Source organism: Ctenopharyngodon idella, chromosome 14 (assembly GCF_019924925.1).
Source record: "Ctenopharyngodon idella isolate HZGC_01 chromosome 14, HZGC01, whole genome shotgun sequence".
Classification (NCBI taxonomy): Eukaryota; Metazoa; Chordata; class Actinopteri; order Cypriniformes; family Xenocyprididae; genus Ctenopharyngodon; species Ctenopharyngodon idella.
The window spans coordinates 18712480-19000837 of NC_067233.1; the positions used below are offsets into that span (position 1 = coordinate 18712480).

General features: G+C 37.5%; 11 protein-coding genes and 2 long non-coding RNA genes across 18 annotated transcripts; 7 read left to right on the forward strand and 6 right to left on the reverse strand.

The window, feature by feature from the left end:
• The first annotated feature begins 2429 nt into the window (after window positions 1-2429).
• LOC127494882 (uncharacterized) lies at window positions 2430-7513 on the forward strand. Its single transcript, XR_007925001.1, has 3 exons — window positions 2430-3797; window positions 4678-4838; window positions 5050-7513. It is a non-coding gene; the product is annotated as an uncharacterized LOC127494882 (long non-coding RNA).
• A 7051-nt stretch (window positions 7514-14564) lies between these two features.
• exosc3 (exosome component 3) lies at window positions 14565-16442 on the reverse strand. The gene is made up of 4 exons (XM_051859638.1): window positions 16164-16442; window positions 15660-15809; window positions 15405-15556; window positions 14565-15022 (listed from the first exon to the last, which is right to left on the reverse strand). Exons 1-4 carry the CDS (start codon window positions 16392-16394, stop codon window positions 14815-14817), a joined length of 741 nt encoding a protein of 246 aa, XP_051715598.1. The 5' UTR covers window positions 16395-16442; the 3' UTR covers window positions 14565-14814.
• Window positions 16443-16848: 406 nt separating this feature from the next.
• tcerg1a (transcription elongation regulator 1a (CA150)) lies at window positions 16849-37103 on the forward strand. 3 transcript variants are annotated; one of them, XM_051859630.1, is made up of 21 exons: window positions 16849-16994; window positions 17413-17617; window positions 17735-17899; window positions 19435-19729; window positions 20022-20258; window positions 21683-21745; window positions 22387-22584; window positions 23466-23575; window positions 23650-23738; window positions 23949-24109; window positions 25502-25580; window positions 26911-27046; window positions 28522-28611; window positions 28730-28848; window positions 29995-30145; window positions 32035-32199; window positions 32497-32679; window positions 34834-35013; window positions 35125-35208; window positions 35355-35455; window positions 35993-37103. In XM_051859630.1, the coding sequence occupies exons 1-21, from the start codon at window positions 16948-16950 to the stop codon at window positions 36192-36194; spliced, it is 3060 nt and encodes a 1019-aa protein (XP_051715590.1). In that variant the 5' UTR covers window positions 16849-16947; the 3' UTR covers window positions 36195-37103. The 3 variants fall into 3 exon arrangements, with proteins under 3 accessions (XP_051715590.1, XP_051715591.1, XP_051715592.1); XM_051859631.1 differs by lacking the exon at window positions 21683-21745; XM_051859632.1 differs by lacking the exons at window positions 16849-16994; window positions 17413-17617 and adding an exon at window positions 19020-19090 and having other exon boundaries at window positions 17764-17899.
• Window positions 37104-37192: 89 nt separating this feature from the next.
• Window positions 37193-40290, reverse strand: gpr151 (G protein-coupled receptor 151). The gene has a single exon (XM_051859637.1). The coding sequence runs from the start codon at window positions 38963-38965 to the stop codon at window positions 37688-37690; it is 1278 nt and encodes a 425-aa protein (XP_051715597.1). The 5' UTR covers window positions 38966-40290; the 3' UTR covers window positions 37193-37687.
• Window positions 40291-40412: 122 nt separating this feature from the next.
• Window positions 40413-119867, reverse strand: ppp2r2ba (protein phosphatase 2, regulatory subunit B, beta a). 3 transcript variants are annotated; one of them, XM_051859634.1, is made up of 10 exons: window positions 119811-119867; window positions 119640-119711; window positions 56909-57006; window positions 54054-54219; window positions 52227-52339; window positions 48129-48306; window positions 46897-47061; window positions 44240-44409; window positions 43047-43138; window positions 40413-42896 (listed from the first exon to the last, which is right to left on the reverse strand). In XM_051859634.1, exons 1-10 carry the CDS (start codon window positions 119815-119817, stop codon window positions 42617-42619), a joined length of 1341 nt encoding a protein of 446 aa, XP_051715594.1. In that variant the 5' UTR covers window positions 119818-119867; the 3' UTR covers window positions 40413-42616. The 3 variants fall into 3 exon arrangements, with proteins under 3 accessions (XP_051715594.1, XP_051715593.1, XP_051715596.1); XM_051859633.1 differs by lacking the exons at window positions 119640-119711; window positions 119811-119867 and adding an exon at window positions 111842-112350; XM_051859636.1 differs by lacking the exons at window positions 119640-119711; window positions 119811-119867 and adding an exon at window positions 74655-75227.
• Window positions 119868-122578: 2711 nt separating this feature from the next.
• Window positions 122579-125646, reverse strand: LOC127494213 (interleukin-17B-like). The gene is made up of 3 exons (XM_051859933.1): window positions 124782-125646; window positions 124378-124697; window positions 122579-123669 (listed from the first exon to the last, which is right to left on the reverse strand). Exons 1-3 carry the CDS (start codon window positions 124803-124805, stop codon window positions 123417-123419), a joined length of 597 nt encoding a protein of 198 aa, XP_051715893.1. The 5' UTR covers window positions 124806-125646; the 3' UTR covers window positions 122579-123416.
• Window positions 125647-127199: 1553 nt separating this feature from the next.
• On the forward strand, window positions 127200-131612 carry rpl26 (ribosomal protein L26). The gene is made up of 4 exons (XM_051918494.1): window positions 127200-127346; window positions 128028-128200; window positions 128322-128462; window positions 131444-131612. Exons 2-4 carry the CDS (start codon window positions 128033-128035, stop codon window positions 131570-131572), a joined length of 438 nt encoding a protein of 145 aa, XP_051774454.1. The 5' UTR covers window positions 127200-127346; window positions 128028-128032; the 3' UTR covers window positions 131573-131612.
• An 879-nt stretch (window positions 131613-132491) lies between these two features.
• atp6v0e1 (ATPase H+ transporting V0 subunit e1) lies at window positions 132492-134440 on the forward strand. The gene is made up of 4 exons (XM_051918495.1): window positions 132492-132757; window positions 133211-133258; window positions 133704-133823; window positions 134128-134440. The coding sequence occupies exons 1-3, from the start codon at window positions 132654-132656 to the stop codon at window positions 133795-133797; spliced, it is 246 nt and encodes an 81-aa protein (XP_051774455.1). The 5' UTR covers window positions 132492-132653; the 3' UTR covers window positions 133798-133823; window positions 134128-134440.
• LOC127525714 (thiosulfate sulfurtransferase/rhodanese-like domain-containing protein 2) lies at window positions 134428-137811 on the reverse strand. Of its 2 annotated transcripts, XM_051918493.1 has the most exons (9): window positions 137423-137809; window positions 137051-137340; window positions 136859-136967; window positions 136645-136767; window positions 136083-136188; window positions 135345-135460; window positions 135120-135278; window positions 134902-135040; window positions 134428-134813 (listed from the first exon to the last, which is right to left on the reverse strand). In XM_051918493.1, exons 1-9 carry the CDS (start codon window positions 137534-137536, stop codon window positions 134581-134583), a joined length of 1389 nt encoding a protein of 462 aa, XP_051774453.1. In that variant the 5' UTR covers window positions 137537-137809; the 3' UTR covers window positions 134428-134580. The 2 variants fall into 2 exon arrangements, with proteins under 2 accessions (XP_051774453.1, XP_051774452.1); XM_051918492.1 differs by having other exon boundaries at window positions 135120-135460; window positions 137423-137811.
• Window positions 137812-138574: 763 nt separating this feature from the next.
• LOC127525712 (nuclear cap-binding protein subunit 1) lies at window positions 138575-155242 on the forward strand. Its single transcript, XM_051918490.1, has 23 exons — window positions 138575-138806; window positions 139512-139603; window positions 139715-139815; window positions 139924-140080; window positions 140164-140271; window positions 140346-140467; window positions 144142-144211; window positions 144671-144886; window positions 145634-145731; window positions 146533-146596; window positions 146719-146829; window positions 146993-147057; window positions 148382-148444; window positions 148567-148641; window positions 148764-148867; window positions 149096-149218; window positions 153032-153134; window positions 153323-153416; window positions 153502-153605; window positions 153690-153807; window positions 153935-154078; window positions 154372-154485; window positions 154578-155242. The coding sequence occupies exons 1-23, from the start codon at window positions 138773-138775 to the stop codon at window positions 154689-154691; spliced, it is 2394 nt and encodes a 797-aa protein (XP_051774450.1). The 5' UTR covers window positions 138575-138772; the 3' UTR covers window positions 154692-155242.
• slc49a3 (solute carrier family 49 member 3) lies at window positions 154867-165533 on the reverse strand. Its single transcript, XM_051918491.1, has 10 exons — window positions 165053-165533; window positions 162853-163011; window positions 160941-161157; window positions 160777-160853; window positions 160547-160684; window positions 160260-160376; window positions 157630-157782; window positions 157398-157555; window positions 157174-157286; window positions 154867-156812 (listed from the first exon to the last, which is right to left on the reverse strand). Exons 1-10 carry the CDS (start codon window positions 165212-165214, stop codon window positions 156646-156648), a joined length of 1461 nt encoding a protein of 486 aa, XP_051774451.1. The 5' UTR covers window positions 165215-165533; the 3' UTR covers window positions 154867-156645.
• Window positions 165534-166349: 816 nt separating this feature from the next.
• Window positions 166350-215261, forward strand: LOC127494081 (polycomb group RING finger protein 3). The gene is made up of 10 exons (XM_051859675.1): window positions 166350-166498; window positions 183685-183784; window positions 188790-188907; window positions 190216-190312; window positions 194691-194746; window positions 196422-196532; window positions 199099-199187; window positions 209294-209431; window positions 212138-212218; window positions 212621-215261. Exons 2-10 carry the CDS (start codon window positions 183770-183772, stop codon window positions 212666-212668), a joined length of 753 nt encoding a protein of 250 aa, XP_051715635.1. The 5' UTR covers window positions 166350-166498; window positions 183685-183769; the 3' UTR covers window positions 212669-215261.
• Window positions 215262-231653: 16392 nt separating this feature from the next.
• Window positions 231654-232957, forward strand: LOC127494083 (uncharacterized). The gene is made up of 2 exons (XR_007924803.1): window positions 231654-232272; window positions 232515-232957. It is a non-coding gene; the product is annotated as an uncharacterized LOC127494083 (long non-coding RNA).
• The last annotated feature ends 55401 nt before the right edge of the window (window positions 232958-288358 follow it).

Here is a 288358-nt window from a genome sequence, read left to right on the forward strand (position 1 = left end):
TGAGAGCGATTTTGTGCCCCTTTGGGATGGCACCACAAGGCGCCGTTCACTTGCAGAACGCAAGCTTCTGGAGGGCGCATAAGTCTGAAGTAGTGAGTTTAGGTATTGTGGTGCAGAGCCAGTGGATGTTCTGTAGGCAAACATTAGAGCCTTGAATTAGATGCGAGCAGCTATTGGCAGCCAATGCAAACTGATGAAGAGAGGTGTGACATGCGCTCTCTTCGGTTCGTTAAAGACCAGTCTTGCTGCGGTATTCTGGATCAGTTGTAGAGGCTTGACAGTGCATGCTGGAAGGCCTGCCAAGAGAGCATTACAATCCAGTCTGGATTGAACAAGAGCTTGGACAAGAATTTGTGTGGAATGCTCCGATAGGAAGGGTCTAATCTTCCTAATGATGTACAAGGCAAATCTGCAGGACCGGGCCGTTGTAGCAATATGATCTGTGAAGCTTAAACAATCATCCATCACCACTCCAAGGTTCCTGGCTGTCCTGGAAGGAGTTATGGTTGATGACCCAAGTGGAATGGAAAGGTTATGAGTACAAGTGTTGGGTTGGCACCGACCACAAGCACTTTCAGATGAACACAATCGGAGAAATATTAATAAATATCCTGACGCATCTGAGCTTTATTATAATGGCAGTGAGCGATACCAATGAGTATGAGCTGAAGAAAGTGCTTCCATTCACATCCAACTATTAAAAACATACTCCACACGGCTCTGGGGGTTTAATAAAGGCCTTCTGAAGCGATGAATTTTTAACAAGATATGAAGTAAAATACCTAGCTTCCGCCTTTCAGACATTAAATGGCCTAACTGCTCAGGGTGCCATTGAGGATTCTCCTGTGAACAAGAGCTCAACAGGTGAGATTGAAATAAGGCTGTGTAAGAATAATGATGAGGACGTTGAAGATCTCAATGAAGACGTTTATTGCAGCATAGCAGTGACAAAGTACATGAAGCACTTTGGGTTCACCGGCGTCAGAATGAACCCAGAACATCCAAATCTCAAGCCTTTTATCCTGTTTACAGTTTACCACTCTTCATGTAGTTTCTCATGTTTTACCAGCTGTGGTCTGTATGTTAATAAGTTGTGACACCTCATTGTCTGAGATGGTTCCCACTGTCCCACACCCTTTACCGTTCTGCAATTGATCACCATTTGTTCAGGATGTGATTATCTCAAATGATGCAGAAACAACATAACTGTTGACTTTCTTCTTCTCTATGATAATTAAGCCATTTTGGGGATGAACTTATTCTAAAATATACTTTGGAGTGGAATCTGGGTCGAGGCAGACTACAAATTCTTACAGTGCCCCCTTGGCCCAAAAGGAGCATCACAACCACTCCATTTTCACAGATTACACCTCCCGTTCTCTATTGGGCAGATGCCCAGTGGCGGTGAAGCTCTGCCTTAGGTTGTCCTCCACTGGCCAAAGGAGAATCTTACCCGTCATTGGGTCAACACCTCTTGCACACTGGTTACAGCTCCATCCAATTGGGCAGAATTATCAAAGAGAGAAAGAGAGAAATTTGGCAAAGTGAAATACAAACAACTTTGGTTTGGGTGAGAAGACAATCAAGGACCATCACAGCCAGTGGGAGTGTCCTAAAGTAATCATTGAGTTATCTGCAATTTGACGTTTAAAACGTAGAACATATAACACAATGCAATGGCAAATAATAAAAAAGATACATACAGCCGTTTTACAGGTTACATACCCAAATTGCACCAGATGGCCTTGAGCCTTCACAATGTCTTTCCATTGCCTCAGTGATATTAGCATATTGTTTAGTTTTGATAACTCAAACAATCAACAATCAATAGACAATATAATGTGTGTGTGTGTGTGTGTGTGTGTGTGTGTGTGTGTACGTGCTTTTTCATTTTGTCATGTGTATCATGTCCATTTTCTCAGTGTGGACATCCTATATCCACATGTATGCATCCAATAGACAATAATATATCTAATGCTAATGAGTATGCATATATTTGTCTCTTCATGTGCAGTGAGTCTGTGTGCATTTCTTAGTGTGGGTATGTCCTTTTGCCCACTTGTTTTTCATCTAGGTGGAACGTCTGTCCGTAGTCTCTGAAATGGTTTGATCCCCTCTTGTTTCTTTTCTCATTGTCCATTCTTTTTCACGTGGACCATAAGTCCACTGTTGTTGTTCGAGTCTGTGTCACTCCAGTTCCATCCATCCCATGGTGGGTCTCAGGGTTTCTAGATCTTTTAGGCTTAGGGTTCTGGATCTTGCAGGTCTGGAGATCTCTGGGTTTTCTAGCTCATGGATCACTGTTCTTTTTCTTTTTCTTGAGAATGTCCCATGGCTCCACTGGTTCAGCTGGCCTTCTTGTTCTTCAAACAACCAGATCATCTTTCTCCAGGAGGTTACCCATTCGAGACAAACATCTCGATGCTTATATCTGAAACAATAATCAGAAGAGGTTGCCCCCCTTTCCCCCACAAGAATCTTTTCACATTTACACATCAAAATCACAGACATTTCATCTCAAAACATCAAAAAATCAGTAATGTCTTAATTCATTTTAAAATTAATGCTATTAAAACATTTCTTATAAATACATTTACATATAAATGCCAATAAAACATTTTTCATAAATTATAAAGAATCACCCCCCTTTTGATAGAAAACACTTTTTTTTTCTAAAATGTGCTACTATCATACAACAATTTTTTAATTCACATCAGCATCTGCTTGTGACTGAGTTACAGTCGTTCATGCAGTGATGTGTCTGTCAAAGTGTAAACGTCTTCTTCTTTATTTCCTTTCAAACATTCCAGGTGAACCGTGCTTAGCAATGTATTTAATGATAATTTCTTCCATTTTTAAAATCTTATTGAACTGTAACAATTCAAAAACTGCTCACAATGTCTTGTTTCGATGACTATACGTTATCTAGTTGCTTTAAGATAACCATTAGTCTAATTCAGACACAAATGAACTCCATCGGGCCTTAAATTTTACTACTCTAAATAGTTAAAAATTTAACACTGCCTCAGTACGTTGGGCAAAACCACACTGCTTTCTATGTGCGTCAGACTCACTTCACTATAGTGCACTTCAGTTATTCTTTCAAATAATGTTTAGAAATAATCCTGTGACCACACTGCATTGGGTCATTTCAGTTACTTTAGAATTTCATCAGAATTGTAACAACTCTACACTCAGTTTCAGTTACGTTAGAAACTTACCACTTTGTTTCAATTACTTTAGAAACAACAATTCTAATACAACTCTGCCACCACACTGCGTTGGGTTGATTCAATTACTTTAGAATCTTAACAGAATTATAAGAGACCAACACCAAGTTTCAGTTACTTTAGAAACTTTAAACTTAAGCACTTTGTTTCAGTTACTTTAGAAACAACAATTCCAATACAACTCTACCAACACACTGCATTGGGCTGATTCAGTTCCGTTAGAATCTTAAACAAAATTGTACAGAATAGGCTTAAAAACTCCTCCTGCTAATACTGAATAAACCAAATTCTCTTCTGTCCTTAAAACTTCCTGTCTAGATTTTTTTTTTTTTTTAAACGTGGGGGTTTCCCTGACAAAAACCAGCATAAAAAAAAGAAAACGGCTTTTTCTTACCTTTCCCCACTTTTTTGGAAATCCCTCGATGGGTTGTTCGCCAATATAACAAAAATGATGAGGACGTTGAAGATCTCAATGAAGAAGTTTATTGCAGCATAGCAGTGATAAAGTACATGAAGCACTTTGGAGTGGAATCTGGGTCGAGGCAGACTACAAATTCTTACAGCTGGGTAGTGTAAAGTGTACAGATAGAGATTCTGCTATTTCATGCATAACTGCTTCAAGTTTTTAACATGTTAATATCCTGTCACATTTACTGTTGCTCAGCAAAATTTCGCTGATTTTTTTTTTTTGTTTGTTTGTTTGTTTTAAATATTTTAAGTAGACGTTCATCTAACATTTTCAGAACATTCAGAGAACATTCAAAAGTAATGTTCCCATAATGCAAAATTATAAAATAGAATCTTCCTTTAACCAAGAAAAAACATTTTTGAAACATAGAAAAAACTGGACGTTTTGAACGTTCAGGGAACATTTAGAAATAACGTTTTAGCAAAACGTTCTCAATAAGCCATGAACTCAATGGTACTCGCGCTGTCTGACACACACCCAAAACACCCGCTTCTCAGACAGCATACGATTCCAAATAGAATTCTATTTTGCGACCTTTGCTCTTGAATTGTCAAATACAAGCAAAATTGTCAAAATGGCTGCTGTGCCGTGTATTACAGAGACGTTTATGTCATAAATAATAATGCTATGCATTTAATAAAAATCAATGTTTATGCAAATATATTATATGGAAATGTATGTTCTCTTTTTAATAAAAGATCAGATGAAATAAGTAAAAATAACTATATTGTGATAATTGTGAAATAAAATCACTATTAATATTGTGTATTACGATTTTGGGACATTTATGCAGACAGGCAGAAGTCAGGCAGATAGCTTGGAAATATTTCCATTATTTGTAATATCACAGATAAGAATTTAACAGTAAAATGTAAGTTATGTCATTATATTGTTGCTTAATTTTGACGTCAGGGATGTTTCTAATAGCTGCGTTTCTAATGTTGGGATGTTTCTAATAGTTGTTTTTCTTCATTTCAGAAACACCTGCTGAATGTAGGAAGAGGAAAGGAATTCATTCTTTTGTTAAGAGATTATGGAAGGCTTTTTTGCAGCTTGTCATCAATCGGATGCGCAAGTTTGACAACTTTCTTTATGTTGATATTGTAAGCTGGCCAAAACCTGAATGTGTATTTAGTTAAGTAAGTAAGTATTAGTAAATAATAGTTAATACGCCCTTATGAAGCATTAGGTGTGCATGTGATTGGCAAATAAGCCTAGAGGCACCAAATAACTTTGAGCTGAAAAGGCTTTTTTAAACGTATCTAAAAAGATCAAAGAAAAGTACATGTAAAAATGATGTTTTCTTCAGATTTTTACCCAGCTGACTTTCTGTCTACTACTTTTCTCTAGCCTGGGCATCCTGAACCTCTCATTACAGAAGTGGCGCTGCTGCCAATGATGAGGCGAGAACCCATAAGCCACTACGTCATACAACTATACGAGTGGTTTGAACATCCTCGAAAATTCACTTTCGTTATGAAGTACCCGTAACCCTGCGAGAGCATTCTGGACTTCATCAATCGTAATCGTCAACTGGATGAAACAATAGCATGGGTCTTCATGTGACAGGCTGTGCTGGCAGTACAACACTGCATCGAGCATGGTGTTTTTCATAATGACATTCATGCGGAGAATTTCCTGTTGAAGCACACATTTGTCACAGTTCCCTCCTGTCCCGGACTCCATCTTCCATCATCCTCCCTGATTCACACCTGTATTCACTTCCTCATTACCCTCCTGCTGATCATGAACTCCCTGCACCTGGACTTCATTATCTGCACACCCTTTATAATGGACTCACTTCCCTGCACTCCTTGTCTGTTCTCATGTTGGCTTTATTGTTTAGTTGTTCTGTTCCTTCGTTAAATAAACCTGTTCAGTTAAAGGTGAAGTATGTAAGACTTTTTATATATAGCTCAATGTATAGCGAGAATTTTGGGCGTGGTTACTGTAGCAGGCGGAGCCATGGGAAATGAAATGCAGCTTTAGTTACAGAAGTGAAATCCAAAATTCGCTGCATTTATACCTTCAAAGATTGAACAGGTCATGAACACGTCAATGTGAACACAATATTGTGATACGACGCACTACAAAGCATGCTTCAATACCATACAGCATCATCATGCACCCATTCAGAAAGCAAATTATCATAAAGACAAATGCATCACAACTAAAAGTATTCCTATTATGTTGGACCTGAAACATGAAGAACCAGTTGGGTTAAAGATTTAGTTCACCCAAAAATTAAAATTCTGTCATTAGTTACTCACCATCATGTCGTTCTACACCCGTAAGACCTTCATTCATCTTCGGAGCACAATTTAAGATATTTTTGATGAAATCCGATGACTCAGTGAGGCCTCTATTGCCAGCAGGACAATTAACACTTTCAGTGCCCAGAAAGGTACTAAAAACATATTTAAAACAGTTCATGTGACTACAGTGGTTTAGCCTTAATGTTATGAAGAGACGAGAATACTTTTTGTGTGCGCCAAAAAAGCAAATAACGACTTTTCAACAATATCTAGTGATGGGCGATTTCAAAACACTGCTTCATGAAGCTTCGAAGCTTTACAAATCTTTTGTTTCGAATCAGTGGTTCGGACACCAAAGTCACATGATTTCAGTAAACGAGGCTTCGTTATGTCTGAAGATGAACGAAGGTCTTACAGATGTAGAACGACATGAGGGTGAAAAATTAATGACATAATTTTCATTTTTGGGTGAGCTAACCCTTTAAGTTGGGGAAGAAGGTGCCTTTGCAAGGTTTTTTGAAAATGTACTTTATTTTGTAATTCCGCTCGGTGCCACTAGTGTTGCAGAAACTACATACTTCACTTTTAAAGTAAAGATAAGGAACATTTATATATTACATATTATATATTTAGTATATCAATCATGTTTTAGATGCTGTTTTCATAGATGCCAAGTCACATGGTCATGACTAACCAGCTCTCTCCTTATTAAAATTGGTACAGAATGCAGTGATCTGATTAGCCAGTGCCTAGCCCGGTATCCAACTAAACAGCCAACGTTAGAGCAGATGTTACAACATAAATGGATTAGAAAAGATCTAGATTGGAGAAGTTCAGGAGAATCACTTGATCAGTGATTTCAGGTGTGAGGAAGTATAACAGACAGAGTAGATTATTATCATTTGTCTTCAATTCTGGTTTATTTGAAGTGAGATTTTCAAATTTGTGTTCATTGTAATGTTCTTGTTATAGTCAAGTCAAGTCACCTTCATTTATATAGTGCTTTATACAATACAGATTGTTTCAAAGCAGCTTCACGGTAATAAATAGGAACATAACAGAATCAGTGATGCAAACAGAATTCAATTCTGTTTTAAATCCGCTCTAAAAAAATCATTCATGAGTTGACTTGTTCAATAATCTTTGTATTGCATAGGAAATAACATACTTGCTGTCCTTGGTGGAGGGCTTGAGTTTGAAACTTGACCCAAAGCCTGAAGTCCAACCCCAACCTGACAGGGAACTCAGAGCCTGTCCACATCTGAGCAAGAAAATGAGAGACTGCAAGACTGGAAAGAAGTCATCAAGTCATCACAGCCACATTTGCTTTGTTTTAAAAGTCATTTTTGTTTTGTTTATTTATATAGCGCCTTATATATGACCAATCTGTATATATGACCCCTTTGAATAAATGCTTTCAATGAATACAAAAGAAGAAATGCTTTTAAACAGTCTCAGCCTATGAGCAACCTTTGAAGTGAAAAGGCAAATACCTATTTTGTGCTTCCCACAATAAATCTGTAAATAAAAATGTAAATAAAAATCTACATGGTTGCAAATTGAGTGCATTGTAGAGTCTGTCTAAAACATAACCCTACAATAAATGAGACTAGAGCCTGTGGACAGTAATAATAATTTGGTGCATGACACCCGCATTGATTATTAAGGTTAAAGAAGCTATTCTTGTATTAGAAAGATTTACGTCAATCTTGAAGCTTATAGGATAGTTGCCTAAAAACATAGTTCTGTCATGAAACTCTAGATGGTGCAGGCTGATAGGTCCTTAACTCAATCTGTTTGTAATCACATTCTCTTCACGGCACAGAATAAACACTGCAAAACACAGCTTAGCTATACAGCATAGGTCAAAACAATACAGGCAAACAGATGAAGAAACACATTCAGACATTCAGAAAAACACAGAGCTGAACAAAACACTCCCCTCCCTCCCCACGAGGCAAATAAACGAATGCTAAACATGTGCAATATAAAACATTATTTATACTTATATTTATTTAGCACACCATATCTCTTATTTACATTCCTTTACATTTGTATATAACATACATACACATATTGTCTACTTTGTATATTTTTATTTTTTATTTTATTTTTTTTATTTTTATCTGTTGAAGGATCTAAGGGTTTTCAATAAAAACCTGTTTTATGTTAAGAAAGCAACCATACATTGGTGTTTTATTTTCTTTATTATTTTATTATATTTCATTTAATAATCATTTATAATCATTAGTCATTTATGTAGTTGACATTTGATTTATCATTTATTCATTATTATTATTATTATTCATATGTCATTTTATGTTTTTATATTACTTATTATTTCTTTTCTATTGTTTTTTGATCAACCCAAAAAGCAAAATTGTCCGCACACTAAAAGACATCCAATTAGATCAGGGCAAGGGTCTTTAATTTAACATCTGCAAAGTGAAAAAAGCGCAAAAAAAGTGAAGTGTCTTAAAAACCAGAAAGAGCAGACGTTTCAGGTCATGCTTTCTTCAGTGCTCATTTTCTATTGTTGTTTAAATCTTATCATAGTCTAAAGGGATGTTTGCCTTCACGAGTAGGAGATAAGAGAATGTCTCCATTTCAAGTTTTTTAATGTCACAGGATGTTGTGAAGCAGTAATTTTCCATTGTTTTTCCCTTGGTATAATGACACTTGTTGGAATTGTACTGGTCAGACAAAGTCAGAGCATTGAGCAGTGTAACATCTAGATGAAGTTTGAACTTTGAAACATACATATCTAAGATTATTCAATAAACTCTGCTCTTTTATCATCATCACTTCGTCTCCTGCTTCTGCTATTTCCTGGCTTGCTCAGTCAAACTCTCAGGCTGATAGAAGACTGTTAATAGAGTCTTGAGACATTCTATTCAGGTTTGCTGGGTTGCACACACCAGACAAGCGGATATCTTTTGGCAAGAGCCAGCGTCCAGAGCTGGATTTGATATTTCTGACGTGGAGATTTCATTCGATCAAACACTGTCTTGTCGCTGTCATTCTTGTCTGTGCTGTGGAAGCTTCTGTCACCAAGACAAATTCCCCGTATGTGTAAACATATATTGCAAACATGTTAGTGATCTCATAATTAATAAAACTTTTTGAGTCCTAAGAGATCATTTTCTCCAAAATGTGTATTTATTTGTTAGGGAGGTAGAGAGAGAAATTATGTTTACATATACATTAGTATCATCCATTTATTCAACTAAATCATACTCTCAGGGTAAGATAACCATGTATAATTAGGTAAAAATGAGTATGAACATTTCAGGGTTTGTGCTCACCGGTATCAACCATCCAATCCACATCAGTTTACAATGTTCAGATTAGCAACTCCTGTGTTTGGTAAAACAGTAAATGCAGAGGCCAAACTGACTTTGATCCAGCCAACCTTGTAAGAGCTAATGGGAAGCAGAGATGCAGCCAATTTGTTGAGGGACATCTGTTTGTGCTTTAGGGTAACTTACAGATGAACGTGGAAGACTCTGGCAAGCAGGAAGGTGGAGGAGGTGAGGGGACGATGAACTAGAGCTTTGAGAAAGATGAGGAAGAAGATTCTGGGAAGCATATGAACACAACTGAGGCTGGACAGCTGCAGCACTGTGCAGGCAAATGTCCAGTGAGAGCATGACGACAGCTTTTCACAGCAGAGGGAGAATATTCAGCCGGTAACAGCCTTATTCAGGCTCTTGCAGCATATATTGTGCAATTTTTGCACCATCCTGTGAACGTACACAATTTTAAGAGAACAGGGAGGTTTCCTGTCATTAATCATGACTAACATCAAGCTAATGATAATGAAATGTGATTGTGATGTGCTAAAGGTCAATATTCATGCAGAATATGTGCATAGAAAGCCACTAAAGCCATTGTGTCTGCCCGGATAACAGGGTAGTCAGTGTCAAGCTTGTGATTGTTATTTAAGATTTCGCAGAGTTCTCTCTGCTTGCGAGAGAGTGTTTGGCTAATACTCTTTCCTCAGCAGGGATTATTTTTTTTGGCACTGAGCGCATGGCCCATGATTCAGTGCTGCATGGGCTCAGGCCCCTGGAGAAGCGTTAAATGCACATTCAAGGAATATGCAGATGCAAAAGACAGTGGCAGACGGAGAAAGAGAGAAACGTTTGCAATCTCTCACCTATAGCCTGAAGTGTCCTGCATTATATAACTCTTTCCCTGGATTTTTTTCTATGATATTCAATGATCCGTGATGATAGTACACTGTAAAACCGAACAGTGAAATTAATTCAATGAAATGAGTTTGTTTCACTCAAATAGTTATGAAAGTTCATTGTACTTAATAGAAAAAAGTTCTGTGAACTCAAAATTTGATTGTACTAAGCTGAAATTAATATGATTGAGTTGAGTTGCAGCAGATTTCTAATTCCCAGCATGCTTTGCATCAGACTGTATAAGGAAAATAAATCTTGAGATGAAGTGTTATTTTGTGTGTTTTTGCACAAGATTAACATAGGGAGACATAAGTTAGTGTTTACTGTTGTGTTATGTTGGGATTCACATGACAGTTTTAGGGTTACCATTGGTGAATAGTAGAGCCTGTGGTTAGGTTGAGGATGGGCTGCAAAACTTTTAAGACCATATTTATACTGTATGTTGTTTGTCATTATATACTTGCATGTATAATCAGTCTCTTTGATAGTTATAATAGCATGTGTTATTTGCTATCTAACATTTAACCAAGATCTGAATGTGATGTTTATGTAAATGAACTGTATGTAAATGTTTTGAGGTAATAAGTAAATCTAAAATCATGGACCACAAAAGTTATTTAGAAGAATGTCAAAATCTAAAGGCACATGACTCTCTATTCAAAGTATTCACAATACTGTATATTCATGATGCCTTTGGTGACTACAATTATATTACAATTACAATATTGCAATGATTTTTTTTTATTCAGTTCCCTAAAGACTGACATTATACTTATTGTTTCCTCCATGTGTTCCAAGGATGGGAGTGTTAATAAAAGCAATTTTTATATTTAAGTAACAAAAATACCAATTGCCAGGCTCTAGAGCTTGTAATTTTGATTCATTTCACGTCAATCAGTACAAATCGTCCATTTCAGTGAATTAATTCAAAACTCAATCGATTTCAAAAATTTGTTTTTATTGCCACCCAAAAAATGTTTACAGAAGTCTTCATGTGACACTTTACATATTATGAATAAAAATCTTTTGATTATTCTTTTGATTATTTCGAGAGAGAAAAAAAATGTGGAAAACATGGCTAGATTTGTTTTTACTTGATTTTCATTGTTTTTTTTTACTAAATTTACATAAAAAGAATCAAATTGCTACATTGGATATTTAATTGAAATGTTGATTCCTCTGATTGAAGAAAACACAGTTTTAAGGTATAAGATATAAAATATATGTAATTGTTGAGTAGTAGACAGGAAAGTAGTGGTCAATAAATTCACTTAGCCTTGCTTTATACAGAAAAGGAAAAATGTTTTTTCCACAAGTTTGGAATAAGGCAAACTAGACAGCATTTAAATTTTGGTGAAAAAATCCCTTGAAATTTGTCACAATAAAGACACTGGGCCCTATTTCAACGATCTAAGGCTGACCACACACTTGAAGATTTTAAGCCTGATTTTAAGCCTGATTTGCATCCCCGAACAATCGAGTGTGGGGGCGATTCGAGGCTTGTCTCAAATGATTTTTTGTCCAAAAAATCCTCTATTGTGTGGTGTCATTACGCTTATTTAACTGCTCCCGATTGAGATGGAGCATCCCTAATCTCAAATCGTAAATATCAAACACGCAAATATCATCTAATGTTTGCGTTCAGAGGATTACAATGCAAAAAACTGGTTGAAACTGTCATTATGTCTGTGGTCTCCCTCAGTTTTAAAATCGGTTAAGATTTGTAAATCGTCTAGTGTTTCCCAGGCTTAAGCGCATGGTCTGAAGCACATGGCGCAGGTGCACTTAGGGCATGTCCGAATCCACTTTTGCTAGTTTAACGACGGAAAAAATGGTTGGCGCGTCAGGCGTGTGGTCCAAAAGGGTTGTAGTTTCTTAATGAGTCATGGGTGTGTTTTGGGCGTAACGTGCAATAAACCAATCAGAGTGTCATCTCCCATTCCCTTTAAAAGCCAGGTGCGCTTGCACCATGGCAGATTGCTATTTACATGGCGGAATATAGACACCCTCAACCTGACAAGTCAGTTTAAATACATGTGTGTGAAATTTTATTTCATTCGCCATCACTGCAAATAGATAATCCTTTTGTTTTTAATATTTGGCATGTTTGTGTGCTGCTACATGTCCCTGTGTGTGTAACAAGCAGAGTGTACGCGAGTTGTGCAGCCACCTATAGGCACATATTACTAACGCGCCCTTTAAATAAAAAAAAATAAAAAATACTGCGCCATTGACTTTGTACCAGGTTTTTGTTGGTCAATGCTGCAGTCGTTTTCAGTCAACAATGCGCCTGAATACACCTCGTTATCAGACCAGCATGCCCATGGACAAACAGATGGCCGCGAATGCATTTGATATTTAAACAACATGGACGCTTGTGTCACACGTGGTGTCGCATTGCGCCGGGTGTATGATAGGGCCCGTTGAATTGAATTCCAAGATGAAAAACTGTTTTGTATGCTTTTAAATAGTATAAATCAGTGTTATGCAGTCTACAGGAATTGATCTCAGTTGGCACATTTATTTGCCTATTATGCAAATCTCTAGGTAATATTTCACCTTTCATTTGGTTGTGTTTGAAACCAAGACCTCTCCATCTCTTTACATTTGAAAGTGAAGAACGCCCACCTGCCACACTTATGCCATAGTGTATTGATACATGAAATGAGAGGAATTTCAAAAAGTGCTTGTCTAAACAGGTTCATTTTGAACCCACATAACAGATACTTTACAGTGTGGGAACGAAGTTGAAGATCCTGTTTGTAAAATGCCTGTAGCAGAACAACCCTTGGATTTGAACAGCCACATTAATTAGTCAATTGGATTGCTTTTCAAGTAACAATAGACAACCAATAGCACTGCAGAATTTAGTTCAAACTAAACCAACACACATACCTGTAGTTTTCAAATAAGCCTGATGGGCTTGATTAGCTGGTTCAGGTATGTTTAAGGTTTGAAGCTAAACTCTGCAGGGCTGAGTTTCCACAGTGTCCATTATTATTCAGTGTTTTACACATCATAGACAGTTTAGACATTAACAGATATGTTGACTTGTTTACTCAGAGTATTTGTGTAAGCCTTTAGCTAACGTTATGCAGGACGCTCACTTCTAGGGAGTAGAAACTGTGCGGAACATATTTCTTCTGCTGAGGACTGATGAACAGAAAGCTTCAGAAATACTTTCATAATCTTTTCTAGCTTTATGCTACAATTCTTAAATTTAGCTGATCTCAGATCTCTTTTGTTTGAGGCTGGGTTCACATTGGGCTTCTTGTGAATAACAAACTTAACATTTGTAAACTAGACACCTTCAATCCTATCTCATTGGACTCCATGGTTAGTCTTTGCAAAAATCATTGGCTTGTAGCTGCAGATCAGGTCGAACAACTTTTTTTTTTACAACCCAGAAATCTTAATAGCTTAGCTCCCTAATTATTATGTTGAAAAATAGTTAGTCTAAAGGCTTTGTGGTTTGCTCATCTAATGTGTTGCAGATTTGTGTTCTAGTAGAATAAAAGCTCAAATACATTGTTCTTGTAGTGACTCAAATCTTCCATGCCCCTGGCCATGCCTTGGAAGCTCGTCTGCATACATCAGTCAACCAATGAGGAAAACGTGCCCAGACACATCTTTCCATGTTGATCAGCATCTTAATGGACATTACAGATTCATTTACAAGACCTGAACCCATGGGATCTCAGTGTTAACTTGGCCACATTCAATAAGCATCTGGCTGTGCTGTTTCATCAGTTATGTTCTGCCCTCCTAATCAAACAATAAGCAATATGGAATGCTTATTGTTTGCAACAAAACTGTTTTCAACATTGATAAGAAATGTTTCTTGAGCAGCAAATCAGCATATTAGAATGATTTCTGAAGGATCATGTGACACTGAAGACTTGAGTAATGACGCTGAAAATTCAGCTTTGATCACAGGTATAAATTACATTTTAAAATATATTCAAACAGAAAACAGAACTTATAAGTTGTAATACTATATTTCATAATATTACTATACAGTATTTTGCAGAGGACTTAAGTCTTTTATATAATTGTTCTGTAAATCCTGAAGCAAACAACTTAAGGAAGTACAGACACCAAGCCTTCAAATTTATCACTGAATTATCGTTGACACAGTAGTCTTGCAGTACAGTAATGGTTAATGTTCAACATGCCTCTGAAAAAAGGGATTAAGTATAACTGGATATAAAATGACCCTGGTTACAGTCATGGTGTTTCCCTTGTCCAAACATCAAGTCATTTCCTGCAACTACCAGTAAAGCAGCAACTTTTAAAACCACAAGCCGGCTAAAGAAATTGGAGAAAAAGTGCCTCCTTCTGGACATAAAGAAAATAGAAAGAAATCATGAAGAGTTTTTAAAAAAAACAGAAAAAAAAAAAAACAGTTTGCAATGGCTGCATCATGAAGATTTTATTAATTTTTACCTATACAAAAATTTATTTTCAGAAATAAAGGCAAAAATATATTTAAGAGAAATGATGACTTCTCTTTTATGGCGTACAGACAGGCTGAACACACCAATATCCAAAGTCACTTGTTTGGTCTCCAAAACTGGAGAAACAGAGTGATTTCACACTGAAAAAACGGTACTTCAAGCATGTCATCACCACATGTATTCTGGGAAAAGTGAAATTTCAGTTGTCCTCTAGAGGGAGCCTTCTGCCACTCTCCTGAAAAGTGTCTGTCTCTGTTGAGAGGTCATGTTCTCACATGTCTCCAGAAGATTGGCCACTATCAGCGTCTGCTGAACGGTCTTTGCTTTCACCCACACTCTGCCATTCATTCCAACAACCATCTCAAAGGGGAAAATCTTCTCCAGGTCCTTCACTATTTCACTCTGAGGAGCCAGAAGTCTGATGAAAAGAAGAACACCACATTTTTTATTTTACCTTACATTAAATCAAAATTGAAAATTTGTGTTGTATATAAGGAGTACTGCAGTGCCCTCATAATCTTAAATAAATGTATCTTCCCCTCTCTCTTGCAGCGACTTCTCTGATGATGTATTTACTGTTGCGAGCGTGGGACAACCTGTCACTCACATGACATCACAGCAATTCCCCATGGACAAAATCAAGTCCTGTCCTACATTTTTTCCTTTTCGAGAAGCCGCTTCACTCAGATATACATCACAATAGGGAAGAAAATACTATCGCAACTTCCAAGTTTAAGTAAGCTAAACTTAGTTGGAAGTGTATAGATAACAAAGCTATATTACATGGACAAATCACAAACCTGCGCACTAGTCCCAGAGACACTTTAAAGAGCAGCCCATCAGCTCCGAAAACCCCCATCCCGTTGGCCCTGCCACAGCTGTCTATACACACCAGCTCGGGTTCCATATCCTTGTTTGCAATTGTGAACTGGCCGTATACCAGATCTCCAACCTGCAGAACAAAGTCACAATATGTGTGTACAATCATAATGCAATGTAAACAGAGCAAAATATTAATTAAAGTTGGATATAAGTGTGTTTTAATGAGCGGGTACCTGCACATTAGGCCTGTTCCTCTTGGTAGCTCCCTCAAATGCAAGGTATGAAAGAGATGCTTGCTCACTTCCTCCAACGTCCACTTTAAAGATATCTCCAGACTTGGAAGTCACAATGCCGATCACACTTTCACCCTTGGCTGGTACATACTGGAAGAAATAAGGATCAGCCTTGTTATGTACAAACCTGATGACAGATGACTAAAACTGAATATCTGGCTCTACAATAGTTAGTGTGACAGTTTAATTGTGGCCAAATAAATGTATTTTTATTTATATATACATTTAGAAAAGTACCAAAACTAAGTATGACCATTTTCTGAATGTTAAGCACATTTTGATCATTTGTTGGGGGGAAAAAACAGAATGACCATGACCATTGGGCATTTGAGGGAAAAAAAGAGAAAGATTACAAAATGTCTTAAAGCAGAACAAACCTTAGCCAACTTAAAATGATAAGTGCAAATAAACCCTAGGGTCAGTGGTGTGAGTCCAGTTCCTCACCCGTCTCTGCTGAGAGTCTATCCAGTACAGATTTGGCTGTTTATGGCGCAAAATGCCACTTTTACAAACTTGAACTTCCTCTCCATTTCTCCGGAGCCCTGGACCGCATATTATCTTTTCGGTTTTGATAATACAGTCTCCTCCAGATTCAGGCATTCTGAATGAGAACACATCTCCGGGTAAAAGTACTTCACCAATTTTCTCTTTGAAACGAGCATGTACGGTGTCCATTGCAAAAAAGCAACGTGACGGCCCCGTATTTGTGTACTTCCGGCATCGAGAAAATCTTTTTCCAAAATAAAAGTTTATAAACATTAAATACGATTAAATAATCCATCAAACCAGGGAAAAACAAAATAAATAAAACTAATTAACTAACTAACTAACTAACTAAATAAATAATACAAAAAAATATCTAATATATAACGATGTATATGCACAAAACCAGGATTTTACTAATGGATTCAAATTGAATGGATACGTTTTATAGTTTTGACCTAGTCCTATCGCCTGTCTTTACTACATTTTCCTACAAAACGTTATGAGAACAGTTCACTCGTCTCTCAGCAAACTAAAAGGAAATATTGTCCTGATGAAACAAGTTTGGGGGAAATATATATTTAGTTTTATTCCAGTTCAGATATATTGATAATTCAAAATGGTGTAAAAAGTAAAGGTAACAGCCGACCACGACTCAATAGACTTTGAAAACCATTTGGCGGGCGTGCACGAGACCAACGGAAATGCGTCAAGCCAAGGGGACTTTTGTTGTACTATTCCCGTTATGGCGGAGCACACAGAGGCAGAAGGCATTGGCCTGGCCGCTAACAGGTGCGGATTTTGCATTATATTTCATACACCGTTGTTGACACAAACTACCAGTTATACTTAGTCTTAATTTTCCCTTAATAGTACACTGAGTAGTGTTTCCCAGTTGGCTAATTTGAATCTTTTTAAGCCTCGTTTGGCCTGTTGGTTCGTGGACAATGAAACCAGCGTAACAACATACGACTGAATGTTCTTATATCGTTATGTTTTGAATTTTTATTGCACTTCAGGTTACAGGACGTGGTTTAAGATATAAATGCATTATATGAAGTCTATTATGTCCGTTTAGGAAGGTTTGATGTATGGTATGGTACGTAAGAATGAGTTTTATAACTGTTGTTTTGCTTTTTAACGTCTGTCTGCAGCAGCCGTTGTGTACTGTACAGATATTATTTATTAAAGTTTATTTTCGCTCCATCAGCATGGCTCAGCAGCCAGCACTGCGTTTCCCTGCCACTGCGCCTCCTCCTGCCGCCAACCCCTCCACCCGCAGGCAGCCTTTACTGAGCACCCCTGTGCCTCCCTTTGCTATGATGAGGGGTCCTCCACCCGCTGCCCGACCGCCCTTCGGACGGATTCCCTTTGACCCCAGTGTGCCCCCTCCCATGGGTGCCCCACCTTTACAAGTATGAATAATATATCAGATATCGATTATTATGTAATTCCTCAGCTTTGTGTAAACTGGAAAGAGTAGGCCTGGGTAATGGGAAGGTTTCGCTGACATCTATGTCTTTCACTTTAAGAGACCCCCGTTTATGCCTCCGCCCGGAGGATCCATGCCACCTCCACCTGGCATGATTTTCCCTCCAGGAATACCGCCGACAGCCTCTCCTGCTCCAACTTCTGCTCCTCCTTCCCTGCCATCTACAGAAGAGATCTGGGTGGAGAATAAGAGTTCAGAAGGAAAGGTATAGCTTCTCATTCTTAATGGACTGAAAGACACTGTTGATTCCCAAAAGCAAGGTGGCTTGTGTTAGATTCACTTCATATGGAGAGTTCTAATCTTGCTATTTCTTGTTGTAAATGTTTTGAGATGTGAGGATTTGTTTAAGAGAGCAAAATTTGTTCTGACAACATTAGATTTGGATTATAGTTATATCCTAAACACTACCATTCTGAGGTATGGGGTCAGAAAGATATTTTAAATGTTTTCAAGGCTTTAAAATAACTTTTTTCTATTTTAATGTATTTCAAAATATAATTTATTCCATTGATGTCAAAGCTGAATTCAGCAGCCGTTACTCCAGTCTTCAGTGTCGCATGATCTTTCTGAAATTATTGTAATATGCTAAATTTGTGCTCAAGAAACATTTAATTGATTAATATCAATGTTGAAAACAGTTCAAAATGAATAGAAAGTTCAAAAGAACAGCATTCAATTTAAGTAGATTTTTTTTGTAACATTAAATGCCTTTACTTGCTGAAAAAAAATCTTTAAAAAAATCTCACTGACCCAAAACTTTTGAATATTAGTGTGTATATATATATATATATATATATATATATATATATAATATGTGAAATATTTTTTTATATAAATATGCTTAAAGGGTTAGTTCACCCACAAATGAAAATTATCCCATAATTTACTCACCCTCAAGCCAGCCTTTCTTTTTTATTCAAACACAATCTGTGTTATATTAAAAAATATTCTGGCTCTTCCCAGCTTTATAATGGGAGTGAACAATAACCAAGATTTTGAAGCCCCAAAAAGCACATCCATCCATCATAAAACTAATCCATATGGCTCCAGGGGGTTAATAAAGGCCTTCTGAAGTGAAGTGATGCATTTTTGTAAGAAAAATATACATATTTATAACTTAATAAACTAGAATCACCAATAGTTGTACTTGCATAAGAAATGAATGTATAATCAATTGGATATTGCATAATAGATTTTTGGAGTTCATGATGCCTTGTATTTTCCCAGCCAAATTGCAAAACGCAATGCACTGTTGCATTGTTAGTCTCTTCGCTTGATGCAGTTAGATGATAGTATAAATAAATACTTTGTTACTTTCTTTACAGTGCACACAGTTTGATCTAAAGTCCTCTTCTGCAATCTGTCTATGTAGATTCATGACGTCTAAAACATCCAGGTAATAAAATGTTCAAACAAACTCTTTATTAAGTCACTGGACTACATAAAAACAAATTGACAAGACGTTTCGGTGTTCATCCAAACATAATCCTCAGTTGTAAAAACACAGGAAGTAACTCTGGCAAATATGCACCTGCTACAATCACATGATCATCGCACAAGTAGAAGTCACATGACTTAACTTAACCACATATAGTATGATTTCCAGAGTAGATGGTATTCCTCTCCGCTTGTGGTGGTGCCCCTTCTCCTCCTGAGGTGGAGCACACTGACCTGTCCATACAGCGCCGTGGCTTTGTTTCTAAGACATGTTTCTTCTGCATGCTTTTATTCTCTATTCAGGTGTATTATTACAATGCACGTACAAGGGAGTCATCCTGGACAAAGCCTGAAGGCGTGAAGGTGATCCAGCAGGCAGAGCTGGGACCAATGATGCTGAGCCAGGCAGCGGCGGTGGCGGCAGCAGCGGCAGCAGCCGGTGGAAGTTCCAATGGGCCCGGTCCATCTGTCAGCATCTCGGCTGCAGTTAACAGCACTACAGCCACACACACCTCCCAGAGCCTCTCCACATCCATGAGCTCCACCTCTTCTCCCAGCATCACAGCAGCCTCACCTCTCCTCCCAACACCTGTATCAGGTAAATGTCATTCCAGTAAACTTCTAAAGCCCAAAGTATACTGTTGTTTTTACAAGTAAGTCAGTGTATGCTTACAGTGCACGTAACAGGGATAAAACTTCCTAGAGCGCATGTGTCAAGCTATGTTCACGTTCGACATACACCGTGTCCTAACCAGACAAGACACCACGACATGCAGTCAGTTGTAACCATAACCCCCAGTACTAATATTTAGCTCAGCAATTGTTTATTTGTTTTGATATCAGAAGTAAATCAAGTGTTATCATTCTGTACCCAATTGTTTGCACTGTAGCCCCTGATGTAGTGGAGATGCCGTCAGTTGTAACCACAACCCACAGTGCCATGGCAACCCCAATAGCAGCTGTCAATCCGCCAACGGTTACGGTTGCCATGACTACAGGACCACCACCTCTGCCAGTGGCATTGCCCCATACTGTGCCACAGCCCGCGGCTCCAATGCCAGGATTCCCTCCTGTCATGGTGCCACCCTTCAGAGTGCCCCTGCCTGCCATGCCCATTCCATTGCCCGGTAGGTCTGACCTTTGGACTTGTTGAATCAGTCGTACCCTGTTAAAGGGATAGTTCACCCTAAAATGAAAATTAAGGGTATGTTTACACAACAATGATGTACTAAAAATGGAAAAGTTTTTCCTTTGCTTTTTTCGCGTACGGACAACAATATTGTCAAAACGATCCCCATTCACACGGATCTTCGAAAACTATTAAAAATGCTGTATTACTCATGCCAGGCCAGTAGTTGGCGATGTCACTTTGTCAAGAAACACTTCGCGCCTATAGACTGAACACATAATACGCATGATGTCAGCAATTTCACATATTCGTGTTTTTGTAGTTTACACGAAGTAACTGTATCGTTTTCAAAAACTTGCACATTGAAACCTTTTTTCAAAAGTTTACGTTTTCAGGCCCCCAAAACTCATGTTTTCATGTAAATGAACGGCCAAAACGCAGTTTAAAACAGTGTCGTGTAAATGGCCCCTTTGTCATTTACTCACCCTGGTGTTTTAAAAAAAGATGCAAAATTATCACAGAATTATCTCATGCGATACATGCCATATATTCCAAGTGTTCTGGGGATATACGATAGGGTTTGGCAGAAAACAAAACGAAATTTTATGTATTATTTAACAAATAAAATCATACCTTTGGTCTTCTGTGCACGGCTACACGACGTGCGGGTTGGTGAGACTCTTTTAGCTCCGTCTCGCCCAGAAAAAGCGCACAAGTTGTGAGAAATCAAGGCTAAGAAAAAAGTTTTTTTTAAAAATTCTCCTTTTGTGGTCTATAAAAGACAAAAGGGCATACAGTATTAGAACAACACCAGGGAGAGTAAATGATGACTTTCATTTTAGGGTGAACTATCCCTTTAAGAATTCTTCAGCTTTAGTATGTTCTGAATCCAACTGCCTTTCTCTCCTCTGTTCCTTGTCTTTCTGTCTTTTTCTTACTATCCAGAGCATGTCTGTAGTTTGACAGGAACCTGTAGAGTTGAAAAGATGACCTTGTTTTTCCTGTCTGCTTATTGGATGACAGTTAACTAACATCTTTAATGAAGCCGTATGACGTAGAAGATGATTCCTCAAAGCAAAGCAAGCTCTGTTATAATAAATATATAATAATAATAAGTGATAAATGCAGTCTTAACTACTGCATTAATGTCAGAAGTGTACTGCATTAGTGTTGCAGAAATGATGTTCAGTGTTCTATAGATGGCAGTAATCCGCTATTTTCATGTGCAGTTGTTGCCAAGCAACATAGGCTGACGTTATTGCCTAAATTCAGTTAAATATAGATCAATTAGCAATTTAAGATAATACTGTAGTATTTTCATCATAAATGATCTAGCATTTATTCTCCTGACACCTGGAAGCAGTAGATGACGTATGTTTGTGTTTTTTCCAACACTCTGTGCTTGCTTATACGCTCTTTCAGGTGTAGCAATGATGCAGATAGTCAGCTGTCCCTATGTAAAGACTATCTCTCCTACCAAAAACGGTAATTCCTTCCCCGTTATGGCATGTTAGTAACTGTTGTGCATCTCTATGCTTTCTTTCAATGTAATTATTTCAGATTAGAGGCCCCTGTTTGTTACAAATGAGACATTCTGTTAACAACATCATGCCACTTTTATGACTTGTTTTTGACTTAACATTTTACATAGTTGGAGTAGATCAGTTTTTTTCCCTTTGAAAACATTTAACAGTTAAAGTTGAGTTGTAGGCAGTAACATAGATAATAAATTGCCATAGAAATTCAGATAAAATAGTGTTTTGATTTGTTGTAAATGTGTTCCTACCTTGTGTCCCTTTTTTCTTTGATAGATTTAATGTGATATTGTGGTGGTATTGTCTTTGCATGCCTTATTCTCATATTTAATGTAATGTTTCATTTTTTTTTGTTATTTTGTGCAGTAATCATCCAACACATAAATCATCCAACACATATTGTATAATGGCTAAATAATCTTTTTTTCAATTCTGTCATGCCCTTTTTTTTCTTTTTCTTTTTTTTTTTTTTTTACTTTTTCTCCCCCCATATGTTGTTAATACCACTATGCAAAATCATTTTTCTGTCAATCTGATTTAGAGGAGCTACATGTCTTGAACTGATTCTGATTTTGTGTATGTTATATCAAGGTATGCTCCATGGCATGGCACCACCTTTAGTACCCATGATGCCCCCTCAAATGGCGATGGCCGGGCCCTCAGGACTGCCTGGACCTCTGAGCACATCCGAATGGACTGAGTTCAAAACCCCAGAGGGAAAGTCCTATTACTACAATAAACACACACAGGAGACTACCTGGGACAAACCAGAAGAACTCAAAGAAACAGGTTAGAGAATGGGACAAAGGCTGCATTTACACTTCAAGTTTTAACACAGATCTGATCTTTTGATCATATCTGACTTTTTTTGTTTTTGGTTTTGGTTCTGTCTGTTTATATTCATTTAAGACATGACTTGTGTCCAATATTGGTGTTTACATTAATCTCCGACCAAACTAGAATGATTCCATTGGTGATCGATTGTAGTGACACGGTTGACCCTCTGATAATGAATGTACTTATATAAAAAGGTGTTTTTTTTACTTTAAATCCCAATATGTAAATATCACACTTATACCTTGATCACTAAAAGGTGTCATTGATGTTTGCAGTGGACAATTTGACTGAATGGATAAAAATAACAGTAGTTTTTGGTAATTATTTTATTTATGGGTTGGTAGATCTAGAATTCTGAAGTGAGATACAGATTAAAGTTACTTGAAGTCCAGATATTGGATATGTATCTGATTTAAAACCAGATTTGGAAGTGGCTCTGAAAGGATGTGGAAAAATCGGATCTCACATGGATTTCTGTGTTTGCATGTGTGCAACAATATCCAATCTTTGTCAGATATGAGTAAAAAATAGGAGTTTTTGTGCAAGTGTAAATGCATCCAAAACCATGAGGCAATCACCCTTGGTGTGACTTGAAAAAAAAAAAATAAATAATGCTATTGACATTTTCTTTTTAAAATCTTTTTGTTTTAAAGAAACGTTTTGTGCTAGCACTGTTAAAGCACCTGTTAAATATGGGGTTGAAGATCAGTGCTGAAATGCCTTAGCTAGCAAATATCATTTAAACACAATAGTTATAGTCTGTTTTCTTGAATAAAGCCTTCTGAGTCTTTTATGAGATTTGACAATTGCTTATCTCCATGTTCCCATAACAGAAAAAGAGAGTGAGAAGACCAAGGATGCAGCTATTGACATGATTGATGCTGAAATTATGGACATGGAAGATGGAAGCCCAAAAATCGACCCACCAAAAGAGCAGAAGGAGGTTGGTAACATGCCTAGTTTTCTAAATTGTTTTGTATAAACGAGATTCTGACATCATCTGTGTATTACTCTTAGGAGCTGAAAGACGAGGAGATGACAGAGGAACAGAAGGCAGCGAAAAAAGCAAAGCCCGTTGCAACAACACCCATTCCTGGCACGCCATGGTAGGCAACCACTTATGCCTGTTTACTCAAAACAGATTTACTTGATTCACACAAATCAGATCAACAATATTAAATTTGCAAAGGTTTTATTATTTGTAAATCACCCTCAAAAGTAGTTCACGAACAGTCAAATGCCAAATGATATAGTTGGAGCTCTTGAATGTTGGCTTTTTGTATTTGATTGACCTGTACCCAATGCTTATGTGCCAGGTGTGTGGTGTGGACCGGCGACGAGCGGGTGTTCTATTATAACCCCACCACACGTCTGTCCATGTGGGAGCGACCGGAGGAGCTGGTGGGACGGGTTGATGTAGATAAAGCTATTCAGGAACCTCCGCACAAAAGAGGCCTGGACAACAGCCACAAAATGGGTAAAAGTCTTCTCCATAGAAATACATGTGTACATATCTCTCCTATCAAGTTTTTGCATTTTGCATTCATAGAACAGATTATTCATGAATTTATTAGCAAACATCTATAGAGAATTAAAAGAACACTGTATCTAAACCAAGTTTCCAGTATCCAGCATTTTTTTTTCTTTTGGTTCCGTCTGTTTACATTCAAGACACGACTTGTGCAGCAAGTAATTGACAAAATAAGTCAATAAGAACAAATTTGATATTTAATATTTTGCACAAGTGAGATATTACACTGCAAGTCTTAATGCACAGATCCGATCTTTTGACCATATCCGTTTTTTTTGGCCAGTGTGTTTACATTAAATTTAGACGCGACTGGTGTCCGATATCTGTGTTTCCATTAATTCCCGCCCAAAATGATTGTCATTGATAGCTTTGCATGCACATGGTAGACCCTCGGGTTTTGAATGGCCGTGCTATTAAAATTATTTAAATATTTCACGTCGGGTGGTCACGATTACCTGCCAGAATAAATAAGTTAACAGCTGTCAGTGTCATGGATGTTTTGCAGCATGAATTCTGACTGAGCGAATATAGACTGGAAAATAAAGATAATTTGCGTTTGTTATTTTATCTACAGTCGTTAAATCTAGAATTCTGAAGGGAAATAAAGTAGCAGGTAAGATTACATTTATTTGAATGAATGATAAAGAGAGAGCGAGCGAAGGAGAGAGCGCACACGAGAGAGTAGCCTACCCAGTGAAGTTTTGGTTTATTAAAATAAAAATTTTTAAAAAAACACACGGCGGTCTCTTTTAAATTAACCGGGCAGAGGTTGAAATTCAGCTGCTGAATGTGCGTGCGTGCGTGCAATTTCTTTCAAGGAAAAAATAGACATATAAAGTTTGTACCTCAATAATAAAGCTGCGAATTTTTAGTGCGAGTGCATACAGACACGTCTGATTCATAATACAACATTAAAGCTACCCTTTAGTAAGCAAACGTGTCGCCCTTGCCTTGTGGTGGCTTGGAATTCCAGTGGGAATCAGATATGTGTGTTTAGACGTGCATGTCCAGAGATCGGATATGTATCTGATTTAAAACCACATTTGGAAGTGGCTCAGATCGGATGCGAAAAAATCGGATCTCGTGCAGATTTTTGTGTTTACACGTGTGCAACTAATTCCGATCTGTGTCAGATGTAAGCAAAAAATCAGATTTTTTTGTGCCAGTGTAAACAGCCTCTGTGTCTATTGTACACCATTGCAGTCTAAAGTGGGGAACTGCTGTCTGCATGTCAGCTGTGAGCATGAAGCATTCTATATCCATGTCTGACTCATTCAACAGCTTGTTAATAGCTGTCTAAACCTTCTGTTGCATGTTCGCGTGTTTCCTTTGACACAGTGTTGGCTAAAGAAGAACAGGAGTTCGCTGTTGCAGAAGACACACCTGAGGATGAACCCAGTAAGGCCAAGAAACGAAAGTGAGAATCTTTTCTGTATTTTATTCTCTGCTTGATTAAAATCATGCACAATGAGACCAGGGCCCTACCATGATGCTAGATGAACTAATTCAGGGTTTGTTGAAGTTGACAACCAAACCCGTTCAGTCAGGCTTTGTTGGTACCATGACACTTGTTTATATTACATATTATCTGTATACATTTATGTTCATTAAAAGTAAATGCTTAAAAGATTAGTTGACTTTAAAATGAAAATTACCCCAAGCTTTACTCACCCTCAAGCCATCCTATGTGTTTGACTTTCTTCTTTCTGTTGAACAGAGTTATATTAATAAATATCCTGACGCATCCAAGCTATATATTGGCAATGAACGGGACCAACGAATATGAAGCTCAAGAAAGTGCATCCATCCATTATAAACGTACTCCACATGGCTTCGGGGGGGTTAATAAAGGCCTTCCGTATTCAACTTATGAAAAAAGCATAACTGATGTTGTGTCAGTTACTCTTTTTTTTTTCGTAAGTTGAATACGGAAGGCCTAGGACGTAGCATAAACGTTTTGAACTGTGAGAGGCGTTACATTTTCTTTGTAAGTTGAATACTCATCTCTAAAATCCAGACAGTTTTGTATTTAAAAATCTTTTACTATGTAGTGACCTTTATTTTGGAGCTAGAGAAACTGGTGGAGTGACTTTTATGGCAGAGATGTCACTTTGCTCACAGCTCATCCAATTTTGCTGGTTCAATTTTGGTTTGAAAATTTTTACTCAGAACATAACCAGCAGGTTAATGGTGGAGCGTGAATTACTATGGCAATGAACACCGCTTAAAAGCCAAGCCACTTTCATGGTGCCTAAAACCCAGGGTTGGCACAAACTAAACTGAAACATACCTGGCTATCCACCTAAACCTGCTTCATGGTATAGGCCCCAGGAACTTGTTTCAAGAAAGTAAACTGGGTTGGTTTTGACTTTGTGTTGACTTTAAGGTTAAACATCAGAGGAAATTGCATACTTAGTCTCCCAGCACTTAAAGGCAGTGCACATCAAGTCAGATACAAATTAAATGAATATAAAATATTCAAAACCATTTTTTTTTCACATCAGAACTGTCAGATGCCAAATTGTCGTCATTTTCTAAAAAAAAAATGTGGATACCAGAATATATCTCAACAATTTAAAAAAATTGTCTAGTCTCTAACAAAGACAGCAGATTATTATGATATTATTGACTCAGCGTGAAGGAGGTCTCGTGCATGTTTTTCATGTCGAAAATTCAGGCTTGATTTGAATAGGCCTGTTTATGCTCAGACGCATGTCTTCTGGCTGATTAGTTGTTTTGTGTTTTAGGATAGAGGAGAAGAAGGAGGTCGACTCAGAAAAGGAGGCAGCCATGGAGGCTGAGCTAAAGGCAGCACGTGAGAGAGCCGTGGTACCTCAGGAAGCTCGGATGAGTCAGTTTAAAGACATGCTGCTTGAGCGAGGGGTAAGACATATTTACAATTTAATTATACAAGCACATTAATGCTGCCTTCATGTGCTATCGGAAATGTGATAATTCCCACTTCTGAAGTCGTGATTACGTGATTCGAAATGGGAGGGTGTTCATGTGCAGTTTTTACCTAGGAAACTCGTATTTACAATAATTTTGAGACACGTGAAGGCAGTATAAGTAATATATACACTCCAGTTCAAAGGTTTGTGGTCAGTAAGACTTTTTTTTTTTTTTTTTTTAAAGAAATGGATATTTGATATGCATTACATTGATCAAAAGTGACAGTAAAGACATTTATAATGCTACACATAAAAGCTGTTCTTTGTACTGTAGCTGTTCTATATATATATATATATATATATATATATAATATAATATAATATAATATTCTGTTTTTACTATATTTTCTTTAATTTTTTCAAATAAATGCAGCCTTAGTGAGCATAAGAGACTCCTTTCAAAAACATTAAAAAAAAAAACTTACCAACCCCAAACTTTTGAGAAAGTGTTTTTTTTTTTTTTTTTTTTTTTTTTAATAAGTATAACATGAATCATGTGAAATCATTCTGCTCTTAACAACGCTTACAAGGCAGAACTTTATTTACTCCTCAAATATTATATTTAGGGCTTTTTCTAAACTCACTTTTAAATCCAGTTTTATTTAAACACAAACTGTTTAGCTAATGCCTGAGATATTTCATAACGAAATGGCGGAGAGATTTGGCTGGGCGCGATTCACGCAGTGTGGTTTATATATTTATTTTCTGGTCTGAAAGGTTAAACCCATCATTTGTTTTAAGCTTTGGTCCTCATTAAAATACTCACCTGACATTTTCTGGTGATCAGAGAAGCACTGATCAGTGGAGTCTCACATCTCCCCCCCCCTTGGCAACAGATTTGATGTTTCTACTATGAAATATGGATAAACGCATATGTCGTTTATGTAATAGAGATCCCTTCAAGTCTGTAGTAGAGAGCTATCTGCCCTTTGCCACACCGTCCTATGCCAAAGATGAAAGGCACATTTGCAGTCAAAGGGTCTCATCATCAAGGCAAGACCCCTTCCCCCTCTTCTCCTCCTCATCCTCGGACCCCCACGTGTCTGAGAGGTGCCGTACAGCAGCATATAGTCATCACTCCAATAGATGAGCTGCCTGTTCACCCCCCATCTAATTACACCTCTCTCATTGCGCCAATTAGCATGGTGGGAAAAGAAAGGGATGGAGGCTGAGAGAAGGAAGCTGAGGACCACCTGTTGGGTTTGTGTCATTCATTAGGGATGGTGGGATGGAGGATGAAAAGCAGTGGGCTCACACACCCTGACTCCAGCGCAACAGGAGGGGGACACACTCAGAGGGGCTCACCTACTGAACGCTCTCTTCTTGTTATAATGGCCCTAATTAAGAGGAAGGGGGGTTGAAATGGCTCTGTGACTTTTTTTTTCTCCATCTCTCAACACTTTTCAGGTCTCTGCATTCTCTACCTGGGATAAGGAGCTTCATAAGATTGTATTTGATCCACGTTATCTACTGCTCAATCCCAAAGAGAGGAAACAGGTACACACTCCACTGTATTTAGCCACTACCATATCCACAATTTGAAAACAGGTTCATATCAGTCTCCAAGTGTATTGCACATTTGCCCACTCATCTCATGCCACTGTCCTTTCTGCAGGTGTTCGATCAGTATGTGAAGACGCGTGCTGAGGAGGAGAGGAAAGAGAAAAAGAATAAAATCATGCAGGTCAAAGATGACTTTAGGAAAATGATGGAGGAAGCTAAACTTGGGGTCAGGTAAACAGTATACCATCAGGAAAACCTAATTTGCCAATGTTGTTAATATTGTTGTGCACTTTTGTGTTTTTTTTTTTTTTTTTTTTTTTTTTTCTTCTGATAAAGACCTTAAATTGGAACCAAGAAGGTTTTATAATTTAAAATGTTGGGGTTTGCGTGGCATCTTAAAAATGTGCAGTGCAATGGGCATCTGTCTGCATGCTCACATAGACAAACAATTACAAAATAGCATAGGCAGAATACAAGAACATGTCCTATGTGTTCAAGTTGTTTGTTTTATTTAACGTTTTTGTCTGCCATAATATAATGTTTTTGAATTAATCACAATTATTTACATCGACTAATAAATCTGTTGAAACATTTGGGTTGGTAAGTTTTGTTTTTTTAATGGGTTTTTTTTTATGTTGTTGAAAATGTCTTATGCTCAAGGCTGCATCTATTTGATCCAAAACAGTAAAAACAGTAATATTTTGAAAATATTGCAATTTAATTTTTCTATTGAAATCATTCTAATATGGTGATTTGGTGCTTAGGAAACCTTTCTCATCATTTTTGAAGACAGTTCAAAAATATTAAAGAAAACTTAAAGGATTAGTTCACTTTCAATTGAAAATTACCCCAAGGTTTACTCACCCTCAAGCCATCCTAGGTGTATATGACTTTCTTTTTTCTGATGAACACAATCGGAGATATATTAATAAATATCCTGACGAGCTTTATAATGGCAGTGAGCAGGATCAACGAGTATGAGCTGAAGAAAGTGCCTCCATCCACATCCATCCTTCATAAACATACTCCACACGGCTCCGGGGGGTTAATAAAGGCCTTCTGAAGCGAAGCGATGCATTTGTTAAAAAACAAAAAACAAAAAAATCCTTATTTAACAAGTTAGGAAGTAAAATATCTAGCTTCCGCCAGACCACCTTCCGTATTCTACTTACGAAGAAAGTGTAAAACTCTCGCAGTTCAAAAAGCTTACGCTATGTCCTACACCTTCCCTATTCAATTTACGGCAAACGCTTAACTGACGCAATGGCAGATCCGTTTTTTTCGTAGCTTGAATACGGAAGGTGGTCTGGCATTGCAATGTATGTACATATGCAAAATACATAACATAACAAGGACCACTTTTTTTTCTCTTCACAGAACAACGTTCAGTGAATTCGCTGCCAAACATGCCAGGGATTCACGCTTTAAGGCTGTTGAAAAGATGAAAGACAGAGAAACCATTTTTACAGAATTTATGACAGCCTTCAGAAAGAAGGAGAAAGAGAACTCTAAGAACCGTGGGGAGAAGGTGAGGAGCTAAAGTTAATACACAACTGTTACATTATTTTACTGAAAGATGTCAGTCTCATTAAACATTCAGAAGTGGGCCTTGTTATTTAACTGACATTTAATACAATAGAAACAAGTGCTCAATGGGTACACAAAGAAAAACCAGGACCACCTACCAAAACATTACACTTTGAATATCTCTTGGTAACTTTTTAAAACACACTGCATGTTCACAGATGAATACACTCGTAGGCTGGGACTAAGAGACTGCAAGTGTCTGTTAGTTGTTCATGAGCTGTAATCTGCCCTGGCGATTGGTCTGAACACTCGGTGTCTCTGTGGCTAGGGTTAAGTGCAGAAAGTCTGGGCTGATTGCCTTTGGCAGCTAAAGGTCAGCCATCAAACATTAATGCCAGTGAAATGTCACCTGTGTGGGGGGGCCATAGGTTAGGAGGGAGTGTTCACCAGGTGGGGTTCACCAGAGGATGCCCATCTAATTCTGTGATTATCAAACTATATTAACAATAGCCGCGTTTCCACCGAAATTACCCGGAACAATTTGTCCCAGGATCTTTTTCTCTCCCCCAGACCTGTTAAGATTAGGCAAATTAGTCCGGTGACATAGGACTGCACGCGACTTTCCAGTGTCTGCTGGATTTCGCCCTCCACATATCTTATTAAAGCCTGAACCTCATCGTAGGTCCATCTGTCTTATTTTTTAAACTCCATATTTGATTCAAATAGCAAACAACTCCTACTGCACACATTGCAACAGACTTTTTAAAATGGTGGTTGAAGCTGCGTGGAGTCAGCCAATCAAAATGCTGCATGAACTCAACCAATTGGCATGTTCAGCGCCCAAGTTCCACCCCCAAAAGTTCCCGAACTTTGAAAAAGCTTTGTGAACAGGGACTTCCTTGGGGGAAATTTTTACCTGGAACTTCATTTAGACCCTGTTCCCTGCAGTTGAAACACATCGAGTACCACCCCAAAATTCCTAGTTCCTGGGGAAAGTTTCTGCGGTGGAAACGCGACTAATGAGCAGATGTCATTTTAGTCACATTTTTGAGCTACTGCAGTTGCCCGTGGCAGCAGTGACTCATTAATCACTGGCCTTGGATATGTAAAGGTATGATTCAGAAGTACTGAAAATGTCTCAGTCTCCAACAAAATATTACACAAGTAATGCAAGTAATCCTTTAATGGTTCAGTTGTGGTGGGTGATAAGTTGTCATCCTATATGGGATTTAAGCCACAATCCTTTTGCCTACCAGCCTAGATCTACACAGGCCATAATCAAACCTGCATGTCTGCACACTTATGTCCATTACCCGCTATGTCATAATGGGCTAAAATCAGGCCACCATAGTATACTTTTGTTGGGGTTTGTTGGGCTTGGAGTAATTTTGAAAAAATAACCTATTAATCAAGCGGCTTTTAAAAATCATATATAGTTATTTGGTGGCAATAGTACAATGGTAATAGGTCATGGATTGTCTTATTTGGGATTTTAAAAACTGCAAAACTACCAAAACCTTATCTCTTGAAATTGAACCACTATAGCCCCCCAATATACTTTTAGTGAAATCAAAGAATAAATTGATGTGATTTTGGTGCTCTGGGGCTCCACCTTCTTTGACATGGAAATCTTCTTCGGTTCATTTCTTCTGTTCAGTCCGTTGAGGTCAGATGCAAGTAAAAACATGAACACTTGAGAACACACTGGCGTAGCACATATTTACATATTCATCTCAATGCTGCTCACAGCAGCATGGGCGACGTCGGGATGTTGGTAAACATACCTCTGCCCAGGTATTTCAAACTTCTTTTTACCAGCAAGCAAAGAACAAAAAAGAACTCCGCCTTAAGCCCCATTACCTTATACATGTTTCTATGGTTTTCTTTAAGGTCAAGCAAGACTTTTTTGAGCTCCTGACAGATTACCATGTGGATGGTCAGCAGCGCTGGAGCAAAGTGAAGGAAAAGATGGAGACTGACCCTCGCTACAAGGCTGTGGAAACCTCTGCAGTTCGAGAGGAACTCTTTAAGAACTACGTGGAGCGTCTTGCCAAGGTTAGAGAAGCTGCTTCACTTTATACCATGCTTGATGCCAGCCCAGCCCTGTTATTTTGTAGACAATAAGTGAGAACTACCATTCAGAAATGCATGAAAATATAGGGCTTTAGATCATAAGTACTTTTACAGAATGGATAAAAAGACATTTGTAATGACAATCATGTACTGGCAACTCAATACTCTTCATTTCACTTCACAACATTTAATTTATAAGCATTTACTTTGTGTCTGGCGATGAATGTAATTTCTTCTGTTGTGGATTTTTTCTGATCATTGATCTTGATTCTCCCCTAGAATCCAAACTCTGAGAAAGAGAAAGAGTTAGAGAAACAGGCCCGGATAGAGGCCAGTCTGAGGGAAAGAGAGCGGATGGTGCAGAGATTCCGCTCTGAGCAAACCAAAGAAATTGACCGTGAGAGAGAGCAACACAAGAGGGAGGAGGCCGTCCAGCATTTTAAAGCACTCATGTCTGATATGGTAATAAAGTGTTCAAGTATGGCTTAATGTCATGATGCCAGATTGAATATCTCATACAATAATATGGAAAATTGAAGCTGGAAAATTTTCACTAGTGGCTGTGTAAAGTTATATCAAGCGTATTTACACTGTATATGGTATATTTATTTTTTTATTACATTATCAGCAACTTAATTTATTGTGGGATTTAAGTTAGATTTAGAATCCCAGATTTCTATTGTGGTCTTACATTTTTAGATCCCACTGTATAGATTTTATTTGTCTAACATTTGATTATTTTTATTTATATATACATTGTCTTGTGAAAGTATTCAAACCTCTTCATTTTTTCACATTTTATGTTGCTGCCTTATGTGAAACTACTTTAAATTACTTTTTTTAACATCAATCTACACTCCATACACCATAATGACAAAGCAAAAAAACAGATCTGTGACAACTTTGCAGATTTATTAAAAATGAAAAACTAAAATAAGTACATTGCATGAGTATTCAAACCCTTAACTCAGTACTTATAGCACCTTTTACAGCCTCAAGTCTTTTTGGGTATGATGTGACACATCTGCATTTGGCGATACTCTGCCATTGTTCTCCCCAGATCCTCTCAAGCTTTTTCAGGTTGGATGGGGACTGTCAATGGACAGCCATTTTCAGGTTTCTTCAGAGATGTTCAATTGGGTTCAAGCCCAGGCTCTGGCTGGGCCACTCAAGGACATTCACATAGTTGTCCATAAGCCACTCTTGCATTTTCTTAGCTGTGTGCTTAGGGTCATTGTCCTGTTGGAAGGTGAATTTTCTGCCCAGTCTGAGGTTCTGAGTGCTCCAGACTAGGTTTTCATTAAGGCTAACTCTATATTTTGCTGCATTGAGCTTTCCTTCTACTCTGAAGGGTCCCCTAGTCCCTGCTGCTGAAAAACAGCCCCACAGCATGATGCTGTTACCACCACACTTTACAGTTGGGATGGTATTGTGCAGCCGATGAGCAGTGTCTGGTTTCCTTCATACATGATGCTTGAAACTGAGGTTCATCAGACCAGAGAACATTGTTTCTCACAGTCCGAGAGAGTCCTTTAGGTGCTTTTTTGCGAATTCCAAGTGAATTTTCATGTGTCTGAGGAGAGGCCTTAGTTTGGCCACTCTGCCATAAGGCACAGATCGGTGGAGTGTTGCAGTGATGTTTGTCCTTCTTTAAATTTCTCCCATCTCCATATATGTTGATGAAGCTAAACCAGAGTGACCATCAGCTTCTTGGTCAACACTCAAACCAAGGCCTTCTCCATCGATTGCCAAGTTTGGCCAGGAGGCCAGCTGTAGGAAGAATCCTGGTTGTTCCAAACTTCTTTAATTAAGGATTATGGAGGCTACATGCTTCTGTGAACCTTCAGTACAGCAGAATTTTTTTTTTTTTTTAGTCTTCCCCAGATCTGTGTCTTAACACAATCCTGTCTCTGAGCTCTACAGGCAGTTCCTTTGACCTCATGGCTTGGTTTTTGCTCTTCCGTAAACTGGCGTCGCGTCAGTTACACTTTTTCCGTAAGTTGAATAGGGAAGGCGTAGGATGTAGCGTAAGCTTTTTGAACTGCTAGAGTTTTACACTTTATTCGTAAGTAGAATATGGAAGGCGGTCTGGCAGAAGCTAGATATTTTATTTCATAACTTGTTAAATATGGATTTTTTTTTTTTTTTTTTTTACACAAATGCATCGCTTTGCTTCAGTAGGCCTTTATTAACCCCCCGGAGACCTGTGGAACATGTTTATGATGGATGGATGTGGACGGAGCCACTTTCTTCAGCTCATACTCATTTGGTAACGCTTACTGCCATTTATAAAGCTCGGATGCGTCAGGATATTTATTAATATTTCTCTGATTGTGTTCATCAGAAAAAAGAAAGTCATATACACCTAGGATGGCTTGAGGGTGAGTATAGCTTGGGGTAATTTTCATTTGAAAGTGAACTAATCCTTTAAAGTAGTTTAACAAGGCAGCAACATCAAATTTGGGGTTTGAAAAAATTAAGGGGTTTGAATACTTTTGCAAGCCACTGTATTTGTAAGTAATATGATAGAGTGGTTAAAACATCACCATTATTTATATATAATCTTAAATCTAATATCATAAATTGTCATTGAAAATTGTATGCTGCATTTGACAGGTAAAGACACCTGATGCTACCTGGTCAGAGACGCGTCGTACCCTGAGGAAGGATCACCGCTGGGAGTCATCCTCATTGTTGGAGAGGGATGAGAAAGAGAGGCTCTTCAACGAACACATCGAGGCCCTTGCAAAGAAGAAAAAGGAGCAATTTCGCCAACTTCTGGATGAGACAACCTCGGTACACAGTGCCCTGACACCATGTCTTGGGTCACATGTCTAACTCAGTTTGTACTCAGTTAATCTGTTGTATTCAGCCTACTCAACTGACTCATTTCTTCATCTACATCAGATCACTTTGATGACTTCATGGAAGGAAGTGAAGAAGCTCATTAAAGAAGATCCGAGATGCATCAAGTTTTCAAGCAGTGACAGAGTAAGGCCTGTCTTTGCCTCTTGAACTATTTGAAATTGTTGTACTCCTTTTGTCAAAAAGTCTTTATGATAAGTCTATATAGTTATGCCTTTACAGTAAGTCTACATAGTAAGTCTCTGTACCTGCTGCTCACCTTTTCACCATAGAAAAGACAGAGGGAGTTTGGTGATTACATCAAAGACAAGTACATTGCAGCCAAAGCAGACTTCAGAACTCTTCTGAAAGAGACCAAGTTCATCACCTACAAGTAAGAAGCTCTGATCTATCTGTATATGATTATGAAATTCTGGGTCATATCTAGGAATCATTAAATAATTCTATCCTATAAAAATCCAATGATTTTTTTTTTTTTTTTATGTAATAGAAAACAGTTAATGTTCATAATATTTCATCTTACAATAATGCCAATACTATTGTAATTTAATAAATAGAACGTTTTTTCATTTTCTGAAGAAAGTGTAGGTCAAAATTTAAAAGAAGTTGCCTGCCCAAAGGCGTGCTACTTAATGTTAAGGTGTTGTGGAAGTATTTTAGCAGGGAGCTATGCAGTTGCTAGGGTTTTATGAGTGGCTGCTTGGTGTTTATTTATTAGCCTAGGCCAAAAGAGCCCACCTGCAAATCTATGATATGCATCTATCGAATTTTTTTTCCCCACCAGTTTTACCACCCATTAGGTAAAACCGTAAGTCTAAAGTCTGGTTACAAAAGTAATAGCACAATCTCCTCAACAAGTTGAATGATTTGAGTTAGGTCTTAAAATGTAATTTTAATTTTGTGTCTTCAGATCACGAAAGTTGATGCAGGAGTCAGAGCAGCACTTGTCAGACATTGAGAAGATCTTGCAAAAGGATAAAAGGTACCTGGTTCTGGACTGTATGTCAGAAGAGAGGCACAAACTCCTCATGGGATACGTGGAGGAACTGGATCGCAGGGGACCACCTCCTCCTCCCACTGCCTTTGAACCTGCTCGACGCTCCACTAAATGATACCATACACACCTCCCCAGATATTCCCACATCTTGGGGCCACACTACCAATGCTCACATCATAGACTCTCAGAAACATAAAGATAAGTCACTCCAGTCCAAAGGTTCTACTTTTCAAACCTTTGAAAGTGAATGGTACAGAACCACTTGCCCCTAGCTCATGCCATAAAGAACATAATGGGTTAATGACCAATCAAATCAGCTGAGTATAAGACACGGAATAAGTATTTGGACCAACTGGAAGTTTTTTTTTTTGTTTTTGTTTGTGATGCATTTCCAGGTCATCCCCATAACAGGTCAGTGTTTTCATGTCCTTATCTTGTGTTACACACACTTTGTCCGTCCAGTCTAAAGGGTTAAATCCACGTTAGATGCTAAATGGTGATTGTAGAGAATCTATCTTGTGTTTGGGTAACCGTCCTGAACGTCTACTGGAGGTATCACCACCTGGTGCCTGTCTGCCCTTTTTTTTTTTTTCTTCCAGCCACCTTCTGCGGTCTCAAATCACAAACATCAATTCTGTTTCACGTGTCACACCTTTTGCTCCAAACTGTTTAGAAACTGTGATTTGTTGAAATTGGGAGATCCTCCCAGTTTTGTGAACATTTTTTGGTGACATTAGTCACCCACAGGGATATTCAAGAATTATGAAAGCCTCTCTGTGTATATGTCATTTTAACTGACTGTTGGGTTAACATGTAAGATGTTTCTAGATGATGAATATGTATGGATAATGTGTATTAGTTTGTTTACAATGTGTTATGACTGACCGTATGAGCACTGGCAGTTGGCCATGTCAACTGGTCTTACGGTTTAATTTAATTGTTCAGATGTTTCTTAAAAAGATATTGTTTTTCGGACTTGCTTTATGTACAGCTGAAGTTGAATAAAAGCAACCCATTTTTTTAACTTCTGTGACTGGATTTTACATTTTGTGGGTGTGTTTGCACGAATATGTGTAGAACATCTCATAGCAGACCACAAAAAGAACACCTTAGTAGGTAATATATTACAGTTTATTTTACAGACATGCATTCCCGAAATACTTTCTTTTATAGCATATTCATTCTGTAGACATTTTATTGCCATCTTATTGTGTGAATGATGCAGGTAGCAGTAAGATTTCAACATCAATTTTTTTTATTAGTACTATAGGCAGGAGGGAGCTATGCACAGCTTTTCATCATTATTGTCTTGGACATCACAACACTGGTTTTAGTGATATCTCTACCTATTTTATTATATAATACATTGTTTTGAACAACATAACATAATACAATACAATTAATACAAAGTCATTTCCATTTACTTCTAATAAATTATACCAAGCCAGTTTTCTCTCTTTTTTTTTTTTTTTTTTCTTTTTAATAAGAGTTAAACACAAACACAATTAAATTCATTATTTATTAGTTCAGGTGAGGTCTGATCTGTTGTATATGTTTTTTTTTCTTTTATGTTGATGAAATGAAAAAGAGGAGTAGATTCACACTGTCTTACTGTTTTTCTTCCTTGGGATTTTGGTGCTCCCAGGGTATAGGATCATTTTCCTGTGACTGGGAGCCAGTTTCCCTCTCTTGCCAAAACTGCTCTACATCTTGCAGTACGATTCCATCCTTGTTGGTTGGGCTCTCCTGCTGTCCTCCACACTGGTCCAGTTGCTTCTCAGGCTTCTCCTCTGTTCGCCCTGGCTGGTGTGGAGGGAGGTGGGCTGATGTCTCCGGTCTTGGGGTTGGCGACTTTGGGGCGGTTGGGGTGTGTGGTCCTGGCTTGTGTTTTGGAGGTTGCTTGCGGAGGGTGAGCCTACGCCACAAGCCAATGTAGCCCTCTCTGAATTCCTCTGAGAGGGCGAGAACGATGAGAGGGTTGACTAGAGAGATGGAGAACATGAGAAGCTGGGCGGAGAGAGTGAAGAGGACCGGAGGGAAGGCACCTTCAGCCTCCAGTGCGTGCCGCATCCAAACCCAGGCAACCCATTGCGGAAGCCACATGGTGGCCATGGCCACTGTCAGGCTGAATAGCATCAGGGTGAGTTTGCGGGATCGGATCTGTGTCCGCAGATTCTGGGTTTTGCTGGACCTGCGCTGACATCGTCCATACGCCTTCCAGAAATAAAGCAGCGCAAAACTCAAAGGTGTGCAGTAGGCCAGAAGAGGATACACCTTGGCGTACACAGACATAAAATCATGGGCATCAACAGGCACTGCTTGAACACAAATCATTCCGTTTCCTTCCTTTTGCAGGGTGGAAAAAAGCCACTGGGGAATTGGGACCACGCACGCCAAGAGCCAAGTGAAGAAGAGGACTACCAGGATAGTCTTCAAACGGATGGTCACCTGCTTGGTGGGGTTACTGACGTACCTGTAGCAAGCTTTGGCCATGATGGCCACAGTGAAGCTCTTTGCAGCCATGCAGGAGTGCAAGAACCAGTCACAGGTCTTACAGACAAACAATCCCAGAGTCCAGCTTGCACGGGAATAAGCAGTGGCTTTGAAGGGAACAGCAAATGCCAAGACCAGACCATCAGCCAGCATGAGGTTGAGGATGAGCGCGTTGATCAAGGACAGCTTACCTTTACGTGCGTTGGAAATCAGGACTCCCATAGCAGTTACATTCCCGGTGAAACCCAGGACACAGATGATTCCTAGCACCACTGGAATCAAAACCTTCAGATCTCCGTGATCCAGGTGCTGATAGCCACTTCTCTCCAGAAATGAGCGTCTATCCACGGAACTGTTGCCGGCGCTGATATTCATAGCAGGTAATTTATCCATTTCCACTGTGATAGATTGGTAAATGAAGACAGAGTTGGCAGTATGTGGAGAGAGAAAGATATGCTCTCTCAAAACTGCGTCTATACGCGAATAAACTCCGCGCGCTAAAGGAATGAATCGGTCCCTGCGTTCTTTTCCCGCCTTTGACTAGGCAGCGCGAAAGCGGAGCGACTTTATAACGGACGTTTTGATTGACAGGTGCCGTCCCCAGCTGTCTGACAGCGTTTAATTTCGCCCGTCTCGATTCTCCTGAGGACAATTAAAATGATTTCGGGTAATAAGCACTGACGACTACACACAGTTAAACTTATTGCTTCTATTGTCACTGGAAATTATGGATTTTTTTATTTCCTGTCGGAGACAAAGGCTTGATGATTGCAAATGGAAATATGGAGTAGGAATATGAATGAGTTTTGATGAGAGATTTTACCTCAGTAACAAAGACTTCGTTTCTCGAACTGATATAATGTATGTTAGTATACTTTATGACATATTTACTGTTTTGGTAATAATTTATATTGCGTTATTATTAACACCTTTTATAATGTTTGCAGTATTTATCGTTCATCCAATTAGGAGGATCGTTTTCGCTGGTTTTACCTCAGTGAGGTTTTTTTTTTTTTTTTTTTTTTTTTTTTCCCACTATGGACAGCCTTTAGATTTGATTGCGTATAAATACATGTCTACATTTAAGTGCCACAAAAAAATGATTAAACATTGACTCACAGGAAAACCATTGGATTTGTTGTAGGTTTGTTGTCTATGAGCGTATGTTTAAACCTACTCTTATATTTATTTTACTCATGTGTGAATGTATGTGGTCTTATTGTGTTCACTTTTTATCCAGCAGCTATGGGGAAAAAATATACTGAAATTTTGATTTGGAGGATAGAATTCAGAGAATTATTATAATTTATGACCAGCATTTGACTAAAATCATAGAGACTTGTGTGATTAGCTGTATAGCCTCCCTTACTCCCTTATAGCAGTTATATTACATTTTTAATTAGTTATGTATGCATAACTAACACTCTATTAAGAATTATATAGTAATTGTTATTTGGTAATGTTACTAGGCTATTAAAGTTATTATAAAGTGTTATCAGTATTCTTTATGAATCCAACAATACCTTCTTACATACCAAACCAAAATTAAATTTACATCAATTACTGTAGCAAATGTAAACTGTTAATGTGGGATCTTCCTCTGCCATAAAAGCTTTTATGGGTCTTAAATTATGCAGTGAAAGTGGATGAGGATTGAAGTCGTCAGTCCCTAATACTAAATATCTTTTGTGCTCTGCAGAGTAAAAAAAGTCATGGGTTTGGAGCAACGTGGGTGAGTAAATGGCTAAACAAATTCCATGTGTGTCTCTTAAATTGTCACATGGGGGCGCCATTGTTTAATTTACGTGTGGTGAAAGGGAGCCAAAGAAACAAAATAAACTTTATTTCAACTTCCTTTTCGTTTCTTTTTATTTCAACGAATTCCATTAAGCATAAAGACTGCATGGCAAATAATTGGATGTAGATACATTCTGAGCTATAAAACTTTGTTTCATTAAGAAGTTTACAACTGAAGTTTTTATCCTTCAGAAGAGAACATTACTGGTTTATTTGTACATAATAAAATTCCCTGATATCATTTAACCTTCACGTCATGTATAGGCTACATTATGATACCGGCATTCCTGTCATCCTCAGGCCAAAGTAACGTAACTGAATTATGACGTTTTAACAGTCTCAGACAGATGCAGCAGAAAGCATGTAAAAAGATGACATCTGATTGTTACAGGTTCATTTGATGGTGTGGAACATGTACACACCCGGCCCAAAAAATAAGTCGCTGTCTGTATTTAAATAGGAAAAGTCTTGAGTCAATGATTGGATAATTATTCCATTGATTATTATGTTTCTAGCATGTTATATGTTTGGCAACAGTTCTTCTAACTCTAATTGATGGAGTGTGTAGCTTTTCGTTTGTTATTACTTCCATGATGTGTCCATATTCCAGAATGACAATGTCAAGATTCATCAGGCTGAAATTGTGAAAGAATGGTTGGAAGGGAGCATGAAGCATAATTTTCACACATGAATTGGCATCTCTGAGTCCAGACCTTAAATTCATTAAAAGTCTTTGGGATGTGCTGGAGTAGACTTTACAGAGTGCTCACCTCTTGCATTGTGAATACAAGATCTTGACCAAAAATTGATGCACCTCCTGATTGAAATTATATCACAACATTTATTTCCATCAAGAGGTGCATCAACTTTTTGGATGCATAGGTGCCAAATCATGTTTGAAAATGATTCTTCATGCTCCCTCCAAACCATTCTTTCACAATTTGAGCCTGATAAATCTTGACATTGTCATCCTGGTGGCCATGATGTGTCTTCCTACATGGTTGTTTAAGAAATGAAAAGCTACACACTCCATCAATTAGTGTTAGAAGAACTGATGCCAAACATATAACATGCTAGAAACATCATAATCACTGCAATAATGATCAAATCATAGACTCTTTAGCATTTGCCTATTTAAATCAAAAAATTAAATCGAGCTTATTTAAAAAATTTTTTGGCCGGGCAGTGTATTTTCTTCATTGGCTCATTATAGATGACATGTTGCATGCAATAATACTTTTCACCCAGCACGGCACTGAAGAATTTAAAAAAAAAAAAAAAAAAAAAAAACAGGGTATACTGTAAAGTTATGAGAATACTGAGATAAAGTGAAGACTATAATGCAGAATTCAAGTACTTCAATTCTGTGTACTGTAAAATCATGTCGCTGCAATTCTTTTCCTTTCTTACACAAAGCTATTCTTCACATTTCTTGTAAAAACATTCACACTTCACAACCCAATTACCACCCTTCCGAAAACCCTCCCACCCACCACCCCGTCTGCCGCCCAAGTACCCACATACGAAAAGAAGGCACCACAGCTTGTTAATGGTTACTTACATCAAAATAAGACGACAACATGGATTGACAAAACATGACCAATGGGATTGACTTTACTTCAGAGCTCCTTTCAAGAGGACCGATCAGGACACTACTGTGATTCCATCCACAGATTGTTTGTTTCAACACTACAATCATCGCAGTGTCACATTCTTAGTCTGTTACGGATCAGTCAGACACTTCGGAGGAAGTTGGAGAGCATTGTGTTTCAAAGGGAATGAAAATCCATTGTTTTTTGTAAAGGCACCCCTTTTTTTCTGATGCCAGTATGTCTGCGGAGGCCCGTCTTATTCAAGGTTTGTTTTTGCCTTATTAAAGATTCTTTATTCTTTTTCATAGCAATGAAAATGCACGTTTGTCCAGATTTAAAGAGTCAGGCATTTCCTTCCAGCAGAGAAATGAATAAATACGATAAATAAACAAGAGTTTATGGAAGAAGAAATGCAGGTACTTAATAGAGGAAGAATGATTGTGCAGGGCAGGATGCTTCTTGTTTGTGAAAGTCTGGCAGCATCCTTGCACAACATGGCCTTCTTACCCAGCACAATCTGTTCATACTTCTGCCCACATCATAGGTAACTTCATGTTTCTCATCACAAAACACACCCTGGAATATCCTGCTGGGCTACAGCGTTTTTTCCTCTTTCTCTCTCTTCTCAGGAACATGTGGAGGTGGTACAGTTGTGCTAGTTGACCTTATCCTGGAATATGTAAAGGTTATTGGTGGCTGCCACAGCGATGATGTTCTCGGAAGGATGCCAGGCGGTGTGGAGAATTTTCTTGCTGAAGTCCAGGCTGTCCACACTGATTTCATCTTTGCGGCGCTTTCCGCCCACACACACCTTACGAGGTTTCAGAATTGCCCGAGGCTTGCTGTTCTCCCGGGACGCCTCCAGTGTCACATCACGCTTCGTATTACGGTCGAACATTCGGAAGAAGTTGTTGTAGGAACCAGTCATGATCACGCTGGAAATAGAACAAAATGAAAAATCAACAATATTCATTAAGATCATTTTGTCTTTATTATAATTAGATCATTATTTTTCTTTTGAATAACTTTGCTCTGATTTACCATTCACAATATAAATACTTAATACAGCTGTGTAAAACACTGACCTGTCTGATCCATTCCAAACACATTCAAATTTATCGAAGATGCAGTCATTCTCATACAGCGAGCAGAGCTTACTTCTTAGGTAATCATGTACCTGGATGGAGGAAACAGTGACAATTTTTGTGCAAGTCTGACTGTTAATTTAGTAAACACAGTTATGACAAATTCCTCTGTTTTTAGACAGTGTGAAATTTTTAAAGACCCCATGATATTGTTTGATGAGAATCTTTTGATTTCGTATTTTCCAGCCCATTGGTGGAAGATGTCCTGCTTTGTGCCTAACAGGCTGATGAAGTAAATTAAGACTTTGAGAAACCAAAGATATCAGTGAAGCGTGATTTTGCTACTTGCTATTGCTGAATGGAGGTAGGTGGAATTTATAATTTGGGGGAGATGACCTCTCATTCTAGAGTGCATTTTATTGGGCAACATTTGTGTAGTGCAAGATGAGGCGTCAGTATTTTCGGTCTGTTTTCCTGACTGTATATATTAAATGTGTACACTGCCATTCTGAAAGTTTGGGATCAGTAAGATTTTTTAATGTTTTTGAAAAAAGTCTCGGAAAGTCTTAATTAATAAGACTTAATACTTTTATTCAGCAGGAATGCATTAAATTGATCAAAAATGACAGTAAAGACATTTATAATGTTACAAAAGATTTCTATTTCAGATAAATGCTGTTCTTTTGAACTTTCTATTCATCAAAGCATCCTTAAAAAAAAAAATTGTACACAACTGCTTTCAACACTGATAATAAGAAATGTTTCAGCAAATCAGCATATTAGAATGTTTTCTGAAGGATCATGTGACACTGAAGACTGGAGTAATGATCACAGGAATAAATTACATTTTAATATATATTCAAATAGGAAAAATTGTAATTGTAAACGGTAATAATATTTCACAATATTACAGTTTCTACTGTATTCTTGATCAAATAAATGCAACCTTGGTGAGAAGAAGCGACTTCTTTTAAAAACATTAAAAAATCCTACTGATCCCAAACTTTTGAATGGCAGTGTAGGTGTACTAAATGTTTTTATTTGTCTTCTTTTAGGAGTACACAAGCATATAGATGACCTCAAAGCTAACAGACATGGATTATAAGCCAGAAAAGCCAAATTTGACTTCATGAGGCCTTTAAAATTGGGCATTAGTCAATTGTTAAATGCAATGAAATGACTAACTGCCTTACCTGATAGGTTTCCAGTGGTTTGCTCTCCATGTTCAGATCCCAGACCTTTACAGTCAGGTAGTCACGTGTCATCAGGTACCGCCCACTGTGGCTAAATTTTACGTCAGAGATGGAGGAGATGATTTCAGAGAAAAAGGAACGATTGCTTGGGTCTTCTGGCTCCTCGAAAACTAAATGAGAATAATTGAGAAATCAAATAAAAAAACACTTTAAAATGAGGATTAAAACATGTCCCGTCCACATTGAATATCTCATCTCACTCAGAAATATGCCACATTAGAAGTAAAATAGATTGCAAGTGCTGTTTTATGTTGGCTTTAACAAGTAACTTCCAAAGAAAGTTTTTCTGAATCATTTTCGCCGTTTGCTGCCCAACACATCATAAATCTACCCGGCTCGCCAGGGAAATAATACACCTGTCAGAGCAGAGAAACAGATATTTATCATCTACTATTGATTATCCCCTCACTGTTTTGTTGACTTAGTTGCGGATTATCCTGTGATGTGTCGGCAGGCATCTACACAGCGGATGAAAAACATGGGCAGAGGGGGAGGAAACAGATCAATGCTTGCGGGGATATTTGGGCACTGGTGGACTGCAGGTGTTTGTCATGAGTGTGCCTTGTCACACTGTGAGCCTGTCCACCTGCAGTCTTGCTGGGTGTCATTCAGAGGGGGCTAATGAGTCCTCTGGGGAGTGATATGAGGGGATACGGACCCTCCGCCCAGACTCTGCTGCGGCTCAGAACCCTGCTGGGCTTGGTTAGCCTCCCCCGCCTGCCACCGCAGATTGATTTTTAAGAATATTCTCTGGGATGTCTGGAAGATTTATTAGTGTGGATGGAAGGAGCAGCACACACTATGCGATAGAGAAGACATTGAGGAGGTCTTTCCTGAGGCAAACTGGCAGATCCACCTGCTGTGAGATCATGTACCAGGGAAAAAATTGACAGATGTGTGTATAATTTAGGTCAATGTGGTTCTGGAGATACAAACCAAGGCAGCTAAACCTGAAGCCCTCACAGCTGTTTCCCCCTCCAGCTAATCTGGCCTTTTAAAATTCAGCAGCAGTATGTAAATGTCTATTCAACAGGATGCGAACACATGGACCAGTAAGCATGTCGATAAAACTAAGGTAATAACCAAATTCTTTGAGCGGTGAGAAAACTATAGGCATGGCTATCTGCCCTTGAGCATTGATTTTTATGCCAAGCTTAAATGTCAATGCATTCAATCTGATCATCAAATGCACATGGATGTTTCCCAGCTTAAACTGGAGACCTGAGCATTTATGACTTAAGAAATGGAAATGTGTCAATTTGTGGTTATCAATTCAGCCATGTGCAGCCAAAGGGGATGCCACTGTATTCCACCAGTACAGGTTCATCAGTCTGCATTGTGTCCAATCCCCAAATGAAATTAGCCAGTTAAGCTCAAGGAGACGCAATCATATTAAAAATTAGCATAATCCTCACCTCCAACGCCCTCGCCCTAGGTGGAAGAGAGGCTAATCCCTGTCGTGGCGTATGTACTGGCTGTGCTCTCTAGAGACAACAGTGTTTCTAGAGCTGTACTGCCCCTTTGCATTTGTAATGTTACAATAAAGGTTTGTAGAATGCAGTAAGCACTCATTTAAACTGGGATAAAAAAAAAATCTGCAGTATGTTAAGGACCTCAAAGAAGCTTTATTAGTGGTGTTTGCCATTACCTACCTATTGGGGGTTTGTTCAAATCCCTAATCCTAAGTATTAAATGTTGGTGCATAACTCATTCCACACCATTAGTGCTAGAGACCTGAATCGTACTTCAAATCCTAAAGTATGGCGATGAGATGTGTGCTATTGCTTTTCTAAGCAATCAGCCTTTGTTTCTTTTAGCTGCATTTTTTAATGTCAATTGTCTACAAAGTCTGAGATTTCAATATGAACTCAAAACATTTCTCATCAAATTATTCCATAATCCAAGGTATCTGATCTAAGCTATTCACATTCATTTTATAAATGTACACTACCGTTTAAAAGTTTAGGGTTGGTAAGATTTTTTTTTAAATGCTTTTGAAGGAAGTCCCTTCTGCTCACCAAGGCTGCATGTATTTGATCATTAATACAGTAAAACAGTAATATTGCTATAACTCTTTTTCTATTTTAATATATTTTATAATGTAATTTAACTTCCATTTTTATTATAGATATTTTGTGCCAATTTCCCAGGAAGCGACGATTTTGTTCTGTTGAACACATGGAATGGAAATGCTGCTTTATTCGCAAATGTTTTATGCAATATTCCAATTTTGCGAGCAAGTTAAATTTGCAACTTTGGATGGAAACATAGGTAGTGTCACTTAATCCTTCAGAAATCATTACAAATATGCTGATTGGAGCCCAATATACATTTCTTATCAATGTTGGGAACAGTTGTGCTGCTAAAAAAATTTTCCCCATAGAACAGTATTTATTTAAAATAGAAATCATTTGTAACACTGTAAATGTCTTTGCTGTCACCTTTGATTAATTTAATGCCTGGCTGAATACAATTATTAATTTCTTTATTGAACCAATCTAACTAATCTTACTGACCCCAAACTTTTGAACAATAGTGTATGTCAACAATTGTCTCATTAATGTCTTTTTTTTTCATCAAGGGTTGCACTGACTCACATTTCGAGTGGTTGTCACAGAGCGCTGCTGCCCTCATGTCACACAGACGTATGGAGCCTTTACTGCTACTGTAGACGAAGGTGTTGCAGTGGTGAGGGTGAAACTCTGCTGCCGTTATCACCTCCGTTAACTCCTCCATGTTCATAGGCTTAATGTCTACAATATCTGAAAAAGCAGCTCAGGAAAACTTCTCAACTTGTAGGTCAAGTAGTAAAACAATGAATCATAAACAGTGTTGGTGGTAACTAATTACAAGTAACTTACGAGTTATGTAATCAGATTACTTTTTCAAGTAACTAGTAAAATAATGCATTACTTTTTCCATTTACAACAAAATATCTAAGTTTTTCAAATAAGTAACGCAAGTTACTTTTTCACATTTATTGACTGACAAATCTCCTGTCCCCATGTTGAGAGAAATAAAGTGCAGAGGAGTTTTGTGCGCTGTGTAAACATGATGGTTATTGTAGTTCTAGACTAAATGTGAACATTTACTCATCTCACTTGCACAAACACATTCAGTATTCCTCAAAATGAATAAAAACAGTGAAATGTAATCTCAATTTTATGCAAACCTGTAATAATTAACTATATTAAATTACACAAATATACTTTATTTAATCTCACTTTATTAACCAATGTCTTTGCTGCTGACCTTCAATTATCTATTTCAACCATACTAATAAGCAAATTACTTTATATTAGATTTAGAAATAAGAGTGTTGAACTTCCTCCTTCTGTATCCTATTCTTCTTTAATCCAGAATGGCAGCACAGCTGAAAGGTTTGTTCGAGCTGCGCCCTCTACTGTACAGGCGTAAATATGCATTTCCTTCAGCCCGAGGCTTATTCATTTCACTTTTGGTGGAAAAGGGCCTTAACATTTGCCAAAAATAGAACTTTTTTTGTTGTTTTTAAAAAACAAACAAGCAAGCCAAGTGAGAAAATGTAATGCATAAGTAATGTAACTCATTACTTTTCATAAAAAGTAACTAAGTAACGCAATTAGTTTTTTAGGGAGTAACAATATTGTAATTAATTACTTTTAAAAGTAACTTTCCCCAACACTGAAATAATAGTCATAATGCATAATGGGGAACCGGCAAATGGGGGAAAAGACCCATTTAGGTTGACAATAAAGTGGTTTACAATTGTGTTTGGCCTAGTACTGAGGGTGAACTTTCTTTTTCAAAAACATATTTCTGTCAACTTTAATGACATTACAAAGGATACTGAAGCTTCTGTTTGTGATCTCCAGGTTCCACAGGTTGATCCTTAAGTCATCGGTGGACATGAAGGTCTCGTAGTCACTGTTGACAGAGATGGAGTTGATGTGGTATGTGTGTGCATTGGAAAACACTCTCCGAGGTGCGGCCTCAACCATGAGGTCCATAGGCCGCAGTACTGGCACCTAAAGAAATGAAAAGACAAAAAAAAAGGTCAGAATCTGCTGTAACAATTACAACAGCAACAACAAAATCAACCTTCTTGTCGTTCATCAGCAAGAACTAGGGCATACATAATAATCCACAACTCTATTTAAAGAACACTGAATTGAACAGCAGGTCAGAACAGGGAGACAGATTTTTATATTCTATTTTAAAAGACCCCATGAACCCAAGTTTTGTGGATGTTTGCATATTTCTATTAGCTTTAAGGCCATTCATATGCTAGCACACTCCAAAAAGTTAACAAAATTAACTTTATATGCACCAAAAACATCTTGCACTATATATTTGTTCTCTCTAGAAAGAGAATGTCCTCCTCCCATTAAATAATAAATGAATTTGGCTACCATCTACTTCCTTTCCCAAACATCAGTTGCAAAGAAAGTGTCTGGATTTTATTCATTTTAAGTGTCATTGCTTTCATCCATAGTACAAGCCGTCAAGTGTGATATTCCAGTCTGAAATGCAAACTAAGGGCTATTGACTACATACATTAACAGAGGAATGAAAACATAGCTCCTCAAACAATTTTGTGGGGGTTTTAATAATTGGTATAACTAATTAAAAATGCATGATTAACCTTTTTTAGAGTTCTATATTTGGCACCGACTCGCATCTAATTGGAGCTAATGACCATTATGATGGTGCTCAATGTGCGTTTGGCATTTTGTGAGCTGGGACCATCCAGCGGGACACATTTCTAAGAGTCCACTGTACTGCACTTCCTGCTGTTAGCTGGTGCCCAGAACAGCACCATCGCCCCACCCACAGGTCCTAATTGCAGTAGGCAGATGCGGGCTGCTTAACTGATGCTGATGTATAGAGGCAGCGTGTACCATTCCAAAAGAGAGTCACTCATTACCACATCACAGAAGCACCTCTGTCTTGTGTGAGAGGCATTTAAATCAGTCTTTAGCTCTGAAATCAGGCTTTTGAACCACTATTGTAAAGGTGTATTCAAATGCAGAGCTAAAATGATACTGTGGTGGAGGACAACTGCAATTAGCTTTTAAAGAGAACTATGTATATCAGGATGGTTTGGTTTAGCTGTGCATGCCTAATGCACAAATTAGCATTTCATGTGCTGTTTGTTTATCATGCTGACAGATTTATATGTCATCCTTTTATTAGTCTCAGCATAAGATGGCACACCCATGGACCTCCCACAGTTTATTCACCGACCATCTGATGCATATTTTCATAAGTAAGGGTACAATACATGTCTTTTAGAAAGAACTAGTCAATGGATTGCCAGGTTATCATCAACTCTTTGAAAGAAGAGGCATTTAAATCAGATATCCATGATCCATTTTGTGATTCTAGAAGTTTCAAGAACTATGTGTTCTTCAGTAGTTATTGAGGGAAATATGAATTAATTTTCATCTTAATTGTATGTTTGTTTTAACAAATGAATTAGATTAGATTGTTTTAAAGGGTACCTATAATGCCCATACATTTACAAAATGTAATATAAGTCTCTGGTGTCCCCAGAATGTGTCTGTGAAGTTTCAGCTCAAAATTCTCCACAGATAATTTATTATAGCTTGTCAAATTTGCCCCTATTTGGGTGTGAGTAAAAACACGCCATTTTTTGTGTGTCCCCTTAAATGCAAATTAGCTGCTGCTCCTGGCCAGCTTTCCAAAAGAAGGCGGAGCTTTAACAGCTTGCGCTTCGGTTGCTCAACAACAACAAAGCTGGAGAAGGGTTTATGTAATATTTAGGGATAGTGGTGTCACTAACCCAGGAAGAAGCTTGTTGTAGTCCCTGCCATGATTTATTGTAGTCCTTAAACAGCGAATTCTTTAAAAGAAAATACCTCACTTTGCATTGAACTTTGAGCGTCGTCAGCATTGTGTTTGTAGATGTTGTTTATCCCCTAACAGCAACATTACACACTAACTAAAGTTAAAAAAGTGAAATCATAATCAACCGCCCCTTTAATATATTAATAATAATATAATAGTTTAAATCCTTTTAAGTCATCCTGGAATACTACTGGAAGTTTGCAAGAACCACTGCTTTAAAACTACATTAACTGTCAGTTAGATTTAGTGGGTGATTTTTTTTTAGCCAGAATAAGCTGGAAACATGCCATTAGTCATAAGTCTTGCTACAGGACTTTGTCCATTTCTTTATGTATAAAAGAATCTAAGGAGATTCCTCTGTTTCTAATCCTGAGGGAAAATATCTTCCTGTGTCAAACTTAGCAGTCGCACAGTAGTTCAAAGAGCAAACGGATCACACAGGAGGAAAGGAGAGAGTGAAAGACCATAGAAAAGATAAGAAAACATGCTTATTATCTACCGCTAAGACAGGCAGGGGGGGTGGGGGATTGGCCAACACCTAGCTTTCTGTTTTTATGGCATAGACAGCATTAGTAGGTCAAATAGCACAAGAATCCATTTTGATTTGCTCTATTGTTATAAAAGGTCAGGTAACCGCTGGCTTTAAATGCCACGGCGGTCACACCTTGTATCACGTCAACTCACAGATTTTAGAAACCAGTCCACCGCAAACCTTAGGGGTAAAATCGCATACTGAGACAAGAGTAAGATCACAGCGTTGGCAATGGAGACTGCCAGAACACATGACATGTGTGTCTCATCCTTCCCCTCCTCCCTCACTACCGGAGCTCCATGATAAATCCGTCTCCGCATCTCCACCGCACATACATTTCACGGTCCAAATGGGATTGCCGCCCGCTCCATGCCATCACCTCGGTGTCAGGCTAATCTTCTGCCCGGACAGACAATGGTGGAGTAGTGGAGTGCTTTAATCCATTAGGCCATGGAGCAGAAAACAGACACCGCACCAAACATTAATGGGCACTCGGAGTCGCGCCCTCTTTGTATCTGTATTCAATTTGGAGGGATGAGTAGAGAACGAGTGAGAAGGAAAGCAGAGGGAGGAATGATTGTGAGCCCCTTCACTGCACATTATCATCTCTCTTTGTCCTTGCTGTTTGATTATGAATGAATGCCTTTTGGTCGCTGACAGCTCATCGTTTGTCAGCATCAGTGCTGAACACAGAGAATGAGATTTTCATGTGAGAATTTGAGCGAACAGCAGCAACTTCTCAAAGCATTAATGAGAACACGCACTGGCAGATTTATAATAAACCTCTGACTTCTTGGTACGTGATTCAGTGGAAGATGAAGTGTAACTGTTCAGCTATGTGCCATTCCAGCTGAAAAACAAGATTCTACAAAAGCTAACTACAGATTTCATCATACATTACTGTCAGCTGAACTACTGAAATACTGTTTAGACTCTAGGAGTACATCTTAAGAAACCTTTGAAGAACATGTCTGATTTGTGTTAAATTCTAAAATCAAAAGAAATAAGATTATGCTTAAAGAAAATTAAATGTTAATATTTTCTGTATTGTGACATCATCTTCATGACAATTAAGGACATCCTCATTTTTATTTCTTCTCATTACTGTAATGGATGAAATCTCATTATTACTGTAATGTAAAATTAATAAATAAATAAATGAAATATTAGTTCAATGGTGAAGTATTCATAATTTGTTGTACAAACCTTAATTTATGCTGATTTAAATAAAAAACTATACTACACTAATGGAAATTTAATGATAATGAGAATTATGGTAATGAAAATTAAATTATGAATTATATGTAAAATATGTCACAATGAAAATGTATTAATGCTCTTAGAAATAAGCTTCATGTTCTTTATGTAAAATATATTTTCTTTATTTTCTTTTGAATTGTTTTTTTTTTTTTTTTTTGTCAGAATCATCCTTAGATGTTCTGACATATCTAATGAACAAATATAATACATTTTGTGTATCCATATTAAACATTTTGCTTGTCTTTATTGTCAATTTGCAGGTGGTGATAATACAAGCATGCTGACCCGTAATGTGGTGATGGTGGCCGGGTCTCTGATTCTTCCATCTTCATCCTTCAGGTTATATCCTTCTGGTCTCTTATCCCTCTCACTGATCTTCCACAGTTTCACAGTTTTATCTGAAAATAAACAGTTACACACAGAGCAGCTTCAAGACATGATAAAAGGAGGAAAAATTAAGAGAGAGAAGAAAATAAAAAGGTGGGCAGTGGGAAATTTAGCAGTCTGTGGGACACAATCTGGCACATGGCTGGAAAAGATCCAGCACCAACAGAGTATATAAACCGTAGCCATACCATCTGAACGTGGGGAGATGTATGATGTCATTGGAAGACTTTACTGTTCCAACAATCTTTTGTTGAAATGAAAGCAGCCATTATTAATAAATAATAGTCTGCATTAATACTGAGATCATAGTTTGTAATCTAATGTAAATGGTCTGATGTTGTTTGGACCTCAAAGACTTTCAAATACACCGATCAGGCATAACATTCACCACCTTCCTAATATTGTGTTGGTCCCCCATTTGCTGCCAAAACAGCTTTGACCCATCAAGGCATGGACTCCACTAGACCCCTGAAGGTGTGCTGTGGTATCTGGCACCAAGACGTTAGCAGCAGATCCTTTAAGTCCTGTAAGTTGCGAGGTGGGGCCTCCATGGATCAGACTTGTTTGTTCAGCACATCCCACAGATGCTTGATTGGATTGAGATTCTGGGGAGTTTGGAGGCCAAATCAACACCTCAAACTCGTTGTTGTGCGCCTCAAACCATTCCTGAACCATTTTTGCTTTGTGGCAGATCACATTATCCTGCTGAAAAAGGCCACAGCCACCAGGAAATACCGTTTCCATGAAAGGGTGTACAAGGTCTGCAACAATGCTTAGGTAAGTGGTACGTGTCAAAGTAACATCCACATGGATGGCAGGACCCAAGGTTTCCCAGCAGAACATTGCCCAAAGCATCATACTGCCTCTGCCAGCTTGCCTTCTTCCCATAGTGCATTCTGGTGCCATGTGTTCCCCAGGTAAGCGACGCACACGCACCTGGCCATCCACGTGATGTAAAAGAAAACGTGATTTATCAGACCAGGTCACTTTCTTCCATTGCTCCGTGGTCCAGTTCTGATGCTCACGTGCCCACTGTTGGTGCTTTCGGGGGTGGACAGGGGTCAGCATGGGCACCCTGACTGGTCTGCAGCTATGCAGCCCCATACGCAACAAACTGCAATGCACTGTGTATTCTGACACCTTTCTATCAGATCCAGCATTAACTTCTTGAGCAATTTGAGCTAAAATAGTTTGTTGTTTGGATCGGACCACACGGGCCAGACTTCGCTCCCCACGTGCATCAATGAGCCGCCCATGACCCTGTCACCGGTTCACCACTGTTCCTTCCTTGGACCACTTTTGATACTGACCACTGCAGACCGGGAACACCACACAAGAGCTGCAGTTTTGGAGATGCTCTGACCCAGTCGTCTAGCGATCACAATTTGACCCTTGTCAAACTCGCTCAAATCCTTACCCTTGCCCATTTTTCCTGCTTCTATTATATCAGCTTTGAAGACAAAATGTTCATTTGCTGCCTAATATATCCCACCCACTAACAGATGCCGTGATGAAGAGAAAATCAGTGTTATTCACTTCACCTGTCAGTGGTCATAATGTTATACCTGTTCAGTGTACCTTCTTTTGTATTCCACACAACAATGTTAGTCATACATGTTTGGAACATGTGAGGATGAGTGAACGATGGCAGGATGTTCATTTTTGGGTGAATTATAATGTTTACAATGCATTATTTTTAGCACTGAAATCTCAAATGTCACTCACCATTGGTGGAGAGCAGGAAGTATGCAGCATTCTGCTGAGGCAGCCAGCGTATCTTATTGATCTTCTCCTCAATCTCTAAACTCTTCAGGTAGTCAAACTCCGGCTCGTGACTCTGAAACGTGCTGTAAACATTATACTCCCCACGTCTGTGAGGCTGGTTCTTGCTCTGTGGGTGAGAGGACAGAAAGGTTGTTTGTTCAGTTGCAAAGACCAACATAGCTTGCTACGAACATTTATTTTGTTATGGTCATCTACAGTAGTTGCCAAAAGTGATGTCCAGAGGGGATATTTGTTTTTATGACTCCACAAGTTCAATTAAATGATCAGAATATAAGGAAAATATTTTATACTGTATATATTTTTAAAAATATTTTAAATATGAAGGAAAAGCAAAACGCTACATTTGGTCAAGGTATTTATCTGACAAAATTATTTGGCAAAAAAAGGCAAACTCTAGCTACAGGTTTTATTTTACTATGCGAAAAGAAAAAAAAGCATAACAACAAAAAAAAAAAGCTCACAGGAAAAAGGATACATTGACTACAAATTAATCAGTAATGAGTATTTAATTTTTCTCTGTTGTGTTCATAATTTCTTTGTCTGATAGCCTGGCCAAAAAATATGTCCGCACAATTTGGCATATTTCATTGCGTTATCACAATGACTGCAGAATGACTACCTTTTTACTGGTAACAGAAAACAATCTAATTAGCCAAAAAATATATAAGAAATGAACTTCCAAGGGACACAGGATGTGTAGAACTTTGTTAATAATGAGCATTGAGATTAATGGAAATCTACAGGGCTTTCTGCCTGTGAATATCCCGTAATGTGCTGCTGATTCTGTTAACAGTTAATTGCAGGTTTTCTGGTCACGGTTGGACTATTACATTAATGCATTCACAATCAATGGCAGCATGGAAATAAGGAAGTTTTCACGTTGGGAACCATCAAAATCAATAATTGTGAAAACCGTTCATGCAGTTAAATTAAAGTAAACAGAGAAGGAGTCCCTCTCTAGAGGGTGTTATAAGAATCTATCTGTGTGTGTGCGCACGTGTGTGTGTGTAGTACTAGCGTTTAGGGTATTGTGCAGAAGCAGACATGTTCGTATGTGTCTGGATTTGCTGACAGCATGGCATATATTCTACAGGCAGAATAAACTGAATTATACAGAACAGCCCTCCTTCAGTGTTGAGGAGTAACTATCTAGTTGTGACAGTAGTTTAGTAGTGACTGTTTTTCAATAACAAGCTACTTTTTCTGTGTACCGTGACCAAACATTAATTTGCTATTTAAATGTCACTTTGTATTGCACACACAGCTTTACTGTTGTACTGTACTAAACGGTTCACCCCCTCATACAGTATGTTGGAATGTCCAATTTATTCTAGTACATCTGGTTCCTTTTGGATAGTTTATTTAAATGAATAGATTAAAAAAAGTTTCACTGATTTGGCATTTTAGGCCTTTTAGAGCTAAATATTTACAGTGAATACAGGACACTTTCTGATAATTTGTTATTGACATTGTTTTTAAAATGTGATTAAATAGCTACATCAATAACCTCCCATACAAGTTTAGGATGAATTTAATGCTGAGTTTTAGTAATAGAAGAATATGCACATACAGTAGATAGGTGATTAAGCTTAAGTGTGTCACTTCACCTGTACTGAACCTTAGTTAAATGATTCTGTTAAATAGTACTGTATGTTTTTAACTCTGTTATATGTGGTTTATTTTTGTATTTGTCTAGTTGTATATCGTGTAAATTTATCTGTTTATGGTGTCATCCTAATTGACCGTTCGCAAAGACCCGCCCCCTTTAGTTACTGTTGCTATGTCCGACAAGCCATGCCGATCTCACGCCACACATCATGTTCGCACACAGTGAAAAATACATTGCGGAGCAAAGAGGACACTGATAACACAGACAAGACAGGTTACATTTGATATGAAACAAAGTCTCAAATTTTGTAATTTTTAAAGAAATGTAAACAATAAATACCGTTTTGTGGCTCTTTAATGTGTAGTGACAGATATCTGTAGCACCTCAGTTCAAGCGACTCGTGAACCGATCATCTCTTCCTACTAGTTAATTATAGCATCAAATAAACACGAATGAACATCATAAGGAATGTTGTTTCAATCGTGGAAAGACGTCAGTACACACCATTTTTCAAGTTCAAGTCCACCTACGTTAATCTGCTAACTCCCGTGACTGCTTTGTCGGACAAAATGGCAGATTCGGCGTTATGATTGGTTAGATCGCCTGTCAATCAAACTCCTGGCGAAGGGTCAATTGAGGTTATTCAAAAATTCTAATTGTTCTTGTCCTAAAAATAAAACTCTGATTAAATTAAATATCAATTGTTCTATTGTTACCAAACAGTTTTGGTTACCACTGACTTCTAATGTGTGGGGAAAAAACAAGGAGGCATTTCTCAAAATATCTTCTTTTATGTTCCACAGAAGAAAGAAAGTCATACAGATTTGGAATGACATATGAGGGTGAGTAAATGATGACAGAATTTTCATTTTTTGGTGAACTATCCCTTTAAGTTGCTTAAGTGTACTTAGTTACTTATTGTTAGTAGCTTGTAGTGTAGCTAACTTCTAATTCTGAAGAAACTTCCCCAAAACTGTCTTTGCTGTCCAAAACTGAGCATGTGCACCTGAGGTTTATCGAGACCTCACCTCTGTTACCATTGTGTATCTATTGAAACCTTGTTAAAAGCCACAGGAAGTTGTGTTACAGGGTGCGACCCTGTGGTTTTTCCTCACACAGTAAGCAGATTTCATTTGACATTTTACAGGAACGAATGCTTGTGAAAGATTTCATGGTTTCGTCTTACCTCTTGCTCTCTTTGGAAAACCACAACTCTTCCTCCCTTGTCTCCTGTGGCCAAGAGCTCTCCAGTAGAGTTGAACTCCACAGTAGAGATGATGTCAGCTGCAAAGAAACACAAGAGAGCCTTTATGTATGCAGGATTTACCACTCTTTGTAAGGGATAATGTACAGTTATCTGGTCATGATCATAAAATAAACCACAAAAGATTGATCTTGCATCTCTCTTAAGGGGTTTATTTGGTGATTAATGACTGGCTCACTGTACATTATCCCACTTATTACACAGCTACTTAGCAAACAAGTAGACATGAAATGTTGAACTGTTTTATTATGTAAGAAGAAAGAGAGTAATATGAAACATCTAGGCAGGAAATTGGCTAATTATACAGTTATCTAAAACATATTTAACCACAGAATGCTGCAATTGATCAATCAGAATCAATTAAGAGAGCTTTGTAAAAAGTTAATATATAAAACAAAGCCCACACTCCTGTGGCTGGTAATTATAAGTCTTCAAACAACACACGTAATATGCATGTGTATTATCGTTTGGTGTGTTGCGATAGGTCAAAAGAGACATTAAAAAATAAAAACCAGTGTCATGTTTGGCATCATTGTCATCAGACCTTGTGTGCACGTTTTGGCATGCCATATTTAAATAAGGTACAACGGGGCTAAAGGCACACCTTAAGAAAAATGTGCTTTTCACTACTCTCAGTGTATGATTGGATGGAGCAACAGATTTTGTGTGAAAATAAATCATAAAAGTGATTTGTTTGTTTAAAAATCTTATAAATTTATGAGGTGGCAAGGTGGGACTTTTACCCCACACACGGGGTAAAAGGCTCACCAGCATGGGGTAAAATAATATGTTTTTAATAATGTCTAAGTTAATACTTGTTCAAAACAATCACTTTTGCAAAGTTTGTACTATTTTCTGTTTATTTTGATAAATAAAATAATTCATTTTTGTTCAATAAATATACTGTCATTCAAAATGTTAATATAAAAATATATTTCACAAATATTGAAATAAACTTATTTTAAAAAGTAAAGCTTTTAAAAGCATTGAAGGAGATCCCATAATAATTTAATATAGATTTACAGTAGGAACAATAAATGATATTATTATATGATATGATTAATATCATGTTTAAATATGATGGTTTCATTATAAATATGGTGATTATCTCTAAGATGGACACCCAACTTAATATATGATATTTACCATCTGAATCTAATCATGTCATGTCAACAAATGGAAAAGTCAGCCAGCTATTTATTATCATGTTAATTATTGTGCCTTTAGCTCCAACAGCTGGGGGTGCTTTTTACCCCAAATACCATACTTTTACATATTCTTCCATTATTGAAAAAACTCTTGCTTTAAGGAGACTAAAAATCATTAAGAAGACCTTTGTCTCAAAACATATTCATTAAGGATCAGCCAAATTTCCACATACATCTTGAAAAGTCGATGTTTTTGTGCCATCTAGTCATTTAGAGGAGAATAAAATAAAATGCGCCTTTTACCCTGGTGTGCCTTTAGCCCCTGTTGTACCCTATATATGAATGTAATGACATGGATTGTTAAAAGTGCTGTACAAATAAAAATGACTTGTCTGGACTTGAATGTCAGTGAGATTTAAGAACTGCAATGAAGGAAAAGATGATCAATTTCTAACATTGTAAATAGCTGTCTTTTTTTTTTTTTTTTTCACACAAAGCTATTGTATGAGACCTGACACTATTGAACATTCTGCTAAACTTCATACGTGGCAGAAAGAAAGTCATACAGGTTTGACATGAAGGTGAGTAAAGGATTTTTTTGCTGAACTATTCCATTAAAATAATGCAGGTTGCCAGAAGAATATCAATTCACAGTACAGTTATTCTTAGGTCTACTCTTGATATCCACACACACTTAAAACAAGATAGGGTTAGGAATATATATGAAATATTCAGACAGGTCTATTGTGTTCTGCAATACCACAATACAGTAAATGATGAGCTCTGTTGAATCTATTAGTGCAGCAGAATTAAAAGCAGTGGTTAGCATTCATAAAATGCATTTGTTTGTCAAACAAGTGATTTGTCGAACAGCAATTAGTTCTAAATTCTCATATGTTAAATACATGTGTTAAATCTGCATATGTTAAATGCCTGCCTCTCTTAAGAATTTTAAGCTGTCAATACTGATTTGAAAAAAAAAAGGCATTGTGTTCTAGGTGCCCCACATTTGTGAGAAAAAGCTTAAAACAGACTTTTTTTGTGCGTACAAATAAATAAAATAATCCCCAAAAATCATTTTTAGCAGAAGATTAAATACAATAACCCTTTATATGGAATCCAAAGGGTTGAAAACATTCAGTGCACTTAAACAGATAAAGAGAGCAAGAGCTGCCGTTCCCGCAGCACGAACAGCTCCGAATCCTCCGCCCCTCCACAGAGAGCCGACGCTCCCCTCCTCCAACTATGATTATCCTTCCATTCATTATCATCTGACACAGAAATACACAACATCCTTCACGTTCAACACTAAATCCACGGGATTCACCGCAGAGGACAGAAACTGCCACATAATTTACATACGACAGGATTAACTCGAGACATCTAATAAATCAGTTTCTCGAAAGATTGATTTTAATGCTGGTACACAGAGAAAGATATGCAAGTCTTTCATCTTTTCCAGGCATACAATACAAAATGAGCAATAGTGATAAAATGCCACAAAGTTTGTGATTGATTGTATTCAACCAAATGTTTCGGAGCCTCTGAATCTTAGGTTACTATTTACATCTGTAGGAGGGTTTCCTACCTTTAAGAAATCTTCTTTTATCTTCCTCTAAAAGATGCATTTGTTTGAAGGGTGATGAGCTCAAAACAGCAGATTACATTGCTTGGTTATTCTGTATTGTTCTGCATATTGTAGAAATCTACAGACAATGCTTTCATAGATGTTGCGTCTTTAGTGGCATCCGCTTATGAGAGACGAAGGGGTTGAGATGTAACAAGTAGAAAAGCGTGCTTCAATTTTTTTGTTGTTTTTTTTGAGAAGCCACACACCCTCAATGGATTTATTGCTTGCTGAATTGAAAACGGGAGGAAGTGGTTGCCATGGAGACCCCTTCCGATACTGTTGTGCTACATTTGACTGGAAGACTTTGCTGTGTATGTTAAACAGCCTGAATGCGTGGTTTACAGCGTGTGATGCCGGTCAATGGCACAGTGGGGGAGAGACTGAGAAAATTTAGTCTATTTTTGAACATGGCTGCTGAATGCTGAAATACACAGTACTGAAATATTGCACAAATAGCTGCGGAACAGTGATTTATTTATTCACAATGGCACATTCTTTCCTACTGTACACTGTGATGCTTATTGTATTCCCACACTAAGAGAGTCAGTGTACAGATTTTATTTGTAATATCTATGATTATTTTGGTTTATTTTGTCTATTTTTTTTTAAATTAAATATATATATATATATATTTTTCATTTAAGTCATTATATTGTATTATATGGATGGATTATTAAAATGATAAAAAATAAATAAATCAAATATTATTAACATAATATATAAAATTATATAGAATTATTTTTTATGATGGATGGATGGATGGACGGATAGGGATGGATGTATGTATGATAGATAGATAGATAGATAGATAGATAGATAGATAGATCATTATAAAAAGTATTGTATTGGACAGTCTAATGTTGGATTGTTAATCTATTAACTGCATGAATGTGTTTTCTCTTCAGTTTTGATGATGGATGGATGGATGGATGGATGGAAGGATGGATGGATGGATGATAGATGGATGGAAGGATGGATGGATGATAGATGGATGGATGGATGGATGGATGGATGGATGGATGGATGGATGTATAATGGATGGATAGGGATGGATGATGGATGAGGATGGATGGAAGGAAGGAAGGAATGATAGATGGATAGATGGATGGATGGATGAGGATGGATGATAGATAGATAGATAGATAGATAGATAGATTATTATAAAATGTATTGTATTGGACAGTCTAATGTTGGATTGTTAATCTATTAACTGCATGAATGTGTTTTCTCTTCAGTTTTAATGATGGATGGATTAGGATGGATGATAGATGGATGGATAGACAGACAGACAGATAGATAGATAGATAGATAGATAGATAGATAGATAGATAGATAGATAGATAGATAGATAGATAGATAGAAAGAAAATCTCGCTCTCCTAAATGACAATAATGGAGGACTCCAATTGGGAGGATTTGAACATGGTGAGACTGTTATTTCACAGGCATGTTACTAAATGAATGATACATTGTCTAATAGTCGGCATAAAGATATGTCATTCCCTTGCCAAAATAAAGCAGATATTCAGTGTCTAAGCCCATTGATCTGAATGCTGTATTTCTTATCTTCGTTTACACAGAAAGAGACTATGAAACCCCCTGCTTCTTGAGGGAGGGCAAGTTGAAGCCATTACAGTCGGAGTAAATTTTATTCATTTACTAATTATCTTGCTGTTCTTTGTTTCTTAACATTGAGCGTCTCTTAAAAAGATGCAACAATGGATGTTGCAAAAAGTAATGATAGAGAAATAGCTCTTGAAAACAGCAACAATTCATCAATCGTTGAGATGCACCTGACCGTACACCCTCTGCTTGGCAATAACGCAGGTCTTTCTCTCATTATAAACACATTAGCACACTGCAGTCTGAGACAGGGAGAAAACTGATGACAATGTTTTAATGAGTTTGCTCAATTACAGACATGTTATTTCTCATCTTACTCTAAAGGATAAATGAGACAGCAGAGAAGGAAAGGGACATAGAGGAAGACAACAGACAGAGAGAGAGTGGGGGTGTCCTAAAATCAAAGCATGTGTTGACTTAGAAAGAGAGAGTGATTTCATAAAAGCAATTTCAAGGCCCTCTGGTCCAGTGTTCCCTTGCGTGATACTGTTTGACAAGGAAATATCCAGGCAAAGAGTATTTCACAATTTGATATCCCCGTTTAACTTGCTTCAGTGACTCCGAAGAACACTAGGCATGTAGGTGAATGTCACAAAAATGTTCAGATCACATTTATTTTCTTTTTTGGGCTGATCTGTTGAGACACTAAACTCAACAAAATGGCAGATTTTTTCACATTTCACATTTAACTCAAAAAAAAAAAAAAAAAGTAATAAAAAAATATATTTTTCTTAAACAAAATTAAGCCTATTTTAGGGTCAGTTAGGTATTTTTGCATTGTGACATTTTCATGACAAATTCTCATTACCATAATATAAAGAAGAACCAACGGTAAACTACTACAGATTTTAATTTATGCTGATTTAATTTGAAATATAGATATACACACACACACACACACACACACACACACATATATATATATATATATATTGCTTTTTTCAAACCTAAAGGTGTCATTTCTATTAAAAAAAATATGATTTCTTATTTCTTTCTTTTAGGGTGATCCAGACATGTTGTTTGTTTTGTGAGATTCAGAGGGAATCAGATTTGATGTCCTACAGGTTAGTCATCTATTCTGAATGTCTTTATACTTAGCTGCCTATGACAAATAAAGTGGGCAGTGCATTACAGAGTGCAGTTAATAAATCCTGCGGGCACCCATGTCTGCAACAGCAGGGTCAAAGGTCAGGGTCTCATATACCCAAAGTGCTTCTGGGAAAGAACTGATCTCTGCCGTGCTGTAATTTGCAGCCGTTCTCATTACTCACACACTATAAAGTGGGTTACCGTGCCAACCTGTCTAATCCCAGCAGCCCCGGCAGCTCTTGAACATATATGATCATAGCTTCCCCATCACAAAGGCATCATGGGAAATACCAAAAAAAATAATGTCCGAATAGCATATTAGCATACTATTTCAGCAGTATGTATATAATGTGCACAGTATGTACATTTTCTTTTCTTTTTCTTTTACATTAACCACAATTTTTTTTACGCAAAATTGGATTACAAATGCAAAACAATCATGTTAATTAGCCAAGATGTCAACCGGATGTCACTCTCTGAATTAAAATTGTCACAACAATGCAGCATACTACTCTTTGAAGTAAGCTGTATGCAGTATATTCTACACAGTATGCAGTAAACAGCTAGTATTCCATTCCGAACACAGCCGGTGTATAATGTCCTACTGCTAAGAACATCCCCAGAACAAAGTCTAATAAAGTCGCACTTAGCTTATATTGATTTACAAATTGATTTTCTTTGCCTTCGCACAGACATAATGAGAATGAGATCAAGATGATGCACCATATCAAGACGTTAAATGCCACTATGCAGTGAAAGGGGACAGTAGGTCAACAAAGATCAGTAGGAAAAACAGCAAGTGGAATGTGTTTTAAAGTATATCTTCTACTGTCAGCCCTCACAGTCAAGATAGCATTGAGATTTCAGCATAACACAGCTGTCTGCAACATAAGAGAGAGGCTGGTTCATGGAAAAGTAGGTCAGTCTGAGTCTGCTGAGCCAGTCTCGGGCTAAAGAACATCCAATCATTTCCAAAAGACAAAATCAATGCTTGTTTTGAAGTTAAGCCAAAATGAAATGATTCTGTGTAAGCCTGTGTGGAAGCAAGTCTGCGTGGAATCTGCAATTATCTCAGGACCTGATAGAGCACTGTGTTGTAATGCAGAGTTATACGTTCAGCAATGTCTGCGAGATTAGAGCTCTTTCGCTGAGTTCAGCGTCTCAACGGATCAGCCCGAAAAAGATTACAGCTGCCTTAACCTATCAGAAATGTTTAACATCTATTCAGAATGATAGATTGGTTTGGTGAGCAAACAGTGTGCAACAAGATTGTATGAGACAGATTAAAGGGTTAGTACAGACATAAATGAAAATTCTGTCTTTATTTAATAACTCACAAAAGAGCAGCATGAAAAGAAGCAAAAACTCATTTTAATAAAATAAAAGCAAATGGGGACGGATGGCATTAGACTCAACTGAAATAAACGGTTACACACACATAAAAATAGCTTTAAGTGTTAAACAGACCCACATTTAAGTCATTATAAGTGAAAAATTTCACTGCAGCTCTCAATCTCATTTGAGTCCACAAATATTCACAAAAACATTTGTAGACACCAGGATACACTGGTTTCGCCTTATATATGGTTTCTCGCACAAAAGGTAATTTAATATTTAAAGGAACACTTACTTACTTAACCAGACGCGATGCGATAAGATTCCAGCGACAAACAATTTGTCTGTCCACACCAGACGCGACGCGATAAAGTCAGTCAAAAATCGCAGCCAATCAGAAGAGCGCGTGGGCGGGCTCTCTCGGCAAGCTCCCAGCACTCGCAACAAAATGGATAGGTACATAATCAAATTCATGAATATTACACAATTTTAACATTATTAAAAATACATACTGAGTTACTGCTTGTCTGTTCACAATGAGTTGACAGTTTGAACGTTCTTGTTTCCTTTAATTTATTTTGAAGATCTGAGGTGAATTATCAATTGTTGCTTTCAGTACGGCTATAAAAGACAGACAAAATTATATTCAAACTCACATTAGATGCTTTTAACATTAAATAAAGCACATAACAGTCAGTACATGAGATTATCATTGCCATTCTTTGTGTTGTTGTTTCAGTCGTGACGTTGTAGAAACCGTTTCTAAAATAGAATCATCGTGTGTCACCGTCCTGGCTAGTCAGGACAAAAACTCTGATTAACATGAAAAAGATACCTTTTTTCGCATGTCGCAGCGTTGCGTCGCGTCAGGTTAGGGCATGGTGTTAATATTTAAAAAGATGTTTTTAATTTTTATTATGTTATAGTAAGTATAAATAAAATGTACACTACCATTTAAAAATGTGGGTTCATTTTTTTAAATAAATTAATACTTTTACTCAGCAAGGATTCATTAACTTAATAATAATAATGATAATAATAATAATAAATTGATCAAACGTGACAGTAAAAACATATTATAAAATATATTTTAAATAAATGTTCTTTTGAATGTTCTATTGATTAATGAATCCAATTTCTACAAAATTATTAAGCAGTATTGTTTTCAACATTGATTATAATTAATAGTGTTTCTTGAGCAGCAAATCAGCATATTAAAACGATATCTGAAGGATCATGTGACTGAAGTAATGATCCTGAAAATTCAGCTTTGCATCACAGGAATAAATTACAGTACATTTTCAATATATTTCACAATATTACTGTTTTACTGTATTTTTTTTTTATCAAATAAACAGCCTTGGTGAGCATAAGAGACTTCTTTCAAAAACATGAAAAAAATCATACCGACCCCAAAGGGTAGTGTATGTAAAAATAAAGTATATACTTTTATAAATTAAATAATATTATTATGAATTCTTGTCATCACTGATTTCCATTCATGTTTTTGATTTTATGTAAAGAGGAAAGTTATACAAAACTGATTGTCATTGAGGGTGTGTTAAAAAAAAAAAATTATAAAATTTTCATTTTTTGATGCATTATTTCTTTAAATTTCTGCTACACTGTATAACATGCACACTGAACTTCCCCCGCAAATTAAAGACTGTGTGTGAGACTGGTCAAGTGTGCCCAGATCTGCCTTTATAATTAAATTTTCATGGATCTGTGTCCAGAAAATTCCCCATATTCACTCTCCATGCACTGTTGCCTTGTTATTTAGACTACATATTTCACTGCAGGCCAAAAGGTGCAGAAAATGTTTCCAACCGGGTTCGCTTGTAAAAAGTAGCCATATATTGTACAGTCATAATGGCTTAGATTCAATTAATATCAGAGAGTAAACACAGGCAGTTTTTGATGTTCCTTCTTTTCCTTTTGATTTTTCAGCATGAAAATCAAATCATATTGATTGTTGAATCTATACTTTACAGCTAGAACAGCAAACAAAACAACATGCGGTAGACTGTGCCTGCTGTTTTGTTAACGTGCCTGGATTGTATCGATGGATGACTCCATCGACTTGCTTCAAGTCGATGTCTGGCGGTTTCAAAGCCAGTGGAATAAAGACTTGCCTTTGGCCCGCTGCTAAATGATGCAGGTCTGGACCAATTTCACTAGACATGGGCGTGATTTGAGCTGGTTATAATAAGCTTGACCACCTGCTGATCGACAACAATGTCAGTGACTCTCTGATACACACAGTCATAGCGCTGCCTGCATCCAACCACAGCAGAGAGAGAGACTGAGACCAAAAAAAAAAAGCTAATTAACCTTATTTCTTGGAAAAATGCCCTGTGGAAATGGGAGAGAGAGGTGGCGTAGGCCTCAGGGGAATGGGAGGGGAGGGTGAATATGTGTTGTGCGTGTGCCTGAGAGAAAGGCCACATGTAGGGGGTTGAACTTCAAGCGGGGAAAACTGGTTTGAATTTCACACGTCATTAACAGATACATAATTTAACTACAGATGTGGAGAACTGAAGCTGTAGGACACCACAGAGAACATAAGAAAAGAGACAGACTGTGTGTGTGTGTTTACAGTACCTCATTTACATTTACATGCGTCTTTCCTTATTGCCAGGATACTAAAAGGGAGAACATTGGGATAGTAAAATATAAAAGGATAAATTAGCTCTGGTCCGAAACCTAGTGAGCCGACTACACTGCTGTTTAAGTTTGGGGTCTGTAAGATTTTTTAATGTTTTTGAAAGAAGTCATTTATGCTCACCAAGGTTGCATTTATTTGATAAAAAATACAGTGAAGAAACTGTAATAATGTGAAATATTAAAATAAAAAAAATCTATTTGAATATATTTTAAATGTAATTTATTCCTATGATCATTACTCCAGTCTTCAGTGTCACATGATCCTTCAGAAATCATTCTAATATGCTGATTAGGTGCACAAGAATTTCTTATTATTAACATTATCAATATTAAATGAACAGTTGTGCTGCTTAGTGTTTTTGTGGAAACCAAAACCAAGAGAAATGCTGTACTATACTATATTTATGCTTCTATATCATTCTATACTGAAAAGTACTGAACAAAAAACAGATAAATCTAATTAAAAAAAATAAAATTTTACTTAATATTTGTGTGTACTACTGTGTTATGCACATTAAAATATTGTGCTGTTATCTCAGCAACATGCTAATTTAATAAAATATGACTCGAGTCTCCTATTTATATTTTTGTAACAATTGCTGCCTATGTAGTATGTTCCAAATCAGTCGTTTATGAAGTTCCATTTCTGTTAGAATGCAGTCTTACAAGGCAGCTGCCCATGTAGGTAGTAGATAGTGAGTTAGCTAGAAACAGAGCCATTGTGTTCGCATGTATGTGAATGTAGATCCTACTGTTAAAGAGCCTTATTGTAACTGTCTATATACAAATGAATGGTAAGTCATTCTTTAGTTGATGAGTTTAAGTTTCTCCTCATGTTTCATTGACTACATCCCTCAATAAAATCCTCAATCCAAGTTTGACAGCAGTTGAATGTTTAATGCGACCGGCCCCTCGCTGTTTGTCCTCCTCTTGCACTCAGCCTGACGCCGGGGAACAACATTAGTGCCTCACTGTTTCCCTCTGAATTATAAATGGGGCCCTTTTGGGCTGGAGAAATATTTCTCTTTATGATTAAAGTCTTAAAGTGTAGCCTGGGGCCGTTTGTGTTGGCAACCACTACTGATGCAGTCTGTCTGTCTGTCTGTCACTCTCTCTGTGTCTTGAATAATAGCACGAGGCCCGTGTGGGGTAGTGCGTGTCATTATCCCTGATGTGAGAGCATGGGGGTGTAAATTGTGTTGCAGGGGTTAGAGTGGCAGGGTCACCCCCGCTGGGCCGCTGTGTGCTGCGTCCTCCCTACTGATGAACTGCACAGATATTTTAAACTAGGCCATTACATGGTGACAGCAGAGAGGTCTATGAACCGTTTGAGGGAAACATAACACGTGGTACAATGTAGAGACAAACATTTGATAACACAGAGAAAATGAAATGGGGTTAGATGCCCTCAAGAAAAAATGTGTATTTATAAGGTTTATAGTTAAAATTACTTTGTTTTGTTTTTTTGTGTGTGTGACCATTTTATTTCAGACTGTCCTTTCAAGTCCATTCAAGCACCTTATTACGACCTATATTTACATTTTAAAGTCATGCGCCCACTAGCTGGCATAAAAATAATGACAGTGTCATCTTACGTCTGTCTTCATGAAATGACATATGACTGTCGTTACCAATCAAAATGCGTGTTCATTTAAATGAAATGGTGGACTTTTTACACCATTTGTCCTATTTCCATTTAGCAAAACTCTTTTTTATTAATGACTACACCCACCCCACCTCTAAACCTACCCTTAGTGATTTATAGTGCATATACACTTTATGAGCACATGAGTTCCCTGGGATTGAACCCACGATCGCATGATCACATGATTGCATATTGTTATATATTGCAATGCTCTGCCAATTGAGCTACGCGAAACCCGAAATATGATGCAGATAAAAGTGAACAATGCATTAAAATGAAAGTGTCCTGTTGTCGATAGGGGCGCAACTTTAGTAAACGCTCCAATGGGTCGTATTTCAGGGAAGTGACAAACGACCTATATAGGCGTATTGGTTGGAGAACATGTTGTTTTATTTCCTATGCGAAGCATGGCAAATATATAATGTCCAAACCACCAATTTCAACAACAATTCCATTAACTATATAGTAGTGTGGTGAGATTGCATTGAGGTTGGGAATGGGTTCAGGATTAGTGAGGCTGACTAGTGAGTTTATCTAGATTTGTTGTTTTATTTTTTAGATTTTCAGCTGTGGTGCTTTAAAGGAAAGAAATTTATAGACATTACCTTTCAGAAACTGTTTTGGTGTGCTGCTAACTGTCAGCTACTAGCTGCTAAAAGTAGTGCATCTAAATTCATCTTTTTCAAAGTGCAGTGTTTCCCGACCATTTTTGTCTTACCTGCACCCATAAATCTACAAGTAAAGTTTCTGGAGATAGTAGATGTTTTTCTTTTACAGAAATCGCTTTTTAAAGGACTACAACAAATGGCTGGTGGGGATTACAACGAGCTTCTTCTCGGATTGGTGACATCACAAACCCCCAAATTTACATAAACCCTGCCCCTGGGAACATGCAACAAAGGGGGTGAGGCCATGTTGGGCTGCTTTAGAGAAGAGGAAGAGTTGTTGGACTGCTTCACAAACGAAGGTCATTTCAACGCTGGATTTGCACAAAAGATTAACATTACAGAACATGCTAATTGATGAGATAAATCAACTCCACAACAGCTACATAAATTTTTCCACTAACCATTCAGAAACATCCAGTTGCATTCTAAGTTGTAACTTCTTCCTGAGTCTCCCCATCAGTGTCCGACTCCGGTTTGAACAATGTAAGGCTGAACACCGTTACTGACAATCGTCATTTTGGCTGCGTGAGATTCTCCAGTTTTGTTGTTATTGAGCAACCAAAGCGCGAGCTGTTAAAGCTCCGCCCTCTTCTGGAAAGCGGACTGGGAGCAGCAGCTCATTTGCATTTAAAGGGACACACACAAAAATGGTGTGTTTTTGTTCACACCCAAATAGGGGCAAATTTGACCAGCTATAATAAATGATCTGTGGGGTATTCTGAGCTGAAACTTCACAGATACATTCTGGAGACACCAGAGACTTGTATTACATCTTGTGAAAAGAGGGCATAGGTCTCCTTTAATATTGTGGGTGAAAACACTCATCAAGTAGCTTTCTCTCTCTTTAATCTGAGATTGTATGTCTTGTTTAAATTTTGACAGTTCTAGGTGTAATTGTATTTGATTATTAGACATTAATTTAATTTACTGACAGCCCTGAATTATTATTAAGTCATCATTGTTGTTTTATAGGTTTATCCAGGTACCCTCTGGAACCTATTGGACAACGTTGCCAAATCTACAGTTTTCCTGCGGAATTGGGCTACTTTTAAGTTGTTGTTGTTGCTGCTGCAGGTTGATTTTTTTTTCCACAGGTTGATTCCACCCACCCAAGAATGTACAATTTTGCCGCTGGCCAAACCCTGCTACTGGAGTACACATACCCCTGGTTGGGAATTGCCAGTACAGTCATCAAAACAATTTATCAAGATAAAATATTATGTCCAAAACAATATTTATCAACACAATCAGTGTGTGACTTAACGTGCCTGTTGTGAGTAATGTACCTGTTATTTTATGTACGTATCAACATCCCTGTTTGAGGTAATCTTGTATTACAATGTCGTGAGGTATTCTTGCAATGAGGTAAGAATGAGGTAAGACTGTGGTGAGGTTAGACTATATTAAACGAAGATAAGATTGGCCTAGAATGAGGTAACCGTACATCTTGATGCTGCAATCTCCTCCTTTTAGTTCACTAGTGCCCACATAAGCAGTAATGTAACTGAGCCTGGGCCAGCTGCCTGCGCAGAACCGTGAGGCCATTACTGTCTATCCAGGCTAAGTTCTGCTGGCTTCGGGCCCTGCAGTGCAGATTGGAGTACCGCAAAGCTTTTTCTCTGCCAGGCAATATTTTATCTTTCTCTCTCTCTCCCTATGAGTTTCAGAGCTCAGCTACTTTGCTAGCTTGCAGCGATTGATGATCTTGTCAGTGTTTCAGGGCGTTTTCTCATTCATTAGTGTGTTGTGTAGCGTGGGTGGTGGAATGGACTGATGTGTAAGCAAGTAGGGGGGAGTGTTCTGGTCAATTACTCTCATGCAACCCAAAAGAAAAACTGAATCTCTTTCTCTTTCTCAGCATGGTCGCATCCATCCTCCAGCTATTAGTGCTGTCATGCTGAAAGCATCTGTGTTATGCTAATGAAACTAAATTTCATTCATTTCAGTGTGTTTTATTCCACTAGAGATGATGTCTGTCACTGCATATGTTCTGCTTGTGTTTCAATGCAGGAAAGGTGTGAAACTCTGGGATTCCCTGTGCAAATGAAATACGGAAGAATTACACTGCTACACTTTGAATGTTCCCCAAGTGTGAGCGAACATGACTCCCGTGGATATCATTTGGAAAGACGCAATATACAAGGAGCTATTAAAAAACTCATATCCAGGTCAGCTATGCATGAGTTTTCATTGCATATGTGAAATATTAACTCCATACCTAAAAGGTCTTTATGAACCCCCATGGCGTAATTTGATATTTCTCTTTAGTGTAAGAAAGGGGATGCCATATTGGAAACACCCCTCTATCACCTATCTGTCAGGGCTTTATTAGGTTTGGGACCCAACAAACCACTACTGGGACTACAAAGTTACCCCTGCGAAATCCAATTACAACAGCCATGGCACTTTAGTGAATTAGACAAATTGGGGAAGAGAAGAGGTCCTTTAGTAGGTCACGTTGCCGGGTCATAGGGCAGATAGCTCTGGTTGTTTCAGAAAAGAGTGTACTCGATAATCAAAATCAAACTGTGTCTGGAATGTGCATCAACACACATTACTCTCTGGTTTAAGTAATCCCAATGGAGTCCAAGTCCAACCACTCCGAACTCTGATGCCCATTTTCTATGCGTGTCTATAGACAGAAGCACACAAGGGCTATAGACCTTATGCGCCAGAGAAACAAGCGTGCAGCCATGTTTAGAATTTTGTATTTTAACTTCTGTTTTATTCCTGTATATTTCTATGGTATCACTGTCGAAGAGTAATTAGCTGGTGAAGTTGATTTACTTGTTGTACAGTTAACGGAAGTTATCATGAGCATTGTAATGTTTGAAGCAGATGTCATAAGAAACGAGCGGTTTATTCGTTAATCCGTAAGATCTTACTTTCATGCTGTGAAAATACAAACTAGAAAAACAGAACACAACAAGCACAGCACTGAAAAGGGGCGGGGCTACATAAGGTCTATAGTGCTGCTTTATTGAACTCTGTCTATCACAGCCTGCGGGAGAGAAACACGGAGCGAGAGTAACCCTGGACCTCAATTACGCCTCTGAGGATGTCTGCAGTGGGGAAATACCACCATCATCTACTGCATCACGTGGGCAAGGCAGTATGGGTATGCACATAGCGGTGAGGGGGGCAGGGTGAACGACACGTTTATTCAGTCTAGACTAGAGCAACCTAGATTGTAACAATTAGATGCAAACAGATTTGTGCAGGATTTTGGGAGTGGCAGATAAAATATGAAACAATGCTGTCTGTTTTAAATAAAGACAGAAAAATGATAGCAAGAGTTGTTCAGTGCCAAAAGCGAGGAATACTTAAAGCCAGGACTGTAAAAACCACAGACAATAACCATTTTTACATGCACATCATTTTACGATTAAGATCCATAGTCTAGTAATTTCCTTTTTCTGTACACTCTTAAAAATAAAGGATCCAAAAGGAGGTTTTCACGTCAATGCCATTGAATAATCACTTTGGGTTCTTAAAAGAACCATTAGTTTCTTTTAACATTTTAAAGGGTTAGTTCACCCAAAAATGAAAATTATGTAATTTATTACTCACCCTCATGTCGTTCTACACCCATAAGACCTTCGTTCATGTTCGGAAAAAAAATTAAGATATTTTTGATGAAATCCGATGGCTTAGTGAGGCCTCTGTTGCCAGCAATGTCACTGAACCTCTCAGGATCCATAAAGGTACTAAAGACATATTTAAAACAGTTCATGTGAGTACAGTGGTTCTACCTTAATATTATAAAGCGACGAGAATACTTTTTGTAGAAAATAATGACTTTTCAACAATATCTAGTGATGGTCGATTTCAAAACACTGCTTCAGATCAGTGGTTCGGATCGCGTAAACGAAGCCTCATTTACTGAAATCATGTGACTTTGGCACCCCAAACAACTAAGAGTGGAAAAGGCTTTTGCATGCTCTTCAGCTATTGTAATATATGTAATCAGAATGTGCACTTTTTTTTTTTTTCTGAAAATACTGGATATGTTCTTTCATGCGTTCTTGTCATTTTGGTCAGTAACTTGATCAACTCATAACTTCTCATTTATGTTCTAAACAGTAAAACACAAGAGCACGTAAATTTTCTAAATGTAGGCCAGGATGTTTTTAAAATTTCTAGCAAGTTTATGAGTCTTCTCTCAAAAATAGTTTGACTTTTCTGTCTGAATCTAAAATCACCCAGAATCACTTTTGTTTGGACATATAAATTAATAGGTTAATATGTTAAAATGACACTCACTGATCATTGTAATATTACCAAATTTCAGTTAATATTCTTGTGCATGTCAGAACAGTCATTGTAAGGGATTTGCATCCTCATTTATTCAGAATAATGGTCAATCAATATGGGTTTTTCAATTGCAAGAACCTTTGGTCCTCCCCAATCTTGAATACTTGGTTACATCCTGGCTTGTACCCATAGCCATGCAACTCTAAAGCACCAGCTGTGAATCTGTGTAATTAGGACAGATTTTAGAATGATGGGTGAAGCCTCATATACTGCAAAGAGAACTGGCAGGGTCCAAAATGTATGCTTTGAGATGGTCTTTTAAACCTAATTTATATATATTGTGCGAGACAAATTCCAAACTGCCAGTGATTAACACAAACTGCTTATGATTGCAGGTACCAATCTCAATACAAACAGAATGCAGTCAGACACACTCCTGTGAAGACTGTACATGCACCATAATTATGCTTAGCAGAAAGTCACATTTGTCAGTGAAAGACGCTGTGTGGTTTATGGTGTGTGCGTCTGAGCAAACGCTCCACTGCTACTGTGATTTACAGAAAAGCCGGGGTGGGCACAAGACAGGTCATAAACCAAGGAAACCAGGGGCATGGGAGTCCAACAGCTACAGATTGATTCTGCTCATTAGGTCTGTTTTGCAAAACCTCCCACAGCCATTAATCACTGCCCAGGAAGATGCCCACCACCACGCCTAAAGCTTGCTTTTCCACTACATGATAGGAGATTGTTCACCTCAAACCTGTGCTGGAGTGTGTTTGCATAAAACGTGCCAGGTTTATCAAGGGTAATTGCACCTGCATTTTAAACGTGGCTGGAAAACCGACTGAAGATGGAGTCATTGCATTTACAAGCACATGTGAATCTAAAGTATGCATAACTTCCAATGTACTGTTAATGTAGATTATATTATATCTTAAAAAGCTCTTCTCAGACACACCCTCACTTTTCAAACCATAACATCTCTGCATCACTGCATTTCTAATACAGGTTTACATTATTAGATGGGAACCTAAAGAAACTGAGGATTATACCTTCTCCGAGTTGCAGCTTTACTGTGAATTGGCTGAAACATAGAGCACCAAAGTAAGAATAATGAATACAGTATTTTATTTTCTTGCTTAAAAGCAATATCAAATGCAAAAGTTATATGGGAGTTTTTTTTTTTTAATTTATTATTATTTAGGGTTATTTGTTGTCTTATATTAAATGTTTTTTTTTTATTATTTTCAATGCCGACTTTGCCAAATGTGCAAAATCACTCGAATGTCTGCGGTGTTCTGTTATGCCAGTCATATCTGACTCATTGTACACGTCACACCTCAATGGCCACTGCCCCATAGTAACACTTATAACCAGAGCTCAGACTAATGCAAGATCTATATTTAGTCATAAGCCCATAAAAACATAAGGAGAAGTATCTGGGCACACTTCAGATCACCAAGTCTAAGATTCATCAATGCACCAACAAGCACTAACGCCCAATGTTCATGCAACACATTCATATACAGGAGGGGTCTTGAAGAGAAGTCCCCCACCCCCACCGTCATTAATATAAGTGAGAATCGAATTCAATTCGATTTTCCAAATACCTTCGGTTGCATAGTTGTGGTCCCGAAGGAAGCTGTTGTTAATTTTGCGGCTGTCACTCTCCTCCTCCATTTATGATTCCGTTATATGGGAATGCTGAAGTAGACACGCAGGAATCCATCGTGGACCCTGAACATCAGCAGGCGGTTTGTGGGTCCATCGCGCTGTCTGTCGCCCCTCTCATGAACGTGACGGATGATCTGATGCCCGGGGTGATACAGCTGGAGCTCGATTGGCAAAAAATCCCTCAGCAATTCATACTTAACGCATGTGAAGCACTTCTTAAACAGGTGTACTGGCGAATCCGTTTAAAAGCTCTTCTATCTTAAAAGCAGATAAATGGAGAACGAATACGTAAAGGTGTAAGGAACCCTGGCACCGTGGTAAACGAGGTGCGCTGAATGTGGTAAACTAGGGCAGGATTTCCACCTTCTGAGCCGAGGAGGCGGGGTTATGCGTCAAGCGCTCGATCCGTCCACCTCTCTCTCTCTCTCTCTCTCTCTCTCTCTCGGTCTTTCGATCTTGCTTTGCTGCTGAGGACAGTCTGTTTCGTGGTTTCATGTGGTTCTGTCGTTCTAGAAGTTCTGCCTGAGTACGGGCTCCTCCCATTCACACAGGCGCTGTCCAGTGCTGAAATCACAGCACGTGCCAATACGAATGTTCTCTGACCACCACAGCGACTGTCAGTCCACGAATGACGTAAACACGATAACTGCCACTGATTTTACACAATTATACATATATGTCACTGGCTGCACTTTTACAGGTCAGTTGATGGCAAAGCGCGAATTTTGGGGACGAGCGATATAAAAATCAAAACAAGGTTAATTTTAAAGTAGGCCTATATACTATTTTTAAACATAATTATATCTACGTTTCAACAGTTTTTACAAACAGCGTTTCACTAATCCTTGGCGCTCATGAACAGGCGCATGCGCCTGAGGAGGTAGCCATAGCAACAGTTTTTGTTGGATCAGTATCGGGCGGTACATTGACAAAAGTCCTGTCAATATTTACCATTTTATTATAGATTTACATGTAACAGATATATCACAAAAAATTTAACAGCATAAAGTTTTTGTTTAAAACGTCTTAAAGACAAATTACAAAGTGTTTTGATGGAAACGTCTTTAGAATGCATTAGCCTACTGTTAGCTAATGACGCTAGCTGCTGAAAAAAAAAAAGACTAAACGTTTCGTGAGATCAACCGGAAACATTTTTGGTCTCTAAAATTACTATACATTTTTATAAAACAACAAAAATTCATAAAAAGAACTAAAAAATAACATAAAAGTAAAGGCAGCAAGTTACAGGATCTAATTAGGCCTACACTTTGCATTTAAAATAAAAAAAACTATAGATATTGACAATATATATTAGCATTTTACCATTAAATCTCCCTCTCCCTTGCTTTCTTAAGGTGATGATACACAGGGCAACTTTTTGGGCAATGTTTCAGGGCAATGTTGCCGAGCGATGTTGCTTGGGCGCTTTCCTATTGAGAAGAGGCAACAAATTTCAATCCAAAGTATAAGAGAGAGATTTGTTGCCCATTCTCAATGGGAAAGTGCCCAAACAACATCACTCGGCAACATTGCTCGAAAAGTTGCCCCATGTATCATACTTTCTGCTGTTACTTTCAACACTATTCTTTGGCTGCCCTGAATCACTGATATTTCCTTGAGGAAATACAAATCTAGTTTGTTTTCAAATGTGAAAACAATCCATTTGATTTGGATAAGTGGTACATGAACAGAGGATTCACAAATCTGTCACACTGGTTTCTAGTCAGATCCCTTTAGGGTCTCATTCTCCTTAAGTGTGCAGACCAGACGATGATTAATTCGATTAAAGCCCAGCCGCTGGCGCGTTCATTTTGGATAGATTTGATTTACATGCTGATTTTAATATGAATCTCTGCAGGGACTTTGCCCTGCTACTCCCATTCTGTCTTTAAGCATATTTTTCACTGTAATTTACCTGATGCCAGTGTCTAAAACAAATCTGCTTTGAAATTCAAAACCAAAACACAGGCATAAAAAATCTGAAGAGGATCCTAAATGCACCAGGCATTTAATTCCAAAAGCCAATTTACCGATAAAATCTGTCTATTGGCCCTTTCAGACAATTTCATAAATATAGTCCATCATCACATGCCATTTTCCACTTAATCACCCATTAGTTTCCATTATAATGCATGTGTGCAGCATCTCTGGGTGAGCTGTAATCAGGCATATTGCATTGCACCTGTTTTCATGTGATTTTCAAACCTTTCCACCCCACTGAATGTGTCTGAAGCATCTAAGCCCAAAGCCCAAAACCTGCATGCCGTTCCTCTCCCCCGACAGCAATCCTTATCATTATTCCAACAGGGCGACAAAAATCAATGATTTTCTGTCAGGGGAGAGGGAGGACCAGGACGATGACAAATTCCAGTTGGCATCTTTTAAAGATCAACAGGGAGAGCAGCTATCTGTCAGTCAGAGGGAGAGAGGGGGCGAGGGATATGGAGGGAAAGACGGAGATGCAGAGATGCATTAATAAAAAAAGAGGGAGACAGTCGAGTGGGGCAGACTGTTTTACACAGTATAATTAGAATGAGAGCTGCGCATTGCCAACAGCATCAGCAGTCTGCTTTGAGATCAATGGTGGTGCTTTAATTAAAGTCCTGCCGTTCTGACTTTCCATTCCTCTCTAGCACTGACTTAAAGAAATAGTACACCAAAAAATGAAATTGTGTTATATTTACTCATTCTCTTAGGTGTCCGTGTTTATGTTACAGTGTAATTATAGATTTAAGTACTGAGTAATAATAATTAAAGGGTTAGTTCACACAAAAATGGAAACTATCGCATGATTTATTCACCCTCAAGCCATCCTAGGTGTATATGACTATTTTCTTTCAGACAAACACAATCAGAGATATATTTAAAAATATCCTGGCTCTTCCAAGCTTTATAATGGTTGTGAATTGGGGGGAGCAAAAAAAAAAATACGGCTCCAGTGGGTTAATAAAGGCCTTTTGAAGTGAAGCGATGGGGTTATGAAAGAAGAATATCTATATTTAAAACTTCATTAACTATAATAACTAGCTTCCGACAGACGGCCGTACGCCTCGATTTGCGGTGGAAGAGCAACCTCTGACCCGACGTAATGATGAACGCGGAAGCGCAGAGGATAGAGCAAAACAAAACCCTGGTTGCGAATTAGACATCTAAAACGAGAAATTTTAAAGAGAAATGTCAGAGGATGATTTTCATACAAGTGAAGAGGAGCTTGAGTTTGTTGCCCATCCTTATTTGTTTGAACTCATTTGGCGCAAGTCGACTTGCACAGTATGCGTACGGTCGTCTGCCAGAAGCTAGATATTTGAATTTATAAAGTTTTAAATATGGATATTTTTCTGACAAAAATGCATCGCTTCGCTTCAAAAGGCCTTTATTAACCTGCTGGAGCCGTTTGGATTACTTTTTTTATGGATGCATTCATTTCATTTTTGCTTCAAAATGTGCCCCCCCCCCATTCACAACCATTATAAAGCTTGAAGGAGCAAGGATATTTTCAAATATATCTCCAATTGTGTTCGTCTGAGAGAAGATAGTCATATACACCTAGGATGGCTTGAGGGTGAGTAAATCATGGGATAATTTTCATTTTTGGGTGAACTATCCCTTTAACTACATGTACTTACTATAGGGTTAGGATTAGGGTTTGGTTAAGGTTAGTTGCATGTAATTATGCACAATTTATAGTAATTACCATAGTAACTACATGTAACGTGTAACAAGGACACTGTAAAATAAAGTGTTACCAAAATTTCAATTATATTAGTAAGTTATATTTAAATAAGTACAGGTGCTGGTCATATAATTAGAATATCATCAAAAAGTTGATTTATTTCAATAATTCCATTCAAAAAGTGAACTGATATAGACTGATATATTTCAAATGTTTATTTCTTTTAATTTTGATGATTATAACTGACAACTAAGGAAAATCCCAAATTCAGTATCTCAGAAAATTAGAATATTACTTAAGACCAATACAAAGAAAAGATTTTTAGAAATCTTGGCCAACCGAAAAGTATGAACATGAAAAGTATGAGCATGTACAGCACTCAATACTTAGTTGGGGCTCCTTTTGCCTGAATTACTGCAGCAATGCGGCGTGGCATGGAGTCGATCAGTCTGTGGCACTGCTCAGGTGTTATAAGAGCTCAGGTTGCTCTGATAGTGGCCTTCAGCTCTTCTGCATTGTTGGGTCTGGCATATCGCATCTTCCTCTTCACAATAGTTGGTCAGCAGCAGGAAGCATGAAGTGCTCTAAAACTTCCTGGTATACGGCTGCGTTGACCTTGGACCTCAGAAAACACAGTGGACCAACACCAGCAGATGACATGGCATCTCAAACCATCACTGACTGTGGAAACTTTACACTGGACCTCAAGCAACGTGGATTGTGTGCCTCTCCTCTCTTCCTCCAGACTCTGAGACCCTGATTTCCAAAGGAAATGCAAAATTTACTTTCATCAGAGAACATAACTTTGGACCACTCAGCAGCAGTCCAGTCCTTTTTGTCTTTAGCCCAGGCGAGACGCTTCTGACGCTGTCTGTTGTTCAAGAGTGGCTTGACACAAGAAATGCGACAGCTGAAACCCATGTCTTGCATACGTCTGTGCGTAGTGGTTCTTGAAGCACTGACTCCAGCTGCAGTCCACTCTTTGTGAAACTCTCCCACATTTTTGAATGGGTTTTGTTTCACAATCCTCTCCAGGGTGCGGTTATCCCTATTGCTTGTACACTTTTTTCTACCACATCTTTTCCTTCCCTTCGCCTCTCTATTAATGTGCTTGGACACAGAGCTCTGTGAACAGCCAGCCTCTTTTGCAATGACCTTTTGTGTCTTGCCCTCCTTGTGCAAGGTGTCAATGGTTGTCTTTTGGACAACTGTCAAGTCAGCAGTCTTCCCCATGATTGTGTAGCCTACAGAACTAGACTGAGAGACCATTTAAAGGCCTTTGCAGGTGTTTTGAGTTAATTAGCTGATTAGAGTGTGGCACCAGGTGTCTTCAATATTGAACCTTTTCACAATATTCTAATTTTCTGAGATACTGAATTTGGGATTTTCCTTAGTTGTCAGTTATAATCATCAAAATTAAAAGAAATAAACATTTGAAATACATCAGTCTGTGTGTAATGAATGAATATAATATACAAGTTTCACTTTTTGAATGGAATTAGTGAAATAAATCAACTTTTTGATGATATTCTAATTATATGACCAGCACCTGTATATGATGTTTGAAGTTTTTCAGTCAGTATCACACAAAACAATCATGCAACTTCAGAAGATTTGCAAAGTAATGCACAATTTGTACAGACAACTTTTTTTTCCCCTAAATAATTTCACTCAATGTTTGTCCTTTTTGAGTTTGAGTCTGACAGATATGGTCTATGACAGATATGATTCTATGGAACAGGAAGTGTAAAAATTAATTCCCCAACAAATGACATCATGTAGTTTGAAACAACATGAGGGTGAGTAAATGATAACAAAACTGTCATTTTTTGGGCAAATATTCCTTTAAAGTCCCCCTGAAATCAAAATGTAAGTTTTTTATCTTTTAGTATGAATATGTTATATATTGTGAATGTTGTGAATAAGCTGGTGTGTTCCAAAACAATGACAAAATTCGCATTTAGGAGATATAAGCATTCAAAACTTACTGTCTCTCACTTCTGCTAAAATGGATCACTGATTTTCATGACATCACATCGCACTTCAGCTTCTCGTCAAATCTTCTGTCCAATCAAATGCTCTCTAGAATCTGAAGTCCCGCCTACACTATAAAGAGACACTGAGGCTGCGGCTGAAATCGGTCATTTGTTCACACATTCACTAGTTTCTATATGGTGAATGACACATGCACTACATAGAGAATAGGGAACGATGCAGACAGTGTAAATATGCTTTCCATTGACGCGAATGAAGTCCGTTTTCGTGTTAGTGTCACGTGAACTGCTGCAGTGCGAACAGCACAGTCTGCTGTGGTCCAGAGACACGAGAGCAGAGTGGATCATATCCACAGACCGCGAGTCGGCTCAGATCACAAAAGGTATAGGACCCATTTGAATTCTGCACAGAATGCTTTTAAAGTGATATAGAGGGCATTAGAAGGAGAAATGGTTAGAGATTAGAAGAAAACTGAGGTTTTACAGAGTTTAACGGCTCTGGCCGAGCGGTGGTATAAGCGAAACGCTATTGGCTATTTAAAAAAGGGGCGGAGCTGTTCGATATGTCCCGCCCTGTCTTCTTGTTTCAGTTGAAATTACGTCAACACATTGAATAATGCTGCGCGTTCCAGGACACTTCAGCGGGCCTTTAAGAAAAGCTCTAGTACTTGCCTGCCTGTGCACGTCTCTTCAAGGCCACCTGAGACTGTCTTCCACCCTGCGTTTATACTCTGTGAACAATGACGGTTTTGGTCTTTGCTTCCTGAATCGCATATTACAACTAAAACAGCAGTATCAAAAATGAAAAGATCAATATATACTCTCACAAAAGAAATGTCTGTGCTCCTGGAAAACCTCTGGTCTCACAGAGATGTATGATGCTATTTAAAACACTCAAGGCCTGGGGCTTTCTCTTGCAGCTTAGCCCATGCAATGATGTGCATCAAGGCTACAACACAAAACATGAAGATAATTACAATGCTGTGATATCTTCATGGCCAATTGCTTGCACTGATGTTCAGTAATTGTGTTGGCCTGAGGACGCCGGTCCTTGAAAGCCTGCAGCGCTACAGACCAATCACTGAAGCCGTAACAGAGAACAGTCATAGTAATTTCACAATGGTTAATCAATACATCGCTATTGATTCTTAATCCTCAATCATGCATCCTGCAGAAAAAGATTACTTCTGTGCTATGATTAGTGGCTTTTTCAGTAAATAGATTTTCAAAAAAAAAAAAAAAGGGGGTATAAAACACTTGAGTTGTGTCCCAAATGACACACTGTGTACACTATATGGACTCTACTGTCTAGTCTAGTGTACGATTTTAATAAGGTTATTTTGTCATTCAACATCAGAGTGCAACAGTGTGCGCCAACTTTTTCAGCAGTGTTGGTTCCGGGATGTATTTTTTCCATTCTTTCGCTATAAGCCATGAACTTAATCAAACAAGGTGAGTTATAACGTAACAAATTTTGATTTGAAGCAAAAAAGTATTTGAAAATCAGACAAAAATACAAAGGTACAAGCCTGTGCACCTAGGCTTCAGAGAGGGAAAGAACTACAATCCCATGAAGCATTGCAAACAGCATAATCGAATTAAAAACAATGGCGAAATATAAAACTACTCATTTAAACATGTTGATTGTATATATAAAAACAATACATTTAAATTTATTGTAAAATATATAATATTTAAGCATTTTGAGAGTATATGCTCAATTACGTCATTCCCAGTGCTTCATGGCAGTGAGATGAAGAGCTGTTTCGGCTCATTTTGCATGTCGCAACTCTCTAATTGGTGAAATTTTCTGTACAGCGTCATGGGTAATGTAGTTTTTCGCCACAAATTCTGCTGTTAAACACAATTATTTTAAAAATAAGTTAATAATGTGGGCTGATAGCTTCAACAGAAGCAAACACCATCGATTAACAACCTTGTAGCTCACAGAAGGGCTTTAAAGGTTTATAAGTTATCATTAAAAATCAGTTTATTTATGGAGAAAAATGAATGTTTTTTTACTTCTGGAAACTATTGTGCTCTAGCTCCTCCCCTGATAGTTGACTGCAAGAAGTAACCTTTTTAGGTTAAATAAGTGCATCATCCGGATATTTAAAGTGCACTTTTTCAATTCTCAGTGTGAACACACCACTCGCACTATTTATACAAAAAAAGTCATAAAATAGTACACAAGTACACAAATTGGGTATTTAATTTAATGGGTCCATCTGTTGAAGGTGCTTGTAAAGACTAACCAATATTGACTGAGATCCATTTCAGAGCAGCTGACTCAACGAGATCTTTATATCTAATATGTACTTCTTCGCTTCATGAATATACAGTATATGAAGTATAAACCAATTGTGACATTTATCAATGTAGACAGAGGTGACAAATGTTATAAACAAAGAAAATAAGATCATCATGGGAAGAGAATGAGAAGAGAGTGAAAGAGACGGAGCGAGAGAAAAAGATGGGGGTTGGGAGAGACAACCAGATGGATGCATAGTTTGGGCTGAACGTTTTAAAACCAGCCCAGAGGCAAGCGCCTTTGTCAGGCCAGTTTACATGTGAAGCCATTCCAATTAAAAGACTGAGTAGCTCACTCCATCATTGCGTATAACACACTGATACAAAGACTTGCATACTGGGTAGATTATTTATAAGACAGACAGGTCAGTTACACAACAATATTTACACATACACAAATAATTAATATAATGGCTTGATTAATTAGATAAAAGAGAAAGTACACTTTTACATTTTATGAAGACATTGCCAGCAAGACAATTAACACTTTCAATGCCCAGAAAGCTACTAAAAACATATTTAAACAGTTTATGTGGCTACAGTGGTTTAACCTTAATGTTATGAAGTGACGAGAATACTTTTTGTGCACCAAAATAACAAAATAACGACTTTATTCAACAATATCTAGTGATGGGCCATTTCAAAACACCGCTTCATGAAGCTTAGAAGCTTTACGAATCTTTTGTTTCGAATCAGTGGTTCGGAGCGTGTATCAAACTGACAAAGTCACGTGATTTCAGTAAATGAGGCTGTTACGTCATAAGTGTTTCGAAATTTCAGTGGTTCACCACTGGGGGGCGTGACTTTGGCAGTTTGATACACGCTCCGAACCACTGACTCAAAACAAAAGATTCGTAAAGCTTCGAAGATTCATGAAGCAGTGTTTTGAAATCGCCCATCACTAGATATTGTTAAATAAAGTCGTTATTTTGGTGCACAAAAAGTATTCTTGTCGCTTCATAACATTATGGTTAAACCACTGTAGTCACATGAACTGTTTTAAACATGTTTTTAGTAGCTTTCTGGACATTGAAAGCGTTAATTGTTTTGCTGGTAATGCAGGCCTCACTGAGCCATCGGATTTTATGAAAAATATCTTAATGTGTGTTCTGAAGATGAACAAAGGTCTTACGGGTGTGGAAAGACACAAGGGTGAGTAATTAATTACATAATTTTCATTTTTGAGTGAACTAACCCTTTAATGGTGGGGATTGTTCGGTGACTCTTTCTTTCCAGTAGGTGGCGACAAGTGACTGACTTTAGTCAGATCAAAAGTCATAAATATCAAACATGTTTGGATCGTGCGGGCTCCGACGCATTTGGGAGCAGTAAAATAATCGTAATAACACCACACAATTGAGGATTTTTGGACAAAAAATTGGTTGCGAGAAGCCTCGAATTGTTGGGAGTTGCAAATCGGGCCCAAAATCAGGGTTAAAATCTTCATGTGTGTGGCCAGCCTAAGATGCTGATTTGGTGCTCAAGAAACATTTCTTGTTATAATCAGTGTTGAAAACAGTTGTGCTGCTTAATATTTATATAACTGAATATAAATTGTACATATTATATATAGAGCTTATTTAAAAGAACAAGAAAGTCCAAGAGAGAAAGGAAGAGAGCAAATACAAACAAGTGTGTGCTAATCTCAAAAGACCTGTGTAAATATTGTTTGTGCCCCAGTAACACACACACCCATTTTCACTCATTTTCAGGGGAATGTATTAATGTGAATCCCAGAATAATAATACAGAAAACACAGCGTTTCACATCCATTCCCAGTTGTTGCGATTGAAAGGAAGATAGCTGTTCAATCCTTTACCATCATACCAGTTGCTAGGAAACTGCTTATGGAACAAAACATTGCTATGCAGCACAACAGCTGTCTGTGTAATTGGATCATTAAAAAATCTAAACGTCATAATTTAAACTATAGCTGCTCTAATGCAGTTCAAGCATGCCTAACATGAAGGTTAATCGTCCAAGCAAGAATGAGCACTGAAATGACCTATTTTAGGTGAGGAACTGATTTACTACATATGTAGAGTAATAGTATTTTAATATGATTTTGCTAAACACATTAAGATTTAGCTGAGAATATTTCCATGCACAGAAATACAATCTAAACTACAGGGAGATACAAGCATCCTTGTGGCTTATTTCAGGACAATTTGAGACTACTGTCTCTTATATTGTCATCTAAACTTATAATTGGCCCACAGTGACCATTAAAAACCTGTGCCACTGGAAAAAAAAGAAATAAAAATAGGTAAGAGATTAAACTAGGCTTGTAGGTTAGAACATGTTTTTTTCGATGTCTGCATGATGTCCAAATTTGCACCATTATTGTAATTATGTGTAATCATTTAATTGTGGCCTGTAGTAATTATCTACAATGGCTGCACCATCACCCAGCATCTCTGCTTTATACCAACAAGATGTATTTTTCGGTCAGCCAATTATGGTGTAAAAAGCATAGCTCTTCATGTTGGCAGTCAGTCTCCAGGGTTTTTCTGTCTGGCATGACTGGAATAACTCTACTCCAATGATGAATATTTTAATAGAGACTGGGAGAGAACAGGGGTTTAGATCTCTTGAGTCTGTCTCAACAACTGTGCTCTGCCAGAGCCCTAACAAGCCCCACTAGAGTTACTGGCGGGTTTTTACACAGCCCTGCCCAGCCCAGAGCCCCTCCCCTCCCTTCCGGACCCCTCCCCTCTCCTCTGCCCCAACACAGACCCTTAATCTGCAGGACAATCCCATTTGGCTGAGCAGCTGCCAGGACTGATCACAGGCAGACTGCAGCAGTCTTCCCCCGCGGGGATGCCAAGCTGTCCACCGAGAACCCCACACGGGCCACCCGCTCTGTTTTCCCACTCCTTCTCTGCCTGTCTTCTTCAATCACTCTATCCTCTCTCTCTCTCTCTCTCTCTCTCTGTCTTCAAATCTCTCACTCTCATGTATTCACACCCCCTTCCCCCCTTTCACGCTCCTGTGCCCAGGGGCACTTTAGGACCATAGTCTTCCTCACTCTCCCTGCTCACTGGCACAGATCTAGGGTTACCGTCTGATAGTGTGATGACAGAACCATTCTACGTAGAAACACTGACTGAAATGAATCACATAAGAAATGGAGCTCAATGGAGTTGTGGTATGACCAAAAAAAAAAAAAATCTTTATTTATGACAACATTTAGATTAATGAAATGAATTCTAGAAAAAGAAATAATTAAAATTTCAATATCATTCAAACAAGAGTTAACTATATAATGAAGAAAGATTTTAACCTAAATTTAAAACTATGTCAGGTTGGAATAGGTTGCCACGTTTTTATATGTTTTTCATATAGAATATAAATTAATTTGATATATTTTTTTGAATATGAATATCAAAAACAATGGTTTGATATTTCTGTATATTTATCAAGTTTGCTGATAAGTAATGAAATATTTATTTAATGGCAGGAACACAAAGTGAAAGTGACATGTGAAGGCCATGGTAACCCATACTCGGAATTTGTCCTATGCATTCAGCCTCAGTCATTTCCTGCTGATATTGAGAATCGAACCCGTGGTGGAACCAGGGCGAAGCCTGACCAAGGCGAAGATGGGGGTACGAGGGAGCCCGGCGGAACTGGTGGGATGATGGTGCATGGTGGACATGAGGGAGCATGGAGCCAAGGCGAAGCCGATGGGTCAGAGGACCAAAGTAGAGTCCGGGGCTCAGTGGCTGGAGGCAGAGACGGGGGATCCTAATGCCTAGATGGAGCTGGGACTGGAAGAACCGAGGTGGATCCGCAACACTGCAGGGAGCCAACTGAGGATGAGCCAAAGAACTGAAAGGAATCAGTGGTGGCAGGGCTGAGGAACTGGCTGGCTTTGGTAGAGGAGGCAGGAGAGGGAGGCTGGGAGGGATCTCTGTCGATTTTGAGCTGAACGGAACCAGTGGGGACACAGGAGACTCTGAGCTGGGTGGAACCAGGGGGCTCTGTGTCTGTGGTGGGCATAGGCATCTGTTCCATCCGTCATGGTGAAGGCTGACTGGGCTCTGGGTCAAGAGTGGGGCTGGTGTTGTCCTCCGCATGGCCGATGGTGAACGCCGACTGGCTGGCAAAGAAAACAAAAAGGGGAAAGAAAACTCTGCAAATAAACCTTACTTTTTAGGTCTGGTCTTCTCTCACATGGCTGTGGTACAATGAAGCGCACAACAAGAATAATTCAAGAAAACCGTCTTTAATCCAAAAATCCACAGGAAATCTCAGGAAACATCCACTTAACCAAGACAACTCCAGAAAAAGATCTGAAAAAAAGGGAGCATACAATGCATCCGGAAAGTATTCACAGCGCTTCACTTTTTCCACATTTTGTTCTGTTACAGCCTTATTTCAAAATGGATTAAATTCATTATTTTCCTCAAAATTCTATAAACAATACCCCATAATGACAGAAGAAAGAAGAAAACTTTGAAAGAAGTTTGTTTGAAATCTTGTTTGAAATCCTACATCACATGTACATAAGTATTCACAGCCTTTGCCATGACACTCAAAATTGAGCTCAGGTGCATCCTGTTTCCACTGATCATCCTTGAGATGTTTCTACAACTTGATTGGAGTCCACCTGTGGTAAATTCATTTGATTGGACATTATTTGGAAAGGCACACACCTGTCTATATAAGGTCCCACAGTTAACAGTGCATGTCAGAGCACAAACCAAGCCATGAAGTCCAAGGAATTGTCTATAGACCTCCGAGACAGGATTGTATCGAGGCACAGATCTGGGGAAAGGTACAGAAAAATTTCTGCAGCATTGAAGGTCCCAATGAGCACAGTGGCCTCCATCATCTATGAATGGTTTGGAACCACCAGGACTCTTCCTAGAGCAAACCACCCGGCCAAACTGAGCAATCGGGTGAGAAGGGCCTTAGTCAGGGAGGTGACCAAGAACCTGATGGTCACTCTGACAGAGCTCCAGCATTTCTCTGTGGAGAGAGGAGAACCTTCCAGAAGAACAGCCATCTCTGCAGCACTCCACCAATCAAGCCACTTCTCAGTAAAGGGCACATGACAGCCTGCCTGGAGTTTGCCAAAAGGCACCTGAAGGACTCTCAGACCATGAGAAACAGAATTCTCTGGTATGATGAAACAAAGATTGAACTCTTTGGCCTGAATAGCAAGCGTCATGTCTGGAAGAAACCAGGCACCGCTCATCACCTGGCCAATACATCCCTACAGTGAAGCATGGTGGTGGCAGAATCATGCTGTGGGGATGTTTTTCAGCGGCAGGAACTGGGAGACTAGTCAGGATCAAGGGAAAGATGAATGCAGCAATGTACAGAGACATCCTTGATGAATACCTGCGAAACCAGACTGGGGCGAAGGTTCATCTTTCAACAGGACAACGACCCTAATCACACAGCCAAGATAACAAAGTAGTGGCTACAGGACAACTCTGTGAATGTCCTTGAGTGGTCCAGCCAGAGCCCAGACTTGAACCCGATTGAACATCTCTGGAGAGATCTGAAAATGGATGTGCACCGACGCTCCCCATCCAACCTGATGGAGCTTGAGAGGTCCTGCAAAGAAGAATGGGAGAAACTGCCCAAAAACAGGTGTACCAAGCTCGTAGCATCATACTCAAAAAGACTTGAGGCTGTAATTGGTACCAAAGTTGCTTCAACAAAGTATTGAGCAAAGGCTGTGAATACTTATGTACATGTGATATTTTCGTTTTTTATTTTTTATAAATTTGCAAAGATTTCAAACAAACTTCTTTCATGCTATCATTATGGGCTATTGTTTGTAGAATTTTGAGGAAAATAATTAATTTATTCCATTTTGGAATAAGGCTGTAACATAACAAAATGTGGAAAAAGTGAAGCGCTGTGAATACTTTCTGGATGCACTGTATATACACAGACTAAATGAGTTAATCAACAGGTGAACGAAATCATTAATCAAGGGAACAAACTGGCACACACTAGGAAACTAGGTCACACAGGCAAACAGGAACAGGGAAAACAGAACTAAAACACAATTAAACTAAACCAAAACAGAACATAACAGAATATAACCGTTACAGTAGCCAGGTGAAGAAATATTTTCTGGAGTATAAAGTATGACAACAAACCCTATCCTCCCCTGTAATAAATAAGCATCACGTAAGAAAACAGTTAAATAATATGATTAATAATAATTCCTTTGTAAAGCACCTTTTAAGTATTTCAACCAAGCTATTATTGATTACTGTGAAGGTCACATCAATACAATGACCCAATAATACTGTTCATTATACTGCTGCATGGTTTTGATCACACACAGACTGCAGGCGTTTCTCAATACAAAGTAACCAACGTTCGGACTTGCGTCCTTGGTAGTTCGGACTTGCCAAGTTCGACTCAGGAGAATGAACTTCCAAGGACAGGAGGATTCAAGTCCAGTAATTCCACAAATGGAACAGCAGCGTTCTTGATAGCGTCACTCAGCTCGCTCTGGCTACTCCGGTTGTCTCTGTAGGCTATACATATACATATACATTTAGGCTACAATAAAACATGTATATTTAACAAAACCAAATATAAAACACAACCCTGCCTCTTTTCGTTTACTTTTTAAAAATATTAAACATTAATATGTGGTTCAGGCAATATGTGCATATGTAGGCTACTCTGATTATCTTCACTGTATGTACCTGTATAATAAAATAAAATATGACAAAACATAACCCTGCCCCTTTTTGTTAAATGTCAGTTTTAATTATCAGTAATAGCCATTATAAAAATATAAGTATAAAGTAAAAGAAGATATACAATAAGAAATAAAGACAAGCAAACAATTCGGTCAAACGTACAAAGTCATCGCTCTATTACAACGGTAAAGTTAAATAAATATATAAAGTTATGAAACTTCACTTTGCCCTCAGGCAAAATGATTTGCCCAGGAACAAATGATAGAATCATGAGATCAAAGATTACCCATTAGATATACACAAGACAAATTATATCTCATGTTTAACCACTACAGAGACATCAGAGCCAGCAGCAAATGTCAGAAGGACTAGCCGAGGTAAAGCTGGTCTCGGTGGGTACTGTTCAGGCGGAGTGCCCGGTGATCACCTGGATCTCACAACTCCTAAAACGTCAGATAAAATTTTCAAATAGGCACCATCTTTATAAATAAACTACAGACGTGAGCTTTAAACTACATTCTCACTTGAAAAACTCTCAAAACTACATTTTGTGAAACAATAACAGTAGTACTTTTTAAATAAGTTTTAAAACTCTTTTAAAAGAGTATTCTTCCCCGCTGTTTCACTTGCTGGTTGGTGCGAGATGCATTCTGGGATACCTGGTTGTCCCAAGTCCGCACAAGTCACCTCTCAATGCATCCTCGATAAAAGGGGGGAGCAAAAACACATCTAGGGATTTGAACTGTACTTGATTATATGTGAACTTTGTACTGGAACAGTACTTGGGCAGTGACTGATGACGTTTCACAAGTCCACAAGAACACAAGTACAAAAAAATAACACATATTGAGAAACAGCTTGTGTGTAATTTATCAGTTGTGAGAAGGGTTGCCAACTTTTTCGTATAATACTGAATCGTCCTGTATTTAAGGCATCAAAGAAGCATTCCGTATGAAAGCTGGAGTATACAGAGTGTCTGGAGCATTTCTTCGCCACAAATGAGATCATGGACGAAAATAAGAAGCGCTCTATCTTGTTAAGTGTATGCGGACCAAAGCTCATGAGGAACTCAGCAACACCACAGAAGTTGGCTTACAAAGATTTAATTGACCTGGTCCAGAACCACCACAGCCCTAAACCTTCAGTGACTGCAGCGTTTTAAGTTCCACAGCCATTTTCACAAGTCTGGAGACTCTATTTCAAAGTTTATGGCCAAGCTTCAACTGAACAAGAGGAGACCTGTTCCTATTCAATGTTTATCTTGAGTGAAACTCATTCAGACCCTCTTTGGTCAGGGTGAAGGCTGACTGGGCTCTGGGTCAAGAGTAGGGCTGGTGTCGTCCTCCGCATGGCCGATGGTGAAGGCCGACTGGTTGTTCAAGGGTGCTGGCACCTCTGCCAGGACAGGCCAGAGTGTTACAGGAGGTCCACATAGCCCATCCTACATGAAAAGCTTAGTGAGGGCATACGTCTGGTGGCCAAATATGAATCAAGATCTCAAAAACAAGGTCCAACACTGCAAGGAGTGCCAAGAAAACCAGAAAATTCCCCCACCAGTTTCTCTTCAGCCCTGGCAGTGGCCTGACAGGCCTTGGTCCAGGTTGCACTTGGATTTTGCGAGTCTTTTCATGGGTCTGATGTTCTTGGTCATGGTGGATGCCCGCACCAAGTGGCTGGAAGCACACATCTTGAAAAACATTACAGCTGCCATGACAACTGACACACTGTGTCAAGTGTTTTCAATACATGGACTGCCTTATGTAGTTGTAACTGATAATGGACCGACCTTTACGGGAGAGCTGTTTCAAGAATTTGTCAAGCGGAATGGAATTAGACATATTCGTACAGTGCCCTTCCATCCTGCATCAAACGGCTGGCCAAGAGAGCGGTGCAGACGTTGAAGGACAAGCATGCGAGAGAATGGAGTTTTGGGAAGGTGAGACTGTCTTTGTCAGGAATTTCGCCAGAGGTCAGTGCTGGTTACCGGGGAGCCTTTGTGAAAAAAGTGGTCCCCACTCATGTGTAGTGAGGCTGTCAGATGGATGTGATGTCTATTGTTATCAGGATCATGTGAGGAGCTATCAAGTGGCAGAGCAGTGGGGCTGTCTCGATCAAGCTGGAGGGGCTGAAAAAGGGAGAGTTCTGAGTTAGAAGAAAGGCGGGTACCTCAACAACTGCCACCCGCACAGAGCTCTGAGGTAACGGCTGTCTTAGAACCACAAGGGGCTCCTGTGCCTCCAGAAAATGTACCAACCTCCCCTGGTGAAACTTCAGAGACTTTAAGGAGATCACAACGCCAAAAGAAAGCACCTAATAGGCTTAATCTTTAGATAATAGTGGAGATCACAGTTAAATAGCCTGTACTAGGATACTGAAAAAAATAAGAAACATGGTTATATGTGAACTTTGAACTGGAACAGTACTTGGGCAGCGACTGATGACGCTTCACAAGTCCACAAGAACACAAGTACAAAAAAAAACACATATTGAGAAACAGCTTGTGTGTAACTTATCAGTATAATACTGAATCGTCCCATATTTAAGGCATCAAAGAAGCATTCTGTATGAAAGCTGGAGTATACGGCGTGTCTGGGGCATTTCTTCGCCACAAATGAGATCATGGACGAAGATAAGAAGCGCTCTATCTTGTTAAGTGTATGCGGAGCAAAGCTCATGAGGAACTCGGCAACACCTGGTGAAACTTCAGAGACTTTAAGGAGATCAGAACGCAAAAGAACGCACCTAATAGGCTTAATCTTTAGATAATAGTGGGGATCACAGTTAAATAACCTGTACTAGGATGCTGAAAAAAATAAGAAATTCTGATTGGACTGTGTGGGGTTGGTAACGCTGATTCTCAGGGGGGAGAGTTATGATAATGGGTTATGATACCTTAAAGTTATGGTTTATGTTATGCTACCACTTTAAGAGTGTGCTTGTGCATTGTGCATTCCTGTGATCAAAGCTGAAATTTCAGCATCATCACCCCAGTCTCACATGATCCTTCAGAAATCATTATGCTGATTTGCTGCTCAAGAAACATTCCTGATAATTATCAATGTTGAAAACAGTTGTGTAAATTTTTTTTTCAGGATTCTTTGATGAATAGAAAGTTCAAAAGAACAGCATTTATCTGAAATAGAATCTTTTGTGACATTATAAATGTTTTACTGTCACTTTTGACAAATTTAATGCATCCTTGCTAAATAAAAGTATTAATTTCTTAAATTTCTTTAAAAAAACAAAACAAAAAAAAATCTTACTGACCCCAAACTTTTGAACGGTAGAGTATAATGTTACAAAAGCTTTCAATTTCACGTAAATGCTTTTATTTTGAATGGTAATTTGTGTGTAACATGACATTTTTTGAATGACATTACAATTCTTATTAGAATTAAATTGTACTTAATTAGCAAAACAAATGCGTTTATGTCTGAGAACCTTTTTTACACCTTTTATACACATTTAACTGCAGACACTGAAATGACAGAGTACACTGTGTAGTACAGTACAAATATTTTGAGTGTTCCTTATTCTGTACTATATTTTCCTATAAAGAACCACAATTGTCCCTTATTTTCCTTTTAATTTGGCAACTCTAGTTGTGAGAGACATTGAGCTGCTTGTGACAGTGAGGAGGATACAGGTGCTCCAGGGAAAGCAGGCTTTGCACGCTACATCGAGTCTGGCTGATAGGATGGGCTGGTAACATATGGTGATGGCCATGTGGCAGTCAGCAACACAATCCTGTCATTTACAGTGAGACTGAATGTGAGAGAGATTTAAGCCTACTTTAAACCATATTTTGCATTTAAATTCATTCTTATTGTATTCTTTGTTATACAATAATAAAAATCCCCCTTAATATTACTTAATTTCCTTCACTTTATTTATTAGTGGTGCTTGCTAGTTAAGGATACATGACATTTGAACAAATATATATGTAGTATGTAGAGTGTTATTCACCCTTTACCACAAGGAACAAAAATTTTGATATGTCACAGCACCATCTGCTGGCTTAAACTTCATACAACAATACTGTGAACCATGGTACACTGATGGCAACTGATTGCAATACCATGGTACTGCATTTTTACTATATTCATGTAGCATGGTAAGGTATTTATATACTGATTCATTCAGGAACTAAAACAACTGACTGTCTTTATAAGTGGGTTACTGAATAATTATTTAAAACACTGATTCATTCAAGAACAAAAACTACTAAAGCATGTAGATACAGCGTTTGATCTTGCTTTAGTTCATTTGGAACTAAATAGACTAAAGTAACTTGCAATATTATGTCTAAAATGTAAGTTAATCAATAATAACTGCTGCATAAAAGTAATATCATACACTCAAAATCATGCTGTTAGCATGCACACTTTAAAGAATACTATAGTAGGCTACTACCATGGTATGTACATGGTAATGGTATTGCAATGGTACATCTTCAAAAATCCATGGTACTGCACTCCAAAAAGGCGTTTTCACGGCCATGCCATAGAACCACCATTTTTGTGTCACTGAAGAACCTTGAACAGTTCTTAAAAGAATTTCTGTTTTCTTGGTGTGAAGAATGTTTTAATAAACTAAAGAACCTTTTTCCACTATAAAGAACCTTAAGGTGAATGGATAGGTTCCACGGATTTTGCTGTTTTGCTGTCCGCAACTTTTTTTGGTTCTTCATGGAACCATAGATGCCAAAAGAAAAAAACAACAACTTTATTTTTGAGAGTGTACCCTACCATGTGCAAAATAAATAAATAAATAAATAAATAATAAAGGTAGTACCATAGTAACTCTTTATAGTGAGAGAAGTGCCCTTCTCTTGTCCTGGAAATAAAATCGAAGTAATTCTCCAAACTGAGCAGCAGAGAGCGCTGTAACACACCCAAAAAATAGACTGCAAGTCACTCCACATCACTTAATTTTAAGAGCACACATATAGAGAGTTCAAATATTTACTCCATCTTCATGATCTGCTGTTACTCTCGCACAGTTTCAGTCAAAGGTCAATCCACCAGCCTTCATGTGAGTAAAAAAACAAAACACATTTTCTGTGCCAATCAATGCACACACACACACACACACACACACACACACACACACACACACACACACTTGTATATGTGGTTTACGGGGACTCTCCATAGACGTAATGGTTTTTATACTGTACAAACTGTATATTCTATCCCCTAACCCTAAACCTACCCATCACAGTAAACTGTCTGCATTTTTGAATTTCAAAAAACACTGATTAGTATGTTTTTTAAGCCATGAGGTTTACGAGGACACAGGAAGTGTCCTCGTAAACCATGTTTACGTTGTAATACCCATGATATTATACACATTTGTGTAAACCATAGATACAAGAACACACACACACAAGACCAAGAGCATAATTTTATTGATCAAAACTTTCTCTTTCAAAGCTCAGAACACTTGTTGAATTCTCAGCCATGTTTCATTTAAGAATTAACATTGCATCAGATGTTTCTTGTAAAAACTGTAATGAGAAATAAAATTAGATACAAATGAGGCAAATGACACACAAATGGCATATAAATAGACAAATGACATGACAAACGACATAAGAGTACAGGGCTATAAAATGTATGTGAATATCATATCTCAGATTTGGATGAATGTTTAATACTGGGATCTTAAGTTTGCACACTTATTTTGGCCATTCCAAGCAGTCTCTTTTGAAACTCAAGACACATGTGAGAGGTCTTGTTCTCAGAAGAAAGCCTCTTTGATTGCTGTCTAGGAGAAACAATTAAGATCTCAAAGGGACCATACCCTTCATTCATGCTTGTTCAAATGTTGTTCTTGCAAAACAAAGCAGACTTTCACTGTCCAATAAACCCCAAGCCCAAACAAACCAACAATTTCTCTCTCTTTGAGACACACACCCTCACATATACAGTGGCAAGAAAAAGTATGTGAACCACTTGCAGAATCTGTGAAAATGTGCAAAATTTTAACAAAATAAGAGAGTTCATACAAAATGCATGTTATTTTTTATTTAGTACTGTCCTGAGTAAGATATTTTACATAAAAGATGCTTACATATAATCCATAAGACAAAAAAATAGCTGTATTTATTAAAATGACCCAGTTCAAAAGTTTGTGAACCATTGATTCTTAATACTGTGTGTGGTTACCTGGATGATCTACGACTGTTTTTTTGTTGTGTGATGTTTGTTCATGAGTCCCTTGTTTGTCCTGAGCAGTTAAACTGAGCTCTGTTCTTCAGAAAAAATCTCCAGGTCCCAAAAATTCTTCAGTTTTCCACCATCTTTTGCATATTTGAACCCTTTACAACAGTGACTGAATGATTTTGAGATCCGTATTTTCACATGGAGGACAACTGTGGGACTCAAACACAACTATTAAAAAAGGTTCAAACATTCACTGATGCTCCAGAAGGAAACACGATGCATTAAGAGTCGGGGGGTGAAAACTTTTGAACAAGATGAAGAGGTCCAAATGTTTCTTATTTCGCTTGAATATCATTTTTTTTTCATTTAGTACTGCCCTTCGGAAGCAACAGAAAATACTTGCATGTTTCCCGGAAGACAAATTAAATACAATTTACCTTGATCTTCAAATTCCAAATGTTTTCACCCCCCATCTATTTCTGGAGCATCAGTGAATGTTTGAACCTTTTTAATAGTTGTGTTTGAGTCCCTCAGTTGTCCTCAGTGTGAAAAGACGGATCTTAAAATCATTCAGTCACTGCTGTGAATGGTTCAAATATGCAAAAAATGCTGGAAAACTGAAGAATCTGCAGGACCTGGAGATTTTCTCTAAAGAACAGAGCTCAGTTTAACTGCTCAGGACAAACAAGGGACTCATGAACAACCATCACAAAACAAAAAAACAGTCGTAGATCATCCAGGTAACCACACACAGTATTAAGAATCAGTGGTTCACATACTTATGAATGGGGTTATTTTAATAAATTCAGCTATTTTTTTGTCTTATGGATTATATGTAAACATCTTTTATGTAAAATATCTTAACTAGGACAGTACTAAATAAAAAAATGCATTTTGTATTATCTCCCTTATTTTGTTAAAATTATTAACATTTTCACAGATTCTGCAAGTGGTTCACATACTTTTTCTTGCCACTGTACATGCACACAAGCATTCTAAACTAAAATTCACCCATTTTATGTCATATTAAACAAAATGACAAGCCCGTGTCCCCAGTCTACCCAAGAGTGCCTGGAGCGTGAGCTTTTGAGAGGAAACAGAGCTGAATCAATGCTCTGCTGTAGGACTGTTTGCAGTCCTGAGGCTCCAACTGTTCCACTCTAAACTGCATCAGAGCAACGTCAAAAAATTCTGCCTGTACATGGAGATACCCAGACACGTCAGAGATGACAATGAATCCCTTTTGTTTTGCTGATAAAAGCCATTTGGCACGTGGTGGACCAGTGTGAGTCCAACACAGATGGTTCCTAAATCTATTTCCGATTTAGTTTTAGCAAGGTTTGGTTTTGATATTGATTAGAGATTGCCATCCATGGCAACATTTCCGTTGAGGAGGCAACGCCCTCATTTATGTCCCTGTTACACAATTTTCCTGGTTAAGTTAACATTTCATAAAAAGAGAGAGCAAATACAATTCTATTTTGTATTTTTACACTATGTAATGTTGTATTTATTAAAACTAAGTATAATTACATTTTTACATTTATTCCAAAATAATAAATGTTTGCCAGTTCTAGAACCATTTTGTTTGTGTTTTATGTAAAGCTATAAGCATAAAGCTCCAGAAATGTGGCTTCTTTTGTTCCAGCATGTTTTCAAAACCATGCATGATTGTACAGGCGTCATTGACATGTAAATGCTGGTAGTCACATGTTAATGAATTCAATTGTGTATTGTCATAAAGTTGCAGAAGTCCAGAATGAGGCATTTTTGCAGCTTATTTAAAATATATGGACTTTTTGGACTGTGGAGGAATTGTTGAAATCTCTCTCATTATGTGACTCCTTTAAGGCAACAAATTGAGTAGTTGATGTTCTTTAAAGTGCAGCATGTATTGATTCTGGACTTCTGTTTCTTATACAGATTTCTTTAATTCCTCTTTTAAGAATGTGTTTGAAAGTCTTCGAATGAAGGTTTTGAAGTATAACTATAATAAAGCTGTATTTACACATTAAATATTTGCTGTTTGAATTACTCTTTTCCATACATCAGCTGGACAACTAAGAACTACACGCATTTCAAAACCAACCTCCTCTAGCCTTGAGAGTTTTGATGTTGAGCCTTTGATGGAGAGCTGAAAGAGAGAACTCTTCATCTAAAAAGACTTTTTTTTTATAAACCAGAACAGCAGGACTTGAGCTCAGATACCTCAGTCCAATTACCTGCCTGAACTGAAACGAAATGCGAGAGGTAATTACCTTAAAATTAGAGCCCTCTCACAGAGTTCATGACACGAGAAGTGGTCCATAAGTCTTTTGCTGTTGAAGAGATATATCAGGTGTATTAATCTGAGAACAAAAGCCCAGACTGGAGCAGATATGGTGTGTTATTGAGGTTAAAAGAGGAAAAGTGCTCATTAGCTGTGTAAATAAGCACTAATGGGGCAAGGACATTTTGTTCTGCTTTGATCAATACCAGCAGAATCACAGTGTCTCTATGACAACCTGTGCTACAACAGAGAAACAGCCTCGTCTCTTAAAGTCAAGATGAAATTAAAATTGACACTGGTTACTTTCTTAAAGTCACCATGAAATCAAAATGAACCATCCTTGTTTTTTTTATGGAACATTGCAGTATTTATTATAAATGACTTATCCGCACACATTTAAAAAAAATTAATTTCCTCAAAACAACTTCCCCTCCCTCTTGCAGCAACATCTCTTCTCTTATGATGAGTTTAGTGGAACAAGGGCAGGACAACCTGTTACATGAGATCCACCAATAGCAAACCACAGCCATCTAATCAATTCCCTTTGGACAAAATCAAGTCCCGACCCTACATTTTTTCTTGTTCGAGAAGCCGTTTCACTCAAAAATATGTCACAATAGGGAAGAAATGACTTGATGTTGACTTTAATACATTCCTAGCCTTACTGTGAACAATTTATTAGTGCACGTTATTCCAAAATTAAAAATGTTCATCTTCGTCTGTGTTTTTGAAGAAAGACTATGAACACAGCTGCAACAATATTACAGTAATACTAAAACTAAAGTCCTCCGAGGTCATTTTCACTCAGCATCGGTTTTAGTTACCTGGAAAAGCCAAATATCTGAACATTGAATGCCGTAACTGACCAATCAGAATCAAGCGTTCAAGAGAGTGGCCTAAAAATATCAGAGTAATGAACAGAGTAATGAAGTGTTATCTTTTGGAAATGTTGAGATACTCTAGAGGATGAACTTGACTTTTAAGCCTCCACGTCCCGGTCTCTATCAGGTGAAGGCTCAAATAAACATGGGCTGATTTTCGGGACAACATTTTCATCCTTTGCAAACTCACATTCAGGTCTGGCTTCATTCTGGTATAAATCAATTCCCGATATATTCTCGTTCTGCATAGTTCTCTTATTGAACATTCTGAAATATGTGACTTGTGGAGGTAAAATTCTGTTTTTTGTTGACAAGTGCACACACTGTAAAAAATTATATGATCAATAAGTTATGACAACATGTTTTTACACTGCTTTAACTTGTCAAAATAAGTTTTCAACTTTTTTTTATAAGTTATACAAGATTCAACTAATTTTTTAAGTCAGCTTAATGTAATTAAAGTTAAAGTGACTTAAACATCCAAGTTGATTGTACTCAAAAAATTTAAGGCAGCAACTTTTTTTTTTTACAGTGATAAATGTGTCTTTACCAGTCTTGAAGAAACTGGACAGGCCAATAAAATATTACTAGACTTGTAAAATCTTTTAAAAAGTCTTTGGGAGAACCACAGAAAGGAAATCCCCATGGAGACAGTGGAGAGTTTTGAGAATAATGTATTCTTTTTCACTTTCACTTTCACACACATTTTCTTTATAAAAAAGTCCCACCAGCTTAGTCCTCCTTTTAAAACTCTACGCTGCTTTCATTGCCTTTTTTCTTTCATTTTTTACCCTATTTCTGTCTCTGTACAACATAACTGCACCAAAATATTAACTTGACAAGCATCCTGAAGGAGACAAAGCAATGTTTGCTGAGATGAATGTCATATTAGCATAAGACCGCATAAGACCTTGATTCATCATGTCTCTGTTTGCATGTCTGTAAACATTTTAGGCTCTTTGACCTGGAAATGCATGACCCAGATGTGCATTTTTTCCTGATCCCAGAGATTCCATTCAATCATGCAAGGACAATCCTCAAGTCCCTAATCCCACTAGCCGGAGGGAAATCACGCAGAGTGGTGAGTAAAAGGGGGGATTACCAGACGCAACGCGGCTCTGGGACCTTGCATGTAAAACACTTCCCAAAACCAGATTTCCCTATGAAAACACAAATGTTGACTTTATCAGAGCAAATGCAATCTCTGAAGGAAAGAAGTGACCTCAGTACACAAACATTTATGAACACGGATATTGATTAATAGACACAACACTGCCTGACCCAGTGGAAATGATGTGAGAAATGGGTTAGAAATCTGGAGTTGTGTGGTCACGTGTGCGATTGTTACTTCAAGCAAAACAACCTTATTTTTTGGCATTCATTTACTTTCATATATGATATATGATGCACTACAATAAATTATATGAAATAAGGTATATGATATGCTCTAATGTATGATATGCTACTATATGTGATATGATGTGGCATGATTTCATATGCGCTATAATTTGAAGCAATATATTAGAAATATATGCTATTGTTCAAAATTTAATTTAATCGTTTTTAATTTAATAGTTCATAATTTTGTGAAATTTTATAGATATTGTGAAATATTATTACAATTTAAAATAACTATTATTTGAATATATTTTGAATTGGTATTTATTCCTGTGATGCCAAGCTGAATTTTCAGCACCATTACTCTAATCTTCAGTGTCACATGATCCTTCAGAAATCATTCTAATATGCTAATATATATAAAAATTCTCTTTAAAACTGCAGTGATTTTTCAAACATCGTTTGAAATCGCTGGTGTTTCTGACGTCACAAACTACCTTGTAACCAATCACGTCAACGTGCTGGCGGGCTTTAGCATATCATTAACTATGACTGATCTGAAGCAGGAGAGTCTCAAGAGAAGGTTATCCTGGTATATTTTTCTGTTAATATGAAAAATCGGGTAGATTTAGCAATATAGTGGGTGTATGATGTATATTACGATGTCATGATGAACTCCACCAACGTTCTAAGTTGTCCAAAGCATTTGTAAGGATACTGATTTTTAGGAGGCAGCTGTCTGACTCTGAGATGGCAAACAGGAACATGGTTTGTGTAACATTAGCAACACACTATTAGCTGTTTGACAACAGTCAAGCAAAAGGCTAATCATATTAATTACCGTTATGTGTCCGACGTTGTAAAAAGCGATATCACTCTGCAGCGTTTACCTCAGTAAGTTGACCGAGTGGATCTCTGAGCTCATGTGAGTGAGTGGAGGTGGGGCTAATTAGCATATTCATAGATCCGTGTATACTAAATGAAGCAAGGGTGTAGTTACATTCAAGCTATTTTGAGGCATGAAGATTTTTTTTCACAGGAAAAAAGTTTAAATATGTCATTTTGATGATCAAAGATTAGTTTTAAGGGATAAAATTATTGACTACAGGGGGACTTTAACAGATTTGTCCTGTTCGACTAGAGAAAGCCAAAAGTGAAACCAAACCTCCTCTTAAGACTGTCTACATGAGCCTGTCAATCATGCGTTGCTGCAAGGCTGTGTTTACGTCCCTTGAGTGTGCTGCTGTGTGTTAGCTATGACTCACACACCACTAACAGAGAGAGGAGGAGGGTCCTCATCAAGGCCCTGTTAGATCTATTCTGAGTACTCCAGTCCAAAGGTCATTAGCATAAAACTTGTTAGATAATAAGAGCCCATGGAAGTTGATGGGTTTTTGCGTCACATCGCTCAATTAGTCAAATGAATTGGACATGAAAAAGCAGGTGTCTGATGAGCTCTCCTAATACACGATGTTTCAAACATGCAACTTGCTGATATATGCCTCCTTTCTCCGTCTGGTTTGAACAAGCTTGAGCTTTAAACATAGTCCATAGTTTTGGTACTAAGCAGTATCTACATGTTGATCAGACACTGTGGACATTTAATGTTAAACAGCTTTTTAAAAATAAACCAGTCTGATGTTCTATGTATACATGCTCTTTTCTAATGTAAAGCTCCTCTTTAATGCACCCAGAATATTTGAAAAAATGGGTTTATTCAGAAATCATCATGGTTGTAATCACATGCACATTAACATACGACAACTGCCATATTTTATAGGCCTAATTTATTTTATTTACACTACTGTTGAAAAATTTGGGGTCAGTTATATTAACCCTAATAAATAAATATTAGGGACACACAATATATTATGGCCATTATGGTTTTGAATTGCTTGAAATATGATTGGAATCACTTCAAAAAAAAAAAAAAAAATACAGTTAAGTACAACGTACAGCGCAAGTCTGTCATATAGGCTACATAATATTATAACGAGAACATTATTATTGTGTGCTCGGGACATGGATTTTTATAGTGAGACTTTTGTTTTTGTAATCAGGATCTCAAAAAAATATATAAAAATTTAGATTTATCGGCCAATACATTGGTTATCAGCTTTCAAATATAAAGAATTATCGGTTATCGGTATCGGGCAAAATTTTCATATCCGTGCATCCCTAATAAATACTTTTATTCAGAAAGGCTGCAATAAATTGATCAAAAAGGACAGTAAAGACATTTATAATGTTACAAAAGATTTCTATTTCAAATAATTGCTGTTCTTTAGAACTTTCTATTCATCAAAGAATTCTGAAAAACATTGATCACAGTTTTCAATAAAAATATTAAGCAGCGCAACAGTTGATAATAATAAGAAATGTCTCATGAGCTGCATTTAAAAAATCTTACCGACTCCAAACTTTTGAATGGCACTGTATATAAAAATATTTATATAAAAAAGAAATTATATATAGTTATATACATCCAGTTGCAGAGTGAAAAACTAAATTACAAGGTTGACTACAAGTATTAGTGGACTTAAGTGAAAAAAATAAAATGCTGTAAAAATATGCTGTAAAAATATGTCTCCTTTTGTAAAATTATGTCCCCTTTTGAAGTATGACAGATTTCCAGCATTTGATGATCAGTGGTACAGCAAGATAACCTTAGAGTCTGTCACTTTCAGTAGTGTGGGAGTTTGGTATCAATGTTTTTTCTCCAAACTGTTCGCCGCTCGTGATTCATCAGCTGCAATGGTCCTGGCGCCTCTCCGAGAACTTTCATTAAACGTGAAGAAAAGCCTACTCCGGTACGGCCATCCTGGGTATAAATAATTTTACAGGAGGAGGGAGGGAAGTGAGGATGTATTTTTTTTGCATAGCATATTAATGGATTTTCCTGGCCTACTTATTCAAGTACGCACGCATGAACACACAGAGTATTATGCAATAACACAACTTGCACATACGCTCGTATGTTACATCAATAATTAAAACTGGCGTCTGTGCCACTGCCTTTCCTTTAAAAGAAAGAAAAAAAATATGCATGTGTGAATTAGCACAATGACACATCATTGCAGAAATCCAGAACATCCAACAAGGAAATATATAAAACAGTGCTGATTCATTTGGCCCATGTCTGCATCTCCCTGCTTAGTCATGTGCCAGAAGGGGAAAAAAAAGGTAATTGATCCAGCAGGTTTCTTTTTAGCTCAGTTTCCTGGATGTGCAGAATATAGCCAAGACAATAGAGCTCCTTATCTGAGAACACTGTAAAACTTCAGCTCCAAAAACGTCTGGGAGCCGAGCATAAATATAGGTAACATGCATTAAGCAGTCTCTCTTTCTCTCTCTCTCCACTCCCTCTCTTGATTTCTTCCTGGAGTCTCTTCACAGATCTGAATCAGCTGACCTGCCCTCAGTCTGGAGAACACAAAGCAGGATTTGTGCTGCTGTGGTTTCTCATCTCTCTCGCTGAAAGAGTGGACGGAAGACTAATGCATCCACCTCTTTAGAAAGGAAACTGATGCAGGATTTAGACAAAGACAAAGTGTGTGTGTGTGTGTGTGTGTGTGTGTGTGTGTGTGTGTGTGTGAGAATGAACAAACACCTGGCTTGGAGAATTTCAAAGCTTGAGCTGATGCACCTCGGTCTACTGTGAGAGGTTTCAGTTTACAGTGGCCCCAAAACATATTTGAACATGTAGGCCACACTTAAAAATGTTTCAGAAGTGTAATGTTTGCCAAGCAACACAGACGCAGTGGCGCAGTAATACTGATGTAATGCGGTCACAGGTGTATGTTTGTAGAGTAATTTACAATGGCTTCGAACACGGCTCAACCAATCATAATCAAAAAGCACATAACAAAAGCACATAACAAAATTACTAGTATATAAAAATAATTAAAGTGCCACTATTATGCCTTTTTAAACGTTCCTAATATTGTTTTGGGAGTCTCCTACAACAGGTTTACATGCATGCAAGGTAAAAAAAAACACTTTAGTTTTCTCATAATATACATGTAATTTCACCTCAGTTCTCAATGATTGGTAAACAATTCGTTAGAAGCAGTTCAAAGAATCAGTCTCTCTAAACCCCTCTTTTCCGTGAGCTTACATTGCTCTGATTGGTCAAATGGCCCAATTCTTTGTTATTGGTCTACTGCACGCACCGCGCGTCCATTGCCATAACTGAATAACAGCTATCAATTCGCAAGACATTGTTTACAATATATGGACAGAAAAGATAGCATAGATTTTACTGTATCAATTCGAGCCTGAGTCCAACGATGAAACATCTCAAGTAGTTGATCAACCAGAAACTGATTCGCAATTATGACTGGGGTAGGACGTTTCTCTATGGTAAGTGTCACCTTAGTTTGCGTTATTTATAAGACGTGATAGCAGCATCACTGTTATACTTAGGTAGGTGCATCTGTGGGAGCTGGATTCAGAATGCCAAGCAAAGCTGAAAACCTCTAACATAAGATAAACATGTAGGCCAGATGTGTACACAGACTTTTTCATCATAACTATTAACAAAGTAAAAAATGGCTATATCACTGTTTGACATTACAACTAGTTAGTGCGGACTAGCCGCTTAACATCCTATTACAATACCGATAGAGCTCCACTCTACTGTAATAATAAAAAAGCAGAGGAAAAAAACAGTTTGTTTTGTATGTTGTAAACGCCCACATTAGCCGACCACAAACGTGAATACAACATACATACACAACATAACATAATGCTACACAACATAACATACAAAACTACGAATTTTGAACGATCGCTAGAAAAAATAAACATCAATTATTAATCATACATACAGGTTGAGATTCATACTTACAAGTTGAGATTCAGAGGATTCAATTTAATAAAATAAACTGGGCATTGATCCATATTTTAAGACCAAGCGTTTTGTGAATCCTGCCTTAAACTCCACGAGGTTTGAGAAGCAGTCGTCAGTAAAATGACGGGAACACAACAAAAGATTGTACTGCTGTGGTATTGTTGAAAAAAAGATTTTTCCCTGGTGTCTGCGTGCGCAATAAGTGGACAGGCAATATGATAATGTTTCGTTGTAGCGTCACAACGAAACGGCTTGGGATTCGTTTTACAAACAATAACTCGTTTTACTTTTGAGAAACAATAACTTTATATACGGTGCACTTACAGATTTAAAACTTTGCAGGATGTTTTCATTCACTTAGAGCTTTGTTACACACTACATGAAAGGTAATTTTCAAAAATCCATAATAGGGGCACTTTAAAAAAAACACTGGCTGAAATGTGTAAATTTTTTGTATTAAAATACTTTCTCCTATCTTTTTAGGTTTTAGATTTATATGCAGTTGGACATACTAATAAAAACTAAAAATGGCTTACATTATGTAAAAGTAAGCCACTTGTAGGTTGATTTCTTTAAAAATGTAAACTTGTTGTTTCTCTGTTGAGCTATTAAAACATTTATTTGAGCACCATAACCTCCCCAATACAGCAACACTGACTTAACTAGTGGTTTTAGTTCAAGGGTGGGGCTGCCTGTTTGGCTGGCCAATCACAGAATGGGGTAGTGTTTGAGAAACTGTTTGAAAACAATCATTATTTTTCCAATTCAAAGGTAGCACTGGTGCAGAATACAAATGTGGGAGACAGCTCATGCAAATTTCACTGCGTTCCAAAGTTCAAGTTTGGTGAACTCTGCAAATTTGTATCTTGTAGAAGGCTAGTACATCATTGTGTGACCTCTTAGATGAATTAAAAGAATGCAAACTTTAAATTGCAGGATTGTAGCGTGGCAGTAAAGTGGAGTAGATTGCATAATTTTAGATGTATTATATGTTGAATTATGTTTTTAAAAAAGACACCGCAGAGTTTGACATCATTTTGCGACCATTTTAATGTCCATTGAAATTTTGTGCGCTCAAAGTATAGTGTAACCAAGGCATTTGAGATGCACATCTGCTCAGATTTGCCAAGATACTAAAGTGTGCAATCAAAAATGTATGCACTTTCTAAAAAATTCTTCCAAAACGAAATATCTGAGTGGATGTTATCGTAATTCATTTTAATGCTCTATACTCCTAGTTAAAGGGATAGTTCCCCCAAAAATTATCCCATGATTTACTCACCCTCAAGCCATCCTAGGTTTATATAACTATCTTCTTTCAGACGAACACAATAGGAGATATATTTAAAAATATCCTTGCTCCTCCAAGGTTTATAATGTTTGTGAAGGGGGGGCCACATTTTGAAGCCAAAAAAATGCATCCATCCTTAATAAAACTAATCCATACAGCTCCAGGGGGTTAATAAAGGCCTTCTGAAGCAAAGCGATGCATTTTTGTAACAAAAATATCCATATTTAAAACTTTATAAATTCAAATAACTAGCTTCTGGAGGATGACTGTACGCATACTGCACAAGCCGACTTGCGGCAAATGAGTAATCCTCTGACGCGGTGTATGACGCAGGATGTAGGAGTATCGTAAGCTTAGACGCCTCTCGTGGTTCAAACAAATAGGGCAGGGCAACAAACTCAAGCTCCTCTTTCGAAATCCTCAGACATTTCTCTTTAAAAATTATTGTTTTAGACTTCTAATTCATGACCGGTGTTTTGTTTTGCTCTATCCTCTGCACTTCCGCATTTGGCATTATGTTGTGCGTCGGGTCAGAGGATACTCTTCCACCGCAAATCGATGCATACAGCCGTCTGCCGAAAGCTATAGTTAATAAAGTTTTAAATATTGATATTTTTCTTACAAAAACCCATTGCTTTGCTTCATTCATATTATGGATGGATGCATTATTTTTTTTGGCTTCAAAATGTGGCCCCCCATTCACAACCATTATAAAGCTTGGAGGAGCAAGGATATTTTTAAATAGATCTCCGATTGTGTTCATTTGAAAGAAGATAGTCATACACACCTAGGATGGCCTTTAATGTCTCGTTTATGCCTTTTAAAATTTCTCCTAAGGAATTTTAGGAAGAAACATGATCAGAGACAAAGTTGATACATAAATGAAACATAACTTCAGTCTCTTCAGTGATGAAAAAGCATCCTCTGAGCAATAAAATTAGACACACACTGCCTCTCTTATACAATCTGTTTAGTTAAGAGGTTATGTGAGCACTTTGAAAGATCGACCTGATCTCTGTGTAATGTGTCTACTACAGTCTGGTGTCTCTCCTCCCCCACTTAACCTCTCACAGCTCTTCCTCTCATATCATGATATCTACTTTATAGCTCAGACCACACACACGCACATGCTGTCATGTTGTATAATTTCCGTCAACAGTCAGGCTTCTCGTGTGTGTGTGTGTGTGTGTGCATATAACACGCCACTGCTTGTTTTTCCCTGACGCAAGCAAAATAAGTGGAATTCACCAGTGTTTAAAAGTTAATCCATCAAAAATTGTTATTGATCGTCCACCACACACACATACACACACAAACTCATGAATATCCCATCAGAAAGCATGCAATGACTAAGCATGCTGAGTTCCTCCTCAAGTCAACGGGGGGTTTGGAAAAACCAATTTATCAGTGGCCACACACCCGGGTTTCTGCCCCTGTTTGCTTGTAGGTGCTATAACAGCGGTTCTGGTTCAATCCCTATTTCATGCTGAAATAAACGATCTGCTGCCCGGCCTCTAGGCCAACACCCTGATATTACATTAGCCATTCGTCCGACAAACACAAACAAGCAACCTCAAAACAAGTTCGCATCTGCGGTGGGGCTGGATGGATCACTGAGAAAATTCACTTCGGGCCCTCCGGGTCATTTCACTAATGAACGACCGGATATTGAACGCTGAAAGCTCAGCCGGACCCCTGGGCATTGACAGACTACTTCGCTCCAACCGTCCTCATCGGATCAGTTCGGCTCCCAACCTTCCCAATTTATTTGCTCAGTGAACAGAAGGGCCAAAGTGCACTTCATTAGCCTGATGAAGCTTTTTTTAAGATCCATAACACCCGTTTTAGGCTCACGTCCTCAGAGTCATCGCCACTGACCTCTGTTACACAACCACAAGCTCTTTCACTCATTTACTCATCAGTTTTTCTGCACACTTGCTGGTGGCTACAGCTGAGCTTTTGATGCTGGTCAGCATACAACGTCTTTCAAACTGTGTGTCAGCTGTATTATTTTGTCATTTAGGGTCGGGAAGCCAACATGACCCCGTTTGGTGTTTTGAAATGCTGGATTATAGAGGTTACAACTGTTTCAAAATGACCAGGAGCACAAGGCTTCTCTAAACGAGACTCACTGGCACGACTGGCAACAAAGTAAGCCAGAGATGAATAATTAATCTACTGTTGTCTCATTAAAACTGCCCAATAAATTTGTGACTATCACTGCTCTAAACTGAGGCATATGATAGCTAAATCTAGAACAATCACTGTAAAGACTCACTTTAATGTGACATGTTTACACCACACTGTATAATAAAATAATACTATAATACATGAAGAAAGCTATCTCAATGGACCCTCGGATTTACAATCTGCCATTTTTGTTCACTGAGCTTTTTGAGTAAATCACTTGAGCAGTAAAAAAATGCCATGTGACTCATGCTGCGTTTTAAAAGAATTCGGAGGTGCTGGGAATACCCAAGTTCCCGCCCAAAAAATGTCCCACTTCCAACCTCAAGTTCCAGTCAACATCTTGATCACATGATGGCGCCATCATCCAGCGAGAATGTTTTGTGTTATATAAAATTTAAATTATATTATTAATGCAATAATAATATCAATATAATATAAATAATATAATACTTTAATTTTAATTTAATTAATACATTGCATTAAACTGAGAAGACATTAAAAGTACAATGGAGTGTCCGGAGTGTGTAATTATGCAGTTGTGTATAAAGTACTCAAAAACCATACTTGAGTAAAAGTATAGATATCTTACCAGAAAATGACTTTGGTAGAAGTTAAAGTCACTGTTTAGAATATTACTTGAGTAAAAGTTTTAAAGTATGTGATATTTTTTGTACTTAAGTATGAAAAGTATTTTATATATATATATATATATATATATATATATATTAAACGTACACATTGAAAGTAAAAATACAAGTAAATGTAAAATACAAAAGGAGCAAAAAAAAAAATATATATATATATATATTAAAAATTGTTCTATCCACAGTTTGAGCAGCAAGATTGTATTCAGTTTTAACTTTCTTACATTTTGTTTTCTTTGAATTAAAAAAAAATGGCAAAATGTTTATTGTAAATTAAATATAAAAAACTACTAATATATTATTTATACATTGATCATTCATGTTAATTCATAGTGCATTATAACTAATGTAAGAGACAACTTGTTAAAATATTAAAATGTTAAAATATAAATGTTGAAATTATCAATGAACAATATTTTTATTAACCTTATTTAATGTTACAAATGGAGTCTTATTATAAATGTTACCATTTCATTTAAATCCAAACAGTCATGCTTAAAAAATTGCCATCTTTACACACAAAGGCATAGCATAGGTCTATTATATGTATACTTTTACACATTATTTGGTTCTATTTTAGAAAACTTAATTATTATCTAATCAAAATATGTGTTATAGTGCCGATATAAAAAAAAGAACAAATCGAATACATTTCTGATTTATGTTTCTGTCGCTGCATGATGAGGATACATTTTAAACATGCAACTTCGCTGGATAATGAATGCATAACAGCGAACAAATGGATATAAACTAATGCAAATGAATGGTAACAATCGTGACATTAAACAGTTGGTGTTTTTGTCACATTGTTTTAACTGCTTGAGGTACTATGTTAGCATCCTCTCAGCCTCGACGGCAAACATACTACTGTTCTCCACTAATGCAGCATCTAGTCAACAAACTAATTACCTTATAATGATATGAAAATGTACTGTAAAACATACCGTTTTGTTTTCTGTTTTAAGTCCGTTTTTGAAGTGTCCAGAGCGCAGCCTCACGTCACGTGTCAAAACAAACTCTACGAGGCATCAGTGATAGTTTTTATTTCGCCTCTAGAGGCCGCTCTTGTACTGTATAGTGATGGCGCACTCTTCTCAGCCGCTCCAGCAACGGACGCAATCCGGAAAATGAAATCAACCGCTGTTGTGCGAGCACTTGTTCGCAAATGCTTGCTTGCAGTCTGTGTTCTTCCGCCTTTATTTTGTAGTAAGTAACGAAAATGCTTTGGGAGAATGTATCGGAGCAAAAGTATACATTTTATTTAGGAAATGTAGTGGAGTAAAAGTAAAAGTTGACAGAAATATAAAAACTCAAGTAAAGTACAGATTCTCCCAAAAAATACTCAAGTACTGTAACTAAGTATTATTACTTCGTTACATTACACCACTGTAATTATGGCATCTATCAGGGCTAACCAACCAAACCTTGACCCTTGCCCTTGGTTTTATGCATCATCTACTACAAGGAACATGCTAACGTTAGAGACGCACTTTGACACACCAAGTGCCTTGATGGATAAACTTTGCTATAGTCCAGGTTTTGGCTTTTTGCCTTTTATTGTATTACAAACAGGAAAGGGAGCGGAATATGATCATGACATGACGCAGGCCGGATTCAGACCAACACAATGAATCTTTATGTTTTAATGAGCACATGCACTGCCTGATGTAACAGTTCTGACATAATAGACCAGATTAATCTTTATATTCAGGATGGGAAGTTATCACATGGCTGTTTGCTCACCAGGTTGATCTTTAGATAAGGGCAATGCAGGTGATAATTTTAATAACAGCATCAGTTTTCTTGACCTCTGTTGCACTAAATCTGGCCACAGTGTCAAAAGAAATAATCTAACACTGATTTACAACATCAGGATGAGGAAGTGGAGCCTCAGGCACTGCATTTGAGTTTGTTTTCATTCTTACACAGTGCAGATCAATAAAACACAAACATGTATCTATTCAGTATTATATTAATAGCCAGTGTTCTTTTTGTGAATACAAAGAGGGTCACATTTTCCTGTTAAACAGTAAACAGCAACAGAGGGCAAAAATAAATCAGACTTTTATGGTCGACAAGCTCTGCTGGTTCGACAGTGTTGTAAAGAAGATGTAGGGCACATAAAATTCACACATACAAGGATGTTTCTTGGACCAAATAATATGGTTTGCTCTAGATACGATAGGCTGTTTACCATATTTGCCTGTTTGACACAAAGTTGCACAACCAGACAATATTAAAGCTGCTTTTGACTGTACAAAACTGTTCTGTCAAAAAAACGCTCCAAGTCAGAAGAACAGCATGGTTTCATAACTGAAAAGGTCATTCATTCACTCAGGAACTGGGGGCTTATGAAATATATTATGAAAATTCTCATTCATACAGATCTAGCAATGATCATCATATAGAATCATCTTCTTTAATCTACATCTGAACATCCTATAACTTTCTAGGGACTAAACTCTTCTATCTCAGTCACTCAAAGAAATTTTTATATATATCCAAATCTACTTTAGACTAAGTTTGAGACTATATTGGAAAACATGTTAAATGTTATGTTATGTTTTATATATATATATATATATATATATATATATATATATATATAATCTTAATAATAAAATTATATTAGTATTATTTTCATTTAATAAAACTAACCTCTTTTTCCATTCATTTTTGACCACATATTACCATATTCAGTTGTAAAATAAGCATTGTTTATCATAAACATCCTTTGCACTTCCAGACAGAAAGTTGTCATTACGCAGCATCCCTTCAGCACGCTGTGACCCAGCAAAATCAATCTCCAGCTGTCTGTGCGGATCGGGTCTTACCTTCCGTGTGACAGCTCGAGGAAAGCAGGGTGCTCGGAGGTCGGAAGAGGTAAGGCAGGTACCGGGAGAAACATTTCATCTTTCTTTCGTCTGTTTTCCTTTGGGAGGGTCCTTTCCCACCATCCGCGCTGCGATGACAGCAGATCCGGACCGGAGGAGGGATGCTGCTGCTGCTCCCTGGATGCGTGTGGAGTCACGGCAGCATCCTAAACACTTCTCACGCGTGTCAAGAAGACGTGCTGTGCATCCTCACAGTTCATCATGTTTTCCTCCCAGAAGGACAGAGGGTTGAGCTGTTTTTCTGAGCTTCGGTTGGGAGGGGCAGTGATGGGGCAGTTACGCTACATGGACATTTACCCTATGACCAGGAATATACTGCGCACAGCCCGACTGATCATCAAGCTTTATTTAGATGCGCTCAAAGCATGACATGAAATCACCCTCATGCTTATGAGAGTAACCGTAAACTTTTTGCTGTTCAATTTAAAGCTGTGCAACAGCGCCATCTCATGGTTGGCATGTATACCGCCATGACATGCTTGTTGAAATTTCTGTATTAATAATATTCGGTTAACTTAAAGGGTTAGTTCACCCAAAAATGAAATTTCTGTCATTAATTACTCACCCTCGTGTCGTTCCACACCCGAAAGACTTTCGTTCATCTTCGGAACACAAATTAAGATATTTTGATGAAATCCAAGAGGTTTTTTTTATCCTCCATTGAAAGCAACAAAATTACAACATTCAAGGTCCAGAAAAGTAGTAAAAACATCGTCAAAATAGTCAACGTGACTACAGCGGTTTAACCTTAATGTTATGAAGCGATGAGAATACTTTTTCTAAGCAAAAACAAAACAAAAATAATGACTTTATTCAACAAATTCGTCTCTCCCCGTCATTCTGCTACGCTATTTACGTTGCAGAGCTTCAGTGTTTTCGTCCCAACGCTGGCTCAGTATTGGCTGGCTCTGGTCACGTGAGCAGCACGACGCATACGTGTGATGCTGACGCAGCCGGAGTTCTGACGTAGAACCTGGAAGTGCTGCAATGTAAATAGCATAGCAGAATGACAGGAGAGATGAATTTGTTGAATAAAGTCATTATTTTTGTTTTGTTTTTGCACACAAAAAGTATTCTCGTTGCTTCATGATATTAAGGTAGAACCACTGTAGTCACGTTGACTATTTTAATTATGTTTTTACTACTTTTCTGGACCTTGAATGTGTTCATTTCGTTGCTTTCAATGGAGGATAAAAAAAACCTCTCGGATTTCATCAAAAATATCTTAATTTGTGTTCCAAAGATGAATGAAGGTCTTACGGGTGTGGAACAACATGAGGCTGAGTAATTAATGACAGAAATTTCATTTTTGGGTGAACTAACCCTTTAAGTTCAATTCATGTTCTGTTTAACAATCAAATGTTTATACGTTTGGCTAAAAAAACAAAACAAAAAAAACATAGGCCTAAAGATTGTTAGATTAAAATTTAGGTAGACTATCCACAGCCTCGAAGCAGCTATCAGTCATCAGTTAATAAACACAAAACGCTGTCAAAGTTACACTAACATAATGCCGAAAAACATTTTTTAAAAAAGAAACATAAAACATCCTATACTATTAACAAGAATAAAGATAGGAGTTTAAATAAAATAACATCTTTATACGGAGCCCCGCACATGCAGGGGGAAAAAAGTATTGTTCTGTCAGGACCACTATCGTCAAATATGATTGATAAGCATAGAGCTGTTACATCCACGCCTTCCTGGACTCCAGTTCCCAGTATCCTCCTGTTCTCCTCACCTGTCTTCACTTCCCTCATCAGTCTTCCCGCCATTTTACCCGGATTCCCTGCACCTGTTGTCCTCGTCAGCACTCCCTTTAAGTTGGACTCACTCCCTGCACTCCTGGTCCATTATATTGTTTGCTACATGTGTGTAAAGCTGTCGTTCTGACCTTCTATATGATTAAAGCCCTTATATTGTGGATTTCCGTATTTCGCCTCATCTATACAGCATACACCTGTAACAGAATAACGGACCAAACCGCTGGGAATCTACATTTCAAGATGGGCTTATTCTTCATCTCTGAGATCCCTGTGTCTCCCGTGCCTCCAAAGCCAGCTACAGCGTCGGATCGCCTTTGTGGGTGCCGGCAGGACGGTCGCTCGCTGGAGAGGTATGTGGAGGAGTTTGTCGAGCTTGCTTATTTGGCGAATTGGCCAGATGCCTGTTTGAACGCCTGTTTTCTGGCGGGGCTGGACGAGGACACGATCCGTTTTAAAGAACCTGCCTGCTATTTTTCCCTAGTTGAAGCAATTAATCTGATTTTGTTCCTAAATTGTTCTGATTTTGTCATTGAGGAGGTTCTTGATAAGTCGTGTGATCCTCGTCCAGTTTCCTCAGAAACACCGGCGGCCTGGCCAGTTCGCCAATCGCCGCTTCCCTCCGCCTGCCCCTCCAGTGAGCATTCCCCTGGTGTCCTGCCGGACCCAAAACCCCAGAAGGCCGAAGAAAGATCCTCTGCGGGGCCGAAACGGCCAAGAAGGAAAAGAAAGAAGGCCGTTATACAACCCCAATCTCCTGAGTTTTCTAACGCCAAGCAGCCCAAAACGCCAATAATTGTGGAAGAAGAATGGTTAATAGACTTTTGGACTGAACCTGCTCCTAGCCTCCTTGAACCTGCCCCAAGTCTCCTCGATCTCGCTCCAGCCGCCGCCGAGCCCTCTGCTCCAGCCGCCGCCGAGCCAGCCGCTCCAGCTCCTGCCGCCGCCGAGCCAGCCGCTCCAGCTCCTGCCGCCGCCGAGCCTGCCGCTCCAGCTCCTGCCGCTCCAGCTCCTGCCGCCGCCGAGCCTGCCGCAGCAGCCCCAGAGCCCACTCCAGCAGCCCCAGAGCCCGCCCCGGCTCCTGCCGCCGCTCCAGCATTCGCCGAGCCTGCCGCTCCAGCATTCGCCGAGCCTGCCGCTCCAGCATTCGCCGAGCCTGCCGCTCCAGCATTCGCCGAGCCTGCCGCTCCAGCATTCGCCGAGCCTGCCGCTCCAGCATTCGCCGAGCCTGCCGCTCCAGCATTCGCCGAGCCTGCCGCTCCAGCATTCGCCGAGCCTGCCGCTCCAGCATTCCCAGAGCCTGCCGCTCCAGCATTCCCAGAGCCCGCCCCGGCTCCTGCCGCCGCAGCCGCCGAGCCCGCCCCGGCTCCTGCCGCCGCAGCCGCCGAGCCCGCCCCGGCTCCTGCCGCCGCAGCCGCCGAGCCCGCCCCAACAGCCGTGGCCGCCCACGGTTTCAGACCCCATGACGGCCAAGGACCTGGTACCACCCTGGAGACCTCAGCACCCACCTGCACCCCCCGCACCTGCCTGTAGGTCTCCAGGGCGCCCACCCCCCCTCCCCGTTGTTTCATCTGAGGCGTGAGGACACGCCTTCCGGGGAGGGGGAGGTAATGTTACATCCACGCCTTCCCGGACTCCAGTTCCCAGTATCCTCCTGTTCTCCTCACCTGTCTTCCCTTCCCTCATCAGTCTTCCCGCCATTTTACCCGGATTCCCTGCACCTGTTGTCCTCGTCAGCACTCCCTTTAAGTTGGACTCACTCCCTGCACTCCTGGTCCGTTATATTGTTTGCTACATGTGTGTAAAGCTGTCGTTCTGACCTTCTATATGATTAAAGCCCTTATATTGTGGATTTCCGTATTTCGCCTCATCTATACAGCATACACTGTAACAAGAGTATAGAGTTTGCATTGGCGGTATGGTTCTGTTCTGGGCAAGAACTCCCTGCGCATCCATGCAGCCTAGCATGAATAAGAGCAGGGAGAGCAACAATAACCCCCCTAGGGTAACAGAACAGAACCAATATGCAGATATAATTAATGTCAATAATTTAACGTACACAAATTTCAAGAATAGTTTGATTCAGGGGAATTATAAGGCCAATCTTGACTGAAGAGAGGAGGAGCTGGAGATGGAGGAGAGTAATTAGCTCCTGAGAAATGCAATAGCTGCTGATAATACTGAGGAGCTTATACAGGTGCTGGTCATATAATTAGAATATCATCAAAAAGTTGATTTATTTCACTAATTCCATTCAAAAAGTGAAACTTGTATATTATATTTATTCATTACACACAGAATGATATATTTCAAATGTTTATTTCTTTTAATTTTGATGATTATAACTGACAACTAAGGAAAGTCCCAAATTCAGTATCTCAGAAAATTAGAATATTGTGAAAAGGTTCAATATTGAAGACACCTGGTGCCACACTCTAATCAGCTAATTAACTCAAAACCTGCAAAGGCCTTTAAATGGTCTCTCAGTCTAGTTCTGTAGGCTATACAATCATGGGGAAGACTGCTTTACAGTTGTCCAAAAGACGACCATTGACACCTTGCACAAGGAGGGCAAGACACAAAAGGTCATTGCAAAAGAGGCTGGCTGTTCACAGAGCTCTGTGTCCAAGCACATTAATAGAGAGGCGAAGGGAAAGGAAAAGATGTGGTAGAAAAAAAGTGTACAAGCAATAGGGATAACCGCACCCTGGAGAGGATTGTGAAACAAAACCCATTCAAAAATGTGGAGGAGATTCACAAAGAGTGGACTGCAGCTGGAGTCAGTGCTTCAAGAACCACTACGCACAGACGTATGCAAGACATGGGTTTCAGCTGTCGCATTCCTTGTGTCAAGCCACTCTTGAACAACAGACAGTGTCAGAAGTGTCTTGCCTGGGCTAAAGACAAAAAAGACTGGACTGCTGCTGAGTGGTCCAAAGTTATGTTCTCTGATGAAAGTAAATTTTGCATTTCCTTTGGAAATCAGGGTCCCAGAGTCTGGAGGAAGAGAGGAGAGGCACACAATCCATGTTGCTTGAGGTCAAGTGTAAAGTTTCCACAGTCAGTGATGGTTTGGGGTGCCATGTCATCTGCTGGTGTTGGTCCACTGTGTTTTCTGAGGTCCAAGGTCAACGCAGCCATATACCAGGAAGTTTTAGAGCACTTCATGCTTCCTGCTGCTGACCAACTTTATGGAGATGCAGATTTCATTTTCCAACAGGACTTGGCACCTGCACACAGTGCCAAAGCTACCAGTACCTGGTTTAAGGACCATGGTATCCCTGTTCTTAATTGGCCAGCAAACTCGCCTGACCTTAACCCCATAGAAAATCTATGGGGTATTGTGAAGAGGAAGATGCGATATGCCAGACCCAACAATGCAGAAGAGCTGAAGGCCACTATCAGAGCAACCTGGGCTCTTATAACACCTGAGCAGTGCCACAGACTGATCGACACCATGCCACGCTGCATTGCTGCAGTAATTCAGGCAAAAGGAGCCCCAACTAAGTATTGAGTGCTCATACTTTTCATGTTCATACTTTTCAGTTGGCCAAGATTTCTAAGAAGCCTTTCTTTGTATTGGTCTTAAGTAATATTCTAATTTTCTGAGATACTGAATTTGGGATTTTCCTTAGTTGTCAGTTATAATCATCAAAATTAAAAGAAATAAACATTTGAAATATATCAGTCTGTGTGTAATGAATGAATATAATATACAAGTTTCACTTTTTGAATGGAATTAGTGAAATAAATCAACTAAATATTCTAATTATATGACCAGCACCTGTATATGGATGCTGTGATAGGCGCCGTATTCCTATAGGTAGACGTAAGTCACCTGGGAGTCAGCTGATGCGAGCTTGACTGACGTGACCTGCCAGAACTGACGCTAACGCTGGATATTTACTAAATCGTGCGCACAAATTACTATTTCATTCCCTCGAAATCAAGGGAATGAATTAGTAAGTCGTGCACACGATTTATAAATCGAGGGAATGACTTAGTGAAACATGCGCACGATTTAGCAAATTGAGGGAATCACTTAGTAAGCACGATTTAGCCTACTATTTTTTCCTGCATGTCTCCGTACTTTACTGTTTTTCAGTCTGTATATTAAAACGTTATTTGTAGCTACATTTTACTTACAGTAATGCAGTACTACTGTAAAAAAAAAAAAAAAAAAAAAAAAAAAAAAAAAGGAAAATGTACTGGGTTTTGTTTAGTGAGATTTTATTCAGTTCTGTTCTGTTTCCCTGTCATTATTTGATCTGATTTCCTAGTTTGTCACCCAGGATACCCCATTAATTAATCATTCTTTTCAGCTGGTCTTCATTAGTTCTCTTTGTTTGCTCCTTGTACTTAAACCCTATGTTTCATTCTGTTTCTTTTCTGGTGTAGTTGTCCTGATCATTTTTTTTTCTCCTGGATTATTAAAAAAAGACTTTCTGCATTCAGTCTTGTGTGTTATACTACACGTGACAACTGGTAATTCTCTGCCATGACTCCATCCATTAAGTTAAGGACATTTCCTTTAACTCTAAACCAATGCAACACAATGCAACACGTGAATAAATACGTGTTCCAAATACAGGGGGAAAAACTACGGAAAATTTCTTTATGCCTATATTAACACAATACATTGGGCCCTATTTTTACAGTGTGCATCTTAACTATAGTTTACTGCAAAAGTACATAAGTTATGTAAAATAAAGTTGTTAATAAAAATAGTTGTTAGCAACTATAATATATATGGTGCATATTCACTGTAAATAATTAGATTATTGATACTCCTTGAACCAGGCCTGTCCAATACCCACAATCTCAGTAGATCAGAAGTTACACACAAACAACATTACATTGTATTTCAAATGACAAATTGCCATTGTTTATGCTGAGTCAATTATATCATATTTGTTTCTGTTTTGTTTAATATACTTACTTATTAATGCATAGAGGTACCAAAGAGGCTTTCTGAGTAACATAAACCTGCTTAATCACACCCAACCATCTAAAAGTATGAGTAACCAACCCTCTCACATTACCACCTTAAACAGAAACATATGTCATAATTCTGGTACTGAATTAACATATAGCTAATTGTTTATTTATTCATTTAGACGAATGCCACTCGGACCCCCCAATGCAAATGTGAAGACTCATGTATGATATTTTGTGACGGAAATCACACACTGGGTAGTCAGCGAGAGTGGCCACAGCCTCTGAGAACAGGTGCCATCTGTGCTGGTCCCCCGGGTATCAGCATATCAAAATATCAAAGAGTTCATTCTCACTAAACATCACTCTCTCTCTCTCTCCTCCTACTCTCTCTGACACAAGCTGCCTGACTCACAGTTGGGAACTCACGCTGGCGTCTTTTTTAAAGACAGCACTAAAACCTCAATGAATATTTATGAGCCACAAGAGCTTCTAAATATAGATTGACAGTCCTGGGTATATTGAATCTGAGAAGCTGAAATAGAGGTCGCCTACAGATATGTGTTGGTATAGTACAAAGCTATAAAAAAGGTCTTCCAGGCTGCAATATGCAATTCATTGAGATTCTGATGTGCAACGTTTCGGTGAATTATTCTGCTTGCCGCTCGATTAACTGTATATTAGTCTACACTAATTCACAGGCATTATTCAAATTATAAGTGTAGCTGTTTGATTGATTAGGCCTAATTTGCTTTATATGCTGGCTCAGATCAATATTTCATACTCAGAATAGTGATATGGCGAGTAAACTATTTCTACTTCACTAGCATGTTGTCACCTCTACACTCTTCTTGATAAAAATATTACAAATGTAGGATCGAATGAACTCAACAGGTTGTTTAGAGAGGGAAAAGTCTTAAAGTTCATGGTTTTCTCTTTGAAAAAAGTAGAAAAATTAAATACCAGTAGTAAAAGTAAATATCTATCTATCTATCTATCCATCCATCCATCCATCCATCCAGATGTCTGTCAGTTCTTACCTTCTGCTGCGGTCACCTCCGACGGACCTTTCACCTGGACCAAACACCAGGTTCGTTCACCTGTACCACGTCCTTCTCGCAAGTAATCAAACAACAGTAGGCTATTAGTCAGACTTAAAGTAATGTTTTTCATCTTAAGATCATCGGTCATCTTATCAGCCAAACACATACCGGGCATGATGCGTCCTTCTCCTGTATGTTTTCCTTTAGAACTGTTCCTCACTGATCATTAATATGATGGAGCTGATTGATTCAGTTTACCGGATGTTCGCGTCCTGCTGATGGCGCACGAGACCAGAAACTGAAATGTTAGGCTGTCGTTCTAAATAAAAGTGTGTTATGTTGTTTGTAAGAACATTTCAAGTAGCAAAGTATCACTTTGAATCGTTTTTAAGACATGAAGAATATGTTTTATTACATTTATGAGATTTTAAACACAACAAACACAAGATGTACTTTCCTCATTATATCGGCAAGAACTTCTCTCGCAGTCATCTGTATCATGAAATTATTAAATAAATGTTTTAAAAAATGGAAAAAGAAATGTAGCGAATTATTAGAAATAGCGAACTTGCTTGTTCCCCCATTTTACCATATGGCATTTTTTTAAAGGGGTCATGACAGGAGAAATCAACTTTGTCTTGATCATTTGACATGTAAGAGGTCTTTGTACCATTAAAATATCCTGCAAGTTTCATAGCTTTAAACGACCTTCTCTTTAAAAAAAAACTAAAACAAAAAAAAAACATTTTATGGTCCTACTTTATATTAGGTGGCCTTCTTAACTACTAGGTACTTACATTTAAATGAATCATTTGATACAATGCACTTATTGTGTACATACATGTTTTTACAGTGTACTTATATTTTTAAAAGATACCTGCATTTATTTACATCTGTAATTAATTTCTGAAATTACATTTATAATTACACTGTTGACCCATCCCCTACACCTTGACCCACCCTTAAACCTACCCATACCACCAAATCTGTCCCTAACCTTACCCGTATCTCACCTCTATAGCAGCAAAAGTGTTTTGCAATACAATATGAACACAATAAGTACATGGTACTTATTTTTTGATATAAGAACATAGTAGTTAAGGTCACTTAATATAAAGTGGGACCACATTTATTTAAGCTAAAAAAAAAATTGATTATCACATCTGCCAGCTGGAGTGCCCATAACCTCCACCAGAGGGCACTCCTCCCAACTCCTGGGCTATCTCATCATGAACTTCAATTCCCATAACCCATTGCCTGGACTCATTATGTTGTGATTAGGTTCAGTTTTGTGTCATTAGCTTGTTAAGCCTATTTAAGCCTTGTGTTTTCACGCTTTCTTTGTGAATTCTTGTAAAGGCCACACTGCATTTCTGAGCGCTATTCTGGGTTCCCTTGTGCATCAAGCACCGATGGCCACAGAGCTTGGCCCATCATGGATTTCAGCGCTTCCAAGTCTGGTGATCACTAGTCCAGTGCTCTTAGCACCTCCCAGTCCACTATGACTGCGGAGGTCGTCCCTGACCTTCCTATTTGCCCATATACGACCACGGAGGGCATCATGGATCGAGTCGGAGGATTATGTTTTTTCAGAGCATTTGACTGCAGATTGTTTTGTAAAAGATGCACAGTGTAATGGAGAGTTCACAAAGAAAGTTTTGTTAACAGATGAAGCAGCCAACTGTATTGGATCTGACAGCAGCTGCATCACAAACCATAAGTAAATGATTTCATAATGCTTTGTCTGTAAAATAACATTTGATATGTACACTACCGGTCAAAAGTTTGGAAACATTACTATTTTTAATGTTTTTGAACGAAGTCTCTTATGCTCATTAAGGCTGCATTTATTTCACAATAAATATAGAAAAACAATAATATTGTAAAATAATATTACAATTTAAAATTATGGTTTTCTATTTTAATATACTTTAAAATATAATTTCTTTCTGTGATGCAAAGCTGAATTTTCAGCATCATTCTTCAGTGTCACATGATCCTTCAGCAATCATTCTAAAATGCTGATTTGATACTCCGTTATTATCAATGTTGAAAACAGTTGTGTTGCTTAATATTTTTTTGGAACCTGTGATACTTTTTTCAGGATTCATTGATGAATAAAAGGTTAAAAAGAACAGCATTTATTCAAAATATAAATATTTTCTGACAATATAAATCTTTACTATCACTTTTTATCAATTTAACACATCCATGCTGAATAAAAGTATTAATTTCTTTCAAAAAAAAGAAAGAAAAAAAATTACTGACCTCAAACTTTTGAACGGTAGTGTATATTGTTTCAAAAGATTTCTATTTTAAATAAATGCTGATATTTTTTAACTTTTTATTCATCAAAGAATCCTGAAAAAGTATCACAGGTTATAAAATAATATTAAGCAGCACAACTGTTTCCAACATTGATAATAAATATTACAATGATTTCTGAAGGATCATGTGACACTGAAGACTGAAGTAATGATGCTGACAATTCAGCTTTGCATCACAGAAATAAATTATATTTTAAAGTATATTAAAATAGAAAATCATCATTTTAAATTGTAATAATATTTAAAAAATATTATTGTTTTTTCTGTATTTATTATGAAATAAATGCAGCCTTAATGAGCATAAGAGACTTCGTTCAAAAACATTAAAAATAGTAATGTTTCCAAACTATTGACTGGTAGTGTATAATGTTTTCAAAACGCTTACTCACATGCAATAGCAACTGGGCGTTGATACTGTTTCCTATGCAATGACGTTAGCAAATTATAAAAGTGGCCGTTTACTGACAAGCCGTAAAGAAGCCGGCCCTGTGTTGTTTCTCACAGAGGGTCAGAATGAAGGTTAAAAATAATTGTTTTTCTGCATATGTATTGTGCAAAAAATTTATTAACATTATAAGTGAACCTCAAGGAACATATTAAAATAATAAAAAACAATATGTCATGACCCCTTTAACATGCCAACAAAAAAAAAAGTAGTAAATATATTTTTGTAAACTTATTAATGCTTTTTATATTTTATTTACATTAAAGACAATGATTTTGGCAGCTGTCATTGCTGTAGGCTAATAAGATATATGAACATTTAAAAAAGTGAAAAATACATATTTGAGGAAAAAAAAGAGTATAGGCATTTTTTTATAAAATACTTTAAAGCTGTGTTCTCAGGTTATCACAACTCTCCTTATTAAAACGAGAGAAAAGCAAAACAAACAAAAACATCATAATGACATCATAAAAGTGTCTCCTCTTTCCATCTCTTTATCTTATATTTTGGACAGTAGGGGGCGATCTTACACAAACAACAATAATGATACCATGAATTTGTAGCCAATTGAACAATTGATTTGAAAATTGTCTATTTGTAGAAATATCAGCATTAAATTCTCTTTATTTCATAAAGACACACTATACAGTTCCATAACATATATCAATCGGCTAAATGAACTGTCCAAACTGTCAACTTTTTTGTGTGTGTATTTAAAATGCATTATGATGCCCCAAATAGCTACAATTATAATTCTTAATTTAGATTGAGATGTCACAATGCAAGGTAATACTTAACGACATTAAATGTTCAAAATCTTAAATAAAAATAACCTTTTCAAAATAGAAAAGGCGCCAACATAACTACTGTTGCGTTTTATTGAGCTTGCTCAATGTATTCTTCACTATATCTTACACAGAAAATCATTTTATGCACAATTAGGATCCGGTTTCATTTGCAGTAGCTATAAAACAGGTTGAAATGTGTGATGGTCCCCCTCATCTACCCCACGATGCACGTGCACCCCACGGCGATGCTCTCCACCACCGATCTGTAACGGGGAACGCATTTCTTCTTCTTCGTCGGCTTCCTCGTTGGCCGGTGGCAGAGGAGTCTGCGCACGGGGATCTTGGTGTAGATAAGAACGCTGGTCATGGAGCGATCCTCCTGCATGGTAAAAGGATTGATGCACCCCACGCATGAACACACGGCCTCAGGGATGTCCACGGGCTTACGGGTCTCATCGTGATTGATTCTAGCCAAAGACATTGAACAAATTACGTCTGGTCAGTTGTTTCTATAAAAAGTTTTCAAACATAGGCTATTTTTAAGGTAAAAGATAGACTTATGTGCAACTCTTTGAGTCTGGGGTCTAGGGTAAGATTTTTAAATGTGTTTGAAAAAAGCTGCATTATTTGATCAAAATACAGTTGAGAAATATTATTACAATTTAAAATGACTGTTTTCTATTTTAATATATTTTTAAAAAATTAATTTATAATGGCAAAGCTGCAGTCAGCATTTGAAAGAAAGCTAATATTATTCAGCAAGGATGCATTAAATTGATTGAAATTGACATCTAAGGCATTTATAATGTTACAAAAAAAAAAAAAAAAAATTTCAAATAAATGCAGTTCTTTCAAACTTTCTATTCATCAAAGAATCCTGAAACACGCCTGAAGACTAAAAACTGGAGTAATGACTGCTGATAATTCAGGGTTGTTTTCATGTCGCATGACAGCAAAATGGCTTTATGCATATTTTCTGTATGAATTGCAGTTAACTGTATTTTTGAATAATTTTAAAAACATATTAACATGATACTTTAATGTTAAGCATTTTTTTTATTATTATTAAACAGGGCTTTGAGGTCTCTCAACCTTCAATCAGAACATAAGGGTTAAATAATACGATAATAATAATGATAAATAATATTAATAACAATGACCTCCATTTCACCCACCTGTAGGACCAGGGAGAGAGGCTGCGGCTGTTGGACATCCACAGTTTGCGATCCACCACACATTTGCTTATGGATAAGTTGGGATTGTTTCTGACCTGGGACACCATGTCCTCGATACTCTTATCAAAGTCTGTTTCAACAGCACCGGGCATCACACCTGATTCTGGACCTGTCATCATTGGATCCGGGGAAATTCTGACAGATGAGGCGTTCCGGCGAGGATGTGATTCCAGTTTTCGTCTCCGAGACTTTCCTTCTCTACTGGAGTACTTTGTGTCAGTGGGCACAAACAGATTCCACACCATCAGGACCATGAACACCTATAATATTAAGTGCTGAGAGGTTAATTTAATTCTCATAATGCTTTACTAAGTAAACAAATATTTAACTTTTTTGAGACTCACCTTATTCCATATGTTTTTCCACATTGTTTTCAATAAGAGCGCAATAAGTTGTCACATTTGTGTCTCCTTGCTGTGAGCATGTATTGAATAGAATGAGCAAGGGATTACTCATATTGAAGCGTCACGCCTCACACTGACACAGTAGCCTACAGGGACACACCTGAACCCAACAGTTCAAGGTGGGGCCACATAAAGATCCCATTCTGTGTTACCCTCTCCAACACATCAGATAGATAGATTAACAAAGAGCCAGACAGACAGATAGACTGATTGATAGATTGATTGATTAACAGATAGATAGATTAACAGGTAAATAGATAGACATCATTAGTTAGTAATCAATAGTTAAAAGAGAGTGTAATGTTACAAATTTACAGGTGCATGAGTTTTCAATAGAATTTTGGCCAATTTCACAGAACACTATAACCTTTGTACCTTTGTTGTTTTCATGTGTCTATTCAATCGAATGCTCTCAAAAGACCCTTTTTATTCTTAAGTCCCAAAGCCCAGAGAGAACAAACGACCAGACAGAGCTTTATGAGCCTTAGAGCCATTCTGGGAACCAAACTACAGTCTGCAGATACAGATTTGGTCAATCCATGTTTTCCCCTGATCTGGCTTATTCAATGCTATATTCATTTTCACAATGGATGCCATTGAGTTGTGTAAATGAACACCTGCTCTTATGACATGTCAGGGCAGTGTAGTAGACCTGGAGTTTCAAAGAACAGTTGTGGCAAACTATGTTTTGCTATTTTTAAAGGTTTGTTGGATAAAAGCCAAAAAAGGTGCATAATATTGTGTTGAATAAAAACTGTTTTCAAATTCACTGACAATTATATCATTCTAATAAAATGACAAGTGACTCAGATTTGCCTTCTTTTCTTTCTTCTTCTGTGTAACGTTTTGACAAAAGAAGTCCCTTGGATTTTTTTAAGTTAAAGCACCTGTGACACTTCACAAGAAATTACCATGCTTTACATTCAGACTGGATGTTTCACTAGCTATCTATAATAAATATAATGATAATATACAAATATTGATAGTTCTGCATATAGTACAGATTTTTATCTTGACTTCTGTGAATATGGGAATTAAATGATTTTAAAATATCAGAATGGATACACTAATAAAAATGACAGGGGCAAATGTTTATGTGCAATAATACCTTTGTATAAATACTTGTTGTATACAAGATGCTAAGTCCTGGAAAGTCCAGTTTAAAGGGTTACTTCACCCCAAAATAAAAAATAATGTAATTTATTGCTCACCCTCATGGTGTTCCACACCCTTAAGACCTTGGCTCAGTGAGGCCTGCATAGCCAGCAATGACATTTCTTCTCTCAAGATCCATTAATGTACTAAAAACATATTTGAATCAGTTCATGAGAGTACAGTGGTTCAATATTAATATTGTAAAGCGACGAGAATATTTTGGTGCGGCCAAAAAACAAAATAACGCCGATTTCAAAACCCTGCTTCATTAAGCTTCGGAGAGTTATGAATCTTTTGTGTCGAATCATGATACAGATCGCATGTCAAACCGCCAAACTGCTAAAATCACGTGACTTTGGCGCTCCGAACCACTGATTCGACACAAAAGATTCATAACGCTCCGAAGCTTCATGAAGCAGTGTTTTGAAATCGGCCATCACTATATAAGTCGTTATTTTGTTTTTTTGGCACACCAAAAATATTCTCTCCGCTTTATAATATTAATATTGAACAACTGTACTCACATGAACTGATTTAAATATGTTTTTAGTACAATAATGGATCTTGAGAGAGGAAATGTCATTGCTGGCTATGCAGGCCTCACTGAGCCATCGGATTTCAACAAAAATATCTTAGTTTGCGTTCCGAAGATGAATGAAGGTCTTATGTGTGTGGAACGGCATGAGGGTGAGTAATAAATGACATTATTTTCAATTTTGGGTGAACTAACCCTTTAAGCTGTGTTTTTTGAATAGCATGGTTACTAGCTGGTAGAGCGTCTTGAATCAGTCAAGCTGTTTTTGTACACTGTGGTTGGTTCACCAGCTAATGACCTACATTGGACCAGCTAATATCCAGATTGAACCAGATAAACCAGCTAACATGTTCCAAAACGCAGCTACCAGCTTACTTTTGAGTAGGCCAATCATACTTTTATAAGGACATAGCCTATTTGCAAATGACCTGCAAGATATTTCATTAAAAGGACAAGTAATGGACAACTGACTGGTAATTTAGACTGTATCAATTGTAAGAGTTTTTATTTTATTTATTTATTTGTTTGTTTATAAATTTTGTAATTCAGATTTATTCAGTGAAATCAATAGTCAACACTTAAGAGATCAGCGCGTCCGCTTAGTTCTGCAAAGCGCTTACATTTTCACATTTTATACTATTATATCTGGTGTTTTTTTCATTTTCTAATGTAGCCCACTTTAAGTAATGGATGTTTATACTACTTTGAAATCCCATTCTATCCATGATGATCTCGCGAGGTTTGCGCTGCAACTAATTCTGGCGGAAGTAGTTCTAGAGTCTCTTTTCCGGCGGCCATAGAGACAAGTCGGCAGGGTAAGCCAAGATTGCTAAAGCATTTCTTAAACATCCTTTGCCATCCTCGTGGATTTTACGTCCTCAAAGTTTAAAACATACATTATCGCTACACAATATCAGTATGTTCAATTTACCTGTGTTATTTTACACTTGCAGTACAACATTACGGATGATTTAGTCTCCGAAGTTCAGCCAGTTGCTGCTATATGTTTTCTCCCGTGTGAATAACGTTGCCTTAACTTTGCCTCAAAACACAAGGCTTTGCTTTCCGTTTGTGCGCGTTGTATGTCGTTTTAATCGTGTTGCGTTTAAACACTCTTGAAACACAACGTAAATATAAAATTTAGGTATGTGTGCTTGTAGCATCATGTCAGGTTCAAATAACAGTTTAGCAGTAGCACGAGCTGTTGAATGTTGAAATACACCTTGTGTTATCAAGACATAAATTCACAAGCTTCGAGTACATTAATTGTTTTGTGTAAGAATTTCTAATTTTCTGAAAGACAGATGTGCTAAACTGCATCAAACAAATCCAAAGTATTGACAGTAATGTTTGAGTCAAGTTTCATTCTTACATGCTGCTGTTTTTCTTATTATCTGTTGAATGTGGCTTATTTGTAACAAAATTGTATATATTTACATTTATTCATTTTAGCAGGTGCTTTTTAAAATTAATTGCATTTGTCCTCTTTTTGCCAGCCATCATGAAGCTCAATAAATTTGTGACCTCCTCCCGGCGCAAGAACCGCAAGAGGCACTTCAATGCCCCTTCACACATCCGTAGGAAGATCATGTCCTCCCCTCTGTCCAAAGAGCTCCGCCAGAAGTACAACGTGAGATCCATGCCCATCCGCAAGGACGATGAGGTCCAGGTGAGAACATTATTAGTTTTTTTTTTTATCCCTGATCAATATATTACAGTCTGATGTATTGACATGTCATTTAGTTTCAAAGTATGTTACCGTAACTTGCTTTATTTCCCCTCATCACCAGGTTGTCCGGGGACACTACAAAGGCCAGCAGATTGGCAAAGTTGTCCAGGTATACAGGAAGAAGTACGTCATTTACATCGAGCGTGTGCAGCGTGAGAAGGCCAACGGCACCACAGTCCATGTTGGCATCCACCCCAGCAAAGTATGTTTTATATCCAGATGTTTGTTTACATGCAAGACATGAGTGTCATTGGAAAATGAGAACTAGTGGTTGTCCTAAATCCAAAGCGCAGAATGGCTGATATATTCGATTTAGTAACACTTGGTTAAATAATATTAGTTCATATGAACTAACAGAGAACAATACTTCTACAGCACTAATTAATCTTGGTTCATGTCAAACTCAGCATTTACTAATTAATGAATGAATGATGCATTTATATAGTGCTTTTACTATGTACTACTGTACACTCAAAGTGCTTTACCCTCATATGGGGTCTCTCCTCACCCACCACCAGTGTGCAGCATCCAGTTGGATGATGCGACGGCAATCACAGAAACGGTGCCAGTGCGCTCTCTACACACCAGCTATAGGTGGAGAGGAGAGAGAATGATAAAGCCAATACAATGGATGGGGATTATTAGGAGGCCATGATTAATAAGGGAAAATGAAGGGAATTTGGCCAGGACACTGGGGTTACACCCCTACTCTTTAAAGGGATAGTTCACCCAAAAATGAAAATTATCCCATGATTTACTCACCTTCAAGCCATTCCAGGTGTATATGACTATCTTCTTTCAGATGAACACAATCTGAGATATATTTAAAAATATCCTTAGTCATCCAAGGTTTATAATGGTTGAGAATGGGAACCCAAATTTAAAAAAAAAAAAAAAAAAAAAAAAAGGCATCCATCCATAATCAAAGTAATCCATATGGCTCCAGAGGGTTAATAAAGGCCTTCTGAAGCAAATCGATGCGTTTTTTAAGAAAAATATCTATATTTAAAACTTTATAAATTCAAGTAACTAGACGACCGTAGTGATGCATGAACCACTGCTCATACACAAGTCACTTTCAAACCAATCAACTTTCTATCGGACAACGTGGCGAATTGATGTGACCAACTTGAAAATGAGCGATCTATGTGAGGAAAATCCCCCCAAATTTCAATTGACTAATTTGTAAAAAGATACAAAGTATAGTATTGTAAAAAGATACAGTATACATAAAGATTAATCGGCATTATATAAACGGCATACTAAAATGTGTATGGAACTAGTTTTATCGCATCGAATTTTGAGTAACAATGGTCACTCTTAGATTGACTACACATTTCTGACATTTGTCCAGTATTAATGAATGGACACTATTATTTAATTTCCTAGAGCTACTGACTGATGTTTCAACAAGTGCTCTGTTAGACATTTCAGTGTCCAAAGTATGCATGTTTACAGTCATCAGGGGTTACTTGTCTATGAGAAATGAAGCATCTGATTTAGAGCTGCATGATTCTGGATAAAATGAGAATCACGATTTTTTGGTTTCAAATAAAGATCGCGATTCTCCCACGATTCTGAATAGACATCTAAACAAAAAAAAAAAATCTAATTTACTAGAGATTCTGACAAAATATTAATTGCTGGACTCTAATTGCCGGAATTTTTTTTTATTTGAATGAATTACTTAAAAAATAATAATAATAATTTTGAATATATGAATGACTCATTAATAAATACTTGTTTCATTACTGGATGAATCAGGGTTTAACGAATCTTTTTGAATGAATGATTCAATGACAAAGTCACTTGTTGCCACTTAGTGGTGTAACGAGGTAATTTATACAACAGTTATTTGAAGAGCCACGTTAGTTTCGATTTGCTCTATTTTAATCGCTATCTGATGTCCAGTGTTTATATCCTAACTGTAAATTTTTATCTTAGTACTTCTGTGATAATATGAATATTTGGCAGCTATTTCGGGCATCCAAGACCAAGTCCTATCTATTTGAATGGGGGAATCCTGAAATCTCAAAAGCTGCTTGGCAAACTCACACTTAAATAACATTTCAAATCAGCAACAAAATCTGACTTGAACTGTTCCATAAATGTTGTTTCTTATGCTTAAATAGCGTTAAAGCGTATTTTTCAGTCTAGACGAGCCAATGCGCATATGCAGTCCTAATCGCGAGTCTTAGGTTTCTATGGGAACCGAAGCTTCTGACAGCAGCTACATTGATGCAATGACTTTATCAATCGGAGATTGGCTCTTTTACTTAGAAGGCGTGACGTATTCCGTATTGCGCGTTGCAGTTTTCTCCCATTCAAAACTAATAGGGAGTAAAGCATCTTTCTATATAGTCTTTAAAATAACTACTGTGTGGTTCAAAACTGCTCTCCCTGGATCAGCGGCAGCACGAACACAGATGTGAATGTTCTGGTAGGATTTTTGTTTTAGGTTTAATAGACACAGGGGAATCGTTGTTAATAAATAAGATTGCGTGGGTGTTTGAATCGAGATCGCAATCTTTTTACGATTAATTGTGCAGCTCTAATCTGATTGTTCTGCTTGAGTTGTCACCAGTCTGCCAATGGATAAGCTTACAGGATCACATTTCAGTTACTTGTAATAAAACTACTTAGTTAAAGCGTAACTTTTGCTGATTTTCAACCAGCTTTCTATTGATAAAATACAAGTAATATATGTAATGAACAATGTGTATTCCTTCTGTGTTATCCCTGTTTAATTCTTATCAAAAGTACTTTTGACAGCTTCAGGGCTTTTGTGAAAACTACAGATCGTACTTCTGCATTCCCCGCTCATGGATAGTCGGATCAAGTCCAGTGCATTACGGGCATTGCATTTTTCCTCCCTTTTTGGAAAAATAGAATGCCACTTTTCTATGGCATAGACCGGTCAAGTTTTATTCAAACCCCCTCTTGTCAGTGGTGAATTACCCCTTTAGATCAAAATCCTCTTTCTCAGATAGGAAATTGTCTCTTGTATTAACTTGTCAAAACAGAAATGTAACACTTGTCTGCAAGGAGAACAATTAAATGCTCTGGGTTTTTTGTCAACTGACTTGTGCAGTTTATGATCAATTGAATATGTTTTTGCGTATGTCATGGTGTTTTATGTTGATGGAAATGTTCGCAAAATGAATCAATCTTTCTGTTCTTCAGGTGGTGATCACCAGGCTAAAGCTTGATAAGGATCGCAAGAAGATTCTTGAGCGCAAGGCCAAGTCCCGACAGGACATAAAGGAGAAGGGCAAATACAAGGAGGAAACCATCGAGAAAATGCAGGAGTGAAATGAATCTTTTGCTAACAATAAAAGACTGTAAAAACTGACGTTTCTGTGCTTTTGTCTATTATATAAAAGAGTGTTGGCTTTGGTATGAAACAGCAGTGCTGTTTCCAAATTGAACTTGAAGTGAAAGAATTTTGGTTTAAGCTCAACCTAGTGTCATCTGCGTTTTCATTTAATGTAACAACAGAAAATCACAGTTTGAGCAATTGCTGGTTCCTAAACAAAAATTAGACAAAAATGGGGAAATTCTTAAACTGCTTCACAGATAGGCAAGACACAGGGAACTACTTGTACTTCCTATTTGGCCACTTGTTTAACTGATGTGTTTTGTCACTATCTTTTTGTCATAAGCAAAAGCTGTGTAATATGTAGTAAATAGGGTTCCCATGGCTGTTTAAAACCTGGAAATATATGGGAAATGGGGCATTTTAAAATGTTGCTTTCCAGGCATTGAATTGTCTAGGAAATCTTTATATTAAATATTTCGGTGGAAGTCATTTTTTTTTTTTTTTTTTTTTTTTTTTTAATTTGTCCACTAATTACGAATGACTAAAATATACAGGTTTTTAATAACTATATTTTTTATTTCAGTCTTAAGTACATCAAGTAAAAATATATGAAAATGAGCCATGTTCATTGGCAACTAGCTGAAGTGTTTAAATTTTATTTCAGTTAACGAAATGTTTTTTTATGGTTTTTAAGTTTTGGTTAAGTATAATAACCCTGTTTCACAGAGCTACACTAATTATAATAAAAGTCAGCAGATAACATTTTAAATAATTCATACCGGTTAAAGGTTTCGTGTGACTAGAGTAGATTAAATAAATGCAGGGCACATACCCTACAAAATGCACATTGTGTAACACCAAAACTCTGTAGTATCAAAAGAAGGTTGTATGTTTAATGTGATCTGAGTTTAGAGGAAGAGGTGAGGCATCAGTCATATGCCTGTTCTCTTTAGGGCCCGAGGAGTCACATGATCATCAGGTCCACACAGCAGTCGAGTGCGCGAGCGCTGTGGAGACTACGAAGTTTATTTTACAGAAAATAAGTTAATAAACCTCGACCTACAAAGAAATATAATGACGACTACATCGTTTGTGATATCAGTGTCAGTTATGACTGTGTTTTGGGGTCTTATTGGTGGAGTTATTCCTTGGTTTATTCCTAAAGGACCGAATCGAGGGTGAGCAGCATTAGCATTACCTTAAACGAAAGTTTTCTGTAGTACATAATTTATATTAACCTCTGTCTATTTAGCGATGTATTCGAAATATTAGAAACCTGGCAAACTCAAAAAGTGTTCGTAAACAATAAAGTTGATCGTTATTCGTTTTTACTTTACGAAAACCAACAAGTGAGCGTCAGAATAAAATAAAGTTTGTGATTTGACTTGCATGACAATAGAAAAAGCATTCAATTCAAATTATGTGTTTTGTACAAGTCAAAATCATATATTTTGAGAAATGTTTTAGTTTTAACATGAATATGTGTATGACTGGATCATGTGACCGTGCCAAGTGACGAGGCTGATTTAAAGAAACCTTTTTACACATAAAGAAACATTTTACACATGTACGTTATTCACACTCACAGTATTTTTTAATAAGTGTTAAATATCTGTATTTTTGCTCATTAGAGTCATTGTGACGATGCTGGTACTAACTGCAGTCTGTTGCTACCTTTTGTAAGTACATTGCCTTTAAATTATCTTTATTTTATACATGTCTAGAGATACTTGAGAATTGTAGCTGCTGTTTAAAGTGATAAAATAGAGAGGTTGTTCTGTTCTGTTTCAGTTGAAAGTCAAACACAGCCTTTGGGCAACTCCAGTATTGATTAAAAAAGAAATACAACACATCCAGGCCAATATGCAGTTCATGTGCAGTTTAATATAATAAACTTACAAATAAATGTAAATAGTATTGTATGATGTGTTAAATAAGCTCATAAATTATCTGCACTGTCCATGTTTGATTTGAATTATTTATTATTTTGAAGAAATACGATAGTGTTTGTTCTCTAATAGCCACTAGGGGGCAGTGTAGACTACTTTTTTTGCTGCCACATTTGTTCCTAAATTTTCTTATGACTGCCATATTGTTCACTTTGTACTTTTGGTCAAATTTCAGCTGGCTGATTGCAATTCTATCACAGCTGAATCCGTTGTTTGGACCAGTATTGAGCAACGACACCATCTGGTACCTCTACTACCACTGGGGGTAGGGTCCAGTGGTTCTTTTACAAAGCAGGTCAGCAGGTCATCTTTTACATACTAAAAGTGCATTAACATCTTTCATTTTGTAAATTGATGAACCCCCACTTTCGGTTCTAGTTATTTTGACCTCGAGAGGATTTTCTTTTCCCCATAATGCTAGACTAAAACTTATAGTGACTTTGCTCACACAGGGTATAACAACTTCCCAAATTTTTTTTGATAATTTTTGTACTTCTCCCCCACCTTGTTACGCTTGTCATGTTCTCAGTCAAAAATGAATTGACTTATTTTCTTTCAGTTAGGACAGGTTAAATGTTTTGCTGTTTAACCATTTGCAGATGCTGGAAGCTTGTACATTGCCAAAACGGAGAAGAACTCACCATCAGGAAAACTCCTTGTCATTGAAGCTTTATATGCTGTTCTCTTACTCAAAGAATGACTACCATATGACAGTTTGTGGTGTTTCTTTTTATTTATTTTACCTAAAAAGAGGAAATAATATGTAATTGAATCTTATGTTTTTTGTCTTCGTGTATATACAGTACATCGACTTTGAGTTAATTGACGTGAATAATGTTGGACAAATTAACCCGTCCCATTTTATATGTATGATTTTGTATGTCAAATAAAATTAAGAATGCAAATAATTTACATTTTATTGAAGATTTGCATTGAGTCCAGTTTTAAAAGCATGACCAAATTGGTACAACAGTTTCAAGTTATTAAAAAAGCATGATCAAAAATCACAAGGTTACAGGCCATCTGAGATGATTTTCAACTCATTGAGTTTGTCATAGTGTATCTTTGGGGATTCTGGGTCGCGACATTGTGCATTCGCACTCCTCTCGATGAGGAAGCCCATCAGAGGAGACGTCACTGTGGTTTTGCTCTTTGGCTTGGCACACAGGACAGCAGGCTGTCAGCCCGCTCTTTCTGCAGGTGGTGCACGACAGCACCAGCTGGCAGCAGAAGTCTGTGGAGCACAGCTGATATTGATCCCATGGGCAATTGCAATATCTGCACTCTGGGGAAAGAAGTAAATGTTTTGTTTGTCACTCAGTATACAACTCTTTAAAAAAAAAAAAAAAAAAAAAGCATGCACTAGTACACACCTGAGATGATGTCCTGATTGAATGCAATGGCATAACGTTCATCAAACACAAAGAGTTTACCGCGATAGAAGCCATCGGGGAACTGCTCTAGGTATTTGTGAATACCTCCCTTCAGCTGGTACACCTCCTTGCATACATTCTGCCGAAAAAACATTCATGATTGAGGATGCCATCGCAGGGATGTGCGTGTTAAGTCATTTTTTTCCATTCAGACTCACTTTTGATCTGAGATAAGCTGAGCCCCGTTCACAGCGGATGCCCCCTGTACAGTACATCAGAACCTTTTTGTCCCGAAAGAGATCCAAATTCTTATCCACGTAGTCTGGGAAGTAACTGAATTTCCGGATGTCGGGGGCCAAACACTGATCAAACTGACCCTGAGAACAGACAACTATTAACTGTAACATAAATAAAGTTCTGACATTGACTTTTAAACTACTTACAATTTTGCTCTCATAGAAGTTTCTGCAGTCCAGCAGTATTGTATCACTATTTGAGGACTGATTCTCCACAAACGCCTTCACTTCTTTGTGAAATTCCTCTGGTTCCAAGTGTATTCCTTTGTAAAGTACAACATTTGCATAAATACAAGAGATTAATACACACTACCGTTCAAAAGTTTCAAAAGTAAGATTTTTTTTAATGGTTTTGGTAGAAGTCTCTCATGGTCACCAAGGCTGCATTTATTTAATTAGAAATACAGTAAAACAGTAATATCGTGAAATAGCTGTTTTCTAGCTGAATTTTAAAATGTAATTTTTTCCTGTGATGCAAAGCTGAGTCATTACTCCAATCTTCAGTGTCACATGATCCTTCAGAAATCATTGTAATATGCTGATTTGCTGCTCATGAAACATTTCTATTATCAATGTTAAAAACCGCAGTGCTTTTTAATATTTTTGTAGAAACCTTGATACATTTTATTAGTATTTTATGATGAATAGAAAGTTCAAAACAAAATGTAACATTATAAATGTTTTAACTGTCAGTTTTGATCAATTTCATGCATTCTTGCTGAATAAAAGTATTAATTTCTTGTAAAAAAAAATCTTACTGACCCCAAACTTATGAATGGTAGTATAAATACAACAAAATTACAGATTTTATGAATATTTTAAAGAAAGACACACTGTATAAACAACTGTTCTATGTATCAAGCCAGTTGTAAGTGTTTCTCTTACCAGCCAATCTGTAGGAGATGATGTCCGGATCTACACCCATAGGAACAATTTCTTTGTAAACACCAACCTTCAGATCAGAAAAACACTCTGCACCTCCTTCACTTTTCTGCCGGAAAAGTCAATAATGTGCATAGGTGATTTTAGATGCTATTTAGACACTTCAGATCTCATCTCAGCACACTCAAAAATCTGAAGTAATTAACAGTTCCCTTTACTTGAAGTGCTAATAAAATTTAAAGTTTAAGTTAAGTACTTTTATACAATGTTCTGTAGCTCTATTGAGTGAAATAAAGTGCAACCAAATATGCCACTATATATATATATATATATATGCCACTATTATATATCAACAAACAGATTTTGGATTTTAAAAGGAATTGTCAGATAAACAAGGTTTGAAACTATAACCTCTTGTGCAAGACGCATTATTCTAAACCACATTATCTCATAGTGTAAACCCTACGAAGGCTAAGATCTCAGGTTATGAGCATCGTTTAGATTCAGTTTGTGTCTCTTTTGTGCACCTTATCAGTGTTATTCTGGACAGTGGCAATTGCTTTACCTTGAAATCCTGTACTTGCATTATTTTGAAGGTTGGATGTGACAGCATTGCCTTGACATAAAGATTAGTGGCAGTTTTGGTGCCACCAACTGTACCATTGATACCCTCAGTAGCCACTCGTACCTGTGGAAGAACAATCTCAATCACTTAAATTAGACACACACATTGCAATAAAGGTCTTGTATGGATTTTATTAGTGCTCATGGTTATTTACCTTGCCTGTTAGTTGAAGTTTTGAACAAAGCTCTTTCTGCCACTGACAAATGATCTGAGGATCATTTATTTGACAGTAGCAGTAATACAGCAGAACTTCACCTGGACCCCTACAGAACAGATGATCTTCATGAAAACCATCAATCTTCACATAAGCAGAGCAGAAGATATCAGAATCATGCAATGCACCTACTTGATAAGGTCATCCTCTGGAACATGGCTTGTATCAGGGATCCAGGATGTTACATCTGTTGATTCTTCATTAATGGACTCTTCCATAGAGTCCTGGCTGTGAGCCTGCTGAAGCATCTCGTCCAGCGTCTCAGTGGTCAGCTGGTGAATCTCACTGGCATGGCTGTTGGCAACATGTTTGTGGATTGATGATGGCTCTTTGAATGACTGTTCACAACACTGCCAAAGAGCTGGTGAGGTGTTTTCACAGGTTGGAGGAACTTTCTTGGAAGCCACAAATGCTGCAAACGTCTAAACACCATGGGGAAAAGTATTAAACACTACAATCATCATAATATCAATAAGTATGACTTAAAATGATCACTATACTCACCCTTTTCTTTACATAAGAGTACAGTTTCCTTGTTGCTGAAAAGTCAAGTTTGTCTTCTTTATGGACCTCTGGAGCAAGACTCTCAACATCCAAATCAACAAGCACACTTGCCATTATAATTGTGATATTGTCTTCCAATGATTGTTTATAAGAGAAAACAAACCACTAACACTCACAGTACTAATATTTTTAAAAACAAAACGTCAAGCTAAAATGTTTCATATAAAGCATTTTCAACCTATTTTCGTGCAATTTATGTCGTTAGCCTTGGACCGATTGATTAAACAGTACTGACAGGTTAATAAAACTGAACACACAAGAAAACTAAACGCGCATTCATGTCTGTGAAGATAAAATGAGTCGCAACTACCGGTGATTCGTGAACGAATCGTTCTTTTGAGTCGGATCTTTCCATCGAATCATTTCTGAAAGATTTGCCCATGTTTATCACTTGATTATTTGCCAATTTTATCAACCCACATACTAGTTGATTTCTCAATTATTGCAAAAAATATGTACTTTTTTTTTTTTTTTTTTTTAAATATTGTTTATTGTGAATGCAAATTAGCTCTTTATCAGCTAAATAATAGCTACAACAAACTGAACTGGGAATGAAATGACTCCCTTTAGTATCCCTTATTAAAAACACAATTTTAAAGCATGTTTTTTTATTCTTCAAGGTCAAGTAACATTATACACTTTAGTTCATTTGCAAATATTAAACATTATACAAATAAGTAAATGGTACCACTTATAAATCAGTAAAAGTCAAGTCAGCTTTATTTTATTCAGAATTATTTCAAAGCAGCTTCGCAGTAATAAAGAGGAAAACAAGGCTCATTGATGCAAAGTTCATTAAATATAAGACAAATTCAAATTCTGCTGTAAAGTAGCGCTACAGAAGACAATGGTGTCATTATTCAGCTCAAGTCAGTTCAGTGAGAAAAAGAGAAAAATAACTACAAAAATAAAATAAATAAGCAATAGATTTCGGGGAGGTAATCTTAAAAAATAAGACCAGGAATCTTTACGACATGGCGTAAAATAATAGACTGTTTTTCTCGAATTGTTTGGAAAGGAACTGCTCGAAAGAACCGATTCGCGGAAATGAGTCGGACTTCTTATCACGAGTCGCAGCAATACACGTGTTTCCGTTGACGCAGCTGCTCGACCGGATGTGTTTTCCTTAAATCGAACCGCTTTTATTTTTCTAGTGTGGCTAACGGCTGTTATCATTCAGAACTACAAGCTTTACTGAACGCGGTTCAGTGGATATATAACATTTTCAAAACGTGTATTCTTTGTGTTTCTTTCATACTATTTCAACGATCTGAATATTAAATTTGAGAAATGTCCAGGCGAAGGCACAGCGATGAGGGTGATGGTGAGTGGGTTAGCGTGTTAGCATGCACGTTGACAGAGATATGTTTATGTAATTTTCATATTGTGTATTTGTTTACTGTTATGAATGCTAATACAGGTTGCTGACTATATAGCAGCCGAAGGGTGCAGTGTTTGGCATATGTAGTCTGTTTATTTGCATGAAGTACATTTGCATTTAGAAAAAGCTCTAAGTAACCAATTAAATGTTACTTTTTGAGCAGATAGGAAGCTTTCATATAAACCAAGCTCTTTGAGCTTGATTATAATAATTTAAGGCAATATGCAAATCTCCTTTAAAACATAATGACATTAGTAGGATTGGTTAAATTCAAATTTTATTAGAAATTCTATTATTCTTTTAGGATTTTTGACAAGAGCCAGCACTTTTTTTGCTCCTTATATTTTGCACTTCTCAATACCATTTCATTGTACTTCATATTACTTGTATTTAACATTAAATGTTTATATTTTACTCTAAACATGAACTACCAAATCCATCTAATTGTGTTGGTCATACTAGTTAGAAGTGACAATAATTTTCAAGTCACCATGACAGTTCACTTTGTTGAATAAAAGAAACGTGTCACTTATAAAATCTACCTACATCCTTTTTGGAGGATAATATAATTTTTTTTGATAGAAGTCACTTTTATAAATACCTGAAATCTCACCTATAGGACTTATGTTCTTAACCTTTTCATTCCAGCCGGCGCTCAGCCTCACAAACGGAGGAGGACGTCTGAACCCATTGAGATTGAAGACCGCCTGGAGTCACTGATATGTCGTGTGGGAGAGAAGGTATCGTATTACATGCTTTATTTATTATACAGAAGTGCTGTTTAAATTACATTAATTACAATTTACAAAAGGCAACTGATTAATATATATTTTTTATTTGTATGCTTCCAGAGTACGTCCTCCTTAGAGAGCAATTTGGAGGGTCTTGCTGGTGTCCTGGAGGCTGATCTCCCTAATTATAAAAGCAAAATCCTGCGCATCTTATGTGCTGTGTAAGTGACCTGCTCTTTAAATATACAGTTTAGTTTCCTTTTGCTTGAAAAATGAATCTCAATATGCAGCGGATGTTGTATATAACTCATTTTATTTGTTTTGCACAGTGCAAGGCTTTTGCCTGAGAAGTTGACGGTTTACACGACATTGGTTGGACTTCTCAATGCTCGCAATTACAACTTTGGAGGAGAGTTTGTGGAGGCCATGATCCGACAACTCAAGGAGACACTAAAATCAAACCTTTACACTGAGGCTGTTTACTTGGTATGAAGAAAAAAAAAAAAAAAAAAATCATTACAGCATTTTCATAACTTTTGATGGTGTTTAATTTCTCATGTGCTCTGCAGGTGCGCTTTCTCAGTGATCTGGTGAACTGTCATGTCATCGCGGCTCCCTCCATGGTTGCTATGTTTGAGAACTTTGTCAGTGTCACACAGGAAGAAGACATACCACAGGTAAACAAGATCCATGGCAGCTTCGCAAATCATGTTCATGGATAATCGTGAGGCTTACAGATGTGTTCTTACAGGTGCGATCTGACTGGTATGTGTACGTTGTGCTGTCCAGTCTGCCTTGGGTTGGCAAGGAGCTGTACGAGAAGAAGGATGTAGAAATGGATCGCTTGCTTAACCAAATCGAGGGATATTTAAAGTAGGTTCCTCTTTCAGCTGTATCATTTCTCCCATTTGACATGTAGTAACATGTAGTATACGGAAATGCATGAAAAGATGGCATGAGATATTTGTGGAGAAATAATGTAGAACCATCAGGATTTGATGTTAGGCTGTGATAGTAACCCTATAATGCCTGACATGAAATAACAGTCAGAAAAATATATTTTTTTTATAGAAAAGGAACATTTAGACAAAAATAATAAAATAAAAATAAAGAATATGGAGCTCATACTCAGGAAAAAAAAGCTTCTCAGTTTTATTTTGATATTCTAAATATTCTGATATTTTTATGACCAAAAGGCAAGATGAATTTCTGATAAATTGTAATGCAAACCAATAGGATCTCTATACAGTATAGCAGACTACTTACATAAAATGACTGTATCAGTTGTCACTCTATATAGTCTCCCAATAATGTGTTTTAGTTAGATGATATTTAAATGCTTAGTTTTATGCTCTGTAGTTTTTGTTGTGGGGCAAAACAATAATGCAATGCAATACAATGAGAGATTATTACGAAATGTATGGATAATCAAGCAAACTTAAGTTGCTGTAGCCCAGCAAGTGTTTATCTTGAAATATTACTAACAATATTAGTTATTCTTACATTGACTTTATAAAAATCAGTAAAGATTTCACAACAAAAAGACACATCAAAGGGTAAGTTCACCCAAAAATGAAATTTCTGTCATTAATTACTCACCCTCATGTCGTTTCACACCTGTAAGACCTTCGTTCATCTTTGGAACACAAATTAAGATATTTTAATGAAATCCGAGAGGTTTTTTATCCTCCATTGAAAGCAATGAAATTACCACATTCAATCAGTGCTGCAACTAATGATTATTTTGATAATCGATTAGTTGGCCGAATATATATTCGAGTAATCGGATAAAAAGCCCAGTTTTCTTCTTTTTTTCACACTATTCCACACTATTCTACATCCTGCCCAATGCTGTCCTTCAAAGAAACGTGCAAACTGAATGCTATGAAAACATATAGTGAATATATCTATATCTATGCTATATGTGAAAGAGCCATGAAGCAAAAAGACAGTTCAAATCCCTACATTAAAAGTGAAGATAATAATGAAGATAATAATAAAGATTAAAAAAAGCAAAAACACAAACTCAGTGTTAACAGATAAGAGGAATGTTCTGCAGAAACACACACATTCACTCTGGACACGATAACCTGTTACTGTCATTTCTTTATCCTGTAAATGTAAGAAATGTCATACATTTATTCAATTACACGTTGTTATCCCTTTACAGTTACCACTCATAAAATACTTGAACTACACATTGACATTTAAACCTAAATTTAACGTCCAGCAACAGATATTTCAGCAAAATGAATATTTTTGAGCTGAATATTAATTGTCGCCCTCCCGCCGGTGCGTGTCGGCACCCATTCAATAAAGTCTTAAGTTTAATGCAGACTGTCAGGACAAGCCTTCGTGCAAAATGGATATACTCGCGTGAACTTGTAACACTTGCATATAAGGATATAACCATAAAATGAACGTTTCCTCAGCGCAAAACTTATCACACATTAAACAGCACACGCATCTGTCAAAGCATCTGACAAACATGTTAAACATAACGCTAATGCATTAGCTTGAAGCTTAAAAAAAAAAAAAAGAATTCTCATGTTTTGGGCAGCTTGGATCACGTACATTTCCACTATCCTCCACTATATTTAGATGCATTTTGTTCACAGAAATGCGTTATTCAGTGCTGTAATTGACGTGACTGGTGGAAGTTTTCCGTGCACGGTGGGCAGACGTGACTAATCGATAATGAAATTCGTTGACGATGATTTTCATTATCGACTATTATCGATTTTATCGATTAGTTGTTGCAGCCCTACATTCACTGTCCAGAAAAGTAGTAAAAACTTTGTTAAAATAGTCAACGTGACTACAGTGGTTCAACCTTAAAGGGGGGGGGTATCACACACAGTTTCTGCCAATCTCATGTTAATCTTAAGTACCTATAGAGTAGTATAGCATCCTTCATATCACCGAAAAGTCTTTAGTTTTATCATATTTATAAAAGATACATACGCTGTACCGAGTCTTTCCGAAAACAGCCGAGTGCCTGAAGGCGTGTCGTTGTGAGCGGAGATAGTGACGAGCTGTCACAAGCACGTGCAGCTTTTGCGTTGAGATCGGCTGCAAGCTATCAATGGTCTGCTAAACAAATATATTTAAACACGTGCAATACACCATCGCGTTATCCATGGATAACTTTTGAATCACTATAATGAATATAGCGTATAGTGAATGATGAATAATGAATTTATACATTCGTATTGTTTACATTATATGCACTTAGGCGCCTATTGCCAACAAAACAGACATTTGAAGCAGTTTTACTCGCCACCTGCGGTTCCGACTCATGACTGGGATCATTATCGCTGTGACCGCTCCGTCTTTCAGTTTCAAACGATCTGTAAATCCAGTGTAGAACTGGGCTTTGTTTATGAAACCATAAGCGCCGATCCCGAGGGCTCGAACAGCCACGGAAAAACACGAGATATTCTCCATTCATTTTAACCAATAAAAACGTGATTGCAACTATCAGTTTCTATGGTTATTTTAATGACAAATATCGAGAGTACATCAATGTAATGCGTGAGCACAAAACTCTTAGCTCCACTTAATGCTGGGTTCTTTGGGAAGCAAGGTTATCTTTCCCTCACAACCAAAAAACACTTCTTTGGTGACATTGTTGATTTTGTGAAGTCCTGTGACCTGTGCAGCGCTGCCTACGACTTCCGTAAAGCCGAACGCGCGTTGATGGGCGTGCTCTTGCTCTCTCTCTGGTCGACGTGTGCACGCGCACCCTTTTTATTCCGCCCCTGTTTACGTCACTCAGGCCCATACTCGGAAAAAAGTTCGTGAGGATTTGGAAGAGTATTTTTGGCACAGAAATCTTTAGGACGTAGAACCTGGAAGCGCTGCAACGCTGCAACGAAAACTAGCGTAACAGAATGACAAGGGAGAGATGAATTTGTTGAATAAAGTCGTTATTTATTTTTTTGTTTTTGCGCACAAAAAGCATTCTTGTCACTTCATAACATCAGGGTTGAACCACTGTAGTCATGTTGACTATTTTAATGATGTTTTTACTACTTTTCTGGACATTGAATGTGGTAATTTCGTTGTACTTAATGACAGATATTTCATTTTTGGGTGAACCAAGCCTTTAACCACAACCTGAAGGGGATGTTTTATACTAAAAGGCTGTTTACTTGCTAAAAAAGTGTAAACTATCAATCAGATGACAGAAGTCATGTAGCAGATTATAGACAACAGGTTTTGACCATGTTGATAATTTAGAAGCTTTAGAAATTTGCATATCAAATATGATACAGTAGGTTTTATAGAGTTAAAAAAAAAAAAAAAAAACAAGCAAGTTTTTTTTTTTTTTTTTTGTCCCTTTATAATGTGTGGAAAAGGTGCCAGTTTTGATAACACATTCTTTTTAAAACTACAAATGTGTATCTTAAATAATTAATAATTTTGTCAATTATTTAATAATTTTGTCAATATTATAAGGTTTGAAAATGTGGCTAAAATGTGGTTATGGTGGTAGAGTACGAAGGAGTCTTCTGTGAAATGTCATGATCTGGGTTTTGCTACAGGCGGCGTCAGAAGACTCATGTTCCCATGCTGCAGGTCTGGACCGCAGAAAAGCCCCATCCACAGGAAGAGGTGAGAGTCATACTACACGCTTCATCCAGGCCTGCTACTTTAACTAAGCACTAACAAAATGCCAATCACAGTTGTTCTTAACTGGTTTTACTTTAGGACATTGGGCAGCTAGTGGCGACACAACACAATTGAAACCAATAAACTGTATTTAATGTAGTCTGGGTTGTATTTTGTGTTTTAATCATGTATTTTGAGGATGGGGACATCCCGCAACCAGTCCATGTTGGCTTCTAATTTTAGTAGCTTCTACAAAGCGACAGTTGAATTTGCCCCATAGAGCTTGATCGGAAGCACAACCTTTGACATCAACAAAAAAAGATGTGGAAAGTGCTTTCTCATCCCTTTTAACAGTTAATAAGCCTATTTTGCTTCTGTCAGAATAGACCTAGAACCTACCAATTGAGAAACGATGCTCTATCTTTTCACTTAAATTAATTTCCTCTGTGTCTCTCTCTGTAGTATTTGGACTGTCTCTGGGCCCAGGTGCAGAAGCTGAAGAAGGACCGCTGGCAGGAACGTCATATCCTGCGGCCTTATATTGCATTTGACAGTGTGCTGTGTGAAGCCCTGCAGCACAACCTGCCCCCTTTCACACCTCCAGCCCACTCTGATGATGCTGTCTACCCCATGCCTCATGTTGTCTTCCGCATGTTTGACTACACTGATGCCCCAGAGGTACAGTAATGTTTTTACATCCACTTTGTAGTGTAGTTACAGTAATGTCAATACGTCCACCTTAAAAACATGAAACTGTGCTCATTTAACTTCCATAATATGATGTATTTCCATGTGAAACTGAATATTCAAGAGAAAGTAATCGTGATTGTTAGGCTGTGCTGTTATTAGTTAATATTATTTTTCCACACATGTGGCAAACTGTATGTCAGCAGGAATTAAGAAAAAATATCTTTTTATACTGCAGATATCTTTCAAAAACATTTTACATCTCACCGACCTCAAACTTTATAACCTCTCTACCGTTCAAAAGTTTGAGGTCTGTGAGATTTAAAATGTTTTTGAAAGAAGTCTCTTATGCTCACCAAGGCTGGATTTATTTGATCAAAAATATAGTAAAAAAAAAAAAAAAAAAAAAGATTATTTGAAATTACTACTTAAAATATTACTATTTAAAATTGCATTATTTTCTATTGGAATATATATTTTAAAATGTAATTTATTCCTGTAATGACTCCTGTAATGGCTTAATGTTTTCTTTTTGTGGAAACCATGATACATTTTATTTTATTTTATTTTATTTATTTATTTTTAGAGTTTTTTTTTATTAATCTAAATTTCAAAAGAACAACAATGATTTGAAATAGAAATCCTTTGTAACAGTTTATACTTCATTCATGTTCTTGTGGATGCTGTTGTCTTTAGTTGTATGTGTAAGTGCGTTAATGTTTGTCTATCTGTTTTCAGGGGCCAGTGATGCCAGGAAGTCATTCAGTCGAGCGCTTTGTGATTGAAGAGAACCTGCACTGCATCATCAAGTCTCACTGGAGGGAGAGGAAGACCTGGTCAGTCATCTGCATATGCTGATAGCAATAGAGTTTGAAGGCCTACTTTTCTTTTTTTTTTTTTTTTTTTTTTTTTTCATTTGAAACCTATGCCCTGTCCAAATACCCACACTTGCTGTCTTTGCACTTGACCACTTGTCTACTTACATGACATATTTCCTGTATTTGGCCCAAGTGTTCAAGTAGGTGTGAAGATTGCAAGTGTGTATAGAACTTTTGATTACCTGATGGGACACACTTACAGCGTTGCAAAAAATGCAAGTGTTTAAAGTTACTATTTTTTTTAATACTTTGCATTTTAAAATAAACTTCTAAATATCTGTTTATTGGTCACTATATAACTAACAGAAGACAATATTGAAATTGTTGCGCTTCTAATTAAGCGATAAAAAGCATTTGCAAATGTACAAAATACACACAGCCTATTCATCTTTACACCAACAAAATGTGCAACACTTTGTTTTACTACCAAATTATATGTAATAGTTGATTAATATAACTTTGAATTTAATGTTTTCATTGACATCTCGTGATTTCGGGGCACGTGATTTCCCAAACATACTGCATGACGGGATACGCTTGGCCTCGAATAACGCTTCTACGATAGTGTAGGTTTAGTGTGCATTAAGGGCACTGCACTTTGGCATTTTTAAGACATAGGACAGTCTTGCGCACTTACTTCCTGTTGCGTGCACATGCTCTCAAGTGGCCAAGACCGCAAGTGTGTGTATTTGGACAAGGCACTAGTCTACATACTTGGCCTTCAACTGTTGTTTTTCCCTCTCTTTTTTTCTATCATAGTGCTGCCCAATTGCTCAGCTACCCTGGAAAAAACAAGATACCCCTTAACTACCATATTGTGGAGGTAAATAGCAATGTGATGTTGATCATTTTTATTTGTTAATGTGGCAAAATATTTTAGCTGTTGTACAGTAAATGGAAATGTTGTTTTAGTGTAATGCTATATCTGTCTCTATCTCTCCGTAGGTGATATTTGGCGAGTTATTCCAGCTGCCCGTTCCTCCTCACATTGATGTCATGTACACTGCGTTGCTCATTGAGCTCTGCAAACTGCAACCGGGCTCTTTACCGCAAGTCGTATCCTTCATGTTGACTGAAAGTCATGTGAATTTATGTTATTAATTGATTCCTCCTAGATATTGCACCACAGCTCTGACAGGGGGACCCACGTTTAGTCTTGTGTAAACATGGGATGAGTGTCCCCTGCTCTTGTAGTTCTCTTTAACCCACTGTTATTCAGCTCGCTCAAGCCACAGAAATGATGTACATGAGGCTGGACACAATGAACACAAGCTGTATAGACCGGTGAGTCTGAATATGAGGTTGAATAGATAGCTAAACCATACACATTTGTTGATTACATTGGTTGAATTAATATCAAGAAGTAAAGTTACCCAGCTGAATTTTCCAAATCTAAAACTATGATGACAGTTTAAATATAATCCTCATTAACTTAAAACTTAAAATTTTAGCAACATTCAGGGTCTTTCACACTGGGCACTTTTGCTGCAATCCGAGTGTGGTTGTTCCTGGTCTGGCTTCACACTCAATTGATTCTGTGCGCAGCAGAGTGAACGACACTTACATCTTCTGTATGTGCTTCGCATGAAGGCGGCTTTCTGCTGCTTGCAAACTGACTCTTTTGAGGAGAAAGCTGATTGCGAGCCATTCAGTTTCCACTCTGATTACACTCATTCTCCACAATTACACTGCATGCTCACTCTTGCTCCTTTCTAAGGTAATTCTTATGTCATCCCTTACTTGTATTTTTTTTTAACTGACCTTGTCATCGACTAAAACGCATGCACAGGTTACATTTCTTCCTGAACAAGTGCGCACCTGAGTCCCAGTTGCTTTCACATTGACACGAACCATGCCACAGTTCCATTGCAACCGAACTAAGGCCCTGTTTACACCTGGTTTTAAGATGTGCTTTGGTCGATCGGATCACAAGTGGACGATGCTAAATACAGGTGTAAATGGGGTGGAAAACACACTTTCGACCACTTCCAGTGGTAGTCAAAAATGCATTCGACAGGATTGCTTTCGTTTGTAAACGTTCATGTGTTTGAACATCACAAAATGCGATGATCTAATGCGTAAACATTATGGGAAGTGCGGGATTTAAACTTTGTTGGCTGAAATCCCAAGTTTTGTGTTTTTCCATTGTGTCTGCGCGTTCATATGTAAATTGCGCAAGCCTATTTTGTCCATTAGATCGAAAGATCTGAGAAAAAAAAAAACATACATTTTCCTGCCCATAGACCCTCCCCTTGAAGAAATCAGGACAGAAGTGGTTGAAAGTAGACAAAAGAGACGGATTTAAATACCAGGTGTAAACGGGGATGTGTCTCCCTTGTCCACTTGTGATCCGATCGACCAAAACACATCTTAATACCAGGTGTAAACAGGGCCTCAGACCACCTGCTACAGGTAGTCTCTTGTTCGGTATCTCTGTGTGTCTGCATTACAGCTTTCACTTGATACATTTTTCATGTGAACCGTGCTGTTTCAAACTATACTGCCATTGTGAAAGCACCCTCAGATTGACTTTAATGAAACCTGAGAATCTTCAAAGCTTTTGTCTCTTTAATGTTTCTTGAATGTGGTGAATTATTCTGCTTTTCAGACTCATCAGCTGGTTCTCGCATCATTTGAGTAACTTCCAGTTCAGATGGAGCTGGGATGACTGGTGAGGATGAGCTGTTTACTTCTGGGAATCACATTGATCTGATTCTCTTATATTTGTACAGGCTGTGCATTGTTTCTGTGTGTAAGACACTGTATTTAAGTATTGAACTCTGATCTTTTCAGGGCTGACTGCTTGACTCAAGATCTTGAGAAGCCCAAACCCAAGTTTGTTAAAGAGGTTTTGGAAAAGTGTATGAGGTAAATTTCACACACATCTTTTCAATTCAGTTGCATTGCAGCTTTTTATAATAGCTGCTCAGACCTAGTTAATACATGTTGTTCTGTTTATTAACAATGAGCCTTGATTTATAAACCTGCAGGTTGTCGTACCATCAGCGGATAGTGGACATAGTTCCTGCAAGTTTCTCTGCCCTGATCCCTGCTGAGCCTCTGTGCTTTTATAAATATGGAGAGGAGAACAGCAGTATGTTCAGATGCATGAACACATCTGTGATTTAATGCATACATTTATATTTATATGCATGCATGTATACATGTTTGCACTGAAACAAAATCTTCCATTTTAAATTTTACATTTTTAAAGTGACAGCCAGCAAGTTTTATGATCTTTACAGCTGTATTTAGAAATATTATAATATAGTTGTGATATTGCTGTAGAGTAATTGTTTTTGTCTTTTAATTTCTGTTTCAGCTTCATTACCAGGATTTCCTGTGGCAACCACAGTGAGTAACGCTATCAAAAACCGGGCGTCTAATGAGGAGATTCTTATTATTCTAAAAGACGTCCCTAATCCCAACCAGGATGATGATGATGGTGGGTCTGCCTTTGGTTTTGTGCATTGATCACTTGCCAATCATAGTCTTACATCATTAGTCTAGGGCTATCAGTTGATTTTTAAAAGGTTTAGGGCTGCTCCCGACTAAAGATTTTTCTAGTCTACTATTAGTCATTCATTTAAGCCATTAGTCAACTATTTCTCACATTTATGTAAATTAAGTTACTTTAAATATATACTGAGGAGAATACTAAACCATAATGAGCGTTTAGTATATGGGTCATTCTACAGAAACGTCCACTTTTGGTATGGCAAGATGTCTTAAAATGTATTTCTTTTTCTAACATTTAAACTTAGATGACTATTAGATTACCCTTTGACTTTATGAATACACACATATAACAGCTTAATGATTTTTTTTTTTTTTTTTTTTTTTTTTTGTGCATTTATTTAAAGACTGCATGTACCTTTTTTTTGTCACTGGTGTTACCTTCTCTGGCAATTTTAAACATTTTTATGAAATATTATTTCTCAATTTTTTTCAGCACATGCAATCAGTTACAGAAAAATAATGATAATGCAAAAAATATGAAGATTCTGTGTTATTTTAATCAGGTTAGTTAATAGTGTGATTGAATGATGTTAGTTCATTTGCGCAACCATGTATTTGCTATAACAATGAAAATATTTGAAAAACAGTTATAAACAAGTAATGATGCAATTATTTAAATCTTAATTCTTGAGTGTAGCAGAATTCAATGATGTAACATTATCATGTCACATATAACACATTTTATTTAATGTGACAGACAAAAAACGGTAACACCAGTAACAATTTTCATAAAAATGGTAACACCAGTGACAATTTTCATGAAAAATGCATTTTACAAAATGGCTGCTGCAAGGTATCAAACCACATGTTGTCAATCATGTTATACTCACTAAATTAAGTAGTTTAATCCATTTGTATTCTAGTTTTTTTAAAATTCCCTAACATTAAAGTAGGTCATACCAGTGACTTCAACTAAAAGCTTATGAAATTATGATTTTCTAATTAAAATTTCTTATAACTGAAAAGAGATAGTGGACATTCAATTGGCCTTTCTTCATTGATCTTCAGGAATTAGGAAGAAGGAAGTCAAGTGATGTCATCAGTGTGATATTATTATTATTATTATTATTATTATTATATATATATATATATATATATATATATATATATATATATATGTATATATATATAAATTTTTTTTTTTTTTTTTTTTAAATTTCAAAATAAGAGATTTTTGTTAAAGGTGACACAACTCCAGGGGACCACTACTTTCATTTAATATTTTATAATATTTATTTAGCATTTGTTTGTTTTTTAATGTCATTTACATCATATATTTGATAGTTATGTATAATTATTGTATTTTAAATGGTAGAAAAAAACTGTTTCTGACCTCAAAATAAAGCACTTTCCCTCTGTATATGACTGTGGGGACGAGCACTTCTGTGGTGCTGGATTTTTTATAATTAATTAAAAAACAAATATTGCCACATTGATGGCTCAAGAAGGTTTAATTGTTCAAATAACATATTATTTCATTTTAAAATATAAAAAAATTGTAATCCTAAAGTGTTTTTTAAGTGTAATATGTCTTTAAAGGCTAGGGACAGAAAAGTGGACGTTTCTGTAGAATGACCCATATATAGGTGTAATATAGCCTATTCTGTGCTCAAGTGCACACATCAAGCTTGCCACAAAGCACCGGCAAAAGTTGATTATGAATGTGTCTGGAAAAAAATAGCAAGGGGAAATTTTAATTAATAAACTAGTGTTTTCTGAGTCGGTGTCGGCTGCATAGATGTTGATGATGCTGCCTCACCATCTCCGCAGTAACGCGCCTGGAGAGAAATGCACATTTCACACTTATTACATCAGCAGAGAGTATTTCTTTTAGATTTGAATTGGTTCGTTTAAAAGTAGACATTTCAAGCTTTCTATAGATATATTTCGCATGTCTGTGAGTCAAGTAGCCTATACGCTATACCTCTATCGCGCCGGCGCCTCCGTGTCATGCAGTAAGCGCACAGTACTTTAGCTTCTACACTCCGCACAAACACTTGGATATATGCCTAGTAATAGCGCACATTTATCTAGGTTAACGTTAGAGTAAGCAGACATATAAAGTTGCTGCTACTTGCATGTTTCAAATGATAAGCCATATTTGAGGGTGATGGATGATAGGCAAACGTTTGGATTTCCTGCCTGACATACTGTAATTACCACAAGGACCCGCCGTTAATGATCTTTACCTCATGGACTGCGTGACTTCACCATGAGGTTTTTTTCCCCCTGTGACTAACCGACTAATAAAATTTTGGTAGATTAAGCCTCTTCTAGTTGACCAATGATTAGGTGACTATCAGGAGACAGCCCTAAAAAATGTTATATAATTAATTATATGATGTGCTTAATTAACAATATATTTATGATGTATTTACATAATGCATTATTGTGGCAGATGGGGGATTGGGGGGGGGTGGGGGGGTAAGTAAGATTTCTTTTTAAATAAATTAATTAGGGATATCTTGAGCCAATCTCAAGGATCGGTATCGGGGCCAATTAAGCATTGTTCATTTTTAACTGATCGATACCGGCTGTCCTGAGCATGGTCCTTTATTTTACATCAGTTGTCACACAGGTGTCGTGCAGTAGGTTGCGGTGTGCACCTTTTAAATGGGTTTGCCAATTGCCATTTAAAAGGGAAAAAAAAGCTGAAATGTGCATGTGTGATGTGCAAGAACCAGTGGGGTCTGTTCTAGCATGTCTCACACACGCAGTGTTTAGCATATTTGATGTGCACTTTTGTAATGAATAACTCGAAAGTCATTTATTTACTTAATTTTTTATCTGTCTCAGACTATCTGAGACATTTTTGCTATAACGCGTTGCGTCTTGCTTCGGACTATACTAAACTCTACTTTTTTTCTTTTTCTTTTTTTTCCTTTTTGTTGCAATTATTGTACTTATTGTACATATAAAATACATAACGTTTATTTCAGTAGTCCCATATTCATAATTGTGACCACAAAGGCAGTTTACAATGACTACAATGTCATATATAAAATTGGCCTATAAATATAATTACTGTAGTAATTGTTATATTGGAATTACTCCATAGTGATAGACATTTGAGCCCCTGTCCCTGAGAAACTCTCTGCATGGCCCTGTATACACTGGATTGATTGTAATCATTTCAATGTATTTGAAGTGTGCACAAAGCAGAAAAAAGCTAGAAAATGCAAGAATCGGATTGATCAGCAGATACTCAATATCCAGTGACTTGGGGCACAAAAATCGGAACATCCCTAAAATTAATACTTTTTTTTTTTTTTTTTTAAAGCAAGGGAGAAACATTAAATTGATCAAAAATGACAGTAAAGACATTTATAATGTTACAAAAGATTTAAGTTTCAAGTAAATGCTGTTCTTTTTTAACTTTCTGTTCATTAAAGAATCCTGAAGTATCAACATTGATAAGAAATGTTTATTGTTTCTTGTATTTTTTTTTTTTTTTTTTATCAAATAAATGCAGCCTTGGAGAGCATGAGATTTAGTTCAAAAGCATTCAAAAAACAAAATGACTTTATTAGGTTATTAGAAAGCACTTTTAGTCATAAAAGGAAAGAATTGTCATTTATACTTTGAACTTGGCAATGTGTGCTATGAGTATACCTGGCTTTTGTGAAAAATTACTTGATGTTCCTCATTTGTATGTCACTTTGGATAAAAGTGCCTCCTAAGTGAATAAATGTAAATGTGTGGTGTTCTGTATCTAACTGCACTGCTCCTCTCTGTCCAGATGAGGGCGATGGCTTCAACCCTCTAAAGATTGAAGTGTTCCTGCAGACGCTGCTCCATTTGGCTGCAAAGTCCTTCAGTCATTCCTTCAGTGCCCTGGCCAAGTGAGTATCTCCTGCCAAACCCCACACAGGCCTGCCAACGGCTGGCTCTGTGTTCCCTCTCCTTCTGCTCACAAAAGGCGCCTGTAATTGCTAAAAGCACAGATCATTGAGAATGTATCAAAGCTTGTAAAATGCTCAGGTGTTTTCTTCTGGTAAACAACGATGGGCACATGTCTTTTCTCTCTCAGGTTTCATGAGGTTCTAAAGGCCCTCACAGACTGTGATGAGGGGAAGCTGCACATCCTCCGGGTTCTGTACGAGTTCTGGAAGAACCACCCTGAGGTGGGACATATTTTGTGTTTTATTGTCTTACTGCATGTCATTCATGGCATCTGTGGAAGCTCATGTTGTCAACGTACTCTCTTAGATGATCTCAGTGTTGGTGGACAAGTTTATTCGGACCCAGATCGTGGATTGTGCGGCCGTGGCCAACTGGGTGTTCTCTCCTGAAATGGCTCATGATTTCACCAGGTATACCTGAGCACACTCAGACATGTGCAGGTGGGGTAACTGCAGCTGTGATTTATTGATTTAATGTTCATTGGGTCTATGCAGGTTTTATGTGTGGGAGATTCTTCATTCAACCATCCGGAAGATGAACAAACATGTGCAGAAGATCCAGAAAGAGCTTGATGAGGCAAAAGAAAAGCTGGAGAAGCAACAGAACAAAAAGGTAGAAGAGAAACATCTTTTTGACTGCCAAGACACGTGTGAACATGGTCTTTGCTGTTCCTATCTTTAGGACTGACTGCCCTCACTGTTACTTTTGTAAGGGTTTAAGCTGTTCTTGTTTTCTGTAGCAGCGGGACAGCGGTGATGAAGAAGACATGGAGAAGAACAATGAGGATGAGGAGGGTCAGTTGGAGGAACAGATCGAGAGGCTGCAGGAGAAAGTCGAGTCAGCCCAGAGCGAGCAGAAGAACCTTTTCCTTGTTATTTTCCAGGTGCGCCCATGACAATGCACATCCATTTGACCTATTTTATTGGTACATTTTTTTTTTTTTTTTTTATAGAGGCTTCAGAGGTACATTATCAAAAAAAAAAAAAAAGATGCGTCCCTGGTAATGACACAACTCCATTTACACCTTATTCCTTTCTGTCAGGAGAGAATAAACATTATTCATTTCATGTCTTTCTCTCTTAGTTTGCCTTTTGTGTTTCATTATGACATTTGAAGACATAGTGCCTGGAGCTAAGAGATGACAAAAGAACTGTTTTATCTTTCTCTCTCTTTCAGCGCTTCATTATGTTACTGACAGAGCACCTGGTTCGCTGTGAAACGAGTGGCGTAGACATCAACACCACCTGGTACAAGAACTGCATCGAGAGGCTGCAGCAGATCTTCCTCATGGTAGTCCTGATCCATATGTTTGCTGATCTATATTGCGTTTTGTTGGTCATCTAACAGCCCTTATTAATTGGCTTCAATCTTGTCACCCACAGCATCATGTGATCATCCAGCAGTATATGGGCACCCTGGAGAACCTGCTGTTCACCGCTGAGCTCGACCATCACATCCTGACTGTTTACCAGCAGTTTTGTGCTCTTCAGCTCTGAGATCCCACAGTGCATCATTCAGACTATCACACCTGCCTGTTTATGTGGCATTTCAAGGTTTAGCAACATCCATTAGAATCATTGGAGATGGCTTTCTTTAGTAATATTGGGAAATATCAGACCTATTTTGGGGCCCTTGATATGTTTCTGTAGTTTTTCCTTTTTGTGTCGTGTGTTTGTTTTTTTTTTTTGTTTTTTTCCTTTTTGTTTTTTTTTCTTTTTAACCCATTGTCATTGGCTCTGTGGTGAGTATAGATCTTTTTAAAATGCCCACTGTTTAGAAAACCATGACGAAGAACATTGTTTTACTCAAACAACCATGGTATGAAACTACTCGGCTGTATTTTTATGCGTTTTATGTCATTTTGATTGAAAAATGGTTGTCGAGTTGGGTCACAAGTGATTCTGCATTATCAATGGTTTGCCTCTGTAAAGCAGATTGAGGTCTTTTGCCACCCTAATGCCATGTTTTGGACAAAGAAATGTCTTCCTCTTTTTCTTTTCTCTGTTGTTTTTTTTTACAAAAATACAAAAAAAAAAAAAAAAAATCAGCCCTGCTTATGTCTTTTGTTCTTGATCTTGGGATTTTACAAAAGCAAATCAATGATGTTTGTGGTTATTCTTAACAGTGTGAAAAGAAAAAAAGCCTTTAACATCATTGTGGACTGATGTTTGCTTGTTTTGGGTATGATTGACAATTGTTTTAAGATAATGTAATAGATGAGTGTATTGGGTGAACAATGACTTTTTCCATAAACAGTATTCTGGATTGTATAAAATTAATTTTATTACATACAAACAAAAAATAGCAAATGCTTTGGTACAGTTAGCAGGAATAGGTAGACATTTGGTAAGAGATAATGTATAGTATGTGTTTTGAATGGGTCCTTAGCACCCATTTGGAGTTAATTTTGTGAAAATGACCATCTTATTGTACATTACCATGCTTGTTACATGGCTACTTGCTAAATAAATAAATGTGCCATGAAATCTAGATTAGAAATAATATTACTTCACTTGAGTGAGAAGAAAAAGACCATAAAGTTCTTTTAGAAACAAAACTTGCAGTGAATGAGATAATGGTCACATATACAGTTTAGCAGTCATACAAAACTTTGACCACACAATGTTGCAATGGCCAATCAGAATTGAGTATTGCATAAATCTGCAATATGTGCAACAATACCAGAGTTTAAATGTTAGTATAGCTATATACAGAATGATTACTTGAACCCAGCAATCTTTTATTTCTACCCTTACTTAAAGCAATAGTTCAGTAAAGGGGAAAATCTTGTCATCACAATGTTTGTAACCAAGCAGATCTCGCCCCCCATTGAGTACCATAGTATTTTTTTCCCACTATGGTAGTCAGTGGACGGTGAGATGATCTTGGTTACAAACATTCTTCCAAATAACTTTGTGTTCAGCAGAACAAAGAAATGTATACAGGTTTGGAACAACTTGAGGGGGAGAATTTTCATTTCTGGGTGATCTATCCCTTGGTAGAAAGTAAGTCCTATGGACATTTTATTGCACTCAAATATATCTCTTTCATTAAATAACTAATAGCCTTAGTTGCTAACTTTTAATTTCTAACTACCTACTTGCCTCATAAAATAACTATTGTAAAAAATGCGTTTAATAACAGTTAGAAATCTTTCTGTACCCTTTTTTTGCAATAAAAACATTTGAGATTAAAATTGCATAAAACATTTGGTTTTGGTTAAAAGTTTGTACCTTAATCTATTCTGTTTCTTTAACAGAAACAGAAATGCTTTTGTGCATAACGAGGTTTTATGTAACATTAATGGAGGTTGAGGTAGTACCACTTCTAAGTAAAACAAACTAGCATTTAAGGCACATCCTTTCAGTGTAAATGAGGTAAAAGTCTTTTTAAAGTGTGCGTAAACACTGTCATCAGTGGTTTCTCTCCTTGTTAGATCAGCTCGTCTCTTTATGCATCTGTGCTGTTTGCCCAGGTGTCTCCTCCTGTTGACTGGTCTGTCACTGTCTTTGGTGAGGCTGTGGCTTCCGCACGGAGTCTCCGGTAATCCGTGTGGAAAAAGCCAACAAAGCAGCAGGTGCCCAGAGCACATAGGCCTGCCATCACCAGCACTGGCACTATCAATGTGTGTTTGTGTGTGAGTGTGCAAATAGGAGAAGGAGAAAGAGCAAGAGAAAAACAAATGAATGCCTGGAGCTCAGTTCAACTCTATCATTAACTCATCAAGGCATCAAGCGACCAGGAAAAGCCAGAAGGCTGGATTAATTTGGACATGTTCCCATTTTAAATGTTTTCCCTAGTACCCACACAGGATTCAGTTTAGCTGGAAAGATGAAGTGAAAATAGTGCACTAACTACACTAGACTTGCAAAGCATGGTGGGAGGAAACTAATCACCACTGGAATACTGCCATGCTTTTTACAGCATACTGCACAGTGAAACAGTATGTAAATTATTTCAAATAAGTGCAACACTCACCTGTCCAGCTCAAATTGGCATCCGCTCCAGTTGCACATACAGATAATGGAGAATCTGCCACTGGTTTGGCCAGAGCTTGAAGCAGCAGCATATAGAGGGCGGCCTGAATTTGTCTGGTAAAAACATCAAATTAAACATCAGTTTAGTCTATAAAACGTTCAAAGAGCTAAAGTGAAGCATTTTAGTCACAGAATTGGTTTAAAAAACAACAAAACAAAAGTTACCCAGATACGAAGATCAATCCAGATGATGTTGCTTCACCCACAGGGTACGAGCATTCAACTCCGAGCTCCATGGCGATGGGATATACAGAGTACCCGAACAAACCAAACCACGCACATACTGCACCAATGATGATCTTCTGGTCACTTAACTGGGAAACCTGACAGAGAGCAGGACGACAACATCTCAGGTCAAGCACTCATTAACGACACTGAGATCATTCACTATACTCACCACAGCAAAAACAGAGCAGCCCAGAGATGTCAGACACATGTTTATTTTAGTGACTTCTGTAAAATTCTTGGTCTTGTCCACGTACAGGCCCAAGAAAAAGGCACCCAGAACACCGAAAACAATGGAAACTGCACCGCAGAGTCCTGCAAAGTCCTGTCACATTATAAATACAAAGAGTATTTATATATAATTTGACTTGACAAAGCTAACACTATTAATACTGTACAAACTTGGCAGGTGATCAAATGTAACGGTTACACATCCATCTATATCTATCCATCCATCCATCCATCCATCCATCCTGTATATACACTCCTGAACAAAATCAAAAGACCGGGGGAAACATTACAAGTATTCGCATTTTGTGCTTTTGTACTGCTTCAAAATGCCAAAAGAAGAAACAGGAACAAGAGACAAAAAAAGAGAGTAGGCAATTGATTGAAAACAGCATTTAAACTTAAACAGGATGTTCATCAGCTGATCAAAAGTTTAAGACCATAGCCCAAAAAAACCCCACAACAGAACTAAAAGTGTCAAAAAAGGACTCAGTATTGAGTAGCCCCACTGTTCTTGTTGATCACATCGAACACTCGTTTCGGCATGCTTGATTTGACTGTTTCCAGGAGGCTGGTGGGAGCGTTGCTCCATGTGGTGAAGATGGCTTCACGAAGGGCATCCATGGTCTGGAACTGACGTTCATTTTGTAAACTTCCTTTGCCATCCATCCCCAAACATTCTCAATGGGATTTAGATCAGGGGAACACGCGGGATGGTCCAAAAGAGCTCTGGGAGAAGTCCTTCGTCAGGCGGGTATTGTGAACTGCAGCGTTGTCCTGTTGAAAGACCCAGTCATTACCGCACAGACGAGGGCCATCAGTCAAGAGGGATGCCCGCTGCCACATGTCCACATAGCCAGCCGCCATTTGACACTCCTGCACAACCTGAAGCTCCATTTTCCATTGAAGGAAAAAGCACCCCAGATCATGATGGAGCCTCCTCTAGTGTGCCGCATAGAAAACACTGGTTTCCCACTGGAGAGTGGGATCTCCGTGTCATGCCAGTAGTGTTGGAAGCCACCAGGACCATCCAGGTTAATTTTTTTTCTCGTCAGAGAATAAAACTTTCTTCTACCTTTCAATGTCCCATGTTTGGTGCTCCCTTGCAAATTCCAAACAGGCAGGTTTGTGGCATGGGAAGAGACGTGGCCTTTGAAGACATTTTTTGTTCTTTAAGCCCTTCTCTCGCAGAAGCTGTCTTATGGTTATTGGGCTGCAGTCTGCATCAGTAAGGGCCTTAATTTGGGGCGAGGATCGGCCTGTGTCTTCACGGACAGCCCATCGGATCCTCCAACTCAGTGCAGGTGAAATCTTTTTGGGTCTACCACTTGACTTTTTTGTCCCGTATCTCTCAGGATCTTTTAAGAAATGTAAAATGACTGTCTTATTGCGTCCAACCTCGACAGTGATGGCGCATTGCGAGAGCCCTTGCTTGTGCAGCTCAACAATCCTGCCACGTTCAAAGACAGAAGGCCTTTTTGCCTTTGCCATCAGGGGATCAAGACAGTGTGAAGTCTGAAGGAGAATGACATGAAAGCCCTATTTTTGCACAGATTTTTACTTTTTAAGGCTATGGTCTTAAACTTTTGATCAGCTGATGAACAGCCTGTTGAGTTTAAATGCAGTTTTCAATAAATTGCATACTTTCTATTTTTTGTCTCTTGTTCCTGTTTCTTCTTTTGGCATTTTGAAGCAGTACTTACAACCTGGTTATGATCCAATAGTGCAAAATGTGAATACTTGTAATGTTTCCCCCGGTCTTAAGATTTTGTTCAGGAGTGTATGTTTAGTACGAGGGGTGCGTCTCAATCAGCTCCAGAGCTCCCAAGCTAGTGAATCAGTATATCGTGTAGATGAATCCGGGCACCAGACTCTGGCTCTACGCATTGGGACAGTGATTACTCAATTTCCGGTGACATAACTACATATTACATCAACGTACAATGTTGTAGAATGTTGTGGTATTAACTATTAATCAACAAATGGCTGGACCTATATCTTTTTGATATTATTTGTTATGCTGTGTAAACACATTGATCTGTTGCATATATCCTTACTACATTTAAGCCAAATATTAATTATATTAACTAGATGTGTTCACAAATCACTACCTGTCTAGTGATGTGTTTATGAAGACATAATAAAAAAAAACCAAAAAACAGTTTGTCTTTGCAAATGTTCTATGGCGTGTCATTAAATTTATTAAGTTGGCTTGTGCGTTTTATGTTTTGCAAAAAATGTGACAATTTCTCGTAAGGGAGCATAGTGAGCATCGATGTTCCCTGGCTTTTGTGGTGCATTGTGGGATTTTTCAGGGAGCGAAAATTCCAGTGCACTGGAAGGATTTTGCGATTGAGACAGCTCTTAAAATGGCCGACTCCCTGATCAGTGCCCTGACTACTGAACTAGGGAGATGATTGAGACGCACCCTATGTTTTTTAAATGTTTTTAAACTTTTAACGTTTTAAACATTTGATTTTAGTTATTCAGAATATTATGGCACAGGCTGGCTTTACAGTTTGAGGTAAACTTTTGGGTTTTTGTGTTGGCAATAATCCCGTGTTGGGTTCTTACATTTGAGTAGCCCTTAACACAAAGTATCTGCTCCAGAAAGGTGGAAAAGCAAGTGAAAATTCCTATTCCTGAACCAAAGCACACCAGCAGGACCATATATGCTTTGTTCGTCAGTAGCTGTAAATAAAAGTGACAGAATACAGTGAATCTCAGACAGCAGTATGAACTGACAGGCAAAAGCCACAAGCTGTTTCATACATTTTTGAGAAACGCTAATTAGCCATGCAGTAAAGAGTTGTTGTGAGATCTGTATGCCATGTCAGTTTGTTCAGAAGTGTGTATAGTACCAGTTTCACTCCCTGTAGAAAAGGTTCAGAGCTGGAGGTCACCACGCTGGCAGAGGGGGGTGTTGGGGGAACGCGTTCACGGATCCCCACTGTTGCTAGGAAACAGGCTACGGTGGCAGGTATAGCATATATAAAGAGCTACAACCCAGACAGAGAGACGACAGGACTGTTAGAGATCAGACAAGAATTAAAATTTTTTTGTGACCAAGTTCTGACTTAAACGGTCTTACCAGCATAACAAGATTATTGTTGTAACTAATTATCATGGGAGAGAAGATATTCGCAAAAAGCAGTCCAACAGTATTTGCTGGAAAACAAAAGAGAAGAATATTATCATTCTACGTACATAGAAATAAATACCATATAAAGCATGAGCTGTGGGTGAATAGGTTACCCATGGAAGCCATCATGTTAGCTGTGGCCCTCTGGTAATCAGGGAACCAGAGAGCTGCCAGCTTGGTGGGGGCAAAGATGACCAAAGGTTGGGCGAAGGCACACAGCGTCTGGCCTCCCATGACCATAGGGAACACGGCCCACTTTGGGATGCAGTTCAGCACACCAACGTAACGCAGGACACTGCCCAACATATTGAGCCATGAGCCCATGATTAACTGTTTCAGAAGACAGAAAGAAAGGAAAGTATAAGGCTGTTTCTTTTGACCCCGTGGACTTTTTGACCCCGTGGACTTTTTTCGCCTTCCACCACAGGAAGAATCTGTCATTTTTTCTTATATGTCATGAACAATTTCAACAGAGAGTCTTTCCCACCAAATCCCAAATTATGCACTGTGTTCGGTGAACACTTTAGCTGAAATTATGTTATAATCATTATAATAATTTATAATAATAAATGTTATAAATAAATAAATAAATAGGATAAAATGGATTAATCTTTTGTTAAGGTTAATTCCATGAGTAATGTATTCTTCCCAAACAACACAATGGACCCTTCGCAAAGACCTGCCCCCCTTAGTTACTGTTGCTTTGTCCGACAAGCCATGGCGCTGTCACGCCGCACAGAGTGAAAAATACATCGCGGAGCAAAGAGGACATTGACAACACGTCGACAGACAAGACAGAGCAGGTTGCTTATGATATGAAACAAAGTCCCAGCTTTCAAATTGTATAATTTTTTAAGAAATTCGAACAATAAAAACCGTTTTGTGGCTCTTTAATGTGTCGTGACAGATCGCTGTAACGCCTCAGCTCAAGCGGCTCGTGAACCGATCATCTCTTCATACTAGTTAATTTATAGCATCAAATAAACATGAATGAACATGAGAAAGAATGTTGTTTCAAACGTGGAAAGATGTCAATACACATCATTTTTCAAGTTCAAGTCCACCGAGGTTAATCTTCTAACTCCTGAATGCTTTGTCGGACAAAATGGCGGATTCGGCGTTATGATTGGTTAGATCGCTTGTCAATTAAACTCCCGGCGAAGGGTCAATGAAATAAAATTGTATTAAAATATTTTATTTTACAGAAATAAAATGTTGCATTACTTGACGAAATGACAAGTACGCTAAATTTTGAGCAAACTTTAATAGTCGCAAAACAGTTGGTCCTAGACGCAAACCGGACGAATAGCGCATGCGCATTACGGCTAACCATCAACGTACGCTTGGTGGTGTATTTATTTGATAGACCTATATAATAATATAATGCTATATATGATAGAATTATAATTATGATTATTTCCCCGCTTCGTTTATTTGTGTTGTTTATAATACTCTCCGTTGACGTTACTAAAGAATCGCTACACTGAGGTACCCACTAGGTGGCAGTCAATTTCGGAATCTAATTACCGTACAGACAAACGTTACACAGGTCGGGCTTTGCAGAAAAAAAGTGGCGTCGGTAAGTTTGAAAAAAAAAAAAAAAAAAAGAAAGAAAGAAAGAAAGAAAAAAAACCCTGAAACGATTTGGACAAATACACTGTCATTGAAAACTATATGATCGGTTATTCCACAGTTTTATAAGACATTCATTTTAACCTTTATTTTTTAAATAGGGCATGGTCACCATGCCATATTTAAAAGATGAAGGTAGGCCTAAGTTAACCAAAAATTCTGCCAAAATACCACACATACTATAATTATACTTGCAATAAAACTGTGATATTAGTCACTGCCAAAAAGGATGCATTATTGGTTTGTGGCTTTTACAGTAGGAACACTAACTTTAATAATGGTATTTGGCAAAAACTGTAGTTAGCCCTTATATAACACACATATACATATATATATAACACTTAACTAGATTTGCTTAATTCTTATGGTAGAGAGTAATATGTCTCTGTATACCGAGAAGCGCAGTCCCAGTGTGTCCAGCACCCATGTTGTGATCAAACTGAAGAAAATGGCAACCAGTACATAGACTAGTGACAGCCAGTTGACCAGATTTAGAGAGACTTGCAGATACTGTGCTGTCTGGTCAGCTACGGGTGCAAAGGTCAGCCATGACTGTGGAGAAATTGAACACAATAAAGATAAAGGTGTAGCTACATTTTGTACATTGAGTTATTCAGATGCATAGTTCACAACAATATAACATATAAGACAATACTTTATTTCTGTTGCTGTCTTGATATGGCTGAATTGATAAAATGAATGAAGTGCATGAGACAGGACCAGCTTGCTCATATGACACAAAATCTCAGTTCAACATTTAACTGCTGAAGCTGCAAAAACCAAAAACCACAGGTCAGAAGGGCCTCTCACATGAGCTAAATAAGACAAACACACATTGATGTGCATGTGAATTAGCAGCAGGGGTGTAAATCGTACTGAGAAATTATACTTGAGTTTAGAATTTGGGATTTTAAGGATAAAAAAAAAAAAAGAATACCCTTAGGAATGTAATTTAGTAACACTACAAGTACTCACTTTTAATGGTACTAGAGTAGTAATGAAGAAATGAAAATGGACAGTTCCTGTTTTTATGGAATATTGCAGTATTTATTTTATACGATTTATCCGTGCACATCAATTTTTTATTTTTTTTAAAAATTCATTTACCCTCGTAATCTTTAATAAAAAATAACTACCCCTCCCTCTTGCAGCGACACCTCTTCTGTGATGACGTGTTTACTGGCGCGAGGGCGGGACAACCTGTCACTCACATGACATCACAGCAATAGCAAACCACAACCATCTAATCAATTCCTGATGGACAGAATCAAGTCCCACCCTACAGTTTTTCTCGTTCGAGAAGCCGCTTCACTCAGATACACGTCACAATAGGGACGAAAAGACTATCGCATCTTCCATTTCATGCTGACTTTAAGTACTTTACGCCCCTGAAAAGCATTATTTGTAGTGCAGTGACCATTTGCAATGTTTTTGATTGTTCATTTACACTGTTACACACAAAAGCCTTGTTTGCTATCAAGAATACTATATGTATGCAGCAGCGTGTGACAGATGGCAGTCAGCTGATCCCAAAACACAATACTGTCATTTCATGCACCACTGCACAACTTACTGGGACGCTGTTTCACATTAATTCAAATGAATAGATGCTGTTTTCACAGTCAGTGTAAAATCATTTGTGTAACATAAGATTCTTTCCTAAAACGAACTGCCATTGCTGATTGTACTTCCTTCTTAACACATGCACGGGACTACAATCCTGAACCACATCTACAGGTTTAGGCCGTTATCAGATTTCCTCAAGATTGTAATCTTTAAATAAGCCCTGAATTACACCATCTGCTAAGCTTTAACACAGTGTGCCAAGACACGATGTACATTTCTCGTATTTCAGATGAACAGCTTTGGACGTCTTGGCCTTGTAACACATATACAATGGTGTCCGTGCAAATGACAAGTCCCACTGGAGCCAAGGGTGCGAAATTAAGATTGACAAGCCCCTTTCTGGCACACGCCCTCTTCAGAGATAATAGCCTCAGGGGGACATATCCATGTCCTACTACAGCTGGGCTATTAGGAAGACCTTGTTATGACCCTGTAGACTGAAGCCCCTAGTGGAGCGTGTGAACATTTTCTAAATCGTTTTACAGGAAGAAAAAGACTGTACATTATTTATATTTGTTAAATACATATACACTAGGTGAAAGCTAACAGGCATAAACTAAAGGCCATAAAACCTAAAATGTTAATTTCATTGCGTGTTTAACGAAAACCAGTTTTGCAACTCTGGCTGAGGGGCTTTGAGGAGGGGTTTCGTGACGTCAGCAAAAACGAACGTTGTTTGTAGAGGCGGAGTAATTCAGGTTTATTCTATATATATATTCAAGATCTATTCAGATATATTCTTTTGGCATATTTCTACTTAATAAAAATGCAGAACATTTTCATGAAAGATTAGGAGGCAAACAATGTTTATCGTTGATGAATCGTGTACAGTACAAGACCAGAAATATGAAGAAAGTAGATTTCGATTTTAAGGTGAGGAAATATTCTGTTAGCACAACTCCACTTTAGTTAACTAAAACTTTAGTTTTGACTTTTACTTTGTAATTGTATGGTTATAGCCTCCTACCATTGAGTTAGAACAGTTTAGCAGGCAGAGAACAAACAAGATAAACCATCTCCTTTTGTAAACTTTGAACTCAGCAGCAGCGTTTCTTCCGTCCAGGTGAGACCGAACATCTTCACTCGAATTCCCGATGAGCGCTTCGGTCTCCGCGCTTCCATCCTCCATGATAACAAACCCGAACCTCAACCAGATCACATTAAAAGAGTTTTAAAAACTCTTAAAATTTCAAATCGTCCTGAGCGGTGTATCCATTTGGTTCCAAAACAATTCTGTCAACAATCTACACAAATCACAAATAACCAGTTTCATTTCCAAGAGTTTCCAGGCAGTGAACTCTTTAAATTCAAGAGCACGTCTATCTTTAAAAAAAACAGACCATTGTTGTGGTTTTGGTTTCGCATGTAAGCCAAGTAAACCGGTGAATGAGAGTTGTTAGGCGGCTTCAACATTACAACATCCAATCCACAATCACATCACCACTCCCTTCAACCCGTGGCTCACTGTCATAGCGCCGGTCGGTTTCCTGAAAGTGCAAAGTTTGGTCAGCATTAAGAAAAGTTCCAAAACAATTTGATTCTAAGAAATATGACAACACTACATTCATTTACACCAGAGTCATCTCATGCATAGACTTTTGATCCAGGTCTTTATTTATGTTTGTTTAGTATTATTAGAACAGAACTTATTTTAAGGGTTTTGTATTATCTTCATCATCATCAGCTATTGTGACCAAATTTTGGTTTGTAGTTATTGATAAACTTAAGAAAATGATTTAGGCTAATTAAAGCATCTAAATGAGCTTCCAGGGTGTCACAAGTTTAAGGAATGTTTGTAATGGGAAAAATATTATGTCATTGGCAATTACTACAGTCAATCGAATATACATTGAACAGACCATGTCAAAATGATTATATTGTGGTATGATTTTACTAAATGTTGGAAACACTTATTCCCAAGGACCCTAAGATAGGCCAAAATCTTTTAAGCTTATTTGATGTGCTATTTATTTATTTATTTATTGAGCTGTTTGCGTCTCAATTTCTTAAAAAAAAATTCGTAAGAGACTAAAGAGTACCATATTCTTGGAATGTGCTTTTTATTTTAGTAATTTTTTGTAGTAGCCTAATTTAATAGTGCATTATTAGGATAAATTAATGAAAATATATTATATTATGTGATTTATGTTAAAAGTCGTAATTTAAGCATAATCACTCAATGTAAAGAATGAATGAAAAGCATTAAAGAAAGTATACTATAATCCAATGGCTTTAATCTCTCAACTACCCCTCCTCCCTTTCTTAAAGTCAGCGCATGCGCAGCGGGGCTCTTCTGTGCGCTGCTTCGGCCTGTTTCGGCACTGGCCGGACATTTTCGCCTCTTTGTTTTACTGATAGTGGATTTAACTCGGATTCAACCCAATATCCAGCGGACCGCTCTGGCCATAAACAGGTTTGTTCCTTTAAACTTGAACCGATTCCCGCTGATCATTGCACGTATGCGTTTCCTGAGCTTTCTTTCGGACGACAAACGGGGAGTTTTCATTTATTCTCGCTGTGTTTTTTTCCGCTTGATGGCAGCTCTGCATGGCTATACGTGCTGTTATCTGTTCGGTCGTGCTGTATGTGTGTGTATGCGTGTGTAAATGTGTGTGTGTATGGCGACGCCGGGCCCTGCAGCTCCTAACCGGGGTCATCTATTGTAAGAAGGGAAAAAGTGTAATTTAGTGTAGCTGGAGTTTCATAAGCATTCACTCCTGTGTCTGATTATACTTCTTGTGTTGGTCAGTTCTCCTCTTCCTCCTGCCTGGAATGTTCTTGAGAGCTTCCTGACCATCATAATAATCGTCTACCTCGTCTGTGTGTTGAAAGTTGGGTTTTGATGCTCTGACAGGTTTGCATGCAAGCTAAAATGAAATCTGGGCCAGAGAAAAAGTTAAAGCCCAGAGGGTTATTGGGGAAGCATGTGCAAACCTGCACCCCAGACTCCTGGAGCAGGAACAACCAACAAGTCCTACTTCATGTGTTTTGTGATATTCACTTTTGTGAATGCTTTACATTTTAGCTGGGGGGGACGACAAACATGATATTGTTGTTACAGTATTGATTGGAGTACAGACAATTTTCTGTTGTCCCAAAGTTGTGAACAAACCAGCCCTCCTTATACTCCCTGGGATCCCCACCCCTACATGAAGGACATATGTAGTTGTCAGGTCTGGACATTGGTTCGCATCCACATTAATCTCTCTTGCTCTTTTTTTTTTTTTTTGGCAGAGAATCAGCTGTGAAATTTCATCAAAATTCTGTGTTGTGGCTTCTAATAAGCATGTTGACCAATGAATCATGTTTTGTCTTGTGTCAAGATGTGGTGTGTTGGTTTAGATTGGTTATCTTAAAATCTAAAATGTATTCTGGTGTATTTGATCTAATGACACCAACGTCATGTCATGCTGTTTACAGTGAGGCCTTTTACAATACAGCCTTTTCTACTATAGTGAATCTTATGAAACCTGTCAAGCATTTCAGAACAAACTAAAAAGCCAAAAAGTAATAAATCATATCTTTGTAAAGATATTTAAGTCCATTTTGAGGACTATTAAGATTTTTAATGCCGTCAAATTGTAATATGTTCATGACAGTTAACCTCATTTCCCCCTAAATCTCATTAGCATATCACAGTATTTAGATTGACCACTGAGATGGGGAAAGTATATATGAATTGCTGTAATGGCAGTTAAGCTCATGAAAATAATGTCACTATGCTAAAAAGAATAGTGCTATAAAACCCAAAACATTTCTTATTTTGATTTTGGGCTGAAATATGACGTTCTTGACTGGTTTCGTGAGATTCACACACTAATCATAGTCGCAGACACAACTAGCGAGTCAAACATTCAGATGACGTTTCATTAATGCATGATTAATCGCTTAGTCAATGTCATGCCTATTGTGTGATTCTTTTGTATTAAGTGTTAAAAGTGTGTGATAGCCTGATTTATACATGTCATCCTGAGACACGTGTTGTTTATGCTGTTAAGTTTAAAACACTTATAAATGTCTTTTTGTAAGACTGGCTTAAACATGTGGCCTGTGGCTATTGCGCAGTCCTCGCGTATGTGCCTGCAACAGTTAAGTGGTTTTCAGTGAAAACAATGCCTTTCAGTTTGTCCATGTTTTTAGTGCATACCCAGAAAAGCAAGTTCTAAAACCGGTCAAGCCTGCGGTCTGGCATTAAGCAGTGTAGGCAGTTATTCCCAATGATGTGAAGTTATGTCACGTCAAACCAAACTAATTTAAAATTGAGCTAGTGAAATTTGATCCTGATTTTGCTGAGATGTTGGTTTACGTTTACAATTATGTAGATTAGTTTCAGTGGATTGAAGGCCTAAAATTAGGTAACGTGTGTGACTCAAGTGTGAATTCACTAAGGGTTTCTTTAAGATTGATTCAGCTCTCACTTCATAAACTGTTAAAATCTGTCAAACTTCAAATTTGCTTTAATCACCTGTTCAGCTTCATACTTCTTAAGAGGTCTCTTTCTGATGTTAAAGGGTTGGTTTACCCAAAAATGAAATTTCTGTCATTAAGTATTCACCCTCATGTCGTTCCAAACCTTCGTTCATCTTTGGAACAAAAATTAAGATATTTTTGATGAAATCCAAGAGGTTTTTTTTTTATTCCCCCATAGAAAGCAACATAATTACCATCATTCAAGGTCCAGAAAAGTAGTAAAGACATAGTTAAAATAGTCAACATGACTACAGTGGTTCAACCTTAAAGGTGGGTTAAACAATATTTCAAAAACGCTGTTTGGAAGTTAGTCGGACTGACACAACAACAAACGTGTAGCCAATCAGCATTAGGGGGCATATGACGGTCGAGGAGACAGAACGAGCAAGAGGGAGATTTGAAGAAAGACTGATGAGACACAATACAAAAGAGAGAAGTTCAGAAGAATATCACTGGAATGAAGGGTTATGACTGGGCAAGAGCTTTAGGATCCACGTTAATATTAGAAAAGCTTTCCAGCGCTGGAGAGCGCTAAGGAAGGCCTGAAAACAGATGCGGAGGCTGCTTTGATTCCGCTCCACATGTGAGTAACACTGGGTTTGAGTGTCATTGACTCTCTGGAGCTGCTGTGCTGTTGGCGACTAACAACAAACTTCTGTTGGTATTTACTATTGTGTACTGTACCTTCATTTTTTGTGCTTTCTTGTCGTTAGTTCATCATCTGCGCTTTATCTTTCGTGAAGCATTATTTTGTTCCTGTGATAATTGTGTATGTAACAGAGGCCAGCTAGTGAGAGTTGTGCAGGTAAACCTATCTCAAGAGGCGCACTGATGGCTGCTAGAGAATGTTTAGCATCATTGTTAGTGCACTCGCCTCGCAAGCCGGAGAGCGGGGTTCGACCATGGACTGAATGGGTTCGACACCGACTCGGAGTAGGGTGGTTAGGGTTGGTTTTGGAGGTGGAGCAATGAAGAGAGGGGTGTATTTGTTTGGGTTTATTTCAAATATCAAAAGTGTCTTTAATGTTTTGAAGCGACGAGAATAAAAACAAAAATAAAGACTATTAAACAATTTCTGCTCTACCCTGTCAGTCTCCTACGCAGAGGACGTAGTGCAGCGCTTCCATGTTTACGTCAGAGTACCGGCTCAGTACTGGCCAATGCTGTTCACGTGAGCACCAAGACGCATGCGTGTGATGCTGACACAGGAGTCGGCCAATATGGCGACGTTCTGACTTAAAACATGGAAGCTCTGCACTGCATCAACTGCGTAGAAGACTGACAGGGAAGAGGAAAAATTGTTGAATAAAGTCGTTATTTTTGTTTTATTTTTGCGCACAAAAAGTATTCTCGTCACATCATAACATTATGGTTGAACCACTGTAGTCATCTTGACTATTTTTACGATGTCTCTAATTCTCTGGACCTTGGATCTATGGGGGAAAAAAAAACTCTTGGATTTAATAAAAAATATCTCCGTTTGTGTTCCGATAATGAAAGAAGGTCTTGCAGGTTTAGAACAACATGAGGGTGAGTACTTAATGACAGAAATTTCATTTTTGGGTGACGAACCCTTTAAATCCTAAGAATTGATCTTTTGTTCTATGCTGTTTTCAGTTGATGAATGAACAAGACTTTGTAGTGTGCAATAAGCATGTGCTTTGTTACTTTTGATATGAATCAGTCTCAGTTTTCAAATTCAATCAAGTTCAATAATGAATTATGTCAATTTTATTACAAAATTCAAACAATAAATACTGTTTTGGTGCTCTTTTATGTGGTGTGACAGATCGCTGTAGCTCCTCAGTTCAATCGCACATTGAACCGATCATCTCTTCCTCTTTAATACTAGTTACTACACAAATTAACTACACAAATTAAACATGAATGAACATCAGAAGATATGTTGAAAGATGCAGTACAACTTGCCTAAAATCCCTATCATTTCTCATGTAATCACTCAATCAGTGTTTCATTGTGGATTGACATCAATACATTTATATAGACGTCAATAAACATTTCTACCATAATGCATGAATTATAAAATAATGCATATTGATGTTTTCGCCACATAACCAGCTCCATATGTACAGCTTTTCTGACATAGTAAACTTGCTTGGTAGCTCACCAGGTACAGTGCTGCATTTGCTCGGGTACGTGTCCCATGAAACACGAGTCACAAAAAAAGAGCTCAAAGATTGTGCAAGCTAAATGGCATGGTTGCTTTAGCAAATGGGTTTTTATCTAATGTTTGCTTTTGTTAACACTATCGGTTAGGTTTATGGTAGGGTTTAGAGTAAGTGGTACATTATTTTCAAATGCGATAGAGCATTAACCTTTTAGTGCCACTCACCGGACATTTTATTTCTGAACTGCTGCAATATGTACAACAACCAACATAATAAAACGGTGGCAGATTCACTTTCATCTGTATTCGATAAAACCAAAGACTATAGAATAACACAAGATGCGTCATTCATATCGTTTTGAATGGGAGAAAGTGCAACGCACAATATGGCAGAATAAGTCCTACCATCTAAATAAGAGCCAATCGCAGATTGGTAAAGTAATTACGTCCTTGCAGCGTCCGTTAGAAGCTCCGGTTCCTATAGAAACAGTCAGACGCACACCTCCAAAATGAGACACAAGAGACGCGCACTTAGGACTGCGCATGCGCTTTAGCTTGATCCATCCTGAAAAATGCTGTTTTTTTTTTTCATGATTCGAGTGTTTAGAAACAAAATTTATGAGACAGTTGTTGTCAGATTTCATCTGTGATTTCAAATATGAAATTTAATCGTAAGCTTGGTGAACAGCTTTGGAGAATTTAATGTTTCTCCATTCAAAGAGATAGGAGCTGCACTCGAATGCTGAGAGGCGTTTCAAAGATGGCCACCGAGTAAAATGACTTGTCATAAAAGGACTTTGATTAAACTCAATCCGCTTTTAGGGCCATTCACTGGACATTTCACTTGGAAAGTATAGGCAAATGTGCTAGAAGCAATGTAATAACATTTTGAAAATAAAATGTCACCACAGGCACGTTTTTCGTAATGAGCCTGGGTTGCTTTTTCCCCAGTGGCTTATGGAATATGATAATATATAATTTACTGATTGCACATGAGAATTAAAGAAATTAAAATATTAGAAGAAGTTAACTTATTTTTAACGTCAAAAGATTTCAAAACTGTCATACTTCTCTTAATCTGCCAAGTGTTATTGCTAAAATATGGCAAATCATTTTGATATCATTTTGATACAAATATTGTCTGATTAATTGACCTGGCCAGTGTCACTAGTTTTACGGTTGTCCATTTCAGGTTTTGTGAATGTTTTATGTCTATTTTAGATGATAACTAGCAGTTAGTGATCGCTATCTGGTTGTCTGTGGTTTTTACTCCTTTTTCATAAGGGTCATAGTGGATAAATTGTGCTGCTGACTTTAAGTCCCTTCACTTAAAGTCCCACTTCCCTAAATGTGGGTGAAGTGAGAGCTTGGGGTGTTTCCTGTATACAACTTTTAGAGAGTTGGGGTTTTTAAACATTTTATTTAAATAATTTAAAAAATGAAAGGTTTATTTTTCGTTAAATTGTAAAATTGTCATCATTTACTCACTTTTCTATGGAACATAACAGGAGATCACAGGCAGAATGTTTATGCTGCTGCAAGTGGATGGATGCTGTCAAGTTCCAAAAATGACATAAAATCACCATTAAAGCATCATAAAATATGTGCTAAATCTCTTGAAGCCAAATTATATCTTTGTGTGACAAATTGACTGAAATGTAAGCTGTATGGACTACTCTATGGTAATTTTATGTCACAGTGTCCATCCCTGTTCACTTTAATTGTCCTGAAAACAAGCATAAATATTGTGCCTAAATTCTCCTTTTGTGTTTCATTTAAGAAAGGAGAGTAAATAATGACATTGTTTGGAAATAATGGAAATAGGAAATAATGGAAATAAATAATGGAATTGTTTTGGATGAACCAAAGTGCTGTTGAGTTTCACAAAATAGAAAGTAGCTGTAAGAAAATGGCTAAAGCAGTGAAAATTCACATTTCCACCATTCCACACAATTTTAAAAAGCTGTGTAAACATATCTACTTCACAAACATGGAAAACAGCGATAACGGCATATACCTGTTGTCTGCAGGGTTGTGTTCTTTTCTACGCCTCAATGATATGTAATACTGAAAGTTGTCATAGGTGATTTCGTCTCTTAGCCCCACTTTTTGCTCTTTCAGTCGCGTAAATTATGCGTATACATTCCATCTCCATTATCATGAAACCCACGACACACAACAAACACAGCTCCAATCACGGCATCCTCCATCCACCGGTTTTTAGCATTTGTAAATGCCGCGCTTAAAGGTGCCGCCGTTGGCCGCTTTTGAGTTCCTATTCCTGGTGTGAATGCAACCAGGAACATGGCCCGGGGGAGAAATTAGTTCTCTGGGAACTATTCTAGTGGTTAGATCCTATAACTGAGTTCCTAGAACTATTCGGTGAGAAAGCCCCAATTATCGTCCTAATGCACAGTAAGGAGGAGAGTTTGAGTGGCCAAAGGCTCTCTGAGGATCTCAGCTGGAGAATTGCAGAGATTAATTGAGTCTTTGGGTCAGAAAGCCTCAAGACAAAAATATCAAACTGCACCTACACCACCACATGTTGTTTGGGAGGGTTTCAAGAAAAAATCCTCTGCTCTCATCCAAAAACAAACTCCAGCATATTCAGTTCTCAGACACTACTGGAACTGCAAATGGAACCTGGTTCTATGGTCAGATGGAACTAAAAAAAAGAGCTTTTTGGCAGCAAACCCACCAGATGAGTTTGGTGCAAACAGGAATAAAAAGTACCCAATTCCCATGGTTAAATTTAGTGATGGATCCTATTTTTCTGCTGGAGGGTCCTGGACATCTTGTTCAGATACATGGCATCATGGATTCTATCAATACCAACAGATAAAAAAAATCAAAACCTGACCACCTTTGCTATAGATGGGCAGTGTTTGGATCTTCCATCAGGACAGTGATCCAAAACAAACATAAAAATCAACACAAAAATGGGTCACTAAGCACAAAATTAAGCTTCTGCCATGGCCGTCCCAGTTTCCTGACCTGAACCTTGTAGAAAATGAGTGGGGTGAATGGAAGACAAGAAACACCAACAGGGCTCCAGACTGCGACTAAATGGTCACATTTTGCGACCATTTTTCCTGCCTGTGCGAACAAAAGTTTGTTAGCGGTCACGCTGGCACGACCACCACAATGTTGCCCAACATAAAAATGCCAACGTAATGAAAGCGGCATGAAACTGCGCTACTCATTTGTGCTTCATGGACAGTTTATCAGTTCGAAATAATGTTAGTGCAGCGGCAGCGCGAGCCATGAACTACTCACAAGCCGATCTTGATCACGCGATACTGTTACTACATGGCGCTGGGAGATCTAGTAAAGAAAGCATTTGAATTCACCACAGAATTAATAACATCGTTGCAAGATCTAGTGAGAAGCATTCGAATTTGGCACAGAGTTCTCCATTATAAACCATAGATATCAGATCAAACAGCGCTGACGTGGAAACCAGGAGAAACATTGTGCCATGAATGCACAAGTTATAGATCAGCAGTTTGGCGGTTTGAAACGCGATCCGAACCGCTGATTCGACACAAAAGATTCATAACGCTCCGAAGCTTCCTGAAGCAGTGTTTTGAAATCTGCCATCACTATATAAGTTGTTATTTTTTTTTTTTTTTTTGGTGCACAAAAAAATATTCTCGTCGCTTTATAATATTAATATTGAACCACTGTACTCACATGAACTGATTTAAATATGTTTTTAGTACATTTATGGATCTTGAGAGAGGAAATGTCATTGCTGGCTATGCAGGCCACACTGAGCCATCGGATTTCAACAAAAATATCTTAATTTGCGTTCCGAAGATTAACGAAGGTCTTACGGGTGTGGAACGGCATGAGGGTGAGTAATAAATGACATTATTTTCATTTTTGGGTGAACTAACCTTTTAAGTCCACAAATTAACAACATTTTAGCATGGGGCTAAAGCCTTGTCTGTGAAATTGCGGGCAAAAGGATTAACAATGCAAATTTATTTCCACAGGCTTCTTTGTTCATATATACCAAGGGTGCCAATAGTTCTGACAATGACTGTAGATGTCATGTTACTGCTATAGTACTTCTTTTTTTTGTTTTTGTTTTTTAACACAAGAATGAACCCTAAATGACAACCACTGAGTTTAGAAATGCTACTCCTTATAAGTATTGTGAGGGGAAGTGAATCAGTATTGGCTTAAAGTTAACCATATGAACTAATGTTGTTAGTCTTTCAGTATACAGTCTCTGAATTACACAAGGGTCAGAATGCTACTTGGGTGCTTCTTGCATGTATTCTTAAGGAGATAACCTTCAACCACACAATAGCTATGTTTCCATCACCCTGTTTTTATGTGCATTTTGAAGCATTGTATCAGAAATGCGTGATTGGAAATGCCAAATTTAGAGAAAAAAAAAAAAATCCCTTTATTTACAAAATTTTTTTAAGCTCACTTGAGGTGGTTTTTGACTTGTGCGAAAAAGAGTTAATGCTAATAATGGGAGATGGAAACGTATTTGAGAAAAAAAAAATTTGGATATAGCAATCATTAAACCCACATAACTAATCGGCTGTTTCTGCTGATGGTATTTTACTTACTGTTGGTTACTAGGTTAACAATACCACCGTCCTCCGCTCGAAAAAACTGATGGAAACGCACCTAATTTGCATTCCCCCCCCCCTTTTTTGCAAACTTGGAAAAGATTCCCTTCACATTTGGATGAAAACCCAGCTACTCTCTCTGTGTAATTGCACATTCTGGAACACAAAATTCCAAGTCAATGTAAAATTTCCTCCTATAGCCTGTAAAACTGGTGAGGGTTTTTAGAGAGCTCAACAATACATGCCTTGTTAAAAGATTCCATGCAATAAGCTGATGAACCCAGCTTAAGTGTGATTTAGATGTTTTTTAATGAGGTTAACTACTGGAATTTAAGAGCTGGGATTTTACCAATAAAGTCATACCTTGGGGTTGTTTTCAGATATGGGTCAGTATTGCAAAGGTCACTCTTCGGTAGTGGATGAATAGTAGTAAGACTAGTAAAAATTGTCTGCTAAGAAAGAATTGATGACAGACTATTGGATTATTTAAAATTAAAGTGTTAGTTCACCCAAAAATGAAATTTCTGTCATTAAGTACTCACCCTCATGTTGTCCCAAACCCGTAAGACCTTTCATCTTCAGAACACAAATTAAGATATTTTTGATGAAATTCGAGGGTTTCTGAACCACACATAGGCAGCAATGTCATTGCACCTTTTGAAGTCCAGAAAGGTATTAAAGACCTTATTAAAATAGTCAGTGTGACTACAGTGGTTCAACCTTAATGTTATGAAGTGATGAGAATACTTTTTGTGCGCAAAAACAAAACAAAAATAACAACTTTATTAAATTTTTTCTCTTCCCTGTCAGTCTCCTATACTGTTGACGTAGTGAACGCAGTGCAGCACTTCCGTGTTTACGTCCGAACGCTGGCTCAGTATTGGCCGACGCTGTATATGTGAGCACCACGACGCATGTGCGTGATGCTGACGCAGGAGCTGGCCAATAATGAGTCGGCGTTCTGATGTAAAACAAGGAAGCGTTGCACTGCGTGCACTGCGTTCACTACGTCACTGCGCAGAAGTTATTGACACTTTTTTTTTTTTTTTCCAGTATTTTTGGCTGGACTTTCACCCAGCTGCTTAAAAATGCTGTGGGTTTTTTTATATATGTACATGTTGGAATGATTTGTACTGTAATGTGCCTTGACTTGCGTTGATGAATCATTCACAAATAAGACCAACAATGTGTATTAAGTTTTTCCCAGGTTTGTAAGGTGAGGCATTTTAGGTGTACTAGTTAACGTCAGGGACTAAAAAATACTATTATGTACTAACAAACAAATACCATGGTATTACCATATTATTTTTGACATGATACCATGGTTTTCTTGAAAGTACTTTGGACTACCATTCAAATTTATGTGTTTAATCACTTATATCAAAGTATAATGTTTTTACAATCTGATATCATTGCTTTTCCACACTACCCACCACTATGCTTTTTTTTTTTTTTTTTTTTTTTTTTTTTTTTTTTTTGGTAAAAGTTTATTGAATCTGTCATTTAATAATTCATTAGGCCAGGTGCTCTTGCACTCTGAAAAGCAGTATTATCAGGTTGCTGAATGACATCAGTAAATCTCAATTGTTCAGCGATCTTATAGTTCAGCTCTGTAGGCGTAGAGTCGCTCCCAGCTCCTCAAACAGACCCGACACTCCTCAGTTGATGATTTTTTTTTTTTTAGCACCAGGCCAAAAAAGACTTTGTAACAAGCGTGAACCACTATTTTTGTCTGATTGCCGGTCCGTGTTCATTTAAGCGTTGGGGTCACACACAAGCCCATTTTTCCAGAGACAAAACTGCTCCGCTTAGTAAGTCTGTCATACTGTGGCGCCTCATTAGCTCCTCACAGAGCGCTTCATACAGCTGGCAGCGTCTGTGTGCCCAGCCGTCTCCCAGAGCACTTCAATAGAGCTGACGGATAACAGCGGATCCTTTGTAACAGCAAATGTGTGAGAAACTGGGCGAAAGGTGTTAGTGCTGGACGCTTTCTATGAAAAAGTCTGACACACCCTGTTATGAAAACCATGTTCACCTGTGGCATATGAGACGCCCTTTCTTCTAGGTCAGATAAGGGCATTGGCTATGACCCTTTGCTCAAGTGCTGCTCATCCATCAAGGTAGTTTCTGTTAGCAAACCCACAGTGTGTACTGGCCGAACATGGATTTTGGTTTCTCTCGTGGAAAACTCGAGTTGAGATTGAAATTGTGATAATCTTTGAGTCTGTGTGTTAACCTGAGTACATTTTGTGCAGCACAAAAAGGGAAAAAAAATCACACGATTTCTTTCTTTCTTTTAGACACTTACATTTATGGCCAATAGAAGGCCTTGGGACTGAGAAAATACTGGGGGTGCAGGGTTTACCTCTCAAGAAAAGTATGGACCATTTTTATATTTTGCTCAAAGTAATAAACTAGGCTACTAAAAACAAACAACGTACATAATCTAATAATCAAAACTCTCATCATGAACACAAAACAAAGTTAACTTGTAATTTCAGAGTTTTTTGTGTTGTCTTGCCATCTCTAAATAATTTTCCAAATTATAACATTGTTTGTTATGAAATGCTCTTAATATGCTGATTAATAATGCTAAATATATAAGGAAAAAACAAAACTTGTCACAAACCTGGTTTAGTTAAACAGTCGAAATCATATGACAGAGAAATAATTCCATTTGCTGCATTCTCGTTTTCTGCAGTGTTTTAGCAAAAGCATCTATTTTGCTGCTTACCGTGTTTCTGCCACTGATGTTAAAATAACAGCGTCATCTGCAGCTCTTAATGTGGCACTTTACGTCTTTAGAGAGAATCAACAGCTCTAAATAAAAATGTTAGAGGATGTATCACTGAAAGATCATTACCATGAATGGCCCTGAGCACGAATCGCTCTGTTGTTTTGACGTGCTGCTCACTTTAATCTGTAGAAATGGTAAAATGGTGCAATTATTTGGTCTAACGGTCCGGATGGAACAGGTCTGGTCCACCATTTGAATATCTCTTCCATATACAGTGAAAATTTGTAAATAGTTGAACATTGCATTATATGTAATTTTACTGTAAAATACTTTAAAGGTGCAATGTGTAAAATTTGGGAGGATCTATTGCCAGAAATGCAGTATAATAAATATATATATATATATATATATATATATATATATATATATTTATTTTTTCAGTGGTAAAGACCTTACGTAATGAACCGTTATGTTTTTATTACCTTGGAATGAGCCATTTCTATCTACGTACACCGCCGGTCTTCCCTCCATGTCAAGACGTTTTTTTGCGCCAGCATGTTTCTACAGCAGCCCTAAACGGACGAACACCCTACAGAGCGCGTTTCATCTAAATTGTTCTAAATCGTTTATGTTTTTAGAGGCAGCTTGCATCGTCACTACGTTCAATACACACGAAGAAGTAGTAGTAGTCGTCTGGTGTATTGGTTAGAAGAAAGAAGAAACCTCATTGCTTGTCTGGCTAATGTCTAGCTAGAAATTTTATTTTCAGTAATGTACTTTACATTAGAGTGATTTGCGTTACATTTTTCTGTTACTTAATGTTTGTTTGGTTTTTTTTTTTTGTTCTTTTAAGTGTCGTGTGTTGCCCTGACAGTGTTTTGCCTTTGTGTGGCTGACTTGTGCAGTGTCTATATGAGTTGCCATTTTTTACCATATATTTATTATGATAGTTTTGTTTGATTTTCATTTCCATTGTCTAATGTTGGGAATTTCAAAATGGCCAAATACTGGCCAATTAATTGGCCCGGTTGAAGAGTCTACAATTGGTTTTTAATTTAGTAAGTAATATAATTGGGTCAATGACGTGATGTCGTTTTTTTTTTTTTTTTGTCCAAAGACCTTAATAATAATAATAATAAAAAAACAAAGATATGACATCCAAAGTATGTAAGGTAGTACAACTAGATCTCTTTTATCGAATCCAAAAGGTTATATTTTGCTACATATAAAGGTATTTTAAAGATTTTGAAGTGTCAAAGGTCATTTGGTTTAACTGTCTAAAGGCCAATACAGCCACTTCATTTGTGATTAAAATATCTTAAAATGTAATAAATGTAAATATTTTTTATTCTGGCATGATTTTATAACATCATATATCAACATAGTGCAAAATGGTATTAAAATTATGTGTAGAAGTCGTTTCTTTTTTATGAGAAAGAATGTCTGGAAAAATTAATTTCATTGATGTCATTCAGAGTAACCAATACAAAGGGACCATTTTGGATCAAGTCATGTGGTCAGTTTCATGTGACAGGATATGCCATCATTCAGACACCTCTCTTTTAACTATTTGAAAAATTCATGTTTTCACTTGCTCATACACATGTCCCGAAACATCAGGTCATTCGGTGCAACCGATATAAAACATGGAAAATGTTGTAATATTTTAAAAACTTGTACTAAATATAAAATGTTTGATTGTTCTTTTGCTAGATATCACCCTGTTAGCATTTTTTGAAAATATCATCATTCGGTACAACCGAAAGTGTCATTCGGTAAAACCGAAATTTTGGTTACACCAAATGACTTTTTTTTTTGTTGACATATTTTGTCCATCTGGTAAAAAAGGACAAAAGCAGTGTTAATTGATTATAAAAATCACATAATCTTATTGTTAACACTTAATAAAACTTCAAAATTAATTGTATCTACATTGTTTTTTTACACTTTTAAAAACCTTATTCGTCAATGACTCAATTTCATTTACACTACATAATTTTAGTGTAAATTCACACTGATAGTTAACAGATTACTGTCTGGATGAGTCCATGTTTTAGGTCGGTTTCTTGTCTTAAATTGAATAAAGATCTTACAGATATTTCACCGAAAAATGTTTATCTCGAGTCCAAATTCTCTGGAATTCTTGCTTATCACAATGACATATATTTGGCTTTGTTATCTGTGTACGGAAATGCTAAAAAAATGCATTATGTTTAACGATAAGAACATGCTGTCAAAACATACAAAACATTATCTGTGGTCAAAGTCTCAAATCCAAAGTGTTTTCACAATGTACAGTTGTGTGTATGTTCAGTTTGATTTTGCTCTAAGTGGTTGGTACATCAGTGATGTATGTGATGGTTCGGTCACGGCTCAATTCCTGCACAACCCCCTAGCATGATGGTTAAGCTCCAAACGCAAACTAACAACTGATTCAGTTTGCACCAATGTCAATTTTATCCTTCAAATGTTGGACGTTCTGTGGAAATGATCTAAATATTGGTCATGGTATTTTAAAATCCACTGAGATTTGCATGGCTCCAGTCTGCAGGCTGTGATGGAGCACTGTTTCCTGCATTGTAAAGAGATCTGTTTTCTTTTATGTCACTAAAGTACCACAACAAAGTAAAGTGGCGCCCTCAGCAATGGTTGATTGAGTTGTTGTTGATTTGTTCAGGAAGTTTAGTTCGTAAACTGGAATTTGGGAGGTCTAGAGTGTAAAGAATTTTTATGAAACTTTACAAAGAGAACTACTCAATTCAACATGAAACGTTATTTACAACCTTTTTTTTTTTTTTTTTTTTTTTACTTCCATAATGTGTTGCATTTCTGAGTAAAACAGGATATTCCTTGAAAAAAATGTGGGCCAGGCCTTGATTTTATCCATCGGAAATTGCTTGAATCTTGAAAAAGTTGTCAGCTGTTAGTTGAAACGTCTGCATCTTTGTAAAAGAAAGTAATTTTAGAGGCTGAGCACTTTATTATTTTACATATTGAGTGAAGATTATGAAGACAAACATTATATTGTTTTGAATAGTATGCATTGAGTCATTCACTATAAGACTAGAAAAATGTATTAAAGCAGTTGGGATTTATTTTGATTTCATGTTGACTTTTAAACCAAATAAGTTTTTGGAGCTTGTACTTGTGTTGAGCTGTTGGATCTGCTGTGATTCTGATGATACACACTTACTCATATCCTAAGATAACCTACAGTCATGACTTCTGGTTTAAGTGCAGTAATTTCACAGGCTAGTGAACAGACAGAAACTCCCAGGCTGGGAGTCTCTCTGTCTGGACTCAAGCAGGCCAGCATGAAACATATGCGTGAGCATCTAGAGAGGTATCAGCAAATTGTAATCCAGATTAGTAAAGACATCTGATTGTCATCAACTTTTTTTAAAACCTCTTGTAAGGATGCACTGATAGGGAATTTCTGGGACAATTAACTGATAATCAACAGCTTGTTGTGGCAGATACTGATACAAGTAGGTAGGTAGTTAATTAAAAAGCACTTCAGTTGGCATCTGTGGAAATTTTTAATTTAAAAAGGTTAAAATCAGGACCTCACAGGCTACCTGATTGTCTGATGTTTACATAAAGTCCACAAGACAAAAAAAATAGCTAAATTTATAAAAATGACGCAATTCAAAAGTTTATGAACCCTTGTTTCCTTAAACTGTGTGTGGTTACCTGGATGATCCACAACTGTTTTTATGTTTTGCGATGGTTGTTCATGAGTCGCTTGTTTGTCCTGAGCAGCTAAACTGCCCAATATTCTTCAAAAAAATCCTCCAGGTCCCAAAAATTCTTCAGTTTTCCAGCATCTTTTGCGTATTTGAAACATTTCCAGCAGTGACTGTATGATTTTGTGATCCATCTTTTCACGCTGAGGACAACTGAGGGACTCAAACATAACTATTAAAAAAGGTTCAAACATTCACTGATGCTCCAGGAGGAAACACGGTGCATTAAGAGCCGGGGGGTGAAAACCTTTTGTGTGTATATGTGTGTGTGTGTGTGTGTGTGTGTGTGTGTGTGTGTAACGATTTATTAATTAAAAAAAACTATTTGCTGTTAATCACTGTTGATAATATGTAGGGTTGCAAAGGGGCGGTACATTTCCAGAAACTTTCCACGGGAACTTAACCTGGGGAATTTTGGAAATATTCCAGTTTGGAAACTTAACAGGAATTTATGGGAATTTATGAGAATTTATGGGAATTAATTGGAAATTTTGGGAAATGTATATAAATTTATAATATTTATATGAAATGTATCATATAAAAACATAAATATAAACATTTTCTTTGGTCATAACATGAAATAACAGTTATTTATTTTTTGCATTCAATTCTAATTTAGTAAATATGTAAAATATATTTTTATTGCAGCAATTGTTGTGTGTTATTTCAGTGTCACATGATCCTTTAGAAATCATTCTAATATGCTGATTTGATACTCAGTTATTATCAATGTTGGAAACAGTTGTGCTGCTTAATATTTTTTTGGAACCTGTAACCTGGTTCCAAAAACCTGATTCATTGATGAATAAAAAGTTAAAAAGAACAGAATTTATTCAAAATAGAAAGTTTTTATAACAGTATCACTTTAATATCACTTTTTATCAATTTCACACGTCCTTGCTGAATAAAAGTATTAATTTCTTTTAAAAAAAATGAAAGAAAAAATTACTGACCACAAAATTTTGATAGTATATTGTTACAAAAGAGTTCTATTTTAAATAAATGCTGTTCTTTACATTTTTATTCATCAAAAATCCTGAAAAAAGTATCACAGGTTATTAAGCAGCACAGCTGTTTCCAACATTGATAATTGAGTATCAAATTAGCATATAAGAATGACTTCTGAAGGATCATGTGACACTGAAGACTGGAGTAATGATGCTGAAAATTCAGCTTTGCATCACAGAAATAAATTATATTTTAATGTATATTAAAATAGAAAACCATTATTTTAAATTGTAGTTATATTTCACAATACTACTGTTTTTTCTTCTTTTTTTTTTTTTTTTCCTCTGTATTTTTGATCAAATGTGCATGTTATGGACTGGGGGAATGCACAGTGCATGCAGGGGGTGTGGCCTTAATAGCCCTGCAGTAAGTATTGTGCTGTGTGAATGTGATTGAGGAATGTGCAGGGTAAAAAAAAAAAAAAGTGATTGCATTACATCTGGTTGTTTTAACCAAAATTATGCTGCAAGATGTTTTTTTTCAACTACATTTAAGTACACTGTTATAGGATAACCTGCAATTTTGCAAATTCCCTGTTTATTCCCATTAATTCCCATATATTTCCAGAATTTTGCAGCCCTAATAATATGGATAGTAATAATTTAATGTTTGTTGGTGGTAATAATAATAATTTAATTTTCCAGGTTATCGCTGAATAATTTATCAGTTGCCAGTATAATCATACACATCTCATTTTGTGTTTGATGTTTGTACATTGTAAACAACAAATAGGTACTCTGTATGCCTTTTTGCACTTTTTTTTTTTTTTTGCTGTAATTTTGGCTTAATCTTGAAAATGGAAAATATTATTTACTGAAAACATTCTGGAAAGGCAGAGGGTGGAAATAGTCTGTTTCCTTGCAATCATTTTGTGTATAAATGTGTCTAAATAAATAAATGCCTGTGTGTTTTTTGCAGCTGAAGTGGAGCACAGGATGCAGAGTTAACACCACCCTGTGTCTCGCAGAAGAAGCCCGGCTGCCAGACCCTCAGCAGTAGACACATGGCGGCAATAGGGGTAAGTTCATCACTTCCTTTCTGCTGCACAATGTTTAAACTGATCTTAACCATCTAAATTGTTTCGCCCCCAAATTTTTCTCGATCTCATATTTTCTTTTTTCATAAAAGGAGATGTTTGTTAGAATGTCCAAGCTTCTGGTTTTCTGCAACAGAAAGAAAAATGGTGATTTATACTGCTAAGCTTCAAAAAGGCCCCATAAAAGTAATCCATATGGTTAATGGGCTATGTTCAAAGATTATATTCTTTGTGTGAAGCCTGAAATTCAGCAGACTGAAATTTAAGTCCTTATTCATTGATAATCATCTCCTCTGCTGGAGCTCCAAACCTTATTTTTGCTTGTTTAATTAAAAAATTGTGACAGTCATATCATGTAACAGTTTATTTATGAGATCCGTTTTCAAAACAGCAATACTCCATGATTCTTGTGTAATGCTCAGTCGTAATACTTAAAACTTTTCCCCCCTCAGAATAATGTAGACTCATGGGTAAATTAATGGCTTTGAAGCTCCAACTTTTATTGAAGCCCAGTAATGTGAGAGTGTAATATTCACTGCAGCCCATGGCAGTTCTCTGTCCTCATTTGACACTGCACTGAACTGATTATGTTATTGCAAAATGGCTAGTGGCTGAATTCATGAATTCATCTTTTATGAGGAAGCGCCATAATGTAAAACACCTGTGGTTATGCCTTACTGAACACATTTAGCCTTATTGCAGTACTAGTAGTGCTTTTCTTCTATCTCTACATTTTTCTGCAATTACTTCAGTTCTAACCAGCTTTAATGTACAGACACCATTGAGATTTTTATCAGTGCACATTATTTCAAATAAAAAATGTATGTATGTGTATACATGCATGCATACATACATATATATCTCTTCTTTCAGCTTATCTTGGTTAGGGGTCACCACAGCGGATCATCCTTCTTCATTTTGCTCTGTTCTCAGTGTCTTCCTCCGTCACATCAACCATCCGCATGTCCTCCATCACCACATCCAACCTCCTTCTTTGGTCTTCCTCTTCCCCTCCTGCCCGGTGGCTCCATCCTCAACATCCTTTTCCCAACACACCCCGCATCCCTCCTCTGCACATGCCCAAACCATCTTAGTCTCACCTCTCTCACTTTGCCTGCGCTGTCCCTCTAATATGCTCATTTCTGATCCTGTCCATCCTCGTCACTCCCAAAGAAAATCGCAGCATCTTCAACTTTGCCACCTCCAGCTCCTTCTCCTGTCTTTTTGTCAGTGCCACCGCCTTCAAGCCATACAACATAGCTGGTCTCACTACTGTCTTGTAAACCTTCCCTTTCAATCTTGTAGGTACCCTTCTATCACAAATCACTCCTGACATTCTTCTCCACCCACTCCACCCTGCCTGCACTCTCTTCTTTACTTCTCTACCACACTCTCCATTAGTTTAGACAACTGACCCCAAGTATTTAAACTCATCCACCTTCACCACTTCTGCTCCTTGTAAGTTCACCATTCTGCCACCCTCTCTCCTATTTATGCACATGTACTCTGTCTTGCTTCTACTGACTTTCATTCCCCTTCTCTCCAGTGCGTACCTCCACCTCTCCAAAATCACCTCAACCCGTTCCCTACTCCCACTACAAATCACAATATTATCCGCAAGCATCATAGTCCATGGGGTTTCCTGTCTGATCTCATTTGTCAACCTGTCTATCACCATTGCAAACAAGAAAGGACAAAGAGTCGATCCTTGATGCAATCCTACCTTCACCTTGAACCGGTCCTTCATTCCTACTGCACACCTTACTGCTGTCACACTGTCCTCATACATATCCTGCACCACTCTAATATACTTCTCTGCCACTCTGGACTTCCTCATACAGTACCACAACTCTTCTCTCTGCACCCTGTCATACGCTTTTTCTAAATCCACAAACATGCAATGCAACACTTTCTGGCCTTCTCTATACTTCTCCAATAACACTCTCAGAGCAAACATTGCATCCGTAGTGCTCTTTCCTGGCATGAACCCCTATTGCTGCTCACTGATCATCACCTCTTCTCTCAGTCTAGCTTCTACTACTCTTTCTCATAACTTCATGGTGTGGCTGATCAACTGTATGCCCCTGAAGTTACTGCAGCTCTGCACATCTCCTTTGTTCTTAAAGATCGGTACCAGTACACTTCTTCTCCACTCTTCAGGCATGCTCTCACTTTCCAAGATTTTATTGAACAACCTGGTTAAAAACTTCACTGCCATCTCTCCTAAGCATCTCCATGCCTCTACGGGTATGTCATCTGCCAACCGCCTTTCCACTCTTCATCCTTTTCATAGCTGCCCTCACTTCATCCTCACTAATCCCCTGCACTTCCTGATTAACCATTTCCACATCATCCAACCTTCTCTCTCTTTAATTTTCTACATTCATCAGTTCCTCAAAATACTCCATCCACCTTCTCAACAGAATCTCCTCACTTGTCAGCATATTTACAATTGCATCCTTTATCACCCTAACCTCTAGCACATCCTTCCCAGCTCTATCCCTCTGTCTAGCCAATCAGTACAGTTAGCCTTCGCCACCTCTTTCTTTGCTTTGCACTGCATCTCCTTGTACTTCTGACTACTTTCTTCATCTCTCTGACTATCCCAATTCTTTTTCGTTAACTTCTTTCTCCTTATGCTTTCCTGTACTTACTCATTCCACCATCAAGCCTCTTTGTCTCCCTTCCTCTGTCCAGATGTCATACCAAGTACCTTCTTAGCTGTTTCCCTCACCACTTCTGCAGTGGTCGCCCAGTCGTTCAGAACCTCTTCACTGCCACCAATTGCCTGTCTCACCTCCTCTCTGAATTTTACGCAACATTCTTCATCCTTCAACTGCAACAATTTTGTCCTTGGTTCAGTCATCACTCTCTTCCTCCTCCTTTACCTCCAAAGTCCTACAAACCACCATCCGATGCTGTCTAGCTACACAGTCCCCTGACACCACTTCACAATTTCTGACCTCTTTCTGGTTGCATCTCCCACATAGAACATAGTCTACCTGTTTGCACCTTCCTCCACTTTTATATGTCACCCTGTGCTCCTTCTTTTTAAAATATGTGTTTAACACTGCCATTTCTATCCTTTTTGCAAAATCTACCACCATCTACCCTTCCACATTCCTTTCTTTGACACTGTACCTACCAATCACCACCTCATCACCTCTGTTTCCTTCGCCATCATGCCCATTGAAGTCCTCTCCAATCACGACTCTTTCTTCTTTGGATATCCTCACCACAACTTCATCCAACTTGCTCCAAAAATCTTTTCTCCTCCATCACACACCCCACTTGCGGGACTTATGCACTGATGACATTTACCATTACCCCTTCAATTTCCAGCTTTACAATCATCATTCTGTCAGACACTCTCTTCATCTCCAATACACTGTTTACATACTGTTCCTTCAGGATTACTCCTATACCATTTCTCTCTCCATCCACACTATGGTAGAACAGTTTGAATCCACCTCCGATGCTCCTGGCCTTAATCCCCTTTTACTTGGTCTCTTGTACACACAGTATGTCTAGTTTTCTCTGTTCCATCATATTAGCCAGCTCTCTCCCTTTACCACTCAAAGTGCCAACATTCAACATTCAACATTCTGACTCTCACTTCCACACTCTTATCCTTCCTCACTGTCTTTGGACACACCTTCCTCCTCTCCTTCTCCTCTTTTGCCCAACAGTAGCATAGTTTCCACCGGTACCCTGCTGGCCAGCAATACCAGTGGCAGTTATTAACCTGGGCCTCGACCGATCCTGTATGGAAATCTGGTTTATGATCCGCATGTTTAATTTGGCACAGTTTTTACGCCGGAGGCCCTTCCTGATGCAACCCTCCCCATTTGTCCGGGCTTGGGACCAACACTGAGAGTGCACTGGCTTGTGCAAACCTAGTGGCTAGGTTATATATATATATATATATATATATATATATATAAAATCTGTGTTTGAACCAAGTGGGATTTTTTTTTTTTTTTTTTTTTTAAGATGTATGTTAATTCTTTAGGATGATATTTGTGTATTATTTATGTACTACTTCTTAATACCAAAATTTATTCATATCTTAAATGTGTAATTGCAGACGATCTCTGATCATTCTCAACATTAAATTTAAATGGATAACAATGTGCTAATTGCTTTAAAAAAATCCCACTTGGTTCCAACACAGATTGTTCTTCAAAGCTAAATTACAAATATTGAAGCAACATAGATCTAATTATATTCTTGCCAGTGGGCAGCTGGTGTGGTGAATATAATCTTTTTAATCTGTATTGAATATGAGCAGCATGTGTCCTGACACTGTTTGTGCTGCAGTAGATAACGCTGGTCAATAGACTCATCTGGCTGCTTCACATGAGACATCCAAAAACAAACAACATGATTTGTCTTTAAAGTGTCGATTAGGTATTAGCCAAATGGAAAACAAAGTTTTCACTTAAAACATGAAAATAACATTTGTTTTGGACATTTGTTTTGATGTAAAATATGGAGGCAACCTAATGGTTAACAAGTTAGGTTACACACGCTTAAAAATAAAAGTTTCTTTATTTGCATCAATGGTTCCATTAAGAACATTTAACATACATGGAAACTTTCCATTCCACAGATTTTTAAAATGTACTTCACACTAAGAAAAAAAATGGTTGTTTGGAGTTGTTTTCTGAAAGGTTCTTTGGGGAACAAAAAATGGTTCTTCTATGGCGTCACTGTGAAAACCCACTTTGGAACCTTTTATTTTTAAGAGTGTAGGGTTGACCCTAGTGACCTATGAGATAGCCCTCCTGACCCCTGATCATTGCATCTTATTTATTAGTAACAAATACCAACCTTTTGATGAAAAACATGCTAAATGACTTTTTATAGTGTGCTTGGTGTAATCCTACAACTTGAGGTTTGGATTGTGGTTTTGTGTGCTGTGAAATGGTTTTTAACCCCCCCCCCCCCTTTTCCCTCCATTTCCCTCCATTTCTCTCTCGTCCAGAACCCCGAGATGTTAACCAGGAAGATTAAACTGTGGGACATCAATGCCCACATCACCTGTCGTCTCTGTGAGGGGTACCTGATCGACGCCACTACGGTCACTGAGTGCTTACACACCTGTGAGTGTCATTTCTACACCAATATCTAGGCTGCATCCGAAAACCTAGACAGCTGACTTGCTGCCTCGCTGCCCTATCAGGCAATGAATTTCTCGCTAGAAATGACATCAAAAGTGGAAAATGTTGGTCAAAAATGTACATTTACACACAAACTGACCAGCAAACGCAACTTTCGGATGCCATCTTTATTTTTCTAGCTCAACAGTCACAGAATGTAAAGCACAGGATTGTGGGATATCAAAGGCAGGTATCTCAGGAAACAGGAAGTGAAGCTAACATTGAATTCGGACATGCTTAGATGCCTTCCTACCTTGAAATGTGTCCTCCGAAGGCAGCATTTTCCAGTTTTCGGACGCAGCCCTAGTCTTTATTTTAGTTAAAAGCAACATTTTGAATCAATATTGTCTACAGATGTTAAAGAAATCAAAATGTGACATTCATTTACTCGTTAATTTATGTGTATGGTGAATTTTGAAGAATATCCTTGAATATTCAGTATAAAGAAATTAGAGGGGGGAAAAACTAAAAAAAGTATCATAAAAGTGGTCCAATTAACTTTTGCATTATATTCCAAGTCTTCTGAAGACATATGATAACTTTATGTGAGGAACAGACTCAAATTTACGTTCAATGAAAATCTTGATATTTAACCTTGCTCTCCTTGGCATTTTCAGGTGAGAAGTAGTGATGTCTGATTCGTTAACAAATCATTATTTAGACACATCTTAGCTGATTAATGATCTGGTTCACAAAACTGGTCCAAATGAATCGTTCATGAATTGGACAGATTTGGCTCTCGAGTTCAACTCACTGGCTCAATGATCCAGTTGCAGCAACTAACAGCAAACTGGACAGGAAGATTGCCAGTAAACAAATCATGTGAACCTGATCCCAGTATCAGGATCTCTTTTTGTGAAACTCATATGGTTTGAACAGCACGGATAAGTAAATGATTAAGTTTAGTATGTCAAGCTATCACTGGCTGGTTACAGCCAAGTTTTTGATTGTTCAGTGAATGAATTGAACACTAGAGGGAGTCATTGTGCCACCAATGGCTTGTTTCTGAGCATGTGATGGGAGCTTTGAACAGTAGTTTGAGTCATTAATCTAGAAGGGCTATTCGTTTTATTTTTACTTTGTGCCTCTAGGTTTGTGCCGAATGATTTTATGTTATTTAAGAGTGAGTTATTTAATTCATGTCAATGTGACATTCCTGTGTCTTGGAAATCAGTATATAATGATGCATACATAATGTGATATGTACAAAATATATCTGCTAACTGTGTTTAAAAAAAAAAAAATATATAGTCTGCAGGAGCTGTTTGGTGAAGTACCTAGAAGAGAACAACACGTGTCCCACGTGTCGGATCGTCATTCACCAGAGCCATCCACTGCAGTACATCGGGTAAGAGTTTACCGCAGCAGACAAACACGTCTCAATCAATGTAAACCTCAGAGCACACCAGCAGGGGTCCATCAAGGCACACCGGTGAATAGCGTTGTCTTTGACTGCTGGGTGTTGTGTGCATGTGTGTGTTAGTTGCGTGTCATACAGCCACATGGGTATTTGAAGGCGACGCGGCTCCCTCCAGCTCTCTGTCGGAGGGTGAATTATTGATGTCCAGGGTGGAACGTTCCTCTTCAGCACACACATCCCAGAGAAAACATCTGGTGATGTGACCTGAAAGTTTTACACACTTCTGGAACTGAATTTCTCTGCGTGATGTCATTTAGGGGACAGCAGCTGTGCCAAACCATCAAAATCCAGACCGTGAATCAGGGTAGAGCTGGCACATGGAAAGTCAAGATTACAACTGCAGGGTGTTTATTTATCACGACAATGCAGAATTTTGCACCTTTTTGGATAGTCATTTTTTTCTGGTTCAAATGGAAGTGACCTCTGGAGGGTGCTCTGCATAAGGCATTGAAGCATACTATGATGTTTTAAAGGGGGCATACCATTGAAAATGCATTTTTGACATCTCTTATGCTCACCAAGGCTGCATTTATTTGATCAAAAATACTAATATATATATATATATATATATATATATATATATATATATATATATATATATATATATATATATATAAATAAATAAATTTTTTTTTTTTTTTTTTTTTTTTAATGTAATTTATTCCTGTGATTTGCAAAGCTGAATTTTCAGCATCATTACGCCAGTCTTCAGTGTCACATGATCCAAGAGCTCAAGAAACACTTCTTACCAATATTAAAAACAGCTGCTTAATATTTGTTTTTGGAAGCTATGATACATTTTTTTCAGGATTTGTTTTAAATGAATAGAAAGCTCAAAAGAACAGCATTTATTTGAAATGGAATTCTTTTATAACATTATAAATAACTTTACTGTCACTCTGGTAATTATTAATTTCTTTTAAAAATCATATAGAATTAATTTAGAGTTAATTTAGAGTTAACTTACAGGGAGAAAAACAGGGAGATGGTGGCAAGCATCGCTTTTACTTCGTTGAAAGCTGCTTGATATGAAGAGTTATTACTTTTAAGAGCTGACCAAACAAGCCTTTTACAGTCATATCTCCCACTCAGGCTTCCTGTTTCAATAGGGAAAGGCCTTGCTGCTGAGAGACACACGCAGATGTGCTCGGTGTGTATAAACTGTCATCCATCTACCCCCTGAGCATCGTGCCTCTGTGTCTGATGGATTTGCTGGTGCTCTGGGCCGGATGCCAGCTCTTTCATAATTCGTAATTTAGCTGCAAAGAAGCTTGCAGTCGCGCGCTGATGAGAAACAATTTCCAAACGCATTAAATATTCACCATCATCCCAGCGCTTCCTCGCTGCCTTCTGAATTGGGCAGAAAAGAGACGCCCCAGCCTTGCTGGTGGATGAAAGCCATGTGTGGTATAAGAGGAAGAGACAATATAAGAGTACGGGGTCAGTTACTTTACGTCGTACGCCATCAAACCGGCTCTCTTCTCTCTCTGCATGATTAATCTGACCTTAGTTTAACACCTTGGTATTTATGAGGCACACTGTTTGATCGTGAATGAAACTGGATTTGTGTGTATTAACAGTGGCAGCTCATTGATCCTCGTCTCTCTCGCACTTGCGCAAACATACACCCACACACACAAAACGGAGCTTTTGTTGATCAGCTAGCTAAATGCCAGTCACCCCCTCACCACCAGGCCTTCCGGCCCCCTTGGTGGAAGCTCGGTGGCGGCTAATTGGACCTCCACCTTCCCCGCCAGGCTGCTGGGATTTGGGAACAGGTGGCAGCTCTGGCTGTGCACCAGGGACACAGGTGCTCCGCTGCCTTACAATCCTGGTCTCTCTGTCTTTTTCTCTCTCATTGTGGCCTCAGGGAGCAGATCAACTAACAGCGAGCTGGACTCTGACACAGAACGTGGCCTGTGTTCTCAATGTGGCACGAGTGCAAATCTAAGATCAGTTTCCTACTGATCTAAGTCATTATGTGCTATTAAGAGGAACTGACCTGGCACAATGGCTTTTTTTTTACTGAACTGAAACCCCAAAATCCAAAAAGAAAAAACAATTTTGCATAAATTAGGCCAATATTTAATGGCAATTATTAATTCCTATTTCTGTAGTGTACAGAAATGTTTTATTATTATTATTATTTGGAGGTTTATTATTATTATTATTATTATTATTATTATTATTATTACTGTTATGTTGCTTTTTTAAAAAAAAAGGTAAAGGTGTGCATATGTGTATATATACTGTCAAGTCAAGTCACCTTTATTTATATAGCGCTTTTTACAATGTAGATTGTGTCAAAGCAGCTTTACATTGATAACTGGTACATTATTTGGCTGCACAGCAGCTCTTAAAAGAATAGTGTCAATGCAGGCAGATCAAAGCACTGTTGAATATCAAATGTCAAGTCAAATGTCAAGTGTCCCCAACTAAGCAAGCCAAAGGCGACAGCGGCAAGGAACCCAAACTCCATCAGGTGGCAGACAAGTGGCAAATAGGTGTTTAAATGGAGAAAAAAACCTTGGGAGAAACCAGGCTTAGTCGGGGGGCCAGTTCTCCTCTGGCCAACAGTGCTTTGTTACGATTCAGGTAGCTATCATAAGTCCGACAGGATCGCAACATTCAAAGTATTTATTCCAGTTCCATCCAATTGAGGATCGTATTCATCACAGCGGTATGGACGGTTGTTGAGGAACTGTGTCGTGGCTGTCGTGTCGATGAGGCCCTCACAGTGGATGATCTAGTTGACTCAATCTCTGCTGATACTTCAGGGCTGCGTTGTGGTCGTGTCAAGGCGCAGGTCCTTGGTCTCACCTGGATACGGCCCGGATCCGGTTGACTACGGCGAACCTCGTGATAACCAGAAAGACTAATATTAGCGTAGATGCCATTCTTCTTCTGATGTAACGAGTACATCAGGTGTTATAGTATACTATAACACCTGTACACATACTGTGTGTGTGTGTGTGTGTGTGTGTGTGTACTACAAACTACCTTTACATTTTTCTTGAACTACCATCCAAAAGTTTGCGGCAGAGGTGTAAAGAGTACCTGAAAACCATACTTGAGTAAAAGTACAGTACCTTACATCAAAAATGACTCCATTACAAGTTACAAGTATCCAATTCCAATATGACTTGAGTAAAAGTCTTAAAGTATCTGATTTTAACAGTACTTAAGTATTTTACTCATGCTGAATGTAGGCTCAGAGATGCACTAGTCCTCAACACCTGAGAGACATGCCGGCGAAAATAAGAAACAATTGATTTGTAAGATGAGAAATCAAGTTTATTTTCTAAAATCAAAATAAATCTGAACACCTCAATATTGCAATAAATCAAGGTCGACACAACAACCTTTTAAACGTCTACAAACTCTCAAGTCTCATTTAAGCTCAATTGCACAAAAAGGTCATAAGTATATACACAAGATATAGTACCTTCAATGCCCTTAGATGGCGATATTGCTTCTTTATATCAGAAACAAACTGCTGCAGAAAAAGTTAGGTGCCACACAAAATGTAATGTGTAATTGCATTACTCATCACAAATGTAGTGGAGTAAAAAGTACATTTACTTGTTCAAAAATGTAGTCAAGTAGAGAGTAAAAGTTGCCAATATCTTTGATACTCAGTACAACTACAAAGTAGCCAGAAAGATACTTAAGTACAGCAACTAATTAATTAATTAATTTAATAGATGATCTTTACAACAGAACTGAATCAACACTGAACAACAGCTGAAATGCATAATTTTCCTGTTATCACTGTAAAGCTGCTTTGAAACAATCTCTATTGTATAAAGCACTAAAGGTGACTTGAATTGACTTATCCTTAAAGGAGTTAAATGCTTGTAAAATTTGAGATATCTGTTAAAATTTTTAAGAGTTTATTTACAGTGTCCTAGTAAGTATAAGCAACACAACAAGAGCTGTGAATCTCAGAGCAGGTGCTTGTTTTGGCTGTTGGCTGCTTGGAACCGGCACTCGTGGGTTTTGCAGCATGGTAACATGTTCTCGGAGGCGGGCAGCCCTACCACAGGCGCCACAGAGATGAACATGTCAACACACGCTTAATAGGTTTTTCCTCCGAGCCCTGAGACCCTCCAGTCACAGGAGAATATAGAGACATGGGGAAGAACTACACTATATGATAATTAACGATCATAGTTGAGGAAACATGCAATATTATTGGTGTTCTTTTTTGTGCATTTCTTTCTTTTCCTTCAGCTGTGTTTCTTGCTGTAATAATGCATATTATTTAAATAAATTATATTCATTACCATTTCTCCCTTTCCCTCAGCCATGACCGAACAATGCAAGATATTGTCTATAAGTTGGTGCCAGGATTGCAAGAAGGTTTGTCTCTCTTTTATTTTTATTTATTATTTTTTTTAGTTTTAGAAATATAGATATAGAGCATGTGTTGCTCAATATAAGAATACAGTGTAAACCCGAATAAGTTGGGTTAACTCAAAAAATTTGAGGTAATCGGTTACATCAAATTTGAGTTATGATGTTCCCAATTTTAAGTAAGCAGAACTATCAAGTTTTGAGTTTGTAGTACTCATGCATGTTAATTGCTCCTAACTTGAAGTTTTGAGTTAGCTAATTCATACATTTTGATAGCAAAATGTATGTAACTTTTTTATTTTGAGTTCTTGCAAATCAAATGAGTTAAATGGATGTTCTAAACCTGTTTGAGGTTCTTTCCTTTGTTGAACACAAAAGAGGATATTTTGAAGAATGTTAGTAACAAGTTTCTGGTCCCTATTGACTCCCATAGTATTTTTTTTTCTGAAAATATCCTCTTTTTGTTCAACAGAACAAAGACCCTGTTTACACCTGGTATTAACATGTGTTTTGCTTGATTGGATCACAAGTGGACGACACTAAATACAGATGTAAACAGGGTCTAAAATGTTTTTAGCTTTCCACTTAGTCCACTTTCAACCACTTCCAGAGGTAATTCGAATGTGTTCGAACAGCCACAAAAGAATGCCTTCTCACCGCCTACTGACCTAATGCGTAAACATTATGGGAAGCGTGATTGTAAGATGGGATTTAAACACTGTCGGCCGAAGACCCAAGTTTGATTTGAAGATGAAAAACGTACCAAGCACAATGGTTCACCATTCCTGAATTCTAACATCTGTGTTTGGTGTGGCGAGAGCTGAAACGAAAGCTGATGCGCTCCGTATGTTTTTTCCATCATCTCTGGGCGTATGTAAATTGCTCATGCTTATTTTGTCCAATAGATCGAAACATCTGAAAAAGCCCATAGATGTACCCCCTCTTATACCCTCCCCTTGAGGAAGTCAGGACAGAAAAAGTCCACTTTGAACCTTTTTGTCGAAACACCAGGTGTAAACAGATATGCGTTACCTCATCTACTTGTGATCTGATCGACCAAAAAGCATCTTAATACCAGGTGTAAAGTTTTTTAGCTTTTAGTATGAATATGTTAGCCTTAATGTTATGAATAAGCTGGTGTGTTACAAAACAATGAAAAAATTCGCATTTAGGAGATATAAGCATTCAAAAATTAGTCTCTTACTTTCGCTAAAATGGATCACGGATTTTCATGACATCACATCGCACTTCAGCTTCTCATCAAATCTTCTGTCCAATCAAATGCTCTCTAGAATCTGAAGTCCCGCCCCCTCCTACAGTATCAACAAGACACTGAAGCTGCGGCTGAAATCGGTCATTTGTTCACATATTTACTAGTTTCTACATGGTGAATGGCACATAGTGCACTGTATAGAGAATAGGGAATGATTCAGACAGTGTAAATATACTTTCCATTGACGCAAATGAAGTCCGGTCATATTTCTGATTTTCTTAAAAATACGTGACACTATTAAGTGTGTTTCATGTTTTCTAGAACAGATCCCTAAGATCCATGTGAACTGGTAGCAAAAATACCCTCTAATCACATCATATTTTTCTTATGCAAAGCATATTTTATGAAGCAGCTTATGATGTATGCTGTTTAAGATTTAACGGTAAGACTTTAATTCTTTGTGTGCAGCGGAGATGAAGAAACAGAGAGAATTCTATCAGAAGTTAGGCATGGAAGTGCCTGGAGACATCAAAGGAGAACTGTGCAACATGAAAACCCACCTGGACGCTCAGCGCAATGGTACGTCCCGACTCGTTAACTACTATAGGTGGCACAATCCATCTAGGATCACAGTGTGCCTTTCACATATCACACTTTTTTATTACAACATTGAGGGGAATATGTGCTTTAATTGTCAGGTCACAATACAAAAAAAAGAGCCTTCGTTTTGTTTATTTGCCCAGTATTCTGCTTTTATTATATCGGTCTAAAGCAGCTGTAAAGGAAGAGTGTTTGAAAGCCTCTTTAGCCTCAAAACAAGCACATTATTTTAGTTTATTTGGTATCAAACAAGCGCTTACCTTTTGTTTATTAGCCCTACCAGTTCAGTTTATTTATCCCAGGCAGTATCTTATTCTTTTCATCTTTCAGGACTGTGCGCAGTGATAAAGTCTGTGCAAATACTGGCCCTCAGGCATGTTGAGTCAGCAGTCGTAATGGCTGGATTCATGCATTGTAGTAAATAAGGCTCCGATGCAAGTGGTCTCTTGTTCCACATTGTCTCAGCTAGTTTAGCAGACCTGTTTTTCTGAACAGTACTTCAACTCTTCAGTCCTCAAGCGCACCACAGAACCATCAAACTGAACTGATAGGAGAGGCTCATGGTGAAACGATGATGTAACTGACTGCATTACTACATAACCTACCCACAAATAAGCATGATATGTACCCTTTATAAGGGTGATTTTAGAGAGGCCTGCTCATGCCACAGTAGGGTACCTGACGGTCCTTCTCAAATCCCATAACAGTGGACATTAACCAAACTGTTGCTGAGCTTGAAAAAGAAGTCACCCTTCCGGAAAGCATGGTAAAATTGCTACCTGAGCTTGTCCACTTCATCCCTGGACAGCTAAGCAGAGGCTCCCTGTCTATTAGCCACCCTAACGAAAACCTTATTTCGCTGGAAGTCCCGCTTTTTCTCGCCTTCACAGTCTGCTTGCCTCAGATTAGCTCAGCCTCCGTGAATTTTTTCCCAGCCAGGGAACATTTTAAGTATCGGAAAGGATATTCTGAGTGTCCTGTGTAGAAGCCATTGCTGTAGCCGTCGAGGCTTAAGAATGACTGAACCCAGACTGCATTTCGTCCAGATGCTCTCGATCTCTATCCCATTAAGGCAGTTGAGATTTCTGGTGATGCAATGACAATGTCATAGTGATGTTTGACAGCCCCTCATACAAAACCATGAGGGTGTGTGGACAGCCGTTCGGTTGAAATGCAATAAAATAACTCAACCACGCTCGACTGGACTGGTTATATGTATAAAATTCCCTCTTGCATTGGACCTTTTTGGTGACATTTAGCAAAAATGTTGCTTTGAGGATTTAAAAGAAGAATATTCAATGTTAAATTCAGTTTAAACTATAGTGACAGCATCTGTGGCCTGCTGTCAACAATCAAAATTTTGACACTCAGTTTGTTAAAAATAAAAAATGGGTACTTGGTGCAAATGTACAACACAAATAACAACAATTTTATACCGTAAGTAATGGTCACACAAGTATGAACTTTATGTTTATGTAGTTAAATCTCAGCAATCCTTTAAATTAATTTTTAAAAACTTCAGGATGTTTTACCTTTTTTTTTTTTTGTGATAATTGACAGCCACTGATGCCATCCATATACACTACTGTCAAATATTTGGGGTCAGTATGATTTTTAAAGTCTTTTATGCTCACCAAGGCTGCATTTATTTGATCGATGATACAGAAAAAGCAGTAACATTGCATCAGCATCATTGACTTCAGTGTCACATGATCCTTCAGAAATCATTCTAATGTGCTGATCTGGTGCTTAAGAAACATTTCTTATTATCAATGTTGAAAACAGTGGTGCTGCTTAATATTTTTTAGTGTACACCGTGATACTTTTTTCAGGATTCTTTGAATAGAAAGTTCAAAAGAACATTTGTTTTAAATACAAATCTTTTATAACATTATAAACTCACACTTTCGATTGATTTAATGCATCCATGCTGAATAAAAATATCAATCACTGACCCCAAACTTTTAAATGGTAGTGTTGTTTACACTGGATCTCTCTCATCAATGTTAATGAAGGAAAGTATTTTTAGGCATATATAAATCTGTAATGAGATGCAGTCCTAGTTTCTGACTTAAACAGTGGGCAGCTGTCTGCCTGTCTGAGGTGTGGGGAGTTATTTGGGCAGGTTGAATCATAAATTAATCTGTTTCCATTGATAAGGTGCAGATTTGTTTTGTAGACTTGTGAATGTGTGGCAGAGCAGGTTGAGATAATTGTTTTTTTTTTATTTCTTCTTGTTTGATGAATGTTTCTTTACTGTGTAATGAAGAAACTCTTCAGAGAGTCACAAACTATTACTCAATATAATTCAAGCTCTGAGAAGCAATTAATTATAAATGCTTGGAATCTTAATACAAATTATGATTAAACATTGTTTGTTTTAAAAGGTGAAGATATTGTTTGAAAAGATAAATGCATTTACTTTGAGTTCTAAAGTACTTTGAGAGCAGAATTGTGGAGAAATGGATGAGCCCAAAGAAATGTCATGTTTTTATGGTTGTCTGGGCTCCATCTTGTGTTAAATTTTTTCATTTTACTTCACCAGGTGACCTGAAGTCAGAGGATCCAGCCAATAAGGAAGCAGGAGAGGAGAAAGCAGAGGAGGACAATGACTACCATCGCAGTGATGAGCAGGTAGGTTTCCCCGTACCCATCTGACCTTGTTAATGTCCCACAAGGGAGCTTCACACTTTGTTAGTGTGACCTAGTTAGTTTGAACAAGTACCTAAAAAAGGCTATGTTTGGAATATTATACTACTGTACTAGTCTATTTCTGCAATGTACAGTACTTTGGAATACGTGGATGACACATATTTCCTATGTTGTGTCCCAAGTGATGCACTATGCACTTATCAGTGGTGGACAGTAACAAAGTATTTTTACTTCATTACTGTACTTAAGTACACTTTTCGAGTATTTTGATTTTGAGCAACTTTTACTTTTACTTCACTACATTCCAAAGCATAAGATCATACTTTTTACTCCACTACATTTCATAAAACATATCTTTACTCATTATTTTGAAATAAAGAAATCGTCACATGCTCAGAGACATAAAAGCGGTGTCGGATTCGTGCACGAACAGATTCTTTTCAATCATCCTGTTCTATTGGTTTACAAATTACATCAACAATTCATTCGCGAATTAGACTGATCGTATTGCAGCTGTTCTTGAGTCAACAAATCACTTCATTCAATGATCCGTTCAGAGTGACTCTCCAGTGAATGAATTTAACTGTCTGACTGAAAATTAGTCAAGAACTGGGGGATCCTCTGAGTGTGTGCACGACTGATGGTGAAAAGTAAGTCAGCCTACTAATGTTGAATTTTAGGATTAATTATTGTAACTGAAAATTATATTTAGGTCACAACCGTCAGTTGTTTTTGAACTAAATCTTCTGTACAGGGCGATCTGTTTAAGCCCACTGAAATGCTTTAATGCCGACACGCCCACATCAATGTCTACAGATTGTGATCTCCATTCAAACAGATAAAATCACATTTTAAAACTAACTTGGTGCTTTAAATAATGGTTGTATCGATTACGTCATTACGGCACTAGGAGGTGACAAGTGACTGTTAAAATGTATTTGACATTGAATGATTCATTCAAAAGATTTGTTCAAAAACATTGATTCATCCAGTAATTAAACAAGTGAAGTAGTTATGAGTAAGTCATTAAATCATTCATTCAAACCTATTTTATTAAATTAATTAATTAAATATTTTTAAATAGACTGCAGCAATTAATATTTTGTCCTCTAGTAAATAATTATATGCAATTTTGTTTAGTTGTCTATTCAGAATCATGGGAGAATATGATTTCTATTTGAAAGAAACAAACAAACAAAAAAAAATCTTGATTCTCATTTTATCCAGAATCTCTAACACAAATTAAAAATAAAATAACACATGCACGTTCATCTTCCCCGCTGCTGTAGCAATTTTTTAAAATGTTATGTATTTAGCCCTATATGTTTTGTCTGTTTTTATATTGTTTGTCAACACACATTACATGTTATGTATCTGCATTCAATTATCTTCCATCCATACTGACTAGTGGCTATTTGACAATTCATAATCATTCATAATTATTTTGAGCAATAGGATTATATAAAATATGTAATATAAAATTAAATTATATAAGTGGCCTATATAAAATTACTAAATAAACATTCATCAATGAAAAATCAAGTACTTTTGTACTTTCACTCAAGTAAAATTGAAAAGGAGCACTAAATACTTTCACTTGAGTAATATTTTATGATATGTATCTGTACTTTTACTCAAGTACTTGATTTGTGTACTTCGTCCACCACTGGCACTTATACACTACATGGTTGCGTACAGTGCTTAAGTACATAGTGTATGAATTCTATAAGGTTATTTTGTCATTCATCATCGGAGTCTAATAGCCCCTCCCTCTCTATGTAATTAAATCTATGACAGTTGAGTGCATGAAGTGTCCAACATTCCACATTTAATGTTTTGATTAATTAAGTGCATCGGGGCATTTAAAGTGTACTTTTTCTTTTTGGAATTTTTAGTGCGACCACACTATTTATACTACAAAATGGCATAGAATAGTGCATAAGTACACAATTTGGGACGCACCTCTAGTCTACAACAGAGCACCCAGCATAGAATAACGTATCCCATAATGCTCAACATGACCAGTTTCCATTTTTAGAGTGATGAATGAACTAATTATATCAACTTTTAACATCCTTTTTTATGATTTGGGACATTAAATTTATATTATATTAGATTATTTCTGAATTAACTCAAAAATTAAATGTTTATTTTTGCATAATGGATTTACCATTCTATTTAAAAAAAAAAGAAAAAAAAAAAGAAAGATGCAGTATTCAGTAGTATACTAGTATTCTATTCCGAATACTGTCAGGTTACACAATATTTTGATGGTCCACTTTAGACATTCTACTAACTATATGTCACTTTGCAACTACATTTCAGCTAACTCTCATTAGAGTATTAGCAGACTGGTAATGTTACAGTTAGTAGAATAAGTTGACATGTACTTGAAAAGTTACTTATAGTCAATAGAACTGTTGGGGGACCATCAAAATAAAGTGTTAGCAGATATTAAGCAGACAGTCTATTAACACTCTAATAACTGGTAGTTGACACGTAGTTGCAAAGTTAGTTATAGTTGGTTGAATGTCTAAAGTGTACTTTTGAAAAAAAGTGATCTGGAATATCCAGTCTATGTTCAGATACTTATGCAGAGCTGTTTCAGTGTTTTAGAGGGTTGGTAGTTTCATTAAAGACTGTGATATAATAGAGTTTGTATTCCTGCTCTCCTCTGTGCTTCTTAAAAACGTAATAACAGAAGGTTATGCCGCTGTTGTCTACACACGGCTACTGCATTTGGAATACAGATTCTCTTCTTTATATGGGATCTGATGCCAAGTGGAGTGTAAGGCGTTCTGATGAATATGCTGCTTATACTGTTTTAGATATATCAGTGGTAGGCAATATTTAAATATATACCGTTTTTTGCAATGATTGCATTTTCAGCAAAAATATAAGATATAAGATTCCCCGGAGTGTGTTCTTGTGTGAGTAAAATTTATAGAGCAGAAAGCACAAAGAAAAACACAGTATGCTAGGGTGTAAATGGCTTAAGTATGCCTGTTTTCTTGTTTGTTGGAGGAAGAGATCAATGAAGATTTCAGAGTTACCATGTACGTTTTTGTGTCCTGTGGTCATCAGCTGTCTGTGCGAGGAGAGATTGTGTGCATGCGGTCTGCTGTTGTAAAGCTGAGATAGGCACTTTGGCCTCATATATAATGTAAAAAGTGAATAAAAATTTCAGCAGTACTCGTTTAGTTACGCTCGGGTGGCTATGGAACACTTTGGCTAATGTGTCTTTTGGTCAGACCTGTCTGGGTTGACCTTCTTGCAAGGAGAAGTGAAGCCAAAAAGAACCAATACAGAGCCAATACAAAAACTGTGAAATGCAAAGGAATTAAAGATATTTATTAATAATGGAATTTGTTTAGATTTATTTAGTACCATTTGTGCAGAAAATTTCACTGTACTGCTAATAGACTTTGAGTAAAATTCATCTGGTTTAAATTAAAGTTTAAAATGGTCCATTTTTATTGCTATTTTTTTCAGCTTAATTATAAATATATTTATCTTGCTTCATACACCATTTTGGATTGCAATTTATTATAGGATTACCTTTAATGATGGGAAGTCTGACTCATTGTTTCATAAAATAGGTTTTCAGTGGTTCATTTTGGTCCCCATATAATTGTCATCACATGATGCGTGTTGTTAAATGAGAGCTAACTGTGAGTCAGGCTTGCTGAAAGAGTCTGTTTAGTGAGTCTATTGTTTACTTGAGAACCACGAGGACCAATTCAGTCCAGTTTGTGAAAGAATCATCTAGACCAAACGATTCACTGAAAAGATTTATTTAGTACTATTCGTGCAGAACATTTCACTTCACTGCTAATTGACAGACTTAAAAATTCAACTTGCATCTGGCTTAAATTAAGGGTTTAAAATAGTCCATTTACAATTTTTATTGTTAATTTTCTCCATTTTAATTAATTAGAAGCATAATTATCTTGTAGGATTGTCTTTTAATGATGAGAAATTGATTTATCAAGATGACTGCGAATTGGGTCTTTTGAGCAGTTTGTTCAAAACTGGTTCAGAAAAATGGATTTTCATTAGTTATTTTTGGTCCTCACATAATTGGCATTACATTGACCTGTTGGCGTTCTACTGTACCGCCCGCGGTACACATACCTTTCAAAAGAGACCAAAACCATGCATATACTCCACACTGTAAACCCGAATAAGTTGGCAAAAGTAAAAAAAAAAAAATTGAGGTAATCAGTCATTTTTTTAAGTTAAGAAATTCAAAGTTTAAGTTTGCAGAACTGGCAGATTTCAATTTTGTACTCATACATTTTAATTGCTCTTAACTTGAAATTTTTGAGTAGGCTTATTCATACATTAAACTATCATGTAATCTTAACTTTTATTTATATATGTATTTATCTATCTATTTATCTATCTATCTGTCTATCTATCTATATATATTCAATTAGGGCATTTATGTAGCTTTTATAAATGTAACCTAGAAGAAAAAAACCTTACTGGTGTGCATCTTGAGACAAAACAATGGCACTGACATATTTTAAGATGTGTCAGTATAAGTTTCTTTCAGTTAAAACAGCTCAAACATGCATTTTAGTCTATGACTAGCTTAAACCATGTCTGTGAAACCGGGGGAAAGTGTCAGTTTTGTGAGCTCAGAAGAAAAATAAAGTTCGAAATACTTGAAATACTAATTTGTTTAATTTGAGTTTGCCCTACTCAAACCAATTAATTATTTTGAGTGTTAGGGTTTACAGTGCAAATGGTTCAAGAACAGCATGCAGTTTACTTTGGGTATGCCTTTTTTTAGGCATTTTAGGCAAATTTTACAGGAATGCTAAGGGGTTAATTAAGATTATTGTGAGTCTGACTTTTCTGAAAGAGTGAGTCTCTGAAGGACAAATATGATCGATTCAGTCCAAGTGTAAAAGAATCATTCAGACCAAAAGATTCATTGAAAAGATAAAACTCGTAAGAATGATTTGTATACACGTCAGAGATCACTAATTACTAGTAAAATAAATTGCAAAGAGCCAGTTTAGTTCTAAGGGCTAGAGAGAGAGAGAGAGAGAGTAGAAAATGGTCATATGAAATTAAATTGACTGATTTTGGTGCAAGAAACCTTGATTAGCATTATAAGTAGACCTCTGGGGGGGAAATAAAATGCTGCAAAATTGTAGAAAACAGCCTTTTTAAAACTACCTCAGAATATGGGCTTATAATAACACAGTGAGTGCATGATAGATACCAGCCTGCGGAGATTCCCCACACAAACCAGAAGATCTAACCTTGTATAATTAGATTTTAAATCACAATAATCAACAGCTCTTGGCATCTCAAGGAAAGAAAGGTATTCGGTAGCGTCTGCTGCAAATAAAAGGCCCCGCTTACGGTTGTTCTGGGATCTGGAGGTTTAATTGGTTGAGCGAGTTCACCATTAGTCACTTGTGTGGCTGTTTGCGGTGAGCATAACAGCCCCGGCCGTGCCGTAATGACCCAGTAATCACACACACACATACGCAGCTAATAGCGAAGTTCCTTGCTTGTGTTTAATAGTACACCCGTGTTTGTATTACATCTCGCATACCGCCTGCCTATAACCAAGCACATCTGCGATTTACTGCCCGCTGTTCTTGTAAAGAATGTGGCTGTATGTGGCCCTCAGAAGCCCTTGGTTCTCTCTCGGCACCATTTGCCCTCCAAATGGACTGGCATTTGGCCGCCAGGCGCAGCTGCCCCTCCTCATCCTTCTCCATTACTGTCTGTTCTGGGTGAGGCCTGGTCCAAATGGGCCGCTGTGCCACTCTGCACTGCTCAGTCACTTATCGGCAGAAGGACAGAGGGATGGGGAGAGAGAGAGAGGCATGAAATCCTTAATGCATCTTGACTCTCTGAAGCCCTCACTCTGCCACTGCACCTGCCGGGCAGCCCGAGGCGACCGCAGTCCACTGGCAACTCAACCCTCAGCTCACTTTTGAAAGATGGCGGAGCGCTTGCTGGCATCTGCTCTTGTTGTTGCTGAAATCGTATTGGTGGCGTCAGTTTTTCGTGTGTGTGGCTATGCAGTTTTTTTGAATGAGCATCACGTTACTGACATGATGCTAATCACTTGATGTTACTGACTCTTCACTTGATGACCTGGCTGCGTTTATGTTTAGCTTTACATTTGACTTTGATTCATTTAGCAGATGCTTTTAACTTGAGTGATCCATCCTAAGGAGACTGTAGCACAAAAGTTGCGGTTACACTTACACTCAGTGTGTAAAATTAACACTAGCTAAGCACAAAATACAAGTAAAAAACGCCTTTGGTGAGTTTGAGTCATCAATTGTCTCACATTTAATTGAAAAATAATTTCAGTTTAAATCAAATTATAAGAATGATACTTAATGTCAGTGGCATACACTACCGTTCAAAAGTTTGGGGTCGGTATGATTTAATGTTTTTGGTAGAAGTCTCTTATGCTCACTGAGACTGCCTTTATTTGATAAAAATGAAGTAAAAATGTTATTACAATTTAAAATAACTTTTCAATTTTAATGTATTTTGAAATGTAATTTATTCCTGTTATGCAAAGCTGAATTTTGAGCATCATTACTCCAGTCTTCAGTGTCATGTGATCCTTCAGAAATCATTCTAATATGCTTATTTGCTGCGCAAGAAACATATTACTATTATTATCAATGTTGAACACAGTTGTGCTGCACTATTTTTTGTGCAAACTGTGATTGATTTTTTTTATGTATAGAAAGTTTAAACGAACAGTATTTATTTAAAAATGGAGATCTTTTGTAACATTTTAAATGTCTTTACTGTCGATCAATTTGTTGGTCAATTTAATGCAACCTTGATGAGTAAAGTATTAATTAATTGTCACCGTCCCGCTAACAGGACGCTTGGCACTATTTTTATTGCCTTTTTTCCTGTCACATATTTTAGTAATCATCATAAATGTATCATATGAAAGCTTAACTCAAAATTCATCCTGTTAATACCCTTTTGAAATCAGACATTGCTTTACCATGGAAACGGTACTTTAAGTCCTTTTACTGGGCTGTCATGTTTCATATTATGGTAACACTTTAGTATAGGGAACACATATAAACTATTAACTATGATTTTTCCCTTAATAAACTCCTAATTTACTTCTTATTAATAGTAAGTTAGTTGTTAAGTTTAGGTATTGGGTAGGATTAAGAATGTAGAATAAGGTCATGCAGAATAAGGCATTAATATGTGCTTAATAAGTACTAATAAATAGCCAATATTCTAGTAATATGTCACCCGGTGTTTTTTTTGTTTTTGTTTTTTGTTGGTATAGTGCCTAAACAAAATCTCATAGGTACTTTAATTTTTGTGATATCAATTTCAAATTTGGAACACAACTTGGATAGACATATGGCTTTCATTTTATAGCAATTTAGTAAAATATATATTTTGTATAAAATACAAAGTACAGTGGGTACGGAAAGTATTCAGACCCCCTTACATTTTTCACTCTTTGTTATATTGCAGCCATTTGCTAAAATCATTTAAGTTCTTTTTTTTTCCCTCATTAATGTACACACAGCACCCCATATTGACAGAAAAACACAGAATTGTTGACATTTTTGCAGATTTATTAAAAAAGAAAAACTGAAATATCACATGGTCCTAAGTATTCAGACCCTTTGCTGTGACACTCATATATTTAACTCAGGTGCTGTCCATTTCTTCTGATCATCCTTGAGATGGTTCTACACCTTCATTTGAGTCCAGCTGTGTTTGATTATACTGATCGGACTTGATTAGGAAAGCCACACACCTGTCTATATAAGACCTTACAGCTCACAGTGCATGTCAGAGCAAATGAGACTCATGAAGTCAAAGGAACTGCCTGAAGTGCTCAGAGACAGAATTGTGGCAAGGCACAGATCTGGCCAAGGTTGCAAAAAAAATTCTGCTGCACTTAAGGTTCCTAAGAGCATGGTGGCCTCCATAATCTTTAAATGGAAGACGTTTGGGACGACCAGAACCCTTCCTAGAGCTTGCCGTCCGGCCAAACTGAGCTATCGGGCGAGAAGAGCCTTGGTGAGAGAGGTAAAGAAGAACCCAAAGATCACTGTGGCTGAGCTCCAGAGATGCAGTCGGGAGATGGGAGAAAATTGTAGAAAGTCAACCATCACTGCAGCCCTCCACCAGTCGGGGCTTTATGGCAGAGTGGCCCGACGGAAGCCTCTCCTCAGTGCAAGACACATGAAAGCCCGCATGGAGGACTCCAAGATGGTGAGAAATAAGATTCTCTGGTCTGATGAGACCAAGATAGAACTTTTTGGCCTTAATTCTAAGCGGTATGTGTGGAGAAAACAAGGCACTGCTCATCACCTGTCCAATACAGTCCCAACAGTGAAGCATGGTGGTGGCAGCATCATGCTGTGGGGGTGTTTTTCAGCTGCAGGGACAGGACGACTGGTTGCAATCGAGGGAAAGATGAATGCGGCCAAGTACAGGGATATCCTGGACGAAAACCTTCTCCAGAGTGCTCAGGACCTCAGACTGGGCCGAAGGTTTACCTTCCAACAAGACAATGACCCTAAGCACACAGCTAAAATAACGAAGGAGTGGCTTCACAACAACTCCGTGACTGTTCTTGAATGGCCCAGCCAGAGCCCTGACTTAAACCCAATTGAGCATCTCTGGAGAGACCTAAAAATGGCTGTCCACCAACGTTTACCATCCAACCTGATAGAACTGGAGAGGATCTGCAAGGAGGAATGGCAGAGGATCCCCAAATCCAGGTGTGAAAAACTTGTTGCATCTTTCCCAAAAAGACTCATGGCTGTATTAGATCAAAAGGGTGCTTCTACTAAATACTGAGCAAAGGGTCTGAATACTTAGGACCATGTGATATTTCAGTTTTTCTTTTTTAATAAATCTGCAAAAATGTCAACAATTCTGTGTTTTTCTGTCAATATGGGGTGCTGTGTGTACATTAATGAGGAAAAAAATGAACTTAAATGATTTTAGCAAATGGCTGCAATATAACAAAGAGTAAAAAATTTAAGGGGGTCTGAATACTTTCCGTACCCACTGTATATTTAGTACAGTACATTTGTTTTACAGTTATGTGTAGTACGTGCTTTCAGCAATAATCTGTTGAGTGTCATCTTTAGTGTGTACCTGTTTTCCCAAGCATTCGTGAATTACAACCATTTAAGTTTGGATCGTGCATTTTCACATCTATTATCAAAAAGGGGGGTGACAGTTAAGGGGTTAAAAGGTTATGTAAAGTGATTCAAATCAACTCTCTGTGGGAATGCATGTAGAATATTCCTCACACTAAGCCACTGAACAAAAACATTGTCTTCACGTTGTTGCGACAGGTGCTGTTTACCAAGAGACTGACAATGACTCATCTTGCATATGATGTTATTAGTGACGCGCTGTTGTCAAAAATATGCTAGGAAAAGTTTTAGGGATAAAATAAAATACAAACTTAGGGATAAAATAAAAATACAAGCTGTGTTCCAATTATGCTGGATGTATCTCAGGAGATTCAGTTCACTTTTCAAAATGAGCTCATTTGTAATGTACTTCAATGTCATCAAACACTTAAATCAGAAGTTTTGAATATGATTACATCATATGCTTGTGATACCAATCTTTTCACTTGTATTGAAAATTAATTGGCTCCAGCTGCTTCTCACTGCAAATTGCTGTAAGTTAAAACCTATCAAATGACAACAAAATGAGAGTTTTAGGTGACATGAGCAACTGTAATCATTGACGACAGTGTTGAGCATACTTTATGCAAATAAGCACAGTGCAGATGTAACAAAGCAGCAAGGTTTTGAGAGCCTCAGGTGAAGATTGAAAGATCATTCCACCACTTTAGTAGGTTCAGTACCTGAAGTCATGTTTTTACATGCAAATATTTTGTCAGGCTCTGCATGATATCTGACATTTAGACTGAGCCTAGACGGAATGGATTCAAACTTTGCAAAATGTGTTAAGCTGCTTGTCTTCGCTGTTTGTTTAGTTTGCTTGTCCCTAAGATAATGCTGTTATCTAAATCTTCCATGTGATTATCAGTGCTAAGTCAAAATTTCCTGTCTGTTCAGGTGAGTATCTGTCTGGAATGTAACAGCAGTAAGCTCAGAGGACTCAAGCGGAAGTGGATTCGTTGTTCAGCTCAGGCGACCGTTCTCCACCTCAAGAAGTTCATCGCAAAGAAGCTCAACCTGACATCCTTCAATGAGGTATGTGATCCTTTAGATCTGAAGCTCCATAGGCCCTTGCACTTCAAACAAATTTCAAAACGGAACCCATTATCTGCCTTTTCCGTCTGCCGAAGATAACTCGTTAGAGACCTTTGCCACCACGCCGGCCGGCATCGCTGTTTCCTCCATGACAATGGCTCATGCGTGAGTCACCACACGGATTTCAAAGCTCCTCCGCGCTGTCACGATTCCCACAAAGCTTTCAGCGTGCCTCATATTTTCCGAGACAAATAATAGCCTGTAATATCATTTGCTCTCTGTCATGTATCTCACAGCCTGCCAATGTCTCATAGTGCAATTTAACACAAAACTTGACTAATTATTGCCGCTTCATCACCGTTTTTTCCCTCCTTTGTGTTAGAAATGTGTGGGCTTTTCCACCACACGCATCCATCAAAAACTTTCCCCCGCAATAATACTGTCAGATGCCTGTTGTTCTCTGCAAGTATCGAGAGTTATAGCTGCCAGCGGCACAATACTGCTCTGAGCCAGATAAAAAAATACGACTCCGAAATGGCAGCAGTTTGTGTAGTAGCTCTGCTTTGAAGTGCAAGAGAAAAGCAAAATCTTTGAAGAACTAAATTCTAATAAGCATCAAAAGTTTCACGCCGTCAGACGTTTCTGTCTCTCTGAACATCCCTGGTTTGCATCCCAGATACTCATGATGACTTTAAACTCTGAATAGTGCAAAGAGCTCACGGCCTCCAGCAGGTGTTGCTGTGGTTGTGCTGCTCTCGTTCGACTCACAGCGAGCCAAAACACACAGACACCAGCACTGGTGTTTCACTGCATGCTATTCCAGTGAGAGCGGCATCCCTTATTCTGTGATACACATAATCCTCTGGACGGTTATGGCTGCTCTTAAAGGTTTCGTGTCCTTTGTTTTGGCTTGAATAACAGGTTGAACGGAATGTTTTGACAGTACAAAGGACTGTCATTCTTCTGTAAAGCACCATAAAATCCCACCTGTCCCTTGAGACATTCGTACACAATTGATTATGCGGTTCTCAGGGATAGTTTCTGTTTGGTCGATTGCAACGTTCTGTGGTCAAATGTTTGTATAATGGCTGATAAACTGTATATTTGAGCTTTGCAACAGGCAAATGATGTCCTAAGTAGCTGTGTTAGCTTATTTCTTTCATATCACCCGCAGTCTTCTTTTTTTAATAAAATAATTTTATATTGTAACTTTAAAATAACCTAAATCAATATTTGATATTATATTATAATATATATTAGACAATATTGCCCTTTTTATAATTTTTTTTTATTTAGTGAGTAGCTGTGTAATGTGACTAGGCTTTGCATCAAGGTTTGTGATGTACAAAACAAATAAATATTTGAGAAAAATCTTTAAAAAATCTTTGAAACATTTTTAAAATCAGCTTGTCTGTGGGCTGTCTAATTACGTACACATCCTCTAGACACCGATAAGACGTTGTTGTTGTTTTTTTGTTTTTTTTAAGGAGTGATCACACAGATGCGTGGAGTGCAACAGAATTGAATCCTGTGATGCATTTTTAAAAGTTCAAATGTTTTTAACTTGACACAGCATTTTAAAAACGCGACACTTGAAACATTTACATTTGAGTCTGACAGTAATTGCCTTAATGTAATGTCGAAGGTGGTAAATTTAAATTTTATTGCTGTAATGGTGATGCTGGGCATGAATTTAAAGAAAAAACTTCTTAGCATTTTACTTTTTACGCTAAAGTTCTAAGCATGCTAAAACGTTTTAAGTTGTTAAAAATATTAAAGCTTAAAAATAATCAAGATAAAAACTAGGGATGTGTATGGATAACCAATAGGGTTGGGTATCGTTTAAATTTTAGCAATTCCAATTTCGAACAAGTAACTAATATACATTTTAAACATTAAAGACAAGTATACAGTCAGTAATACAAGTAGAACAAATAAGCAAATTAGGAATAGCACAAATAATTACAACTGAACAAAGTTCAGAAATTGAAATCAAATGTAAAATAACACTGCATAGTTTTCTTTTTATAAATAAAATATAGATTAATCCTTATTAAAGTTACAAAAGTTATTCAGTCAAGATCAGTGAGTGAATTTGTTTTTCTTTTGTTCTTTTAACATTAATGACAGACTGCAGCAGGTTTATTAGGCTGCTGTCACTTTAAGATCGAATGCACAGATCCAATATACTGTTACACATGCATTTCTTTTCAACTGTTTACGTTCAAATGAACAAAACCGACTGTGTTTACGAGGATATTTTGACATAGTTTTTTGTTTATTTGTCCGTTCAAGCACAAGATGATGCAAAAGAGAACTCAATTCAGTGTTTGCGCAATATATGAGAGGCGGCTTTTTGTGTGCGAGTGCCGAATTAAGTGCTCTTTCATGTCTTCTTGCACTTGAATGGTTTAAAACCACATTAAAATGCACACACGGGAATCAATAAACGGAATCAAAATTTGTATTTTAATTTTGTAGCAAGTATCCGATTCCTGCATTGGAATCGATTTTCGATTCCCAACCCTAATGGCCAACTAGTCATCCAGCAGTAGGTTATTTGACCATCCTGATCCATCTCTAATATTTTGCGATAATGATCAGCTGACCTATGTATTGGTCCTTTAAGATCATGGAAATCTAGTTTTGTTTAGACTACTGTAACATTTTTTTCTTTGTTTACTCCATTTGTGTGCTTATTTTCAGCTGGACATCTTATGCAATGAAGAAATCTTGGGCAAGGACCATACTTTGAAATTTGTTGTGGTAACAAGATGGAGATTTAAGGTAATTAATGATAAATTTGTGTGCATGCATGCTTGCTTTAGATTTCCCAGCTGTAGTCTTCCCATTTGCCGTCGTGATGTGCATGTCACGTGTATGCATGCATGGATAATTTGCATAAATTCATAATCATATACAGTATGTGAAGATATGAAATTGTTTTTATGTTGTCATGACCAGTATTTTATATTTATCTTGTCCGTCGTAAACAATGTTCATTCAAAAGCAAGTCAGAAATTGACATTTTGATGCACAGCGCATGTTATTTTTTTTAAAGGTTGCATATCTAATCCTGCTTCCCTGAAATGCCATTGCAAAAACAATAGAAGCCCTAGACTTTCTGTGCCATAGAGAGGCTCTATGACTTTCAGTCACATGAATGCATGTGTTTTGTGTGCGTTCCAGAAATCCCCCCTCCTACTTCATTACAGACCCAAAATGGATCTGCTGTAGTTGGACAAAAACGCTTGGTTGTTTTGGCCCAGTGGCTGAGGACTGTGCTACGTGCTATATATGCAGAGACCATCAACGCCCACACCAAACAAACAAATGCCCGTCAACACAGACACGAGCCAGCAAACAACAAAACCAGCACAGCCACTGCGACACTGGCGACTTACGGGAACAACCGCTTTTCTCTGTCTGTTTGTCCGCTATATGTCCTAGATATGTGAAAAATTGAGAGAAAGCATATATTTATACTTTTGTATAGATGAGAGAAGTGGAACCAAGACCCTATTGGTGCGCTGTTTACACTATTAAAACAAAAAAGACAAAAAAAAAAGGTCATAAGAAATGGTTTAACATTTTTTGTACCATTGGACTTTGTTCCCACCTCAATTATGGGCAAAAAGATGGTGCTCGGTGTCTGCCGTCCTCAATGGGAGTGTCCACTTTTACACTGCTAACCAGAAGAGAGGAGGCGTTTCAAATTGACCGCTCTCTCTCAGGTCTTACCCAACACTTCTCGGGAGCGCAGAGCCTTTCTATGCTTATATAAAGCAGTTTATATGAGTGTATTATCTCAGAGCGGCTTCTTTCTTTACTTTCCGGCGCCGCTACGAGTGGAATTGTGAATAAGCAAATTTATGTGTAGTATTTATGTTCTATTTACCAATATTGTATATAAAAGTTGTTGATGGAGAGAAGGGATGAAAGATGTAATGAAAGTGTGTGTGAAAGACTAAAGGCTAGAAAAATAGAGAGTGGTTTTCCAAAAGTGCTATATTTTGGCCTACGTTTATGTGGCTTCATGGAAAAGACTTTCAGCTCAATTCAAGCCAGATTCCGAATTGGGTGAATCTCTCAAAATATTGTCACCCCAAAATTAAATGGAAAAAAAATGCTTAAAGAAAATGAAGCTTGGTTTTAGGACGATTAAGATTTTTTTTTTTTTTTTTTTTGTAATATTTTGACATTATTTTCATGACAATTACGCAAATCTCATCCCAAATTCAGTCATTACCATAATGCATCTTTATTATTTTCAATACAGATTCACATTTCTTTAATACAGACATTTTTCACTGCAATACAGTTAAGAAAACTGCAGTTTTTAATCATTATTTGCAACACATATTAAAGTCAGTACAATTTATACAACTGTGATGTATAAATAAAATTTAAATAATATTTCACATTTTTATTTTTTTTATTTTTTGGATTTACGGTATTACGATAATGAGAAGTTTTGGAGAATATGCGTAATTGTTATGAAAATAATGTGACAATGCAAAAAATCCTAAATTAATTTCCTAAATTAATTCCAATAATAATAATTATAAAAAATATTTAACAAGAGCTATATATTTAGTTTTTTCTCCTTATTTTTTCCATTTGATTTTGTGGTAAAATTTGACCCACACAATTTGACAGGTTTCATGGGATTCACCCTATCAGTACATCTCTTTTCAGTGGTGCAGACTTTTCGTGATGCAAAAAGCTCATATTTTGGTCGGATGTTTAAGTGTCTAATTAAATGCAGCAGTTAAAAAAAGTGATTTTGGAACAGGAAAGGTGCTTTTAATCATTTGATCCTCACAAATGCTAATTTGCAGCTCTAGAATCATTTGTAAGGATGAATGCTTAATATGTTAATATCTTTAACTTGCATTCAAAAATAGCCAACCTGCCCCTCATATCCTCATATCGTACGTCCTGTGATATAATCCCTCAGCCTCAATGTCATATATGCAATGCATCACCTTTTAATTGAGACAAAATTATGAAACTTTCAGTCCTTACAATGACATGATGTCAGTTCTCCAATCCTCCGCAGTACGAATGTAACCCACAAGTAACCGTCCATATGTATTGTACAGCTATTTGTTTATCGCTGTCTTAGTGCCAAAGGCTTCATACACCCTCCTGACTTCACTCTATTCTGGATGGCAAGCTGTACAAATGGCAATTTAATACAGAGGAAAATGACAAATTGAGATCAGAGTTTAAGCGATATTTATGATTTGTCGGGTTAGGATAGTGAAAATTGGCTGATTTTTTTTTTTTGCAAGCCCTTAACGAATTGTGTACCAATATGGATGTTGGCAGACAAACTGCATCTAGTTGATCAAACATTAAAGGGCTCTTATCAGATTTCTAACGTAAATGTATTTGAAACATTTCTTAAGGAGCAAATTGACTTTTTATATCTAAACATTTACTTAAAAAAATCTGTTTTTACTTTAAAACAAGATGATGTGCGTCATCTACTATAGCAGTCAACTTTTACACGGGTAAATGCCAAACCAGCTTGACCAAATCTTTCTATATCTCATCATTACGTTATTCCACAAATACTGATATTTTAGATATTTAATACTGCAGTCTTGCATAGAAACAATGGTTCATCTGCCCGTGTCTTGTAATGTGAATCTCAGTATGCATTTTGTCTTCAGCTTCACATTTTTTTAAAGCTGCATATTTTTTTTGTTTTTTACTTTATTGCATCACCAATATGCTCTTGTAAAGAGGATGCTGTCATGATGATTTAAATATTGCGTTCTTCAGCCATTTCACACAAATATTAAATGGCTAGTGTTCCAAACACCGACTGCAGGTTTATTCCTCTCAGACTGGTGAAAATGCAACAAATGCATGATTTTACTGTTTTTATTTAATGCGTTTCTGATTCTCATTTTCGTCCAGCATTGGGTGTCTAAGGCTGGAGGGTCTTTCTTTAGGGAAAGTTGGGTTGGAGAGATTGTTGCCATGGCGAACGCTGGGGTGGGTCATTCTTTGGGGTCATTGCCATGGTGAAGGCTGGTGTTCGCAGGTATTTCTCCTATTTGAGCCAATAAACGGTGCTAATGTTTTGTACCTTTTAAAAATAAAACTGAACTAAACATGGTGCAGACCAGGGGCGAGTCTTAAAATACCTGTACTTTTCTTGCTTTTTTGAGATGTTTGGTGCTCTGGTTTTTACAACCTGTTTTAGGGGGATGTTGGTAGTGTATTCATGAAATTTCATTTACTGCTGACCCAGGAAATAAGTCTCAAATAGCAAAATAACACCATAATTGTCATCTTCTGTCTTAAAGAACACTGGCATTTAGAGTAAAGGCCTGTTGTTCATCACTTCTACAGCTTTGCTCCGTCATCACAGGATTTTAACATGGCAACTTGTTCTGGCACTAGTCTGTATTGTTAAACCTTTATTACAAATCTCTATGCGGTTGCTCCATTTTTTTGACAAGCGATGAAGGCAACTTGGAAGACAGGGTTTTTCGCTCTAGTATTGTTTAAATCACCACAAAGTTTCAATCTCCCAGGGCTTCATTGTGCATGAGAGGTGTCTTAGCGCTCTGAGGTAGATTCGCTATACTTCGCAGTATTAGATAGATCGATGCTCGGGCCATGTTATCAGGCTTGCATTGAGACATCAGCGCTACTTCACTTGACAGGCAGGCTGTAAGAAGCTTACTAGAGACCTGCTTTACTGCTTTAGAAGCTGTGGACTGTGTCCAGACTGAAGTTGCCAAGACTGGAGGGTGGTCTTCTTATCATTTACGTTTGCTAGCTTTTTGGCAGCATGTTGGCTCTGTGACAATGGTGCTCCGTGAACTGAGCTACAAATTTAGAGATGTGGAAATTATGTCAGAGGATGATCCTTGGGTGAATCTCAGGATATTATGTGTAACAGTATTTGTGTCATGTATTTCACCCCAAATGGGGAAAAAAAAAAAAAATTATATTTTGCTATTGTATAAAGGCCTTTGTGATCTTTTTTTAATGACAATACAGCACTTTTTTCCTCCTATTGTCATTACCGTAATGCAAAAATTTCTCTCTCATTACTGTAATGTGGAAAAATTATACACCATAATATATGTTGTAACATTTATTCTGATGTAATTCAATTATTACAATATTGGACAATATAATAATTGAATTGCATCAAATTATATATACATTACACACACTGCCCGGCCAAAAAAAAAAAAAGTAGCTGTTTGGATTTTAATTGGCAAATACTTAAGAGTCTATGGATGGATCATTATTACAGTGATTATTATGTTTCTAGCATGTTATATGTTTGGCAACGGTTCTTTTAACCCTTAAAGATGGAGTGTGTAGCTTTTCATTTCTTAAACAACCATGTACAGTAGGGAGACACATCATGGCCATATTCCAGGATGACAATGTCAAGATTCACCAGGGTTAAAATTGTGAAAGAATGGTTCAGAGAGCATGAAGAATCATTTTCACACATGAATTTGTAGACCTTAATTTCATTAAATGTCTTTTGGATGTGCTGGAGTAGTGCTTGACTTTTGCATTGTCAATACAAGATCTTGACCAAAAATTGATGCACCTCTTGATGGAAATAACATCACAACATTTATTTCCATCAAGAGGTGCATATTTTTTTTGGTCAAGATCTTGTTTTGACAATGCAAGAGGTGAGCACTCTGTAAAGTCTCCTCCAGCACATCCCAAAAACTTACACTGAGGTTAAGGTCAGTCCCAATTCATGTGTGAAAATGATTCTTCATGCTCCCTCCCAACAATTCTTTCATAATTTGAGCCTGATGAATCTTGACATTGTGGAATATGGCCATGATACACCTTAATACATGGTTGTTTAAGAAATGAAAAGCTACACACTCCATCTTTTAGGGTTAAAAGAACTGTTGCCAAACATATAACATGCTAGAAAAATAATTATCACTGTAATAATGATCCATCCATAGACTCTTGAAGTATTTGCCTATTAAAATCCAAACACTGACTTTTTTTTTGGCCGGGCAGTGTGTATGTATTTATGAGTATACACACATACATACTGTACATAAATACATATTACGGTAATGACAATGGGAGGAAAATATGCTTATAATTTGGGGGCTGGTTTGGCTTAATTGTCATGATAATGGTCCTCCAAGAATAGGGTTCGTTATCTGTGTGTAAAATATAATTTTGTATTTTTTCTCCATTTGATTTTGGGGTGAAATTTGACATGGACATTTTTTTTTCACGATTCACCTCTTTTCAAATTTTAACAACAGAAAACATTTCAATCAAAATTACTACCCATTTCTCTGTCATACGAGGTTTCAGCTGCGCTGGAAAGCACTTCTTATTTATTGTCTTTTGAAAAGCTTACGGTTGCCCTAAAAGGGTACCATTTCGGTTTATTTCTCATTTTGTATATCATCTCTCTCCAGTCACTCTCTCGAGTCAGGATTGTCTCTCCTCCGAGTCATCTGCCGTGATTGTATTCTCACTAGAGCAGTGTGTTTAAAGAGCACTCTGTGTTAATGTCTGAAAGTCTGTAAAATCAGACTATGAGGCCGACACACAGAGAAACCGCAATCCCGCCCTAATAGATTTTCAGCGGGCGGTTTTTCTAGGGTTTGATTGATTTAGGGGCTACTACGATTGGTCAGTTTTGGGTTTCATTGATTGTGAGTCTGAGTTGGCCCTGATTGGCCAGATATGTCACTATGTGTAGTGTTTGCTGCCAGTTAAAAGCATTGCATCATCTTAATTGCTGGGCAACCGGTTTCACTGTGTGTTTGTGTATTTGCATTGTTGTTGATTTGAAGAATGATTTTAAGAAACCAACCTTCACAGTGGCACCTCCAACTGAGCCATATATATTTATCACACTCCTCTGTCCAAACTATTTCCCCCGCTAAATGTTATTTATTTATACTGTAAAGATTTGTGTCCTGCAGTGATCTGAAATATAAAACGTGTCGAGATTTGCCGCAAATCAAGATTTGTTGAGATTGATATCTTCATCTGTACATGCTTTGATTGATATATAAATGACTCAAACATGATAGTATCACTTAAGCATTATAACCCTTTTTCCTTCCTTGTCATTCAGCATATAGTCTTCTTCATCTATGCGCTTTGTGTATAAAACAAGCTGTAAATTCAATTTAAGGTTGTGGTCAGACTGGGGAAAAGCATTCGGATTGGGTCGTGTGAAACGATCGTTATGTTTCCAAGGAAAAAATGTGCAATATATGTCTCTCAGATGGTTCTTGGTTTCAGCTCTGGAAGCTTCATTCGATTTATATCTGTTCGTTAGGTGCTCAGGTCACAAATAGAGTCCCATACAGTTCTCATCCCCTCTGATTCTACGGGTGCCTGCTTGGCTCAATTCACACTAATGTTCCATACATAGCACATTGTTTTCCTCACATGTTTTTTCTTTTTGTAACAGCTATTTCATTTCTTTTAGTGGTAAAATATTGACATTTAATGGTGTCCTTTTCCTTGTCTTTTTTTTTTTCTGGCATAATGATTATTTATTGCACATGGTTTCCATAGTCACACAAAGGAGTTTTGTTTAAACTGGGCTGGAGTTTCTTACAATTTTATGGAAGCTTTTGTTGAAATTTTGAAAGTGTGTATTTCATGAATAAATGCCTTAAAAAGAATTGTGTCTTTTGCTGTCTTCTGCTTCCAACATCAAAGTTCAGACTGCTTTAAATTAGAATTTGATCACATGAAAAGTCCCTTTTAAGAAGTTTAACATTCCCAAGCAGGTATGTCATGCAAGTAAACATCCTTTGTACTTTGTATAAATGGCAAAAGACAGACATCTCTGAACCTGTTTGCCAGTGTTACATTTAAATAATGGATTTTAAAGCTACTATAATGAGTGTTATGGTTTCTCCCGTTCTTTTTTTATATGAGTGAACCTTCTCCTGTCTACCCTGATATCTCTTTCATATGCTTATGAATATCAGGGTTGTGTACCTTTGAGAATTTAATTGAGAATACCTTTTAAATTTCAGTTAAATTCATGATTTTCAATTGAGGTAGTAAAAAAGGATGCAGAATTGCCATTTGCATTTTAATTCTACTTCCTTGCATCAGTTATATGAATATACTGTTAAAGGGATAGTTTACCCAAAAATCATCATTTACTCACCCTCAAGTTGTTCCAAACCTGTATGAATTTCTTTCTTCTGTTAAACACAAAAGAAGTTATTTTGAAGCATGTTGGAAACCAAACAGTTTAGGGCTGCACGATTTATTGCACAACTTTTTGAATTTGAACTTAAACGTGATTCTTAGCTGTGATTTATTTAAAAAAAAAAAAAAAAAAAAAAAAAAAATTATACGCAGCTTGTCAATGAAGTATGGTTCCAAATGCTAATCCACTGCAAGTTTGAATCGCTTATAATATACATTTGAAAAACCAACACGCATCAAACATCTTTCCAGACACAAGAAGCATTTATTAACATCTTGTCCAACAAAAGACATTTAACAACATGTTTTCACTCCAAACTCACTTCATAATGACAGTTAAGCATCCTTCTGTGAGATGTGGCAAAGAATAAGGCAGTCATGTGTTTATTAGTCATGTTTAATCAAAGCATTTCAATCTGTTTATTCAGCTACAGTGATATGAAGCTTGTTATCTTCTTCTGCATCAGGGCATATTTGGAGTTTCTGCGCAAGAGCGCCCTCTGGCTTTCAGATGGAGGAGCATTTACTACTGATCACAGCTCTGACAAGCTGCGCATAAAATAATCACAGCCTTTGCCAAATCACGTGCGGTTTAAATCGCGATAAATCATGCAGCTCTAAAGTTGATGGATCCCATTGATTCCATGGTGTTTTTTTCCCCCCCTTACTATGGAAGTCAATGGGGCCCATCAACTGTTTGATTGCCCATAATCTTCAAAATATATATATATATATATATATTTTTTTTTTTTCAACAGAAGGAATTCATAGAGTTTTGGAACAACTTGAGGGTGAGAAAATGATGACAGAATTTTTATTTTTTGGTGTACTATACCTTAAAGTGTTTAAGTGTGTATTTTTTAAAATATATTTTATATTTATATTTTGTATGAATTACTATGAATTATTTTTTTTAATTCACACATGGCTTATTTCCAGAAACATTACACAGTATATTAATGTTTAATAATTAATGTTTGAAATGACAGAAATGCATTGATGGATATTTCATGTGTGTGTGTATGTGTATATATATATATATATATATAAAAATTAGCTGTCATTTTATGGACTTTAATAGAAGGCTATAATTTATCCTTAAGTCTTGGGATAAAAATGTACTCTACAAATTAAAGGGTTAGTTCACCCAAAAATGAAAATAAATGTCATTTATTATTCACCCTCATGTCGTTCCACACCCGTAACACCTTCGTTAATCTTCGGAACGCAAATTAAGATATTTTTGTTTGAATCTGATGGCTCAATGTGGCCTGCATAGCCAGCAATGACATTTCCTCTCTCAAGATCCAATAATGTACTAAAAACATATTTAAATCAGTTCATGTGAGTACAGTGGTTCAATATTAATATTATAAAGCAACAAGAATATTTTTGGTGCGCCAAAAAAAACAAAATAACAACTTATATATGATGGCCGATTTTAGCAATTTACAGTATATGCTGACATTTTTGGCCGATGATGAATCAGTGTGTCGAATCATGATTCGGATCGCGTGTCAAACTGCCAAACTGCTGAAATCACGTGACTTTGGTGCTCTGAACCGCTGATTCAACACACTGATTTATAATGCTCCGAAGCTTCCTGAAACAGTGTTTTGAAATCTGCCATCACTATATAAGTCGTTATTTATTTATTTTTTTTGGCGCACCAGAAATATTCTCATCGCTTTATAATATTAATATTGAACCACTGTATTCACATGAACTGATTTAAATATGTTTTTAGTACATTAATGGATCTTGAGAGAGGAAATGTCATTGTTGGCTATGCAGGCCTCACTGAGCCATCGGATTTCAACAAAAATATCTTAATTTGCATTCCGAAAATTAACGAAGGTCTTACGGGTGTGGAACGGCATGAGGGTGAGTAATAAATTACATTATTTTCATTTTTGGGTGAACTAACCATTTAAGGATAAGATTGGCATAATTAGTCAAGTTAATTATTAACAAGTTAACTATTTGTTTTGTCACAAAACTAATGAAATTCCTCTGCTATGTGTGTGTGATTTGTTAATTTTTTTTGAATGCAGTAAATTCCTCTTCCTGTCATTAGAATTCAGACTCCTGTTCAACATCCTGTGGGTTTGGCTTCAGTTCTGTTAAGGCATTTTATGCCGTAAAGCTGTTCTGAATGAACGAAGGAAAGCAACAAAGGATATAAACAACAAAGCTATACCCATTTAGAAATCCCAAAGGTGTGACCAAATATAATGGCTTTGCCTTTCTCTTTGTTTGTAAATTCCCAAGTGAACACTCGTTGAAATGAGGCCTTTTTACCGTGTTAAAGAAACTGTGACGACGACCAACCCCACTGCCTTGAGATGCACGGCACGAACAGAAAGGAGCACCAAGGATTTGGTAAGGTGGCAGTCAGCGTTTCAAACACAGAGGTAATGAGCCTGTAATGTCCTCATTCCTTCTCATTTCACTTCTGACCGTTTGAAAAGCCTCAGTCTAATGAAGTATCAGGAATGGAGGGTGCTGTTCATTTCTCTTGCTTTATTTGTATTCAAGGCAAAGTGTCCCACTTTCATCTAGTGCAAAATGAACTTTCAATGTCGCTGAACATTAATACCTAAATATTCAAATCTGTCATTCGATTTCTGTGATTTGATCTGTTGTTCTTGCAAAAATATGACATAATACGCTAAACTCAGTAAGAGTCAAAAAGAAGCATGTCTCTTGTCTTATTGTTAGTCAGTCCACATTATTCCAAAGTAAAAAATGTCAGCATATACTGTAAATTGCTAAAATTTAATTAGGCTATATTACAGTAGCTTCCTCCAGGCATGCTCCTTGGATGTCAGTAATCTCTTTTATTTTCACTTGGAAATGCATCAGGATACAGAAGTAAAATGGGTTGTGAAGGTTGTCATGTTGACTTTAAATAGTCAGTCATCATCACAGTGCCAGAGCGTGTTTTTTTTGGTTTGAGGATGCGAGCTCAAGAAATTAGATCAAGCCTGTGGCTGAAAGTTGACATAAAATAAGGTTCAGTTAGTTAATATTATTAATGCATATCAACTAAGAATGAACCACTATTTTGTACATTTATAAAATAAGTTTGTTAATTTATAAATATGTAGTTAATTTAACCTAACGATATCTATAGTTCTGTCTGTCACCGCCTGTTGAAGTCAGAGTGATTATGTATTCATGATGATAAATCAGTCTGCTAAAGCCTATGCATTATTTGTTGGAGTTCAGAGAAATTGTAAGTAATTCAACTTCTTGCACAGAATATTCAATAACAAATTAGCATGAGAATGAGTCTCAGTTAGTTTTAAAGTTCTTGGCATGGAATTTTGTGTGCTTAGGATAAATTAAATTTGGCTGTGGTAGCAATAAACAACTAAAGGCTGCATGATTAATTTCAGGTTCCCCTTGTTGAGACATTTAGTTCCTCATGATTACATTAAAAAAAGAAACATTGACAAAGCCAAAGGATAATCAGGCCCACGAGAAATAGCCTAATAAGTGAACCAAAATGCTTGGGTAAAATATTACCTTGTTTAAATTCGGCTTGATTGTCAAATATTAGCTAAGAGAAACTTGTTTTGATTCCCTTGATGTGAAACATTACTTTTGCATTTTTATTATGTGTAGGAATTGTAGAAGTGACAAAATCATTATAAATGGGGGTAACCCTTCAGTACACATATTCAACTATAACTTTTGCCTCATTTAACTCCTAATTTACTGCTTATTAATAGTTAGTAAGGTAGTTTTTGTAGCGTTTAAATGTAGGTATTGGGTAGGATTAAGGGATGTAGAATAAGGTCATGCAGAATAAGGCATTAATATGTGCTTTATAAGTACTAATATACAACCAAAATTCTAGTAATATGCAAGCTAATAAGTTAAAATGAAGTGTTACCAAAATGGGTAGTTTTGATTGGTCAATACATTGTTTCTTTTGTGTTAAATCTCACAAGCTTTTTGTAATAATTTGCATAGTCAAATTATTTAATGTTTAATATGTATGTTTTTATTATGTACTCTGATAAAAGGCACTTGAACGTTGTGCTATATTTATAATTTGTGAATGTAGTGATGACCTTTAAGGCCCTTTACTAATTGACTATATTAGGATAACTTTAAGATAAACTTCCTTATTGTTTAATTCAAACAAATCCTTCCGCGTTGCTAAAGTGGATTATTGTTCTTTTAAATAAGCCATTATAAGCTTGGCCATGATGCTAAACAGTTGATTGCATGAGTAATTGTGCAGTATATTCTATATTATGCCTAAATAAGATGTGTTTACTAAAAGCAATCGGCTGTTGCATCTCTTGCTCAGTATGTGTTTTTTCCCTTCAGTAGGTTTATTCAGGCTTCTGCTTCAACTGGTTGCTATGAGCAACTTGTTCAGTCAGATGTTCTCTTCCCTGCTAGTTTCTATCCAGTAATATATGCATTCTTCTTGGGAGTTGGGCCTAAGATTGCAACTGTGTCATCAGAAATTATGCTTGCTAGTCAACTAATGCTTGCTAGTGCTAGCTTATCATAATGTGTTTTAGCAGATGTGCCACACTTCTGTTAGCAAATGTTGTTGTAAATGTGTGTCCAGACTCCAGCATAAGTTCTGCTGATCTTAGATTCAGGAATGAAAAATCACATTTACTTTTGTCCATAAAGAACAGATTTGCTTGTGTGTTTAATTATAGAATTCCTGGGGAAATTTACATTACCCACGATCCTGAAGTGAGATCCACCAGTCAGAAAATGTGCTTTTACAGTTGAGGTGTTAACCACCAACTCCACTGCACATTGCTTTATGGGAGGTGTAATCATTGACATGCAAGTGATAATAACAAGAGAGATTAATATTTTACACATTTATTTTATTCATTTAAGAAATCAATTGCATTTGCACCGCAAACAACCTTTTGCTGTAACCCTTTTTATCTGTAAGTTTTTAATCCCTTTAATCTGTAAATAATCCATGCTGTGTTGATATTTACTAATTTTAAATAGGTAAACATTAGATAAGAACAAGTGGAAAATGGATGAATGGATATATTATTATATTATATTATATTATATTATATTATATTATATTATATTATATTATATTAAATTTTATTATATTATATTATTATACGAGCAAATCCATCATATTTTTATAGATACTACTGTTATTTTGTAATGGAATGTAGTTTTAACTGTTCAGCGCTCATGTACCCGCAGAGAACAGCTTCATCTCGGCCAGTCCTCCGGGAATTTGCCACTGGCTCTTAAGTAGATAGTGTTTAAACATGAGGTATAATTCGTTTTGGGTATATCAAACAAGCAGTCTTTGCTCTTATTAATCTATTACTTGTTCCGGATTAGGCTTAAGGGCTATATTAAGTTTCATAACTTTATATTTACATTGAAATGAAATCCTGTACTAACTAGAGCACTGCTTTTGTACGTTTGACTGAACTTTTTGCTTGTTTATTTCCTGTTTTACTACTTATACTGTTATAATGACTATTGTTGTTAATATATGTAAATATATTAAATATATGTAAATATTACTGTTCAATAAATAATAATTTATATAAATAATATGCCGTATTTTTTGGTTTTGAGAGAGTCCGTTAGTGATTTCGACTTCAGTGAAAGTTACATTAATACGCCATTAGATGGCGGCAAAGACTGTCTTTATGAGTGAGTGAGTCAGTCGCAAAGACTTTTATATTGAAATGGACTGATACAAGGAAACAAGGACATTGTTTTTACTTTAAACAACACCTTATGAGACATAACTGACAAATGCATTGACTAGCGCTGTCATGGGAAATCCTCTTATATGTTAAAAGGACAAAGACAAAGATCAACGGGCATTCAAACTGATTTTGATTATGAATATAAGATTGACCTAAAGAATATCAGCTAGATGCAGGTAATGTACTCGCTTAGTCAATCTCTCTCATAATACTCTACATATTACAATGAACTTCAGTAAAGTGACTCAACGTTCTTACATTGCTAGTTCTTAAGTGACGTTTTAGAATTAGTAAAGGAGGCTTGGGCTCAACTGTTAAACTGTCAACTTGAGATTTTAATCCGTGGCAGAAGGAAGTAGTTCCTCATAAAAGGGTTTTTAAAGACAATTCGTTGTTGTTTCTTATTTATTTACTCACTTGTGCCGTCAAACTGTTGTACAAACGCAATATCACACTTATGGCCATGCAATATGGCTCTATATCAGCACGGAGTGGTAATCACAGCCGTCCTGATGTAAAGCGATATCACACGGCTACTTATATTATATTGGATTATATTATATTATATTAGTCTGGAAAATTAATGATTTATTATATTTGTATGTTATGTTATGTTACTACTATTATCATCCATCAACTATATTATTATTTTGGAATATATTTCTAATATATTGTATTTTATACTTTTTAAATCATTGTTGCAGATTCTGTCATCTTTCACAATGTTACTTTTTTGCTTTGCAAAATGCATGTTCAGACAATGAAAGGGAAAAATACTTCCAAGGCCGCTGAAAAAGTGGGCAGTCATTGTTGCGCTTTATAAAGCTCCTTATGCGGCAACACACATGGCACGGGCTAGATAAGCCCCCGGGGAAACTTTTTCAGGACTGCCTCGGACAAGCATTGAACAGTCCCCTCACCGCTGATGGATTTCCGATGCGATCTCCACCTCAGCGGACATCAGAGCTGCCTGTGATTAGTCATCCTGAAATGTTTGTCCTTGGGGTGACTTTCTGGAAAATGCATGTTTTGCCATACAAAACCTTGAAAAAGGATCTGAAGATTCGTTTAATTAAAAGTCTCTGATTTTGTTTAGGTTTGAGTTCTTTAATTTATTGACATGGTTAAGAATCAATTCTATTTATTTCTTTCCCGTCCCCTGTATCATTGACTCAACTGAACATTGACTGCTCAATCAACAAATAGCTCTGACAGAGTAGCTTGAATCTTTTGTTCTTGCGAATCAATCCTTTTGGGACCCAGAACTCATTCTGTTTCATACTGAAGTATACCAATCCTTTCACTTTCAAGTTTGTAATCTTTTCCAGGCCAGTCTTTTAAGAGGGACCTTGTTGAGAAGACATCAGCAGTAAGACCGCACTAAGACTCTGTTCCTGTCTTTGCTGCTATTGATTTCTCGAATCTCAACAACTCTTTATTGATCTCTCCGTTTGTGACCCCATCTGCTGACCCACCTTTAGTTTTAAAGCAATTTGCTGCAGCTGTTCCTCTCCTAAAACGCCTTCCTCAATTCTGTCAGAGATGATGAAGACCGCTGTTTTCGGGCTATTTCTCGGTTAACCAGGACCTTTATTTCATGTCATGCCAGTGTCAGGAACTCTTGCAAAGCACCATGTATGTCAGTTTAAAAATTCAGATCATCTGATCTTTCTTTGGAATATTTTCCAGTGTCTTCACTATTTTCCAGAGCAACAAAGTATATAGGACTTTTTGTACCCTGTGGCATATCTAAGATTCTGATCAAATTATCGCTCCGAAAAGCAACTGACCTATTTTCTCTCTCGAGTAAATCATGGGTAGAGTTGGCAGCAAAGACAAATAGCATTTCTACTGCAACATCACAATCTGGTTTAATGAGTTCATGATGAAACTGACACAGCCTGTGCTGACAGTATTTATCCATCATGCATCCATTCAGATATTTGCAGCTGGATGTGGAATTTCTCACATTTCTTGCTTTAAATCCAGGACCTTTGTAGATTATGTCATTCAGCTTGTTTTGTTGATGCTTCCAAAATGACAGTCAATAGAGTGCTGATTCAAAATAAGGGTTTTCTCCTCTCTATGAAAGAAGCCTTGACAGGAAATACGTCTCCTTTAGAGGTTCCTTTCCTGTTGCCTTTGAGTGTGAACCCAAAAGCTGTGGCAGTAAAAGGATTCATTCAATACACCTTCTTTGCTCATGTCAGCTGCATTTGATGAGCAAATTTGGTGCAGCAAAGGTCCTGCCACCACATTCTATGCACATGGTAATATTAATACTCTTCCAGAACTTCTTTTTACATTCTTTCTGCTTTTGTAGTTCTGCCATCGTCAACCTGATAGATTTCTGTATGTACTGTATCTTATTTTTTATTATTTTTTTTAAATTACAGCATAATATTTATAGCTGTAGATTAGACCCGTATTTTATATATGCAGGTTGTCTTGTGCTTAAATGTGACTTAGATGCCAAGGTGAACTTAAAGGTGCGATATGTAAGAATTTTGCAGTAAAATATCCAAAAACCACTAGGCCAGTGTTATATATTTTGTTCACTTGAGTACTTACAATATCCCAAATGTTTGCAACTATTTGTAAATCGTGAGAAAATTGCAATTTTAACCAAGGCTCCGGGACGTGTGAGGAGTCGCCTGTCAATTGTGTCATATCCACGTTACCCTCGGTTCCGGTTTTATTTTGTAGAAACCATGGAAACACCAAAGACGCATTAATATTTACATGTTTTAATAGACAAGGGAACAGCTGTTTTCATATATTTGTAGACAGAAAACTAATTATTGTTATATAGCTCAACACGTTTAGTCTTATTAAATCTAATTATTATTATTTATTTTTTTTAATTTCTTTTTTTGCGAGTACCATGCTTTACCCTGCCTCAGAGAAAAACACTATTTTGTCAAGTAGCTAACATAGCATAATCAGATGCAGCTTTATTTTTAGTAACAGTAATACAGCATTTTCTCCATCATACAATACGTTTTAAAATTAATTCCATGCCATTTATCAACACAAGCCATCCAGCATTTAATATGATATTCTAAAATCGATCTAGCTTACTGCAGTGTGCAACAAGTGTCTCACAGCAGCCACCGAGCGAATCCACAGAGTAACGTCATAACATCATTTTCAACACACTCAAATGTATCTATATGATAAACAGAGCTGTGTTACCTCATACTCATGACTGGAAAAGCGGAAGCAGCGCTGGCGACTATGGCATAATAAAAGTTCTGTGTGTTGCGCAATTGCTCCAGCGGCCTTGTTCAGCTCCCACAACATTCGGTCCTGCTCTGCTTCATACTACAGTAACGTTAATAATAGCATCCATGAACATGATTTCTTCCCGCGTCCTATCCCAATTGTTTTCCACCGGCTGTGAAGTGAAGACCACATGTCCCAAGATTCCGCGCTCAAACTCATCAAGCTACGCCTTTGTTTTATATAGGCCTCTATCGACCTCTAGCGGACAGAAAATATTACATATTGCACCTTTAATGTAACAATTTGCATTAAGACCAAATAACAATCTAAATTTGAAATAACAGTGTGGATAAGATGCATGTTTCTAACCAAAAGCTGACACACATGGGACTTGTTCTTACCTTCAAAACATTGCATAATAATGAAGTTGACAATTTTTAAAATGACAAAATATGTAGTTAGAACTTACATGCCACCTATTAGGTCCTTAAGTGTAGCTTTCTGTTTTGTGGGTAGTGTGGTGGCATAGGGATGCCACCTAAAAAATGGGTCACGGACAGTGTTGGGTAGATTACTTATAAATTGTAGTCCATTACTGAATAGTTTTCACTCTGTCTGCATAGTTCTTGTTTGCCTGTGTTCATATTAGTCTCCTTGGTTACTCATTACTCTCTAGTTTGTTACTATGGTTACTCATTGATTTCCTCATTTAGTGCACCTGTGTTCATTTAATTTGTTTGCTCCTTGTATTTAAGTTTGTGTGTTTCAGTTTGTAGTTGTCGGGTCTCGTCAACGTATCTCATCCTCTGTGGGTGGATGAATCCTCTTTTGCTGTGGGAGAAGTAGAAGAGGAGACCATTACCATCGTCCAGCCCCACCTAACATCTGTCACCTCGCTAGGCCCAGAGCCCAGCCAGCCATCATCCCTCTGCACGGACATGATGCCAGAGCCCACTGCAGATGGTGAGTCAGAGCCTGCCATGATGAGTATGCCAGAAAAGAGGACTGAGCCCACCATCACCCTAGAGCCTGAGCCCCACAAAATGTCTGACCAGATGTGTGAGCTGGCAACACACTGTGTATCACCATGTGATTTTTACTGGTGTTTGAGGGTATGGTGAGGGTGAGGGTACACTGAGGGTGAGCTACAACTGGCCTCTGTGGATTACAAGTGTTATGAGGATTTGGATATGAATATTTCATTGAATCTCCTGGTCCCGCTCAGCTCTAAGTCTCCTGTGTCTTCATTGCCACTGGCTCTGCCCAGCACCATGTTTCCTGTGCCTTCTTTGTCACTACTTGTTTCACCCAGCACTAAGCCTGTTTTGTGACCCAGCACTAAGTATGTGTCATCAACGCTGATCTCTCCCAGCCTCCCTCTCCTGCCTCCTCTTCCTGATCCAGCAAGTCCATCAGCCATTAGCTCCTCAGCTACTTGTTTGTTTTCTCCGCCATGCTGCTAGGATGCACCTCAGACCTCCCGGTCACTAGCTCCGCCCTGGCGGGAGGATCCCCTTGCTTCGCCTCCAGCCACAGAGTCCACCACTCCACCTTGCTTCCTCTCTCCCTTTGCTCCACCTGGGACCATCGTCCTTACGGTTCCACCAAGCTCCCTCATTCCTCTGGCTCCACCTTCGTCAGACATCGCTCTGCCTGTGCCATGGACTTCGGGCCCTCTGCTGCGCTTTGTCCCTCCACCCCTTCGGATCCATCTGGCTCCACCTTCTTTCCAGCTCTGCCTTGGTCCTCAGTCCCACCGGCTATGCCTCAGTCCTCTGGCACCCTGGCTCCACCTCAGACGCTCATCGCTGTGGCTCAGACCTGGTCTCCTGAACTATCGGTGCTGTGCTGTCCCATCAGCTCTCCATGCAGTTCCTGTGTTTCAGGTTGTAGTTGTCAGTTCTCATCAATGTATGGGTTAATGTTAGTGTGAAGTTTGGTTAAGTTTAATCTTCTGCTGATTCCTGTATTTTGAGTTGTTTAGGATTGTTAATAAAGACTGTTTGAATTAATCTTCTCCATTGTGCTTGCTAAGCAGCACTGTGACAGTAACGCTATTAGGGTTGTTCCGATACTAGTATCGGAAATACCACCGATACCACAAAAAAATCTGCCATCGGTATCGGCGAGTAATAGAATCCATGTACCGATTCGATACCATTTTCTTAAACAAGACCTAGTTGTGGCCGCTAGCTTTGCTTAATGCTGCAAATAGGAAATCAATTCTTCTGCGCGGCTCAGAATTCAAACACAGGAAGTTGTGCTGTGTCGCCACAAGCAACGACTGTTTAGAGCAGCGAAGAAGAAATGAAGAAGTGTTAGCAGTATGTCCGCCATTTGGCAGTATTTCAGACTGGACTAACCAGCCAGTAAAACGGCAACATGTCTCATATGCAATGCTGCAATTTCGAGGGGTGGGACAAATATTAACTTTAACAAGAGTAACTTAATAAAGCATTTGAAGACGCGTCACCCCGAACAACACGATGGTTACAGAAAGGCTAGGACAGAGAAGGATGAGTCATACCAGAATCAACAATCTTTGGAAGCTTCATTCAACCGAAGAGAAAAGTTTTCAAAAGACAACCAACGAGCGATAAAGATAACCGACAAATTTGTTGAGTTTATTGTTCTGGATGACCAGCCGCTGTCAGTCGTCGAAAATGTGGGATTTCGCCGCTTAATTGAACATTTGGAACCCCGGTACACTTTGCCTGGTCGCAAATACATCTCTGAAACAGCGCTCCCTAAGCTATATGAGACAGTGCGTGAACACATTTCAGGTAAACTAAAAGATGTGCAAACAATCAGCTTTACTACAGACATTTGGAGCTGCGACGCGACCCCACTGTCTTTACTAAGTTTGACAGCACACTGGGTGGACACCGTGATGCCGTCATCTTTTACTCTTCAAAGTGCAGTGCTGCAAGATAACGAGTTTCGTGGGTCAGACACAGGCACGTCCATAGCTGAATCAATTGAGGGGATGCTTGTGAAGTGGAATATCTCTAAGTCCCATGTTCATGTTATTTTGCGTGATAACGCAAGTAACATGAAAAAAGCCATGGACGAGATGGGTGTGTCGAGTTTGGGGTGCTTCGCACACTCTCTTCAACTGGTGTTACACAAAGTCCTATTATCACAGAGAAGTGTGAGTGATGCGCTGGCGAACTGTAAGAAGATAGTCGGTCAGTTCAGACACTCGCCATTGGCCACAACGCGCCTGGAAGATATTCAGAGGGATCTAAAAATCCCCACCAAACGTTTGCACCAAGACGTGGCGACGAGGTGGAATAGTACTTTTTATATGGTATAGAGTTTACTTGAGCAGAAGCAGCCGATTTCAGCGTACGGAGCAGATCACGACCTGCCAGCCACACTAACAGCCAACCAGTGGGCTTTGCTGGAAAAAACTGTCACTGTTTTGGCACCATTTGAGCAACTGACCAGACAGATTTGCTCCTCCACCTCGTCTGTAGTGGAAGTCATCCCCTCAGTTACAGTTCTAAAACGGCTACTTGCTCGGGAGAGCCAGGAGGATACCGGTATAAAAACAATGAAAACTACCCTTCTTGAGGCCGTCAAGATACAATTCTCAACCATCGTGGAAGAGCCCTTGTATGCAGTTGCAACTCTCTTGGATCCACGTTTGAAAGACAGGTATGTCTATTAAAGTTTTTCTTCATGTTCAATTTGATTATTGTCATTGCCAGATTGAGTATATAAGTTCACTTGTGTATATTATTTTAAATGGTACTGTATAAATGCTATCTTCAAAAACTTTTTGCATTTAATTTAATAATTACTGATGTATTAAGTCTGTGACCACACCATAGGCTACTTTGGAGGAGGTTATTTATTCGTTACATTTATTTATTGTTTTTCATTATTGTTTCTTTCAGATACTTCTCAAGTGCAGACAACATCAAGCATGCAAAGGATGCTCTGACAGTAGAGATGGAAAAGATTGAGAAGTCACTGACAATGACCACCACAACTGTGGAGAGAGAGTAGATTGAAGGGCCTGTTTGAGGAAATCCTGCAGGAGCATGATGAGGAACATGGCGCATGTACTACAAGCACACATGTTCAACTTCAGACATATGTGATGGAGCAAACTATCTCACACTCAGACAGCCCATTCCAGTACTGGGCAGTCAACCAAGTTCGATTTCCTTGTTTATCATATAGATTTAAAAAGGGTAATCTTGTACTAAAGAGATATAAAAATACAAAGAGAAAAAAATGTTGAAACTTTGTCATCAACAAAATGAAGTGCATTATAAGCAATAGGCTGTTTTAGACAGGGCAATTTAAAAGATAAAAAAAAAAAAAAAAAAAAGAATTAGTAAGAATCAATAAATTATGAATAATTCACTGCCATTTTGTGAAAATTAAGTAATAACGTAATCAATGAAAATTTAACTAGTTGGATTATGAGCATTTTAAAATGTAATATAATCTAATTACAAGTATAACGTTTTTGGAATCTGATTATGTAATCCAGATTACATGTAATCATTTACTACTCAGCACTGGCCATGGACAAAATATAGTTGAGAAACTCTGCGCTATTGATTGTATGCATTATTAAAGCAATATTTATTTTATTTTTTGTCAGACATTTATTAATTTAAAGATTTGTAGTGAATATGAGCCATTTGTACTGAAGTCAGAATAATACTTTAAATCAGGGTTCCTCAAATCTGGTCCTGGAGGGCCACTGTCCTGCAGAGTTTAGTTCCAACCTTAATCAAACAAGCTAGTCAATGTCTTTAGAGAATTGCAGGTAAGTGAGTTTGATTATGGTTTGAGCTAAAGTCTGCAGGACAGTGGCCCTCCAGGACTGGATTTGAGAAACCCTGCTTTAAATGAAAAAGAAAAAAAACTGACAATAATACTTTACACTAGTGCTTATGTGATAGAATTTAATAGAATTGGCTCCTATACTAACAATAAATTTACATTTTTACTTTTTACATTTTTCTCAAATGCTAAATAGTTTACATAAGGTACATATGTTAATAATAGATAATATTTTATACATATTTATACTACGGGGCTGTTGAATGCTTGAATCTGATTGGTTGACCAACGTTCTAAGGTGTGCAATTATTTTCAGGGAAACGCACGGCTAAAGTAATTCTAGCAGGTCTTGACCGCATTGCAGTTCCATATCACTTCGTCAAATGTTTTCAGTTATTTCAATAGATACTTACAGCCTACAACTGCAAAAGAAGCAAAACCCACAACGACACCGACCAAGCAAATAAATATAGAAAACAATAGGATGAAAACGACAAATTATTATCATGGTTTTTGCCATAAAATACATTTTATTGTGTCCTGAAAGTGCATAGTCTCTCTCTCTCTCTCTCTCTTTCAAACGTACACACGTACTGTATAGTACGGACACACACTCGCACAGAAACATTTTGTCAGCGCTGCTCTGATGAATGAATCAGTAAAATAATAGTTTAGAAACTTAAAAGATACATGACTCACCAGCGAGGTAATAACTGTGCGGTTCTTGAGGTAGATAAACTTATAGTTTCGCTATTAGTAGAGACACTGCTGTTGTTAGAGACGCACATACTCAGGTAGGCTAATTCACATATGCTGCTTTCTCTCTCTCTCTCTCTCTCTCACTCACAACTGCGTTATTAACTGCATCAACTGTATTGCGCTGCTATCAAGGCTCAAGCCTTCGTTACTAGTTCTGAAATTATGTTTTGGAATTAGCAACGGAGGCTTGGGATGAGATGCGTAAGAAATTAGTCCCACACACAAGAGTGTTTTAAGGACAAAAATCTCTCAAATGTCTTGAAATACAACATCGGAAAAGTGTCTTGAGGTATGGTAACCGTAGTATACGCGGAATAGTTGACACCGGGCCATTGAATTCTTAGAAAGTAATGCACACCCGAGGTGTAACGGCCACTCTGCTTCGCGTCGTGGCTGCATTACCACTTCGGGTGTGCATTATTTTCTAAGAATTCAACGGCCCGTCGTTAATTATTCCTTACATAATTCACTGTAGTGGTTGTATTCATATCTATTGCATTGTTGCATAATGCTCAATACTTAAAGGTAACAAATAAAAATGTTTTGATGCATGAAAAATCAATAAAAAAATTCTTGTATGGGGCAGTTTTCCAGAGAAAAAAGATTTTATAATACAAACCCAATTCCAAAAAAGTTGGGACACTGTACAAATTGTGAATAAAAAAGGAATGCAATGATGTGGAAGTTTCAAATTTCAATATTTTATTCAGAATACAACATAGATGACATATCAAATGTTTAAACTGAGCAAATGTATCATTTTAAGGGAAAAATAAGTTGATTTTAAATTTCATGGCATAACACATCTCAAAAAAGTTGGGACAAGGCAGTGGGACATAGGAATGTTGTCCCATTCTTGTCTAATACAGGCTTCTAGTTGCTCAACTGTCTTAGGTCTTCTTTGTCGCATCTTCCTCTTTATGATGCGCCAAATGTTTTCTATGGGTGAAAGATCTGGACTGCAGGCTGGCCATTTCAGTACCCGGATCCTTCTTCTACGCAGCCATGATGTTGTAATTGATGCAGTATGTGGTCTGGCATTGTCATGTTGGAAAATGCAAGGTCTTCCCTGAAAGAGACGACGTCTGGATGGGAGCATATGTTGTTCTAGAACTTGGATATACCTTTCAGCATTGATGGTGCCTTTCCAGATGTGTAAGCTGCCCATGCCACACGCACTCATGCAACCCCATACCATTAGAGATGCAGGCTTCTGAACTGAGCACTGATAACAACTTGGGTTGTCCTTGTCCTCTTTAAGTCCGGATGACATGGCGTCCCAGTTTTCCAAAAAGAACTTCAAATTTTGATTCGTCTGACCACAGAACAGTTTTCCACTTTGCCACAGTCCATTTTAAATGAGCCTTGGCCTAGAGAAAACTCCTGCGCTTCTGGATCATGTTTAGATATGGCTTCTTTTTTGACCTATAGAGTTTTAGCCGGCAACGGCAAATGGCACGGTGGATTGTGTTCACCGACAATGTTTTCTGGAAGTATTCTTGAGCCCATGTTGTGATTTCCATTACAGTAGCATTCCTGTATGTGATGCAGTGCTGTCTAAGGTCCCGAAGATCACGTGCATCCAGTATGGTTTTCCGGCCTTGACCCTTACGCACAGAGATTGTTCCAGATTCTCTGAATCTTTGGATGATATTATGCACTGTAGATGATGATAACTTCAAACTCTTTGCAATTTTTCTCTGAGAAACTCCTTTCTGATATTGCTCCACTATTTTTCGCCGCAGCATTGGGGGAATTGGTGATCCTCTGCCCATCTTGACTTCTGAGAGACACTGCCACTCTGAGAGGCACTTTTTATATACCCAATCATGTTGCCAACTGACCTAATAAGTTGCAAATTGGTCCTCCAGCTGTTCCTTATATGTACATTTAACTTTTCCGGCCTCTTATTGCTATCTGTCCCAACTTTTTTGGAATGTGTAGCTCTCATGAAATCCAAAATGAGCCAATATTTGACATGACATTTCAAAATGTCTCACTTTCAACATTTGATATGTTATCTATATTCTATTGTGAATAAAATATAAGTTTATGAGATTTGTAAATTATTGCATTCCTTTTTTATTCACAATTTGTACAGTGTCCCAACTTTTTTGGAATCAGGTTTGTACCAAGATGTAATGTGAACAAGAAAAATCTTTTTAATGGTTTATTCAGTCATCCATCCCTGTATTATTAACAATTATGTTGTCATCTTATATGCATCACGTGGGAAAATATGTTTGTTAACCTAAGTTAACGTGTTGCAATAGAGGGTTAACTCACTTTCCTCTTTCAACACCCGTCAACACCCCCCCCCCCCACCAACCCTTCCCGTCCTTGTGAGATTTTCTCTTTGATTCTCTTCTCTGATCCTACAGCTCTGCTCTCACAAAATGTTGAGAAACCAGGGCGTAAATAGAAGGAACAGCATATCAGACACCCTCCTTTCTCCAGGAGGGAATAGCAGAGCACTTGCCATTTACAGCACGTTCACCATCATTTGATTGATGGTGGAGATGTCAGAGAGACGGTAGCGTTCCATCCAGTTCACCAACGTTGGTACGCTCCTGCGGAGAGAGTGAATTATTATGACAGGTTGCCCGCTCAGGCATGAATGCATTATGCTGACTCTGCAGTTGCCCTTCTCTTGTCTCTGTCTCCCTTTGTCTGTAGTCTGCTCTCTTATTCTGAGCTTCACACAGGTAGCTCTTATCTGTGATGAGCACAGGAAACTCTAATAATAATGCAGAATGTTGGACCTGTATGATTAGAAACGGTCTGCGCTGAAGTCTTTGTGCCTGCCGTTATCTTTTTTTGCCACTATTGAACATATTCTTCAGGATATGCAAAACTCTTAGTGTCTCTTGCAGTATTTATTGTTTTTCCCGAAGTCCACTGCTAATGTTAGTCTAGGTTTCTTGCTCCAAAAAGACAACATATAATTTGGTATGATTATTTTCCACCATCTCTCTAGTCTCATCAAAAGTCTGTTGCACATTGCAACTTATTTTGGCCAATAACCACCCAGACAGGATGAGACCAATTACTGACAGGTAATTGACCAAGCAGAATTTTCTTGATTTTTTATTTTTTATTTTTTTATTTTATTTTTTATTTTTATTTTTTATGTGCCATTTTTTTATGAGTGGGTTTAATAGATTTGTAGAAACTATCTAGCTAGTCATGACTGTTTCCCGAAATCGGTCACACCTTTGTCATTAGAACCACCTTAGTTCAATAATAAGCCTATAGGCCTGTCTTTAATGACATCATGTGCAGGTAGTGGTTTAATAACTTCTGCTAATTAATCAAATCGAGATTGCAATTAATGCAATAAAATATTTATATATTATATAAACGGGATGAAACATATAGAATGTATTGAATGGTAGCTTGCTTATTGTGCCTAAGAGCATGATCTACTTAAGTCCACGTCAACTATATGCTTCTAACCACATCTCAAGAGCTGTAGTTCCAACCATGCAAGTTTGCAACACTGTTTGCGAATGTTCATCGGAACTATAGTTTTGGGAAACACAAAATCGCCAACTATGTTGGTAACGACGGAACTTGCGACCATCGTTGACTGTTATTGTTTTTATTTTTGCTTTCTATGTGGACAAATTTCTTTGGCATGTCATGGCTTTGATATGTAAATGACCTCTGTTATGATTGGCCTCTTCAAATGTTATATATTAGGGCAGAACAAGTTACATACCGAATAGCCTTTGATATGTACACTACCGTTTAAATGTTTGTGTTAATTTTTTAATGTTTTTGAAAGCAGTCTTTTATACTTACCAAGGCTGCATTTATTTGATCAAAAACACAGTAAGTACCATTGCTGCATCCAAAACCGCATACTTGCATAATATATATAGTAGGCGATAAACAGTGTGTGACAAAAAAGTATATCCGAATTTACAGTACTCATAAAATAGTAGGCAAAATGTACCTGGATGACCTGACCTACTACTTCCGGCAAGATTCTGAAGTGTGCATACTTATGGACACTATCCCATGAGGCCACGGGAGAGAATTTGTGAATGATGGTGAAGCGACGTAACTGACGCTGGTAGGTCACATGACAATGACAACATGGCAAATGTACGTCCAGATTACATTCATAGTACATACATTCACACTATATAGAACATACTTTTTTAGCAGTCGTCAAGTAATTACTTATTCAAAATAAGTACCTACTCATGAGAGTATGCGATTTCAGACGCAACGGTAATATTGTGAAGTATTATTACAATTTAAAATAACTGCTTTCTATTTTTAAAAATGTCATTTATTCCTGTGATGCGAAGCTGAATTTTCAGCAGATATTGCTCCAGTCTTCAGTGTCACATGATCCTTCAGGAATCATTCTAATATGCTTATTTACTGCTCAAGAAACATTTATTATTTTTATCAATGTTGAAAACAATTTTGCTGCTTAATTATTTTTATTTATTTATTTTTGGTGGAAACTAAGATCCTTTTTTTCAGGGTTCTTTGATGAATAGAAAGTTCCAAAGAACTGCATTTATTTGAAATAGAAATCTTTTGTAAGATTATAAATGTCTTTGCTGTCTCTTTTGATCAATTTAATGCGTCCCATCTTTTAGGAAAGGAAAGTCCTGTTTTCCATGATACATCCTTTAAAGAGAGTCAGTGGCACTTGTGAGATCTTTCAGAAACTCTCAGATCTTTCAGAAACGTCTCTTTCCTAGAATAATTAGGTTGCACAGTTGCTCCAGGGTCTCAGAGCGATCACAGGCTTGTCCTGATGTGCCGGTCCCACCTCGCACACGTCATACTCAACTGCCTGGAACATGGAACTGTAATTATGATATCAGATGTTTCGAGAAGATTATAAATCACGGTGACACTTCTTAATGAAGCTTATTAGACAAACGTTTGCTGCATTAGCATACTATATACTGACATCTTGCTGAACATGTGCTGTAAAATGGATGCTACTTAGTATACAATGTAAACAAATGATTCAAAGTTATAGTAATGAATTTTGCTGTTTGGTCAATTTCCAAATCAAAATTATTGTCCAGCTTACAGTTCTCTAGATAATCACTATTTTTAAAAACTAGATTCTGAAGTCTGCATGCAAATTCGTACGTTTCATTATGGGTAATGTTATCCCAGCTATTTAGCTTTGACTGAATGCTGCATATTTTGAGAAATTTGTCATCCAGACATTCTAAGTGGTTTATGCACATTTCATTATGTTTACTGCACACATTTCTATTTCCAAACTCGAGTGGTATATGATAAAATGCTGAGTACAGCATCACTGACAGATAGAGGATGCACAGTGCTCTTTACACTGACAGAACAGCAAATTTATCTACCAAAGTTTCAACCGTTTAAAAGATTTTAGAATGGAGAAAATCTGGCCTCCATTTCTCAAGTCTTGCATCTCTTAAGGAACATTTTGTTCAATCAGGACGGCATGCAGAGTTTGAGAGTGACAACATGATTTTTTTTGGTGCTTTCCAATGCTAGGATATTCTATGTGGATGCCAGACTGTAGCTATGTGGTTGCTAAAATGCTCTGAGTGTTTTATTTGTTTCTAAGTGGTTGATAGGGCCTTCATAGGGGGTGGCTTATTGATCAAAACAGTCCAGTGTGAAATCTCTGACATTCTAGTCCTGAGATCCACCCATCAATGTAAGTCTAGGAGATTTTTTTTGCCTGTTTAATCATCTGCCACACAGAAATTGTCAGTTAGATTGCTTCAAAACATAATAACACAGCTCTCCTAAACAATCTGCATGGTTTGAGGTATAATTCATGTCAGTAGCACAAACGATGCATGACAAGTTACATGCCAAAGTTTAATGCTCAAGGTTAAGAGTATGCTCAAATCCACTAATTAAAACCAAAAGGGTTTAAAATGAATTAAAACTGTGTTTTACCTCATTATAGGATTAGTGTTTTCACAGTCCACTTCTGTGAATTATAGCAGTGAGCAAAATGTCACTGTCTCAATCATTGAGAGCAGGAGGAAACTGCAAACAGCTGAGAAGACATCAACTGTGCTTTGCACTGACTGTCCAGCAGTCTGATTTTGATGAAAATCTTTGTCTTTATTGAATGCTTTCCATTGTGCCTGCACATTACTGAAGCGTAGTAAAATAACTCACAGCGGCTGTTGTTTGCTCCCCCGCTTCGAATTGGAAGGGCTTTCCTCTTCCGTTTGATGTTACTTGCACACATTTCATTAAGAGCCCAAGTGCTCAGTTCTCTTTCATGAGTTCATGTTTATTAAAGCTGTTCGCTGAGGCACAGAGGCTTTACTGCAAAATAAATTGAGGTAGGCTGCAGCTGGGTCTTGATTTACCATCAGGTTATTTTCTGGGAAAGACTTCATGGACTTTTTGATTAATCCACAAAGATGAACTACCTCAATACTCAGACAAAATGAAGCAAGTCTGTTTCCTTGGCAGCCATCATAGTAATATCACCAACCAGCGATTTACTCACCCTCATGTTGGTCCAAACCCTGACTTTATATCTTCTGTGGAACATAAGAGAAACAGTATAAGCAGGAAGAAACTGACCATTTGTGGAAAATGAATGGGAGAAATGATTCACAATGTTTAATATGATGATTATAGAAAAGGAAGACCCGCCTTTCAGCTGAAGTAGCCTTATTGGCAAAGGCATTTTATGTGCATTAGCTTAACCGACCTGAAAAAATGCAGTTAGCTTGATTTGAGCTGAGATGAGGAAAATCTGTTATAACTTTGTCAGATTTTATTAGCAATTTGGCATTTTTGGAAATTTCTGTGCTTCCCCATTCAAGTAGATAGGAGCTGTGGAATGATACAATTTTCATTATTGGGTGAGCTATGGCTTTACACAAATAATTTTTTTCTGTTTTTCATTTCAACATGATTTCATTGCAAAATCTCATTCTACTGTCCTGTGTTTACTTTATTTCCAAGACATGGTGATGGGGCTTTCAAAATGGATGCAGGAAAAATGGAGGTGCGTCATCTTGCTCTCCAAATATGCGCCCTGTCGAGTTGCGATGCAGAACTCCTCCTCGCACAGGACAATGACGAAATCTTTGGACGTATTTGAACACCCCATTAATACTTCCGGCATTTCCGTCACCGGTTTTGACATTATCGTTGTGTATCGCGTTAAGACTGACGCAAAAGACAGTTTGAAATCCGATCTGAGCAGCCAGAGTGTCCGGACTGAGACGCATTGAAATCACATTTGAAACCACCTTCAGATTTCATGTGTTTTTTGCTGTCCAGACTTTCAAAAACCCATCTGGATAAAATCTGAACATGGCCTAAAATACAGTATATTTTAAAACTTTTAAAAAGGCTGTTAAAAAGATTAAAGAATGTTTTTGTCTTCCTTTGATGGTGAGAAATAGTAAGTATTTGATTGTCCTCCAGTTATTTTATTTTTTACTTTATTATTGTATTTTCCAGAATATAAGTCAAGTTTATATATACAGTATCTCACAGAAGTGAGTACACCCCTTACATTTTTGTAGATATTTTATTATATCTTTTCATGTGACAACACTGAAAAAATGACACTTTACTACAATGTAAAGTAGTGAGTGTACAGCTTGTATAACAAATTTGATGTCCCCTCAAAATAACTCAACACACAGCCATTAATGTCTAAACCGCTAGCCACAAAAATGAGTACACCCCAAAGAGAAAATGTCCAAATTGGGCCCAATTAGCCATTTTCTCTCCCTGGTGTCATGTGACTCGTTAGTGTTACAAGGTCTCAGGTGTGAATGGGGAGCAGGTGTGTTAAATTTGGTGTTGTCGCTCTCACTCTCTCATTCTGGTCACTGGAAGTTCAACATGGCACCTCATGGCAAAGAACTTTCTGAGGATCTGAATAAAAGAATTGTTGCTCTACATAAAGATGGCGTAGGCTATAAGAAGATTGCCAAAACCCTGAAACTGAGCTGCAGCACAGTGGACAAGACCATACAACGGTTTAACCCTTTAAGACTTGAAGGCTTTTTTTTTAGAGTTTTTTTTTTTTTTTCTCTGAGCAACATACACAAAAGTAAAGACTCATAACTCCTGCTGTAGCAAGGAGAGTCAAAAGGTAGGTATCATTTGATAGAACACTTTTTAAATTTTTCGAAAATATAAATTACATTACATTTGGACATTTTCATGCTGAGAAACCGCTGATAAAAGACAAAAAATATCTATAATTTTTTTTTTTTTTAAATAATTTTTATTTTATTTTTTTTATTTTTTTTTTTTGACATGGAATAACCCAGGAAGGCAATAAGATCTGAGAAAAAATATTTTTTGGTGATGCTCTCCTATCTCCTATATAGTTGAATAAAGTGTTGTTCATTTTTTTGCAGCCAGATGGCGCCCACGGGCGGTAAACTCCAGTTTAGAGGCACTTCTCAGCACTCGTTAGTTTTTCAAAATGATTAGATGCATTAAAAAGCTGAGTTTCTAAGCTTTAAAATGATATCTCTTTTTTGTTATTCCACATTGGAAAACGAACATGGATGGTTCAGGGAACATTGGATACACACTGGATACCGGAAAAATGAGAGACATGTTTTTAGCCAAGTATGTTACATCATTCCGTGAGTAATATCTTGTGATCAACACAATATATTATTTTGGGTTCATTTTAATCGTGAGAATCTGCTTTAAATAATGATGTGTCATTTTCTATGATCTGTGCATTTTTCATGAAGTTACGAGCACGTGAAATCTACATATTTGTATTCAGTTAGCGGCTGTGCTGTTTTTGTTGTAAACGCATATTACTCAGACTCATTAGAGGGTGAAAACAACGCAACAGGAGCATGTGGGAGGTTTCATCTGAATGAGTAAAGACTGGTTTTGTATGCAAAAAGAATTTTTGTGCTACCTATATGGGTTCAGTTTTTATTGGCTCTTAAAGAGAGACACACAAATGGGAGCGCGGGTGCTCCATCCGGTCTTAAAGGGTTAACAGGACAGGTTCCACTCAGAACAGGCCTCGCCATGGTTGACCAGAGAAGTTCAGGGCACGTGCTCAGTGTCATATCCAGAGGTTGTGTTTGGAAAAATAGACGTATGAGTGCTGCCAGCATTGCTGCAGAGGTTGAAGGGGTGGAGGGTCAGCCTGTCAGTGCTCAGACCATACGCTGCACACTGCATCAAATTGGTCTGCATGGCTGTCGTCCCAGAAGGAAGCCTCTTCTAAAGATGATGCACAAGAAAGCCCGCAAACAGTTTGCTGAAGACAAGCAGACTAAGGACATGGATTACTGGAACCATGTTCTGTGGTCTGATGAGACCAAGATAAACAAGATAAACTTATTTGGTTCAGATGGTGTCAAGCGTGTGTGGCGGCAACCAGGTGAGGAGTACAAAGACAAGTGTGTCTTGCCTACAGTCAAGCATAGTGGTGGGAGTGCTGCCAGCACTTGGGAGCTACAGTGAGGGAACCATGAATGCCAACATGTACTGTGACATACAGAAGCAGAGCATGATCCCCTCTCTTCGGAGACTGGGCCGCAGGGCAGTATTCTAACATGATAACACACCCCAAACACACCTCCAAGACGACCACTGCCTTGCTAAAGAAGCTGAGGGTACCTAAACCCTATTGAGCATCTGTGGGGCATCCTCAAACGGAAGGAGGAGGAGCGCAAGGTCTCTAACATCCACCAGCTCCGCGATGTCGTCATGGAGGAGTGGAAAGGTACTCCAGTGGCTGTGAAGCTCTGGTGAACTCCATGCCCAAGAGGGTTAAGGCAGTGCTGGAAAGTAATGGTGGCCACACAAAATATTGACACTTTGGGCCCAATTTGGACATTTTCACTTAGGAGTGTACTCGCTTTTGTGGCCAGCGGTTTAGACATTAATGGCTGTGTGTTGAGTTATTTTGAGGGGACAGCAAATTTACACTGTTATACAAGCTGTTCACTCACTACTTTACATTGTAGCAAAGTGTCATTGCTTCAGTGTTGTCACATGAAAAGATATAATAAAATATTTACAAAAATGTAAGGGGTGTACTCACTTCTGTGAGATACTGTATATAAACCTGAAAGCTGCAGTCGTTTTGGTTAAAATGAATGGAGAATATCTCATATTTTTCCGTGGGTTCTCAGCGCCTATATAGCTTATAGTTCATGACAAGCTATAGTTAACAAGTTTGTGAATATTTTGAATAAAAAAGGAAAAACTAAATAAAAGTGATATGTCTGTAAGCTGACCATATGTTTACTTTTAATTTCACATTTCCATGTTGATAAAAAAAAAAATCAAGATATAGTTCACCCAAAAATTGAAATTCAGTCATCATTTACTCACCCTCATGGACCAAAAGTTTGTGTAATAAATTCAATGTTGAATCAAATAAAATATTTCTTTCTGAATGTACTTTTTGTAATGTCTATTTGATGCTTTACACAATAATGACTTCAAAATGATCTTTTGGGGATAATTTCTCAGCCAAATTTGATGTCACATTGTGTAATATATATATATATATATCATTCTGGAGGAATTTTGGCCCATTCTTCTTTACAATGTTGCTCCAGTTTATTGAAGTTTATTAAAAGTAGACGACGCTAAATACAGGTGTAAACATGGTCTAAAACGTTTTGAGCTTGTCCATTCTCGACCACTTCTAGAAGTCATTGAAAACACATTTGTTCATGTGGTCGAATGTGTTCGAACAGCCACAAAAGACTGCTTACTCTTCGCCTACTGACCTAATGCGTAATCATTATGGGATGTGCACTAGCCAGATGCGATTTTAAGTTTGTCGAAGACCCACTTTTGAAGATGAAAAACTTACCAAGCACAATGTTTTCTCACCATTCCTGATTTCTAACACACACTCACCTATTCAGCGTGGTCTTGCGGCTATCAGAGCAGAAACGAAAGCTGCTGCTGTCTGTATGTTTTTTTTTTTTTTTTTTGTTATTACATCAAGGATGTGTCTCCCTCATCTACTTGTGATCTGATCGACCAAAACACTTCTGAATACTAGTTGTAAACAGGGCCATAGTTAGGTGCAACTTATTTTCCAGAAAATAAGGTATCATTCTTGTACATTTTATAAAACATCTGTGAAGAAAATCGAAATCTCTCAGAACAGAAGCAACACAGGCATGATATCTAGCATGTCTGGGCCTGTCAGAGGTGATTGGCTGTATATTGTCAGTTCTATAGATCTTGCTGATGGTTGATGTACTTAGCTCTCTATATAGCAATCTTCTTACATCATGTGTCAGGGGAAACAATAAGTGTATCGTTGCCATAACAATGTGATTGCGTCATTCACAGCACTGGGTGAAGAATTTTCCAGAGCCAGCTATATGATCACTCAAATGTAAGGTCTATTTGTTTTGTTATGGACTGTTTCTTAGCAAGGGAGTTTGCTCTGCTGTTTTAATGTGTGTTCTCTATCCACTTTTTGTAAATACTTGCACACAAATACAAGGGCTTTACCCCATTGTACTTCCTTTTTCTCTGCTTCTCAGTTTCCCACTGACTCATTCACCTGTTCTTTGAGGTCGTGCCCAGTGCCTGCACTTTATGTATACAGGCTGTGGGATTTTAGTGTCATGCTGATGCTGCATGCCTTTGATCTCTTGGACTGACCCCAGAAAGAAAGGCGTATGCTTTTGAAAAACTGCATTCTGCCAGCATTCCCATAATCAACAGCTCCGCAAGATCACAGAGAACATTTCCCTGTTTGTTACAACCTCTAAGAAAATAACTAAAGGTTTACAGCATGAAAGTACAGGGTAACATTTTGGAATAGAGATTTTATTACTTGTAAAGTGAGGAGAGTTCAATATATAATACAATGATAAAAAGCTCAATGATTCTTTGGTGATGGATGCCATGCATGTCTTTGTATTTAGCCTTAAAATAAATTGTTGATGTGTAGTCTGTGTAGTCTAAAGATATAGATAGCTTTTTGTATTAAATTTCAATGGCGTTGAGGGCTGTATGCCATTCAAAGACAAGACCCGCTAGAGAAGCCTCTCATTCAGAAGTGGCACCATGTGGATATAAATGGCTCTGGAAATAGGTACTAAAACTAGCAGCAATAGGCCGCATTGCTTGAATCTCTCTCAGGGGGCCATGAGTTATGTGACGTGAGGATATCTAATTCAGAAAAGCTCTCTGTTGGAATGGAAATGGCTACATTTGTGGGTCAGTGTCCAGAAGTCTACAGAGGGTTTGATGATCAAGTTGATCACTGTATTTACTAGATTACTGTATATTTTTCAGAGCCAACAATGATCGCTCTTTAACAACTATTTTAAAGCTTCTTGCATAATACACTACCAATCAAAAGTTTGGGGTTGGTAAGATTTTTAAATGTTTTTGAAAGAAGTCTCTCGCCAAGGCTGCATTTATTTAATTAAAAATACAGTAAAAACAGCAATATTGTGAAATATTATTACTATTTAAAATAACTATTTTCAATGTTAATATATTTTAAATGGTAATTTATTCCTGTGATACCAAAGCTGAATTTTCAGCATCATTATCTTCAGTGTCACATGATCCTTCAGAAATCATTCGAATATGATGATTTGCTGCTCAAGAAACATTTCTTATTTTTATGCTGCTTAATATTTTTGTGGAAACCGTGATTCTTTTTATCAGGATTCTTTTATGAATAGAAAGTTCTTTTATGAATAGAAAGATTAGAATTTGTAACATAATAAATGTGTTTGTCACTTTTGATAAATTTAATGCATCCTTTCTGAATAAAAGTATTAATTTCTTTCAGCAAAAGAAAAAAAAATCTTGCAGACCCCAAACTTTTGAACGCTAGTGTATAGTAACGTCTCGGTTACGTATATGTAACCCTTGTTCCTTAAAGGAGGGAACAGAGACGTTACATCAGAACTCTCCCGAGAGCCCAATCACCTTTGAATGTAAACTAAATGAGTCAATGGACATTGGTATGCGAGATTTGCATCGCCCACAAGAGTGCATGCAGTCCCACATTGTTTTCGCTGAGGAGCTGAGCCGAGCCTAGCATAAGGGTCAACCACTGGGCGTACTTATGAGTGTTAGGCCTGGCATCGGGTGTCTCTGCCACGTCTGACTGCCTAGGGTGCTGGAGGAACTCCAAGCAGGGTTCACCAGCTGGGGAACTCACCTGAGGAGCAAGACAAGCACACATATCTGGTCCGTAGAGGGGAATGGCGCAGCAAGCGAGACACCGAGCGAGTCTCCGGTGTTTACTGATGTGCGGCAATAGCGGCAACATACACCTTCATGGTGGAGGGAGACAGACTTAGTTCCAACCCTTCCTGCAGAAGGAAAGCACAGCTTGGATCAAGCATCTTCGGGGGTCTTCTTGGTGAGAACACCACCACTTGATGAACAGATTCCACTTCAAGGCGTAAGGTGCCTCGTAGAAGACGCTCTTTCCAAAGTGATAGTGTCTACCACTGATTGGGGTAGATCACCTAAGTCCTCTGCGTCCCATCCAAAGACCAGACGTGGAGATTTCAGAGGTCTGGACACAGGTGCCATAGGGTGCCCAGTCTCTGAGAAAGCAGGTCCTTCCTCAGAGGAATGCGCCAGGGAGGGGCTGTTGCGAGGAGCATGAGTTCTGGGAACCAGGTCTGGGTGGGCCAATAGGGCACAACTAGCAAGACCTACTCCTCTTCCTCCCTGACTTTGCACAATGTCTGTGTGAGTAGGCTCACTGGGGGAAATGCATACTTGCTTAGGCCCCGGGGCCAGCTGTGTGCCAGTGCATCCGTGCCGAGGGTCTCCTACGCCAGGGAGTAAAACAACTGGCAGTGGGATGTGTCCGGAGAGGCAAACAGGTCTACCTGTGTGACTCCAAAGCATCTCCAGATCAGCTGGACCACCTGGGGATGGAGTCTCCACTCTCCCATGATTGAGCACACCTGGAATGTGAATGGCGTGAAGTGAACTTGAAGTGAAGTGAAAGATGCTTCTGACTCCACAGGAGGAGATGCAATGTGTGACAAGCGACATGAGTGTAGACCACAGTGTGCCAGCGAGGTGGAGTACAGGGACCCGACCCAGAAGGCACAGCGTCCTGGAGTGGGGTCTGAGTGTGCATTGCAGCACTTACCTGGCTCCACAGTTGCACGTGAGAAGGCATAGTGTTCTTGAACCAGGCCCTGCTGCCCACTGGCGATCGAAGAGGGGGATGAGAGTGGCAAGGCATAGTGTTGCACACTACCGTCTGCACCCTGTTTGGACCCAAAGAAAATTGCTCTTTTAACATGGTGTAGTAGCACGCCGGGGCATGCTCTTGACAGCCTCAACCTGCTCCTGGACTGCAGAGAACCAATAGGCACAGTCCTCGACAGTGTCGCCAAAAAGGCCACCTTGTGAGATAGGAGCATCGAGAAAGCACACTTTGACGACATCTCGCACCTCTGCAAGGTTTAGCCAGGGGCCGCTTCTGGATCACAGAGGTGGACATCGTCTGGCCGAGGGCCTGCGCTGTGACTTTCATCATGGTCAGTCACCATGCCCAGTTCCTGCATCAACTTCCCTCATGCATTACGAGTACTTTGACCTAATAGACTTGCAGGGTGGCCTGTCCAGCAGCCGGAGTTGTTGATATCTCACAGGTGCTGGACAGGAGTTGTGAATGACACCATCTGAGGAGTCCCCACAACACCCTGACCGCCCCACTATCAAGGGTAGTGAGAGAGAAAAAACTTAAAGTAAATTTTGACACATTTGGTGTTCCATATTGGCACAAATTTGCCTCCATACTGGCTAAGTTTTTTGCATGCCTCCTGGAAGAATGGCACGGGGGTGGGGCAGGGCAATTTACGCGTCACACTGGCAAGCGCGGCTGCAACTCTGAATCCAATTCAGCACGAGCAAACACAGCTGAAGCGGAAAACTGTATAGTTCTCATCTCCAGAGCAACACAGCCCTCTCTCCGATGCAGCAATCGACATCTGATCCTCCCCTGGAGCCCCAAATGAAATGCTAAGTCCCCCATGAGAAGGACCAGCAATCTCATCCAGAAGCATCACAGCTTGTGATGCACTAGAGGAGTGGGGAGGGCCCATGCAGACGTACTCGGTGGGAAAAGCCCTCACTGTAATCCGCAGGTCACCCTGGCTATTGCCTGAAGTATCCCTTTTCTGATGACCAGAAGAGGAATTAGATCGGGTGTAGGAGAGGGGACTCTATCTCATTTGAGGTAGTTGAGTCTCAACAGAGCGCGCATCTAGAGCGCCGAATGACGCGCAGGGTTACCGCGACAGCCCTCGCTGTCAGCCGACAGCTCGATGGCACATGTCACCCTGAGAAGCTCAAGCCCTTACGAGAAAGTTGAGATGCGACCAGTGTGCCGTCGTGGTCATGCTGTCATGCGAGAACATGAGCCACCATGACCGCAGGTGGCTCACTTATGCCCAGGCATGTGAGACAGTGATCCTGGATAGGAAATGATCCCATCTAGAAACACACGGGTGGAATGATGTCTTTACAAAGATGCAACTGACGCACCTCTCAGGCGAGATCCCAATTCGTCAGTTCAGTTCTGACGTAACGTTGAACGTGACTGACTGAAAGTGAAATACTAATGATAGCTTAAGTCTACAAGGTTGAATACTTGCAGACCATTGAGTTATAAATGCCATGTGGCTAATGACTCTGGAGATGGAGGAACATACATAACATCCAGGCATTGAAAAAATATTTAATACAAAGTTTATCTGTATAAGTTTGTTGTACAGATGGCTATACTATAATGAAATACTTGCGATTTTGGCAGCTGTTGTTTTTTAGCAACTTTAAATTGATAGTGTGTCCCTCTAGCTAAACAAGGTCTACGACCTGGTATTTGGAAAGCTGAATTCCCACATGCACACCTACATGCATCTAAGCTCGAAGAACAGAAAAACACATGCCCAATTATTGGCAGCTCTGTCCAATTGATCTGGGATTGAAGCTATGTAATTAAAGCTTTGTAATTTCATTTCATGTGGGATGTTTGGATCCCACGGCCTAGAATTACTCCACCTCCAGATACCACCTACACACCTTTAGCTCAATCTGCGTTTCCTTCCCACCTACTCTTTTTGCAGCACAAACATAAAATCCCAAGAGATTCTGTGAGAGTTATTACTAATAAATGTGGGGGGGAAATTACTGAAATTTTTATGCAATACAATTTTTGTGCTGTGGCAAAGCTTAGCAAGTTCAACTGTTTGGTTTAAGGCAACATTTTAATTCTGCTGATCTTTTTTTGAAGTGCAACCTTTGAATCACTATTGCATGTTATTCAAAGGTGACATTTTTATTTCACACAGGGAAATAAGGGGCATTTATGTCAGCCAAGCAAGTACAAGGCAATATTAGGTTTTTCTTTTTATTTGATTTATTTTTTATTGCTTTCTTTTCTGTCTCCACCTAAGCTGTGTAGGTGTCAATCTCTAAGTGTACTTGGAGTACTATTTATTTTTATTTTTCCCCCTCAACCAAAGGATTCCTTCAAATTGAACAGCTTTGGAGGTGTATTTTCATTATAGTGCAACTATTGCTGAAGCTTTTCACAATCTGCCTCTTAAATTTTTGATGAAATTGTTTCTTTAAAGAGGATTTCAATGTCATTCATGTTCAAAGAGGTAACCAGATTTTTGCATTTTCAGAAGAAATGCAACACCACTATCAGGTTACTATCATGCACTCTATCAGCTTCTTAAAATAATACATGAAACCCATTTGAAATGAACACACAGGTAAACATTACAACAAGATGTCAAGATGTTTGTCAGTATAGGTGCAGCAGTTTGTACATCCATGACATAAGGAATGCTGACGACACAGGGATGAGAAGGAACCTTTTCCTTTCTTCTCTCTTAGCATCTCTTCTCTCACTCCCTCAGCTGCTCGCTGGCCAGATGGCTCAGTCATCAGCGTTTTCTTCTCAATTACATATTAATGTGTTTGTCTCTATTCTGTTTCCTGTGTCATCTCTAATACCTCCTTGGATTTCCATCAATGGATGTCAGGCAGATCAAAGGCGACACATGCATGAGAAGGCACAGGGGTGGAGACACACGCTGAGGTAGACTTCAAAAGACACCAGACTACCTTAAGCCCTTTGCGTTGACTTACATCACAAACAGGTTAAGAGCCGGATGATCAGTGCCCACATCGGAATCGGGAATTCTGCTGGGATAATGGTTAGTTGTGATGGGAATACAAGAGAATTTTAAGTTAATATCACCTGGAGGATAATGAAACTCATGTCCTATTTAAACCCAAAATAAAAAAAGAAAAGGAAAAAAAAAACCCATTTGCATAAATAATATCTAAATAATAAAGCCTATTTTAGGATCATTAAGATTTTGAAGTGTGACAATTAAGCAAATTTCTTTGGCACATTTAAAACTGATAATAAAAGGCTTAATTTTCTTTATTCAAAATATATGTTTTAATATATATATTTTTTTTTAATTTTGGGGTTCAATTAGATATTGACATTTCTTGACAGTTTTTTGTAAAATGAACTCATATAATTACATGAAAGCCCCTAAAATGATTCCGTAGTGCATGATAGAATGTGTGCAAAATATTGCTGCTGTTTCATCATCTTTTTAATAATCGCTCTTTCCCATAATTTTCTTTTTTAATAACATCTAGACTTTGCAGTCAATGAGCAATAAGGATACAGCAACAATAAAGAGCTGTTATGGAACATTGCAGAAGATGAGTTCATTAAATTGAATTAACGAGGGAAGCGTTTTGTGACACATTTGTGGTGACGTTCTCTGTTTCTGATGTCAACCCCCTGGTACGCTTATCTGAGCTCAAGCCGTCATGGCATAAACAAATGTTATTTAATTCAGCCATGCTGGTCATGACATTTTTACCTCATTTAACGCATTTAGCACTTCTGTGCTAAGACATCTTACTGTGTGAAGCTACTGTAAATGCAGCAACATTACTCAAAAACTGTATTCGGAATAGAATATGTGCCTACTGCATGCTGTGAAGTATATGCCGAATACTGTCTGCTATTTTTTAAAAACAGCATGTGAAATAATGTTTTGCAACAGTAAGCGTTTGCTTTTGCATATTACGTTTTCACATGCTACATCTGACATAACCTTATTAAATATGTTTAACTCCACAAATGGTGTTTACTTGTCATCTTGGAAATAATTTGCCATTTTCTTGCTTTTTTAAATCTAGTCTTGTGTAAAATATATATTTGCCAGTCAGATTCAATAACGAAAAAAACAAAAACACACAATATTATTGCTGTTTATTTGTCATATGGAAATGGCAAACACATTGCATTATGGGATATAGTAGGGGAGAGTGGGGTAAGATGAGCCAGTGGGTAAGTTGACCCACCCCCTGTATCTTGGCAACCGTACCATTTTATTGTCATGTGACCATATATTTTAGAACCACCCATCATTTCTGCTAGACTGTGAAAAGGCGAAGCACATGGGAGGAGTGGAAGTCGCTTATTTACTTTAAAAACTGTTTTTGGCTTGTCAAAGTAAAATTTTAACATAACCGTTGTAATGGCTGTTTCATCAAAGCAAATTTGTCCAGGTCTAAAAATATTTATGATGAATATTGGTGATTTAGCAATGTATAAAACCATGCAAGTCATTTAGCTAAATATTATTCTGAATTGGTAAGCTAGCTAGCTTTTCCTAAAATGGCAGCTATGGGGCGAAGTGAGCCAAATGCGGTGGGGTAAATTGAGCCAGCGTTTTAACTTACCCCACGATAAGGCATTGAATTTAAGTTAAATCTGAAGTATAAACTGGTGTCATTTCAATGTAATATTACGCAACTGGTTTAGTTTATCTTTATTTTTGAGTTTATTTGATAGGAACAGTGTACAAATACACCAAATCCTTCTCTGATACGAACCAGAGGATGTTTAATCATATATATCTTTCCACCTGTAGTCCCTAATGGCCTAACATGGTCGACATTGCAGAAAAACTACCATGTCAAGAACCTTTTGACTAAAATGTTTATTAGTTTCAGTGACATTTATTCATTCTTATTTAGTTTTTATTTAATTTTACTCAACAAACTCTCTGTTTATGGGAAGGTTACATCTTTGGTGTTCAACATATTGTTTCAGAAATGCAAACAATTAAACATACTGAAATTTCAACTTCATTTGGTTGGTTTTATGTTGTTTAAGTTAGCTTTAATAAAAGAAATATTTGTAAAATAATTTAACAAAGAATATTTGTAAAAGGAAATTTCACATGGGTTTGATTCAGATTCAGTTAGATGGTCAGTTTACACCCACCTACTGACTCGGATCAACTTACCCCTTACCTGGGGTAAATTGAGCCAGAGGAACACTTTTTTTAATAAGAAGCCATATTTTTAGAACCCTTTGTCATAGATGTATTCTGATCATTTAAAACAATAGGAAACATCCTGACATTACTTTAAATACTTTCATTGTACTTCTGCCTCATTTTCCCTTATCTTGAGGACCACATAAGTAAAACATGGCGCATCTTACCCCACTCTCCCCAATCCCATGCATTTTTCTTTGCATAGGCCTACTGTATTGTACACAATTAGCAGAAACTTGTAGGTCATCTGGATATTTCATGCATGTAGAAAATATACAACACAGGCTCATTGGAAAAACGTAGCCTACCTGTGTCAAAATTTTTGCAAAACACAAAATACGTACCAATACGAACATATCGCTGCAGTTTCTAGCAGAAATGAACACTAGAGGCAGTAAAACAGCTAGCACTTTGAATCATTTTCACACACAATTATGATTACAGGGCCAGATTATGGATTAGCTAATAAAGACTTGTTTTCACGCTGCTCCTTACACAATAATGTTATGACTTTAAAACACTTTTTACCATAGTGCATGATTTGTAAAGTGTTAGGTGTACGTTATTAAACGTGATGAAGCATTAAGCTTTTAGTGCCACTCATTGGACATTTCAATTCAGAACAGTGATACGTACAAACTTCAACGTAATAAAACGTTGCCATATTCAAGATCATCTGTTCCGGCAATAAACTAAACACGCTTTTAGCGCCACTCACTGGACATTTCACTTTGAAACTGTCGCGAAACGTGCACGACGCAACGTATTTTGCATTTTGCAAAAATGTTGACACAGGTATGTTTTTTTTTTTTTTTTTTTAATGAGCCTGGGCTAAAAATGTACATACTGTTCACAATATAGCCTACATGCTGCAGAAATTAGCAATGTAGCATTTATTATTTAGATATTATTCCAAATATTGCCAAGGAATTGGTGGTTGGAAAAGACATGTTGAATAGCATAAAGCGGGAAATTAATGTAGGTAGGAGGAAATTGGGTTAGAGTTCATGCTAGCTACTTACTGTAAACATGCTAGCTACTAAGCTAGTTAGCTCTTTAATTTGGTTGACCACACAGGGATTCTAGCCATGGTTTACGTTCACTATTTTGTGAATATATACTTTTTTGTGTGTGTGTCATAAATGCATTTTAAATGATTGGTGTCTTAGGATTGAGTTGCTGTCTTGTACACCAGATCATCCTCATCAAGGAATTCCAAATATTCAAAGCAGTAAAAATGTGTCACATTTGAATATTCAAATTCAAATATGCAAAGATATTCATGCGGAATTCACACCTGTGAAAAGCACACCGTGCCGCAAGAAATCAGTGAACAAGAGCACATTGCACATCGAGACTTAGAACAACTTGAAAACACAAGCCATGTCTTCAACGGAAAAAAAAACATTGCGGGCAGAATACAAAATGCATGCAGATTATTTGATCTGTTTTCACAACCTCCATCGGAGTTCATTTTTAAAGATGTTTAGGAATATGCAAATATGTCATTGCATATTCTCTTAGAACAGTTTGTGCTGGCTTCGTTCTCTGCTGTTGTTTGGATCAGAGTGAGAAAATTGTAGACAAAATGAGATGTGGTAAGTCTTATTCAAATAAATAAGAAAAAATATCCTCTTAAATACTGGAGAAATTCAAGCATTAGAATTTCACAAATTTTTCCCCAACTGAAAAAAAAAAAAATGAGGTGCTGTAATCACATCTGCTAAAATCTACTCATTAATCAATAAATCTTAATTATCATAGTAGCTTCTAATGAACCACAAAAAGTGTTTTCGAGCTTCCTTCTCAAATGTTGCGTCCCTCATTAACAGTTAGAAAATCTGTCAGTAAACAGTTCTTCATTAGGCGGCATCGACAGGTGTCAAACGACACAAATAAGACATCAAATGCAAATCAACCCAACGAAGATTTCTTCATTAAAACATTCTGGAAAGAGTTGAACACTTGCTCGGGCAGATATTAGAAATAATTAGCGAATAGAAATGAGATTTTGATTGGACTGGGTTCTTGACTACTTAAGATGTCTTGCATGAAGAAACTTTAAAACAAATTGCATGCTTCAAGGAATAAACTGAATGAAATGGTTAAAAATCATTTCTGCAAATATTCCTCAGGGGTTCCTGTGCGACTGTGGGTGTAACAGCCCAAGTCATAATGAACCATGACTTCAGCTAATAACCTTATCAAGCCCATCTCTCCGACCACAGCTGACGAAGCCACAAACCTCCTCTAATCCGCGCTGGCCGCTAATTAATCCCCATGGTGGGAGGATTATGGGTAGTGAGGTGCAGGTTTACAGCCATAAAGGTTCCAAATCAAGACTAGACCTCCTGACCTCCAGACGGGCTGGACTGCATGCTAGTTAAGGGGCCTGCAGTAAACATTAATTGATGGTTTGTTTTTCTTCCACCACTGTTCACATCAAGCTTATAATACCTGAGATTGGTTTAGCTAACAAAGCCTGTGCAATAGCCACTGACCTTTGCGGTTACACAACCGAAACATCTTATTGATTTCTGTATCTATCAGTGTGTACCACAGCAGCTTGTTTTTAGGAGCAGAGATCAGCCTCATCGCACACCAGAGCTGTAATACCGATTTTTGATGTAGAGAGTACAGAGTTGGATTTGCTTTCTAGAAAAGAAAAACTGTAAAATCAACTGAAAACATTTTTTTTTTTTTTTTTTTTCTGGCTTTTAGTGCGTACCTTCAAAGTATTTATTAGTATGCTGAAATTGCTGAATGCTGAAACTAAGATTAACAAATGCTATAGAAGTACTGTTCATGTTACTATAATTAAAGGGATAGTTCACCCAAAAAATAAAAATTCTGTCATCATTTACTTACCCTCAGGTTGTTCCAAACCTGTATAAATGTGTTTGTTCTGCTGAACACAAAGGAAGATATGTAGAAGAATGTCAGGAACCAAACAAATCTCATCCCCCATTGACTTCCATAGTATTTATTTTTCCTACTATGGGGGATGAGATCTGTTTGGTTACTGACATTCTTCCATATATCTTCCTTTGTGTTCAGCAGAGCAAACACATTTATATAAGTTTGGAACAACCTGAGGGTGAGTAAATAATGACAGAAATTTCATTTTTGGGTGAACTATCCCTTTAATGTTAACAAATGAAACCTGATTGTGTTACCTATATATGCATTTAAAATGTACTTTTACACCCTCCAATTAGCACTAGTAAAAGTAAGTAGCATTCAAGTCTTAAAGCACAAGCTTCCAATATGCCCAGTCCCAAATTTCAGTGCAAAATGTCAAATGTTTCTTACTATAGGTCTTTGAAGGTAATGTGTTGGACAACCATTTTCTAGCCCATTTTCTAGAGCTGAACTTGGGGCAATAGTTAAGACAGCTCAACAATGAACTTGTCCTCTTAGTAGGATGGCTTCAGCAATCTTTATTTTGTCATGGATTTGTACATTCTTTCGGATAAAATCCACCTCTCTGTTTTCCCTGTTAGTAACAGCAGGGGCCGTTTCTCAGCCTATTAATACATAGCTACACTGATAAAAAGACCTGTGGCGAATCCACCCAAGGCAGCGCTATTTCTGTCGTGATTATTCACTGTCAGTTCTGTCATGTTCCCACTCGGGATGCGTGTTGTTCACAGTACATTCTAAAGTATAAGGCTGTTGTCAAGTTTTATGTCCCGGACAGTTGGCATTGGGGAGTTTCTTATTATTTTTGTAGAGTGACATTTGTACCACCTCCTACTGTTGATGTGTGAATATCCAATGAGTTTTAACTTTTCTAAAAAAAGATCATTCTTCTTTTTGTTTGACTTTTAAAACTGACTTTCTTTTCCTCCTATTTCTTTTCCAGAGTATCAGGATTGGTTTGGTGACAGTGCTCATGTTTCTGACTTTGTTCCTTTAATTCAAAAATGGTTGCGTCCTCATAACTTACTAAAGAGAAAATTTATCAGAAAGACCACAGAAACAGAACTAAATTCTGTATAGCATGTAATGCATATGTAATTTTTAACATGTAAATTCAATGTAATTTTCTAAATGTTGGTTCGTCAACAGAATATCAGCATGTTCCCATTCAGCAGCATTTTAATTATTTACTATGACTACTACTACTACTGCTACTACTACTAGATAATTATTATTATTATTAATATTATTATTACTTTATACTACAGGACTGTTGAATGCTCGAATCTGATTGCTTGACCAACGTTCTAAGGTGTGCAATTATTTTCAGGAATACGCACGGCTAAATTAGTTCTAGCAGGTCTTGACCGCATTACAGTTCCATATCACTTCCAAATGTTTTCAGTTATTTCAGTAGCTCCTACAGCCTACAACCGCAAAAGAAACAAAACCCACAACGACGCCGACCAAGCAAATAAATATAGTAAACTATAGGATGAAAACGACAAATTATTGTCATAGTTTTTGCCACAAAATATGTTTTATTGTGTCCTGAAAGCGCATACTCTCTCCCTCTCTCTCTTTTTCAAACGTACATACATACTGTATAGTACCACAGTCTATAGTACAGACACACACTCGCACAGAAACGTTTTGTCAGCGCTGCTCTGATGAATTAATCAGTAAAATAGTTAATAATAGATACATGACTCACCAGTGAGGTAATAACTGTGCGGTTCTTGAGGTAGATAAACTTGTAGTTTTGCTACTAGTAGAGACACTGCTGCTGTGAGAGACACACAGACTCGGGTAAGCTAATTCACATATGCTTATTCTCTCTCTCTCTCTCTCTCTCTCTCTCTCTCTCTCTCTCTCTCTCTCTCAACTGCGTTATTAACTGTATAACTGCATTAGTCTGCTATCAATGGCTGAAGCCTCTGTTACTATAGATATAGTGATTTAAAGTGAATTTGCAAAATAACACAATCCCAATTTATGAACTGGAAACATGATATTTATGTATTTTTTTGTCTGCTAAGAATCTAATCAAGTGCACTGTGTGAAATCAAATACTGTTTTCTTTTAAACTGGGCAGAGCCCTTATTTTTTTTGTTTACAAGCCTTTAATGGAAGATAACTGACTCCACATGATGCCATTACAATTACTAAATGGCTACCAATATGTCGCCATGAAGTCTGTTTATGCAAACTGAAACAAAAGTGAAAATTAGCCCTTTATCATTTTGGGTGCCTTTGAAAGAAACTGAATTTAGTGTGTTACTCACAAGTAGATCAGCAGGATTTTTTTATTTTTTTTTATTTTTTTTATTCATCAGGCCGTTCATGTGTGTGAAAACCCCCACCTGTCTCACCTGGATGTCTCACAGCAATGTTATTGAGCCTGAAGCATTTTGAAGTAACTCTGCATAATTAAGTCAAAAGCTACCAGCTTCCCTCCTGAGAATCCCCCATCTGCCTGTCCGTACAGCCTGAGTGAGAGAGACCGGTGCTCACTAACCCTGAAGCAAAGCTTTCTATCTTTTCAAAAGTATATTTTAAAAATCCAAATTTTCTTTTTCTCCTATTTCTTTTCCACAGGATCAGGATTGGTTTCGTGGCGTGTGTTAATGTTGGAGATCTCATGAACAGAGTTTACATCTTTTATGGATCGTTTGGCCTCATATGCCTCACAGCATCTAACAGCATCTATGGCCTCATTCCTTTGACCTTTTTATACAGCATGTATACAGAAATGGCAATGGTCCCTAAGACTTACTGATATAATAAACAAGAAATATCATAGAAACAGAACTTAGCTCGCATTTTTAGTGTGTATTGCACGTGGAATTATAAAGTCTGTTCTTCATTAGAATATCTTCCGTGTTCCCCTTCAGGAGCGTTACATTTATGTATTTATGTATCAATTTATATTTACAATAAATTACATTTTAAAATATATTATAATACAAACTATTTTTTAAATAGTGATAACATTTTACATATTACTGTTTTACTGTTTTTAGCAAATAACCACAGCTTTGATGAGCATTATTTGTTTGTTTATTTGTTTATTGTATTTCTATATATTGTAGTTCCATCAGCATAATGCTGCTGTTGAAATGGATTTTGCTACTCTACTTTGCTCTCACTAAATCCAAATGCTTTGGGACTAAGAATCCCATTTTGGCCTCTGCTGTTGCTTTATTAATGAGGTCCACAGGAAAAACAAACAGAAATGAATCTGAAGGAACAGAAAGAAAAGACAAAAGCAACACCTACAATATTTGTTGCTACTTAGAAAATGTGATTATTTAATTATAGAGACTTTGGTGTAGGAGCCAAATTAAGCTGAATCAGTGAATCCCTGAGGAACTGTTTTGGGTGTACAGGAGTGTGTTTCCAATGTGAACACATCACTTTGTGGAAATAATATTTTATTGGACAATTGCATATGCTTAAAGGGTTAGTTCACCCAAAAATGAAAATAATGTCATTTATTACTCACCCTCATGCCGTTCCACACCTGTAAGACCTTCGTTAATCTTCGGAACACAAATTGAGATATTTATGTTGAAATCCGATGGCTCCGTGAGGCCTACATAGGGAGCAATGGCATTTCCTCTCTCAAGATCCATAAAGGTACTAAAAACATATTTAAATCAGTTCATGTGAGTACAGTGGTTCAATATTAATATTATAAAGCAACGAGAATATTTTTTGGTGCGCCAAAAAAAAACTAAATAACGACTTATTTAGTGATGGCCGATTTCAAAACACTGCTAATTCGACACGCTGATTCATTATGCTCCAAAGCTTCCTGAAGCAGTGTTTTGAAATCGGCCATCACTATATAAGTCGTAATTTTTTTTTTTTTTTGGCGCACCATAAAATATTCTCGTCACTTTATAATGTTAATATAAAGGGGGGAGGGGGTTGGGGTACTCCACACGGATCTGGGGGGGTTAATAAAGGCCTTCTGAAGTGAAGTGATGGGTTTTTGTAAAAAAAAAAAAAAAAAATCCATATTTAAAACATTATTAACTATAATAATTAGCTTCCGGCAGACGGCTGTATGCATTGATTTGCGGTGGAAGAGTAACCCCTAACCCAATGCATGACGAACGCGGAAGCACAGAGGATAGAGCAAAACAAAACACCGGTCATGAATTAAGAGTCTAAAATGAGAAATTTTAAAGAGAAATGTCAGAGGATTTCAATATAAGAGAAGAGGAGCTTGAGTTTGTTGCATAGCCCTATTTGTTTAAATCGCGATAGGTGTGTTAAGTTTTTACGATGGATGGATGCACTTTTTTGGCTTCAAAATCCAGCCCCCATTCACTGCCATTACAAAGCTTGGAAGAGCCAGGATATTTTTAAATATATCTCCAATTGTATACGTCTGAAAGAAGAAAGTCATATACACCTTGGATGGCTTGAAGGTGAGTAAATCATGGGGTAATTTTCATTTTTGGGTGAACTATCCCTTTAAACACTCAAGCGCTATATAATCGCGCAAGAGAATTCAACTCAGTCTGTGCACTCAGTGAGAGCCACATTGCACCACCGAAATGAGTGCTCTTTCGCGTCTTCTTGCGCTTAAACACAATTTTATTTTTTTTGTCTTGGCGAGTATTCATGTAAACACCTTTGGTTTTGTCTTTAAGTAACACCTTTGGTTTTGTCTTTTGGCATTAAGTCTTAAAGTGACAGCAAAATGTTAATCAAACAACTAAAAAGTCAAAGAGAAAATCACTCACTGCTTGACTGAATAACTTTTGTAGCTTTAAAGCTACAAAAGTTATTCATTATTAACATATATTATGTATTTAATTTAAAGGGTGAAGACTGTGCAGTGTTTAATCATTTAAATATTCAATTCTGTACCTGAATACTGTTAGACCTTCCTGAAATCTGTGTTTATTTCAATTGTTTCATCTTTGTTCTATTGTATTTATTTGTGCTATTTCTTGTAAGTAGTTTATTTGTTCTTATTTTATTACTGACTGTTTACTTTTCTTTAATAATGTTTGAACTTTACAGTTAGGCTAGTAGCTTTCAATGATAGGCCTATCTAACATTTTGGTGGCTTATTTATTTGAATAAAATGTTTCATGGGTAAAAACAACAAAAGAACTAACAATTTTAATTAATTGTATTATTCTTTTTTTTATAGGTAGGCACCAACACTGATCTTGCATACCCCTCAGAAAATGTGCAGTTGTGCCCCTGCACTGAACAGCTATTTAAGGTCTTTCTCTTTATTTGTATCACAGATGATTTTTTAGACCATAATCTAATAATTTATGAATACTGAGCGATCTATCTTTATCTTAAAGTTTATAAACTGCTTTTTTGAAGTTATAGATTTGATTCTTGTAGCAAACCAAGCCGTGTTCATTAGATCTCACAGTGAGGTTTGGTGTCTCTGTTAAAGCACTGCTCATGTATTTCAGTAACACTCTGAAGATTCTGATTAAATTTTTCATTAAATCTGTGCAATTTTAGAGAATGCAATGCAGACTGGTCCATTTGCAAAAACAATAAATGTAATTATCCCACCATTGTTCCTCCAATATAACAGCAATATCCATTGAGTCTTGATAACTTACAACAGATTACAGAGATTTTTATGTGCAGTAATACCCACAGTTCTTTTTTTTTTTTTTTTTTTTGATTCGCCTGTAAATCCAAGGTGGTTACTAAACTAAGCTCTCTAATCATGGAAAGAGCTCACATTGCTTGTCTCAGTAAAATAAAAGAATCTGTATCTTTTTTGTCTACCACCTGTTAAATTATCCCTGCTCCTTAGAAGATGCGTCATTCGTTTTTATGTGTTTTTATGTTTTAAGTGTTGGCCAGGCAGAAACAATAAGGGTTGATTGCGAGAATGTTTTGCTTCTTGTTTACAGTCTTTGTTATGGGGTTACATGCTGGGTTTTTTCTTTTGAAGGATAAATGCTGCCACACATCGAGACTTCCACACTGTGGCAAAATCCAGTCATTGTAGTGGAATCTGTTCTGCACGCAGCTTGAATACTGATATCACCCCAGGTTCAGGAAATGTTAAAGGGTAAGTCTCAAGGGAATGTCCAGCACACAAAATTGCCTTTTGTGCAGAAAGGCCACTGGGTAGTACAGATAAACAAAGAAAATTATTTATAAACTTCCCTTAAGGCCCAAACAAACTCTCTTGGGTACCACAGTGTAGCTGGAGTTTCAAGGATAAATATTAAAATTATGTACTTTTCTATTAATATACGTATATCTCTATATAATAAGACTTGATTATTTGTTTGCTGACGGGATAAAATAAGTAATTCTCATACTAAAGTGATTTTGTATAACCCTAACCCTATACCTATAGTAAGTACATGCAGTTAATTATTATTACTCAGTACTTAAATGTACACCTTAAAATAAAGTGTAACCCAATTTCCATTTGAACATCAAGGTATAAGGAATTACTTCAGAATATTTGGAGATACAGTCCAATTAATATGAAGATTAATGTTCAGCCACGAGCCACATTTTAAGGTAGTTTAGCATTTTCATTAAGTCTACATAAAATTTCAGCTACTTCAATAACTGCATCAAGATTTACAAGTAAAGTTTTAGAAGCAAACTTTCACATCCAAACAGAATGAGTCACGCATGTGACCAGGCGTCTTCGCACATCTATACTGTTGTGATACACAGTGTTCTTTGATAATTGTGGTGCATGCTTTTTATTATTAGAGACAATAATTACAGTTATATACCTGGATGTTCCTCCTTGAGTGGTCATTAGCACATGCCATAAGTACTAGAGCTGCGCGTGGTATTTGTGTAATTATATCTATAACACGCTTAAAATAACGCTGTCTGTGTTCTGTTAGGTCTGCTCACTGTCCTCTGATGAGCCTAATGAGATGTTAGCATTGCTTAACAACAGACGAAACCCATACCTGACTGTAGGAATTCAATGCGGAAAGCTGAGGTCAGTGGTGCAGCAGGCTTCAGACCTGTAGATGTTCCATATGATGTTATAGAATCAAGCAGGTTTGTTTCTGCACAAAGCAGCATCTCGTATTCAAAACAAGATTTTGCAAGACTATCACAGCTCACTGTATTGCATCTGCGATTTTTGATGTTATTTCTCACTCCCACCATCTAAATTACTGATGCACACCCTACCCAGATGGCCAGCTCTCAGTTCTGTGTTGGATTATAAGCATCGACATGGATGCAGTGTAGCCGTGGAGCATTGCACTGAAAGGATTTGTAGTGCTTTCAGATTCTGGCTAATGGAACGCAATGGCCTCAAAAAGTATATGGATGCTTAACCACTTAAAACACTTAAGCCTCACTTAAAAATGAATGTATTCCTTTGCATTATTATACAGCTCTCTGCTTGATTCTGATTGGTCAGTCGTGACATTCGGAGGTAAATTTATCCTCGCTAATGACTGTTGTCAATAGCAACGCTGCATACGCTCAACCAGGTTTTAGAAGCAAACTTTTAGAAGCTTCTAAAAGCAAACATCTTTCATGTCTCTTGTATGGATGCGCTCTCTCGTGTTTCATTCAAACGCAGCTGGTGCCATCTTGTGCCTCAGTCATCGACTGTATTTACTCTAAAATGAAACCAGAGACCTTCAGTATTGTCACGGTTTCACCAGGCTCCTATGTCATGCCCACAGAGTGATCTCACTCACCCGAATACTAACCATCTGCACATGTTCACAATCAGCACCAGCAATCAGCTCTGGCATAAAAGCACACATCTCGCATGCAGTCATTGTCTGGTCTCGTCAACAGACTACTTATCTGCTCTACTCGCTTTGTGAAGCTTCTTGTTATTCACCTTATTGACTCCTACGATCTTCTCCTGAATCCATTCCCACACTCTCCTTGTGATCTCCCGTGCAACCTCCTTTACCTATCATCCCCACCTGATATACTCACGTGCTGCTGCTACTCAGCTAAATCTCCAGCCTTGTAAATGAAACAAGAGACTCTGTTAATACTGCTATCATCACCTGCAATTGCCATATACTCATCTGCTTGCTTTTTGCAACCTGTCAAATAAATTCTGCTGTGGTTCACTTACCTCTGAGTCTGGTGGGTAGGGCTACGGTAATATTGTAAATTTTTTGTCTTGCTGCTAGAACGATTGTCTTGTACACTCTAATGGATTATAAGATAATAAAAAAACAGGTAAGATATTCTCAAATCAATATTTCATGCCCCCGTCGTTATTTATGTGGTGAAAAGCTGATTATGTGGATGATACAAATGTGCATTATCCCTTAAAGGTAGGGTAGGTGATTTGTTCCAGAAACATTTTTATGCTGGTTGAAAGTCTCTTCACATCCTGATAGCAATCACTAAATTAAGTGGTTAAATCTATTTTCTAAATGTATTTATATGTATATGTTGTCTGTGGAAGGCATAAAATGTTCGTCCAATCATTGCATTTGGTCCGAATGCAAAGATACAATGTCCTACATGCCTGTCAACGTATGTATTTTCATACCTCCGTGCACCCTGCTTGTGCAGACTTCACACATCATTAGTGTGTTTCATGGTATGCAGAGTTAGGCTGATATGTATACATTAATCTGGATACTTTTGAAAGCAGCTTTTTCGTTTCAAAACGCTCTCCGTCCACACTAGTATTTTCAAACATTTTTCAAAAGTTTCACATCCACACTGAAATGTCGGATGAAATGCCAAATTCACCTTATTGCACATGTGAAAACCTCAAAAACACTCACTGAGATGACACAGATGGAACAGAGTTATCATGCTATTCTTCTGGCAGGATCATTTTATTTAGCAAAATATCTCTCATTTTACTGATTTGCCCAGGTCGCACTTAGTCACCAATATATGTCTGGTCTAAAATGCAGCTGCCCTTACGTTTTGCTGCAGGACAGCAATTGTGAGTACATTTTCTGTCATGTTATATGAAGAGTGTACAAAGAAATATCTTTGAAATATCAAGTATCTTGACTATAGCAACACCTTAAAGGGTTAGTTCACCCAAAAATGAAAAAAATGAAAATAATGTAAGACCTTCGTTCATCTTCGGAACACAAATTAAGATATTTTGATTAAATCCGATGACTCAGTGAGGCCTGCATTCAAAGCACAAAACAAAAGAACAAAATGAAAGTAGAACAGGAGCCCCTCACTGATGACTGACTAAAAACTTTAGTAAAAAAAACTAAAACAAAACATCAAATGTCCCAGAGTTGGTCCTTTCTCGTCCTTCACTGTCGTCAATCCTCCTTTTATCCTTCCGGAGCTCCTCCGTGAGACTCGAGGCCGGTGTGGTGTGCAGTTGACGCTTATTAGAAATCGTGCCACTGGCCTCGCTCTGTTCCCATGGCTCTCACCCCACCCTGCTTTCCACAATTTTATACTTAATTAGGCTATTCATTTAGTATTCTTAAGTGTCTAATAGTGTCCAAATACTTTTTAGGACCACTGTATAAGTACACCCATGTCTACTCCATCTGCAGTGCCTTTCCTTCCAGCAACTATAATGACAGAGGACAGACCTCAGGTGCACCTAAACAAGAGAGGCGCCATATTGCTCTAAATTTGGCCTGACACCCCAGCCTGTGGGGAGACCCACATCTGCATTCTCTTAAGTATGTGTGCAAATGTTTCTGCATTGTCTCATTTGCCATTAAAAGGAACAATGGTAATATATTCAATCTACCATGTGTTTACTTCCTCTTGAGGTTAGTTGCAGAGTGCCATTTGTCTGTGCGATGCACAGGGAATTCAAGAAAGCAAGGAAAGCCTATTAAATATAGAAGGGATGATTAATGCATATGCTCGTTATTTTGCATGAAGTTTACATTAATTAACCTTCATTCTCATCATTGAGTGTCAGTGTGAGGTTACAGATGGGAGAGGTATGCTCTGAGTTGGCATAAACACACTCTTATTTAAGTTAATATGGACTGTGTTGGGGAAATTACTCAAAAAATATAGCTAGGTTAAGTTAGCCTAAACTAACCCAACCCTAAGATACCAACTTCTACAGAACATTAGCCAAGATAAAAGATGGCGTTTAGAGAAAGTAAATACAAGGCTAATGTAAAAAGTAGCTTGCCACATTTTTGTAAATATGAAATATTATACACAGAACCTGTAATATGTTCTAATATATGTTTATTGCCAGCACACTGAAAAGAATTTGGTGTATGAAACTATTTTCTCTGAGAAATTGCTTGTAAATTTCATAAAAATGTTGTAATTACAAAGAAACGGCAAGTAACATAAATAGAAAGACTGAAATGGTATTCTCTTGTAAAACATATTCCAGTAATCTGTTTTATTTACAACTTTGAAAAATCATCTTTACAACGTAGCTGTGTGTCTGTTAAAGAGGAAAGAAAGTGAGTCAGATAATGTAAGGTATGTACTGTCATCTCCGAAAGGGTACAAAGTAGTTTAAAATTGTGTAAAGAAACCTTTAAAAAAAAAAAAAAAAAAAAAAAAAAAATAGTAGCCTACCTGTAGTAAAATTACAATATATTTTAGATATATTATTGCTCTCTGGATTCTAAAGCATGTCGATACTCTTTGAATAACAATAAAAAACAATTCCAAAAGATTCACACGATTTTCTAACTTTTGACAATCTCATTAAAAAGAACCTACTCAAAAGATGATTAATTCATGAGTTCTGTTCTGTTTCAAGATGAATACGAGGCACACAACTCGCTCACTAAACTTGCTGAAACATTATCAGAGAAAATGTTACATTGCAGCATGTATCAGTGCAAACCTGTTGGTTTAATAAAATAGCTTTCCGACTGAAAAGCTACTTAATTTAAAAAATAGCATGGCAATTAACTCTCTTCCAGTTCAAATAACAGCTTCACTATTTGTAGCCACGCTAATGCTGAACACCAGGTGCGGGAAACCAATAACATGCTAAAAATACAGACTATTTTAGACTGACATGCATCCAAACAGCCTCTTCTGCTTCTCTTTCCAAGTCGCGGGCGACTTGTGAAGCTGCAGTTTACATTATGATTCAGTTGCAGCTGCGTTGAGACTTTATTTAACAAGGGTGCAAACTGTGTCCAATGGTCCAGATGGCGGTCTGAAGCTGAGTTGATCCCTTACCTCAAAAGAGAGCAGAGTGTTTAGTGTCATGTTAGCATAGGACTGATCATTATTCAGAAAGGAAGACATTTGTTTTGAAGTTCTATCCTCTTTACATTTCCAGAATCTTAAATCAGTTGCCAGCAGGTGAATGATTAACTGATTTTGGCATAGATGCCAAATGAGAGAAACAGAAGACTGGAGTAATGGCTGCTGAAAGCTTTGCCATCACAGGAATAAATTACATTTTAAAATATATTACAATACAAAACAGCTCTTTTAAATTGTAATATTTGTGTCACGGGTAACTCCACAAAGGATGACGACGAAGATGATAGAGGTCAAATAAAGCAGATAACTTTAATAATAAAACAAAAGCAGTATTCCAACACGAAGGTACAACATAACAGTGTGCTTAATACACAGACAATACCAGATGAAGAGGAAATGAAACAGAGGGCATTTATACAGGATAACGAATTAAATACAAAACAGGTGGGATCTAATTATGTCGAGTTAGATCCCACCTGTTTGAGTAACCAAAGAGACAAACTACTGCCGGGAAACAGAGAACAAAGAAAAACTACTAGATAACAAAGGCAGACACAGGAACTGAACACATTGAATATGAAAACAAAACTGAGCATAACTGTAACAATTTCACAATATTACTGTTTTTAAAGGGTTAATTTACCCAAAAAATGAGAATTCTGTCATTAATTACTCACCCTTATGTCGTTCCACACCCGTAAGACCTTTGTTCATCTTCGGAACACAAATTAAGATATTTTTGATAAAGCCCGATGGCTCAGTGAGGCCTCCATTGCCAGCAAAATAATTAACACTTTCAGATGCCCAGAAAGTTAATAAAGTCATATTTAAATCAGTTCATGTGACTACAGTGGTTCAACCTTAATGTTATGAAGTGACGAGAATACTTTTTGTGTGCCAAAAAAACAAAATAACGACTTTATTCAACAATATCTAGTGATGGGCGATTTCAAAACACTGCTTCGTGAAGCTTCGAAGATTTACGAATCTTTTGTTTCGAATCGGTGGTTCGTAGCGTGTATCAAACTGCCAAATTCACGCCCCCCAGTGGTAAACCATTGAAATTTCGAAACACTTATGACGTAACAAAGCCTCGTTTACTGAAATCACATGACTTTGGCAGTTTGATACACACTTTGAACCACTGATTCGAAACAAAAGATTCGTAAAGCTTCATAACATTAATGTTGAACCACTGTAGTCACATGAACTGTTTTAAATATGTCTTTAGTAGCTTTCTGGGCATCTGAAAGTGTTCATTGTCTTGCTGGCAATGGAGGCCTCACTCAGCCATCGGATTTTATCAAAAATATCTTAATTTGTGTTCCGAAGATGAACGAAGGTCTTACGGGTGTGGAACGACATGAGGGTGAGTAATTAATGACAGAATTTTCATTTTTTGGGTAAACTAACCCTTTAATGTATGTTTTTATTTACCAAATAATTGCAGCTTTGGTGAGCAAGAGACGGCTATGTTCAGACTGCAGGTAAATGTGGCCCAAATCTGATTTTGTGACTCAGATCTGTTTTTGGTTCAGACTGTCAGTACAAATCCAATTTTTGTGGATATCTCATTAAAATCTGACCAAATTTCGCCAGTGTGAATGGCAAAAAATCACATGAAATGTGATTTTTACTAATCCGTTTCGAGTCACATTTGTATGTGGTTTGAAATCCTATTTAAATCGCATTTCTGTAAATCCATTTCAGTCTGACTGCTCTGATCGGATTTTGCATGGTTTATGTGACTTTATCACGCCACGTAAAACGGAAACATCAGACGTTATAGGAAGCATGCTGAAAGTCGCTGCAGAAACAAGGTTGTGTTGTTGCAAAGCCAGATGAGCAGAAAATGACAATATAATGGAGATATGTTTTAAAACCGGCGGAAACGATAGCACAAAATAGAACCATGCATACCAGCCTCCTACATTTCTGCTGCTGCCTCAGAAGATGCAGTAGTCCAGTGCGGTGGCTACACAATGTGATGTTGAAAATAAGACAACATCTGTATTGCAAACCACTCCATGTTGCTGTTGTTGTTGTTTTTGCTGTATACCTACCAACGCAACGTCATTTCCATAGAAACCAATGCAGATATTCTGGAAAACGAAAGAGCAGCATGGACACACAAATCAGCTGCGATACACAATGTGGACAGTCAAGAATTTTAGATCAGATTCCAATCGGATACACAAATAATTGGATTTGGACTGACAGTGTAAACATAGCCTTTGCCATGACAGTGTGAACAATACAAACCACATGGAATCTGATCTTTTCGATTCTGATTTGGGCCACTTCCATATGTGGTCCTAAATCCGATACAGGTCTGCTATTTTGCAATGTGACCTCAGTCTCATTTTGGAATTCATACGACTTTTACACCACTCTAGATCGACATTCGTCACAATTCTGCGCTCATGGGAGTCACTTAAAATATTTTACGTAACTCAACAGTTGCGAAAGGTAGTCAGTGGAAAGAGTGTGATGTGTCAGAGCTCATACATTGACAGCTATATTTATAAGCAAAACATTATAAATGTTTAAAACCTTGGCTCTCTTTTTTTGCATCCTCGTCTTTGTTTTTAATATTGTCTTTGCATAAATTCACTGGGTTCTGCAGCAGATCACACAATAACTGAACGTGTAATCAGTTACTTTAATGTCCTCCTTGTTTACTTCCGTATGACAGTGTGCTGCATGACATCTTTGTATTGTTCTTTTGTGCATACGTGTCAGTTTAGGACCATGACCTGTTCACACTGGAATCTGATAATGCCCACATTTAAAACTACAATGTGAACAGCTATAGAAAAAATTGCATCTGAGCAATAAATCTGAAAGAATCAGTGTGAATGTATGCATTTATGCATAGAGACATACCGGCGAAGGCAGGAGTGAGTCTATAGTTAAACGTGCATCCTACTGTGTATGACTTGATTATGAATACATTTCCAAGTCTTTATCATGCAGACGTGATATATCTGAGGTTAGGTGTGTCTATGCTACTTCCATTTTCATGAGAGGTTTCAAAACAGAGGTCAATTTAATCTATGGCTCTGGCACACTGAAATGGTTCTTTCTCTCTGCCTGGGAGTATCTATTTTAAAATGCTGCACAAAAAAACATTATGTAGCTTGTCTCAAGCAGTATCAGGTGGAGACGTACAATTGTAACCCATCAGTATGTCCCTTTCTTCTCTAATGGCCCTGATGCCTTTTATCTGGCCAGAGATGGCGAGCACGACTATGAATGGAAGGTTTGAATTAGAGGTACATTTGTTCAGCTCGCGAGAACTATGAGGTTCATCTTGTGAGCACAGTGGGGAGCATCTTATTGAGTCCTGTTAAGTACAGCGGCAACCAAAGTATTAAATTGCAATGAACGTAGCAAAAGAATGAGCAATTTCTTTAATGTTTAACAGGATAGTTCACATTGTTGTTACTCTCCCTCGGGTTGTTGCAAACCTGTATTTTCTTTCTGCAGTGATGACAACATTGGCATTGATTCTCATGTGTCTCATGCCTGACTGTAATATGTCATGTTTTAATGTGATATTCCAGAGTTTCTTTTTGGAGCTTGACAGCTTGTGATGCATCAAAATGAAAATTATTGGCTGAACCCAAACTATACATTTTTGACATTTGGGGCTGAAAACTGAAGTGCTTTTTATATTGACCTTTGTTTGGAATAATTACACTATCAGTTCTTTATATACCACTGTTCAAAAGCTTGGGGTCAGTAAGATTTTTTTCGTTTGAAAGAAATTATTTTATTTTAGGCATTTACATTGTTACAAGTGATTTTTTTTTTTTTTTTTTCAAATAAATGCTTTCTATGCATCAAAGAATCATGAAAAAATATTTGTTTACACAAAAATATTAAGCAGCACAACTGTTATCAACATTGATAATAATAATAAATGTTACTTGAGCAGCAAATCTGCATATTAGAATAATTTCTGAAGGATCATATGACACTGAAGACTGGAGTAATGATGCTGAAAAATCAGTTATGCCATTACAATAATAAATTACATTTTATATAGAAATACATTCAAATAGAAAACAGTTATTTTAAATTGTAATAATATCTCACAACATTAACCTTTTAGCACGTCCTGATTTTGGGTCAGCATATTTTGTTGATCCTAGAACAACATTCCTGTCCGAAAAAATTAGTCCTAACCCTAACCCTATCCCTACCCCTAAACCTAACCTTACCCAGTACCCATACGTTATCACTAAAATCAGAGAAAAATGATATAACACTGATGTAGAAGCAACTAACCCTGGTTGTAAGCCTAAACTTGACATTTAAAAAATCTACTTATCCTTATTAAAAGTGCTTATCCAAGCTTCTTTCTTCAATTGTTGTGATTTTACAAAACATTTGACTATAAAAATTAAAAATATGGATACTGTATAGCCTCCAGTGTCAGTCGCTAGAGCACCTTGTGAGGCCAGTGGAGTGAGGTATACATGCACAGCTCTTACTGGCCTTCGTTCAACCCCCCAAAACCTCCCATCTGGGTCACGGCACTACGGAAACAAATGCCGTGAAGGCAAACCCCCTTGTGGAAGAAGAACGCCCCCAAAACCTCCCATCTGGGTCACGGCACCACGGAAACAAATGCCGCAAAGGCAAACCCCCTCGTGGAAGAAGAGCGCTCGTTGTCGTGTTTACAACTGTGACAGTGAGCGCTTACCAGGATCAACTAAACGCTGGATTTTCAAAAGCATGTTAAGTTCGCGGCTCCATTTTTGCAGTAAACTTGCACAACATTCTTGAATTAATAATTTATTAGATGTTATTGTAGGGACATCAACTTTACATTTTCACACCCCTAAACGTGACACAGGTTGCGTTACATGTCAGTCAAATGTCCGCTTAGGCGGTCCTTGGCCAATGAAAGCTGCGATACTGTCCAGACCTTCTGCTGTCAGTGTGAAGGTCTGGCTACCCGAGACTGGGTTTACAGGCACAGCTCTTACTGGCCTATGTCTGTTACACTCACTGTTTTTCAGAATTGAACAAAGCGGGAGTAAACAGAAAAAATAGATTTTTTTATGTGAATATAGAATGTAAGTGAACTCAAAATGTTTTGTTTGACAGTATTATTACTATATACAATGTAAGTGAACTCAAAATGTTTTGTTTGACAGTATTATTACTATTACTATCAAAAATATGTATCCATATGAAAATGTTTTGTTTGACAGTATTATTACTATATATATATATATATATATATGTATATATATACACTAAATATGGATAAATAAAGCCACTAGTCACTGTCTATTTGATTTATAAAAAATAAAAAAAGTAAATAATCTTGAACTTTTATTTTAAATTTGGATTTTATATTGTGTTCTATTAAAGAAATTCAGATGGTTTTGTATGGAAACCTGTTTCTGAGGCAAAAAAATAAAATAAAAAATGTATTTCTCACAATTTTTTTTTTTTTTTTTTTTTTTTTTACATTTGGCTCACATATGCCTTATACCTAGATTTTTTTCCTCTGAGGTGGAAATGGACTTCCATTTGGAATGACATGAGGGTGAGTAAATTATTTTCATTTTTGGATAAACTATTCATGCTTAATGGTAGAATTAAGCATTTTAGGTGATATGAACTACATAGTTTGTGCAGTCCTTGCATAAGAAAGTGCTAGATACAAGCTATAGTGACCTCTACGATGATGGCCTCCAACTAGACGCCCTTCTTGATCTGTGTTACAAAGGAATAAACATCTTACTTTTGATCTTTGTTCATTTTGTAGTAAATTAAATAGTCATGTTGTTTTCCCCTCCTCTTAGAACTCTAACATCTAAGATGAATTTGACATGAATTGCGTAACACAGTGGATGTTGTTCTTGCAGATTATATTGACACTAGCAAAGTCATTACATTCGCTTTGTTAGGCCTAATTTTCTCATTTTCCCAGCATCACATTTGTGAATATGTTCAGTGAATACTTGTGAAAATGGTTTTGTGACTCACCATATAAACCAACACTTTCTGCAGACAAACTTAAAGTCTACAGCTTTATGTCTTATATAACATCTTAAAACTGATAAAATGAGGTGTTTTCAAACTCAGACCGGCTGAAGGAGGCGGAAAGGGGATGGATGGATGGACGGTTGACACAATAGAAATCAGAAATAGATGGATGGATGGATTGATTGAAGATGATTGACACAGACTACTGAAGCTGTAAACTGTAGACTGCTTTGCTTTGCCGCATGATGCTCAAAGCATCTCGGAGGCTGCAGCAGATAAGACGCCATTAGACACATCAGACATACTTCAGATTATTTCTGCTGCTTTGGATTCCTTGCAGGTTTTTTCCAAGTCAGTCATGCTGCGCTATGAAATTATGTCTCTGACCGAGTGTGATCCCCTGGTGGGAAGACTACACAGAGATGTCAGCTGGTCTTGTTCAATGACCTTGTGGACGCAGGGAAGGTTTGCATTGCCTGCACTGTGTGAGTAAAGTTGGCCCACACCCGCAGGTTTTGGGGCTGTAATAACGGCAGTAATGCTGTTGGAGGAAACCTTTCACGCTCACGCTTGACACGATATCATGTTTATCGTCCAGCATCCAGCACATCAGGAAGGCTTGTTTGCTGGATGTTCAAGGATTCTGGACTGTGTGTGGGGCCTTTAAAATGGCCACTACTGGCCAGACTGACCTATTTAATTCAACAAGTATATCTGAGATGGAAATGCTGCATAATAATTAGGTCTATTCTCAATCTGCAAATTTATACATATACATATATATATATTAGGGGTGTAACGGTACACAAAACTCACAGTTCGGTACGTACCTCGGTTTTGAAGTCACGGTTTGGTATGGGTTCGGTATAGCAGGTGGGGAGAAAACTAAACATAAAATTGCTTTTTTTTAAATTATTTAAACAGTGGTTTACTGAACAAATTGTTTTTTGTCTTTAAATATATTAAATTAAATTAAATTATAACTAAAAGTTTCATAAGGATAAAAAAATTATCTTTGCTGATGCTATAAATTAGGGAGCCCTTACTTGAACATTATACTACTATTAAAGGTTACTGAGCCCAAACTATTAACCTAAATTCAATCGCTTTTCATTTTTAGATATAATAATCAACACTCAAACAACAAATTCTATGCAAACATGTAAGCTGCAGTTTTTGCATTAACTTCTAAATCTAATTATAAAATTAAGTTTTACTCCAATTCGTTGTTGAAATATAATCATTTAGTGGCTGTCATTATCATGACAGTTTATTTAAACATAGGCTACATTAAATAATCAAGACATCACTAACAGGTTAAGTAAAATATAATGAATATATGGGCTAATACAGTGCATATATTAAGCGAAAGAGTTCATTTCTCTGGCGAACTAACAAGCTGTGGACACTGAATGGATTTTCTGAGGTAAATGCTACATGACATATTGTTTACAAGCTGTTTTACTGACTTTCCGTCGTTGAAACACTAAATAAGCGATAACACGAGATATTATATGTTTCAGTAAGTTGTACTGTATCTTTCAACATACATTCAGATGTTCATTTAAGTTTATTCTGTAACTAGTGAGGAAGAGATGATTGCGTTCACTTGCACTCCGAGCTGACGGTTGAACTGAAGCGCCTGTACAGTGATCTGTCACGCCACATCAAAGCACATCAAAACGGCATTTTCTGTTTGAATTTTGTGATTTCGTGGACAGAATTTGAACGATGACACTGTTTCTTATCGAAAGTAACAAAATGCAGAGCTCATTGTGATTATAAGTGGTTAATGGTGGTTAGGCTACAATGTTGCAATGTAATGCATTCGGTACACACGTGCACCGAACCAAAAGCCCTGTATACCGAAACGGTTCGGTATGAATACGCGTACCGTTACACCCCTAATATATATATATATGTGTGTGTGTGTGTGTATTTTTTTTTTTTTTTACTTTGTATTTTTATGTTTATGTATTGATTAGAGGAAAAATCTGTGGAATAGATATAAATATGTTTAAAATCCCATGGGAAAGAAAAATGCAGAGTGTATCTCAATTGTTTCTTCTACAGAGGCTTTTTCTGCTTCTGCGAAAAATGCCCTAATAATCTGACATGTCTCCTAGAATTTCTGAAGAGATCTCAGCAATTTCTCAAACTGTGTTAACATTTGCCAAGATTGCCGACATTCCAAAGTGATCAAATTTGTCCAAGACCAGATTATGCAATTATCTGATCTAAATTATCAAACATTTTATCTGTATATAGTTACTGTACTAGCAAACGTTTGGGGTCAGTAAGATTTTTTTTTTTTTTTTTTTTAAGAAATTACTATTTACTTAAAATAAATTACTATTTTTTCAGCAAGGATGCATTAAATTGATCAAAAGTGACAGTAAAGACTTTTGCATCGCGTAAAAATAATTATACATTTCCAGAAAAAATATATTTAGCTGCACAACTGTTTTCAACATAAGAAACGTTTATTGAACATATTGAAATGATTTCTGAAGGATCGATCATGTGACACTAAAGAAAAAAAACACCTTTGCTACCACAAGAATAAATTACTTTTTAAAATATTAAATAGTTATTTTGAATTGTAATAACATTTCACAAAATGACTATTTACCATATTTTTGATCAAATAAATGCAGCATAGCATACTTCTTTCAAAAACATAAACTTTCAACATTTTTTTGTCAACATTTATTTATTTATTTATTTTGCTCATTTGTGTCTTTTTATTTTTCTTAAAGAATTTTAGGAGAAAAATCTAAGACAAAGTTGCTTAAATTGAACAACCCTGTTGGTTTTGTTGTTTTAAACATACATCTAATATTGAGATTTATGAAAGGTTTATGAAAAGGTTTATGAAAGAAAAAAAACACAGTATATTAATTAAATTTAAATTAAAAAATTCAAATATTTCAAGATGTATGAAGACAAGTCTTAGAATCTTACATAATTCTCAAGTAAATTCATCTTGTTTTAAGCATGTTTAGATTTTTGGTTCATGCTTCAGGTTCATGCTCCTGGTTCATGCCTGGTGTTTGGTTACAGAGACAGACCAGAGCTGTCCTAATTATCATTACACACAGCATGGGTGCCCTGCTCACGCTGGCTGACATTTTGATTCAGGAGCGTGAGAAGGAAAGCAATCAGCGACCAACCACGAGCATCCAGCGGTGATCACCATCCATTTACGACATGTTTACTCTGCTGCTTCCTCTTCTACCCACATAAACAAGGATGCTTTTTGTACTTTTACAAAATGAGAGGTTCTGTTCTGTCTGGAGTTTGATTTGTCTTCAGAAGTGTGATAAAGCGTGATCACACGCAGCAGGCCAGAGCTTCCTGTGTTCTCTCAAACTTTTTGAAATCTGGAAAAGAAATTAAATCGGGTCTTAAGATGTCACGATAGCTTAGATCCTTATATAGATGTAAGCCTGAGGACAGAGATTTGATTTCTTTGGCATTGTTGGACAATGGAGAATAATAGTTCCCCTGGGAAACCTTGACAGATATTTGTTTACTTGAGGGATAATGTGAGAAATCCACCCTCAAAGCCGTTTGTCTCACTTTGGCTCAGCTTGAATTTCAGCACAAACAATTCACACTGTGGGACTACAGCTATTAAAATTTATTTATCTGTCCTCTAGAATACTTGATTCTGATTGGTCAATCACAGAGTCATATATTTTTGCCCCAGGCAAACAATGTCCTACACTGTCTCATCCTGTCTGTCTGTCTATGTATCTATCTATCTAGCTATCTATCTATCTAGCTAGCTCTTTTAATCTCTCTTTTAATCTCTTTCTATAGTTCTATCATTCTTTCTTTTTAAAATTCTTTATATCTAAAAACATGCCAATGATAATTAACATTTTTGCATAAAACATTTAATATCCCCTCAATTTTTTGTTTTGACTTCCATTGAGGGGTTCAAACCTTAAAGGGATAATTCAACCAAAAATGAAAATTCTCTCATCATTTAATCACTGTCATTCAAGCTTTAATGCAAGGGGTGTTGTGAAAAAAAGTGCAGTGTGTATGACAGTAGACTGTAAGCAGTGATTTTTAGGTAAAAAATGTAAAAAATATTATTTTTTTTTCTTACACACATCTATACTGTTTCACTTTAGAAGACATTGATTCATCCACTGGGGTCATACGAATTGCCGTCACAATCACTGTGTTTAGTTTTTTGAAGCGTCAACCAAGCGGCACACATTCACTTTTATTATATGGACCCACAGAGATTATTTTTCTAAAAATAATGTTTGTGTTTATCTGAAGAAAGAAAGCCATATTCATCAGGGATGGCATGAGGGTGAGTAAATGATGAGAGAATTTAAATTTTTTAGTGAACTATCCCTTTAATTTGCACTCTCAGTTGTATTAATGCTTTTACCTCTAATAATGTGAACCTATCAGTGTAATGATGCTGTCTTGGACCCTTTATCTGCTTAAACTGAACTAAACGATTGTTCGGTTGTATTGGATGCAATGCCACTGACCTGCAGAACAAAACAAATGTGACTTAGCTGTGAATAGATCATATGGTCATAACCTTGCTGTCCAAGTACACATCATGCAGGAAATTGTCAGGCATATAAATCAAATCCAACACCTGATATTATGCTGGATGCACAGCTCTTTGCCAGCAGTGACAGAAAGACAACAGTAGACATGCCTGGTGTCTCTAGTAGCTAATATTTTTAGACAGAGATGTATCAGCTGATAACTTCATATCTTTCAGGGGGGAGAGAGATTTATTTCATAGATAGATGCTTCTCCAGTGCTGCAAATTGCTGACAGGGCCATTCCCATGAGGAGGAGGGCAGGCCAAATGTCATTGGTGTCTGCTGGAAGGGAGCAAGTCAGGATATGAGCCCACAATCCATTTCAAATGTCAATATTGCACAGGGGCTCATGTGTCTCAAGATCTAGTGAGCTGTTTATCTAGATTTTCTGGGGGTGTATCATAGATGCATTCCCACTCTGAAGTCAGTCTCTAATTGGAGAATGTGAAATCTTTTAAGATAACTAATATTGTTAAAAATATTAGGTAACATCGTATTTTTTTATTACTAATTATATTTATGAAATATATAATTAGATGTGTATATTGTGTATATGTGTATTATGTAGAGAATTGACCACGTTGTTTCATTTGTGTGGTTCATATGAGGTGAGCGCATGTAATTGGATGTTAACAAAGTCACTGGGAGTGTCTCAAATTTGTTTCATTTAGGTTTATATGCTGTTTATGTGGACAATAGCAAATCAGTTGCTGAGTGAATTGTGTCAGTTCTCTACATTTTGAGACATTGTCTATATTGTCTCTACATTGTCAAGTTTTAGGGGATACATTGAAAATGGTCTTTAGCTGTATACAGCTTCTGACTGCAGATATTTCAGAAAGGATGTTTCTAAATCATGAGGTGTTGAAAAGATTTAAATATTTTGAATGAATATTTTACATAATACTTAATCACATACTATTACTGTATTGCTGCTACAGTGACTTCACTGCTATGCTAATGTGGGTTTAGCATGATGTATGAGTGATGAAAGATCCCTTTCAAGATTAAAATTCTCTTTCAAGATCAGGTCAGTCTAATTTTACAGTGGGGCTGTAGATAGTAACTTTTCAACTGGATTAAGGGCTGAAGTTTGACTTGGCCTTTCCTTAACCATTCTTTGGTAGAATGACTTGTGTGCTTGGGCTCGTTGTCTTGCTGCCGTGACCCACTTTCTCTTGAGCTTCAGTTCATGGACACATGTCCTGACATTTTCCTTTAGAATTCGCTGGTATAATTCAGAATTCATTGTTCCATCAATGATAGCAATTCGTCCTGGCCAAGAAGCAGCAAAACAGGCCCAAACCATGATACTACCACCACCATGTTTCACAGAGGGGATAAGGTTCTTGTGCTGGAATGTAGTGTTTTTCTTTCTCCAAACATAATGCTTCTCATTTAAACCAAAAAGTTCTATTTTTGTTTCATTTGTCCACAAAACATTTTTCCAATAGCCATCTGGCTTATCCACATGATCTTTAGCAAAATGCAGACAGGCAGCAATGTTCTTTTTGGAAAGCAGTTGCTTTCTCCTTGCATCTCTGCCATGCACACCATGGTTGTTCAGCGTTCTCCTGATGGTGGACTCATGAACATTAATATCAGCCAATGTGAGAGAGGCCTTTAGTTGCTTAGAAGTTACCCTGGGATCCTTTGTGACCTCGCAGACTATTACATGTCTTGCTTTTGGAGTGATCTTTGTTGGTCAACCACTCTTGGGGAGGTTAGCAATTGTCTTGAATTTCCTTCATTTGTACACAATCTGTCTGACTGTGGAATTCTTTAGAGGTGGTTTATAACCTTTTCCAGTCTGATGAGCAACAACAACTCTTTTTTTTTTTTTTTTGAGGTCCTCAGAAATCTCTTTTGTCCATGCCATGATATGTTGTGAAGTTCAGACTTTGCTAGGTCCCTGTTCTTTAAATAAAACAGGACACAAACTGACACCTGATTGTCAACCCATTGATTAAAAACATTTAAGAACAGGTGGAGCCTAATATTACGTTCGAATTAACTGCTAATCCTAGAGCTTCACATACTTCACATACAGTACATATCTACTCACAGATATGTAATACTGGATAATTTTTCTCAATAAATAATTGACAAAGTATATATTTTTGTCTCATTTGTTTTTTGGGGTTCTCTTTGTCTGCTTTTAGGACTTTTGTGAACACCTGATGATGTTTTGGATCATATTTTGGCAGAAATATAGAAACTTCTAAAGGGTTCACAAACATTCAAGCAACACTGTTTATACATGTCATTAACCCTGTTAGCAAAACATATTAAGTTAAAAAATATCTTGTTTCAGATGTCAGTTTTGAAATGCACATTATTAAAATATAAACATTTGTCAGAGTTAAAGGCATTTTCTCTAATAGCCTTCAACTTACAAAACTTTAAATCATCAGTGTTAAAGGGTTAGTTCACCCAAAAACATATTTAAATCAGTTCATGTGAGTACAGTGGTTCAATATTAACACAAAAGATTCATAACGCTCCGAGCTTCATGAAGCAGTGTTTTGAAATCGGCCATCACTATATAAGTCGTTATTTTGGTTTTTTTTTGGCGCACCAAAAATATTCTCGTCACTTTATAATATTAATATTGAACCACTGCACTCACATGAACTGATTTAAATATGTTTTTAGTACATTAATGGATCTTGAGAGAGGAAATGTCATTGCTGGCTATACAGGCCTCACTGAGCCATCGGATTTCAACAAAAATATCTTAATTTGCGTTCCGAAGATTAATGAAGGTCTTACGGGTGTGGAACGGCATGAGGGTGAGTAATAAATGACATTATTTTCATTTTTGGGTGAACTAACCCTTTAATAAACTGCCCATTTAACATCTTTTTCTATTACCCAACTGTTTCATAATGAGCACAGTGAATGCATAACAACCTGGCAGGTTTGTCTTTAAAAACATCAGAAAAACTTGAAACACTCTAGAACGACTGGCACTGCATTCAAGGTGCATTATTTCTCTTAATGATCACAGCAGGTGGTGGAAACCATTCATTAAAAAGCGACCATCTTAGAACCCTGACAATCTAAATGAACAGTCTTGTGTGACACCCTAATTGGTTCAGTCCCCTCAGTAAACATATGGCACACGCTCCCTGAGGTGCACACCCAACAGAGCCTCACGTTTCATTACCACCAACGTAATTCTGTTGCCTGCTATTGCGACTCTGCACGCATGTTGCTATTTTTGTATGTAAACTGTTGGAAAGTGGTCTATCAAGCACTGCAGTGATGTGTGGAATCTGTGGCTTTAGTCAGACCTGTCACTCTGTCAGCAGAGCTGCTCTGAAGATTGTGAGTGTGATAAATGTTTGACAGATGTCTATTATTCAAAGGCTGCAGACAGGGCGAGGCCCATAGTCCAATACTGACTGCAAATGATATTTTGCCCACGCAGTGTCAGTGCATGTCAAACTGAGGGCAGGGCAGCCAAATCAATGGTTTGTTTGTGTGTGTGTGTGTATATATATATATATATATATATATATAATACCTATTTTCATTCTCTGCATTTACCACAGATTCTATTTTTATTCTCTTTTTTTCTTCCATCACATTCAACGATGTCTCTCTCTCACACTATTCCTGTGATTTTGTGACCTGGATGTACAGCAGAATGGAAGCTCTGTTTCTGTATGCATCACATGCAGGACTGCAGTAAGAGTGCATTAGTATTCCACTGGCAGCTATAGGGTAAACTGATAAGGGACAGTGTGTTTGCTGCACACAGTGTGTGTACGGTTCAGTGTAGTTCCTCGATGCCTCTGGCAAAGACATCTAGACAGCTATAGATAGTTTGATCTCATTGTGGAAATCTCTAATTCCCATCTACTTTCAGGAAAGAGAGAATATAAGAAATGAAAATAGAGACATGCATGATAATCTTGATCAATCTGATACATCACATCCTTTTTGAATTGATCTGTTTTAACATGCAAAACACTTCGCTTTTCTCTTTATGTTTGCATCTGTGTCTATGTGCGTGTGAAAGCAGTGAAGTCAGTATAAGGTCAACAGCAGCACACATGGACATTGGCCTTGCGTGATTCACGGCTGTGACTACAACTCTAAATGTCCCTTCACTTTCAATTTACCACATTGTCAGACACAAGAAAGGAATGTATTTGGCCAGAGCAACGCGAGTGAGCAAGTTTTCTGTACCCAGCACACTGTCCCAGTGCAAAATTTAATTGTTCAGAAATTACTCTTTCATATCTCAGCAGTTCGATATGTATTACCTTTGCCAGGTGTTTCTCTTAGCATTCCTTAGGAGAAATACAAAAAATATAAACTAATTAAATAATTATTGACATATACTACTTTTCAAAAGTTTGGGGTCAGTAAGACTTTTTTTTTTTTTTTAAAGAAATTAATGCTTTTATTCAGCAAGGATGTATCATTAAATTGATGAAGTGATGTTAAAAACATTTAGAATGTTACAAAAGATTTCTATTTTAAATGAATGCTATTCTTTTGAACTGAAAAAAAGTATCACGCAGCAACTGTTTTCAACATTGATAATGATAAAAAGAAATGTTTCTTGAGCACCAAATTAGCATATTGGAATATTTCAGAAGGATCATGTGACACTGAAGACTGGAGTAATGATGCTGAAAATTCAGCTTTGCTGTCTCAGGAATACACTACATTTTTAAAAGATTAGTCACTTATGCTCACCAATGCTGCATTTATTTAAACAAAAGTATAGTAAAACAGTAATATTGTGAAATATTATTACAACTTTTTGTAATAATAGAAAAAAAGTTGTAGAAAAAAGTTATAATAATATTTCACAATATTAAGGTTTTACTGTATTTTTGTTTAAATAAATGCAGCCTTGGTGAGCATAAGTGACGTCTTTCAAAAATGTAAAAAAAAAACCTTTTTTAAGTTTTGAATGGTGGTGTAGAGTAAGAGTATGAAATGAATGTGGATAGCAACTCAGATCATTTCGTTTTGCAAATATTTGATAAGAAATGTTTGATTTAACATTGAGGTCTCTGACCTTTTTTTTTTTTTTTTGGCAAATAAGCACATTTTCAGGCATTGAGAATTTCATACAGAGCATACATACAGTATGTAAAATTGCTTGGGTCTTTTTCTCAGGAGAAAACATTTAGAATTATGAGGCAAAAGCGAAAAACCTCCATTTGATCTCTGTTTAATCTCATTGCTGTTGGAGAAACAATTAAAATACTAAAGAGATTTTATCTCCCAGGATTTACAGTAAATACTTATACAAATCCAAAATGATTTTGTTTGATGTATCTCATGAAAAACACTCTTCTCTCTTTGCTGTCTAGGAGAAATAACTGAGATATAAAAACATGTTATTTGTGATTTTTCTTTGTTACTGTTGATTCCTCAGGATTTCCAGTAGATTCCATTTATATACTTATGAAGGATGAATCCTGGATGATTTTCCTATGAAAAAATGCAAGTACTCATCTTATTTTGCTCTCGGGAAAGCATACAAATATGCAGAAACAAGTTCTAAAACTTGAGGGCCAGTTTTCTTTCTCTTTAAACTTCAGCTTTTCAAAGAATCCTCACTGTCACGCTCTATATTGCAGCTCTGCTAGGTCTTTTCTGTGCTAGTTGCTGTTGTCGTAGGTTATGAAACATTCATAGATAAACAGGGATCACAAACGCAAACTAGGTCTATGACACTAAAAAGTAAAACTTTTAACAGAAGTTATTTGGATTTTAAAATATGCCCTTGGAGTGTTAAACCCTGTAACTGCAGTGCAACCTGGGACAGGCTGCCACCCACACAATGTTGGGCGATGTCAGCTGGAGAGAGATACAAACACTGAACCACCGAGGGTCTCAGCAGGCTTTTCTTTGCTGCAGCTCTCAGCGTGACAATCTCTTGAACTAGCACGCTCTTACTTTCCTATTGACTCCTTTTTCCACCTTCAAATTTCTTTTTTTTTTATTTAGAGCCATTAACTGTAAATGCAAACATCTCTCTTGAATGCTAAGATAATTCAGAATGCAATAGCAAGAATGAAATTTGATTAACATCAGTCATCTTTCATGAGTGAAATTACTTGAAATCAAATGTTTAATTGTAATTGAGTAAATTTGATTTTTGTATCTTCCTCCAACAAAAACGTGCAGGTTTTGGCATCATATCATTAACTATGTCTTCTTCAGTACAATACAGTTGATGGTCCTGTACTAAAGCACTAAATTCAGATCTGAAAACTTTATTTAACAATTTGAGCTGTTGTCATATGCAGTTGACACGGTGAACGCAGTGCAGCGCTTCTGTGTTCTACGTCCGAACGCCGACTCATTATTGGCCGGCTCCTGCGTCAGCATCACACGCATGCGTTGTGCTGCTCACGTGTACAGGGTCGGCCAATACTGAGCTGACGTTTGGACGTAAACACGGAAGCCTGCGCTGCATTCACTATGTCAATTGTGTATGACAACAGCTCAAATTGTTAAATAAAGTTATTTTTGTTTTGTTTTTACACACAAAAAGTATTCTCATCGCTTCATAACATTAAGGTTGAACCACTGTAGTCACGTTGACTATTTTAACATTGTCTTTACTACTTCTCTAGACCTTGAATGTGATAATTTTGTTGCTTTCTATGGGAGATAAAAAAAAAAATAAAAAAAATTCCTCTTGGATTTCATCAAAAATATCTTAATTTGTATTCTGAAGATGAACGAAGGTCTTAAGGGTTTGGAACTACATGAGGGTGAGTAATTAATGACAGAAATTTCATTTTTGGGTGAACTAACCCTTTAAATTTACAGGAAATTTAAATGAATTTTGATGTTGAGTCCAGTTAGCCAGTGCTGTGTGAATGCAAATGCAGTGAGCAACTCGACGTCTGTCACACATTCTTGTCTCGTTTATGCAGCATTTTTTCATGTGTGGATCCTGTAACTCACCAGATAGAGCGATTATGTCATCCAGAGGTGATAGCTCCAGTCACGGTTTTGTGTTCTGGGCACAACCTAAATGCTTCACTCTTTTCTTGCACCTCGATTAGGCTCGTTTATAAAATAATGCCATGTCAGTTATGATAAGACTTAATGGTGTTGTGGATGTCACCATCTTTGACATTTACTTTAGTCGCTGTCACTATAGTTTCAGGCATTATTCACAGTTATCGCTAGATAAGAAAAGAGGCTTGACTTTGCTCACAGTAGCAGCTCAAATAATATATTGTATGAATTTGAGATTCATACATTTTAGTTTATAAAACAGAAAACATCTAACCATTTTAGCCTCATTAAACTATTAATAACAAGCAAATTCATCATTTACATACTAGCTTAAGTTCATAAAAATTATTTTGCTAGTTAAAACAGTCCAGTCTGGATCTAACTTTAAAAACACACACTCAGCAGCTCAGAACTGCATGAATAATTTACAAAACGCTCCACTTTGATGTTCATCACTGGCAGCTTCTGATTTCCTCATCATGAACCCTATAGGAGACACACTCGTCTTCTTCAGATGCAGCTGTAATCTGGATGAGTCCCATCCCACTGGATCATGCAGAACCGCCCATCCAAACTCACTGACCTCTGCGCTGTGACACCAGGGGCTCGTGTTTAATTAGGTTTGACCTCACCTCCTTGTCCAGCTCCTGAACACAAGGTTAGAGTAAATGTCTTGGGAATTCCAAGTCATCGTCTTCTATTTTTGCAGCTTGAGACCTTTCATATGTAATCTCTAATATGCGTAAGAAACATTGCTCTGTCAAAAGCTTGATCTGTACCAAAATTGATGTGAAAAGTTATTATAAAAGATAAAAAGTTATAAAAGTTATATATAAAGTTAAATTGATTTTAATAATAAAAAAATAGTTTTTAATTGTTATGAATTAATTTGCTGATTATCTTCCACTCCGCTGCAGTTCTGAAATGAAGTGTGGTGCTTTATTTATTTATTTTGACCTTGTTTGACTGGACATGGAGGCTGAAGGTCAAATTCCCAAAAGCATCTCAGTGTCCCAATGGTAATGCCTTTTTTATTTTTAAATAATCAAATCTTGCATTATTGCTATTGCTATTATTGCTGTATTCTCATTACAGTTACACCATGTTCAAAGTTGGTAAGATTTTTTAAAAAGATTTTGATAGAAGTCTCTAAAGGCCAAAATACAGTAAAAACAGTAATATTATGAAATATTATTACAATTACAATTTTTTTTTATTTTTTTTATTTTGATATATTTAAAAAACCGTATTCGGAGTGTCTATTTGTACTAAGTGCAAACAGCGGCCCTTGTGGGCAAACACTATTTGCACTAGCTCCGCCCACTAATGTCTGGTTGGGCCACTCAAGTTTTAAAAAAGACACATGAAATTTAATGTCTTCTGTGGCACAAACAGTAGTGAGTAAAAAGCTTGCAAACCTGGCTTTTAATGCGATTGACACGGGTTCGAATCCGCCTTTTACCGAGCTCGCATTTATTTTCAATAAAAATGAAAATAATGTTCTAAAAGTGAAAATAAACTGCGAACGAGTGTTTAATAATATTAAGTGTTTGGGTTAGGTCAAGGTGTAGGGAGGGTTTTTATTCTCCCAATAAGGCAGCATCCATTTAATAATTTTAATAAATATAATCAGTTACACTCTATGATATTATTGCATCCTGTTAATGTACAAAAATACTGATGTGCAAATAGTATCTGCCAATGTAAAGTATAGATAGTGTCTAATTGCTATTTACTCTTGTTGCAAAGAACTGATACTTTTACATTGTGTAAATAGAATCTATGGCTATTTTCACCTAGTGTAAATAGCATATCGCTAAGAAAATGCTGCTATTGTCACTTAGCGTAAATAGAATATGTTGCTATTTTTACTTAGTGTAAATAGCATCTACAGCTATTTGCACTTAGTGTAAATAGAATATGTTGCTATTTTCACTTCATATCATAAATCCTGCAAAGTTTTTTATATTTTCATTTTTATTTTATTTTATTTTTAAATTTATGTACATTTGTAACACTATATTTAGTATTATATTACATTTGCATCAAATTACAAAAAACTAGTTAACGCTGCTGTGAGGGTGTTTAATACAGCGGCTATGGAAGTGACGTTATCAATTGCTCTCAATTTTTTTTCCTCTTTTTGAAAGTTGTGAAAACACTATTGTGGAGTTTTTCTTTTGCTATTTGCGCAAATGGAAACACAAAAAAATTTATTTAATGTAGTCTCTCATTCACTGCTATAAACGTTTACCCAACTATGCCGACTTCCGCTTCTGAGAAACCTGGAAATGTGAAAAGGGTCAATTTAAGTAGAAAATCTCAAATGAAGATTGCTGAACTCCAGCTTACTTGTCTGTGTTTTCAGATCATCCGCGCTTCTTCCTTAAGTGTAGAGAGAGTGCGTGTGTGTGGTTGCCAGATTGCAAAGATTAAGTAAAATGTGTTCTTTTAACAGAAAAGCGCTGATTGAGGGTTTAAATTAAGGAAATCTGGCAACCGTAAGCATGAACACTCATAAAAACAATCTGTAATGTTTTATCTCCTTTATTCGACAAAAAGTCTTTTTTTTTTTTTTTTTTTTAGTTTTTTAGCCACATTTCAGTCTCGTCTTTTTTCGTCAACGATATTGCATGTGTTGATTTAGTCACAGTTATCGTTTAATGGCATTGGTGTCGTCTCTCATTGTCTAGTCTTAGTCATGGAAAAAAGGTCGTCAACGAACATTTTCTTCATAGTTTTCGTTAACAAAATTAACACTGCTTAATTGGAATAGCATGCACTAAAATATTGTGACCAGGAATGTGCATTAAGAAAGGGTCCTTTGATTTCATAAACACCATTTATCACAGCCTGACAGTATGGCAAATATATTTGTGTATTTGTTCAAAAAGAAAATATTTCATTGCAACTACTAAAAGTATGAAGTCAAGGAGGTTACAGATAGGTTACAGATGTGTGATCCAACAAAATGTGGTTCTAAATGAAAGTTTAAGGTGAATTATTGCTAACCTGAGTGGGAACATATCAGTGAGGAACACATTACGGTGAGAGCAAGTCATTCTGTGAAACCAGTGAAGCAAGAGGCGCATTCCTCTTTTTCTCACTCTTCTTCCTTCTCCATTTTTTACTCTGTTCTTCCCC

Bases quoted from the DNA above. Each gene is read 5' to 3' on its own strand.
- atp6v0e1 (XM_051918495.1), top strand. From the start codon at position 132,654: ATGACGACTACATCGTTTGTGATATCAGTGTCAGTTATGACTGTGTTT. The intron at 132,758-133,210 runs GTGAGCAGCATT...TTTGCTCATTAG, and splicing joins CCTAAAGGACCGAATCGAGG to AGTCATTGTGACGATGCTGG. The intron at 133,259-133,703 runs GTAAGTACATTG...GTCAAATTTCAG, and splicing joins GCAGTCTGTTGCTACCTTTT to CTGGCTGATTGCAATTCTAT.
- gpr151 (XM_051859637.1), bottom strand. From the start codon at position 38,965: ATGGATAAATTACCTGCTATGAATATCAGCGCCGGCAACAGTTCCGTG.
- LOC127494213 (XM_051859933.1), bottom strand. From the start codon at position 124,805: ATGTGGAAAAACATATGGAATAAG. The intron at 124,698-124,781 runs GTGAGTCTCAAA...TTAATATTATAG, and splicing joins GGAAAAACATATGGAATAAG to GTGTTCATGGTCCTGATGGT. The intron at 123,670-124,377 runs GTGGGTGAAATG...GTCTTTGGCTAG, and splicing joins CTCTCTCCCTGGTCCTACAG to AATCAATCACGATGAGACCC.
- exosc3 (XM_051859638.1), bottom strand. From the start codon at position 16,394: ATGGACACCGTACATGCTCGTTTCAAAGAGAAAATTGGTGAAGTACTT. The intron at 15,810-16,163 runs GTGAGGAACTGG...TATTTCTTCCAG, and splicing joins TAGACTCTCAGCAGAGACGG to TATGTACCAGCCAAGGGTGA. The intron at 15,023-15,404 runs GTTTGTGATTTG...TCTTTTCATCAG, and splicing joins TCTCTGGGACTAGTGCGCAG to ACTTCTGGCTCCTCAGAGTG.
- ppp2r2ba (XM_051859634.1), bottom strand. The intron at 54,220-56,908 runs GTAAGACGAAAC...TCTCACCCACAG, and splicing joins TTTTCCAAAGAGAGCAAGAG to AGCAAGAACCAGCCTCACAG. The intron at 42,897-43,046 runs GTCAGTGTTTTA...TTCTATTTCCAG, and splicing joins GTTTGGAATGGATCAGACAG to CGTGATCATGACTGGTTCCT.
- LOC127525714 (XM_051918492.1), bottom strand. From the start codon at position 137,536: ATGGCAAGTGTGCTTGTTGATTTGGATGTTGAGAGTCTTGCTCCAGAG. The intron at 136,968-137,050 runs GTAGGTGCATTG...TCTGTTCTGTAG, and splicing joins CCAGAGGATGACCTTATCAA to GGGTCCAGGTGAAGTTCTGC. The intron at 135,461-136,082 runs GTAAGAGAAACA...TACTTTACAAAG, and splicing joins CATCTCCTACAGATTGGCTG to GAATACACTTGGAACCAGAG.
- LOC127525712 (XM_051918490.1), top strand. From the start codon at position 138,773: ATGTCCAGGCGAAGGCACAGCGATGAGGGTGATG. The intron at 139,604-139,714 runs GTATCGTATTAC...GTATGCTTCCAG, and splicing joins TATGTCGTGTGGGAGAGAAG to AGTACGTCCTCCTTAGAGAG. The intron at 144,887-145,633 runs GTACAGTAATGT...ATCTGTTTTCAG, and splicing joins ACTACACTGATGCCCCAGAG to GGGCCAGTGATGCCAGGAAG.
- tcerg1a (XM_051859630.1), top strand. From the start codon at position 16,948: ATGGCGGAGCACACAGAGGCAGAAGGCATTGGCCTGGCCGCTAACAG. The intron at 27,047-28,521 runs GTAAGACATATT...AACACTTTTCAG, and splicing joins ACATGCTGCTTGAGCGAGGG to GTCTCTGCATTCTCTACCTG. The intron at 35,014-35,124 runs GTACACAGTGCC...CATCTACATCAG, and splicing joins TTCTGGATGAGACAACCTCG to ATCACTTTGATGACTTCATG.
- slc49a3 (XM_051918491.1), bottom strand. From the start codon at position 165,214: ATGGAGGATGGAAGCGCGGAGACCGAAGCGCTCATCGGGAATTCGAGT. The intron at 160,377-160,546 runs GTACTATACACA...TTTTATTTACAG, and splicing joins TTCTACAGGGAGTGAAACTG to CTACTGACGAACAAAGCATA. The intron at 157,287-157,397 runs GTAACTTTTGTT...TGTTTTTACCAG, and splicing joins GGATTGATCTTCGTATCTGG to ACAAATTCAGGCCGCCCTCT.
- LOC127494081 (XM_051859675.1), top strand. The intron at 188,908-190,215 runs GTGAGTGTCATT...AAAAATATATAG, and splicing joins CACTGAGTGCTTACACACCT to TCTGCAGGAGCTGTTTGGTG. The intron at 209,432-212,137 runs GTATGTGATCCT...GCTTATTTTCAG, and splicing joins ACCTGACATCCTTCAATGAG to CTGGACATCTTATGCAATGA.
- rpl26 (XM_051918494.1), top strand. From the start codon at position 128,033: ATGAAGCTCAATAAATTTGTGACCTCCTCCCGGCGCAAGAACCGCAAG. The intron at 128,201-128,321 runs GTGAGAACATTA...CCTCATCACCAG, and splicing joins GCAAGGACGATGAGGTCCAG to GTTGTCCGGGGACACTACAA. The intron at 128,463-131,443 runs GTATGTTTTATA...TCTGTTCTTCAG, and splicing joins TTGGCATCCACCCCAGCAAA to GTGGTGATCACCAGGCTAAA.